Source organism: Dermatophagoides pteronyssinus, unplaced genomic scaffold, assembly GCF_027571235.1.
Source record: "Dermatophagoides pteronyssinus isolate colony J.1.1.1.1 unplaced genomic scaffold, Derpt_VIB-CSIC_2022.12 sq0001, whole genome shotgun sequence".
NCBI lineage: Eukaryota > Metazoa > Arthropoda > Arachnida > Sarcoptiformes > Pyroglyphidae > Dermatophagoides > Dermatophagoides pteronyssinus.
The window spans coordinates 4,069,993-4,317,126 of record NW_027461525.1 but is presented as its reverse complement, the minus strand read 5'-3'; the positions used below and the strand labels follow the sequence as shown (position 1 = coordinate 4,317,126).

The 247,134-nt window shown below is 28.6% G+C and overlaps 25 protein-coding genes and 5 long non-coding RNA genes across 44 annotated transcripts in view; 18 read left to right on the top strand and 12 right to left on the bottom strand.

Annotated features, from left to right (window-relative positions):
• The first annotated feature begins 11,385 nt into the window (after positions 1–11,385).
• On the top strand, positions 11,386–15,896 carry Maf1 (repressor of RNA polymerase III transcription Maf1). The gene is made up of 6 exons (XM_027338723.2): positions 11,386–12,329; positions 12,413–12,544; positions 14,014–14,173; positions 14,866–14,993; positions 15,069–15,185; positions 15,262–15,896. The coding sequence occupies exons 1-6, from the start codon at positions 12,247–12,249 to the stop codon at positions 15,338–15,340; spliced, it is 699 nt and encodes a 232-aa protein (XP_027194524.1). The 5' UTR covers positions 11,386–12,246; the 3' UTR covers positions 15,341–15,896.
• A 55-nt stretch (positions 15,897–15,951) lies between these two features.
• On the bottom strand, positions 15,952–19,155 carry CYLD (ubiquitin carboxyl-terminal hydrolase CYLD). The gene is made up of 5 exons (XM_027338729.2): positions 18,210–19,155; positions 16,686–18,144; positions 16,542–16,621; positions 16,430–16,481; positions 15,952–16,323 (listed from the first exon to the last, which is right to left on the bottom strand). The coding sequence occupies exons 1-5, from the start codon at positions 18,898–18,900 to the stop codon at positions 16,188–16,190; spliced, it is 2,418 nt and encodes an 805-aa protein (XP_027194530.1). The 5' UTR covers positions 18,901–19,155; the 3' UTR covers positions 15,952–16,187.
• A 508-nt stretch (positions 19,156–19,663) lies between these two features.
• Positions 19,664–20,734, bottom strand: LOC113789223 (superoxide dismutase [Cu-Zn] A-like). The gene has a single exon (XM_027338730.2). It carries the CDS (start codon positions 20,453–20,455, stop codon positions 19,754–19,756), a length of 702 nt encoding a protein of 233 aa, XP_027194531.2. The 5' UTR covers positions 20,456–20,734; the 3' UTR covers positions 19,664–19,753.
• A 146-nt stretch (positions 20,735–20,880) lies between these two features.
• On the top strand, positions 20,881–24,734 carry S1P (membrane-bound transcription factor site-1 protease). Its single transcript, XM_027338728.2, has 3 exons — positions 20,881–21,184; positions 21,237–23,013; positions 23,068–24,734. The coding sequence occupies exons 1-3, from the start codon at positions 21,031–21,033 to the stop codon at positions 24,332–24,334; spliced, it is 3,198 nt and encodes a 1,065-aa protein (XP_027194529.1). The 5' UTR covers positions 20,881–21,030; the 3' UTR covers positions 24,335–24,734.
• A 364-nt stretch (positions 24,735–25,098) lies between these two features.
• Positions 25,099–26,393, top strand: LOC142645094 (uncharacterized). The gene is made up of 3 exons (XR_012846273.1): positions 25,099–25,235; positions 25,333–25,816; positions 25,895–26,393. It is a non-coding gene; the product is annotated as an uncharacterized LOC142645094 (long non-coding RNA).
• A 1,203-nt stretch (positions 26,394–27,596) lies between these two features.
• Positions 27,597–61,598, top strand: Fhos (Formin homology 2 domain containing). Its single transcript, XM_027338725.2, has 12 exons — positions 27,597–30,227; positions 30,381–30,641; positions 47,735–47,862; positions 52,715–52,773; positions 56,691–56,758; positions 56,831–56,936; positions 57,005–57,099; positions 57,174–57,285; positions 57,363–59,212; positions 59,514–60,524; positions 60,593–60,935; positions 61,019–61,598. The coding sequence occupies exons 1-12, from the start codon at positions 27,612–27,614 to the stop codon at positions 61,090–61,092; spliced, it is 6,723 nt and encodes a 2,240-aa protein (XP_027194526.2). The 5' UTR covers positions 27,597–27,611; the 3' UTR covers positions 61,093–61,598.
• Positions 61,599–61,703: 105 nt separating this feature from the next.
• Positions 61,704–64,755, top strand: LOC113789246 (uncharacterized). Its single transcript, XM_027338760.2, has 5 exons — positions 61,704–61,918; positions 61,983–62,013; positions 62,068–63,633; positions 63,690–63,961; positions 64,018–64,755. The coding sequence occupies exons 1-5, from the start codon at positions 61,787–61,789 to the stop codon at positions 64,150–64,152; spliced, it is 2,136 nt and encodes a 711-aa protein (XP_027194561.2). The 5' UTR covers positions 61,704–61,786; the 3' UTR covers positions 64,153–64,755.
• A 132-nt stretch (positions 64,756–64,887) lies between these two features.
• Cyt-b5 (Cytochrome b5) lies at positions 64,888–66,794 on the bottom strand. 2 transcript variants are annotated; one of them, XM_027338763.2, is made up of 5 exons: positions 66,655–66,794; positions 66,456–66,585; positions 66,266–66,394; positions 66,141–66,170; positions 64,888–65,304 (listed from the first exon to the last, which is right to left on the bottom strand). In XM_027338763.2, exons 2-5 carry the CDS (start codon positions 66,570–66,572, stop codon positions 65,170–65,172), a joined length of 411 nt encoding a protein of 136 aa, XP_027194564.1. In that variant the 5' UTR covers positions 66,573–66,585; positions 66,655–66,794; the 3' UTR covers positions 64,888–65,169. The 2 variants fall into 2 exon arrangements, with proteins under 2 accessions (XP_027194564.1, XP_075676501.1); XM_075820386.1 differs by lacking the exon at positions 66,655–66,794 and having other exon boundaries at positions 66,456–66,637.
• LOC113789247 (uncharacterized) lies at positions 66,655–69,490 on the bottom strand. The gene is made up of 5 exons (XM_027338762.2): positions 69,066–69,490; positions 68,663–68,994; positions 68,402–68,601; positions 68,253–68,336; positions 66,655–68,191 (listed from the first exon to the last, which is right to left on the bottom strand). The coding sequence occupies exons 1-5, from the start codon at positions 69,096–69,098 to the stop codon at positions 67,482–67,484; spliced, it is 1,359 nt and encodes a 452-aa protein (XP_027194563.2). The 5' UTR covers positions 69,099–69,490; the 3' UTR covers positions 66,655–67,481.
• Positions 69,491–69,751: 261 nt separating this feature from the next.
• Positions 69,752–73,012, top strand: LOC113789245 (major facilitator superfamily domain-containing protein 6-like). The gene is made up of 6 exons (XM_027338759.2): positions 69,752–70,112; positions 70,179–70,561; positions 70,630–70,986; positions 71,051–72,040; positions 72,103–72,264; positions 72,326–73,012. Exons 2-6 carry the CDS (start codon positions 70,186–70,188, stop codon positions 72,670–72,672), a joined length of 2,232 nt encoding a protein of 743 aa, XP_027194560.2. The 5' UTR covers positions 69,752–70,112; positions 70,179–70,185; the 3' UTR covers positions 72,673–73,012.
• Positions 73,013–74,629: 1,617 nt separating this feature from the next.
• On the top strand, positions 74,630–77,292 carry LOC113789212 (zinc metalloproteinase nas-1-like). The gene is made up of 4 exons (XM_075820366.1): positions 74,630–75,438; positions 75,847–76,052; positions 76,129–76,492; positions 76,560–77,292. The coding sequence occupies exons 1-4, from the start codon at positions 75,369–75,371 to the stop codon at positions 77,117–77,119; spliced, it is 1,200 nt and encodes a 399-aa protein (XP_075676481.1). The 5' UTR covers positions 74,630–75,368; the 3' UTR covers positions 77,120–77,292.
• Positions 77,293–81,113: 3,821 nt separating this feature from the next.
• On the top strand, positions 81,114–84,585 carry LOC142644837 (hydroxylysine kinase). Of its 4 annotated transcripts, none has more exons than XM_075819391.1 (2): positions 81,114–81,236; positions 81,674–84,585. In XM_075819391.1, exon 2 carries the CDS (start codon positions 81,715–81,717, stop codon positions 82,819–82,821), a length of 1,107 nt encoding a protein of 368 aa, XP_075675506.1. In that variant the 5' UTR covers positions 81,114–81,236; positions 81,674–81,714; the 3' UTR covers positions 82,822–84,585. The 4 variants fall into 4 exon arrangements, with proteins under 4 accessions (XP_075675506.1, XP_075675499.1, XP_075675501.1 ...); XM_075819384.1 differs by having other exon boundaries at positions 81,118–81,560; XM_075819386.1 differs by having other exon boundaries at positions 81,118–81,570.
• Positions 84,586–89,882: 5,297 nt separating this feature from the next.
• Positions 89,883–112,481, top strand: LOC113789238 (uncharacterized). 6 transcript variants are annotated; one of them, XM_075820617.1, is made up of 24 exons: positions 89,883–89,994; positions 95,182–95,623; positions 95,715–96,257; positions 96,327–97,273; positions 97,368–97,566; positions 97,634–97,845; positions 97,899–98,491; positions 98,612–98,992; positions 99,079–99,473; positions 99,551–99,711; positions 99,811–100,270; positions 100,337–101,005; positions 101,087–101,418; positions 101,474–101,536; positions 103,525–103,776; positions 103,850–104,260; positions 104,814–105,267; positions 105,566–105,769; positions 105,866–106,046; positions 106,117–106,209; positions 106,318–108,311; positions 108,377–110,331; positions 110,402–110,560; positions 110,626–112,481. In XM_075820617.1, the coding sequence occupies exons 2-24, from the start codon at positions 95,182–95,184 to the stop codon at positions 112,063–112,065; spliced, it is 12,540 nt and encodes a 4,179-aa protein (XP_075676732.1). In that variant the 5' UTR covers positions 89,883–89,994; the 3' UTR covers positions 112,066–112,481. The 6 variants fall into 6 exon arrangements, with proteins under 6 accessions (XP_075676732.1, XP_075676729.1, XP_027194550.2 ...); XM_075820614.1 differs by having other exon boundaries at positions 95,715–97,273; positions 97,899–98,170; positions 98,234–98,491; XM_027338749.2 differs by having other exon boundaries at positions 95,715–97,273; positions 100,337–100,767; positions 100,885–101,005.
• Positions 112,482–113,480: 999 nt separating this feature from the next.
• Positions 113,481–115,112, top strand: Tpst (tyrosylprotein sulfotransferase). Its single transcript, XM_027338751.2, has 4 exons — positions 113,481–113,621; positions 113,676–114,185; positions 114,252–114,427; positions 114,486–115,112. Exons 1-4 carry the CDS (start codon positions 113,481–113,483, stop codon positions 114,844–114,846), a joined length of 1,188 nt encoding a protein of 395 aa, XP_027194552.1. The 3' UTR covers positions 114,847–115,112.
• On the bottom strand, positions 115,000–115,463 carry LOC142645151 (uncharacterized). The gene is made up of 2 exons (XR_012846326.1): positions 115,345–115,463; positions 115,000–115,285 (listed from the first exon to the last, which is right to left on the bottom strand). It is a non-coding gene; the product is annotated as an uncharacterized LOC142645151 (long non-coding RNA).
• Positions 115,464–115,585: 122 nt separating this feature from the next.
• Positions 115,586–117,981, top strand: LOC113789239 (mothers against decapentaplegic homolog 4-like). Its single transcript, XM_027338750.2, has 5 exons — positions 115,586–116,228; positions 116,287–116,442; positions 116,509–117,240; positions 117,292–117,555; positions 117,614–117,981. The coding sequence occupies exons 1-5, from the start codon at positions 115,586–115,588 to the stop codon at positions 117,826–117,828; spliced, it is 2,010 nt and encodes a 669-aa protein (XP_027194551.2). The 3' UTR covers positions 117,829–117,981.
• A 105-nt stretch (positions 117,982–118,086) lies between these two features.
• Positions 118,087–119,034, top strand: LOC113789243 (cytidine deaminase-like). The gene is made up of 3 exons (XM_027338756.2): positions 118,087–118,337; positions 118,394–118,563; positions 118,654–119,034. Exons 1-3 carry the CDS (start codon positions 118,202–118,204, stop codon positions 118,798–118,800), a joined length of 453 nt encoding a protein of 150 aa, XP_027194557.1. The 5' UTR covers positions 118,087–118,201; the 3' UTR covers positions 118,801–119,034.
• Positions 119,035–119,591: 557 nt separating this feature from the next.
• eEF5 (eukaryotic translation elongation factor 5) lies at positions 119,592–120,606 on the top strand. The gene is made up of 3 exons (XM_027338754.2): positions 119,592–119,982; positions 120,046–120,183; positions 120,279–120,606. The coding sequence occupies exons 1-3, from the start codon at positions 119,713–119,715 to the stop codon at positions 120,339–120,341; spliced, it is 471 nt and encodes a 156-aa protein (XP_027194555.1). The 5' UTR covers positions 119,592–119,712; the 3' UTR covers positions 120,342–120,606.
• A 321-nt stretch (positions 120,607–120,927) lies between these two features.
• On the top strand, positions 120,928–124,584 carry LOC113789205 (arf-GAP with coiled-coil, ANK repeat and PH domain-containing protein 2-like). Of its 4 annotated transcripts, none has more exons than XM_075820636.1 (9): positions 120,928–121,188; positions 121,647–121,724; positions 121,779–121,836; positions 121,888–121,946; positions 122,002–122,404; positions 122,460–122,555; positions 122,608–124,103; positions 124,162–124,272; positions 124,338–124,584. In XM_075820636.1, exons 2-9 carry the CDS (start codon positions 121,672–121,674, stop codon positions 124,486–124,488), a joined length of 2,427 nt encoding a protein of 808 aa, XP_075676751.1. In that variant the 5' UTR covers positions 120,928–121,188; positions 121,647–121,671; the 3' UTR covers positions 124,489–124,584. The 4 variants fall into 4 exon arrangements, with proteins under 4 accessions (XP_075676751.1, XP_075676752.1, XP_075676747.1 ...); XM_075820637.1 differs by having other exon boundaries at positions 121,642–121,724; XM_075820632.1 differs by having other exon boundaries at positions 121,516–121,724.
• Positions 124,585–127,578: 2,994 nt separating this feature from the next.
• On the bottom strand, positions 127,579–128,140 carry LOC113789207 (uncharacterized). Its single transcript, XM_027338709.2, has 2 exons — positions 128,016–128,140; positions 127,579–127,956 (listed from the first exon to the last, which is right to left on the bottom strand). Exon 2 carries the CDS (start codon positions 127,951–127,953, stop codon positions 127,711–127,713), a length of 243 nt encoding a protein of 80 aa, XP_027194510.1. The 5' UTR covers positions 127,954–127,956; positions 128,016–128,140; the 3' UTR covers positions 127,579–127,710.
• Positions 128,141–128,225: 85 nt separating this feature from the next.
• Positions 128,226–129,459, bottom strand: LOC113789211 (uncharacterized). Its single transcript, XM_027338713.2, has 2 exons — positions 129,278–129,459; positions 128,226–129,217 (listed from the first exon to the last, which is right to left on the bottom strand). The coding sequence occupies exons 1-2, from the start codon at positions 129,306–129,308 to the stop codon at positions 128,310–128,312; spliced, it is 939 nt and encodes a 312-aa protein (XP_027194514.2). The 5' UTR covers positions 129,309–129,459; the 3' UTR covers positions 128,226–128,309.
• A 43-nt stretch (positions 129,460–129,502) lies between these two features.
• On the bottom strand, positions 129,503–133,018 carry mio (GATOR complex protein mio). The gene is made up of 9 exons (XM_027338712.2): positions 132,693–133,018; positions 132,414–132,632; positions 132,031–132,357; positions 131,746–131,974; positions 131,426–131,688; positions 131,116–131,375; positions 130,528–131,068; positions 130,404–130,469; positions 129,503–130,342 (listed from the first exon to the last, which is right to left on the bottom strand). Exons 1-9 carry the CDS (start codon positions 132,909–132,911, stop codon positions 129,590–129,592), a joined length of 2,877 nt encoding a protein of 958 aa, XP_027194513.2. The 5' UTR covers positions 132,912–133,018; the 3' UTR covers positions 129,503–129,589.
• A 52-nt stretch (positions 133,019–133,070) lies between these two features.
• Positions 133,071–135,575, bottom strand: LOC113789192 (uncharacterized). 2 transcript variants are annotated; one of them, XM_075820651.1, is made up of 4 exons: positions 135,453–135,575; positions 134,920–135,081; positions 134,805–134,867; positions 133,071–134,742 (listed from the first exon to the last, which is right to left on the bottom strand). In XM_075820651.1, the coding sequence occupies exons 2-4, from the start codon at positions 135,008–135,010 to the stop codon at positions 133,178–133,180; spliced, it is 1,719 nt and encodes a 572-aa protein (XP_075676766.1). In that variant the 5' UTR covers positions 135,011–135,081; positions 135,453–135,575; the 3' UTR covers positions 133,071–133,177. The 2 variants fall into 2 exon arrangements, with proteins under 2 accessions (XP_075676766.1, XP_027194496.2); XM_027338695.2 differs by lacking the exon at positions 135,453–135,575 and having other exon boundaries at positions 134,920–135,230.
• A 969-nt stretch (positions 135,576–136,544) lies between these two features.
• LOC113789191 (uncharacterized) lies at positions 136,545–151,606 on the bottom strand. Its single transcript, XM_075820641.1, has 3 exons — positions 150,512–151,606; positions 146,861–148,050; positions 136,545–138,271 (listed from the first exon to the last, which is right to left on the bottom strand). Exons 2-3 carry the CDS (start codon positions 147,687–147,689, stop codon positions 136,791–136,793), a joined length of 2,310 nt encoding a protein of 769 aa, XP_075676756.1. The 5' UTR covers positions 147,690–148,050; positions 150,512–151,606; the 3' UTR covers positions 136,545–136,790.
• A 381-nt stretch (positions 151,607–151,987) lies between these two features.
• On the bottom strand, positions 151,988–229,877 carry Eph (Eph receptor tyrosine kinase). Its single transcript, XM_075824451.1, has 19 exons — positions 228,638–229,877; positions 166,847–166,926; positions 166,561–166,741; positions 166,326–166,474; positions 165,739–166,069; positions 165,037–165,192; positions 164,653–164,955; positions 163,323–163,373; positions 160,697–160,947; positions 159,899–159,980; positions 158,474–158,588; positions 157,624–157,704; positions 156,253–156,302; positions 155,312–155,721; positions 153,530–153,628; positions 153,337–153,447; positions 153,071–153,265; positions 152,857–153,005; positions 151,988–152,785 (listed from the first exon to the last, which is right to left on the bottom strand). Exons 1-19 carry the CDS (start codon positions 229,209–229,211, stop codon positions 152,515–152,517), a joined length of 3,639 nt encoding a protein of 1,212 aa, XP_075680566.1. The 5' UTR covers positions 229,212–229,877; the 3' UTR covers positions 151,988–152,514.
• On the top strand, positions 173,232–174,005 carry LOC142644992 (uncharacterized). Its single transcript, XR_012846196.1, has 3 exons — positions 173,232–173,434; positions 173,531–173,787; positions 173,931–174,005. It is a non-coding gene; the product is annotated as an uncharacterized LOC142644992 (long non-coding RNA).
• On the top strand, positions 204,394–206,232 carry LOC142644886 (uncharacterized). The gene is made up of 3 exons (XR_012846066.1): positions 204,394–205,483; positions 205,543–205,902; positions 205,973–206,232. It is a non-coding gene; the product is annotated as an uncharacterized LOC142644886 (long non-coding RNA).
• LOC142644889 (uncharacterized) lies at positions 206,474–210,103 on the top strand. 2 transcript variants are annotated; one of them, XR_012846069.1, is made up of 4 exons: positions 206,474–207,942; positions 209,060–209,339; positions 209,444–209,660; positions 209,731–210,103. It is a non-coding gene; the product is annotated as an uncharacterized LOC142644889 (long non-coding RNA). The 2 variants fall into 2 exon arrangements; XR_012846068.1 differs by having other exon boundaries at positions 209,060–209,660.
• Positions 229,878–245,328: 15,451 nt separating the features above from the next.
• Positions 245,329–246,135, top strand: LOC113789208 (uncharacterized). The gene has a single exon (XM_027338711.2). It carries the CDS (start codon positions 245,411–245,413, stop codon positions 246,005–246,007), a length of 597 nt encoding a protein of 198 aa, XP_027194512.1. The 5' UTR covers positions 245,329–245,410; the 3' UTR covers positions 246,008–246,135.
• An 845-nt stretch (positions 246,136–246,980) lies between these two features.
• LOC113789195 (uncharacterized) overlaps positions 246,981–247,134 on the bottom strand; it is a 5,468-nt gene continuing 5,314 nt past the window's right edge. The window contains exon 5 of the mRNA XM_027338697.2: positions 246,981–247,134. This exon is cut by the window's right edge and continues 395 nt beyond it. Coding sequence (XP_027194498.2) covers positions 247,054–247,134 — 81 coding nt within the window. The 3' untranslated portion in view covers positions 246,981–247,053.

The window sequence follows — 247,134 nt, the reverse complement described above, 5'->3', positions numbered from 1 at the left end:
TTTCATGAATAATCGTGAAAATCGACTATATTCTTGTACATACACACACACACACACACACACCCACACAAATACAAACATACACACACATGAACTTTCATTAAAAACATTCAAACTATGTTTTATAATAATAATAAATGAGAGAAACAAAAAAAATGTGTAAACACAAATATTCGGTATTTTTTTAACACACACAGTGGTTAGTGGATCATGGATCTTTTTTAACCGTTTTGATTATTGTTGTTGTTGTTGGTAGTAGAGTGTATTATTGGAGTCGGCGCCATTTATTTTTGATATAAATTCTGGACCACTATCATTATTAAAGCTACTACCACCGCTACTATCACAATGTGAAATTGAACCAATAACAAACAAGAATCGTAATGACGCCAACGAAAAGAATGTAACCTAAACACATAACTACTATCGTATATCATTGATACCCTGGACAAAAAGAAATTACTATATTTTATTCTTGTTGGATACCCTTCTCATTGAAATATAATGTTGAAAATGCTTTCTATCACTTTTTTGTTTCTATCACTAATATCTATACGAATCTCATATTTTCGTATAGATCTATTCCATTTTGATATTTTCATAAAAAATGATATTCTAGTAGTATGACTATTCGAAAGACAAAAGTCTTCAACTAACTGTTCATCCTTGTTTTTTTTTGGTTGTTTTTCGGTCATGATTCATTTCAAAAAATCTAACTGAAAGTGTAACGTATACATCCTATGTAAAGTTTAATGGATATAGAGCGAAAAAGCATCCGAAAAATATTTGACTCTTTCGTTTTCTTTTTGTGTCCGAAAAAAAACCTTTGGTTCGTTTCCCTTTAACAAGATACAATAGTTTCTTTTCCTAACTTTCTTTCTCGTTTCGAAAACCAAAACAAAAAAGAAAGAAAGCAATTCTATCAACCAGAAACAAGAATCAAAAAAAGAAGAATATTGCGTAAACTTACTAGGAAAAGATTTGTTCACACTTAGGCATTCGAAAGTGTCACATTTATAAGTGAACGTTAGTTCAAAAAGGTTATGTAATTGTGTGAATGAGAATATACAATTCGGCCCGAGTATGAATCCTAAACATATAGTAGTAGTAAATGTTTCATTTATAAGAATGGTTAAAACAGATTGGATTGATTTCACATGCGTATATTCTATTTGGCTAGCAGATTTTTTTTTACTGAACATTCATATGTCTATAGAATTGAATTTTTTTTTTTTGACAATGCACTTGCATAAGCACATGTGTGTTATTTTGAATGTAAAGAAAAAAAAACAAACGGGATGATTACTTTGACTGGCCAAAGAATTTTCGGAATGGACATTGGACATTTTTTTTGAAAGCATCATGCTAAAACATGTTATGAATGTTATAACAATGACCGAACCATTGTATACAACAAAAAAAAAAAAAAAAAAAAAGAATTCGATCGGTCAATACTTTAAACTTGCATAAATGCAATCATTTTTCTTTTGAAACTCTGATTTTTTTCGACGAAAAAAAAAGAATTTGTTAAATTTTATATAAATCTGAATATCAAAATAACAAAATTTCGATGAACAAATCATATTCCAACTAAAAAAAAAAGAAGCAAAAAAAAAATCCCACTGAATCAACATCGCAGAAGTACAAATTTACATTTTTTGAATATTTTTATAAGCGAAAGAAAAGAATAGAAAAAAATCTCCTTAGATTCATAACAATTTTTTTTTTCATTCAGGAAATTTCCCTTGAAATCTTTGTGGCAGAATTATTGTTATTATTATTATTATTGTTGATGATGTGGTTAAGTTTAGGAAAACGAAAAGCACAGGAAAAGCTTTTCGTTTCCCGTAAAAGACAACAACAAAAAAAACTTGTTAATAAAACAGAATATATTTTCATAATCAGAAAATTTTCATTTCATACACGCACTGAAAATATTGAAAAGTTTTAAATTTTTTTTCTTTTTTTGTTGAAAAAAATGGTTGTCAGTAAAATTAGATGAGTTTTAGCCTTGGATTTTTTTTCCATATTAAAAAAATGAATGAATTTTCAACAATAACCATATGATTATAGTGAGTAATTTTTTTTAATGAGTTTAATCGATTGAAACCAGATAATATTATTATTATTCAGTTATTTGAACCTTTCTGTTGTAAATCTACAGAATTTTTGTTTTACAAAAAAAAATCCATGGATTTTTATTTTGATTCTTTTTTTTTTGTTTCTGGCTCGATCTTTGTGCGAATAATATAATTAGGCAATCAACCGAGAAAACAAAACGAAAAAAATAGAAGCATAGCAAAGAATGATGATGATTGAAAGAAGAATTTTGATCAATTCATGCATAATCGTGTGAAGTAATTTTTTTTTATATTTCTCAATTTCACACTTTTACTCAAATTCTCTTTTTATAATAATAATTATTATCATTGTGATTATCATCATTTCATGACAAAGACATGAAATCATCCATATGGTAAAGACAACGAAGGGGTAAGCAAGAATAATAATAATAATAAACATAATAATTTCATTCATTACACAGTTGTTAAATACACTAACACACACAGACATACAGAACACATTATCATCACCATCATGATCATCATCATTGAATAAAATAATTGAATAAGAATGGAAAACATTCACATGGAAATCATTCATTCAATTTTCGTTTTGTTATTCTATGGGTCGAATGAATAACACACTCAAAGTATATTCAATGAAGAAAAAAAATAAATACAAACGATGTAACAACAACAAGAAATAATGAATCTCATCATGTTTTTTCTCTTCTACTTGATATCCGTTTTTTGTCTTTACCGTTTTTTTTTGTTGTTGTTTTGTTTCGGTTAATCTAACCCATCTAAATGTTTTTTTTGTTGAAACAAAACATGAACAAAAATCCTGTCTGATATTGAACCACTTTTTTTTGGTTCACATTTTTTGGATGTATAAAAAAAGTGATGTATATATTTTAGATAGGAAAAAACAAAAACTTTCATTGAAAACAAAAAACATTGAAACGATTGACGTCTATGTGTTATAATAGCGTTTTTTTTGCTTTTTAGCTGACAATCATAATCATCATCATCATGATGATCATGATCACCATTTTCCATCAACATTAACACATTCTGTCCAACAACTATATCGTTATATTGAACCCATTTGAAATAGCAAAAACGAAAAAAAAACAATTGGTAAAAAAAGTATGAATGTTTGCTTGCTTGTATATATAGTGGATGGCATGGATTCTCCTCAATAAATAGTGATAGGTCATTTTTTATTGCCAAAAAACAATGAAATAATTATCATCATTAATTTTTTGTTTCCAACAAAAAATTTAAAATGAAATCAAAAATCAATTGAAAATCTGTTTTGAACCGAAAAAAATCAAATAAAAAGACTTTTTATTGGGGCTTTGGTGTAGGGAAATGAAGCGAACCAAAAAAAGAATTATCATCATTATAATATCGATGAAGAGAGGAAAAAATAAATGGCTAAAAGCAATCATCATATTCTTTTTCATACTTTGTAATAGAAATTAAAAAAAAACCCAGATACAAATTTTTAAAACCATATTATAATTATTATTATCGGAAAAAAGTCATAGTCATTTTGTAATTTGATTTTTTTTGTTGTTGCTCCGTTTGAAACTTTTAGCATGTGTATGATTCAATAATGTTAAAAACAGATATGTTATTTTTATTATTGGTTAGAAAAAAAATCATTAAAATAAATAGAAGAACATAAGGAAAAAGAATTTGAATGTAAAATTCTCAATATAATCAGTTAAGTTATATATTTTTTGTCAATAATAATAATAAAAAAATATTCAATAAAAAAATTGATGATGATGATGATGATGAAATAAAATTATTTGTACAATAATATCCGAGTAACGAGTGTGTGTGTGTCTGCAATGAACAAAATTCTTTTGTAACAACCGAAAGTAACAGTGAAAGTAAAAGAAAGTAAGAAAAATATATTCAACAAATAAGTTAATACATTGTGGAAAAAAAAAGAATTGGAAAATAGATGAAAAAAAAGATTTCCGTACAGCAGATAGATGCTAAAAGGCTATGTTGTCAATACAAAGAAATTCAACAACAACAAAAAAGTAAAAAAATTCTGGCAAAAAGAATAACGATTCTTTTCTTGAATTCAAATCCATCTTTTTAGCTCTTCTTTTTTTTATTTTTTCACTTTCTTTCTTTCTTTCAATTCTCTATTGAACAACTTGAATCGTTTTGGTTTTTATTATTATTATTATTATCATCATTCTTATTGTCGTTGTTTGAGTGAAAAAAAACCCTATAGGCGTATCTATTCATTTTTTTTGTTCTTTTCTTTTTTTTTTTGTTGGTTGGAACAAAATTGGATCAACAACAATAAAAAAAAAGAATTGTGATGCGCGGCTGACATGTTGTTATATTGTGTTATATGTGTAGAATTGAATTGAATTTTTTATTTTTATTTTTATTTTTTTTGTTTAAAATATACATCTGGATTCTATTGTTGATCCGATTCTTCTTCTTCTAACCAGAAAATTATAACTTTTAGTAATCACTTGAATTTTGTAACAATTTGGATTCAAATATGTTCCAAAAAAAAGATCAATATATATTGATATATTATTCGCTATTACATATGCTGACTTGATAAAAATTCTAATGTTATAAAGTGAATGAAGATTCATGATTATGATTAGGTCAGCTAAACCCATTCGGATTCTATTATAGAGTATTCAGAATATTTTTATTTGTTTTATTTGATTGACTGTTTTTTCGGCTTGACAGTAACAGTAAATACCATAATTAAATGCATATTTCTATTAAAAAATTTTAAAATGAAATTCTGCTAAAATAAATTTTACTTGAAAAAGCAACGAAAAAAAATGTTGATTTAATTTAAGAGGAAAAATCTCAAGAGAATCCCAAAAAGAAAACGAAAAGTGAAAAGAAATTTGACAAATATCACACCCAGGAGTTAGCGACAGCCAAATTGTACGATTGATGATGGGTATGATTCGATGAATGAATGGATGAATGGCGTGATACGGTTACATTCTAATAAATTTAGATTATTATCAAATGGTCGAAAATTGAAACAAAAAAAAAGGCTAACAATCAAATAAAAGTAATAATAATAATCATCATTATTCAGTTTAGAAAATGTGTGTGATGAGCATGTGTCCAATTGAGAATTGGGTCGGGTTGGATGCTATTGGAAGATTGAAACTAATGAAACAACGACAGAATCATTCCATGGAACAACAACAAAACAAAAAACTTGACAAAGAAATTAATTCACTTTGAGAAAATTTAATTATTCAATTTTTTTTTTTGCTTGTCTGAAGCAAAGCAAAGCCAAAATAAAACAAGAAAATGATAGAAAATGCTGATGCCAAAGACATTTATATATGTGATGTGTGTGTGTGTGAATAAGATCTGAAGCCTTTATTTTTTTCGCGGAAACAAGAATTTCATTTCACAAATAGTTATTATATATCAACACACACAAACACACACAGTATCTGTAAGAAAAACAGAGGAAAATTTTTGTTTTTCAATGCTCATCTCATGTCATTTCATTTCGATTTTGTTTCCTTCGTTTTCGTTTTTTTCGCTACACATTTGAAACAAATTCCGAATCCGTTTCACATTTTTTTTCGTTTGTTATTATTTCTTCAACACTGTCTTGTTTTCTGTTTGGCAGTTGGTTGATTATCGTTTTTCATTTGAAAATAATGAGTCTAGCTAACCGATAGATAGATAGTTTTTCATTCAACCAAAAATATAATAAAGAAAATGAAGATGAAAAAAAACGAAATCGAAAACAAAAAATTAAAACAAAAGAATACAAAGTCAAAAATTGTTTCAACTGCTGTTGTTGTTGTTTTTTTGTATTTATTTTATATTTTTTTTTTATTTCATTTCATTTTGTTTTGTTTTACGTGTCCAATTTTTATTTCTGTTGAGAATCCAAGAGATAGAAAAAAAGAAAATTATTTGAAATTCAATTTATAGAATGTGTGTGTATAAATTATAAGGCAACGTTTCATTTCTACACTGTTAAAAATGGTATGACTTTATAAGTTCATAAAGTGGAAGTGTGGACTTATAAGTTCACATTTTTTCTCGTATGAAGTTATAAACTCACATTATTTCTCGTATGAAGTTATAAGCTCACAACATTTTTCGCATGAGTTTAAAAATTCGAATTTTGGATTTTATTTGTAATTAAAAACTCATAATGTTTTTTCGGATGGACTTATAAACTCACATGGTTTTTCATATGAGTTTATAAGCTCACAATATTTTTCGTATGGAGTTATAAAATCACAACGTTTTTCGTATGAGTTTAAAAATTCGAATTTTGGATTTAATTTTATTTTTTTTAAATTAAAAACTCATAATGTTTTTCGAATGGAGTTATAAACTCACATGGTTTTTCGTATGAGTTTATAAGTTCATAATTCCTTAAAGTGAAGTTATAAAATCACAACGTTTTTCGTATGACTTTAAAAATTCGAATTTTGGATTTTATTTTATTTTTTATAAATTAAAAACTCATAATGTTTTTCGTATGAGTTTATAAGTTCACAATTTCTTAAAGTGAAGTTATAAAATCACAATTTTGATTTTATTTTATTTTTTAAAATTACAAACTCAAAAAAATTTGGATTTTTGGACTTGGAAAATTTTTTTGAAAAATTGTGAATTCATGTGGAGGCGACGAGCGCCCTCGTAATTGAAATTAGCTGTTAGGGTTCTGTTTTGATTATTTAAACTACTGTTCGATTAGTTGTTATTCATTATTTTTGTTAAGTGTGGTTCGCTTACAAAGTTTGGTTATCAGGTTTGCTCATTGAATATGATTGTTGTTTATGTCTAACTTGTTCCATATTTTTTCCTAATCTCATTGGTTTTGTTTTAAGTATTTTTTATCACTACCTACAATAACACGGAATCAAGCTAAGATTGAGAAAGAATGACATTTATGTTGGGGATGGTCGATTGCTATCTGTCCCAACTTCAATGCCGACAAGTGTCGAATGAATGCAAAGATTCTAATTTACTTTATTTGTCCGTTTGATCACGAGGTCATAATCTATAAAGATGGATAGAACAATGAAAACCAAGTCGGGTTCTCTTTTCATGTTCCTGAGCCGATTTCTATTGATAAATTTCTATTATAGGGGTTTCACACTAGCAGCAATGTGAATGAAATATTTCAAATGCAATATTTCACTACAATTCAGCATTATGGACTGAAATATTGCATTTGAAATATTTCATTCACATTGCTGCTAGTGTGAAACCCCTATTAGCCTTGTTTAATAATTATAATAATTAATAATATATCTTTAAATGAAAAATAATTAAAAACTTCGATAATTCAATTTAATTTCACTTGCGCATCAAGATTTTTTAAATCAAAAAAAAACGCTTGCGTATAGGGGTTTTTATTTTTATTTTAAAAACCTCACATTTTTTCTCGTATGAAGTTATAAACTCACAACATTCTCGTATGAGTTTATAAGCTCACAATTCCTTAAAGTGAAGTTATAAGTTCATAAAGTGGAAGTGTGGACTTATAAGCTCACAATTCCTTAAAGTGAAGTTATAAGCTCACAATTCCTTAAAGTGAGTTTATATGTTCACTTGGTCTAATGTGAACTTATAAGTCCACACTTCCACTTTATGAACTTATAAAGTCATACCATTTTTAACAGTGTATGGTCCGTTATTATTTACCAATTTTTTTTGATTATCATCATGATCAGTATCATCATCATCATCAAATTTGAAAAATAATTAAATCAAATTCTTTTCAACATTGTGAATGTGTGCTGGTTCCTTTATGAGTTTCATGTTCCTTTTTGTATTAGGCAATCTCAAAATTATTTCAATTTTGTTTCAATTCTCTTTATTATCTTATGATGATCTTTGTTCAAAATAGCAATTGTTTGTATGAACAAAACAGCCATACTTATGATTAACTACTAAATTAGTTGAATGAACTTTTATTTCTATTCAAATAACATTCATTGAATTTATTCTAATACAGGAATACACTTTGATGAATATAGATGATGATGAAATCAAACTACTATCATATGGATGTTGTCGTTTATTTTATACAATCAATAAATGAATTCATTGAACCAATAGAATTTCAATTAAAACAACAACAACAACATCACATTCGTTGATTGACGATTAATGATAAAATGAATAAATAAATTGGAATGAAATTCAAAATGGCCGAAATAACAACAACAACAAAAAATGTCAATCACACCATCACATACAAATTCACATACACTTACATATGATTCGATGAGAAATGAAATGATTAGAAAATTTATTTATATTCATCATCATTTCAAAGTAGCTCTGAACAAAATCCGTAACTGACATTATGATACGATTCCAATAGAATTGTTTTTAACAATCAAAAAAGATTGTTTATCCTAAAACTTGAATCTTTACTTGTTTTTTCTGGAGGGAAAATAAAATTGTTATGATTGAAATGTATGATACGAATATAAATATAAAATCTTATCCAAAAAAATCAATCAGTAATACACCGAGAACATGAATCAAATGAAAACATTTTCATTTCTTCATTTTTTTTGCCACATTCGACAACAATATTGTGACGGTAATGTTCACAGTTATTTTATTTTTGTTGTTTTTGATTGCTAGATGGATAGCTCGATTCGATTATCAATTACTATAACCATCAAGATATTTTTTTTGACTATATCTATATGTTAGGGTGTGTTTGTCTGTGTGTGTAGCATTGTGTGTTAACATGTCACTTATCAGCATCATTTCTTTAGCTTATTTTTTTTTTTACTTGAAAAGATTCTATTTATTCTGATATAGTTTTCTTTTGCAGTGTGATTGACAAAAAAAAAAACCTCCAAAGGATTTGGTTGATGATGGTAACATTGAAAATGAAAAAATATTAGAAAAAATAAGATTTTTTCTTTCTTTCTTTGCTGTTGTTGTGAAATCGAAGAATGAAATGAATTGTATGAACATTGATGATGAAACATAGAAAAATGGCAACAACAACAACGACATGAAAAAAATCTATAAATGATGATTTGGATCAAAATCATCAACTTTTTCTTTCTTTTCTTTTTTTTTGTTTGTTGAAAAAACATTTTGTCAGCCTATCTATCTATCTATCTTTCGATCTATCCATCCATCCATTATATATCTGTCGTTCTAGTTGTAAAGAATAATAAGAAAAAAAATATAAAGAAATCAGAATCGACAACAAGATATGGAATGTCAAAAACGAAAAAATCAATTACTTTGTTTCATAGAAAAGTGATTCTCCACCCCCCCACCAACAAGAATATGCGATCCATATTATGTATTTTTGTTTGTTTGGTTAGGGAAAAAATATTGAGAAAACAATTTCAACAAAAAAAAAAATTTAAATGTAGAGATTTTCTTTTGTTGAAAACCATCGATTGCCTATCATTATAATCTATGATTGAACTTTTATCCAAAAAAATAAAAATAAAATTCAAAAATACAAAAACGATGATGATGATAGATCAAGAGGATTGTCATCATCATTATAATTTAATGTTTTTTTTTGCCTATTGAAAATCCATTATTTATTCCAATTCATTTTTCTGAAAGTTTGTTTTGAAATTCTGAAATTCTTCATTTAAAATTCAAACATCAACATAAACATCAATCCTTTACATTAAAGAGAAAGAAGAAAAAAATTCGTAATAATCTAATGGATTTTTGCATGATAGTGGCAATTATATGATAGTATAGTGATGGAGAAAGTTGTTTTTTTTACAATTTCCCTTTGGAAAATACCTTATAGAATTTTTTTTCATTTTGATGAAAAGGATTTCTCGGATTGGTCAAAATGATTTAGTAGAATGAATTTTTTTCAATTTGATTTGATTGAATTAAATTATAAAGTTTTTTTTCAAATATAGGTAGTTTTCGACAAACATCCATAAACCTTAATGATTCAAAGTAGAAAAAAATTATACGCAAAGTTACAGTTATTCCTGAAGAATGAATGTGAAGAAAAAAAAATAAAACATCTTTAGTTTTTTTCTTACTATTTTGGCTCAGTGTTTCGTGCTTAATGATACTAAATGATGATGACCATCATCATCATCATCATCATGCTTCGACAGAAAAAAAAATTAATTCAATTTGCGGGAAATGCTATCAATTTATTCCAATGAAGGCTATACTGGATTTTATGCCATGTTTGTGTTTCCATCAGAAAATTATCCAAACACACACACACACACATTATTATTATGATGATATAATGATTTTGAATGAATGAATGAACAATATTATGACATGTTCACGATGTCATGATTTACAAGCAAAACGAAACGAAAATAATAATAATGACAATCAAAAAAAAACAAGAACAAGACCAACACAAAAAATATATTACGAAATAAACAAATACAATCCTTGATTCTACATTATTATTTACAAAAAAAAAAAAAAAAAAAAAAAAAAAATACAAAAACCAACCAAATATGCCCACCATCATCGTCACAACTACAACCATTCTGAATGATCAAAAAAAACTATAGACGAGTAATTCTGTGTTCAAATTGTGTTTTTCCAATTTCCAATGATTAGATGTTTGAATTTAGAATTGATTAGTGAAAGTAAAAGGGTTTTCAAATCAACATTTTACAAATGTTAATAAATATTCTTTTCTTTAACAAAAACGAAGGAAATTGTTTTTTTGTCGTTGTTTGTTTTCTATTATGTTATTGTTAAAATGAATTAATCGATGCTGAAAATGTTTATTGAAAACGATTTATCAATTGAATACTGATCATGTTTGATCGGTAGTTTGTTTTTTTGTGTGTGTGTGTGTGTGTGTGTGATCAAAGAATAAACAACAACACAACAAAAACTCGAAAACTTATCTATTATTAAGCTGTCAGTTGATTTTTTGAATTCAAAAAAAGAATAAAGAATTTTCATGAATAGAATCTGAATAATCAGTGGTGATTTCATTTTAAAAATCTACAACAATAAATGAAAATAATAAAGAATGAAATTGATTTGATTGATCGATGATTTTTGGCGAACAAATTTAGCGAAAAAAAAAATAGAAGCGCGAACATGTTTCCCCCTAAAATATCATCAACGAAATAAGGAAGAAAAAAAAACGAATGAATTTGGCCTGTAACCAATTTTATACGTTGCATCCTATTTTCAACTTATATTCATTGCAAATGTCGGTTCATATGTTGCAAGTAAACAGGATTGTTTACAATTTTTTTGTGTTCTCACATACACGAGCCTTAGCAACAGCAATATATTCACTATTTTTTCTATTGTTAAAACATTCTCAACGATGCTTATTTTTATCATTATGTTTAATTTATATTGTGTTGTTGTTATTCGATAATTTTTTCTTTTTGAAAATCTGATAATAATCTTATTTGTACTAATAAATTCTTCATCAATCATTTTTCAATCATCGATGGTCAGATGAAAAAATCTCAATTTTCTTCATAAAAATAAAAAATAAAAAGTTCTTTTTTTTGAAAATTCGAACAAAATAGAACAAATGTGTATGTAAGTGTATGAAAGAGAGAGAAAGAGAGCGAGTGAATATAAATATCACAAGCTACTCAAGGTCGAACAAAATGCTATCATATCCTTGATTTTTTTTTTCATTTGAGTATCCAAGTTTTTTTGTTCGCAAGATTTTTCGTGTCATCAATTAAATCATCTTCATCCGATACATCAATCGATTTCATAATCAAAATTGTCATTTCATTTTTCTTTTGAGACTCATATAAGTTTAATCAGTTTTGTGTAAAATATTTGAGTTTCTGTTTCGTATTGAAAAATTTTTCAAATGCTTCATTCGAATTATTATTGTTCATCATCATCATCTGTATCAATCATAAAATATCCAGCTGAATTAAATAATTTTCGAAAAAAACCAAAATGGCATTGCCATCTCGATATAACTGTTCATCCTAAAAGTGTACTAAAAAACTCTACCATTTTGTGTTGTTGTTGTTGTATTGTGTGATTCGTTTTCCAATTATCTATCAACTAATTTCTTCAAGTCATATGTTTTTTGGGGTGTATTATTCTTGTTTGTTCATTTTTTTTTTTGACATTCTGATTTCATTCGTATAATTCATTAAAAAATATATACTTAATTCAACTAATCTCATTCAATATTAATAAGATGAAATTTCTGGAACATTCTCATTTCGAAGCTCTTAATTCGGCATTGAATTTTGATGCTGGTGTATATCAGATTGTTGGAAGGTTTGAAATTTTTAGCTTGTTTTTTTTGTTTGTTGTTGTTGATCATTATCATTGTTTTATTATTTATTGAATTAATAATATAGACTGGAAAGTTATTCATGTAAATTAGTAGCCAGCGAAAAACGACTATTCAAATCGATGAATGCTGCTGATGGTCTTAGTCCAAATGATTTAGAAGTACTTTCACCACCGGAATCTGGATCTTTTAACAGCAGGTGAGTTTTATCAAAATGAAATTAATGATAACATAAACGGATGTTTGCATGGTTAATTTTTTTTACAAATCATTACACACTAAAAAAATGAAGAAATTTAATCCTGTCTTTGTTTATAAATTGCTTAAATCATATTTTTTTTTGGTTCTTACTTTCTTGAGTTTTTCTTTTGCATCCCATACCAAAGATATTTACTATAGTTTTCAGTTAATCTATGTCTATCTCTTTCTCTCTATAGATAAAATAGTTTCACAATGTTTATCATTTCAATCATGTTTAGCGACTGTTTGAACATGATGAAAGAAAGTAAAAAAAACATCAAAGTAAACCTTGTCATCATTTAGTTTGGAACCAATAATAATAATAATACAAAATTCAAACAAAACAAAACGTCGAAAAGAAAAAAAAACAAAATTATTGTTGACAAACAAAATTAAACGAAAAATTTGACAACCTTATCTCTAACTATTCAATTCAGTTGAATTCGATTCGATTGTTTTGAAAAAAATAGGGACAGAATTTCGAAATGAAAACTTGGTCCATGTGGACATCTGAACAAAACAAAAAAATATATTTAATTGATTTTGTTATGGACTTGAATCATCGAGACAAAAACAAAAATCTATTAATCAAATCCTATTTATCTATCTAAAGATCTTATTCCTGAATGATTTTGTTTTGTTATTGTTTTGTTCGTGCCAAAAGCTTAATTACGATTGTTACCAGGAATTTGAAATATAGAATGTTTAGTATAAAAAAAGTGTGAGATTAGTAATGAAAACCATTTTCAATTTTCTATCTGAATTCAGTAATATATAGAAAAACGACAGAAAAAAAAACAAACAAACAAACACATCCATATAATAACATTGTTTTTCATCATCATCACATAAATTATCCAAGTTATATATTGTTTTGGATTCTTCGAAAGGAAAACAATGAAATTATATTTAAAAACTATAGCCATCCTTTCTATTTATCAATTGAGAAATTGACGGAATTTTTTTGTTGTTGCTTAGCACTTTTTCATTTAATCGTAATGATTGTATTGTATTTTTATTATTATCATTTTCTTTCAAACATTTAATTCCGGAACAAGAAATTTGGATTCAAAATTTAGTTTTTATTTTATTTTTCTCTCGTCGTTTAAACGGAAAAAAACGTGTCCAGAATTTATCCAATTTTTTTCTCACACACACATATTATTCTACCATAACAGATACTGATGTTAATTTGGTTTGATATTTACATTTCATTTTTATTCTTGATTTTTTTTTGAAATTTGATCTTGTTAATGATAAAAATAAAAATGGTTTATTTTTTTCATATTTTTTTTTTTGGTTGGCGGCGATTTGTGAACATCAAATCCAATATAAATTCTGTCATATTCAATTTAATATTTATTTATTTATCTAATATTTTATTGTATTCATTTTTCTTCTTTTTTTTTCATTTTTCTTTCTTGACAGATTTGATTCATTCACCGATGAATTTCAATATGCTCCGACATCAATGATCAGTCGTAAAACATTATTCTATCTGATTGCTACATTGAACGCTTCATTCAATCCTGATTATGATTTTAGTAATTGCCGTGCTGAAGAATTTAGCCGTGAACCAAGTGTAAAGGTATAAATTATCAATCATTTATTATTCTACAATCACAAGAATTTATAATGAGAACGAAAGATATAGAATTAAAAGGAAATCTTTCCTGTATCATACAATTTTTTTTTCTTCATCATTATAATTGAAATTCTTTTGTTCTATTCATAAGAAAATTATTATGGTCACATAATATTGAAACTTAGACAAGAATTTTCATTTTCATTCACTAAGAATTTTTCGTTTCAAACAATTGCCAGATGTACATGTTTAGAATAATACAGAGATTGTCAATTAGATCATACGCTTTTTATGCCTAAATATATCGTATAATATAAAATTAATAATACATACATATGGTCGTTAATCTTCATGTACATTGTTTTTTTTTCATATGAATTTCCGTTGATTTGGCACTGACAAAAAAAAATTTCATCTGATTGTTTTGACAACGTAAAACCGGAATAATAGAAAAATCAATCGAATTTTTATTCCTAAAGAAAATCTTATCATTTTTAAGTGTTAGTTTTTTTAAAATTGAAAATTTCCAATTAATTGGCCAAGTTTGAAGCTTTTAAACATTTTTTTAACAAGCAAAATATAATAGTATTATTTTTTCATGATGAGATCCAATGATCATCATTAATTATTCATTCGCTCATTTCAAACACATTTGTTTTGTATAACATATCTTTTTTTTTGTCATTGATATTTAGCATGTGATGGATGCTGTGGATTCGACATTTTTTAGTTCATCAGCCAGACAAGAATACAATGAAATGAAATCACAGCTATGGTCTGCAATCGATAGTCATATTAATCTATCAGATTGTGAAATTTATCGGTAAGTCTATTTTTCTTAAACAAGAGCATTTATTTATCTAATGTTTAACATTTGTTTTCTGTCTTTTTTTTAAAGTTTCAATTCGGATTCCAATTTCGATCCTTGGGATGATTGTTCCATATGGGCATATTATTATTTTTTCTATTCGAAAAAACTTAAACGAATCGTATTCTTTACTTATCGTGCTGTTCGGTATGTACTTGTAGCATATATCACGTACTTAACATTGATTTCTGTTTTTATTTTATTTTCATTGTTGCCCAAACAGAAAAGACGATTATGCCAATCAGCAAGATGACATGATCAACGATACTGGATACACATCGTTCGATATTGAATTAATATGAAACCACGAATATTGCCCATAAATTTTCATCATTGTCAATTACATATTCACCAGACTCCTGAATACATTAAATTTCAAACATAGTCAACAATGAAAAAAAGAAGGGAGAAAAAAGCATCGAAGTTCTTTTACAAACTATAGAAATTTGATCTCATCCAGCACACAAAAAAACAATAAAAGAATAGTTTGATTCGGGCAACACATCACCTTTTTGGTTTCGTTTTCCATCATTTGATTTTGGACACCTAAATAATAGTTTGCTCCACTTTCAACTTTACTCACAATGAGTATAATCAATCACTTGATCATTGAAAATATACCTCTCATCTATTTTCTTTTCCCTTTTGTTTAAACTTACGATAAATAAATTTGATATGAAAACATTAAAATTAATATTCTTATGAATAATAATAATAATATTGATAGGAAACAATCCTTTTCCCTGTTTCCATTGTATCGTATATGTTCTTAAACGTGTATACATTTCTTGTAAATATATGATCCAAATTATACATACTATTAACAAAACAAAACAAATACATTTTTGATCTTTGTCACTTTCATGTGAATTTATTCATTATAATAATAATAATAATAATAATAAACCAATGATACAATAATAAAGAATATTTTAATCAAATAAAAAATATTCATTTTTTTCAATCAAAGTAAAAGTAATAGTCAGATGAAATTAATTGATAATTACATATATTTTTTCGCGTTTGGAACATTCATGGTTAAGTAATTTTTCGGTCGATTGGAAGTTAGATTTTTATAATTGCACATTTTGATTATAATAGTGGACAAAAAGACGAACACACACACACACGTTTCAATCAATGTTTTCATCATCTATAAAGTGATGCTTCAGATGAATAAAAACAGATATAAGCATCCGAAAAAAACCGCCTCGCCAATTCAGGAATCAATTTATCATCACGATTTTTTTGCAGAAAATTTTGTCCATCTTCATTCATCCACCATCTGTTCATTTTAATCAGCAAATATGATGGCAACACAAAAAAAAAGGAAAAAAAAAACATATTGAAGGATTTTATTGACACAAACGGAAATAGAAAACTTGACTTACTTTAAATCCGGAAATTCGACAACCTCAGGTATGTTATAGCCATTTTGTTCACCTGTTTAATTTGGTCGAATAATAAGAAAAATGAAATACAAGAATTTATTCAAGTTTATACCTTTTCTATCAGCCATACTGTCGAAAAAACACCAAGGACTGTTGGGTTCAGTTCCACATTTGACAAACGAAACATAGTGACTGTAAAAGTAAATTTGTCATGATAAAAAATGATTCCGAAATGTAAATGGAGCAGCTAAAATACCTTGTTTCAATGCAGAGAACAGCAAACAATTCCATTGTCACCCGTGGTATGTTTGTATGATTTTGAAGCATAGTGAATTCTGGAGGAACATTCAATCTTGTCGTTTTGTGTTTGATGCGTTTTTTATGTGTACTATGAGTTTTATCCATACATATCATACAGAATGCTATAGAATCAAGACCATCACCAAATTTTCCAAAACAATCTTTGCATTCAAATTGAGCAAGTTCACCACATATTATACATTGGCGAGGTGAATTGTCCAGAACATTAGTAATGTCTAAATTCAAACTAGGAACTATTCGGGGATACATTTTGAAATCACGGCCAAAACGTGGCATTTGTATCATTAAACATGATGGAACTTCGCGTAGTTTTATATCCGATGCTAAAAATGATTGATCGAATAGCTGCTGAACGTTTGGCAATTGAAGATTTTCGTCTTTTTCAACAAACAGTTGATAAAATAATGATTCTAGACCGGAACTTAGTTTCAGGAAAGGATCCGTTTTCAATATCTCATTGAGGAGAAGATTTATGAATTCTTCGGGATCTTTTTCTTCGCTAGTCAACCCTCGTACTGAGCTAATCTTTTCCAATAGTTGTCGAAGATGCATTACCCTATCAGCTCGTACATACAAATTCGACCGCAGTGGATTGATAATCTCTTCTTTGAGAATGCGTTGAACTTCATTATATTCCTGAATGTCGTTTGAACGTTTGGGACGATAAAGTAGGCTGTCAAAAATTGAACTAAAAGAAAACATAGCAAACAAAGTTGCATCTAAATAACAGGAATTATGATGGCCTTGAATTCCACGATTCTTGCCACAAAGTCGCTCTAAATCTGCAGTAGTCAATGGTGGTATATTACCCAAAACAGTCGGACAATCGATTGATCCAAAATGACTAGAATCACATTGTTTTTCATTCAAAAGTAAACTGCCGTTTTGAATACCAGTAGCAGAACTATGATAGAAACGGCTATCTTTCGAACATTCATTCAAAGGAACAAAGTAAGCTTTATTGATTGAACAATTGAAATATCTTCGACCGTTCAATGTTCCATCCGTTAAACCAGCAATCTCTTCTTCAAGTTCTATTCCCGCAACAACATCCTTGAAACGTTTGTTTGATTTTCTAATCGAATCAATTGTATAGTCTAAATCATTTTTAAGAAAACCAAGCCATCGAATAACTCCATGATATGATGTAGAATTTATGCCCACTTCAACCACAGAACCGATTTCAAATAATTCATCGTCGTCAGGTGATTCTTGATTTTCTTCACTTATTATATTATTATGGATGTTTTTAGGGATTTGAAGATTTAATTTACGTTGATCACATTCCATTTTATCGGCATTATTTTTGCTATTAACAAACTCTTCTGTTTTATTGCATGAATTCATGCTTGACCGTAATGAACAATGCAATCCTGATGTTGGACATTCAGTGGCTATAATAATGTCAAAAATTGAATTAGGAAAAAAAATGTAATGTAAAAGTTCTTTAATAGCTTACATTTTAATGGGCTAGATTTGTCGAAATTGGCATCGATTGCGCAAGTTTTTGCCTGAATGACATTAGTAAAATTTAATTCAGCTAAATCATTGGAAATTGAATTAATGTTTGATGATGATGAATGAAGGCCAATATTGTCAGAAAATTTAATACGTTTTTCCAAATCATCGTTTGTATGGATCATATCTTTATTAAGATTGGTATGATAATATTCATTTGTATAGAATTTGGAAGTTTCGGTTTTTTTAGTTCGTTTTGGCTTTAACGGAGCCACGAGAATGGTATCGGCATTTTTACTGTTTATGTTGCTATAGTTTCCAATATAATCATTAGCTCTTATCAAACCAGCGATAGGTACTAATGATGCATGATTCATTTTTGTCTCAAACAGCTTATAATCATGATATAATCCTGTGCCGGAACCAATTGGATTAACAAAATCTACACCAGCCATCCATTCATTACCAACATCGGTTAATTTTCCCAACCATTTAACAACACCATATTCTGGACCATCATCACTGAGCCAGACAACTTTGTCGCCTAATTTTAAAGAAGGTGGAGCAGTACCATCCGCACATATTTCATCTAAAAACCTAGGCCTATATGGTCGATGAGATGAGGATGATGTATGTGATGATGATGATGATGATGAATTGATCAACGGTTGATAACCATTATTTGAAGGCATTTTTAGCGGATTAATAAGAATTTGTTTAATTTTAAAACCATAAATACTAGATTCATTATTTGAGTATTAAGATTTGTGTGTTTCGTAAGAATTATGTCGAGAATATAATTTTTATCGTCAATATATAAGAATTTAGATTCGTTGATTCGATGTTGGCAAGAATATTTCGACAAATAAAAATAAAAATAACAACAATGTAACGCTATTTACGAATCACCTGTGTATCAAAAGACGGACAAAAAAAAACAATTAACAAATCAATTGTGATTTGTTTGCAATCCAAATAGTAAATAATTGAGAAAATGGAAAAATTTTGTAATTGAAAAAAACAGATATATTACATTATGAAAAAGTACATATTTGGAAATGAGCTCATGATGATGATGATGATGTCTACGTATTCCTACGCACAAACATATAATTGTTTTGAAGGTCGCATTTATCAAATCAATTGTTATAGTGTGAACATGGCTCTATTTCAAAAAAACCGATGTTTTCATCAAATGTCTCTCATTAAATTGATTAATCCGTATCAATTTAATGATCTGAAAAAAGCTAAATGATGAATCATCACCCCGGTGAAATAGAGTGAATCCTTTATCAAAAAAAAAAAAAAAAAAAAAATCATTTTTCTTTTATCAAGGATCACAAGAAATTGTTGTCATGATACATATCTCTGGGAGATATAATCAAAATCTATATTTAAAACCACAATTGCATAGTTTTTGTTTTTAAACATTGCCGATTTTATGACGCATATTGCTAAGCATTTGAAAAAAATTTTATTGATACAATAGTGTGACATTAATTTTTCATGTAATATAACATTGTCGTCGTGTATCAGGACGTACATTCAACCGATGCTTACGAATTTAATTGTACCACAGCCAAGTCTTCCTCCAGAATTTCCCGTTTTACGACTTTCATGATTGAAACCCATTCCTAGATCATCAGGCCTTTGATGAATAACTAATGAACGTTCAATAACACTATATTTTCCACGTAAAGATAATTTTGGATTAGTCACATGAAATCGAGAAAATCCAAGCCCATCAGCAATAAGATTACCAAAATCACCAACATGTGACTGTACAGAAAATGGTGATCCGTGATTCTCTTTAGTCGGATTGTAATGTTCACCGGCACTTTCACAATCACCTGTCACTCGATATTCATGAACATGAAAACCATGTTTAGAGAATGGATATAGGCCTTTGACAATACCGGCTACCAGAGTTGGACCAGAACCAACTTGAACCAAACGTACAACACCATTAACTTGGCCACGAATTAGAGCGACTGCTTTAATCATCATTGATCCATGATCTTGTCCAGTACCAAGACCAGTAAGTGCAGCTACTGGTTGAGAAATTCCTGTACCACCACCATCTGGATCATAATCAAGACTGGTATCAATATCTAAATCTTTTATATCAAGATCTTCAAATGTTGGCAAATGAATTTGATTGGCGATTCTTGTAAGGATGAAACAACAAAAAATTAAATAAATGATCAAATTTATAAAAAACTTGTTGAAAATCCGAATTAGAGCCATCACGAAAGGGTTCGCTTTCAAAAACAAACTGGACAAAACATGATTTGTCTGACAACAAACTGGTCTAAATTTTCTCTATCCATATATTAAGCCATTTCATTCATGAAATCAATGTCAACTTTAATCTGTTTTGTTTTGAACGGATATGAGAAAGAAAAAATTACGACAAAATATATTTCAAGCGTAACCAAAAGCTCAAAAAAAAACACTAAAACAATCTTGAGTACATAATATAATTGTTCAGTATGATTGCACGTGTATAGCGCGTACCAACGGAAAAATGAAATAAAGTTTATTTTAGCTATTTATGTCGTTTGAATGTGAGAACAAACGTCGGAAATAAAAAAAAATTTATAAACGAGAAAAAAAGATATTTTCGTTAATTTAAATTATGGAATTTGAATCCATACATTGTTTATGAATAAAGAGTTCGGATCACATGTTTCATTATCAAAGGATTTGTTTTGAAAAATAAAGGAATATTCTTTGATATCAATTGGAACGGACAAAAAATTCATTTATGAAAAATATAGTTATAATGAATTTTATTACGATTTTGTTGTTTTATTTTTAGAATGTTTTTCGCAAAATATCTATTCCATCATACATTGATCCTTTTAGGGCTATCAATTCTGGACACTTGTCGATCATTTCCATTCTGTGATACATTTGATCTTCCAATTGACATTTATGTTGAAAATAGTTTCCATAGTGATATTATTGAAAATGGTAAACAAAATCTAAATAATTAAACAGTATTTTAATCTGGTTTTAATCGTAGAGTTTATCATAACATTTAATCATCTTTATAAACCTTCGACTCGATTTAATTTTATCAAAGCTTCATTTGATCAAGCAGGAATCAATGATAATAATTGGTCAATTATTCAACGAATCAATGAAGCTAATAAATATCCAAGCGATTTCGATGTAATTCATCTGGAGAATTTATCTATACCATTGGAATTGTTTGTAAAAAGCGTACGAAATCATCGAAAAATTAAAAATATCACACCACAAAGACAAATCGTTCGAACTCTCAAATTTGTAAATATTTCCGAGTCTAAACATGATGATGAACAATTTAGTCAATCAAGCTTTGATGATATAAACTATAGTGATACAAGAAGACGATTGTTGCGTGCAATACCCCGACAGATAACAAATGTGCTCGAAGCAGACAAACTTTGGAATTTGGGAATCACTGGAACTGGTGTTAAAGTTGCAGTATTCGATACTGGCTTATCCATTAATCATAAACATTTTAAGAAGATAAAAGAACGAACAAATTGGACGAATGAAAAGACTTTGGATGATGTTCTTGGCCATGGAACTTTTGTTGCTGGTGTGATAGCCAGTAATCGAGAATGTCTTGGTTTTGCACCCGACGCTGAACTTCATATTTTTCGAGTTTTCACGAACAAACAAGTTTCATATACCTCATGGTTTTTGGATGCATTCAATTATGCCATAATGAAAAAAATTAATATCCTAAATCTTAGCATTGGCGGACCTGATTTTATGGATACTCCATTTGTTGATAAAGTATGGGAACTGACAGCCAATAATGTCATCATGGTTTCAGCCATCGGAAATGATGGTCCTCTTTATGGAACTTTGAATAATCCTGCAGATCAAATGGATGTTATCGGTGTCGGTGGAATTGACTTTGATGATCAAATTGCTAGGTTTTCTTCTCGTGGTATGACAACTTGGGAATTGCCACAAGGCTATGGAAGAGTCAAACCAGACATTGTTACATACGGAGCCTATGTTCGTGGATCAAATATCAATGGCGGATGTCGTGTTTTATCTGGAACATCAGTTGCTTCTCCGGTTGTAGCTGGTGCTATCACTTTAGTAATGAGTGGTGTTCTTCATATGGGAGACCTTATCAATCCTGCCAGCATGAAGCAAGCGCTTATTCATTCTGCTCATAGATTACCGAATGCTCCTATTTTTGAACAAGGTGCTGGTAAACTTGATCTTGTCAGGGCGTATCACATTTTACGATCGTATAAACCTCAAGCATCATTATATCCAAATTATATCGATTTCACTGAGTGCACTTATATGTGGCCATATTGTAGCCAGCCATTATATCATGGATCCGTTCCAATTATTGTAAATGTTACTATCTTAAATGGAATGGGTGTCACTGGATTCATCAACAAACGACCTCAATGGCATCCTTATAGCGGTTTCAATGGGCATTACCTAGATGTAGCGATTTCATATTCCGATATATTGTGGCCTTGGTCTGGATGGATAGCTCTTCATTTATCCGTGTCATCACTGGCTTCTGATTGGGAAGGCATTGTTCGAGGACATCTCTCCCTTACAGTAGAATCATCTTCCGAAGATGAAGGGAATACCAACAGCACTTTAATTAGTGAATTAATCTTACCAATAAAAGCCAAAATCATTCCTACTCCTCCAAGAAATAAACGAATTCTCTGGGATCAATTCCATAATTTACGTTATCCACCGGGTTATTTTCCTCGTGATGATCTTCGGATTAAGTATGATCCGCTTGATTGGAATGCTGATCATATTCAGTAAGTTTTATTTGAATTTTATTCAATCATGATAATTTTTCTTTTTCTCTTTAGCACAAATTTTCGTGAAATGTATCAACATCTTAGATCGAATGGTTATTACTTGGAAGTTTTAGGTCAACCTTACAGCTGTTTTGATGCCAAACAATACGGTGCATTATTAATTGTCGATCCAGAAGAGGAATTTTTTCCCGAAGAAATTGAAAAACTACGAAAAGATTACTTCGAATATGGTTTATCATTGATCATTTTTGCTGATTGGTATAATGTAGATGTTATGCAGAAAGTTAAATTTTTTGATGAAAACACCAGACAATGGTGGTTACCGGTCACTGGTGGCGCTAATATACCAGCTTTGAATGATTTATTAGTCCATTGGAATGTTACTTTAGGTGAACAAGTTTTTGAGGGTAATTTCAAGCTTGGATCACATGAAATGTATTATGCATCGGGCACGAGTATCATTGATTATCCCAAAGAAAATTTTATCGTTCTACATCGTGATCTCAACAATCAAGGTTGGGAAATATTAAATGAAAACAATAAAGAAAAGAAGAAAAAATCAGAAAAAGCGACTATACTGGGAATGCATAGAGATTTGTCGAATCGTAAAACTGGTCGTTTCTCAATCTATGGTGATTCAAATTGTCTTGATCAGGCACATCAACAAAAAGATTGTTTTTGGATGCTTGATGCTTTATTGCAATTTGTTACTACTGGACAAGTGCCTACATTTATTGAAACTGAAAAACAATCTGACACTGTGATGCAGTCACACATTGAAAATTTCATTGTACACCATTTTGAATTGGATCGTATTCAACTGAATAAACCAAAACGATTGATTGAAAATCAATTGTATAAATATTCAAAAGTAATTGATCAATCATCGAAATTCGTTCCCATCTTAGAATGTATAAAGATCGTGTATGAAAAACAAATGATGTTAAACATTACTTCTGAAGAGGAATTACCTGAATCACCAAAACTATTGTTGTCAGCTCATATTGATGAAAATGTGAATGATGATGATAAAATTGCCGAATCATCATTCGGTAAGAAATTTTTTTCGGAAGATGATAGATTGGACAACAGAATGAACCACGATCAATCTTTGCTCAATAATTGGCCAGATTCGAAAATGGCTGAAATATTCAACGGTAACAGTGGAAAGCAACAGAAACACGAATCATCCAATGATGTTAATTATCGATTCTATTTCGTCATGATTTTATCAATATTTGTTTTTATTATTATATTCAAAAAACTGATTCTAAGGCGAAGATTTCCATCATTCATTCATCTTAGACATTTTCGTTAACATCAACGTTCATTCATTTTATTTGTAAAGTAAAAAAAAATCTTTCAAGTTCGTTGTCATTTTAGTCATGATTCGATAAATTCTTCGTTAAAGCCAATAACATTTTGAATTATTTGTTAATTAATCATTCGAATGAGATTTTTTTACACAACAATAACAAGCCAAACAAATTACGAAATTAATTTTTTTTCTAAAAATTCGATACATCATCACCATGTAATAACCCTCAACAACAAGTGTGAATATCTTATTGAATATTTTATACGGAGAGAATATACAAGCAATCAACAAGGGCGATGACAATTCAATTTGTTGTAATATATCATGTAACTAAAATTATTTAAAAAAAAAATTAAATAAAAATAAAATTGAATAAATATTTACGTTTTTATATTACGTATCCTTTTCTGTCTGTTTTTTCTTATTTTGCTAATAAATTCAATCATAAATCGTATTGAAATATAGCCAAAAAAAAAAACATTCAAATTGTTTAGATTCCGATATTTCAAAAGACTGTTAATCTGTTTTCAACAACAAAAAAAAACAAAAATCCATTTCAAATGAATCATTACGATTATAGCTTATAGCCAAGGTTAATCAAACTTCATAAATTGAGAAATTAGAACATTTTTATGATGGAATCTAGTACATATAATTATCATATACAATAAACAGTTATTGAAAAAAAATGAATAATCAAAAGTAGAAAAAAACAAACATCATGTCATCACGTTTTATGAATCTCTAAGAGATAGAGAGAGTAATATGAGAAAATCAATACTTGAATTGTGAAATGAATATTAAAAAAAAAAAGATTTGAAATTATATTTCTATTTAATGAATAAAATATATCTGTATTGTATTTCAAATTTTGTTTTTGGCTTTCGTAGCAATTCAATTCGTATGGCTTGTTGTTGTTGTTGTTGTTTTGGCACCGATATGTTATTTGAAATTATTATTATTTTTTTTTACTTCTTTTTTTTTGACGCTAAATTTAGTTCCTGTTTTGTTACAATCAAACTCTGTTGTTCTGTATGCGAGTAAGAAAAAAAAAATTCGTGCGCACCAGGAAAAGATCATCATCATTCAAGAAAAAGAACTGATTGTTCATTCGTTTTTTTTTTTTTGGTTATGGATTCAGATCAGACTTTTGCTTGCTAATTCAACCCACACACACACACACACACACACGCCCGCTAAATATGATTTATTTGTAAATTTGATAACAAATCCGAAATCATTAACCGCCACTATAGAAAATGTTCAATATGGATAACGGAACTGGGATCAATACCCGGATATTTTGAATTGTTTTTATTCGGATAGTTCGATCAGTGTGAATTTACTTATATTCGAGAATTTGATTGCCAAAATTTGCCAAAATTAATTTTTTCTTTAAATATTCAAAAACATGAATTAGCCCATAACCATCGATGAATGAAATTAAAATCAACGATTTGGTGTCATAAACAACACGGTGTGGTAATTATTTTCAAGACCGTTAAAAGTAATGCTGATTTTTTTTTTTTTTTTTTTTTTTTTTTTTTTTTTTTTTGGCAGTAACAACCCCTTTTTAAGATGATCCTTATTTCTTCAAGAAACAAACAAATGAATAACTAACTCAAATTGACTATCATGATAATTCTATAGGAGGTTCATGGTAATGCTAGCTTTTTTCTTTTTTGGCAAGTTTTACATTCTATTCTGTTGGATGATGTTGAATTCTGTCTGGTATGAAATGAACAAACGCAACCATTACTTGAAGAAACATAAGAATGTTCTGATAACGATGATGTTGCCGAAGACGATAAATTCATCAAATTGTCGAATGTCGAGGACGATGATTGTCACACTCTGTTTGTCATTGGTTTTAATCTATCTTTTGTTTTTTCAACAATATTTCCCAGTATATAAATATAAATTGTGATATTGATTGTTTTAATTTTTTTTAATCAATGAATTAAAATTTGTGAAAATTCTCGATACAAAATTGTGAATTTATTCATTATTGTCCAAATATTTCAATATTCATAGTTGTTTTTTTTGGATCGAACCTTGATTATTTTTTTGTTTTGTTTTTTCTTTTGTTTCATTTATTTACAGGTAAATCTTTTTTAAATCATTTTTTCTGCTTGCATTTTTTTTTTGTTGTTATTGAAAATCTATCTCATTCTATACCCATTCCAAAAATCGAATAAATCATATGTAAATTAGCTGATGATTTAGTGTTTTTAATCAAGGTTTGTTTGAAAAACATTTCGATAGAAATCATTGATCATCAGAATCAATAAAACAAATAATAAAAATTTCCTTATAGTCCATTCAAAATCGATCGTTTAGTTATTGTTTCTATTATTCAATACATTCTAAATGATATATGTTGTCATTGCTGCTGTTTGAAATTGGTGTTTTTTTCTCTCTGAAATTTCTGAAAATCGTGTCTTTCCATTTTTGTTTGTTTGTTTGTCCATTTATTCACAATCGTGTCACACACACAATTCACGAACAACCGAATGCAAAAAAAACTATAATCATCTAGCCGTGATCAGTATAGTGAATAATTTTCAATATAATCATACGAATATAAATTGTAACATTGTCGAAATAAAAATCAACATTTTTACATTCAACAATGATAAAAGAATGGCTATGGCATTGTTATCTATGAGTCTATTTGGTCGAAAAAAAAGAAAAAGAAAATAAAGATGTCCGTTTGTTAATTTTCCATTTCCACCTATCCAATAACAACAACAACAACAAAAAACTGTTGCATAGTTATAATTAATTTTTTTTTCAAATATTGATAACAATCATTGAGATTTTCAATTTCTCACCCGAAAAAAATAAAAAGAATTCAAAGAATTACGCGGATTGCACTTATATTCACATCAAATATAAAAAATGATAATAACAAAAAAAAAATATAAAGATGGATGAGAAAAAAAAATATAAACGTGTACACAACTACAATTTTCTATTATTATCATCATCATTTCATGCAAAATTATAATAACAATAGTTTCATTTGATTTATTCACATAATGTTATTCGTTTTTTTTTTTGAAATGATAGTAATCATGAGTGCTTATTATTATTATTATTATTAATTTTAGAATATTTTTTTTTCCGAAATTCATGAATTTTGAAATTATTTTACTTATAACTACTGTCGATAGATGGCCCAACATTATAATTAATTACTTATTGCATTTTGTTTTGAATTAGGCCGGTATTCATTTTCTGTTTATTTCCTGAAATATAAAAAAAACAATCGAAAATGTCATTGAATAAAGCACGTTTGGATCTTTATACTAATAAACATAAAATAAAATCAAAAACAAACCAATCATCTAATGTAACAAATCAATGTAATGATTCGAAAAATTCATTGTTATCATCTGTAAAACATATAACCGGAAATAAACCAAATATGAACACAACTTGTTCTGGAACAAAAATTCAGATTCATAATCCAATTCATTATCCATCAACTTCAGCATCATCGTTGACAAATACTTTTGGCAATAGTTATCGTCCACATCTATCAACATCTGGTTCAAATAACTCGAGTTCAACTTATAATGGCGTCACAAATAAACCAAGTCGTTTTGTACGACATTCTGGACCTGGCCGTTCAATTCGAACTCAATCATTGTTATCTGCAGCAAAAGCTTCCAAACCTTTGTTAGTTCCATCAACAACAAAATCAATTGTAGGGAAAATATCAAAAACTAGTAGCTATGAAATAAATGAATCACCAGATGATAGTGAACAGTATCATATGGAAATGATTTCTCGTAACACATCGCCAACGCGGCCATCATCATCAGAAATTAATAACACCGACGCAAAGAATAATGGTGACAATATCATCATGGAAAAAGACGACAACAGCAATCCTGATGATGGAAGAGGCTCCGATCATAACGATGAACAAAAAGTTCATCAGAGTCGATGTTCTATTTGTAGTATCGAACGAATCTTTGTGAATCGACCTAAAAAATGTATTTTTGGCATTCAAAAATGTCATCAAGCAACACAGGCAACACTGATGAATAGTAATGATGAAGATTCAGATACAAATTCTTTGAATGAACTGTCGTCTTCATCATGTTCATCAACATCAACAACATCATCTTATTCAAAAGCAAAATATGACAATACAGACGGAATTTGTTCCAGGCCAACTGGCATTAGTCAACAGAAAGAATATTCTTGTTTCTCATCACCATCTTCATCATCATCATCGTCTTTGTTAATTAATACGATCAACAAAAACAACAACAACAACAACAACAACCGTTATTCTCATGTGATGTGCAATACGATCAGAACGACAAATCGTTTTGCATCAGCACCTGTAATAGCACGATCATCGTTGAACAGGAATAATACAAGCCAATATAGGACATCATCATCTTTGTTGATGAATGAGAGAAAAAAACCCAATTCAAATGATTTTAAAAATGGACAATTAATGCCAAATGGTAATGTACAAGATTTCGATAAATCATTATCGACATCGATTCTCATCAATCATCGATCTGTTTCTCCACATTTAATTGTTGCCAAGAAAAGTTGTCAAAACATTAATCAGGAATCATCATCGTCAACTTTCAATAATGATATTCAGCCGATTAGTTCGTCGATCAATGAATCGTATGATGATGATGATGATAGTTCAGAACTAAATAGTTTTAGTTCGAATGATAGTGTTGTGAATTCAACAAAAAACTGTGTAATTTCAACCAGTGATTATAATGATGATGATGATAATAGTGAGATTATACAACAACCACAACAACAACAACAAATTCCTTTATCATCGTCAACTATTTCAACTATCCAATCACAACATTCAGGAAGCTATGAAAATATAAATTTGTTGACCATTATTAAATTAGATAATAATGCATTGGAACGAAGTGCATCGGCTGAACCATTGTCCTCCTGTTTAAGAAATTTAATCAACAATTCAAAGGATAAAACTCGTTCATCATCATCAACATCATCAACATCGGCATCGTCTTCATCATCAGCAACAACATTCGTGTCCTCAATGTCAACAACAGACAAAGATTATGATGTAGCCGACCGAATGAATATGAATAAAACTAACTTAACTACAATAACAACAACAAATGATAATAGTGAAAACGAAGAAGACACGTATGAAGATGCAGAGGAAAATTATGAGCATGATGATGATGATGATGAATGTAACAATACGTTCACAATACGTTTGTCAAGTGCCCAATCCAATCGTACAGTGATTAGTTGTGATTCTTTCATTGATGATAATGATGATGATGATGATGATGATCAAGTTGTATACAATTTGAATGAAAAAAAACAAAACATAAACAATGTTGACCACGAAGATGATGATGAACAAAAAAATGATGAAATTGAAATTGAAAATGCTATTACTTGTATTCAAAATGAAGTGACCAGTTTAAAAGAGAGTACAAGCCATTCATTGATACATCAATCAAGTAATAGTTATACAAGTAGTAATACAAGTAGTTCAAGTCAAGATTCAATCAATTCTTTAGGTAATTCAACAATGGTCAATGATGGTGAAACAATGATGAATAACAGTAGTAGCGATGAGAATGATTTGAATGTACTAGAAAAACAATGTCAGCAAGAATTGAGTGATTTTATCAGCAAATGTAAAGACATTGATGAAATGATCGGGCCAATTACACCGACAAGCCCAAACTATTTTCAAGCATTACGTAAATTTAAATTTGAAAATGTTCGTGAAAAATTTGAAAATCAACAACAACAACAAGAGAATAACAGTAGTAACAATATTGGTAACAAAACGGTTTCGATTGATGCATCACATGTCCGTGTACATTGTCCAAACAAGCCTATGCATTCGACTGTAAGTAATAAAATTGATGATAAAGAACATTCCAATCTATTTTAATTTTGATTATGATGAATTTATTCATTCATTTTTTTTCTTTCTTACCCTTAATTGATTTTCTATTCTTAAATCATCTTCATCATCATCATGATTGTTTCATTTTAATAGGTTGAATTTCTTACTGAAGAAATCGATTCGTCGGCTGTACGAATTCGTGAAAACAAAGCATTATCAGGTCATTTGTTCAAAGTGTCTGATGATGTTGAAAAGAATTATATGAAAAAACAGGAAACAACAGCAACAATGTCGGTCAATCATCAACATAGTCATAATAATGTTGATAATATCAATGATTCTATCGAAAGATTCTATTCATCTTCAATCAATGGAAATCATCATCATCAACAGCAATCATCTTCATTATCAACGGTAAGTAGATGATAAACATAATCATTTTTTCCCTTTTATTCATTTGTCTAAAATTGGGTAAATTCATTCATTTTTTTTGTTTGTCAATTGATGCATTAATTATTTTGATTTTTTTCCCATATCATTTTTTTTCATTTGATCAATCAATGATAATGATGATTATTATATTGCCTGATAACATACAAATAAAAATGGCAAATAAATTCAAATATTTTGATGCAGAAAAAAAGTGGAATAAATGAATGAATGAATGAATGAAAGTATTGATTGACCTATCATCATCGAATGATGACAATAATTAACTCCGTTTGTTTGGGCCGATCATCATTATCATCATCAATTGTATTTGTATCATGAGGAGAGCAAAAAAAAATTTGACCATCCATTGACCTATGAATGAAAATTTAAATGGTCATTTAGTTTTTTTAGTTTTTTTCTTTTTATTCATTCCATTATCTTTTTAGACTCTATTAATACTGATCATAATCAAAAGAAATTTTGATGATCAATAAAATTTTGAAATTTTTTGTTTTGTTTTGTTCCAAATTTTCGAAGAATTGAAATATTTTTAGGCATTTTTCGTTTTTTTCCACAAAGTTTCCTATTTTCATCCATGTGCGTTTTTATACCTTATTATACAGACATTATAATCTATTTATTCTTTCAAACTTGTTTGCACATCTTTCCAAAATCATCTATTTATCTATAATCTGATAAATTTTTTCCAAATAATAAAAAAAAGAATCATTGCTTTATCGGCTAGACAACATAACGCTTCGGAATCGTGAAAATCTACGATATTTTTTTCCAACCTCCCCATCTCTCTCTCTCTCTCGATACTAATCAGAGAAATCGATTTTTTTTCTTTTTGATCCGAAAAGTCATAACTTACACATAACCCAAATAAAATAAATAAAGAGAAAGTTACTATTTTCACTCTCACTATTAAACTAAGTCTTGTCTATCAATCAATTGCTTTTGTAAATGATGATGATGATGTGGTGAACAATTTGGCTCCATCATCCGTCATTTAGGCGACCCTTGATCTTGATGTTCTAGATTTTCTTCTTCTTAAACATTGTTATCAACAAAATATAGACAGAAGCAACAATACAGGTATGATGAAAAATTTGGGACACGATGATGATGATGAAGCATTTAAGACCTTGATTTCAACCTGGATTTATTTGTTAACACACACACAAAAATACACGCACCTGTTTGGGATATTCTCTTTTAGATTCCCTGCTGTAAAAAAATGAATAAAAAAAGAAAAAGAAAATCTAATAAATAAATCCTAAATGGTGATGATTTAGATTTTAAACCAAAGAAAGATTTGCATTCATTTCTTTTTATCTTATTTTAGTTTTTTTTACTACCCCCTACATTCAGGTAATTATATTGCATAATAAGGTTGGACTTAAAAAATAAATAATTTCTGTTTATATAGATAGATAGAGAGAGATATCTTTGTCTGTTTCTATGTGTGCGTATTTACATTATTCATATGTGATGATAACAAAAAAAAAATCATTTTTAAATTCATTACGTAATCTTTCTTTTTCATTACATTTTTCAAAACAATTTATTAGGGATAAATTTTTCATTTTATTTTGTCCGTACAAAACAAAACAAAACAACAACAAAAATTCTTACTTTTTTATGGATGTTAAGTTTTTTTTTCTTCAACAAACAACAAAAACAAAAAATCTACTACATTCTTGTTTCATCATTATGAAAAAAGCCACCACCATCACCACTATCATCATCATATTGCGGATCTAATTAATTTTTTTTTAGTATCCGAACAAACCAAATCGGACAAGCGAGAAAAAAAAATCAATTCTTTGACTGACCGATATGAACTTGATTAAACTCCTGTTGTACCTACCAACAACTACTTATTTACTTGTCATTTTTTTTCATTGACTTTTTTTTCTTCATGGTCAGTATACAGACCATTCTTTTATTAAACACACAAACAAAACAAAAAACATACTGAATCACCTTTGACCGATGCTACCATTATTCAAACGAACATTCCACCATTCAAAAGCACCACCATCAACCACCACCACCACATTATACAAGTGTTAAAGATAAGAGATACAACAACAAAACAAGAATTAGAATCAAGTTCTTAAAGTATAAAACATTAAATTTATAGCAATGGTAGTAATATTTTATCATCACATAAGAATGATGATGGCATGCTATACATTTTGTTCATTTACTTTAGTTTTTTATTTCATTTCTTTTGTTCAATTCTACCGCCTACCGAGTGAGTGAATGAATGAATGAAATAAGTTTGAGACAATCGCTAGTGTTCGAATTTGCTATTTTCAAAAAAAAAAAAAAAATTTATTATCATTTTGATGTCGGTTTGATATTTGGCGTTGTTGTTCTTGTTGGGTGAATGTTAGTTTGACTGAATGGTTGTTCATTTCATTCATTATCATCCAAAGAACAAAAAGAAAAATCCATTGTTATTATTGTCGGTGATGATGGAGTACATTTGATTTTCTTTTTTTTTCTTGATTACAAAATTCTTGTAACGTGTGTGTGTATGTGTGATACATGTAAGAAATCAAAGTTTCATCTTTCATTATTCATTATGATGATGATTATGATGATAGTGTTGGTGGTGGTAGTACACAAAAAAGATGTACTTAGTTGTTGGCATTTTTCTTGGTCTTTGTGTTCACGTGTAGATTATATATCCGGTCTTTATTACGATCATGATATGTGAAATAAAATTGAACAAATAAAACGAGGGGAAAAAAAAGTAAAATTGGTACACCCTATATGTGTTATTCGGTGTGTATTTAAAATATTTAAAATAACTTAAATTAATGAATGAAATGTACATGTGTGGCTGGTAGATTGAAATCAAAAAGAAGAAATTTTTTTTACCATTCTTAGTTGATTTATTATTATGATTTTTATGGCAATTTCATAGTCATCATAAATGGTTTTGTCATTTTAAATTTTTTCTTTTCATCATAAATTTCTTCAATTTTTAAAAGAGAACAGGAAAATAACCTTTAAGGTGATTAGGATGTTAATTATCTTTATTCATTCATTCATTCATCGTAGTTTTTTTTTTGTTTGTTCACTACATTCTCAAGAAAATGAATTATAAAACGAATTTAAATTTTTCAATTCTCATTGTCGGTCATTCTGTAAGGAATTCTCCCTTGTTTAAATCTGTTGATGACAAAATTTTCTCCTGATTATTATTTTTATTGTTTTTTTCTTTTTCCTGAAGGGAATATTTTTATCTGAATGAATACCTGAATGAATAAACATCATTCATCAAAAATTTTAAAATAAAGTAGTCGATACACATGTTGAACACTGTTTTGATTCAATCAAAATTTTATTCAAATGAAAACAAAAATACTTTTCTGAAAATCATTTTAATAACATTAACTGACATCACTATTCATCGATTTTGTTTCGATCATTTTATCATTCTAATTATCGAAAAAGGCTAACAAAACAAAAACAAAAAAATTGTATCGGTCATGGCTATTATGATGATGATTATATGATAACGATAATGATGATGATGATAGTTGATCGTTAATAATAATAATAATAATAATATATTATCGGGTTACGTAGTAAGAACTTCTTGCCATTGTATTCTTTGTTATTGTTGTTTTTGTTGTTGTTGAAAAAAATTTCATCCGATTTATTTCAATTCTACTTTCCTTAAAGCGAACAACAACAACAAAAACTTTTTATTCGTATAAACTTTATTTACAAAATATTATCAAGGATGTTTTCATTTGAAATCAGACGAAATTTTGTTTGTATTCGAAAAAAATTGGGGGGAAAAAAATACTTACTTATCGAATCTTTATAATGAAGATCAGAGAAATTGTTTTCTCAATGTTTTTTGAGAGATAGAGAGTAAGTAATGGAATTGAATACGAAAAAAAGTGCAATTTTTCCTCATTTTTTCAAAGATTATACACAATACGAAGATTATCAACGATTTATATTTCTCTTTATATTTTGGTGAAAACGAATCCGTTCGATTTTCAATGAAATGATTCTATTGTCTCTTTCACTATCTCATTCTCTTTCTCTCATTAATGTATGATTTTTAAACAAGCTTGATGATAATAAAAAAAATTGATGATGATTATCACCTCATACAATGATTTTCGCGGTAATTGATGTCGATTAGTGTCGATCATCTTTCAGTGTGTTGTTGTTGTTCTCATATCATTTATATATGCTGAAATTAGTTTATTTTTCTCTTTTTGTAATTGTTGATTTGTAATGAAAGCGAATAGAATGATGAAACAACAACAAACAACAAGCCCATAACCGAAAAAAAATCTCCCATTGTTTTTCAACACATAAAATTTCCAATTTAAAATGTATCGATTAATTTGTCGATTCGAAGGAAAACAAAAAAAAACAACAACAACAACATTATTGACCTGATCAACAGGTTGTACATCAATTTAATCATTCAATCAATGATTAATAATAATGGCATTGATAATCATTATTATTATTATTATTGGTTATATTTAAATTTGATAGGTGTTTTGTTCTAGATTTTTCATTTTTGGAAAATTTGTTGTTTTTTTTTAAGTTGTCCAACAAAAATCTAATCATCATCATTTTGGATTATATAACATACGATTAATGAAAATTTCAAAAAATAAAACACATTATGATAATATATGGGAAAATGCTATTTTGAAATTTTCAGTTTTTTTTTCATTCATTCATTCACTTTTTTTATATTGTCATTTTTTTCAGTCAAACAATGATTAAATTTTTTTTTCTGAAATAAAAATAATGATGAGGATACGAAAAACAAAACTGAAAGACATTACATTTCATTTCATTTTTTCCTTTTTGGTCAAAGATTGTTGTTATTATCGTCGTCGTCGTCCACAACCAGAAGTGAAAATAAACATGTCAATTAACAGCGACAACAACAACAACAATTGACCAGAGTTAATTTTTTAATTTTCATTTTTGTTTCAACAACAAATTTGGATATATTTTTTTCCTTGTTTTTTCATTTTAATTGTTGAAAGTTGTTGATTAACTGTGTGTTTGACAAATATTTTTAATTGTAAATATAAATTATAATCATCATTATTATGATGATTATGATAATGGTAATAATCAAAAGAAAAATTATGAGAATAGGAAGGTAGCCAAACAAGAAAAAAATCGTTAAACACCTATTATTGAGATTTTGAAAAAAACCAAATTTTATATGAACAAGGAAATTATACGTTATTAACACGTGTTGTGTCGATACGTATTGTTTTTATTTTCTGGACAATAAATTTTTCCATAGCCACTAATGATGATGATAATAATAATAATAATTTCCGTTGTCCACTTTTGTTATTTCGGTTCTATTTTTAGAGAGAAAAAAATGACAACAAAAAAAATTTCCTTGTTAATTAATAGTTCATTGTAATGTTTTTTTTTCTTCTTAAAATGATAATTTTGATGACCATAATAATGATACTGATGTTTTCAATGAATTCTGATAACAAAAAAAAATTAACATCCAAAATGAATGTGAAATTTAGAAAAATGAAAACATTATCATAAGTATATATGTCCGGCTTAGATGTCATCATCATCATCATAATAATAATCGACCTGAACCAAATTTGAAAATTTTCCCATTGAAATCAAATGATGATTGCAAAGTACCCGGTTTATTTTTCTATATCATTATTGTTTTTGGTGAAACATACATATACACATATAATAATGATAATGATAATGATGACAATTTCCTAGATCAGTATGATGATATTTTATCATCATCATCATCATCAGATAATAACCCGAAATAAAATCGTGGATAGACATACAAAGACAGCGCCCTGAAATTTAGATTATTCAACTTTGTTTGAATTTTTTTGTTTTGTTTTTGCTTTTCTTCTGCTGTTTCATCAAATCTTGTCTTGCCTATTTTTTTGTTGTTGTTGTTGTTGGTCCCCCTTTCAAATTTAATGTTTTATTTCATTTCATTTGTTTGTTTGTTTTATCCATTATTGTCCACGAATATGTTATTCACGATGTTTACAGAAAAACAACAAAAATAATATACAGATATAAAGCCTGTGAGAAAATGGTAGAGAAACATACCTGTGTAGTAGATAAGTTTCATTTCCCATTTTTGTTTTCAGTTATCTCAATTAACAATGTTTAGTTTAGTTTTTTTTCATAAATATTGTAAGTAATTTTTCATTTTCTCGGGTTGTTTATGATTTTAGATTTGAATGAATTAAAACAAATGTTAATGATGATAATGATAATGATGGAAAATGTGATTTAAAATCTATAACCGGTCATAACATTTATTAAATTAAATCAAACAAGTTTGATTTTTTTTTCTTGGTTCCTATCATATCAAAAACAACAACAACAACAACAACAACATTAACTGATTGATGGATATTGTTGATGGTTAATATGGACAAATAGCACCTAAGTATATTTGTTTTGTTTCAAACACACACACTCTATTTTGGCTATAATTAATTCATCACTTTTTTAATCGATCGATAACAACAAAGTAGACAGCCAAAACAACAAAATTTCCATCTCTCCATTCTTGATCTCTCACTGTTCGTGTTTTCGAATATTTTTGCTTGATGAAACATTGAATGTTATTTTGTTCAATAAAAATATTTTTGATGATAAAGGAATAATAATCATCATCAACGCTTATCCAACTAATCAATTGAAATAATTTCTGACAATCAACAGCTATCAATATTTTATGTGTGAAAACAAAAAACGAAAAATTTACAAGTCAATCAATCAGTCTGTATTTTTTGTTGAAAAATATAAATATTAGAAAAAAGGCAAACAGATAGTTTGATGTTTTGGATGTTTCTATGGTTTATATTATTATTATTATTATTATGGATATGGATTGAATTTTTCGCCGTCAAACATGATTGATTGATCGATTGATTGTTTTTTTTTCAACACTAAACACCGATTAACTTATCAACACACACACTAAACGCAATTGAAAACAGAAAAAAACAAAATATTTATCAATTTAAATTTGAACATTTTGTTTCATTTCGATTTGTATTTTCAAAAAAAGTATCGTTTTTTTCAAATGTATCGTTTTTGAGCAACTGGCAATGTATGAAAAAAAATGGAATTTCAATTCATTCGATAATTATAGATAGAATCAATAATGATTTTTAAAAATTCTAATTATTATCAACATCAAACAGAAAAAAACTAAAGAAATAAAATACACAATTGTATGGAATGTGTTTTTTCCATAGAAAAACATAAAATTCTCTTCTGTTTCACATTTTCGATCATTTTATGAATAAAAAAAAATTTTACATTATTTTTCATCATCATCGTTGTCGTTATATAAAAGAAAAGAGAATTTTCTCTTTTTGCTCTCAAAAAAAAATTCTCTCTATCACATCTACATACACACGCCAGTATAGAAGAACAAGAGCAACAAGAAAGCAGCAGCAAGCAAATGTAATAAATGAAAAGAAGAAGAAGAAAAAAAATCCCGAAAAATATATTTTTGTTTTCGAAAGATATCGTCTGTTGATGTTGTTGTACATTTACACATACATTCAGCAATCAGTTTCATGGCATAATCCTAGCCGTATGCATATACCGATATGATCAACTCTGGAATAACGTCACAAAGTTGTCCGTCATTTTTGTTTGTTTGTCGACATTTTTCTATTTTTCTATGTGTTGATTTGATACTATTTTGTTTGAAGATAGTGTAATTGATTGTTGTCGTTTTGAATCGAAATCAGATCTTTTAAACGTTTGATATCAACAAAACCAATGATTTCATTCATTCAGTTTTTATCGAAATAAGTTTGTATCAACGATCATCATAATTTTTACTTAATTATCATTCACACATGGTTTTGGTTGTATTCTGTTTTTGATTGTGCTTTTCTGATAATCAGAAGCAGGTAAATAAAAGAATTCTCTTTCTCTCTCCTTGGTGATTCTCCATGACAACTGACTGATTTATTTTTTTCTAAATACAAGAATTTCATTCATTCATTTTAATTGTTTGTTTGTTTTCATATTGTTCTGTTATTTTCATATATGTAAAATTTTAATTTGTAAATGATTCATTGATTGTGTTGATTCAGTGCAATATTCATTCATTCTTTAAAAAAGGATGTCATCATTCTCATTCGTTATAGAATCGTATTTTTTCAATTAAATTTGTTAATGTTTCACTTCAAACTCTATCTCTCTCTTCTTCTTCGTCTAATAGTTATGGTTGAATGGATGGAATGTTAATCATTTAATAAATTTCAATTTACTCTTTTTTTCACTCATCTCATTATATAATTGGAATAAAAATCCATAATTCAAACCATTGAATTTCGTAAAAACGTTGATAAAACGTCATCATCATCAATCGAATTTTAATCGACGTTTTTCAAACGAAAATTCAATCAAATCAAAAGTGTGTTTGTGTTTAACAACAACAAAAAAAAATTCTAATTATATGAATGTGAATGTACATGAATATTTTGATATTTTTGGATTGCTTTGTCGTCCATTGTGGTTGACTATTTGCAATCGGTTTTTTTTAATATTACAAATGTAAATGTTTGGTTAATGATAATGACGATAATGGAATCCAGTCAGGATCCCAACAATGCTATCGGTATTGCTACCGAAATGTCATTGATGGCCATGTCAACATCAACGACAAAAATGACAACAACATCAACAACCGCAACATCAACACCAACAACATTAACATGTAAAGTGCAATACATGAATGACATTGACCCGTTTAGTGCTTGTACCAAATTTCCTGAGCCAACTAGGCCGCCATTATTTACATTCAATGTTAATCAACCATTGATTAAACAGATTGCTGCTGTACATCGTTTATTAAATGCTCCACATAGGGTATGTGTCATTATCATCATCATTATTATTATCCAATATTTATGTTTAATAAATAATCATCATTATCCTATTGATGATATTTATTACAAACTTATTTTATGAATGAAATGTTGAACTATAGTGAAGCAAAAAAAAATCATCCTATCTTCTTCTTCATCATATCCATTTATCATTTTTTTCAATTAAAAAAAAAGAAGAAGAAAATATCTCTTGTAATTAATGATCATAATGTTTTTATTATACCATAACACCAATCACAAGGTGTTGTTTGTGTATCCGAAAAAAAATTCTTTATACAAAATTTTTTCATATTCATTATAATCAATAATTTTAACCTATAGGTAAACTAACTGACTGACCGACTAACATTGACCTTGTTTTTTTTTCTTTTTCATTTAAACACATACACTCCGTACACACTCTGAACACAATCGCACCTCTGGGTCATCATTATCATCATCATCATAATTGTTGGTGTATTTTTTTTTCATTAGAAACATGTAACAGAATAACTCATCATCATCATTGGTTTAATGTTTTTGTTTGGTTTTGGTTTGTAGCCTTTATTTTTCTGTTCGAAAGAAAAAAGAAAAAAAGATTCTCCATTTCATAGAAAAACAATATAATAATGATAATAGATAATGTGTGTATATAGATAAAATAATGATGGTTATCATGATGATGATGATGATCATAATCAACAACAACATGAACAACCAGCGAAAAAAAAACAAAAACGAAAAAAATAATAATAATTCACTCTTAACTTCATTGTTTATATGATGATGATGGTGGTGGTAAAATAAATATATCGCTATGAAAAGTGTATCCAAAAAAAAATTATTATATTTTTTAGGTGCGTTTATACAATAATAATTGTAAACTTTTGTTGCCAATCTTGATCTTATTTCATTGATGATGATGATGATCATCATCATACTGACCGAGTTGGGTCGAATCAATTCATTTTTTTTCCTGAATTCAGTTCTTCATTATCGTCTTTGTGTTGTAATGAAGGGAATGAATGAAAATGTAAGTCAAGTACATCACACACACACACACACACAAAATCAAATAATAAGTAGAGAAGAAAAAAAATTAATAGCGATCATCATAATAATCAGATAATAGATGGTCAAAGTTTCTATCGGTTTAAAACAACAACAACGAAAAGAGAATGTTCAATTATTATTACTATCATTATCATTATCATAACTTGCCAAAAAAAAAAAAACGAAAAGAGAAATATTCCGCTTGATCAGGTTCTTTGATTGTCTATGTGTTTGTGTGTTTGAATATGTGTGTATATCACTCTATCTTTTTTATAGTTTTTTTTCCTTACAAGTCTTACCTGGTTACATCCATTAACCTCCTGATTGGTATAACGGTTTACCATCACCATCATCATCAGGCTTCATCACATTGGCGTCATTAAGCTCATCTTTGATATTTTCTTTCATCATCATCATCATCTTCGATGATGTTTATTTGTATATTACATGTTCTTTAGACTAAGTCTAAGCTTATTGAATAGTTTGAATCAAGGAGAATCAAATCTCACCTCATCCATATTTATAAGGATGTATGTACTTCCTGACTAACTCTCTTTCTCTCTCTCTCTTTCCCTGTACATATGTACACCTTCAAAATTTAAAGATTTTAGGTTGATGTGTTTTTCTTTTTACCTATGATTTAGGCATATATACTTTTGAAAAAAAAATTTGTCTTACTTTTTAACCTGGCCTTTCATCATCATCAATTTTATTATTATTTATTTATTTATTTCAAAGCCACCAGGTTAAAAGGCCAACAAAAGAAAAATGAAATGGAGATATAAATTCAGGTGAAATGAATTTATGATTGTTTTTCCTTTTTGTTTCTTGTTTTCATGATAACTAATAAAATAAGAGTTATAGAAAGATTCATAGGAAAGATGTTTAGTAATTCGAATAAAAGTGGAATAATTGATAATTGATAATTTGAACTATTTGTTGATCCATTCAATCAATCAATTCAATCTTGATAAATGAAATTTTGATTAGACTTTGTTGACATTGACTTGATAGTAATTTCGTCAATAATGATCCTATTAAATTTACGGTAATGATGATGATTATGAAGTTTTTCATCATGATATTTTTTTCCAGTTAAATTTTGGCTTTATATCATTTTTCCACAAAAAATAAAATAAATAAATTCACTTGATTACATTTTTATTATTGTCGTCAGATGTTATGACTTGATGTTTTCTTTAACTTTATGCTGCTGTTCGTAGAAAGAAAAAAAATGAAAATTTTCCAGTCATAACAACATTTGATACAATCACAACAAAAACATCATTCATTAATCTTGTGTGTGTACGTTTCATTTCCGAATTGGTGATCATATTTTTATTTACCGAATTTTTTTTTACGTCAATTCAATTTACTGAATTATTGACTGATTGGATGTTACGGTATCAGAATGTACGTATGTTTTTTTTGTTCATTCTGTGTATGTTTAAATGTTGCTTATTTTTTTGAGTTGATTCAACAGCCCAGCAACAACAACAACAACTACAAAATGAAATGATTTATTCATATGTTTACCGGGAGAGAAAGAGAGAATTCGGGAGAAAAAAAATGGATGATGAAAAAAAACTTGCTCAATTCTCGAAAACTGGTTTTAACATTTATTTTATTTTATTTTATTTGTTTGTTTGTTGATGAAAAAAAAACAAAAATCTAAATAAAATAAAAATACATTGCCAATAGGTTAATTTATCAATTTAGCATTTTGCTTCTAATATTTATTATAATCCTTCCTTATAATAAAAATACAAACAATATGCTAAAAAAGAAATTGTGTGAAATACGAAAATGTTGGTAATAAGAAGAAGAGGAAGAAAGAAAGAAAAAAACAAAATCAAGATCAAGTATAAACACATCAATTTATAGTTGTTTTTGGTTTTAATTTTCCGATTTCATCGAAATGAAAATAGCTCGGCTAAATGATGATAGTGTAGTTTATCATTTAAGAGAAAATGTCAAACAAATTTTAAATTTTTTCTTCATATTTTAAATTTTCAATTTTGATTGATCAAATCAAAATTGAAATTATTACTACTAACCTATTTTTCGTTAAATGTTTGTGTGTGGCCTGAATTCTCGAATAATTCTTTTAAGAATTCAAGTTTAATTTCTATTATTCCAATTACATCATCTTTTATTGATACAGATTTTTAACATTTAAAAATATTTTAGGATAATGATGATGACTAACTACTGTTTAACTTGTGATGAATGTCAACAAAATATAATAATAACCAAAATTGACAATCTTTTTTGGATTTCGAAATATTACAAACACACTATTTTTTTGCTTGTTATAACAAGTCCTACATACGCAAATCATTCTTGTTTAATTTTTTTTCGCTTGTTGTTGTTGTTGTCGTCGTTAATGATGATTTCTATTATATCATGTTTGTTTTTCTTTCTTTTTTTTATGATCAACATTATCATTAAACATTATAATATGGATATGGGCTCCACAAAAAAAAGTATATTTCCTTTTTAAATAGCAACCAAATTTGAAAATATCTACATAAACATCATATATATTGTTATTATTATTATTTATTGACATTAATTTATGACGTCTATTTGGAATAAAATAGGTAAATTGTATCGATTGATTGACAATTGACTATTTTTGATTTGTTTTGTTCTTAATGATTAGCGGAGGGAAAAAAAAGAGTATTGCATCTGAAAAAAAATTCAAGAATTTTTTTCCCTTTTTTCTATTGTCATTTGTTTGATAAATTGAAAAGAAAAATCGGAATGGAATGGAAAATTTATGCTATGCTATTTTGACAGTGTCAATTAACGAACGAATTTGAAACGAATTGTGAACGCTTCGATGCATAATAAATGATTCATTATCACATTTTTTTTGTTTTGTTTTGTTTTACCAATAACAATAATTGAATCAAATTTCACCAAATATAATGTCATTGTTAGTTAATTGTTTAATTGCTAATGAATTTCATATTTTTACCTCATCAATTGATCACATGTATCCGTACATATATATGCGATCTGTATATAGACATCATTCAATACCAAAACGGTGAATCGTCAAACTTTTTTTCTTTTCCCCTCTATGTTTGATTTCATTGATTAAAACAAAACAAAAACAGGAAAAAAATGATTCGTGACTCATTCATTTTTGTTTTTTGTTTGAATGACTTTGACTTACAGCAACAGGTGAATTATATGTGTGTGTGTATGTTTCGCATATGGATGAATGAATGAATGAATGAATTTTTTTCTTTGCCATGAATAACGCATCGGTAACAATATGTAATGTGATGTGTGATTCGATAGGTAGACAAACAAGCAAATTGGAAAAAAATACTATTTGAACATCTGTATATTTTTTTTATATATGTCGATGTTCGATTAAAAAAGATAAATCTTTTTTTTTATTTTGTTTAATAAATACATTTTGATAAGTGCAAATCACACACTGGCATTGTATCGATAACTTTTGTTGATTGTTTTTTGTTTCTGTTGTTGTTGTTGTTGTTGTTGGAAACTAATAATCATATCAATTAACACATTGAACATCTGTTCTATTTACACAAATTTTTTTTTTTGTGTTGTGTGTCTAGGATTCCGTGTGTAGATGATCATTGATTTGATTTGAATTCAATTAATTATTTATAATCAAATAATCTTTTCTTTTTTTTATGATTTTGGTTGTGTGTTTTTGTTCAATGAAATTTTTCGTTTTGTTTTGTTTAATTTTAAATTAAACATTTATATAATAATTATGTTCCTGTGTCTTGTTTATTCAAATTGTTTAAATATTTTCTTTGATTCTAATCAGATAATGGATGGATTTTTATTTTTTATTTCATTTGAATAAAATATCATCTTTGTTTGGATTAGTCTTTTTTTTACAAATAAAATAATGGAGAAGATATTCATCGACACGATTAATATCTAGCTTGGTTAGATGTTTTTATTTTATTTTGTTTTTTTTTCGCATTACGAATCTTTTACTACAATCATAATATTATTATTATTATCATCATCATTAAATAATACAATTTACATACATTTAAATAGTAGTAAAGAATTGATGTTTAAGCTGATAATGGACAATATTTTGTTTGTTTATTTACACCATATGCAAACCATAGATCTTTTTCCTGATTTTCCGAAAGAATGATGATGATGATGATAATAGTGATACGCCAACGATGTTATATGAGATGGACAAAAAGGATTTGTTCATCCAATGATTTTTATTTATAAACTGGAGAAAAAAACAACAAACAAACAAATCTATGCATACAAAATGACATTAAATCATTTTCCCAAAAATGATAAGGATAAAAATTCCGTTATTTTTTTGTGTGTTTGATGCATATAATTTGATCTTAAATGTTTTTATAATGAAAATCGATTTTGATTTTGCTAAAAATTTCGTAGATATGTAGGTGAATAGGAAGAAGCCATTCCTGAATAATGTCACCTTAATTTATTGTGTGTGTCGGTTGTTGATTTTCTAATATCGTTTAATTAATAGTACTTCTTGTAATGTGTTTACCTGTGTGTATGTGTGTGTTGGCGTTTTCCCTTATGAAATTTCCAGATACAAATTAAATGTCATATCAATGAATGAATGTCAATGTCAATGAATGTTTCATGAATGTTACTACCCATCATTGCTTCTTCTCTCTTATAGTATTCTGTCTATTTTGGATTATGTTCCTATGTTGATATTGATAACTCGTTTCATTAGCCATCATCTTCAATCTTCAATTTCATACCCCTCAATGTTTTTTTTTCTCTCCAAAAAAATATCATCAATGTTACCATCAATTTTTTGGTGCTATTTTCTCATCATAGACTTTTGAGTGTAGGAAGTAGAAATTCTTCAACAACAACAGCAACAACATTGGTCAATGCAAGAGAGAGAAAGACCATTAGATGTCCTTAATAAAAAAATAAAAAAATAAATTTTACCAAAATATACAAATGACTTGTTGGTGATCTAGACTAGAACCGACAGACCGTTTTTTTTTCTGTTTGTTGAATTGATCGTCGTCGTTGTATATCCTCTGGCTATCTTGGTATTTTTTTTCTTTTTTACCGTTGTATTAAGTCAATCGTTGGTTAGTTGGTTGGTCAGCCGATTTGACTGTCTCATTATTATGCCATATTTCTTCATAGATCATCATCTTGTATATTTATCATAATCATTCAACAAAAAAAAACATTACTTAACTGAATTTTTAATATTCGGCCTGGATTTTTCATTTTATAAAAAGGATATTTAGTGTATTGTTTTTCAACTATCCACCACTAATTTGATTGTCATGATTAGCTTGATTTGTTTGTACCATTTTATCTATCGGTACCAAAAAAAAAGAATAACTATGATTATTATGATGAAAACTTAAAAAAAAGTGAACGAAATTTGAAATTTTTCAAAAAAAAATGAATAAATATAAATGACATATAAAAAAGACCCTTCAGTTGTCTATATGGTTAGGATAGATGATAGTTAGTTATCCACTAAATCTAACTCTAAATTCCAAATCAGTTATGTAAAATGGATAAGTGGGTAAACGAAAAACAAAAAACAAAATTCAAACTTTGAATAATGACATTGATTTTCAACTCTAATTAACATCACGCTTTTTTCAAAACATTCGACGAAAAAAAAATGCGGGAAAATAAAAAAAAAACAGTTTTTCATTCAACAATCTTGCTTCGGTCAGATTCGTATAATAAACAATATTTTGGTTGGCCATCATCATCATGATTTCGGAATTCACATTTTTTTATTTTATTTATTTGTTTTTTCTTTTGAATAAATTTGTTTTATCGGTCATGTTTGTTGATTTGTTGGTTGGTTGTGCTTGTTTTTTTTTCTGTGCTGTCCAAATGGAAAAAAAAGAAGATCATGGTCAATAACAAAAATATTTTTGAATGTGATTTTATTCACCAGATTTGACCAGATTTGTTTGTTTATCCTTAGTTAAAAATTTTTTTAAAAAAATTATGTGTTCCATGTGTATAAAGTGATTTTGGTGGAATCAAACAAACAAACAAACAAAAAAAATGTGGTCTTTTGTATTGCTGGACACACAAAATGAAGAATTTGATTATAAATGATTGGTGGTGGTTGATCGAATGGCGACAATAAAATACGGATCTATTTTTTTTCAATAATTTGTGCGTATGCATTTATCCTTCCTCATCGTAATTGTTAAAGATGTTCAAATCAAATCCAATCACAATCATTAAGAGGGAAAGAAAAACATAGAAATTTATTGCAAAACTAGATGATTATATCGGATTTTTTTTTCCTTCCTCTCTGCGATCAGATCAGATCGGATGAGGTCAAAGGCAAACGATTCGATTCGTTTCGAATGTTGTTAATATATAATCCAATCTTTGAGAATAGATAATCAGCTTGAGTAGTGGTGTGTATGTGATGAATATTATTTATTTTTCTTTATCTAATATATAAAACACAGGCAGCCGAAACCGTATTTTTGTTTGTGACAAACATCCTTTACGCAAAAAAAAACGATAAGATGTGTTGATTTGATTTAGCCTTTGATCTTTTCTTTCTTTCTTTTTTTTTTGGTACAGCCTGATACAAAAGATTGCCTAATAAATTCATGTTAGTTTTAACTTATAATATTAAAAAAAAATCCTTTTGAAGTTGGAAAAAAATTACTTGTTGTCGCTTTCACCTAATTTATACGATTTTTTTCACATGTCAGGTTAGGGTAGTTTGTTTAAAATGATGGGAAAAATAGAACTTTTAAAGATGAAGAACAAAAAAAAAAAAAAAAAAATGATGATAATAATAATTTTGATGATGATCACAGAAAGCGAAACGAAAATATCCAAGTAAACCGGTTCATTGGGTTTTTTTTTGTTGTTTTGTTTTTGATTCTCAAGATACTCAAAATTTTCAATTAACTTGGTTTCATTGAATTTTTTAACCGAACTTTTTTTTCTCGTACAAATTAGATTTTTTTCGAATATTTTTTTTTCAATTTAATTCAATTGTTGTTTTTTCAAAATTTAATTTTAAATTTTTTTTGTTTCTTTTATTTCTCCTCAAAAAAAATCTATATCTAGCTCGAAGATTGTACATTTCAATTATATAAATACAATATCGAAACAAATGAATGTGAATATGGAAATTATATCGATCTGGAGATGAATATTGATGAACAAAATGAAGAATTTGATGGCTTTTTATCAAGGTAAGAAATTTTGATTCAATTTGATTTGATTTTTTTTTTTGCATTGATTTGATCTTTCTACTCATTGTTGTAAAAAAATTTGATCTTTTAGATGATCGAAGACATAATTTTTTTTAAAAAAAAAGATTGATCGAGCTTGAATGATTTTCTCTCTGCATGAATTGTACAAAAAAAAAAAAAAAAATACATCATTATATGTGTCATATTCCTGGACTTTATCGTCATATCATCTTATAATATGACGTGTGCGTCCAGTTATATATTCAATTTTGACAATTCGTTTGCGCTTATCAGGTTTCGATCCGTTTTTTGATTATAGAAAATTTTCTTCCCTTTTTTTATACGTTTGAATCTCTACCTGGTTTGTGTGTGTGTTTGCTTCTTCACGCTTCACTGTCAGTTTTCGTTCTGAATTGAATTTTTTTTTTTTTTTGAAATTCCAAAAATATTTTTTTTTCATTCATTATTATACAAAATGTAATAACTGGGGAAAAAATCAAGAAAGATTTTTTTTCATTTTATTTCAATCACATTGTCTTGTTGTTATTGTATTTTTGAATTCATTTTTAGAAGAAAAAAAAACATTTCCCTTTTTCCCCTTTCTGCTTCTTTTCTTCTTTTTTTTTCATACCATGAAAATATGTTCATTGAACATAAATATAATTGAAAATCATTCCAAGTTTTTTCATGATAGTAATCTGATCGAAATGATGATGATGATGATAATCTTATAAGGTGATTTTTTTCTGATCATTCGAAAAAAAATGATTGAATCATATCATTTTCGAATCGATTATTCACTATTTAATATCTAATGAGGTTAGATTATTATTTTTTCTTTCTTGATGATATCTTTGAAATTTAAATTTCAAACAAACAAAATTCAACCTTAAAACTACTTGTATAATAATAATAATAATATATTTAGAAATAGAGTAACCTTGATCAAAAATTCATAAAGTTTTTTCTTTCTTCAAAAAAAACATTATGATAGATGAAAAAAAATGTAAAATGATCATCTTTCTTGATGATTATGAAGATGATGATGATTATAGTTATAACCAATTGATGGGTGAATGATCAGTATAAATAGAAAGTCTATATACTAACCATATATATGTGAAAATATATTTTTTTCACAATCAAAGTTATTGTTATCACTCCTAGATAAAATTCCAAACATACATACACACAAACACTAAGTTGATTATTCGAATAGTTCACCCTTTTTTTTTCTTTTGCTTACAAACATAACTCTCTGGGGAGCGAAAAAAAATAACATTGCGCCCATGACCACAATGATGATTATCATCATCAATAATCAAATAGATTATGATGGCCAGGAAAAAACTCTATATATATTTAAAAAAGTCATTTATTTTCTATTCGAATAAATGGTATCATCATCATCATAAACATTACATTGTATTGTATAATCTAGGATAAATATTAAAATTACGACACACAAATATATTGAAAATGTTTTAATGTTTGTTTGGTACAGTTTTGTTATTTTTTTCAGAAAAAAAATAGTGATATATGATTTTCATGAACACAAATATGATGATCATTTGTGAATCACCACATTTTTTTTCCTAATCATCATTTTATGATCATTAATTTCCTAACGAATTATCATTGTAACGGTTTTTTCTCTATCATTTTATTTCATTTGAAATCCTGATGCTAATATTATGATTATCGATAAGTTTGCTAACAAACAAACAAACAAACGAACAAGAAAAAAAAACGTGACAGAATGACCATTATATTAATATATAAATTGTAAATAATAATGTTTATTCGGAAGAAAACAAATCTGTATAACATTCTCTCACACATTATACCTGACTGACTGGAGAAACGATTTAATCATATTATTGGGTCAATTTTTCATCGCCAATAACAACAACAACAACAACATTTGAACACCATTCTAAATAAAAAAAATCCATGCTCTGTCCAAATGTATTTGCATATACTTTTTCAAAACGATGTTTTAATTCATAAGAGTTTTTTTTATTTGTTGCTCATTTTGTTGTATTCAACTTTTTACATTTTTGTTTGTTGTTGTTATTTTTCAATATTTTAATAGATTTTAATTATTCACATTAAAAATTCTTTTATTTCGACTGTATTGATCTTGTTTTGGCTTGTTTGTCATTTGACAAAACAAAACGAATGAAAGGGATAAATTGTCGAAAAAAAAACACAGCATGGATGCCAAACAAACAAAAAAAATGCTAATCCATTTTATTGGGATTTTTTCCCCTCTAATAATTTCATCCATTGGAATATTGAAAAAAAAACAACAACAGCAAATGTCAAGTGATCAATATAAATTTTACCTTGATCGTATAGATGATGATATTTATCATGCCCTTTTAAACGATGATGATAATTATGAATGATGATGAAGGTGTTCAAGGTGCCAATAATATATTTGAAAAAAAACCTTTTGGCGGACAGCTGAATGAATGAATGAAACGAACATACGTACATATTTAAGATGTGAGAAAAAAGGAAAAAAAATATCAGATACACTCGAAATACTTCATTGTATCAATCAATATATTGTTATGGATTGTTTTATTTTATCATGAATGGATGATTATCATCATCATCATCATCATTTTTTCCACACTTTTTCTTTTTATTTGGCCATACTTGAAAATTAACAATTCCCTATAACGATGGCCATCAAATAATTGATCCATATTTTTTTTTTTGATTGTTCCATATATTTTTTTTGACCACAAACGATCATTGTTTTTTTTATATCGTCCATTTACTTGATCATCATCAACACCGTGATGATGCAAACAAATCATTATCTCGATCATCACTTATATCTACATAAATTCATAGATCATTGGAAGAAAAATAAACTCATCACATTCATCTGTGTTCGGTGACGTTTGCTTGGCTAACGTTCATGAACTTGAACATTTTCCCTTACGTTTTTTTTCATTTCATTTCCTATCTGTAACAATGTTTAATGGTATTGCTATTGTTTTCGGTTGCTATTGGGTCATGTGAAATTATATCGGTAGATGATAATGATGATAGGATAGGATTTTATTGAAATTTGTTTTCTTTTGATTTGGCATCATTTATATGTGTGATCATAGTTTTTGATATGGATCAAAAATTTTTATGATGTTTCTTTTTTTTCATTGAAACCGGAACACACTAATCATAATCATTGGAATTATATGACGGCCCAGAAATGTAGAAATCCCGTTAAATGTTTATTGATTTCGATAATCATTTGGCACATTCTCAAATATTATTATTATTCACACCAGCAATAAGCCAAATTTTTTTTTTGAAAATTCTCACGCAACAAATATATGGATTCGAATGGTGATCATTGTGGAGAACAAAAAATACATTCTAAACGTTGGTTTTAATTTCGTTTTTGTTGTTGTTGTTGTTGAATCGCTTCAACGGACACCAAATTTTTTTTTTGTTCACAACTATAGGTTTGTTACATGAAATCAAGCCAATAATAAATGATAGTTTGGTGTTTAATGTGGTAAATACGTACACAACAATATAATAAGATAGATAGATAGATAGTCGTCACCAGTTGAACACTTTAATTTTTTTTTGTTGAAAAAGAAGATTGCTATTCTCTATTCGAATGTGATTCAAATCCGGCCAATGACCTGATATATAATACACATACACAAACATTCATCACAACCAGAAAATTTTGGCTTTATGACGATTTTATTATTTTTGCTATTTCCTTTTGACTTTTGAACTTAAATCGTTACTCTTTGTTGTCAAAAAAAAATATTATATTTTGTATCTTGGACAAAAGAAAGAAAACTTCAGTAGAAAAAAAAACAAAACCGGTTGACCAATGGGTTAAATCACAGGGAGACACCATCTTCCTCTTCATCATCAAGATGATGAACAAAAACACAACCGATTCCTTTGTTTTTCATTACCTTTATTTTTTTTTGTCTATCATTATTATCATCATCATCTTCATATGACAATAAATGTTATTTTCTAACATGGAATTTTTTTTGTCGTGTTTTGTTGTTGTTGTTGATAGTCGATAGTTACAATTAAATGCTTATTACTCTTTTTCTTATATTCGATCGATTCATTCAACCAATCTGTATTTGTAATCATTTATCACATTCGATGATGATGAACATGATTCGATATATACCAATCAATTTTTCTTTTATAAAATAATTTCATCATTATCATTCATTCAAGGTAATTTAATGTCGATTATCGATACAATCAATACTTCATAATAGTAATAATAATAATGATAATATTAAACCATAAATCATTATTAAAGTTAGATAACATCTAGAAAGAGAGAGAGAGAGAGAGAGAGAGAGAGAAGAAAAATCAAATATTACGATGATGATGATGATGAATTGCTTTATTCCAACCGAATGATTGGATTCGGATGATATGTCCACCTTGTAGTTTTTTTTCCTAATGTCAAAGACAATTTTTTTTCTGGCAAGATTGAACGGTAAAAAAAAGAAAAAGAAAACATGTTTCCTTTTTTCATCACACACACACACACACACTCATTGCCATATACCTGAAGGCCATTTCATACTTGTCGTGTGTGATGCGACCTTTAATGATGCGGAAGGTAATGGCTAAATTTTCGAATGGGTGATGTTATTAGAATCCCAATATAGACTTTTTTCTATTGACGATATTTTTTTTTCTCGGTTATCATGTTAGCAGAAATCAAAATAATAATATTAGAAATTTAAATCATCTTGTTGTCAAAAAAAAAAAAATATTTTAAAATTACTAAATTTAAATTTTTCCTTTTTTGTTTATTTTTCTTTCTTCTAAACAGTCGCAAAAATGCCGTCATTTTACGAACACAATTATCGGTACGCGTTCATGCTATCATTGGTAAGTGGATTTCAAATTTTTTTTTCTTTTTATTCCTGCAATTCCTGTTATTTCAATCAATGATTCATCATTTTCTTTATTTCAATTCGAAAAACATAACAAAACAAAAAAAAAGTTTTTTTTTCCAAACAAAATAAATAAATTCATTCTATTTGATCAGATATTCTCTCTTTAAAAAAAAAAAATTTCCCACTATTAAAATCCATATTATTTAAGTTTCTTTTCTTCATTATTTAAAAGCCAATCAATTAAATATTTGATCTAAATCACAAACATGTTAATATGATCAAATACCCCTGCTGACCGGGTCACTATTATACTTATGAAAAGTTTTTTTTAAGTTTTCAAGAAGAAAAAAAAACATACGATATACTCATTCTCTTCTTTTTTTTTGATTAGTATTATTAATTATATTCTCATCAATGTATCTTCTCATTATCATCATCATCAATCTGATGATTGAATGAAATGTGACTCTTATCAGTAAAAAGATAGAATCAAATCGTTCTTACATCATCAACAGCCGGGTATTATTTATCATCATCATACCGTTTTATTCTGTTAAAATTGATAAGGAAAAAAGAAAAATTACAACTAGGGTCGTGCTGTCGAAAATGTCATTTTTATCATCATCATCATCATCATCGTTGTCGTCGTCTTTTTTTCCAGTTTAATAAGCTTTCTTTTGATGATCGAAGACCATGATAATCATCATCATCATAATCATTACTATTATCATCATATGATCATGATGGTTAAATATATGATCGATTACCTATTTAATGTTTGTCAGTTCGGGTAGTGTACATTATTTAGTAAAAAAAATCACATTTATACAAACATTTTATGTTTCTTGATCATTATTATTATTGATTGATTGATTGATTGATACAATTTCTAAAATGATCAGTATTTTTTTCCTGAATAATATCGACAAACATAATAATAATATCCGATATGATCACCGATATAATACTTATGATCATTATGAATGAAGATTAATGTCTTTTTAGTTGTTTTATAGGACTACATTTATTTATGTTAATGTGAATGATGGACAAGAAAGATTTTTTTTTATAATTCATGAATTAAAAATGTGTATGTTTACAATATTTTTCATACTTTTTTCTCATTAGTTTATTATGTGAAATATATAATGTATGATACGCATTTTTAATTAACAAGTTGTGCTTCCTCTATTTTATTTTTCTCGCTTGATTCATTCAATTTTTCATTCATAATCACAATCATTTTTCAAAAAAAAAGAAAACATTTTGTCGTTCAATTGTTCAGGGTGTTGTTATGATATGATTTAGTAGTCAAGATAATTACCATTGGCACTTAAAATTTGATTTAATGAATGTTAGACACACACACAATGATTTGTTATGAGAAATGTTCACTATTTTTTTTTTTGTTTCATTATCGGATATGTTTGTTTGTTTGTTTTTCTTGTTTAAGCTTCCTGTTCCTCGACACATTTCATTCGTAAATATATTACGAACTATGATGCTTGAACAATATCAAATTTCATTTCATTTTTTTTTTATTTTACACAAAAGACTTTTGGGAAAAAAAATCAAATCAATTCTTTCAACCAGATGGAAAAAAATAGCCACATTGTTCGTTATGCTTTCCATCATGAAATTGGATGGTTACAATCAAAGAACAATGTTGAAAAAAAAACTGATAAAATCAATCATTTTATAATTTTTTTCTTTGAAATTTTCCCTTGTCTACTATTCTGATTCTCATCATCATCATCATTTGTATTCAATATGATTCAATCTAGATTGCTAGAACTATAGTGTCTAATCAATTTTTCAAATCTATTACCTTGCACCAATATCAACCATTATCATTTTTATCATTAAATAATCATCTTCGATAGGTTAGTCGGACATTTGGAATCCGTATTATATTCACGATATTGTGTATAGCATGCCGACAACAAACGAAAAAAAATGTTTCTTTTCTGGAAGCGTCGTTATTTAGGTGATGCACAATCTTTATGTGTACGCATCGCGTACACACAACACCAATACAAAATACTCAAGCTATAAAATTAACCTGTTGTTAATGTTGTTGTTGTTGATGATGATGATCATTTCATTTCAATTCAAAAATACCTTGGTATCCATGATTTTTTTTTCATCATCTTCGTTGTTGTTGTTGTTTGAATGGAATGTCCAATTTGTTTTTTTTCAAAATGATAACAAAATATCAAATATTGATGGTGAATGAATGAAGGTGTTTTATGTATGAACACACCAAAAAAAAACTATGGTGCACATTCATTTTATGCTTTTTTCCCACATCCATCCTGATTTTCATTCAAATTGAATCAGATTTTTTCCCATTTTTTTTTGATTTATTTGCCCATTTGTTCATCATTCATTTTCGATGGTTGCTACTTGAACTAAACACAAAAAAAAACAGAAATATAAACAATCGAAAAATGGATATCGTATTACAAATAATGAACAAATCACCTTACGAGTTAAGATTTATCCACAACAACAACACACATCAAACATTTAGCCAAGATTAAACGTGCGATTAAAATTAATGGACAATATTTTTCTTTTATCTAACATAGCTTTAATTGAATTTTATGATCAATTTTATTGAACAAAAAGAAAACAACAACAATAAACTGATAATGATACTGATCAATCAATCTGATGAATAATTGATCAAAAAAAACAACACTGTATTGTTGATGAATAAATATATGATCGTTCAGATTGTTTTTTTTCCAATTCATAAACGATAAATTAAACTAGATCAACTGATATGTATGATAATTTATTGATCATATAACCATTTTTGAATATTAGATTCGTTTAGTTTTTCTTTTTCGTCGTCGTCGTCGTTGTTAATCAAATTTCCTCATTCTATATGATTATATGATTTATTTTTTCCTTGTAATAATTCCATTTGATCTCCCAAAACAATTAATTTTGTCATAAAAAAACGGTTGTTTGATATAATCTAAGCTAAGCAAAATTGTTCATCATTAAGGTAAACAAAAACTATTGTCTTCTGTTTTCGATCATTATTATCAATAAGTTTATAAGATATAATTGAAATTATTTTAGCTAAGAAAAAAAATGGTAACTTGTTGTACTTGTGTATTATTTTTGGGTTTTTCGATTCATTGGTTACAAATATCATTGATTAATTTTTATTATTCTTTCTAATAATAAATTTCTATTGTGTGATTCTATTGTGTCTAGGATTTTCAATGATTCTTATATCCTAGATTTAGAGTGTTTAATTTGATTTGATTCAACACAAAAAAAAACAATGTTTGCCAAAACATAGATATTGAAACGAATTGAGAACAACAAAAAAAAACCAAAACAACAATTTATTGCACGAAAAGTTATCTGATCATCTGAATTTATTGCACACAGTGTTTATGATGATTGACGTTGTTGACCCAAACATTTTCGGATTAAAAAAAATTTGCGAATCTGATTCATTTCATTATGATGATAATGATTTAAAACATTAATAATTACCTTGTCATCATATTGCACGAGTTTGTTGTTCACAGGTCGTCCAACAAATCGTGTGTTAATAGTCTGTTTTAGATTAATATTAAAATGTTTGATGATAAAGAAATCATGATCTACGGAAATTTTTTTCTTTCTTTTTACTTTCATTTTGTTTTCTGTACTAAAACACATTATGGCTGATGATTTGGCTAATTAACACCATTTGCTTATTAGCATCTTTTGTAGCTAGGCCAATCGTTTTTTCAAAATGTAATGAATGATGATGATGATGTTGATAAAACAATGTCACGGAATTTATCCGGAACAGGATAGATGGATATTCTATAATGATTTTTTGTTGCTAAAATTTCTCATTTTGCTAATAATTCATTATTTTTCTCTTATTTATTGCAGAAAAACTTTTAAATTCTTCAGGAAGGGAATTACGTCGTGCATTGTTCTCATTAAAACAGATATTTCAGGTAAGCAATAATGATGATCATCGATAAGTTCAATCTGTTTAATGGTTCATATATTTTTTTCTTAATATTTAGGATGACAAAGATCTAGTACACGAATTTGTCCGTAATGATGGTTTAGCTTGTTTAATCAAAGTTGGATCCGAAGCTGATCAAAACTATCAGAACTATATACTCAGAGGTAAATTATTCCTTTTATTATTATCTATGATGATGATAATATCGACAATTTATTTTTTATTACAATAGCACTTGGCCAACTCATGCTTTATGTTGATGGTATGAATGGTGTGATCGAACATCCGGAAACCATACAATGGCTTTATTCGTTGATCTCTTCAGAAGTAAGCTAATCTTTTCATCTATTTTTATGTTATTACTTTACTACAACAAAAAAAAAAATATTTATCATTTTCAGTATCGATTGGTGGTTAAAACTGCTCTTAAATTATTATTAGTTTTTGTCGAGTATGTTGATAGTAATTGTCTGATATTGATCAATAGCATCCATCAAATTGACAATGAACGAGGTATGAATAGAGTATGATAAAATTATAAAATTTCCCGAATAAAAATGTTTGATCAAAAATTATTTATCATTCAACAGGTGTTAAACCATGGAACAATATAATGAGCATTTTAAATGAAAAAGATTCAGCCGATATCGAACTATTAATCTTTTCAATGACATTAATCAACAAAACATTGAATGGCATACCGGATCAAGATACTTATTACGATGTTTGTGATGCATTGGAAGAACAAGGCATCGAACGAATTATTCAACATTATATGTCGAAACATGGTACAGATCGTGATCTTTTGCAGCAGTTCCGAATCTATGAAGCTGTTTTAAGACTTGAAGATGGTGATGATGACGGTAATGATGGCTTACCACTCGATTCTAGACATACTCCTCGAAATAGAAAAGCAAGCGCTAACAATGAAGACCGTCGTAAAAGTAAACGTCATTCGATTGATATTGTTAAACAATCTTTTCCCATCAAAAATAGCCAAAGTAATGGAACAGCACAATTTTGTCGATTTAATAACAAGTCAATTTCATCATCAACATCCTTGAATCCAACCTTCAATAATAAGAAAAGTTTTTACAATTTACCACCAAATGTCAATCCTTCAATGGTATCAAATGGATTTGATGAAATTAATATCAATCTCAAGAAACGAGATTTTCGTTCAAAAAGTTTAGCTCGAGAACATGAAATCCACAATCAGCGTTCGAGTATTTCTTCATGTAGCAGTGCCGATTCGTACGGTTCTTATGCTAGTTATGGCAGTTATGTCAGTAATGAAGACACCAAAGCAGCAACTTTGATCGATCCGCTTAAAAATTTCGATTCTCCTTCGATAGATAGTAATGAAGATGACACTGATCGTAGTTTGGATTTAAACAGTCGTAGTTCGAATCACACTGAATCATCGGATGAAATGTTGAAACCTCATGATTTTGATGGTTCACAAGAATCGTTCAATTTATGGGAGACTACCAAAAAATCTGTCTTGAATAATGGATATCATCCTCAAAATGGCGATACATCTTCTGGATTATCTCGACAACCAAGTTTAAAAGAAAGAAAAACCTGGATGTTATCATTAATGTATGGAAAAACAAATGGAGATGATGCACCTAAATCGCCCAACTATATAAAGCCTCCAGCTCCAATTCCAACAGCAACTACTGGACTTTGGAATGGTAATGGAAAAATTGATATAGTTTCTCCTTCATCTACTGTTATCAATGATCTCCTTAATCTGAATAAACCAGCCGAATCAGTCAAATGTTTGAAAGAAAAATTTATTCAACAGACCACACAGTCAGACACGAATCTTGTTCCCAAAATAATCCACCAAAAAGAACAAATAACTGATAAATTTACCAATAATTTTGAATATCTTCAATGGGAACAGTTGGTCAATCAAATGTCTCGCCCTCTAGTCATTAATGATATGGATTTCACAGATCTTGTTGACGATGATGACACTGATATCTGTAATCCAACCGCTAATGGTATCGGTCCCAATTGTTCACCTTTGTTATCATTAAATGGTTCAACTCCTCCTCCACCACCACCACCAATGTCATCTGGGGGTTTTCTACCTCCACCACCACCACCACCAATGTCATCTGGTGGTTTTCTGCCACCACCACCACCGCTACCACGGTTTAATGGACCCGGTTTAGGTAATTGGTCTTCGATTAATAATGGTCGAAATACGAATACACCATCACCACCGATTCCATTGGATCCTAAATCATCACAAAACAAAAACAAAAAAACGATTAAATTATTTTGGAAAGAAGTTAAAGAAGATAAATCACTTTTAAGTCGAATAATCAAGAAAAAAACTATTTGGGATGAAATCAAACATGTACCAGTTGATACCGAGAAATTAGAAACTCTTTTTGAAAGTCGTACCAAAGAACTAATGAACAAGGTAAGTTTTTTTTCATCAAAATTAAGTTAAATAATAATATCCTTTTCAAATGCTTTTCGATCAATTTTTTCATTCTAACTAATTATAAATTCGATCACAAATTCGTGAATCTGATGGCTTTTAACGTGGCTCATTCATAATAACTATAAAAAATACGCTTCTGCTAAAAAACTATTAATTTACTTATTGTCAATCTCTCTAATTGATAGGGATTCGATGTAAGATTAATGTTGAGCGTATTTTTGTTTTCTAAATTTTTAATATTTTGATTTTTTGTATTTTATTTTGTTTGTGTGAACAGAAAACCCAAGATGCAAATAAAAAGAATGAAATTCTTGTGCTCGACACCAAACGTTCCAATGCGATCAATATAGGCATGACTAAACTACCTCCTCCTAGGACAATCAAAACGGCTATACTCAAAATGGATCAATCGATCATGAATCGTGAAGGTATTGAAAAAATTTTAACAACTATGATGCCTACGGAAGAGGAAAAAAATAAAATTATGGAAGCTGAAATGAATAATCCGGATATACCATTAGGACAAGCTGAATCTTTTTTGATGACACTATCATCAATCACTGCTCTCGAGGCTAGACTTCGTTTATGGGCATTTAGATTAGATTACGAACAAATGGAACGAGAAGTAGCCGAACCATTAATGGATTTAAAACAGGCTATTCATGAACTTGAAAAAAGTGAAACGTTTAAAATTATACTCGGAACATTACGATCAATTGGAAGTTTTTTGAATGGATCCGAAGTGAAAGGATTTCAAATTGATTACCTAGCCAAAGTACCAGAGATTAAAGATACTATTCATAAGCATTCTTTGTTACATCATTTGGCTCAAATGATTATGGAAAAATATCCAAATACCTCAAATCTTTACTCTGAATTAGGAGCAGTATCACGTGCTTCTAAAGTGGATTTTGATGATTTAGGAAAAAATCTTCACAAAATGGAACAAGATTGTAAACAATCTTGGGAACATCTTAAGGTAATTTCGAAATTTGATGGATCAAGCCCGATGAAGAATAAAATGTCAGAATTTTTGGCTGATTGTGCTCAACGTATTATTGTATTAGAAATTATACATCGTCGTGTGATGAATAGATTCAAAAAATTTCTTGTTTTCTTGGGAATGCCTTCAAGCGCAATCAAAGAGAACAAACCGAATCATTTGTTGAAAATTATAAGCGAATTCGCTTTAGAATATCGAACTACTCGTGAACGAGTTAGAGAACAGATTGAGAAAAAAGCAAATCATCGTGAAAGAAATAAAACCAGAGGCAAAATGATTACTGAGGTATTTATCAATGCTATTAGCAATGTTAATAATGATTTAAATGATGAATATTTTTTTCGAATAAGCAGATGGACAAATTTAAGGCCAAAGAACAGGCCGAATCTGATTTGGAACGAATTCTCACTACTGGTGGCGAGACACAAGTTGATAATGGCAACGTTACAAAATGGGGTACTTTGCCTGGAACAAAACTTAGGCGTCCATCGACTGGTTCGATGAATAATCTTGTAATGAATGGAAATGGTTCAGGTGTGAGAGGAATACATACATACCGACATAGTGTTCATGTTGAATCTTATGGTGAAGCTGATGATGAAATACTTGAAAGCTTGGTGCGATCAACAACTCAACAACCTGTTCGAGCTCAGGAAAAAAATCGACGAAAAGCTCGTTATGGAGAACGCAAATCTTGTATGTTTTTTTTCTGTTATTATAATCAAAAATGAAATAATTTGACAAATGTTTGTTTTTTATTTATTTTTTTCTTCACATAGTGCGACGAACTCTTAGAGGAAATCTGGATCTATCGGAAGAGGAACGAATGATGTTGTCAGCTATTACCACTTAATAATTACTTATTTGCTACATTAATTCATACATTTAAATTTATTTTTTAAAAAAATTATCTATTTTCATGGAATACTGTGATCTCAACACGATAACAGCTAAAAAAATGTTTACCCGTCCTTTGGTCTTAAAAATTGAAATAGACACCGAATTTATTGTATACTAAACAATAAACAAAAAATTTTTCGGACTAAATTATGGACATTTTTTTTCTAGTCACACCAATCAAATGAAATCCGAATCAAAACTGATTCGAAAGAAAATCTATTTAATCAAAAACATCACCAATATTTTCCTCAATCATTTTACACAACAACAACAAAAAAAACACATCGGCACAAATTTTCAATTCATATTTATTCAAACAAATATATTGTTTAGCTCTACATTTTGCTTCGACACTAATTTTTTTATATATATTGGATTTATATAATACAAAACAAAATTAATTAATATTTTCATTCAGATTCTTATCCGATTTCGAAATAAAAATTTTTCTCAATATCATTTATCTGTAGACTTTTTCAATTGGAAATTATATTTGAATATTAAGGCGTTAATTATGTCCTATCATTTACTAATGGTACATGAGGCATGTTGTTTATTGTTTGCTCTTTTGCGCTATTGAATTTTTATGCGGCTCAAATTTTTAATTTTAAAATATTCGAATGTTATGAAAATTATTATTTTTAATCATGTCGGATAATATTTTCATTGACGGTAAACCTTTAAATTCTTTAAGGGTAGTCGATTTAAAAGAAGAACTCAGAAAACGGGGTGTTCGTAGTTCTGGTACAAAATCTCAGCTGCAACAATTATTATTAACGGTTTGTTATATCTTATTCGCATTTTTGATATAATTTTAATGTTTTTTTTTCGGTAAAATTTAAGGCTCTATATTCAAAGAATCAGGTAGTTGAAGGTATGTAAATTTTATTTTTTATGATGACAATATATGACTAGATTTTGTTGATAGAACCTCCGATCACTGATGAAGCAGAACCAATAAAAAATGACAATGAACAACCAGAAAAAATAGATGACTCTATGATCGATGACTGTACTAATTCTCAGAGTATTGATAGTAACGCCAAATTCGCTTCAATATCCATTAATGAAGAAAAAGAAACCATCAAATTAACTATCCGTTCGAGTCCCAGAAAACAAGAGCCAGTACAGCAACAAGATTCTGAAAGTGAAGATTCACAAAGCGATGCCACTGATCCAGACAGTGATCGGAAGAATGACAGTTATGATGTTAACGCTAATCAGAAAGAAATTCCATCGCCTTCAATTGAGCCAGAAAGCAAAATGGAATCTGAAGCAGATAATGCTGAAGAAAAGTCGACTGATCTAGTTAATCAAGAAATTGAAAAACCCGAAAATAGTACTGATGATCAAAAAACAAAAGTAGAGCATCCGATAATCGATGAATGCAAAAGTGAAAGTGAATCACCACCGAAAACTGAACAAACTTTAGAAGAATTCCCGAAAAATAAAATCGAAATAAAATCAGATGATTCTAAAAGTCGAACTTCAATTATAAAAAATAGAATGATTACACAAAAATCAACTGAGAAAACTACTAATCCTGTTCAGAAAAAACGACGTTGGGGAAGTTCACAAACAAACGAATCATCTGTATTGAAAAAAGGAATCTCAAGCGATGAACTTAAACAACTTATAAATGATTCGATAATGGACAATGATCAGCCTGCCATCAAGGTGAGTAAACCGAACGAAGACAAAACATTCTTTAACAATAAAACTGATGAGCCACCACAACAACCAAAATCAATGGAAATAACTGAAATGGAAATAAAAAAGGTAGACATTTCATTTAAAAATGAAGTTGTTGAAATGTCTCAAGTAGCGACTCCGCAAAAAGAGAATGGTAATATTGAAGATACGAACGGCCAACGGTCAGTTAGTCCGGCCAAGAATCCCGAATCAACTGTGTTGTTTATAACAGGCTTGGTTCGACCATATACTTTGATGCAGTTAAAGAAATTGTTGAACAGTATCGGTGAAATTGATGAGGAAAAATTTTGGATAGATAAAATCAAGTCAAAATGTTATGTAACTTATTCGAGTGTCGAAGAAGCTGTCGAAACTCGTAAAAATCTACATAATCTAAAATGGCCACAATCAAGCCCGAAAAATCTTTGTGTTGAATTCGCTACACTCGAAGACATTGATCGATGTCTTCATCCAGAAAATTATGAAGATCTTCCCATGAAAAACGTCGAAAAAAAATCGTCATTGATCGCTGAAAATAAAGGAAAATATGACATTATTATGAAAGAACCTAAAGTTGAACCATTTGGCAAAAACAACGATAAATCTGAAGCTACTGCTGCTCGTGGGAACATTCGTGAATGGGACAGAGATAAGGTTGCTGTTAAAGTCAGTCGACACGAAGAAAAAGAAAAGAGTGATGACAATCAGCGGCAACTGAAAAAACCTAAAGTTGAATCTCCATCTGATCATCAACATCATCATCACCATCATCATCATCGTGATAAGCCTACGAAAACAACAGGTAATAGATTTTTGAAGATTTTTTCCTTTTTATAATGTTTATTGTATATTATATAGAAAAAGTGGAGAAAAAAGAAGAAAAATCAAATCAACGTCATCAAGAACCAAGAAGTGAATCACCTGTTAATTCACTAGAAGATTTATTTAGAAAGACAAAAACAATTCCATATATCTATTGGTTGCCATTAAACGATGAACAAGCATTAGAAAGGGAAAAATATCGTAATCAATTGGAAAAGGAACGTGAAGCAAGAATAGCACAGCGTATGGAAATGTCTGCACGTAAATCTTCACCTCCTCTTCATCCTGCCCCTATGTCTCGTGATATGGTAAATATTTTTTCATTGCTAATACAATTGTATCAAGTTGTTTTTTTTGTTTCCAGAATCGTATTCGAAGAACTTCTCCCATAAATTTTCGCCGTAAGCCTTCACATAGTCCTGTATATCGACGTAATCAATCACGATATTCACGGTCGCGTTCTCCTGATCGTAGACGATTTTCACCTCGTAGAAGATAAGTTGATTCATCAATTTTGATTTCATCGATCCATTTTCTTTTATCGGGTCACCCAAAGGTCATTGAAAGATGGAGAGAAAAATATCTTTGTAATTTGAAGCCTAATCATTAATCGACCATTCTTATTCATACTTCCATTCGTTGTTTCTTCACCATTTTATTTTGATATATATCCAGTTTTTGCTCTAACAAATAGGGTTTATTAATCATAAATCAGAAAAGGAAAATTCTAGGTATCGAATGAATATATAATAGGTTGTATTTTCTGAAAAATCAGGATTTTTCAAAATATTATACCTTAGTTTTAGGTTTACCAGTTTTCTTTTGCAGATCTGTCTTCTCCCTTTCTCTCTCTTTCTCAAAATTTATCAGATAATCAACATATTGGAAGCTGTTTGGAAAGTCATATCAATGTTGGATATTTCGGTTCATCTCATCCTCATCATCATTATCATTATTATTTGCAAACAATTTTTATCGAACATCAACAGCTAATCACTATCATTTGAACAAAAATATTGGCAACAAATGTATTTTTGTACTTTTTTCCGTTCAGTGCATCAAAGTACAATTCGAGTCGAATGTGGAATAGCAACAAAACGAATTAGAAAAAACTGATTTGGATCAGTTTATCATTTTGTTTTTCTCAAAAAAATCTAAACACTAAATTATTATTTCTCTATTGGATTAATCATTTATATTTTGAACAATAATAATAAAAATTTCGATATTCACATTAATTATTTATCAGAATTTTATTTCATTATTTCAATAATTTTTAACAATTTTTTTATTCTCTGGTTTTAACACATCACATCATTGACAGCCGGATGATGATGTGTAATTATAATTTAATTAAAATAAAACAATTGTAATCAGAATATTGGCGAACAAAATTGATGTTTTTGTTTCATTATTTCACTATAGTTGATGATAATTTTATTAATTGAGAATAGTAGGTATTTTTTTTTTTAAATAGATAAAAATAAAGTTGGTTGTTTCTGTTTGAACACTATTTTCAATCGGTAGAACCAAAATAGCCCATTCGATATAGAACTATTGGAACCAATGCAATCAAAATGGAAATCGTCCAAGTCATCCAATCGTTTGATGAACCATTCGTTTTTGGATCGGACCATGAAATTGTTTTTTCCTAAAAAAAACATTCAGATTCAATCATTGATTGATTGATTGAATATGAATTATATACATAGACATATTGGGTATATATGGATAATTATTAATATTTAACATCATCATCATTTGGATACACAATAACAGCAACAAAAAAAATTGATTTTAATGATCTATCTTACTATATTAATATAAACTCCCATTCTTATTCTTTTTTTTTGTTTCCTCTTTAGTTTATTTAATATTTGTGAATGTTTAAAAAATAAAATAAAATTTATTTTTTTTTTTAAGAAAAGCCATAAAATCTTTTAATAATTTTAATTTTTTTAAAAAAATATAGATAGTGAAGTTTTGCAAATCGATAATAGTAGATAGAATGAATTATTAACTCTGTCATGCTAAATGACAATACAGTTCTTTTTTTCTGGTCCATCTTTGTTCGGTTTCTAATTTTTTGTTTTGTTTCAAAAATAATCCGGTCATCAGATTATAGATAAATTTTTATAATGTTGAAAAAAATGAAAAGAGTTTTGAAGCAAAAAAAAACAGGGCAGGATAGAGAATAACAAAAAACAAAGTTAGTCATATGCAAAATGTTTTTTTTGTTTGTTTGTTTGGGAAATAATTTAAAGGCCAATTAGAAAAATCGAAACATGCATGATTAAATGAAAATATGAATCCTGTGATAAAAATATCTCATACATCTCCCCTCCACCACCATAACTAACTATTGTTCTCACCGAAAAAATTATGAATTCAATTGTTAATCAAATAATGTTGTTAATCGATAATTAAGATGTTAAGATGCTCCATGAGGAAAAAAAATGACATGCAAAACAAATATTGGTTACTCACCTCAACTTTTTTTGTTTTCTTTTTATCAGCCTATATATTATGTATTGTTACAAAAACAATTTGAGAACAAGGAAAAAAATAAAGATTATTGTCCTTGATATAATGAAAATTTTTTTCACACATACCTCACATAATTCACCAATTTTATATTTTTTCATTATATCTCTAGCATCAGTAGAATGGCCAACATCTTCGAATGATTCGGTTGCATCTTTACCGGCCTGTTCGATTAGAACTTCTTCGCCACCAGGATGCTGAAAAAAAATTATTGTAAAAAATTAAGGATCAATTTTCACCAAAAAAAATATAACTAACCTCATCAAGAAATGGAGTCACATCATAAACACAATCATGGATGACGATCCAAACGGATTTTTTTTCATTATGTTCGGCAACTTCAGCCAATGTATAGGTTTTTGTTTCCTGTGCCATTTTTTGTTTAGTGCTAGTTTAACCGATCATGAGATGAAAATGAATGAATATGTTTTTTTCGATTTACAGAAAAATAACATACCTTCTTATTTATGATCGATATATAATGGAATGATCAGAAAAATAATAATTGATATATTGATATGAATTGATTCGATCTTTGATATTTCACTGGGTACTTCTTAATCACTTGATATTAATCAGTCAATCAAATGAAATGTTTAGTAATGATTATAAGCCTGTCTAATTTTTTATCAAAATAATGATAATTTCTTTGATCACAAGTATTTTAAATTTATTCAAACAAACTGAATCGAAATAATAATAAAAAAATAATCAAACAATAAATCAGACGCAAGTTTTCTACGCAAATATCGTCACATATGTACGTGTCATGTTGCCATTTGGTTACCAGTTTAAAAAAGAAAAAACATCAGAAAATCATTTCTCTATTTTTCTTTCTCTTTGAAACGTTACAGCTCTCTCTACATTTTATGTAATTTCCCACACCATCAGTGCAAGCATGTATATGCGTTCGAAATTAAATATAATCAGAAAAAAAACTGGTTATCCTCTGTTTTGGGTATAAATACCACTGAGAAAACAAGAACATCACTCTTATTTGAGGAGGAGGAGGATGAATGTAAAGAGAAAGTTATTTAATGGGAGGAGCTGATTTAATGATGAAATGATGATCGATTTATACATCGAAAGTAAAAAAAAAATTTAATTGAAATTGTTGAAGGAACAAAATATATTTAATGGGAAAATTAATGAAATGTAAGAGTATTTTTTATGTGTTTTCGTTAGAATTTATATACATAAAATGAAAATTCTGTGATGAACTACCTTTGGTGTATCACACATCTCTTATATCAATGAATGGATTTTTAATCAAATTTTAATTGTTTATGGTGATTGTCGATCGCTTGTCAAGGATGTAGGCTGATCTACCTGAGGTTGTTGTTGCTGTTGTTGTTGCTGCTGCTGTTGTCGGTAACGTGGATGAGTCAATTCTGGTTGTTCTCGAACAATTTCCAACAATTCTTTAACTTCTTTTTCTACCGTCAAGTTGAAAACAATGTCACAAAATTCGAAATAAATACCATACGAATCTGTATCGGTATATCGCATATCATGTAAAACAACTTGATCAACTTTCGATGGTTTACAACAGAAATATAATGATAGGAATAAGGTTGCCATAGTTGTAGTTATAATTACAGCCATTAACCAATAGATATCCGTTTTTGCTTGAGTTGAATGAAGACCATACCATAATGAAACAAGAATAAGATTCTCGATAAAGGCAACGGATAAAAATCGCAATGGACGTTGTTTTTCTTTAAGATGAAACATGTAAGGCCACATAACCAATGATGGAAGACCGAAGAAAAAGAAAATTAAAACAATAGTACCGAATCCACGTTTCTTTGATCGATCAGCATGTGGATCTGCATCCAATGCTTCCATTGCAATCTTATAAACCCAAATGGTGAAACCAATAACATGAATTAAACATAAGAGAATGATCCACTGTTTGATGATGATAGCAGCTAAAGCAAACACTAAGATACGACTTGTGAACATTGATGTCCATCCTATCAAGGATAAGAAACCTAGATATTACTCAGATTAGTTACATCAGAATTGATCAGATTATGAAAAGAGTAAAAGTACCAGTAAGAATTCCATCATCTCTTCGGCGGATGGCAATTAGCATTGAAAAAATCGACAAAGCCGAACCGATTACTTCTCCAATAACTGAAATGAAAAACAAAAATATAAGAATAATGCAATTTTTTTTTTTTTTTTGAATAAAATATTACTAAATGAATATTTGTTGTTTGTTTCGACTGAAAGAATATAAATCTGCATGACTACTTGAATGAATCCAGCATAAAAATCTTCAAAAAATTCCAATGTTTCTGCATTACGATTCACGAAGAGAAGATTTTCCTTTTCATCACTTTTAGCTGGCCGGAATGAACATAGATTTTGGGATGAAAAATAAAGACCATCCAAATGTCTTATGAAAAAATTGATTTGTTAATTTTCGAACCTAATTTAGAAAATAATTTCATAAATACCTTTTTATTTGCCATGGCATCAATAATAATCCATTTACAAATTTAGTGATGATAGCCTTGGCGGTGAAATTTTCATTCTTGATAAATTCGGCAAAACTTTGATAAATGGCGAATACCATTGATGGAAGTATTAAACAAAGTAATGAAATTATTTCAAAATATGGCGCATGTTCAGAATGATAAGTATTAACAGCTCCAAAATCTTGGTAAATCTTATTCAAATAGATTATCAATCGACAAAGCGATTGTAAAAATATTCGCTGAAACATTGTTTTCGACCAGAATCCCATGTTTTTTCGTCGTCTTGTTGTTCTATCAGGCTGTAACGGTTTCTATTGTGAACAAAACGGAAAAAGGAAAATGAAAATAATCAAGATCGTATTATTTTTATATTTACACTTACCTCACTATCATGAACATCTTGAATTTCCATCATGATAAACGATCGTATGACTAATTTTTCTTATCAAATTTTAAAAGGTAGAGGAATTTATTTCTAAATATTATATGTGTTATAAAATAGAAATAATATCCGTTTTCGAAATCCCGTAAGAATATATATACAAAGCTGCATGTAATTCAATAATATCGATGTTTCATGTGTATATTATTTCCATATACAGATTTTTCTATCAATATGTCTGACCAATATCACAATTCCCAAACACAGCACTTGGCGTAGGCATCAATTGTGTGTGTGTGTGTGTGTGTTTAAAGTTTTGAATCAGTTGTCACTATAGTTTAGATAATTGTTGCTCAATAAAGAGACTATGTTCTATACACATACACAGATGTATACATCAATGTGAAGACGCCCAAAAGATCCTGTTTTGAATGCTATCAACGTTAGTTCATCAAGTTAGACTGAAATTGCATCATTGAAATAACATGCTTTTAACTTTTTCTGTCATGATAATGATGATATTCAATATTTTTTATCGAAAAAAGTATACAATACAATATCTGATTACAATTTTATCATTATAAACAAAATAAAATTTCCCGGTAGTATCAATTCTATTTATCCGTTTCATTTGTTAAAAAAATTTATACCATGCAAGTTATCGAATAAATTCTTTGAAACTGTAATGTATATATATCGCAGAATCGCTCAATTCTGTTACATTCCATTATATTATTGATTGAAATTTCAGCACTGAATTATATTCAAAAAAATAACGCGCCGGTGCAAATTCTTGACTTGAATTAAATATATAGAAACAACTATAGTTTGATAGCAAAATGAAAGAAACTCAAAGGTTGAAGCGAGTGTTCCATCAATCCAATCGATTTTTCAAAGGAGTCGGTGTTGATGCGATTATGGTATTCGGAAATAAAAAGACATCATCGTTGGGTCACTTTCATCAGGTGTATTCGAAACATTTATTACAAATTCGATAATTCTATCGTGATAGTTCAATAACATTATTACTTGAAACTTATCAATTCAGTAAGCAGAAATTATCGCAATGATTAAGTTGAACCAAGATATTAACCTTTGCTTTGATTATTTTAGTTGGAAAATGAGCAGCCAATTTCCTCGTGGACAGTATGAGGATCCATCGATGACCATGGATTCATCATTATCTGGTCAATGGAATGTCGCACAAGAGCCGCAAGCGTCAACAAGCTATCCAGAACAAACTCAAACAATCATTAGTGATAATGCGGATGGTGGTGGTGCAACTGTCTCTGTTGCTGCAAGTCGAAGACAAGGCGAAAGGCTGCCACCGTTTTCATTCATCACTAATCCAACAATAAATCAGATTTTGATTCAAATTAATCCTGATCTATTCATATCCAAATTGTTTTACTTTTTCTTCTATTCTGCATTTGGATCATTATTCCCATTGATGGCAGTTTATTTCAAACAACTTGGCATGAATCCGATACAAGCAGGTAAAATATTTCAAACGTTCGTTTTTGTCCACACTTATCAAATTTGAATTATTCAATTCTCAATGTAGGAACATTGGTTGGCATAAGACCATTTGTGGAATTCATTGCAGCACCATTTTGGTCTTCCATAGCTGATCGTTTTCATAAATCCAAAGTTATACTGCTGTTCTCATTAGGATGTTGGATAGTATTCACTTTCGCAATGGCTTTTATTCGTCCACCAGCATCGGCTTGCGTTATATTCAATGAAACTCATCACATATTATATACACCATACAGTAACACACCAGGAGAAGAGGTATATGATGATACCTCAACATTGTTGCCTACAACCGAAGAATACATTCCAAATAGTTCGGTCATATCAAATTCTGTTAGTGAATCCGATACGTTGGTTACCAATCAAAATTTTCGCTTTAAAAGAGGTTTGGCTTTGACTATTCGACAATATTTGATTGTATAACTTTTTTTTATTGACAAACGTTATAGATGCTTCTCAAAATATCAAACATAAATTACCACCGAACCATGTAGTTGGAAAATCTCCATTAACTGTAGAATATGCTCTTAATTATAACCAAGAGAAACATGTAACATATTTATCACCTCCATTCTCTACAATTGTTTACAAGCTTGAAGATGTCAAAGAAGTGTTTTTCCTTCTTTTGTTGTTGATAGTTTTGGGTGAATTCTTGAGTGCTCCAGCCATAACATTGGCTGATAGCGCTACGTTGGATTATTTGGGCGAAGATATTGACAAATACGGTCAGCAGCGAATGTATGGATCATTCGGTTGGGGCATCACCATGTTATTGGTGGGAATGGCTTTGGATAATTCAACAAAATTTAAAGATCACCCGTGTGATCCACATAGTGGCGAAAGAAATTATGTGACTTGTTTCTCGATTTTTGCTTTTCTAATGTCATGCACTTTATTGATAGCTACCAAATTTAAATTCGAAGAGTCACCTGAATATTCTAACGAAATACAATTAAATTCATATGAAAATGAGCCTGGCCCGAAACCATGGCAGAATACGGCTCCAGCTATAAACATACCGAAAGAATTTCAAGAAAAAAATCGAAAAGGAGAAATTATTGATCGTTGGAAGAGCGCTGTGTTCGCTCAACGAACTCGTACATTGCCCAGTTGGGTTGCTGTATTGCGATCGATGAATGATTCGCGTAAATTAGCTTTCTTATTGGTCACTTGGTTGATGGGATTCGGTGTCGGATTAGTTTTCACATTTTTGTTCTGGCACCTACAAGATCTTGGTGGAACGCCAACGCTTTATGGCTATGCTTCGGTGATCAACCACATATCAGAAATTGGGGCTTATTTCTTTAGTATTAATTTAATACAACGTTTTGGTCATACTAAAGTGTTGTGCTTTGGCCTACTTTGTAATGCTTTCCGCTTCATATATATTTCTTGGCTTGATAATCCTTGGTGGGTTTTGCCTCTTGAACTTATCCAAGGTTAGTTGACCTAATCATAATCTCTAATAAAGTAATAAATTATTTTCAAACATTAATATCAGGTGTGACACATGCAACAGTTTGGGCAGCTGCTTGCAGTTATATGACACAAAATACTGAACTTGAGCTTCGTGCTTCTGCTCAAGGTGTAATGCAAGGCATTTATCAAGGACTAGGAAGAGGAAGTGGTTCACTTCTTGGTGGTGTTATCATAAATCGTTTTGGTATTTATTTTTCACTCTCTTTCATTCATAGATTCATTAAATTTAACTTTTTGAATTTCAGGTTCTAGAATTACTTTTTTTCTCTACGGTCTAATTTGCGCCGCAGTTTTAGGATTATTCGTTCATTTGAATTATTATCGCAAAAATGAAGGTTACAAATTTGAAGAAAAAATTATCGAAGATCCGGTGATCACGATCAATGATTCAAGTGCTTTAGCACCGCATGGTGTACCGACCAACCCAATCGCTCGTTCGGTTTCAAGACAAAATGTTGATCAATCAGAAAATCATCTTCAACAATCTAAACCGATTAACAATCGAATGGAAGGCAATTGGAATACCAACGATAACGAAAATTTTGCCTCCAATTCAAATAACACTTGGGATCCAAATGTAGTTTGGAATTGATAGTTCAATTCATTATTTAATATGAACATCCAAAATGGATCAATTGATTAGTGTTTTTTTTTCTTGACAGGAATCACAAAAGTCAAACTAATTATTAAGGTTGTGAATCGAGTGACTTTTAGAAAATTTTATTTTCATCCCACATTTATTCTTATTCTCGTTGTCCACCTAAACTATTTTATTGAGTGAACAAAATGTTTTCCACCTTTTAATTCCAATGTTTTTTTAATCTTCTAATTTTCGATTTCGTTGTTCCAAACAAAACACATTGAATTCATGTTACTTTGAAAAATAGTTATGTTTGTTTTCAGTGTTTTAGATTATTTTTGACCAAAGATTTTTTTAAAAAAATAGTAAAAATATGCAACTCAAACATATTGTTTTCTTTCCGATCATGAATCGAAACAAAACTACATAAAACTATTACAAGAATATTGGTTGTGTGTTTGTGTATGTTTGCCACATCTTCACATTGAAACCTAATATCAAATTATCAAAACCAAAACAAAAAAAGAAAGCGCGAAAACAAAACAAATTTTACGCCTGATTGAATTTTAATTTTAACTCGTTTTTCATTCAATTATTAATATATATTATGAAAAACAACAATTTTTTGTGATTATATGATTTTGGTTGCTTACAACATGCTAAACATTCATTGTTCAATAATGGAACAGCGGAAAAAAATCGATACATCAATGAGGAGCTGATCAAAGTAAAAAAATTTTATTTGAAAAAATACAATACACGTGTTATGTAATACATTATTCACCTAGTTTTTATTCACACCCAAAATATTGCATTGTGTTGTTTTTCTTTTAAATTCTACAATTCAATAGGTTTTGCCATGACTAATTTTTCTGTTTGTTTGCTTGTTCTCAACGAATCGATTTCGTATTGAATTTTGAAGTTTCATTTAAAAACAAAACGACAAAAAAAAACATCGAATACAAACACACGGAAATGAACATTTATTTATCATTGAATATTGTCCACAAATATTTTCATTCAACAAATATTTTAATTCAATTATATATTGTGTAATAACTCTTTCGAAACTATTATTTGCATGATATTATTTCTTATTTTTTGTTATTGTTTCCATTGTTGCTTATAATTTTTCTCTCTTTTTTTTTCTCCCCTTTTTTTTGACCTAAACAACAATATCTGAACCATAATTATCAAATAATAATAATTAAAAATCAATAAAAAAAGTGTTATATCATCCATTTAAATGATCCATACTATTTTGAAATTTATTATTTATTGAATTCAATAAAAGTTGTATACCGTTTTTTCCCATTTAAATTGATTGACAAATAAACATAAATTGAATATTTGATATGTAACAAAAAAAAACAAACAAACATTTTTCCTTAATGTTCTGCATTCTTTGAAATAATGATGATGATGACGATGATGAAATTATTATTATCATTATTATAAATCTTTAATTAATTAAAAACAGTATGAAATGAACGTTTTGGGTAATCATTATATATTAATCGAATATATATTTTAAAATCAATCAAACTAAAAATGACTATGCAAACTAAAAAGTAATTGCCATATAGAATTTCGGTTATACACAATATTATTGATAATGATTTTTTTGTTGTTTTCGGGAAAAAAAACAACTCTTTTTCAATGTGCGTGCGTGTGTGTTAGGGGAGGAAACATTAATAATGTGGATAATGATTATCATCAAACGCGTGAAATTGTGATTTGACACCTTGACACCGACTTGAATGAATTAATTTGGAAAAAAATACATGAAAAACAAAAAAAATCAAAATTGAGCCCTCAATGATTTGGCATTGGTACTTATATGATTATATGATTATTAAAGATTTTCGATACGAAAAAAAAGTCATAGAGTTCATGTTATCTCTTAACGTGTTTGAAACAACAAAGGTGTTTATATGAATAAAGGAAAGAACAGTAAAAAAATCATCAAACAAAAAAGACAATTCGGTTGCGACCGATTATGTCGAGTGAAAAAAAAAGAACATGTCAGCACAAGTTTCTCTTTTCATTTTTCTTTTTCTAATTTTCATCTTTGTTATCATTCGGGAACAAACAAACGGACCCAAATTGTTACTCTATTTTTTTCTCTTGTTTTTGTTTCAAAAGCCTATTATTGACCCGAAATGTCACCAATGATATTTTGTCTTGGAAACACAACAAAAAAATTGATGTCATAGTCTGATATATCACTGTCTCTGTTTAGCTTCTGGTCGACAAATGAATATATTTTGAACAAATAAATTGTCTCAACCAAATTACGACAAACTTTACTAAACATCAAACATATATCATTTGTTTATCCAAATGGGAACACAATCGAATTGATCGTCGATTGGGATTGGTGACGATTGATTTTTGTTTTGTTTTGATATGTTTCAATCATCTACTGTCTCTTTCTTTATTTGTTGTACAAATGTGATACATATTGTTTCATGAAACGAATCTGGATGTCATGATATTCGATAATTATTTTGTTTGACCATTTTTTCTGTCTTCATCATCATCATCATCGTCATCATCATCATCGTCATCATTGTTTGTTGATTTATTTTATCGAAAAGTTTTCGATATTGATTCCTTAAACGACAATTCGAAATTGATCATCGTGCCTCAAATCATTTTGATTTTTGTTTTTTCCAATTTGATGAAAAAATAATAATCGTAACACTATGCAAATGCTAGTCTTTCATACAATCGCCATCCTTTTAGTGATTGTTCCAACTTATTCCTATCGAAAAGGTAAAACAAAAAACAAGTTTAACTTTTAACAATAAACAAATAAAATTAAACGTTTTTATTTGTTAAAATGAATATAACAAATGCTTTTAATTAGGGTTTTCATTTTTTTTCTTCGTTACTAGAATAGTAATTATATCCAATATGAATAACTTTCAAATTTAGCTATTTGAAAACAATTAGGCAATTACTTTTTTGTTTGTTTGTATATTATCAAACAGTTCCCTTCAACAAAAAAAAAAAATCTATAGCTATTTATCCAATGATCTAATTCACCATACAAATGTGTTAGCTTTATTTGAATTGTAGTGTATATTATCTTTAGTAAAATAATAGCAACAATCCATATTTATAATATCTATTGTAACAAAAAAAAACTTATTGAAAGTTTCATCTATCCAATGTCAACAGTGAGACGTTTTCATCAACAAAACAACATTTTTAACGGTGCTGTTGATACAACCTTTTTATCGTCCGATGATTTTTATCGAGCACAAAACATGTCATTCAGTGAAACGGAACCAAAAGCTTCAGTTATAATGCCGTTAAATGATCCAGAGATGCATTATACTTATTATGAAGGTGATATGATGATACAAGAAAGTGATGAGAAAAAGGTTAGTATTATTTTCCGTTAAATATAATGATTTTATCAAATAAAAATAAAAATTAATCAATTTCCGCTAATGAAAGGTTGCAATGTATACTGCTAAAAGATGGCCATACGGTCGCATTCCTTATGTAATGGAAAATAAATTTACCGATCAAGAACGAGCTGCTATTGCCCGTGGTATGATGATATTGCAGGAAAGAACATGTATACGTTTTGTACCAAAAAAACAAAACGATCATGATTATGTTCTAATAAAACGTGGTCCAGGCTGTGCAGCACACGTAGGTAAAATTGGTGGACAACAATGGGTTATACTTGGACAAGGTTGCTATGGCATCGAAACAGTCACGCATGAATTAATGCATTCGGTCGGTTTTATTCATGAACAATCACGACCAGATAGAGATGAACATGTGGAAATTGTTTGGAACAATATCAAATCGAGTGAGCATCTATTTTATTAGTATTTGTTGTTTAGATCTAAACCAAGAAAAAAATCTTTATTTCTTAGCTGCTAAACGAAATTTTCGTAAACATGAAACTGATTATCTGGCTGATCATGGATTTCCATACGATCTAATGTCTGTTATGCATTATCGACAATATGCATTCTCAAAAAATCGTAAACCAACCATCCTACCAAAACGTCCGGTACCTTATTTACGTTGTCGTGGACTTGATTGTCCATCCGAATTAGATATTGAAAAAATTAATTTCCTTTATAAATGTCATAAAAAAGATGATTTTGAAGATAATTACATCGATGATGCTATTGATAACAATGAGATTGATATAGATGATACATTTGAATCAAACAATCATATTCATCGACAAATTAATCCACATTTTTATCAAAATGGTCATCATAGAAATCATTTTAGAAATTATAATAATGATCATCAATTACCTCAAGAAATGCAACCAATCAATGATAAATCAGAATATGAACAACGTAACAAACTTCGCCATTTATTGATTGATTCTCCTCGATCATCGATCGGTCATTTTAATGGTCCAAACATTCCTTATGTTTCAATGTTTCATTCATTTATACCAACTTCTCTGATTTAAATATCTTTATGTGACAAGGTGTTTTATTTTTATATTGATTGAGTAGTTCGTTTGTAAATAATATATGCATGCAACTACACACACACTTCCTATTAGGTTCATTTATCATATTTTCTATTACAAAATTTTGTATTTATTTTGCTTTTTATTATCATCAAATAGGATAAAAATCAAAAAAAAAAAATATATATTTCTTTTTATTTTCGCCAGATGGCTATGCATGCATAGTGTATGCAGGTTTAATTACATTTTTTCCCGCAAATATATCATATATTCGACACACAGAAAAATGAAACGTAAAATAGTTCGATTTTTTGCCAAAAAACCATAACATTTTTGGGTTTTAACGTCATCCACAAAATGTTATGGTTTTTTTCCTCAATATTTTATGGAAAACTGAAATCGTGAAATATTAGGATTTTTTTCCAGAATATTTCATGATTTTTGGCCAATCTTATACTCAGCCCAAACATTTCATGGATTTTTTGTTTTGCCCAAACATTTCATGGATTTTTCTGCTAGCCTCAATATTTCATGGATTTTTTGTTTTGCCTCAATATTTCATGGATTTTTTTGCTAGCCTCAATATTTCATGAAAAATTTCTGGACTTAGAAAATTTTTTTCATTTTTTGGATTAATCAAAATTTCATAATAAAATATGTACAATTTGACACTCGGCCAAACATATCGCGTTTGCAATGAATTTGCGAAGTTGGATCTACAAAAAAATGATTGATTTGAAACCACGTTTCAATGAGAATGGAATTCTATCCTATCCTATCTTCCGGTCAGAATAATCATACAGACAAAATGGATGTTTCCTAAGCAAATTTTTTTCAATAGGGCTAAAGAAGAAGGTATTGGATTGGATCTTCCTCCATTTGTCTACGATGAGTTCCAATCGAATTGACTAATATCTAATCTGGTTAAAAAATGTGAAGGGGTCAAATGCTGCAATTTGATCATGAAGCCAAAACTAGTGGCTGTTGTTAACTGGCTTTGTAAACAACTGTTAACCTTAAATTGCTTTTGAATATCTGATTGGATTCATGATCGATTCATGAAAAGATTTGGTAAATCGATGTTTGTTCGATTGAGCCATAACAATTGAACTTGAAATTTGAAACAATTCGCTAACATTCGAAACATTGTTGATAATTCAATTAAACAATTGAAATAATTCGAATCCAGCATTTTTGTTTTTAAACGAAGTTTTTGTTTTTCGTTTGCCATTTGACTATTTTTCGAATCAGAAAATATTATTTTGTGTAACGGCTCAAAGCATGGAAAAAACAATAGAAAGCGTTGTGGCTGGATAAGGAAATCTCCAACGGTCGAACGAGAAATCGGAAGCGACATGGAACTCAAGCAAGCATCAGTGGTGAACTGAGGGCAACCAAGGAAGATTCATCCATTCATGATAAATTATTGGAAATCACATAGCCATGATTTGAGCGATAATCTGGAAAAGAAAGCAAACAAATCGGAGAATTTCAATCTATCCTTGGCCAATAATCTTAATTTTTTATAATTTTATTCACTGATTAACTTGTTTACTTTTTGTTTATGAATTTAAAAAATGATCTTTATGCCACCTTAGTCGGCTAAATTTATCTTTCTTTTCTCTTTTATTTCGCATTTTTTTTGTAAATAAAAATATTTTTAACCAGAATATTTCATGATTTTTTGCCCAAAAATATTCAGTCTTTTTCCAGAATATTTCATGGATTTTTCCAAGAAATATTAGGTCTTTTCCAGAATATTTCATGGATTTTTCCAAGAAATATTAGGTCTTTTCCAGAATATTTCATGGATTTTTCCAAGAAATATTAGGTCTTTTCCAGAATATTTCATGATTTTTTGGCCACAAATATTTGAGTTTTTTGCCTCAATATTTCATGGATTTTGCCCAGAAATACAAAAAAAGAAAAAAAACATAACATTTTGTGGATGACGTTAAAACCCAAAAATGTTATGAATTTTGCCGTATATTTTACGACTTTATTTTTCTGTGTGGATTGAATGAATGGTATGAGGAATTTTTTTTCAATAATGATTTCACTGTTATTTGATCATCATGAATTTTTCATCGAATAAGTCGTGTGCGTGATTAGAGTAGTTGATCAAATTAGCTTTGCTGTTCTGTTTTTTTTAACGGAAATCGACTTGTTTGATTCAATGGGTATAGAATTTTTTCATGTGGAAAAAAACTAGAAAAAAATTTTTGTTTCATAACATCTCAACCACAACTACTGAATCTAAATTGCAATACAAATTTTGTATTGAATGTTTTTTGTTTGTTTGAACTAACAACTTTATTCCACTGGAATTTTTTTTCGTTTCGTTTATTCTTTAATTACATTACAATGACACAAACAAAAGAGAATTTGTTACATGAAGTTCTAATAGATTCAGGTATATTAAAACTAAACGAAAAAAATGAATTAACAGGAAATGGTCGATTCAGTTTTCAAATTCTTTTCAACTCTTAACAAAAACAAAATGATAAAAATAAATAAACAGGGAATAATTTAGCTCTCCATCCATACTATGTATCAAAAAAAATAAACATCAATTCAGGTTTGTAATTGATGTGTGTATATTCTCTCTGTTTAGCTAAATACAGAAAGAAAAAACAAAGAAATTTTTTTTTGTTTCGCTTTGTTTTAGATTCAACCAAATTTTGTTCACCATTATTATATAATGGAAAACAAAATTAAAAAGAATGAATATTTGAAACTTAAAAATTTATTCAAACAACAACAACAACAAAAAAAATCCGATTCATTCGGTTATAAAATAAACAATATGTTGTAATTTCTTATTATTAAGCTGTTGTTTTTGATTTTCTTTCACTAATTTCATTCATTTCATAGTTTCATCTTTCAAACATCATCAAAAAAGATAATAAACAGAAACTTTTGAAATTTTTTGAAAACAAAGTAAAGCAACAAAAAATTTTCATTTAAATTGTGAATTTATGAATTTTTATTCAAATATTCTGTTTGTTTGTTTGGTTGAATGTTATGGTACGTGTAATAATGTATTTAGGTTGCTTGGTGGGGCTGTGTGTGTGTGTGTTTGGTAATCATTTTAATCAGAATTTTATTAAAATTTTCAGAGATTTTTTTTTGAATTTGCCTATACATTGTTTATTTGGATATACAAAAGCCAGCAAGAGATGGAAACAAAAACAAAAAAATAGTGAAAGAATGAATCACTATGAAATCATTTTTTTTTTTTGTTCTTGCCTATCCATTATATATGATCATCGGTTTTCATATATCGTTGTTGAAAAATGTTTTTATGTGAAGAAGAAGAAAAAAAAGTTATTTTTTTCCAAAATGTTACATTTATTTTGGAAACATCTTATGTCTAATAATAAAAATAATAAAGAATTTTTTTTTCTTTTTAGTTATAAATGAATTATACATAATCTTGTCGACAATACTAAATTCTATGTTCATTTTTTTATTATCATTGATTAGTTATGATAATGTTTGATGTGCATTTTTTTGTTCTTTGTTTGAAAATGGAAAAAAAAAATTCAAACAAGATCAGAAACCATCTTTATATAATAAATTACACATTATAAATATTTGTAACAAACAAACATATATAATATATCAATGATGATCATAATTTAATATTGTCAATATAGTAGTTTTTTTAATAAGGATATTAATCAAAAATTCATATTATTTCTCATTATATTATCAATAAAAAACACACACACACACATACATTTGTCAATTGAAATTGATGTGCAAATATATATAAATTATCTACAGTTAACAATTGTCAATTTATCAACAAAAACCAAAAAAAAATTTGAATAATATAAACAGGGAAAAAAATGAAAAGAAAATTTTTTTGATAAATACGAAACATGGGTAATATATACTCTTTTCATTCATTCATTCGTTCATTTTTCAATAGTTCCTAATCATTTGAACAATATAGAACAAAATTGTCTCCTTCTTTTTTAAGGATTTCAAACAAACAAAAAAAAACAAATAGACAGAACAAAGTCGAAACGATAGGGAACCAAACAAAAAAACAAGCTCCCTTGGTTCACAAAAGTATACTGCATTGATGATAGATTTCAATGAAAATGTTAAGATGCTTTCGTATTGTTTTCTTTTCTTTACGTTTTTTAATTTTATTTTATTGCATGCATCATCTTGATTTTTTTGTTCTCAAATCGTTTTTTTTTGTTGTTGTTGTTTGATCTTTTCTATTTCTTTTTAATAGTATATATTATTGTCGTTGTAATTGTATCGTCTATTTTAGAACCCTTATTTTTTTATTCAATTATTTGTCCAAAACAATGTATATCATATGTGAAGTGATAGTGTGTATACCCAAAATGAATTTTTGATCATCATTTGAACATTCTTGCGACAAGTACCAATAAACAGCTTGTATTTGTTGTTTTAGGTATATTCATGTACATAAAATAATTTTTTTTATTCTATTATAATGATGATCATCTCATGTTTATTCTCCGGTAGTTATCATACAATTTTTTTTCTTTTTATTATGCAATATAGATGAATAATTTACATCATTTTTTCGAATAATAATAATAAACATGGAACAACAACAATATGGTGAACAAAATGATCAAACAAAACCACCATTACTTTGTGATCAAGATATAATCACATTGTGTAAAACATTCTACGATATTCATGTTGAACGTGTTAAACAATTGAATAGTTATGATGATCGTAATTTTATTGTTCACATTAGTAATGGTGATAAATTCGTGCTAAAAATAACCAATTCGCATGATAGTGAACAGCCAGGTCTATTGGATGGCCAAAATGATATGATTTTATTTCTTTCAAGCCAAAATTTCAATGTTCCTTGTCCAATCAAGAATATCAATGGAGATTATTTGGCTCGTATTCAATTACCCTTGAATAATAATCCAACAATCAATTCGGCAAAAACTTTTGCGATTCGTTTATTTGTTTATGTGGAAGGAATTATTCTATATAATGTATCGATTGATCGACAGCTACTCATTGATTGTGGCAAATATCTGGCACAAATCAATTTGGCGTTGGAAAAATTTGACAATAAAGTTATTCGTACAAGAAAATTCTTCTGGAGTTTAGCAAATGTTCCAAAATTGTATGATTATCTTAGCTATATAAAAAATCCTTCTCATAATGAATTAGTTTCAAATTGTGTTAAAGATTTTGAACAAATAATTTTATCATCATTCGATTCGATGAAACAATCATATTTGCACGGAGATTTTAATGAACAAAACATTATTGTTCGCAAAATCAATAATGCATATCGAATATACGGACTTATTGATTTCGGCGATATATTCTATGGTCCTCTTATATTTGATATTGCAATTTTCATTGCTTATGTTATGCTATTAGACACTGATTTTGATAGCATTCTTGATGCTCCAAAGTTTGTATTAAATGGATATTGTAGCTTGATACCATTGGACAATCATGATATTTACAAAATATTGATCTGTGCTCGAGCACGATTAAGTCAATCTCTTACCTTGGGGGCCTATACACATTCATTTCAACCCGACAACGAATATTTATTGACAACAGCCAAAAAAGGTTGGACCATATTGGAACGATTATGTAGTTTTGACGATGTTCAAAAACAATTGATCGAACATTGGATGGATGGGGCTAACACATCAACAAAACAATAGCTAATCATTATAATTGATGGGTTTATCTCGAAAAAGAAAAACACAGAAATAAATGATTTTTTTCGGGCCAAAAATGTTTGATAATCTCATAGTTTTTTGTTTCATTTTGTTCATCTTTATTCTTCATACGTGTTAGTCATGTTGATGGAACATAATTTTTTTTTGTTTTTTTTTGTGTTTGTGTGAAAGATGAGGCGCAGTTACCAAGTTATCCCATTTGATCATAATTGTATTTCGATTCTGTTAATGTTAATCACATATATGATGTAGATTTTATGGCCATAATTGCGAATGATCTTACATCGAACAACCAAGTCTTATACACACAGAAAAATGAAACGTAAAATAGTTCGATTTTTTGCCAAAAAACCATAACATTTTTGGGTTTTAACGTCATCCACAAAATGTTATGGTTTTTTTCCTCAATATTTTATGGAAAACTGAAATCGTGAAATATTAGGATTTTTTTCCAGAATATTTCATGATTTTTTGCCAATCTTATACTCAGCCCAAACATTTCATGGATTTTTTGTTTTGCCCAAACATTTCATGGATTTTTCTGCTAGCCTCAATATTTCATGGATTTTTCTGCTAGCCTCAATATTTCATGGATTTTTCTGCTAGCCTCAATATTTCATGGATTTTTTCACCAGCCTCAATATTTCATGAAAAATTTCTGGACTTAGAAAAAATTTTAAAATCTTAATTTTCATTTTTTGGATTTATCAAAATTTCATAATAAAATATGTACGATTTGAAAAAATATGTTAACTGAATGACACTCGGCCAAATATATCGCGTTTGCAATGAATTTGCGAAGTTGGATCTACAAAAAAATGATAGATTTGAAACCACGTTTCAATGAGAATGGAATCCTATCTCCCGGACAGAATAATCATACAGACAAAATGGATGTTTCCTAACCAAATTTTTTTCAATGGGGCTAAAGAAGAAGGTATTGGATTGGATCTTCCTTCATTTGTCTACGATGAGTTCCACTCGAATTGACTAATATCTAATTTGGTTTAAAAATATGAAGGGGACAGATGTGGCAATTTGTTCATGAAGCCAAAACTAGTGGCTGTTGTCATTCGGTGGCTTCGTAAACAACTTATAACCTAAAATTGCTTTTGAATATCTGATTGGATTCATGATCGATTCATGAAAAGATTTGGTAAATCGATGTTTGTTCGATTTAGCCATAACAATTGAACTTGAAATTTGAAACAATTCGTTAACATTCGAAACATTGTTAATAATTCAATTAAACAAATGAAATAATTCGAATCCAGCATTTTTGTTTTTAAACGAAGTTTTTGTTTTTCGTTTGCCATTTGACTATTTTTCGAATCAGAAATATTATTTTGTGTAACAGCTTAAAGCATCGAAAAAACAATAGAAAGCGTTGTGGCTGGATAAGGAAATCTCCAACGGTCGAGCGAGAAATCGGAAGCGATACGGAACTCAAGCAAGCATCAGTAGTGAACTGAGGGCAACCAAGGAAGATTCATCCATTCATGATAAATTATTAGAAATCACATAGCCATGATTTGAGCGATAATCTGGAAAATAAAGCAAACAAATCGGAGAATTTTAATCTATCCTTGGCCAATAATCTTAATTATTTTATTCACTGATTAACTTGTTTACTTTTTGTTTATGAATTTAAAAAATGATCTTTATGCCACCTTAGTCGGCTAAATTTATCTTTCTTTTCTCTTTTATTTCGCATTTTTTTGTAAATAAAAATATTTTTAACCAGAATATTTCATGATTTTTTGCCCAAAAATATTCAGTCTTTTTCCAGAATATTTCATGGATTTTTCCAAGAAATATTAGGTCTTTTTCCAGAACATTTCATGGATTTTTCCAAGAAATATTAGGTCTTTTTCCAGAATATTTCATGATTTTTTGGCCACAAATATTTGAGTTTTTTGCCTCAATATTTCATGGATTTTGCCCAGAAATACAAAAAAAGAAAAAAAAACGTAACATTTTGTGGATGACGTTAAAACCCAAAAATGTTATGGATTTTGCCGTATATTTTACGACTTTATTTTTCTGTGTGTATGGCTAACAACAACAACAACAACAAAAAAAAACAAAGAAAATTTGTGGCCATTTGATCCAATTCTATAATCAAAAATATGTAATCAAACCAATCAAAATCCATATCCAAATAAAAAATTTTAATTATTAAAAATTAGAGCGAATCAAAATGATAATTAATTAATAATTTTTCTGGAATCAGCAAAAAAAATTAATTATTCTTTTTCCTATAAAATGAAATAAAATGAAAATTGCACAAAATTCAAGAAGAAAAAAATTTATTTACTTTTCTAATCGACTTTTTCCATTTGTTTTTATATTCGTTTTGTTTCTAGCATTTCTAGAAATTTAAAAATGTTTTATTTATTCTTCTATGAGGAAAAAAATTGGCCAAACCATCAAAAGAAAACCGTGTGACCGAACATCATTCTTCATTGGATACCTGAAAAATAGAATTGAGATAGCTATGGTTTTTGTTTTCCTTCTTTTCTCATTTTCTCTCTCCCGTTCAGTTTATATCGTCGATCACACAGGAAGAAAAATAAAATTTTAAAGAAATTCATCCTTTTTCTTCAGCGATAAATTATTCTCTTACAATAATGAAACTTTTTGTTTTGTTTTGTTTCGATTTATATTGAGAAAAAAAATATATACCTAAATCTATCATTTTGTCAACTTGATCTATTCTTTGTTTTTCTTCTTGCTTCTTTTTTTTCAGAAACAATTTTTAGACTTTTACACAATGTCATTTTTGGCTAGCAGAATTTCATTACTTTTTTGTTTTACTTTAATTTGATTGCCAAATTAAAAATGAAAAGAAAAATAGAAAGTAACAAAAAAAAAAAAAAAAAAAAATTTACTCATTAATTGAAGGAGACTTTATAACTTCACATTCTTTTAAAAACTATCTTTTATTTTATATTTAGTCCTTATATTCATCTATGTGAACTTTATTATCTCATATTCCTTCAAATCTTTCTCAATATTGTATTTTTATTTTTTTTTTTTTTTTAATATTACTTTCATATGAATATTGTATTATATTAATTGATTTTTCTTAATTGATATTGTATTGTATTATTTTTAATTCACGCAATTATCCTAGCGGATATGCGTTTTCCAATAAAATTATTATTATTATTATTAATTGAAGGAGAGAGAGAGATAGAAAAAAAACGGACAGAATTCGTTTTCTATTAAGTCAAATGACAAAGGTTTCTTTTTCTTTCTCAAACGATGTTCGGTGATGATGATGAATGAATAGAATAATCTTTAATTATTTAAATTATATATCCACAATTTTGTTTTTTTTTTTGTTTTCAATTTCAATTTTAACTATATATACGAGACCGTTAGATTGATGTTGCTGTTTGCAACTTTATACGTGATGCATGAATAACATTAAATTTATTTGTTTTTTTTTCATTTTCAAATAATAATGAAAAATTCCAGTTTGACCAATAAAGTTCAGTTTGGTTTCAGTAATTTTTTTTAATATTATTATTAATGTTGTTGTTTTAACGAGCAAATTGTTTGCAATACAAATAATAATATATATTTGAAAATCAAATAATGAAAAAAAAACTTTTTTTGTTTCTCATTTCTATTGATCATAGAATATTTTCCAACCATGATGATGATGATGATTTTCTGAACATGTGTTTGGCGAACAGAATATTTTTTTGTTTTTTTTAGTTACCATCATAATTTTTAATTTGATTTGTTTTGTTTTTCCAAATAATCTGAATATGAATATTTTAGTTAGTATTCACTGTAATCGGACAATAAATTATTTTGGGTTTGAAAATGTAAAAAAAATGTGAAAACAAAAATTGTTCGATAGTGTACCATTGATTTATGATGTGAGAATAATTTGTTTTTTGTTGCAATTCTCTCTTTTTTTCGCATCTTGAATTGTATGTGAACTTATTATTCAACACCGAGTGTATAGAATTATCATCATTTCAAGAAGTTTGTCAAATATCGAACGGACAATCTATTTGATAGCATTTATAATCATGTTTATTTATATAAATAGACATTAATAGATTATGATAACAACAAATAAACTTTGAAAGGAAATATAGATTTACAACAAACATAAAAAAAATAATAAAGCAAACTCATAACATTTATAATCTGATCAATAGTAAATTCTATGATTAATTGATGCTTGTATTTTGTAACCAATCTGAAATGATGATGATCACGATAATGTTATTGAACGACAGTGCTTTTTTTCAGTGATATAGTTCAGGAAAAACACAACAGCATTTCCGTTATCAATGTTGCAAAAAAAAAACTATTTCATAAGTATCATTCAAGTCCATATCGCTTGAATCAATATTTGATTCTTGATTCTATAAACATATATAAACACATACACACACACATATACGCCCATATGCCAATCGTTTCTCATTGACTTTTTTGATATGAATACACATTGATGTTTTTGTTGATTTGATTCAATCATTAGCTTACATGGATACAGAATCAAAATCAAAATTAAAAAAAAAAATACTGAAAATGGCAACAACAAAAAATCGATCTGCATGTATATACTCTTTTGTAATGTGTATATTTGTTTATGTAAAAGATGAATTTGTATTCTGTATTTGTTGTTGTTGTTTTCTTTTTGTCTCTGTTTTTGTTTAAGAATAGGAAAGAAGAAAAAAATTTCCTGAATTCTTGAATTGTAAGTTTTATTTGGCCATGGTAAACCATAATACAATAATTAGAATGAATTGGATGAACATCCGAACAAAATGTTTATAATACATGTATTGAATCGGTTACCGATTTTCATATTAGACAAATGCACACCCACACACACAATTATTGAATCCATTGTGAGAGTGGTGTGTAAATTAATCGAATGTAGCCAAAAAAAAACTAAAATGATGAAGAAAAAGTGAATGAAATAAAATCAAATGCGACAGTGTGGAATTTTGTTTTGTTTAGTTTTTCTTCTGATTATTAGATTTTCACATACAGAACATAACAGAATATAATAGTTTCAAGTTTCGAAGTAGTTTCGATAGTTTTTTCCTCTCCAATGGTAATTTCATTGTTTAAAGAAAAATTTTTTTTTTCATGTTTTGTTTTTTTCTGGTTATTTATTTAAAAAACTGTTGACTGTAGATTTTTTTATATCTAACCGAATCGAAAAATAATTATCATAAGCTAATTTGCAATTCATTTATCGGTCATTTTGAAAATCGTTTACGTTTGTCGAATATTTATGGATAAAAATTGTATTGGCAAGAAAAAGAACAAAAATATTCAAAATTCCTGTAAAAAAAATTTTTCTTTGTTTTTATTATTATTATTATCATTATTTTTATTCTTTGCATTCATTTTGTTCATGCGTTGCCTTGAATTGTTGCGCAGAAGCGTCAATAGAATATATCAAATAATGATAATAATAATAATAAAAGTTTTTTTTTCATGTTTAAGGCTTCATGTGTTGGAAAACAAGAATCCTAGAACCGGAGAAAAATAAAACCAATATCAAAGGCAGAAGTCTACCGATTTAAGTTGTTGTTGTTGTTGTTATTGTTAATGTTACTGTTGCTTTTGATATTTGGGGCATTCGAAAGATTGGCGCCTCTATGGCCATACGAATTCGCACACACACAGACACATATACAAATTCAGCCCAGATAGAGATCCTGGTTGATCAGTTATTTGGTTTGGGCAAAAAACCCTAGAGAGAGAGAGATAGAGTGATAGTGAAAGTTTTTTCTTTGAGATAGGTGGCACAGACGCTACGAAAAACTTTGTTACAATTATCACATAAACACTAAACATACCAAGCGGCAAAATGTTGACTTGCCGCCTTTTAATTTCATCAATACTTACCAACAAATTATTCCGAAGTTTGTTTTTTCTCGCATATATCATACATTTTTTTCTGCTATTCCGGATATCTAAGATATAGTGTTTTGTTAATCAGTGTGGTTCATTCAAATCTGTCCATTCAAGTTGTTTCAATATTTTTTTTTTTTTTTTGTTACTTTCGAAACTTATTACCCTGATATGTGAATAAATAAATATTGTGAATACATATTTATTCGTGTGTGTGATGTGTGTATGTACACTTGGGTATTTATTTATTTATATGTAGATTTTTTTATCAAAAAAAAAAAAAAAGAATTCCATCCATTTGTTTGAAATGTATAAGTGTAAGTGATCTTGCAACATCATTTCATATCAAAAAATTATTCATCATGTCATATGTCAATTTAAATATCGACAACATTCAATAAATAGAAAAATTATTGAAAATAATAAAAAATTCACTCAAGGTATAATCATATAGGTTTTTTTCCGTCTGATATTCTGTCATTTTGAATTATTATTAATCTACATAAAAAATATATAAATTCTTGATGTTTCAGAATGATCTATCAATGTGAAAATCATTTTAACAACGAAAAAAATGCAAAATAAAAAAATTGATTGGTAATGTTCCAAAAAAAAATCAGAATAAATTCATTCATCATTTTGATGTTTGGGATGGATGGAATGAAAAATTTTCAATCAAATTTTCTTCGTTTTTTTTCGTTGTTGTTTGTGATGATCATGAATAAGATCATATTACACACAAACTTTATCCGTAAATAATGATCGTCAATGTTTGTTCATTGTTATGGTGTTCAATATTTCAATTATCTATCGGTAAACTCGTTACAGATTCTTGCCTATCTATTTAGAAATGGCTATGAATAAAATATAGCCATTTTTTTGGCATTTTGTTACAAATTTTTTCATTTGCAAAATCATTCAATCATCAAGGTGACTAATCAATATATTGTTGTTTAAGGAAATGATTCTTCTCTGAACATTTCATCATCATCATAATTCTTTTGTAATGAATGTTATTTTTGTTTATTTTATATATATTTTTTTGATTATACTTGTCAAACATCAGCAATTTGAATTGGATGAATAATAACATTTCTGTTTTATTTCATCAAAATTCATCTATAATTTTTTGTTGTTGTTGTTGCTGTTATTTCGTATTGTAATCAATCTATAATTAAGCCATCAACATCATGATCATAATCATCAACTGTCAATGAATCATCAAAATTCTACTAAATAAATACAATAGTAGATGTATGTTGTATGTATTAATTATTTTATATTTTATATTATTATTAGATATTGCTGTAAATTATGTATAGTTACATTTACATAATTTTTTTCACTCTCTCTCTCCCATTGTTTGTTATTTGTTGAATTCGATTTAAACTTTATTAAGTTATTTCCTCATATTTTTCCATTAGCTCATCATAGATAGAATGGATGATCTTACATCATCATTATCGTTATGATAATGGCTTGTGGTTTTTCATCAGAATCAATTGAACTGATAATAAAAATTTGAAATAAGTTTACTCAATATTCTCGATAGAAATTCTTGACCTAAACGTGATCGAAATTCAATTTTTTTTCCACTCAAACTCATAACAATTGATTATGAAAATTTGAAATTTTTTATTTAAAAACAATTGAAATCTGTAGAAGGGCCATCAATGTGAAATTCTCTCTATTTTTATTTTGGCAGAATACTTTTTTTTAATGAAATAAATAATAAATAAATTCTTTCATTTTTTGAAGTAAATTTTTTTTGAAAATTTTAATTTAATCAACATTATTTCATTTTTTTTCTTCGTTTCTATTCTATGAATAGTATGATGGTTGCCAAGTGACATCGATGGCTTATTCGAAGCAACCAGTCAAAAAAAAATCACAAAACTTTTTGTTTGCCACATTCAATGGAAACATAGAATTAGCTTAAGTATATGGTGTGTGTGTTTTTTTTAATTATCCAATTATGTGAACAATGTTTGCTTGTCACTCAAAATCGACATGAAACCAAACAAGAAAAAAAAATTCAATTTTCATCAGACCAATGAAATGGAATAAGAGAAAAAAAAACAGTGTTTATTTTCAATATATATCAATGAATATTAACTGATAACCGAAAAGGATGCAAAAAAAACTAATTTTCAGTAAAATATGATAATCAATAACTGTTTTTTTTCTATTCTTGATGGGAAATTCGGTTTGACAGTCTGATAAACAAACTTATTATTATTAAGAAAAATATGAATCAATTAAATTATATTTTGTACATGGACACCTTATATAAATATAATTAATTGTCAATGTTGTCGTCATAATATTATGATGATGATGATGATGATGACAATAATAAAATGAATAAAAACAAAACATTTTTTTTGCAAACAGTAAAAAAAAATTCTCATGTAAATTATTATTATTCATTTTTTGTTATATCAATGAGAATATGAATGAGAAAAACTTTTAACCATTTTAGAAATTGATTGATTGGTTTTGTTTTCGAAATGGATTGATATATTAGTTATGGCAGGAAAAAAAAGAACGAATTTGTTCATTACGAAATGTTGTTGTTGTTCATTCACCATTTGCATAGAAACAAAAATTGTTTTTTTTTATCGTTTCGTTATGCTAAAATTATTGTTTTTCATTGTTTTCTGTTTAATTGTAATCGATAACTTATTGAATATCTTTTTTTGTTGTTGTTGAAAGTGTTCAAGTATTTTGTATGAAGTAAACTTTTTTTCTGTGTGAAACACTGATGAAAAAAATCGTCTTATAAATTTATAACTTTATTCTTGAATTTTTTTTCTGTCAATATATTGCTTCAATTATAATATGATGTTTTGCAAAGTTACAATCAGAGTTTGATGATAAACCTCAACATCATTTTCTTTTTTCTCAAGAGAATCCATTAACCTAAATGATACCATTTGTTGGTCATTAATTAATTGAATTTTTTTTCATGTCAAACTAGAATTTATCAATTTTTTTTATCCTTTGAATTTCAGTTCATATGGATGAATAGTGTTATTTTTTGTCAAAGAAATCCTCTTTTTTTAAAAAATTGTCATTCATTGACGAATATAAAATCACGTTTTCAATTTCTTATAAATCAGAAACAAAAATTCTTTAGATTTTCAGTCATTTTTTCTGACTCAAGGGAAATTGAATTTTTCTCTTTTTTTTCATCTTTGAATTTTGTAAAAACTTATCATTTTTTAAAAATATATATAGATTAATACATAAACTTAATGTAACAAGAAAAACGAAAGGATTCTCTCAAAGGACTTTGAGAAAGAGAGGAAAGAAAATCTGTAAACTTTTCAATTTAATAATAATAACTAAACATACATCAAAATAAAAAGAAATCATTATGATTGAATAGTCAAAAACATAAACCTATTGATCAACAATATGATGAATATATAAAAAAAATATATGAAATCAGAAATCAAAATTTCCATAAATATTTGTCCCACAAAATCAATCAAAAAAAAAAAAGAAAAAGACACAATCAAGTTGTTGTTGTTGTTGTGAATAAAATTTATCTCTTTATGGTAAGGAAAAAAAAACAAACTATCATTCTATTGTCACTTGGGAAGACAATATATTTTATTTTTGTCCATTTGTTTTTTGTGCATCATTTGATGATTTTATAAACAAAACAAAAAAAACACCCTGTACCTTCGGGTATAAACGATAGAAAATATTGAGAAGTACATTAATGATTATTATATGTTCATCATTCATTGTTTTATTTTCTAACTAAGAATCCAATCATCATTCAAATATCATTCATAATAAATTCACCTTCTGTGTGAATCAATTCATATTAAACATCCGACATACCGCTTAACCAAAGCAAATCCATAATAGTAATAATAAATCAAAAAATAACAAGAATCGTGATCCAAAAAAGAAAAGAAAAAATGTACTGGAATACATAAGCACTAAAAGTGAATATTTGTGGACAGGAAACAAAAAAAAAGGAGATCTGTCAAATGCAGTTAAAAATAACAAAGATTTTCGTCTTTTTTTTCCAACTGTATATTTCTTCTGCTTGACGGCTTTTAATAGGGCAAATCAAAATTCTTACGGAATTAAATTTTTTTTCTTGGAATTCACCGTTTATGTGGATATAGGGAAAAAAATTCTGTACAATATAAAAAAAAATCATATATCATAGACTAATACATTCGTGATATGATTATCATGGAAAATCATGGATATATTTTTTTTCATTAAACATAGAACAAACAAAACAAAAAAAAACAGAACAAAATTATGTTCGGCTGATTCATTCTTTCGCTCTCTTTCTTTTTTTCACACCTATCATGTAAATCACTGAATAATTATACAATGATCAATTTCGAAAGAACAATATTGGATTTTGAAATGTGAGAATTATTATTATTATTATTATTTTGTTTTTTTTTCGCTTCGCTTCGTTTATTCTTTCATCAATGAAGATCGGTAAAACATTGCATATTAATGTTTTATCATTGTATTCTACCTGTAAATTATTATAAGAATCGGATAGAAAATGTATGATACGAAAATTAAATGAAAAAAATACCTTAATTACCATAAGCTAGGGCTTAACTATTTGATGAATAGAATTAAGAATTTATGCCCTTTGTTTGTAAGAGTGTGTGTATATGTGTGTTTGTGAAAATTTGATTGAAAATCATTTTGGATATTCGATAAAGTATGAACAGAAAAAATAAATCAATTTTGATCATGTTGTGTATACAATTTTTATGCGTGCACATGGATTCAATGTAAAAAAATATCAAGAAAGAAAAACAGAATCAATTGATCAAGTGATGAAGATTTATTTTCATTGATGTTTTATTCCGATTTTGTCCCTCCTCCATTATTTTTCTTCAATGATTAAGTGCATTTGTCAACCGTTACCCGCAAAATAACATCATCAGTAACAATAAATGATGTCTGAAACCTGTATCACACAGAAAAACATTTCTATTAATATGAAAATAGTAGTAAATTTTAAACTTAATAATTTTTCTTGAAATTCTTAATGAATGAGAGTGAGAAAAAATAAAATAAAAGATGATAAAATCATTGTTCCTGTATGAAATAATAATATCGAACAATTTATATATACTTTATTTTTCTCTACTCCATTTAGGAGGTAAAATAAATAAGAAAATAACGAAAACTACGTATAGCAAAAAAAAGTGAAGAATTTTTTAATAAATGAAATTTCGTTTTATATTTGACACTAACTGCCACTAATCACGCTATTGTTTATTTGGAATATAATATTGGAAATGGTTGAATAGAACCAAGAAATAGAAGGGGCGGTAATGTTTTGAGGTTATTTTTTGGTTAGATTTATTATCTATGGTCTGATGAAAATAACCAAGAAACAAGAAAGAAAAAAATTGTCGTCATCATTATTATCATTGTTTGATATTATTTTATATGCCCATTTAGATCATCATTTTCTTCTTCCCACTATTATATTGTTTTGTTTACTATATTTTTTTTTTTAACCAATAATTTTTTACTTTTCATATGTATTTTCGATTTGCATTACAGTATTTTTATCATCAAACATTGCATATACACACATACAAATATAGAAAAAAAAGTACACGTAACAAAATTGAAGATGGTCGATTTTTTTTATTCTCATTACCTTTATCGGTTAGACCAGGCATTTCATTTAATCATATTCTATCTTAGAATAAAATTTAACAAACAAAAACGAAAAACTAGGACATTTAAAATCGATTCTGGTCGATATTGATTAAATAAGAAACATAAGAATGGAGAAAGAAAAAAGGAAAGATAAATAAAGACCCCGACAATGACTAAATATTGAACACAATAAAAGAATAGATATAAAAGAATATTCGTATACATAAAAGGTCATAAATATTGAAACAAATAATTTAATGAATTAATATCTTCCTTTTTTGAAAAAAATAGTCATTCAAATAATAAACTTTTATTCAATTATAAAATTATAAATAAAAATAAAGTAAAGTAAAAAAAAATGTTACGCCAACATAATAATATGATTTTTAGTAGTCATTAATTTCATTCGTGTGTAGGGTGAGGTCAAATGTGATAAGAGAATTGTGATTTGTCAGAAATTGTTTGAAACTTGCTTTTTTGCAAATAAAACGTATTATCAAAAATACAAAAATAAATCCAATAAACCAACAAGAATTTTAATGTTTATTTTTGTTTTTGAAAACTTTTATGTTCTTATCGTTTTTTTTTCTTTGCTTAAATGCCAAAAATTGATGGTCTATAAATGGTTTATTGAGGAAATATTTTGCCGAAGAATTTTTCTTTTGCATCATCTTTTCAACAAATTGCTTTATGAAATTTGAACTGAATGTTTTCCTTATTCATTTTTTTTTTTTTTTTTGGTTGTTGTTCGAAATAAATTCCTGACAGATGACTATCATTGTTCTAATGCATCGATCATATAAAAAAAATCAATTTTTTATTGTTGATAAAAATGATTTCAACAAATGTCATCTTTACCGACAAATATTGTTACCGTTGACGTTTTCATCACCATCACAATCACGGACATTATCATCATCATCGTTGGTCATTATATTAAGAATCTGTATAATTATTTACGATTCTGATCAAATTTTTTTTATCGTAAACAAAATGGACAAACAAAAATATAGTGAAAAGAATGAATCTAAAATAAAAATTAGTACACAATCAGTAGATGAATGTAAAGCACCACCAGAATTGTCGATCTCATTGGTCGGTTCAACAAACACACGTATAGCAATAGAAACAGATGAACAACATTTTTCTGATCAGCCAAAAATCGAGAACGGAAAGCCACAATCATTGTCCGCGTTGAGCGTCAATACAGGTAAACCATTATTATTGTTGCAATCAAACAAATGCGTCATTGTTCTGTTGAAATTATTTTTATTTATTTCTCTTCACGAACTACAATATAGGGGTAAACTATTCACATATGGCTTCTATATTATCAATATCAAGACATAATAGTCAAGCATCTTCTATAAATGATATAAATTATGAAACGGAACAATTATTGGAAAAAGCAATTCGCCATAATGATGTGAAATTTGTTTCGAAAATTTTTGAACACTACTATAGTGATGATGATGGCAAAAATGAATCACTAGATAAAACAAATTTGACAGCAAAAAAATCCTTATCATTGTCGAAAGATGAAAAAATTGAAAGACCTGTATTGAAAACACAGTTCGCTATTGATGAACAAAATTATTTTCATGGCCTTTCCAGTTCCATAGAAGATGGCGATAATAGTTATTTGTTTTCTACTGCACTTCATCTAGCAATCGAAAATAATGCTTATGATGTCTTTTTATTTTTATTAAAACATCGAATCGATCCGAATAATCCTGGTAAAACTTGCTATCAGACAGAATGTTTTCGACGATCAAGAAACACCAGTGTAGATAGTCAGGACCATTTGCCATATTCAAATTTTGAAAATATTCCATCAACAAGCTGTGAGCCATTAATACGTTCACCATCCATTAGATCGGCTAATTTACCATTGCTATTAAATCCAAATATAGTTAACACACCGAAAATACCATCGATTCAATCAATGCAATCTAATCAATATTCTATAAGTAGTGAGCCATACAATTTAAATAGTCGCCGGTCGTCAACCAAAAGTGCCAAAATAATACAAATCCGTTCAGAAATATCGACTGATAAAAAAACTGTTCATGTTTGTTCAGATGGAACTAGAATAACTTATGATGAAGAATATACTAGAGAGAAATTGTTCACATTGCCTCCAATATTTTTAGCTGTTGCATTGAATAATTCGGTAATTCTTCGTGAACTAATCGCCTATGGAGCAAATGTAAACTTAATGGATGGCCATGGCGTGACACCGTTACATTTATGTCTTTGTCAACAACATATTTCTAGATCTTGTTTACAATTGCTTATTCATTCTGGAGCTAAATTGAAAACAAAAAATAATAAAAATGTTGCCCCGATTGATTTGGTTGATGAAACATTTGCTCATGAAATTATACAAATGCAAACGGCCATCATAGATGAATCTTTCGAACAGTTATTGTTACGATCAACTACTGATAGTAGGCGAGATTCTGTTCCGTTTATTAAACATAGAAAACAATCAAAAACGATTCCAATCAAAGCAGTCAACAATTTAGCATTTTTCAAGGAAAATAGCACCGATTCTTATACGAATGGAACAAATCTTGCAAAATTTTTCGAGACAAAAATTATGAACAATGAAATTAAACGGAAAAATTTTCCATTCACAATCAAACAATCCAGTAAAGATACAACTACTTTAAGCCAAGAGGATAAATCACCTACGGAAGCACCGCCAAAAAATGTACAAAGAAAGAGCATAACAAATAGTGCCACTTCTAATTCCACGTTATTCTTGCCAACATCACCCGGTTCTATTGGTCATAAACGAAGTTTTGCAATCGATTCACAAAGCGATAAAACTTCTGCATTGAAATCCTTACAGAATGTAAGTTTATCTAATTGACATTAATAATAATTGAAAATTGTTAAAAATGATTTGTTTCTATTTACTTTTTCCAATTACACAATTTTGTAAACAGTTGTCACAATCAACATTACAATTGTCTGGCAATAATAACAATGATAATAATCAACCACAGACTTCAACTAATCATCATCCTCATTCACATACAAGTTTTGGGGCACGTTATCTGTTTGGACGACGACGTAGCGGTGAGGATAATGCCAAAAATCAATTGAAAATTGCTCGAACTTTGTTAAGTCGTACAACTACACAAGGTATGAAAATATTTACATTGTTATTACATTAGTATTATCAAATAGTATTATGATCGTTGAAAATTAGATGAAAATAAGAATAACGAAAAAATAAATACCAAACGATTACAGGATGCAATCGAAACATTATATAAAATGGCATCAAATATTGAATGTATACCGAAGATTATCTGTTGTCTTCAAAAATATTTACCCGAAATAGTTTCAATGAATGAACAACAAAATATTTTATCCATACTGCATGATAGTTTTTCTAAACTTTTACAAAAAGCATTACAGGTAAGCATACATTCAAGGGAGATTCAGTAATTAATTCACTGTTGTACGATTAGACAATCATAGAAAATTTTTCCATGGAAAAAAAGAAGATTTTTTACAATAAACAGAATCATCCTAATCGAAATTTCGATCCATGTGGAACTCATTACGAACAAATAAATTATACGAATGAAATTGAGATCATTAGGATTGTTCGATTAAAACAGCAATTGGCAAGTCAATTGTGTGACCTTATCGATTGTGCATTTCATTGCCTGAAAAGTGGGCAAACATTTCAATACACTTCATTATTGATAATCAATAAAATTATTGATGCTTTTGTCCGGTACGAAACTTTTGATTCGCAACTTGATTTTGAACAGATTTATGAACACAATGTACAAAGTAGGGAAAAAGAATCGAAAAAATCGACTTCAATATTTAGCCATGAAGAACCTATGGAAAATGATAACAAACACACATCGTCAGCGTTACAATTTAGCAAACATATCAAACATTTACGTCTTCATGAATCATTTCGAATCGGACAGAAAAATCCTAGCAATAACGATAAAAAACATGACAAAAGCCATCCGATAGAATTAGAAATAGAAAAAGATTCCATTGAACAATCATCATCATCATCATCTTCGAACGTCATACAAAAGTGAGCAGTTCATTTAATGCTTGTGAAATAAATTTTGAAATCGAATTATCGTATTATATTTTTTTTTAATTCTTTGTTGATTTTGATTTTTTTTTGCTGTTGTTTCCTCGTGAATTTCAGCTTCGAGACAAAAAAATTGATGTTCTGGGTCAAAAATGTTTATCGATCGCCAAAAGTCGAACAAAAACAAAAAAGATTTCGAATCATTTCCGAAAAATTCAAAACTGTACCAACAAAAACAACAACAACAGCTAATGCTAGTGATGATACAAATTTTCAACAATATTTGAATCGAAAAAATAACAACAAAATCCATAGCACAAACAATAATGAAAAAGAAAGATACTTGGATGATAATACCGTTAAAAGCTTTAATGTTCAAACATTTATCACTATTTTGTCTCATAAAGGATTAGATCTTTTGCTCAATGTGTTAAATAATGCTATTACATTACATAAACGTTTTTCCGAATCAAAACAATTATGCATCCCAAGTAAAAGGTAAAAAGAATTGGTTGTGAAAAGAAAATATTTTAAAATAATAATAAGAAAAAAAACTGAAAAAATATTTCAATATTTCATCACAGATGTCGCAATTGTTTATATCATTGTCTTCAAATACTTTCGGCGCGTGCTATATTATATACAAGTCAAAATGATGATGCCCAAAAACGATTGATTGAAGAAGGTCCATTCAAAGTTCTTATCTCATCGATCGATTCTACCAATGATCCACAATTGATTTGTTTGACATTACAAACAATAGCAAATATTTCTATCAATCCGAATAATCATCAACGTTTGATTGATGCTAATATTGCTGATACATTAATGCAGTTAATATTGCCATCAGATGAATGGTTTTATACAAATCACAGTACAAAATATGCAAAATTTGTCAAACATCAAGCCGCACGAATAATGGTTTACCTTGGTCTTGAGAAACGATTACGAAACAAAGTTTATTTATTTGATTTGATGGGTAATTCAATTCAATTTCAGTACGCTTGAGGCTATTTAATAATCGATTATCAAACATACATTTTGTTTTAAATTCAGATGATCTTAGTTGGCATTCACCTTCAAACAATTCAGCCGAAGATAGTTACATAATACAAACGTCAATAGCTCCGAGCGTCGTTTTTTCCGGAACAACTCCACCAATTTTGATAGGGTGTTCGGTGGAAAATATCGTGGTTGATCTTATAAAAAAAATTGAAGTAATATAAGTTGTTCCAAAAAAAAGCAGAAAAATATTTAATTTTCACTAATAATATATTTGTTATGTGTGGTTGTATTTTATTATCATTTTATTTTAGGATAAATTAATCAATGGAGAAGATAGTCTTTGTTTAGATCCATTGAATGATGAAACAATGAATTGTTTCATTGATGGAATGACAAACAATAGCATGAAAGATACATGCCCACCAGCTATTCAAGTTGATATGCCTTCCGGTCTAATCACTAATCATCATTTTACGAATTATCCTAATTGTTTCTTTTATTTATCCACATTACCAATGACATTACAACCGATAATTTTATTAAGAGTACTTCAACATCGAATGTTTGGTGCAATTTCTTATTGGACATTACAATCTCGTGCTAGTGTTGCTTCATCGGCAGCAAGTTCATATGAATGTTATCGTTCACGAACCAATTCCAATGCTAGCAATTGTAATTTTCCTAACCTTAAACAAAATATTGATTGGCATTGTTCCAATTCTAGTCTATCGCCTGGTAGAATCGATTTTGAAAGAAGAATGTCAGCAAAAGGCTAGTATTGATAAGATTTAATATAATTGATTTCATGTTGATTTTTAATGACGTCTCTATATCCAGGTCTTACAGATAATTATCGATTAACACCACAAAACTCATTTCCACTGGGAACAAAATGTTCAATGTCGGATTGCTTATCAACGACAAGCCGTAACAATAGTATAACAACCGCACATAGGCTATCAATACAACGATCGTCAATACAACCCGTATCATTGATCGAACAGCAATCGCATGTCAATGAGTTGGATACATTGTTTCTTCAGCAACATAAACAAGTGAATAAAAATCATCATACATTTTCCATTGATGGAGCTAATTCCAATCCAAATAATTCAATCGATAATTCTGATGCTGAAGAAGCATATATAATATCTTTTCAACGCGAATTACAAAATTTACCAAAATCTCCTGTACTTTGTGAAAATTTGAATCAAAATTCTACCGTTAATGATCCGGTAGCAAATATCGCCAGAGAAACATTTGAAAATGTAGGTAATCAATTCATACGACCACGATCACGAAGTGTTCCAAGAATAACATTAGAAAATTTTCCTACCGTTCTTCTTCATTTGCCTAAAAATCCGATTATCCAAACGCAACAACAGCAAGAGAAGAATAACCAGCTGCCATCTTCAACATCATCATCATCGAGAATGAGCGCATATTGTAAAAGTTCACAAAATGCTGCCATCGATAATCGTTCCAATAATCAGATATTCAATTTCAGTAATTGTTTCTGATTCTTGTATGAACAATGAATAAAGCAATTTTCTTTTTTTTATTCTATTATTTTTTGCAAACATTTAGATCAAACAAGCCCAAACTTATCGCCATTAAAACATTCGTTTAAAAATCTTAGCGAAAGTCCTAATTCTTGTGGATGTAGTTCACATCGTACGGTTTCAACAAAAACAGGTTCACGATCCGGTTCCACTGGTCAGGTTATCAACGAATGGATTATGCCCAACATACACAAAGCAATAATGAAATTGATTATCGATTGGATCAATATTTGTCCAGATGATTTTCAACAATCTGCTTTTCGACGTGAATTCATAGAATTTCTAAATCGAGTATCGGCTATGGGTGAACAATATCGTTGGTTTTGTGAAGAGATTCGTTATCAAGCAATTATTAATGTAACTAATTTAACATATTATACACATCATAATGACTTTATTTTTATTTTAAAAGGAATCGGAAACACTTACAGAGACGCCATCTATGGATGAACAAATTAACAAAGATTATGAAAGGGTAAGTTGTTTTTTAGTTCAATTTAATAATTTAGTTGAATCGAAATGAAGACAAGGAAAAAGAATTCTTCATTATTTTTTGATATTTACTGATGGTTATTTCTTTGTCAACACAATATCTACAACAACAACAAAAAAATCAATAGGCACGAAAATAAATTCAAAATAAGTGTAAATGTCAATAAAATTTTTTTTTCTATTTATTATTATTTTTTTAAAAAAATGATGGGTTCCAAATCATCCGAAAGAATTCGCTATTCTATTTTCTTGAATTTTTTTTTTCTCTTTCTCTTCAAACATTCACAAAAGTGAATGTACTAAACAAAAAAAAAACTATATGAATTCATTTTTTTTTGACTAAAATAAAATTCTTTTCTTTCAACTTTATACATTTTATTATTATTATTATTATTCCTACCAAAATCCAAAGAAATAACCAATAACCTATATGTGTAATATGAATGAATTTTCTTCTATTTTTCTTCACGCAATATTAATGTATATAAGAAAATTTTTTTTCATTCCAAATATACATTTGGAAGAAGAAAAAAAATACTTGTCGTCATGACAAGAAAAATTTATTCATTTTTTTTTATCATCACCATATAAATACACACAACAAGAGACACATTCATTATGGTAAGAATAGACAGAATAAATGTTCAGCAAAAATACCCATTTCTTTTTTCACCTTGTAAACCATAATAATAAATATTATAATGAAAATGATAATATCATCATATCCATCACATTTCCCTGAAGAATATCGAGAAAAAAATGATGATGATGATGATCAAAAACATTTTTCATTCCTTATTTTAATTTTACACACACACACAGTTGTTACATAGTTGTTATTTTGTTTTGGGGTTTTTTCCATCATTTCAAATCACTAATTGATTAGCTTTCACAAGTCATCCTCATTTATTATCCATCGAATGTTTTTCTGTGTGTGTGTGTGTGTTCTGTTTAATGTTTTCCGATGATAGAATATATATTTGTAACAAGGGAAAAAAATTCCAATTTCTCTATTATGAATAATGAAAGATTGAGTGGATGAGAATTGGAATATTTTTTTTGATATTGATGATGATGATGATGATGATGATGATGATGGTTGATTGGTTATTTATAATAAAAATATTACGACTAACGGCCCTTAATCTCGAAAATAAAATGATCAATTGTTGTGAATTACATAAAACGTTTAAGCTAGATTATTGATGGATATATGATGAACAACAGTCAACACACACACACACAGTCACATATTACATTCTATTTCTTTCTTTCTTTCTTTTTCCGTATCGACTACAACGAAAACGACAATAATAATATTAACAAAATGAAAACAAGAATACATAAACAATCATATATTATATACGATCGATGTTATAATATAAAAATGTATGCTTCATAAAAATATGAAGATGATGATGGTTGAAACAAAATGACGCCTGTCGTTTTGAAGAATGAAAAAAAAATCAACGCCGCCGCCTTTTGGACCAACCATATTTTTATATTATTTGGCCACATCAATGTTTCATTTTCATCAACGCTTCGATTCATACAGTGCAGATATTTGTTGAATTTATCTTTAATATATCGAAATAGATGATGGTGCCGATAATATCTTAATCAAGGGTTTGACCAATGGAAAAAAAACAAAAAACGCTTGCATTCAATCATTAAACCGACATTGTGTATTGGACAATTCATTCGGTAAAAACGAAAATCGCCTATTGTCCTTTACTGCAAATTATCTATTTGATTTTTTTTAAAATTGTTTTCAAAACATTCACACCGAGATTTTTTTTCTAGTTTCAAAGTTTTATTACATTATTGTTGTTCGTGTTAGTTAATTATAAAATAAAATGAAACTTTTCGTTCATTACTAAAAACAGTGAATATTACAGTCTTCGTTATTTTAAAATGTTTGTTTCTATTATGCAATTTTTTGTTTGTTTGTTACAAATCTTGACTTCATAGCTTCAAAAACTTATTCTTAGTGGACAATTGCCATGTTCGAAAGAAGAAGCGGTCACTTTGGCTGTTATTCAATTACGTATTGATGAAACATCACCACCGACAAACAAAGCAACAGTGATCGATAATGAATCAGATCATCATCATCATCATCATCCACATGAAGATATTATTGCACAATCTTCATCATCAATGTTGAACAAATCGACATCTGTATTGGGTGAAAAATTACGACCTATCAGTGAAAATGTAAAGGTAAGTTTTGTTTTGAACAAAATAAAATGAAAAAAAATTAGAAACTTGAAACAAATCATTATATTGATTGCAGGAAAATCTTTCGGGTAAATTGTTTCGTGGTACACCGACAACAACAATAACAAAAACTGGAACAACGGCAGTTCAATCATCATCATCAGCAATGTCTTCATCGTTTGATGAAAATGATGAAGAAGAAGATAATCATAAAATTCTTAGTAACACCACAGCCAATAAAACCAATGATTCGATTTTTAAATTTAACCAGATAAATCGTATTCAATATAATAATGCTAATAATAACAGCAGCAGTAGCAACAGCAGCAATATTTTACAAACATTTTCAACTAAAACGGCAAATCGCATACTTCAATGGATGTCAGCCAATTGGAATGATACTGATTATAATTTTAGTTCAATCGATGCTCGACGATATTTACCACCAATCTATCAAAGTAGTAAAAATATTGCCAAAACAATAAGAGTAAGTTAGTCATATTATAATTTTGTGGGGAGGTGAAAAAAATTATCTAAATATATATATGAATCCTGAATGAATAAATCACTGAATGTTTTTCAAATGAATAATGATAGTTTCTTTTCTGGATGATAGTAAAATAGTCGATGAAAATCAAAACTATTTCCCATTTCAAATCAAATGGAGAATGGCATCCATTCATTTTTCCGGTCTATGGTGTTGAATTGATGTGAAGATAGAAAAAAAACATTAAACATTATTAATATTTATCTTGCCAAAAAAAAACAGTGCTTTGCACATTCTCTTTGTCATCAACTTTCAGTGCCGAAAAGAAAAGAAAAGATTATATTCACTATGGTTGAAAATAAATTAATCATTTGTCTCGATTTTCATCATTTGGATTGTCCTTCCGTTTTTACTTTTTTTTATATATTCATTATTCTTGCACTAGTTTTTTTCGGGAAAATTTTTTTCTCATTAATTTTTGCATCATTTCGGTATTCTCTGTTTTCATGTCTCATTTCTTTCCGTTTTTTTTTCTGGTTGAATAAAAAAATAGGAACAGAAGCGTAAATTATTTCATACATCAGTTTATGAAAGTGAACAACAGTTGAAAAAACTTTATATACAAACTTGTAAACGTTTACCCGCATATGGTTGTCAATTATTTCAAGTTAAAGAATTACTTCATGGCCGTACAAATAGACGTGCAACACGATTATTAGGCATCTGTTTGGAACGTATCGTACTACTTGATTGTAATACATTACAATTGGCTAAAGCACAACCGACAAATAATTTACAACAATGGCGTACTGGTGGTGGACGATCACATGATCGTTTAGTGTTAGAATTTCGTGGTACACAATGGTCATTCATTACATCATCACATAATAGTTTACGTGCTATTGGAACTGTTCTATGGGAAATATTACAAAGCGTTGATTCATCCTTTTTAGATGCATTGATAGCAAATGAATCACGGTACTGTTCCAAGAATAATATCAACAAAGGTATGAAAATAGTTTTTTTTGTCGTTGTTGAATGTTAGAGTAAAAAAAGAAACAAGAATGAGCCCTGATTAAATGTGATTAACTGTGAATGTATGTCGAATTTTCCAATTAATCATGATTTGTTTTTGTTTCGTTATCTCGTTATTTATTTATTTTTCTTTTTTGTTGTTGTCATCGTCATATAGTCGATCCCAATAATTCTAAACTCTAATCTAATTTATAATTATGTTTTTGTTTTACTAATCTATTTTTTTTCAATAAACAACTTTTCAACAATGGAAACAAAACGAAAAAAAAGATAATTCCAAATTAAACAACAATAACAATTCAATGGCAATAGACAATGGCAATGTTTCAGATAGCAAACAAAAAAGGCGTTTTCGTGATGAACTATTAGGTTTGGAATCAATTTTACATTTTCCTGAAGAAGTGGCCCTTTGTCTTGCTCAAGTTGAATATGATTTATTCTATAATATTCAACCAGTTCATTATATTCGGCAAGGTTTGTTTTTCCTTTTTTCTTTTGTTATACTTATATTTGGCACCATTTTTTTCAATCATTTACTTTTTTTTTGTTTGCAATGTTTGGCAACATTAGTGACATTAGATCTTAGCACTCGAATTTCTAGTACCGGTGAAGATGATGAATCACAACAAAACAAACAATCAGATGACAATGTACGAACAGCTTTTACCGTTGAAGATCTGATTGAACGTTTTCATGAGGTGTCTTCCTGGATCACACAACTTATAATTTCACAACCAACACATGAAATGAGGTGAACAAAGAAAAAAAATTTAAGTAAAAAAATGAAATGAAATTTAATTTTCTTTTTAAAAAAAATTTAGGAAAGCATTTTTGTCAAGTATAATGAGAGTGGTACAAACATGTTGGAATTTGGGAAATTTCAATTCAGCCGTTGAAATACTAGCAGGATTAAAGTAATAATATATTTATATTTTTTTCAAAGAAAAACTAGGCCTAATAAAATTGTTTTGAAAAACATTTTTGAAATATAATAATTAAATTTTTCATTTTCATTTTTTTAGATCAGAAAAATTGAAACCTTTTTGGTTGTCAATTGAACAAAAAGATGATCTTCATTTATTCAATGAATTATCAAAAATTTTACTCACGTTGAATGAACCATCAGATGAGTATAAAATAGCCGTTATAAAAGCATTGGACATTCCACATTCACAAGTGATTCCATTTTTTGGAGCTTTTCTACATGATCTAAAAAATATCTTAAAACGTGTACCAAGCCTGATCGTTTTGTCCAATGAAAATGCTAACATTTATCGTGATTCAATTGAATCTAGTCAAAATCATCAACCAAGAATTGAAACAATTTCCGATTTCAATGGTGATAATAATTATATGTCACGCATCGGTGTTGGAGGCATTATAAACATGGAAAAAATGTATAAAGCTCATCAAGTTATGGACAATTTACGGACATTTCATGTGCATTCAATTCGACGAAATCAATTATTGTCAACAATAAATCAAACATCCGATGAACGAGCTATGTTGGGAATCATCACAAGCGAAACACAATGTGATAATATAAACAACAGCCAAGAAGACGACACTTCTTGTCACATCAAATTGAATGCAACAATCGAAAAAAATTCTGCTGATTCGAAATCGTTAATTAGAAAAGAAAATGAAGATCTTTATCAAATTGATGTAGACTATTACAAACCTATACAATCGATGCGTCGAACACATGGAATTAGTTTTATACCATTCGATCCTCAAATGATTGATTATCATGTTTTGCAGGTAATGCATCATGGTACAACAATAATTCATTATGAAGAAGATAGTGGTCGTTCATCTGTGGTCTATCTTAAACTCGAACAAAGCAATTCTATGATTGTATGGTGTAAACCTTTTTGGAGCACTACTTTTAGATCAAGTAATAATACACCACAGGATTATCAGCTATCATATGACATTGAGGATTTTATTCTGCCTGGTATTTCATTAAAATATGAAACTAAAGAACCGGCATTAATTGGTCTTGAAGAAGGATTCTTAGATTTAATGTATCTAAAAGATGTATTCATAAGATCAGCTAGTGCCGATCTGCCAATGATTGGAAGACGTCATGGTTTTATTGATTCAATATTTGCTGATCCGAATAACAATTATAGTATTAAATTGTTATTTGGTCAAAATCTTAGTGATAATCGAACAACCGAATTCATAGCACCGAAAATGACATTATCAATATGGACAGAAGGTTTAAGAAGTATTTTGAAATTATTACAAAATCAAAAACGATTAACAGATCAAAGAATATCATGGTTGAAAGAGAAATATCTTCAAGCATATTATGAAGAATCAGTTTGTAAAGGACCAACACCTGCTGAAGCTATACGAATGTTTGGTGGACGTAAATGGACAATTGATACAATGGGCTCTAGCTATCAATCATTGCAAACAGATTCATCAATGAATAGATTTAATAATATGAATAAAAATCGAAAGAAAAAAACAGGAACAAGTTTTTCCGTAAATCGTGAATTGAGCAATCGATCACAATTATCAATAAATTCATCACCGGATACTTTTTTAAATCATTGTCGCAGTGATCATTCGACACCAACACATCATTTTAAATCTTCCAATTTATCGACACAAATTCATGCCGAATCTGATCAAAATATGAACAATTCGCAAAGCAGTTTTGATGATAATTTTGTTACATCCGATACTATTCCTATAAGGTGTAATACATTGGCCAGCAATTATCATCCTTCACAAATTCATACAACACAACTAACATCAGAATATCGAGAAAAATATTGTAAACGTAACTTTTCAACCTTTTTAGATTCATTTAGTGCATCACTGAAAGTTACACAAAAAATGCGTACAACATCGGCGACGACTAATGGAAATGTAGAAAATCGTTCGGTTATTACACATTCGGCTAATTTGTCTTTTTCTGAATATTCTCAATTATTTCGATCATTTTATATCTGCATTCGTCGTGACATCAAAGATATATTCGAACAAATTGCAACAAAAAGTATGTCAATTTTTTTGAGTTTATTTTTTCAAACGATTAATTTTTTTCTCTTGCTTGAATGATAGGCGATATTTATGCAATCAAAGAAATCGAAAGTAATTCATCACGAAAAGAATCTCTAGCCGAAAATAGCCAAGAGATTTCTAGGGATGATAAAAAAGGAAAATTTATCGGCCTTTTGACACGAAATAATTCAGACATACATTCAACAAGCGACTATAAGAATCGTATTTTCGATGCAATTTCGGCAGCCAGTATTGTAACTAACAGTGCTGGAATAGATTCATTGAATACATCGATTTTAACTGCCAATGATTTTCATTCATTTCTAACTACTTATCAATCTGAATCAAGCACAATAGATGATGCTAAAAATTTAATAGAAATGCATGAGCCTAATGTATTATTACGTAAACGACATTGTTTTTCATTCGAAGGATTTGCTTGTTATCTTATGGATAAAGATAATTTTGCCTATACTCCCGAATTGATTCAAACTAATGAAGAAGATATGAACTATCCGCTGTCACATTATTATTGTGCAACAAGTCATAATACCTATCTGACTGGTCATCAATTAAAAGGAGAATCTTCTGTCGAATTATACAGTCAAGTTCTTTTAACAGGTTGCCGTTGTGTAGAATTAGATTGTTGGGATGGTGATGATGGAATGCCAGTGATCTATCATGGCCATACATTAACATCGAAAATACCATTCAAAAAAGTTGTCGAAACAATCAATGAAAAAGCTTTTGTAGCATCACCATATCCAGTAATACTTTCGGTTGAAAATCATTGCTCATTACAGCAACAAGCCAGAATGGCACAAATATTTATGCTTGTTTTTGGTGAAAAACTAGTCACAAAATTTCTTTTTGAAAGCGATTACGTTGATGATCCACGTTTGCCATCACCAAATCATTTAAAATATAGAATTTTGATTAAAAATAAAAAATTACGAGCACCTATAATACACTTAGCTAATCAAAGAATGCGAGTAAGCTTAGCGCATAGTAAATCAATCAATGATCGAGCCAATAGTTTAGTGAGCAATACAAGCACAGGTTCATTTAATGATGATGAAGATGATGATTATGATGATGAAGATGATGATGAAGATGATGATGAAGATGTTGAAGAATTATTACCAATATCATTTTTGACAAGTATTGAAACATCACCGGAAAAACGAAACGTATCAAATGAGAAAGATACACCAAAAAGTCAGCGACAAGTTAGATCAAATCGATCTGATTCTTCACATAACGAATGTGATAACAATATATTCAATTCTCCATTACATAATAAATCGGCTCGTAAATCGAGTAGTCAAATAGCGCCTGAACTATCCGATTTAGTCATTTATTGTCAAGCAATAAAATTTCATGGTCTTCGCTCCGAACAAAATGCTTCTTTAAGTGTTAGTCCAACAAATTCAACAATGGCAACGCCTGTGTCTAAAAAAATTACGTCACGTAAACTTATGTCTACAAATACAATGAACGTTAACATTCAATCAAATCAAAATCTTTTGTCAGTATCTGATTCGATCAAATTAAAAGATGATTTCTCAAGAGAACTGAATAATTTGTCACCAACCTATCAAAGTGCCAATACAAATTGGGGACTAAATAAACGGCCAAATTCAACAGCACCTTGTTATCAAGTAGCTTCAATCAATGAAAATACTGCGAAAAAATTGTGTCGAAAAAATCCTTTGACTGTTATATCTCATACGGAAAGCCAGATTATGAGAACATATCCAACTGGAATGCGAATTGATTCTTCCAATTTTAATCCGGTTATATTTTGGGCATTTGGTATACAAAATGTAGCGCTCAATTATCAAACAGTTGATACAGCACTTCAAATAAATTCGGCAATGTTTGAACAAAATGGTGGATGTGGATATGTATTAAAATCAAGAGTAATGCGCGATAAATCTCATATGATGTATGGTCGATTCAATCCATGGGACAAAGAATTTGATGGTTTACATACAATCAATTTAACTATAACAGTATGTGTTCATATATTTAATTATATACCAGACAAAACTTTAACAGGATTTTATTTTTAATGTTTACCAGATAATATCTGGCCAATATGTTTGTCCAAATACAAATACAGGAAGTCCACAGGTTGAAGTAGAAACAATTGGAATACCGATTGATTGCAATAGACAACGAACTAAAATTGTACAACGTAATTCGCTGAATCCTATTTGGAATGACACTTTTCGATTTCGGGTATATATTCATTGTATTAATATTAATATTCAATTATCATTTTTTTTTCATTAATTGAAATGCAGGTAAAATTTGTCGATCTAGTTTTTCTACGAATAACCGTCACTGATGTAACAATGAATCAAATGGTTGCTCAAATTACATTACCAATGAAATGTTTACGTCAAGGTTATCGACATTTGCGTTTAAGAAACGTTTTGAATCAAAATTTACCATTGTCTACATTGTTCATATATTCAAGCTATGAAGAAGAAGGTCTTGATATTCAATCAGATACATCGTTAGATCAATTGTCTAAGAATAATAAATTGTCGAAAATCGATTTGAATAAATTAGATTCGACCAAAATCGAACCAATTAGTACATCATCGGTGAAGCGACGTATGTTTTTTCTAGTTGTCCATGGTGTTATACCTGAAGAATCATCGACCATTCTAAAAATAACACAAGATAGTACTGTTAATGACGTTATCTCGCAAGCTTTGTCCAAAGCAAATAAACCAAACGAAAGTGTTAATGATTATGTTCTGCTCGAAGAAGTGGACAAAGGTTGGGAAAAAACACGTCCAAGTGATCGAAGTGGATTAACGCAACGAATTCTTGATCCAAATGAAAGGCCATTAGAAGCACAGAATAATTGGAAAGGTGATGGAAAATTTATCCTAAAAAGATTAGCCGATGATCCAAGCACAAGAGCGTGGATGACAACAATTAGATCTGCTTCTGCACATAAAGAAAATTCTCATTCATCTGAAAAGGAAATTTCCGGTGATTGGGAAGACAACAAACGAGATGAGAATGAAACATTTTTAGTTTGTATCTATAATGTTAGCAAAGATCAACCATATACAATATTGAAATCATTAGTGAACAGTACAGCACAGGATATTATTCAACAGGCATTACATAAAGCACATCGAAATGAAGATTCGAAAAAATTTGTACTTGTTGAAGAGATTGAAAATTTTATTGATACTCAGACAAGTGAACAAAAATCGAATAAAAATTGTTTAAGTTATCGTCGTGTATTAGATGATGATGAAAATATTTATAATGTACAAACACAATGGAAAAATAAGGGAAAATTTGAATTAAAATATCATTCAGATATAACGGCTAATGATAATACTGTGATGAAAATGTCATCATCATTATTACGTCAAAATCCTCGTTATTCAATACAAATGAATACTCGTGATTCATTGAAAAAATTATCACGAATTCATCGTACTTATTCAAAACGTTTTCAACGAAAAGAATCTGATGATTCATTACAAAGATCAACAATAATAAATCAAGAAAGATCATCGATGAATCCAAATATAATAGCAAATATGAATGATCAATCAAGACAAGTACATAGTGATGGTGAATTATCATCAGATATTGATGAACGTATTACAGGAATAAGTGGTAATTTAAATGAAACAAATATAAGTTCATTTAGTCGATTGAAAAGACTTTCAATGAAACGATTAAAACAACTTGGCAATATCAGTAAATAATAATAATAATAATTTTTTTTATTTATTTTTATAAATAAATGGATAGTTATTAGTGAAATAAACAAAAACATTGATTTATTGATTTATTTGATTATTAATGCAAACATATTTGACATTTTTTTTTTGTTTTTGTAATTGATTCATTTACATATCAAACACGCTTAGTGATTGTTGTTGTTGTTGTTGTTGATTTTTTGTGGATCTACAAATGTATTTTTTTTCTTATATTTTTTATTTTTATGTAAACACTAGCATTGCAAGCCATTGGCCATTGGCTTCGTCTACTAAGTAGACGAAGTCTAGCTTAGTCATAAGGCCAATTCCAATGCAAGCCAGCCATTTGTTTATGTAAAAATCAAAAGACCCTTATAAATAAAAAATGCAAGCCATCCATTTTTCGAGCATGCGCATTGAAATTGAAAAAAGTGTTTCGTCTCAGCCAGTCAGTGTTTTACTTTTTTATGTTATTGTGGATAATTTATTTCATCAATTTTTTTTTTCGTTTTGCTGTCGATTTTATCCAAAAAAAAGCAAAAAACATTCTGTGCAATATATAATTAAAAAATTTTTTTTTTTCATAAAGTTCTAGCTTTTTTTCAACTAATTTATTTGCATAATTTTTTGTTTTGTTTCAGTACTGATGTACGTGTTTAGCATTCAAACCAACAACAAAAAAAATTGAATGATAATCACAGTGGATAATCACATCTTCATCATTATTATTTAGTATTATCAACTAAATTAACGATAATAAGTTGATTGACACATCAAAAAAAAAAATTGATCGAACACATCATCAATTTATTTTAAATTTATAACTTATGATTTAATTTTCATTCTCATAATTATAAGTTTTTTTTTCGTTTGGCGCAAAGAATTTTCAAATTCATTTTTCATAACAAGAAAGTTTCCATGGAAACGAATTGTTTGTAAATGAAAAATGTTTCGGTTTTTTTTCTTCTTCTTCTTCTGTCAACAAGATGTATGGTGTTATTAGCATGGCTATATAAATCGTATGTTTTGTTTTTTTTTTGATAAAGAAAAAAATTTCATTGAATACTGTTGTTCCAAGTAAAAACTACAGTATAAAATGAATCTCAAAATTCATCAATAAATCGACGTAGAAATAATTATTCATAGATTATTCATTATTAATTCTTTTATGACTGTAGTGTTTAGATCATTTTTTCATCGAATCAAATCGAATCAATTATGTAGTTTCGAAAATAATAATTTTTTTTTGTTTCATTTGTAAAATTAATCAAATTAAATTTTGTTCTAAAGAAGAAAAAAAATATCGGCAACTTGATCGAATAAAAATTAATTTTTGTTTTGTTACTGATCGACAGATATTTTTGATTAATGTATGATTTGACCAATGCTTTAACATTGGATTTTTACGTAACGAAAAAAAAATGTTCGTACCGAATTTTCGACGACAACCATTGTATATATTCATATTGTTTCAAATCATCTTTTTCATATTGTATTATACATTTCAAAATCCTAATTGCATTTTTAGTCCAAAGCCTGATTATGAATGGATCTCATCCGAGGTAATTTTCATAAATTATAAATCAAAAATCAATTTTATCCATTAATTCAATTAGAAATATATTTCCATCGATGGAAAACAAAAACATCTTTATGATCACAATATGCCATTGATATTTATTGGTGGTATGCCAAGAAGCGGTACAACACTTTTAAGAGTCTTATTGGATGCACATCCAGATATTCGATGTGGTGAAGAAACTAGAGTCATCCCACGTATACTCAGCAATCGTCAATCGTGGTTAAAGGCACCATTCGAATCGAAACGATTACAAGAAGCTGGTATTACAACCGAAGTTCTTGATTCAGCCATAAGAGCATTTATTCTGGAAATAATTGTTCGTCATGGAAAACCAGCTCCACGTCTTTGCAACAAAGATCCGTTTACACTTCGTTCGGCCCACTATTTGCAATATCTTTTTCCAAATTCCAAATTTATTTTCATGATTCGTGATGGTCGAGCAGTTGTGCATTCTATTATATCGCGTAAAGTTACCATCTCAGGTTTCGATTTAAATGATTATCGAGATTGTTTAAAAAAATGGAACACAGCCATGACTCATATGGTAAGAGACTAAAATTTATGGGCTATTTCCTAACTCATTACATTAATTGTTTGACCTGGTGATTAGTATGAACAATGCAACAAATTAGGACCAGAAAAATGTTTTCCTGTCTATTATGAACAGCTTGTGCTAAATCCAACAAAATGGATGCATAAAATATTGGACTTTCTCGATGTTCCATGGAACAGTACCGTATTGCATCATGAAAAATTAGTTGAAATGGGTGATATTTCTCTTTCCAAGTATGTTTGTTGTTTTTTTAATAGAGAAAACTATCAATTAATCATTGTTTTTGTATAGATTGGAAAGATCTACTGATCAAGTGATTAAACCGATCAATTTAGAAGCTCTATCAAAATGGGTTGGCCACATACCGGATGATGTTGTGAACGATATGTACAAGATTGCCCCAATGCTAAAAAAATTGGGCTACGATCCATTCGCTAATCCACCGAATTATGGGGAACCAGACCCATTAGTAAAGGAAAAAATGGATGAATTAGATAAGAACAAACAGCATTGGGATAATGTACAGAAACAGGTCGTCCAATTACGAAATGAAATCCGACAGCATATCATAAACAAAAGCACAGTGCTCCACAAATCAATTGATGAACAACCACATTCAAACGAAGGTAGCCAATCATTGAACTCTAGATGATGAAAAAAAATCGACAGCTAAATTAATTTACCTCAGCCAAAATAAATCGATTACATCTATAGCTTAAAATTTTTTTCTATCTTATAATAGTGATCCCTTGGTCCATAAATCTTTGGACATCAACAAACATTTTTTTACTCATAATCGGTGCCGTCGTTTTATGAAATGATTGTTTTTTCTATTTATTTTATATTTACATTGTTGATTTAATGAATATTGATAATTTTTCATAATAAATAAAAATTATATGTAAATTTTTTTTTTAATATTGGATTCTTAATTATATTTTAAGAAAAGGGTTATATCTTGACACGTCATTTATGTTGATCACGCATTATCCATGGATGGCAGAGTGAGTTTTTGTTTGTGTACAAATCTTTGCTTCTGAACTTTTCTCATACATTTTCCACTGCAGTGATTATTATCCTCCTGAAATCATCTTCGCTTCACAATTCTTGCGTTATATTTTCTTTTAGATTAATATATAGATTAGCTTACCAAAATAGGCATTGTAAAGTTGTTCGCCATCATTTGTCTTCATTTTTTTTGGCGCTGCACCATCAATTGATACATCTTCGACGCAATCGTAGTTGAAAATTCAAATTAACATCGAAATTTTGCAAATGCTTCTTCTTCAAAAATAGCGCTACTTATGCTGTACAAATTTTTTCTCAGGTATTTGTTTTGCCGTTAATCTCTTGGAATTTTGGAGAGTGCAAAGATCACCCCTTTGTAAACAATGATGAATGATCCATGTAATGATATGTCCTCGTCTATTGTTGCTGGCACTGCTGGCCCATTGCCACCTGTCCCACCATCATTGAAAATGCCACATTCAATGAATTCTGCTAATGTCATGTATCCAGGAACAACGGCAGCTAGTCATCAGATGAATAATAGCCAGATGTCAATTCAGATGAATATTATGAATAAAGGTTTAATCCCTGTCAATCCTGTAATTCCACCCCCTCAAGCTCCAACAAATGCATCATACTCATCCACATCAGGATCGACAAGTGGCCCATCAAATCCAGGACCATCATCATCATTGTCGTCGTCGTCGAGGCCTACCTCGGCGGATGCATGTCACTCAATAGTACATTCGTTAATGTGCCATAGACAAGGTGGTGAATCAGAAAGTTTTGCGAAACGAGCGATTGAATCGCTTGTTAAAAAATTAAAAGAAAAACGTGATGAACTTGATTCTCTCATTACGGCAATCACCACTAATGGTTCGATTCATACGAAATGTGTGACCATTCAAAGAACATTAGATGGACGTTTACAGGTTGCTGGACGGAAAGGTTTCCCACATGTGATTTATGCTCGTATTTGGCGTTGGCCTGATCTACATAAAAATGAATTGAAACATGTCAAAACATGTAGGTTTTCTGCTTTATAATTGTAGCAAGCAAATAATTTTGATGAATTTTATAATAGGTCAATATGCGTTTGAATTAAAATGCGACTTCGTTTGCGTAAATCCCTACCATTATGAACGTGTTGTATCACCTGGACTTGATCTATCCAGTCTTACACTTACCAGTAATGAAGAAGAAAATCAGCCAAATATAAGCAATGATTACCTTGTTAGTGGTACGTTATATTAACCTTTTTATCCTCAAACAATGGCTTAAATGGTTTTTTTAATTATATTTTCAGGAGCCTCAGTATCGAATGTGGTGCAACATTATCCTCAACAGAATCAAATCGGAAAATCTGCTGATAAGAATTCATATCTATCTTCAACGTCTCATTTTACACAATCTACACATTATAGTGATAGACCTGCGACAAACAATAATATTGCTGATTACAGCCAACAGTCTAACATAAAGATCAAAACAGAGATTGAGCCTCTATCATCTCAACGGATGAATGGTGGGCAGAATGCTACCGCTTCTCCAATTCAAACAAACTCAGCTGCTCATCTTCATCAAAAGATTCCACCTTCTATTGGCAGTCATCATGCCAATCAAATCGCTGCCCAAATGCCTCCTCCATCAACTAATATGTCATATTCTGGCACTTCAGATGTTCCAAATGGTCCAGAAAATTCTTCACACAATGGAGATGTGGCTGGAATGGCCTCTCATATGGAATATTGGCCCCAAGAAATGAATAGCTCACAAATTATTACCCGTGGTGCAACAAGCAACATCTCTCAAAATATGCCGTTATCAAATCAACCATTGCCAGAATATTGGTGTTCGGTCGCTTATTTTGAACTTGATCAACACGTTGGAGAAACTTTTAAAGTTCCTTCAAGTTTTAATTCTGTTACTATTGATGGATATGTTGATCCAAGTGGAGGCAATCGTTTCTGTTTGGGAGCACTTTCCAATGTTCATCGCGCCGAACCTAGCGAAAAAGCTCGTCTTCATATAGGCAAAGGTATTCGATTAATTTTCATTTTATTCAAGATCTAATTCAAGACTTTACTAGGTGTTAAACTTGATCTTCAAGGAGAAGGTGATGTTTATCTAAGTTGTCTGTCCGATCATTCTGTTTTTCTGCAAAGCTACTATCTAGATCGTGAGGCTGGTCGTCAACCTGGCGATGCTGTTCATAAAATTTATCCAGAAACATTGATAAAAGTTTTCGATCTTAAACAATGTTACCGTCAAATGGAACAACAAGCTAGTGATGCACATAACATTGCCAAAGCTAGGGCAGCTGCAGTTGTGGGTGTACAGGGAACTAATCTAGGTATTTATTATCAATCAAAAGAAAATGGTATTATTTATTCAATCATTTTTTTTATTAGCTTTTCCAGCCTCAGCATCTGGAATTGGTGTTGATGATTTAAGAAGATTGTGTATTTTGCGTCTATCATTTGTCAAAGGATGGGGTCCCGATTATCCAAGAAAAACTATCAAAGAGACACCTTGTTGGATAGAAATACATCTCCATCGTGCTCTACAACTTTTAGATGAAGTATTACACCGAATTCCATTTCAAGATTCTCATTCAACTGAATGAACGGAAAACATGAAACAACCTATGAAAAAAACATTTTTTATTTTAAACATTGATTGAAAATATTTCACCGATTTGATTTTGAAAAAATTCATTATTTTTTTTCTCTTTTCACATTATAATTTCTTAATAACGAATAATAACCTTGAACATATACTTTCTCATTATCTAATAAATTTTATTTGATATAAAATAAATGATGAACAAACACTATATAAAATGAATGTGAAAAAATGTCTAGGCCACTAGTTGCTCTTGTTTCTCATCTATCTATCTGTATGCAGATATCAAATTTACGAGCAAATAAATGTATGAACTTTATTTTTCTGCAACGGTTTTCAGTATTTGATCGATAGATTTTATTTTGTTAGAAATTATGGCAATGATCGATCAAAAAGAGATACTGAATTTAATTCAAAATGCTAGAAATTCTTTGGTATATAGCTATTGTCCTTACAGCAATTTTCCTGTAGGCTGTGCATTACTTTGTGATGATGGTACCGTCTTTACAGGTAAAATTAATCGCAATTATGTTTTGAAAATTGATTATTCTTTTGGTCAAACATAGGATGCAATGTTGAGAATGCTACTTATTCCGGTTCAATTTGTGCTGAACGTACGGCCTTTGTTAAAGCTGTTTCAAGTGGACATAGAAAATTTAAAGCTATAGCTATTACATCGAATCTAACCAATGATCTCTGTGCACCTTGTGGTAATTGCCGCCAATTCATGGTGGAGGTAATGTTATTATTGTAGAAATATCATACAATGACAAAGCATCTATTGACGAAAACAAAACATCACAATAATCTTGATTTCTATCTATAGTTCGGTGAGGATCTGATTGTAATACTGGCCAATCGCAATAATGATGATTACAAGCAATATACTCTCAATGAATTGATACCTATCTCATTTGGACCTAAAAATATTTCCGATTATAATGAATTAAAAGATCAAAAATCATCGCAATGATACGCAATATATTATAAATTTTCAAATCATGTCATATGTGATTGGTACAAATATTTTTTGTTTTGTTTTTTAAAAAGGTTCAAAGGTTCAACGTGCTTTTGAATTTTGCTACTTTGGCCACGACAAATTCGTGTAAATTCCAAAGAAAAAAACAATTTTTTTAAAATTTAAATTAAAAACTTCAAAATTGAATCAAATGATAAAATAAATTATTAAGAATCATATTTTTTACAAGATGTGTGTGTGAAAAAATTTGTTCAATAACAATCGATAGTGATTCGATTAATCGATTTTATAATGTAACATTAATCAACGGTGGCGCAAGACGTATGTCTTCCTTTTTTTTCCAAAAAAATTTTTTTTAGCGGCTAAGGCGGCGACTAACTTTTACACACATGACTGTCTTTGAGTGTATTTATGCGTGTTTGTATGAAACGTGTACTGATTTAAGTTATTTTTTTTCAAGTCTATCATCTATGAACGGCATCAATCTAGACGGGTACCACGCACGCAGCAAGTCTAATCGTGTGTTTTTTCTGTGTATGCGTTGTCCAAAAAAAAAGAAGAAAAAAGAAGCCAGCTATCAAAATTTATCCACACACACACCACAAGAAGAACCACGCCGTCGCGCATTTCTCATTTCATTTGTTCATTGTTCTTGTTGGCTCTATTTCTTGTTATTTTTTTACCCCTTATCGGCATTATATTAGTTCCAGAATTCATATCATCCAAATTTACCGATATGTAGATTATTTATTTGAAAAAAATGAATAATAAAATTTCCAATTTGAAAATAATTAGATTAGAATTTTTTTTCTGTTTTCCTTTCAAATTTGTTAGAAATTTTTTTCTTCAAACCCGAACCTTGATCAATTTTTTTTTTGCAATTTGTAATAGAACAATATTATCATAATGGATGAAGGTGATGATTACTCGTCCGCTAATGCAGGTGCATCAAAAACTTATCCAGTACAATGTTCATCACTTCGTAAAAACGGTTTTGTCATGATCAAAGGTCGTCCATGTAAAGTCATGGAAATGAGCACTTCAAAAACTGGTAAACATGGCCATGCTAAAGTACATCTTGTTGGTTTAGATATTTTTACCAATAAAAAATATGAAGATATTTGTCCGTCAACTCATAACATTGATGTACCAAATGTTTCTCGTAATGATTTCCAAGTATGGGTTTTTTATTTTCCATTATTTAGTTTCATTACTAACGTTATTTTGCTTATTTTACAGCTTATCGATGTCAGTGATGATGGATTTGTCACACTTATGAATGATAAAGGCGATACTCGTGATGATCTTCGTCTTCCAGAAGGAGAACTTGGTCAAAAAATTCGAGAAGAATTCGGTAAAGATGACACCACTATTATCGTAAGTAAAATTGATGCAATTTATGCTCAATAACGGTGACTAATGTACTGATTTTTTCACATCACAAAATTCACATACACACTTACACCACTTAGGTTACTGTCATGTCTGCTGTTGATGAAGAAGCTATTATCGCTTGCAAGAACACTACCAACTAAAATCAAATGCGGATGAAAATTAACAAGAAAAAGCCAATGAAGTGGAAGATATATAATTTTTATTATTTAATAAAATAATTCTTTTTTTATTTACAAATTATTTCATTACAAATTTCAAACATTGCTTACAATTGTTTGATGTCAATTTGCAGTGAAATGATTGTAATTTGGATGAGATATGAAAAAAAACTTTATAAATGAAAAATTAAGAAATAATATGATTTATAAAATAAAATGCAAAATCTATAATGGATGTTTTTTATAATTTTTTTTTGTTGACTACATTTTTGAAGTCTTTTTTTTTGTATCCCTCTATGATCGGTAATTAATTATCGATATTGAAAATTATTTTATACCATTACTAACAAAAAATTAAGGCATTTGAGATATGTTTGCATACTTTTTATACTTGTTGATTCGCTCCAATACCAGATGGAACTAAAATCGATTTAATGATTATTTTAGAGTTAAATGTTGCTGCAATTAATCGCTACGGAGACAATAACAGCAAAAAATGTCCATTGTCGCAATATCGTTTGCTTTTAATGTATACAGTGAAGCTACGATTTTAACTTTTGATTATTACCATTAAACTATATTCATCATCAATCCATCAACATAAATTTCATCGTCGTCGAACAACAAAAAGATTTCATCAACAATCAAGTATTAGGCTATGACCGATTAAACGAATAACATTCTTCTCTATCGAGTATGCTTCAAAATAGTTTTTAAACTAATCTTTCTCTTTAGTCATTCGCGTAATAACTTTGGTTACATTCGTATATCTTTGCGAACAATACGGAAGACAATTTATCTGCTTAGAAACATTAACAGCGTAGCAAAGGTATATATGATGAATATATGTTGTTGTTGATGATGATGATTGCCTTATACATTAGCCATTGCCAATGTCCTGTCAATCGATCGATATGTTTTTTTTTTTGTATATTGATTTGGATAAATAATTTCCTTTGTGCATGATTTGCAATAAATAAAATATTTTTTCAATGAATGTATCCACCATTTAAATCACGAAACAACCCATTCGATTAACCAAGAATCTATTTATTCAAAAGTTTTGAAAAAATGTATCCATTGCTATCATTTCGAAATAAAATTATCTGACAAATATATTATTGACTTTAAATGTTTCTGTTCATCATAAGCATAGACCGAGAGATCTAAACAAACAGTACATCGAAACCGCTCATTATCGTTGAAAAATTTAAATTGTTTTTTCCGTTTGTTTTTTTTCTGTTAATTGACATTTCATTTGGTCATACTGTTTAATTTCGAGTCAAGTGTTTGTGTGTGTTTATATAAAGCTATGGAAACAATTGTCGATCCTGCGGAATCGTTACGTGATTCACCAAAATTCAGGTATTTTATTTTTAAAAAATTATCAACTTTCTTAATATTTATTTCTCATTAAAGGATCACATTAGATAAACATGAATCACAGATCGATCTCTTCGAAAAAACAATCTCAGAGGTAAACTTATTTTTTAAAATTCATCAACTAATTGGTTTGATATAAATTAAGGTTTTGAAACAATGTTCATCGATGATTGAAATTGGTAAACAATATAATCGAATTAAACAGTTAGTATTTCTTGAGATGTTCGGCAAAATTTAAGATAATAATTTCTTTTTGCAGACATTTTCTTCAATCATTGGTTAATCTTTGTCATTGTTTCAACGATGAACCCGATATATCCAAATTGATTAGTCGATTTATCGAGCCATTATATGAAATCAATAAATACGAAAACATCCTAAATGAACAACATAACCAAAAATTTCAGGAAAACCTTTCGACTTTTCTACATAGTGATATTGGCACAGTAAAAGAGTTAAAACGACGATTTCAGAAACGTAGCGATGATTTAGATCTGGTATTCACGCGCCATTCACAAATACCAAAGAATAAACAAGCCGAATGGAAAGATGCATGTAACATGTTGACCGCCACGAAATCTTGTTTTCAACATTTAACATTAGATTATGTTGCTCAATTGACATTATTTGTTAGCAGAAGAAGGCATATTGTTCTTGATTCAGTAAGTTCAAATTCTTAAGATTTTTAATTCATTAATTTCATGGTTGATTTCACAGTTGTTAGCATTAACTACCGCCCATGGAACACATTTTCATCAAGCATATGAAACGTTTGAAGATATGAAAGATTTCAATGCTGAAGTCGCCAACCATGTGAGTAATTTAATATCGATAAAATAATCGAACTAAGGATTTTGTTTCAAAGCTGATAAAAATGCACTCAGAGAGTACCAAATTAGAAAAATCTTTGAGCAATCGACATCATTTGGTTCAACAACACGAAACAGTGCCGCCTTTAATTCGCAATGGCGAGACAATTTGTATTGAAGGTTATCTGTTTAAACGAACTACGAATGCATTCAAATCATGGAATCGGCGCTGGTTTATCGTTCAAAATCACCAACTGTCTTATCAGAAAAGATCAAATGAAGAACCCCATGTTATGGAACAAGATCTTCGACTTTGTAATGCTCGTCCAGTTTTTGAAATTGATAGAAGATTTTGTTTTGAAGTAGTGTCACCGACAAAAAGCCATTTACTGCAAGCTGAATCTGAAGAATCTTGTAAACAGTGGTTAGCGGCTCTACAAGCCGGTATCGATGCTGCATATAGCAGTAATCGTGAATCTGATTCAACTTTAACTAATAATAAAAGAAATAGTTCCACTTACCTCGAATCATCTTCGTTAGATTCTGTCTGTACTAATACATCGACAAATAGTAATGGATCTATTCCGACTCAAACCACCAATAATACCACTATCTATACGAATCCTCACATATCATCATCTTCCGCAAACCATGTTTCATCTAGATCTGATGCGGCAAAGATTTTCTTCATAGCTGGCAATGATAGATGTGCCGATTGTGGTTGTAATGACCCCGTATGGGCCAGTATAAATCTTGGCATCACTTTATGTATTGAATGTTCTGGTGTTCATCGATCATTGGGCGTTCATGTTAGTAAGGTTCGCTCACTCACATTGGATCATCTTGATTCTGAACAAATACAAGTGATGCTTGGTTTGGGTAACACTGTCATCAATAAAATATACCTTCAGAAATGGCCTTTGTTAGAATGTCAGAATGCTGACCATAATGAAAGTAATTCAAGCGAAGATTCCACCGAGTTCAATTCCGAATCTCTGTCAAGTGAGCATCGGGAAAATGAAAATCTTTTATCCGTATCACCTAATCAATCAAATACTCAACTTGTTTTGGAAGAAATCAATCCAAAAAGTGATCGTAATAAACGTGAAAAATGGATCAAAGCCAAATATTTAGACAAACTTTTTGTCAACAAAAAAATCAACATTGACACGACCAAAGACCCAAACAATATGTTTAATATGGAATTTAATTATACTAGCAATTTTCAGTCTCAGATTCTTCAATTCATTGAACAACAAAATTGTAATGAAAATTCAAATCAAATTGATTTAAGTGGTCAATATTTCAACTTGTTACTTTATGAAGCATCCGCTCTAAATGATTTGAAAACAATGGCATACGCATTAGCAGCCGGTGCTTCAATCAATTGGCAGAATTACTATGATCATAATCGTACTCCATTGTTTCAGGCTGTATCAAAAGGAACGATGACCACATCTGAATATTTGCTTTTGAATGGAGCAAAATGTAATATTCAAGATGATAACGGATGTACTCCTTTACATCATGCTACTCGAAATTCAAATACTGGGTAAATTTTATCTTTTTCAACTCATATATTATTTATATTTATTCATTGAATATTTCAGACAAGTGTGTCTACTATTGAAACGTGGAGCCGACCCATCGATCACAAATCAATCAGATGAGGATGCTTTGTCAATAGCATTGGATAAAGCTTGTGCAGATATTGTAACAGTGTATGTAAATTTGATGAAAACAAAAAATCCTATACAACTGATAATTAATATATATTTTTTAATAGCTTGCGTTTAAAAAAACTAAAAGATGAAATGAGAAATGATGAACTTGGTTCGCAAAGCGATGATACATTCAACGAAGTTGTCAGAGATTTCTCACGTTACCAAATAATGTCCGAGTCATCGTTAAAGCAGAATGAAGATCTTCATCAATGATGAAAAATTGTGATATAAATTGTAAAAATTGAATACAATTTTGATATTTAATGGATTTTATTTGATATTATAATAAAAATAAAACATTTTAAGGTATATCCACTTTGCTTCGATTAAACTGTATGGGTGGTAATTGATATTTACCACAATGACAGAATTCTGTATTTATGAAATTGAAACAACCAACGCGAGCTTTACAATTATCGGTTGGACAAGTTAATCGACCTTTTATCCATTCACCATTATCGATTTGTTGTTGAATCCATTGTTCGTTGATTTTTCGATCATCTACAAATATTACATTCGATGATCGATCATAGCATTCGTTTTGTTGTTTTTGATGATCAACATCAATTAGTTTTTCATTGTGACATGTGATTGATGATTCTTTACAAAATAAACGACATCGGCATTTGCGACATCGATAATCGCCATCGGACATTTTAATAATTGAAAACCAATAACATTTTTCTGGCCCAAAAATGCGTCAATTTGAGCTTCGCTACATTCAAACATAACGTATTGAGAAATTGGTGACGATTAAAGTTGGACACAAAAAATAAATGGTACTTACGTATTAGACGCAAGGCGAAAGTTCTAAAAGAACTTAAATGCATTATACAGTGGTACCTCGGTTAACGAACACCTCGGTTAACGAAATTTTCGGTTAACGACGATGGGTCAGGAGAAAAAATTACCTCAGTTAACGATGATTTTTTCGGTTAACGACGATTTAAAAAAATCAATTTTTTGATTTTTTTGCGTATAATTTATTATAAATATTTGATTTTTTCAACAAAGACAACATCCTACTTATGAGAATTGATATCTAATCAAGAAATTTCATGAAAATTACAAGTTCCAAATATAATAATCGCTAGCCGAAAATGATTCTTTTTGGTTGAACAAATCTGAATTCCCTTATTCAGCTATGATTACTAACGATTCAAAATTCGCTTGCTTAACGATGATCACTGACAAATCCAAATTTACTAACCAAGCAATGATCACTGAAAAATCCAAATTTCCTAACCAAGCAATGATCACTGAAAAATCCAAATTCACTTGCTTAACGATGGTCACTAACAAATCAAAATTTGCTAACCAAGCAATGATCACTGAAAAATCAAAATTTGCTAACCAAGCAATGATCACTGAAAAATCCAAATTTCCTAACCAAGCAATGATCACTGAAAAATCCAAATTCACTTGCTTAACGATGGTCACTAACAAATCAAAATTTGCTAACCAAGCAATGATCACTGAAAAATCCAAATTTCCTAACCAAGCAATGATCACTGAAAAATCCAAATTTCCTAACCAAGCAATGATCACTGAAAAATCCAAATTTCCTAACCAAGCAATGATCACTGAAAAATCCAAATTCACTTGCTTAACGATGGTCACTAACAAATCAAAATTTGCTAACCAAGCAATGATCACTGAAAAATCCAAATTTCCTAACCAAGCAATGATCACTGAAAAATCCAAATTTCCTAACCAAGCAATGATCACTGAAAAATCCAAATTTCCTAACCAAGCAATGATCACTGAAAAATCCAAATTCACTTGCTTAACGATGGTCACTAACAAATCAAAATTTGCTAACCAAGCAATGATCACTGAAAAATCCAAATTTCCTAACCAAGCAATGATCACTGAAAAATCCAAATTCACTTGCTTAACGATGGTCACTAACAAATCAAAATTTGCTAACCAAGCAATGATCACTGAAAAATCCAAATTTCCTAACCAAGCAATGATCACTGAAAAATCCAAATTCACTTGCTTAACGATGGTCACTAACAAATCAAAATTTGCTAACCAAGCAATGATCACTGAAAAATCCAAATTTCCTAACCAAGCAATGATCACTGAAAAATCCAAATTTCCTAACCAAGCAATGATCACTGAAAAATCCAAATTCATTTTCTAAACAATTTCAACTAAGTAACGAATTCAAATTCATAAACGAAACAAGTCCAACAAAGAATGAAAAGTTTAACAAATCTTATCGATCAAGGAATAAAATTCGATTGGTTATCAAAAAGTGCTATGGGAGAATATGGTTCATTTTTGAAAGATTTCGGATTTGAATAAGAAAACAATTTCCTGGGTTTGAATGGATTTAAAATTTGCAAAATTTCATTTTGAATTCAATCGTTTTGAACGAATTGAATCGTTATAAACACGTGAATTTGAATTCTTTACTGGCCATTGTTGGAATGGTTAAACAAGTGAATTTTGGATTTTTCAGTGATCATTGCTTGGTTAGTGAATTTTGATTTGTTAGTGACCATCGTTAAGCAAGTGAATTTGGATTTGTCAGAGAACATTGCTTCGTTAGTGAATTTGGATTTTTTAGTGATGATCTTTAAGCAAGTGAATTCGGATTCGTTAGTGATGATCTTCGAACAAGTGAATTTGGATTTTTTTAGTGATGATCTTCAAACAAATGAATTTGGATTTTTTAGTGACCATCGTTAGACAATCTAAAACATATTGCAACTCTTTTTTGAGAAAAAAAGGTAAAGAATTATGACAGTGAAGCAAACTTTTAAGGGAAGTGGGACATTTTTCATTTTTATCACCGAAAAGTGATGATTTCCGTTATCAGATCCAGTCTATGGATTAGCCTAGATAAGAACGAATTCAAAAATAATCAGTTTATTATGATTACATGGCTTTTTTCGAGAATTTAAGGTGATAATAGGAAATCAAGGTCTGAGGTCGGATCAATTTTATCCGCTCTCCATTGAAACCTATGGAAAATCGTACCTCGGTTAACGAACATTTCGGTTAACGACGGTTTTTCAGGACCCGATCATCGTCGTTAACCGAGGTACCACTGTATATTTTTTTTAAATCAAATATTTTTATCAGCAGTTAGGTTTTCCTACCCGGAAAACCTAACTGTCCTAACCTAAACTAACCTGCCTAGATTAAGTTTGATTAATTAAAAACCAAAGAATGTTCATCTGCCCTATTCTTTCTTTATATAAGTAGCAAGTTAGCAAAGAAGTGTTGTGCGAGCAACACTTCTATGCTAACTTGAATGGCCTTGCTTCTAATACGTAAGTACCAAATAAATTATTGAAAAAAACTAATTTTATTCATTTATCAATCAACCAATCACATTGCCAAATTTAGTTATACAAATTGGGGACAAATGAAAAGCTTACGATCTGTTCTTAATAATTAATAGAAGGAATTGTTAACAATTTAAAATTTCGGGCGAGGATGTTCATAATTCTGATGATCGATCGATGATAGATATTTAAATTGCTTTTTCTCGTAGGCTTGTTGTGTTTCGAAATTTTTCAACACACGAACATCCGGACCGCTAATCTGATGGTAAGATTGATAAACGGCTAAACCCGGACCAACCAAAAAAGCAAGAAATGCTACCGGCCATACATGATAAGCCTTGACACCATCGCGAATAAATTGTCTGAAACCAGCCATATTCTACAGTAGATAAAAAGCAATTAAAACAATTGGTGTTTTTTTTTGGAAAATAGATTTACTTGATGAAAAATAGAGTTTCAATTAGAATTATCTTTTAAGCGTGAAAAATTAAAGTAAATTTATTGTCTGCTCGAATAAATCAAATGAGACAACAAACAAGATAGGTCATACAAAAAAGACTGATTTATATACTGAAAGTTGTTTTCAATAAAAGATATAAAATTTCGAATTCATGCGCAAAAACTTTTAATTCAATTTTAAAGTAAATGTAATTTCTTATAAAATTTAATTAATCAATTGATTTGGATAAAATATTATCGAATAAAATTTTTAAAAAAATTAGCAATTCAGAATCATATTTCTATCTTAGTGATGGATGAAAGTGGACGAATGAATTTTTTTAAAGAATGACACCGGGATGATGAATTCATAAAATTATTTTCATAACATGGATCTGGATTATCAATTTTCTCATTATTCACATGATCACATTTAAATTTGGTTTGGCATTCCAATCTCCTTTGTAGGCCTAAATTTTTGAAGAATTCTCTTTCACATTTATAGTCAATTTCAAAATCAGGCATTGATGATCTCACTTTAATTTCCAAATCATTTTTATCATCGGCAAATGCTTTTCGTTGAATATATTTACATCGATGTTGAATAAAATGATCAAAATCGATAAATTTTTTCCGACACGATAAACAGCAAAAATGAAAATATTTTTTGTTTACTTTTAAACGAGTGAGAATAATATCAGAATCACTAGTCTTCATGAAAAGAAAATTATGAACAATACGATAATGAGCTCGTATTTTTTCCTCTTTGGAATGAATTCTTTTTTTACAAATTTTACAACGAATCCAAGAAGAATTGGTAAATTGTTTTATCTGTTTTTTATTCGAGGAATTAAAAATGATTGTATTACAATCAAATTCAGAGGTTGATTGTGATTGTTCAACAGAACATGATTTATTGAAAGTTCTCAATAATCGTTTTGTCGAACGACTGGATCTTGATTTGGATATATGCAAATCATTTCTATCTGTTTTTAATGACTGAAATTTCTTTCTATCAGTAGTTAGTTCAATCATGATTTTCTCTGCCACATCTTCATGTTTTATAATTCTAGTATCACTAATGTTTTCTTTGGGTGTCAAAATGAAATCACTCATAATATCTTCGGATTCATCCAAAATGGGCCTAAATTTACGAATCTTGAGTTTATCTGCAAATGATGATTGATGAAAATATGATGATTCTATTAAAGACAAAAAAAATTCATAAAAAAATTTGAAAAAAATGTGATTTAAAATCTGACCGATATCGATAGAAATTCGATTTATAAACATGGTTTTTTTAAACAAAGACCTCAATTTGCACTCGATGATCAACAGGCTGCTGAATATAAATGGAACTAACGATCAAATCGGGTGCCGAATTGTGAGCATTTTATTGCATACGATTTGTATTGCTCGTAATTGCAAATTGACCAATGATACAGTTTGCGCACACTCGTTTTTTTATACGAATGATAATCGAAAAATTGCAAAAAATAAATGAATTTAATTGAATTAAAAAAAGGGTTAAATAATAAAAAATAATTCATAAATCACAGAAAAAAATTTAAAATTTAAAATATAGGTCTAGCATTAGCATCCAACCCCATACATTTACATTTACAACCAGCTACTGGACATATTGTATTCTCTGTGAACCAATCAAGAAGATGAACAGAATGACCACCGTGTCTGCATGTTTGACACCAAGTAAACCAGGATGAAAATGGTGATAATTTGCGATTACTTTTTTCTAGAATGATACCAGGACGCCAATGAAAACCTGCTGGTGTGCCCAATTGTGTAAGACATAATGAACATCGTGGTAATGTTTTACCACAATTCGAACAGCTACATATTCGTAATTTATTCGATGATGAATTGGCACTTGAAGCTCGGTTATATTGATGATGAGAGATTGGTTGCGGGTGAGATATTGGAGATTTTGTATTTGAATCAGTGTGAGTATAGGTAGATATCGGTGATCGACAATAATTACAAACGATGTAGATTTGTTGTCGCGGTTCTTCCAAATAATTCATACTTTCATACCATTTTAGATCAAATTGAGCCCTGACATTCCATAATCGCCAACAATCGAGTAATTGTTTATAGTTATCAATCCAAATTTTGACAATCGGAATTTTACAAAGTGAATGTGGCAATGTCCATAATAGAATCAAACTAATTGTTTGTACATCACTAGTACTTTCGATATATCTCCTAAATAATTCTAATCCATCTTCAGTTAGTCCTGTAAACAAAATTGCTCGCAAGTCATTTTTCTCAATCAAATTGTTTTGTACTCGAAATAGGAAATCAGTCAGCTGAAAAAATAGAATGCAAATAATCAGATTAAACGTGAAAATTTTGTCAAAACCTTTATACCTCTGTGTCTGGAAGATAAAGACATGCAAATGCAACACGATCAGCAATATCTAACTTTTCATCGTACTGACAAATTAAAAATTAGTTTCGATAAAAAATGGCTCAAATTTATTGAAAAACTTACGATTATTTCGCTATATTTTCCAACATCCGAATTACAATCAACAGAGACAAAATTGAATATAGCTTTAATGTATGGATCATCAAGTTTGGGTTTCAATTTGGAACATATTTCTTCCCAAATGTATAGATTGCCATTCGATTTATCTATTCGATCAACAGTGGTAATAAATGTTGATAAAGCCAAAGCTATAGCGTTCAATGAAACTGCTTTATCAGTTTGTTTGCCATTCTGATGGAGATCATTAGATTTATGATTATTACAAGAGTTCTTGCTTGCAAAATCAGATGCACGATTCAAATATTCAATAGCTTCACTGACTCGTCCATTAAAAACCATAATAGCTGCAAGCCGAGTGTAATTATGTTCATTTTCATTAATTGAAATAAAATAATCACATGGAATATTAGAATCCAGTTTAGATGTAATAGCTAGCTCATCAAAGCCAAAAGATGAAGCGGAATTTGATGAGAAATGTCTATCACTCCAACCACAATATTGAAGAGCTTTAGATCTCTCAAAACTGACGTAAATTTCCTTTTTACTTTAAATTTAAAATTAGAATTTGAAAATAATAATTTTCATAATCACCTTAAAGCTGCTGGAAAATTGTTAGACAAAATGAGTTCACTTGGACGCAAATTTTTCGGGGATTCTTTTTCGAAAAGAATGCCCATAACCCCGAAAAATCGCTCTGTATTGTGTAAAGCAAAAATATCGTATGAAATTTCTTCATTGCTTGATTTCAAAGCTTGGTTTTTCGGATCGTTTCTGTTAATATGCATATAAATCCATTTCCAAACAAAGTGAAGCGGATTATCTTTGCAAAACATGTCCCATAATTTCTCAGCCTATGGAAAAGAGAATGAAATCATGACAACAAATAATTGAAAATACATACCGAAAGACCATAACCGTCAATAGCTAATTTGCGCATACGAACAGCAATATCATCAATTTCCTTATAAATTGAATCTCTTGAATCGATGCATTGTAATATTTTTTTGCCATGAGTCCAAATTATTTCGGAGATTGGTGACCAATTAAGCGTAATTCGATCAACTACTTTGAAATCACGGATCACACCATTAGAAGTGATTACGGTCATTTGAAACTCATTAGTTGGATGCCAAGAAAATGATGATAAAATTTGTGAATTATTTACTGAAAAAATTATTAAAATCTGAAATGATCCTTTTTTCAACTGTTAAAAGAAGTTACCTTCGAACGGAGTAATATCGCGTTTTAGAATAGATGGTTCAGGAAATTCATTAAAATTAGTATATTGTTTGTGATCATACAATCGTATACTGTTAGTGTCTTTTAATAATGCTGCCAATATGTTGGAACGGGTTGGACACCATTCTAATTTGACAAAGCTAGAAGGTTCCGGTCCTATCGTCACCAGAGGACTTTCAAAGAATCTCAAATCCCAGACATAAATAAAATTCTGTAAAGAATAACAAAAAATCGTTTGTGAAGATTCAGTCAAATGATTTAGCTTACTTCAAAAAACGAAGCGAAACGATAGTCAGTATGAGTATCTGGAGTTATACCGTAAACTCCTTTGGTGAAAACACAAGGACCTTGATTGGGCGATTCTTTGGCATCTATTAATTTAATATGTTTGTTGTTCATGCCACAAATTAGAGAACGGTTACGAAACCATCTAAGAGAATGAACTTGATCATTCGGAGCAGATTGGTGCAATGGCTTAGTTGTTCCAGTTATAGTTGCACTTTGAGCAGCTTGATTGTAATTGATTCCAGTGTGAGCAATGTCCCAGATCATGACAGAATAATCGTCTTTATTACGTTCAAAACCAGAAGCCAACTGAAAAAATTAATGAATGAGTTAACAATTAATCATAACATCAAATTGTTATTCACCAGGTTATTGTCGATTTGACAAAAATCCAAAGCATTGCATGAACGAGGATATTCTTGTATGAATTCTTTTCCAACTACATTTGAATAATGGTATCCTGCATCAGACTCTTTTCCAGAACTCGAATCAAATGAATTTAGAACAATTTTTCCGTTTTGATATCCAAGAGCATATAAAACATCCGCTCCATGTTTAAGTAATCGATTATTACATGCCATCGACTATACAAATTCATCGAAAAATATCATTTTAGATAACCTGATAATGGTCTTAAAACTAACCTTAACAAAACGAAATTCGGATTTAGAAGTGAGAATTTGTGAAAAACACAATTCAGATAATTTAATTCCGCCAAACATTTGAGGTAGTTCCGTAATTGTATCAACAACATATAATTTTAATTCATTACCAAATGTAACAAATCTGTCCGGATATAGCGACCATATTAGATCGGTATTGGCCATGGACATGATTTTTGAATCTTCTGCTAACATTGCCATTTCGTATTTTTATGGCTAGTATTTATCAAATTGTTGCTTCAAAAATAATTGGATACATTTTAATTTTTGTTTATAAACACATGTCTTGTGCACAAAAGAGAATAAAATTGATCAAACACATCACATCATTCACAATGTACGTGTAGGAAGGGATACGAATTTCTTTTAAAATACGATTCTTTATTTCAAAATCAATCTGAAAAAAAGTATTCGAAAAATTATAACAAACAAAAAACAATTTATTAATATAAATCAATAAGTAATAATCACTGCGTCCTACAGCCATCTGGTTTGTTTATCTTTTTCTGGGGCTTATCTAACGATGGCATTCGCCATTGCCCTTGTACAATAGCATTATTTGTTGACGATTGGTCATTATCCGATGATGAATGAATGCCCAAAAAATCATTGAACTGACGATTAGGATGTTGTGGATGATGTGGTGGTAATAAATTATTTGACACTCTACTTTTGATTGATTCTTTCCATGAATGATGATCTTGATCAATACTTGTAGTTGTTGGTTTGTAATTATGCATCAGCGACATATCACGGGGAGGCAGTGGTGGAGCAAAGTCGTCAGATTTTTGTGGTTCGTGATTATGTAAATTTCTATTCTCGGAACTTGTATTTGATGATCGAGATGATGATGTACAAGTAGATGGAGGATTTCGACTATATTCACTAGTCATTTTAGAAGTTGAATGTAGTTTTTCCAAAGAATCTCGATATGAACGATGTGTAGGTAGAAAAGTTGGTGATCCCGTTTTATTTACCTGTTCCACCCTGTAATCATTATCATCATCGTCCACACAAGACTCCGTAAGGTTTCCTTGCGAAGATGAACATTGTGTTTGTTTGAGGCGCCGTCTATAAGTAGGATCCAAATCAATGGCGATATTATGAAAACTTTGAGCTAATGTTGTTTCTGAACATTCATTCAATACATTATATGGTTCTTCGTATGTTTGATCATGTAGTGATGTTAGGTGATTTTCTGGAATATCATAATCATTTTCAACTTTATTTGCTTCAACCGATGAACTACCCATTGAAGTAAGTGGTGTTGAAGTGCGTTGATAATTGCGTTCTTCAGGGAAATTCGAATCCTGATCAGATGATCGATTCAAACGTTGACTATTCCTGAGTTTTTCCTTGATTTTTTTATAACGATCTTTCTCCATTTTTTGTAACATTTTGGCTATTTCAAAATCTTGCTGCTCAATTGACGCTAATTTTTCTTTTTCTGGATTTCGACTTCGTTTCAATTCCTGGTGTTGAAGTAATTGAGCAATTTCAGCATCTTGTTCTTCAAGAAAAAGTTTGAGCTCTTCTGGATTGAGTCCAGGTGGTGGAGGCATACAGAATTCGGAAAGATCTAATTCTTGTTCATCTTCTGTCATGATTCGATGATTTTTTGATCGAGCATATCGGTCTAATGTTTTTTGATTAATATTCACTGTTGGTTCATGAAAATTTTCCATATTAAATGACCGAAAATCTGTACCGATTTGAGCAGATAATCGTTCCACTTGTTGCTTCTCTTTTTCTATCCTTTTTCTTATTTGTTTAGCTTTTTCTTTTTCCATTAATTTTTTAGCCAATTTAGCATCAGCTTCTTCGGCTGCCTTTTTCGCTTCTTCTTCCTCTAACAATAAACGATGTTCGATTTTTCTCGCTATTTTTTCATCGTGAATAATTTGTTCCTGAAGAAAACGTTCATATTTTTGTTGAGCTTCAAGAATTTCATTCTTTTGCAAATGTTTAGCCAATGGAATGTCTTTACGGACCAATTGATTTTTGGATCGATTTTCATTGTAATGTTGTTCAACTTGAGAAGATAAATTTAACGATTTAATAAAATGATAATCAACTCAACTAGAAGCTACTTACTTTCTTCATTTTGCAATCGATAAGCAAGATTTCCATCTTCTCGTATTAGCCATTCTTTACAAACTAAAAATTTCAATTTAAATATGAAATCTATCGATAAATTTGGAATTCTTACCTTCACCAACACGGCCTTCTGGAATTATGGTGGTTACATCTTTACTGTTTGACGGTTGATCAGAAATCGAATTGATTTGACAATCGGCCATGGTTGTTGATTTTCACGAAGCTCATTTACATTTGTTGTTTGTACGGAGAAATGTGCAGACAAAATAATCTACTAAAATGCAGATAAGAGAAAAAACAGAAATGATTGTTGAAAAAAATTACAAACAAGAGATCACGCTAATGGATCAGATTTCAGTCAAACAATTCAAGTGACATCGATGTCCATCGTTTTGACAATCAAACAGGAAAATCTGAATAGTTGTTTGCACACTATCAACTAAATAACAATGATTACAACTTCTTTATATGTTCGTATAATGTGCGTATTCAAAGATCTGAATAAACAAAGGCTATGACCACTTTGGTATGTTTGTTTCTTTGACGACGTTCGACGAACGAATTTTCTGTTCGTATCTCTTATTAGCTGAATAGCTAGTGTCAACTTGTTTGCAATAAAACGCGCGTTGCCGTTTCAAGACTCACCATTTGATTGCTTCGCCAACGAATACAACAGACCATGGCAACAATTTTCTTTGAAACAACTTTGATGATTCACAACCAATGAATTTTGATCAACAACAACAACAACAACAAAAACAAGATTCGGCTATGAACGCGCCATAAAACCTGCTTCATCAGGTTATCTCCGTTTACCTTGTCTAACTTTTCGCTTTGTATCATATATCTATCTATCTCATTCAAGATATAAATGAACAACAGTCATTCAGACTACATTAAATTCTCAATTTGATTTTGTAGGTGCATACAAAATTGTCGATTAAATATTACATTAAATTTTCGTATAAAATAGTAATTTTAGCAAAATTTTAATACAGCCACCAATTGAAATTATTTGCCTTATTTCCAACATAATCATTCAATCGCAAAATCCAAAGATAATAGCAAAAGTATAAGTATCCCAAATTTTGGGAAGTACGCTTTAAATAAATTCGATGGAAGAAAATCGATGATTTCGCCTGTCGCCAGCTATATTGAGTTTATATTAAAAAAAATAACAATACAGTGGTACCTCGGTTAACGAACACCTCGGTTAACGAAATTTTCGGTTAACGATTTCGGTCAGGAGACCGTTAACGACGATTTTTTTCGGTTAACGATGATTAAAAAACAAGTATTGCATTGTATTTCGGTTAACGAACATTTCGGTTAACGACGGTTTTTCAGGAACCGATCATCGTCGTTAACCGAGGTACCACTGTATCCAAATTCGCTCAACCATTTTCAATTCTGATTTTCAAATTTTAATAAAAATTCATCAAAAATGGTCTGCATATCTTGTTTTATTGCACCAATCGTTTTGTTTATTTGGTATAAATTCATCTATCCGATTCTACAACCATTAATTGATCGATGGATTGGGGATTATCAATTACCACAACCTTTTGCAAATCTTTCTTGTCCATTGCCCGAGAAAAAAAAATCAGACAATAAGTTAGAATGTCCACAGCAAACGACATCTGATTCGATTTCTGGAGATGATGATATACAATCCACCAAAAAGAATTCTTGAAAACATTCAACAATAAAAGAAAATGAATGGGAACAAATTTAAAATAATAAAAAAAAACTTTATTTGTTTTCAAATCAAAAATTTATCGATAAAAAATTTGTAAAATCATTTTTTTTCAAAGAGAAAATATTTCCGACTAGTCTAAATATATAATAATAATGAAATAAACCAAAATTATTGGCTGAATAAAAAATATTGACTACTAAAAATATCATCCCATATAGAGCAATAATTTTTCCATTATTATATTCAACAATCGTTATTTGATCAGTGTGAACATGATTTGATGATCAAATGATTGTCGATTGATGATCCATTGCTTTTCGACAATTGAACAACCACTTTATTATTCGAGCATTACGTTCGACGACAGATGGTCCATTGTGAAAGTTGGCCAATAGATTTGTACATGAACGAGATGATGCTAGATTTTGTTGATGAAGCATCAAATTTTCGAATGTCAATTTCGAAGTACTGCCTCCATGATGATGAAAAATTCTTCGCCGTTTACTATTATGGGTATGATTGAATGATGGTTCATCAACCGATAGTTGACTTGATGAATTAAAACTTGAAAATTCATTCGAAATTGTCGTCGATTTATTCGAGTTCGAATCTTCATAGCCAGGATAAATCATTGAATTATTGTGATGATTTTTCACATTATAATTATCCTTATTAGTATGATGATGCATTTTTCGTTTCAATGAATCATCATTGGATGAAAAGATGATATTCCGTTCATTTTGTTCAGTCTTCATTCGATTATCATTGTTATTTTCATTCGGTTTATGATTAGAATTTAAACACAGACTTTTAAATATATGATCAATGTCTTGTTCCTGTGGATTAGAATGATTGTTGGAAAATCGTTGATTATTCGATAATGGAGATATGTCTGATTTAGATCTCATTACAGAAGTTGATAGATTTAAATTTTCATCATGTTTACAATCAGTGCAGATAGATGGCAGCTGTGATGAAATATTTGAAAACTTTTTTTCCATTTTCAATGATGATGATGATGATAAAAATAATAATTTATCGTTAATTCTTTTCATTTTTTCGGGTGAAGATGAAATGTTATACGGTTCGGAAAATATAGAGCATGAAGAAGAAGATGATGATGAGCTGGTGGTGTTGGTCGTAATGGATTGTGTTGGCGATGATGACGATTGAGATGATGATGATGATGAGCCTATGTATTTAAGTTCAGCACGATAGATATCTTTTTGTTGTTTGATTAGATCATCCGATTCACAAATTCTTTGTAAATCATCATTTTTTGAAATAAAATCATTTGAAATCCGGTTAGGCAAAACAACAACATCGTTAACAACATTATCCAAACTAATCAATTCTCTTAATTGCATTTCCAGATTGCTTACAGCACCTGTTGAATTTTCCGATAATTTAGGACTGATTCGTTTTTTGACCAGATTATTTTGATTTGATTGTTTTTTAATTTTATTTAAATGACTGTTGATTTTTGAGATTAAACTTCCATTATCTAAATTGTTTGAACCATCAATGAAATGGATTTCAGCTATCGAAGAATTTGATTGTGAATTAGTTGTTTGATTTGATCGAATAAAATTCGTAGAAGTCGTACAAGTATCCATTGATCTGATCGAATCAATAGATTGCTGTTCTCGATAATCATGATCTGATCGATTATTGAAACAATTAATGTTTGCATCTGATTGCATTCGGCCAATGTATTTGCCTTTCGATTCGGCTAGACGTTCGGAAGCACTTTTTCGTCTAATCACTATCAAATGAGGGAAGAAAAAATGAAAAACAAAATTAGAAATTTTGAATTTATTTCATTCATTTTTTTTTGTGAAAATTTAAATGTTTATCTGATAAAGTGAAATAAAAAGTGGTAGAAAATAGTGAAAAAATACATCATCATTATCAATCATAAAAATGATCAAAATATAAACATCATAAAAATTTGAGGAAAAAAATGAACCTTATTTTTGGATTATGATAATGATGATGGTGGTGGTCGTTTTTTCCGGTAAAAAAAATACAAAACAAAACAAAAATTTGGATTTTCGTTTGCAAAAAAACAAAACCATTATCTATTTGATAGATAAAACAATCGGCTATCTACAGTTATAAAAAGGATTTGATTCCTAATTGATGTATAATAATGTACATCAATATGAACAACTTGGTAGTCGACAACAATCATCATCATAATTTTAAAACTATCACTTTAAATTGAGCTATTACATATATGTTTGTAAAAAAAAGAAAAAGAAAAATATCCACCATTATATTCAAGAGGGAAAAAAACGAAACTGAAAAAGATGTTCCAAGAAAACAGACATCATCATCACTCAAAAGTAAAGCAAGTGGCCACACACATACAGACAAACTAACAACTTATTGTCTCAAAGTATCATTAAGAAAGAACAGAAAAAGAATAAGAAAAAACGATTTTATCATCATCAATAATGACAACAGCAATATACTATATGAGTTTGAATATTACGATTTGAAAAAAAATTGTCAGAATTTTATAAAGATTCAAAACGACAGGTAAAAAAACTTAAAATCGATATCATCCCTCATCATCATCATCATCATTATAAACTACCACTGTTACTATCAAAAATCAGTTAATGTTCATCGAACATCATTAATATATTCGACAATATTGACCTATTGTGTTTCTGTATATAGTTTTATGGATGATAAAGAGAATAGGTAACAAATATATTGATTCAAAGAATTGATTTGTTCATCATCATCGTCGTTTTTTTTCTTGTTTCGATTGTTTGTATGCTACATTCTCTTATCGATGATTTTGATCATCAAGTACCATCGACGAAAGTTTTTCTTTCTTTTGTTGGTTAGACCAATGATGATGATGATGATGATGATAATGTATGATTAGATGATGAAGAAAATGAAAGATTCAGCAACAACAGCAACAAAAAATAAAAGATTTTTGGTTTTGGGGTAAATACATAATGGACAAATATGGCGGAAAAATATGAAGCCATGTCATTTTTTCCCTGAGAAGGGAGGTGTGAGAAGAAAAAAATGATGATGATAAGATGATGATGATGAGAGAGAACAAGAATTGATTCAGGTGATGCTCGGTGAAATGTGGTCGAACAACACCACCAATACGCCAACAAGACAATACCATATGATGATGATGAAAAAAGACAAGGTCAGTTCGACTAATAAATCAAACAATCAGGCTGGAAAAAAAGGCGAATGAATGAATATTACGTGAAAAATAAATAAAGGTAAGCCTCTCTCTCTCTCACAAACAAAAACACACAATCAAAAACTAACTCCAAAATCTATGGAAAAGAACGAAAGGTAAATCTCCAATTCAAGCCTTGTCCATTTTTTTGTTCTTAATGTCCGATGTGCTTAAAATAGCATTTTCCGCAACAACAACAACAAAAAATCCTACATGGATCATTATACACTAGTTTCGATAATCAGAAAATTTTGTACGGATATACATTAGGGAACGGAAAAAAAACCACCGACTCATTCAAACCTAATTCAACAACATCATTGAATCACTATTGATCAAACGGATAGTTATTATCGTTATTCAACTTTAAGCTTGTTTGAAATGAAATGAAAAAATTGCATAATCATGTTAATCACTATCATATAAGGCCTATTTATATAATCGCATATTTCAATGCTAAGGTTCATTTCAGTAAATTTTTTTTACAGTTTTTATTAATGGATTATCTAAACCATGGATATAATCAAGTCGATCATGTTTGTTTCGTTCTTATTTTTTTTCATATGTCGATTATCACCATTTCATTTATTGTAAACGATTGTTTCATCAAGTTATATATATGGAATGATAATATTGATCATCACCATCATCATCAAACGAAGAAAAAAAAATGAATCTTTAAAACTAAACATTAACAAAAATCCACCTGTTTCATCTAACAATCATTAATTGTTTACGAATCATACACACACACACACACACACACACACACATGTTAAAGCAGGTTATAACAACTTTTTTTCCCCATTCAAGTCGGTCAATCTAATTTTATTCGACACTCGAATCGAATGGATGTTACGATGTGATGATTATGAATTACGATGCAAAGATCTATTCTATCTTGTTTTATTTTTTCCTTGTTCTTGTTCATGTTCATCATTATCATCACTCCTTTTTTTTCACCCCCCATTTTCGATTAACGTTATTAATATAAAATACACAAACTTGAATGATGAATTAAAAGCAAAGCCAAAAAAAACAACCATCATTCGGAAATTATTTAGGTAACAATATTATCAACAGGAAAAGAAAAAATACAATGTCCAAATGAATGAATACAATTGATTGTTATGATGAACCGATTTCTATCATCATCGATTATAAGTAAATTTCAAACATTATTAGTCAAAATGAATATTTTTCTTAATCATTAAACAATTTTTTTTGTCCATATAACAATAAATATTTAGCAACATTAAATCTATGGAACAACAAAAAAAAATGAGTTTCTTTTTTTACCCGAAAAAAAGTAAATGCATTTTTCTTTCTTAAAATAGGAAGATATCCATATCCTCATCATCATCATCAAAATCGATAACAGCATCATCAACAAAAAAAAACGGAAATATTTTCATACAAGTGGCAATCATTTTTTTGGTATGATCCAGTAGTTGATAGTAAGATTGATGTCTGTTGTGTATGTATTGAATAGAACGACATTGTGGTGAATGATGAATGATGATGAATAAAAAAGAAAATCCGATCAGGATCTTCCTTGTAAAGATCTCATCTGCGTGTGTAAATTTTAGCAATCAACAATTTTTTTTTTTGTTGAAGAAAAATTCAATGAACAGTAGCAATAGCATGATGAAATTAATTTCGTTTGATTAAAAAAAAATTATATATATGTGTGTGTGCGAAAAAAAAACTAATCAACAACTGATGGTTTGATTTGACGATGGCAGGATGAATAGGATTCACATGTTATATACTTTTCTTTCTTTCCTTTTTGTTAAAATTGAAATATATAACGGTTAGAAAAAAAACAGAAATCAGAAAATGTTTATCAGAAAATTTGCTTCAGGTTAAAAATGACAACAACAATTTTGTTGCCATTAAAAAAAACAAAATTGAAAATTAAACGTTGATCATGTAATTGGAAATGAAAATTATTTGAAAATATATAGAAACATATACACACACAGAGAGAGATTGAAATGACAACAACTATAAATGTGCATTGAATGAAAAGAAAGAATTGTAATTTTATCTTTTGAGCTTCGAAATCAACCAAAAAATACAGCTATTTGATATGAATTAAAATCTGAATTGTAATAACAGAGTGAATATAAAAAAAAATAACAGGACGATATAGAAAATGTTATAAGCCAGTTCCGGCTTATTAGGAAAACAAAAAAAATTGTCCTTTATTTAGATTAACGAATTGTACATACCATACACACACACAAACAAACATTGTTTGTAATCGACCGACCGAGCAAACGAATAGCAATTCTGATGATAATAATAATAATAATGATGGTGGAGGTGGTGATGGTCATATGACATACATTACAAGTGTCATTCAACAGGTGTATACGATTTTTTTTTTGGAAATGAAAAGAATATTTATAATAAAATAGTCAATAGGAAAACAAAAAAAAATTCAACCAAAAAGTTGTTCAACCGATTCATTGGTATTGACTATAATTTGCGATTTAAATTTCAATTTTTTTTTCACTCCGTTTAAAGAAATAAAAAAAAAATAAATTCGCCCTTTATTCGGTCATCATGTCAAAACTGTTTCTTTTTCTTCTTGAATAATGCAAACAAATAAACTATGAAAAAAATGTTTACTTTTGATGATTGTTACAGTTATTGATTGATATTTGAATATATAATCAGAACAGTTTTTACGAGATAATTTCAGTTGTCAAAAAAAACAAAATCAATTTTTTCCCCCTCATTCAAAAGATTGTTTGATTCGGAATCATAACTATGATTGACTATATCATCATCATGAACATAATTATCATTATCATACCGAATAAGGTGGATTGATATTCTTCTCAATGATCATGATGATAGCGGCCCTGATGATGTCAAACAAACGAACAAAAAAAATAAGGTAAATGAAACCTATACTTTTTTCTTTTCCCCCTATATCCACACAATATGACGGATATCCCAAAAATCAATTGAGGAGAAACAAAAAAAATTATGGGTCAAAACAATCGTCATCAAATCATGTATTATCGAAAAGGAAATATTTTTTTATCATAGTAGTATGAACATAACAGAAAAAAAAATATGTAGAACAACCAAATTTTTTTTTAAAAATCATTGTGAATCAACAACAACAACAACAACGAAAAAACTTTGAAGGTGGAGAACCATCGCATCACCGATCATCACCATCATCATCATCATCAGGGACCATTGTCATATTTGTGTGTGTGTGTTGAATAAATGAATGCAGAAAAAAAATGAAAGAAGAAAAAATGAAACTGGGCCAATGAACATGTCAAATGTGGAATGTAACCCGTGTGCACATTGAAATTGTGTATATATTTTAATATATTCAATGATGATGATGATGATGATGAACATCAACATTAAATTACCATAAGACTTTTTTAGGTTTACCTGGTTCATCATCATCATCATCATTATATTGTTGTTGCTGGAATGATGATTTGAATTGAATAAAAGAAAAAAAAATTGTTTCATATTTTTTTCACCCAATCATCAGCTATTTGATCGTTTGAAATTATCAACTGCATAAAAGAATGTTTTTTTTTCTGTTGAAGAAATCATTGTCAACATCTTATTATGGTGATTCCATCCGAAATGCAATTTGAACAATTACGTTCCATTTGGAACGTGAAAAAAAAACTTTGAATTGTTGTAATTTTCTTTCTTTTTAACATGATCATGTTGGATAACAAGTGTAAAGTGTCTTCATTTGAAAACCATAGTTGAAATAAATTCAAAATTAATTGTAGCTTATCTTTATGACATGATAAACATTGTGATGTTTATTGTAATATTTTTTATGTTAAATTTGAAATTAGTTCCTCTCATATACATAAATCTAACTACCGTTTGATGATGATGATTAGGATGATGCTGTTGATGATAATAAAGGCAATTAAACATACAAAAAAAAGTAATTAAATTAAGAATAAATAAGAAAAAGTTTTTTGAAATTGAAATGAAATGGTGGGAAAATGAAAAAAAAATTGTAATTGTAAAAATCATGTAATCATTGTGCTATGTAATGAAAAATTTTTATATTAAATGAAAAATATGAATAGGAAAAAATGATTGTTATTTTTAGAAACAGGATCGAATCGAATCTTGATATATTATTTTCCAACAACAACAAGAAAACAAAAACATATTTCAAAAATAAGATATCAAAATGTTGCACCCAATATAAATGTGATTTATGTGTGTGTTTGTATGTAGGTGTCATAATTTATAGATGGCTAATAAAATTTAAAATTAAAAGAAAACAAATCGATTCGTTACAAGAGAATTTATTTAGATGTATTTTGAAAAGAAAAATAATTTATTATCATTTTTTTTTATTTGGCATCTTTTCACATTCTTTGTTGGCCAATGTCGATTGATGGTGATTGCCAATGGCCTAAGTTTGATTTGATTTCGAACAAACAAAAAATATGCACAGAGAGGTCAATCAATCGAATTCAATATGAAAAAAAACACAGTGTGCCGAAACAAAATATTGGACAGATGCATCAAATAGAAAAAATTCATCTTTCATTCACATGGAAACAAGAGTGAGCGAAAGAAATGGAAAAAAAATATTGTTTTTCATTTGACCATAATAATTGAATCGAATCGATGTTGTTTTTGATGTTGATGATGAGCGATAGGGAAAAAATTTAATATTATACTGTTTAATAACAACAACAACAACACCTTAAACTTTGGAACAATATCTTCGTTAATGTTGTTAACAAAAAGAAAGTTTTTATGTTTTCCATTATCTTTGGCAATTTATGATGCACCACCATCATCATCATAGTCAATTTAACAACGATAATAATGAAATTTGAACAAAACACATTAAAATTAGAAATAGCAAAGGATTTATTTATTATGGAAAGAAGATCATAGAAGAAGAAAAAAAACTTTATCATTAATCGGTATTTCCAAAGATAATAATAACAAAAATCACTCAAACAAAACACATAAAAGAAATCAATCGAATGTTTTAATTATGGATTCAATTATTCAAAATGAACCAAAAAAAAAAAATGAATAAATAAATAATGTAAAATCACGGTCAAATCAATGTGAAGATATTAAAATCAACCACAGAAAAAAAATGGAACCGATAAAAAAAAGCTGATCGGATCCATGATCATAAAATTTGATTTTTTGAAAAAGAGATTTTAGAAAAGAAGGAGGACAAAAAATTATCCCGAAAAGTTTATGAAATTCGGTCATTAAGGATATTTTTTTTCAAATAATATTAAAATGTCTGATTTTTTGTTTTGTTTGAAAAATGGAAATTCCTTGCAAAACGATGATGAAATTGTTTCCGTATGTTAAACAAAAACAAAACAAAACAAAAAATGAAAAAGGGGAAAAAAGGATCCGGCATAAATATAATATATTGAATTGGAAAATTGGAACACACATTGAAAATTGTATTTTAACATCATCCAAAAAAACATTCATTTTAATGATGAATGAAAAAACCATTCATCACTGGATTCGCTGACACGAGACATGTCGGTTGCATATCCTTAGCCATATTATATCATAAAGACATACAGAGACAGCCTATTATCATCAAATGAGGGGAAAAATATTAATTTTTTTTTCATCGACAACATGATGATGATGATGATGATCATTATCATAATAATGATCATCAGGATTCAATCAATTATTAAAGTTATAGAAATTTAATAGACAGGATAAAAACGAAACAATTTGACGGAGAGAAAGAGTATAGAAAGGGCAAAAAGGAAAGAAAATTTATTAGACTAATATTAACCCTTGCCATACACACGATGAATATTATAATCAAGTAGTGTCAAACCACCAACATTCACTATTTTGTTTGTGTGTATGTGATTAAATCATGTTAATTGTTTATAATAATAATGATTATAGTCATCATTATCATTATCATCAACATAATTATCATGATGTACTCTTTATCTCTATCTATTCTATCTATATATCTATGTAGCCTTTGATTAATTTACTAAACATAATATACATTGATGTCTTTTAATTCAAAAAATTTCATTTTTTCACAGCAAAATAGACAAAATAATGAAGAAAAAAAAATTAACCCGAACAAGTTTGTTACAACAAGTTGTTGTTGAATGATTCAACCAACCAACCAACCAACCAACCGTACTCAAAAAAAAACTAAGCCTAGGTTAAATAGCATCTATAGTATATTTTATTTATTATACATTTAGTTAGTTATGAAGATTGTTATTTTTAGATTGATACATTCATTAGGCTGTTATGATGTTTAGTGTTATATAATATATTATACTTGTTTTTATTTTAGTTGAATGAAATAATAAAATTAATGAATGAATGAATGAATGAATAGAGCCACACTTTTTTGGAATAATATGTTCATGTGAATGATGATGATGATGATGATTTTGATCATTGAAAAAAATGGAAATGAAAATTTCTTTTTTGTTTTTAAAATTTTTTTCTATAGGAAAAAATAATTATGTGAAATCCTCTCTCATTATTCAATTATTTAATAAAATGTTCATCAAGCAAACAAAAAACAACAACAAAACCATGACAAGTAACAATTATAAGATTTTGTTGTTGTTTTTGTTGCTTTTAAATATACATAATAATGACCAACTTTCACCAAGTTGTTGTTGATGATGATGGTCATCATGAGATAGATATGACCTGTAAAAAAAACGATTTATTGATACAAAAAAAATTATGGCTTAAGAATGCCCAAAGAAAAAAAATGTGTTGAAAATTATCCCTATCAAAACTATTTCCACTAGATAAATAGAACTTGTTTAAACTAAATTTAATTTGACAGAGTGATTTTTTTTTGGTGGCCAAAAAAATTTCAAAAGATTCCTTTCCTACAGGATGATGATAACGATCATAAGAATATGAAGAAAATGAAAAATAAATTATTGCTATGATAAAGAATTTAATCGAATTGAGAAAAAAAGTTATCATTACCGTACATAATATACCGGATCAATATTTTTTTTACATGGTAAGAAATTCATTTATCAAAAAGATGCACCAGAAAATAATAATGCTAACATATTGAAGGATATGAAAAATAATGAGAAGAAGACTTACATGTCACGTTTGGCCGTGAGCAATAGCTGGCCGTAAAACTTCGTGAAGATCGTAATGGTGATCCTGATGTTGTTGATGATGATATTGATGATGGCGTTTGTTGTTGAATAGTAATCTGCTTCTTGATATTCGTGTTGATTTGTTGTTGCGGTTGACGATGTTGATATTGTGAAACCGAATAAATTCGGTTTTCTCTGTTTTTATCTACATATGATGTATTGATCGCTGTTGATAAAGATGATTGAGAATAATTTCCATTATCAGATGAGTTAACAACGATCGTTGATTTTGGTTTAGTATTCATCATAGTTAACGTACGATTATTATTACTTATAACTGATTGCGATGATTTTTGTCTTGATGAAATGATTTCCATCGATAATGTTGATGACTTAGGAAATGATTTAAGTGTCGATACTGATGAATCGATTTGTTGTTGTTGATCAAACGAAACTGGTTGTGGGTTTGTTTTCGAATCATTATCATTAAATTTTGTTTGATTCAATCGATTGAAAACTAACGTGTTGTTCGATGATTGGCTATTTGAATTCGTATAGACTAAATTGGTCAATCGATTGATGGCTGATGATGATGTCACTACAGCACAATTATTGGATTGATGATGATGATGATGATTATACGGATGTTTTTTAGTTGATAATGATGTGGATAAATATGGTTCACAATAACTAGTTGATGGTGAATAATCATCTGCCAATAATTCGATAGCTGAATCATAGAATTCATTCGGACTTATGTTCATTGATGACCTAATAATGGCCATTATTGATGATTGTTGTTGTTGATGCTGATGTTCAATATAAGTCATTATTTAAGTTTACGTAACATTATTAAAATAATAATAATCCGTACATACAAAAAAACTATACACTTTATACGAATGAAATTCTATTTGTTTGTTGTTTATTATTAACAATGTAGTGAATAATGAAGATGATTTGTCGAAAAGAAGTATGAAAATTTGAAAAAAATATTCACAAATACAAGGAAATCGTGACAAAGGTATAGTTGAATGACATTATATTTATATTATTTTTGGTCGTATACGAAAAACGAACGAAACAAAAAAAAATGAATTGCAAATATGGATTATATAAGGAAATTTTTGTTTGTTTTCTTCATTTCAAGTTCCAAAATTATGATGATGATGAATATTATTAGCTGAAGTCCTAAAGTATGAAGAGAATAATGAAAAAAAAACACACAAACAACAAATGTAATAACAGATTAAATGTAAATAAATAAATTTGAACAAATGTGATTCGGAAAATGTTGTTCGGTCGAATGATTTTTTTTTGAAAAAATGATTATTATTCAAATAAGAAAAATTATGGTTGATATGAACAACAACAACAACAAGAAAAAAAATGAAATACGATTTTGAAATTCTATTCTTGGAAAGTGAAAATCCACAAATCTATTGTAATTGAAAAAAAAATTTCATTTTCTGATTCTAATCTATCAACAACAACAACAACATTGTGATCATCTCTCTGTGTATATGGTCTGGAGCAATAATAATAATACGAATGATGTTTCTTCCATTTTTTCTTCTCATGTATTGAGTAAATTAATATTTGCTACCTGTGTTAATTCATCAAAAGTTCAGAAGAAGAAGAAGAAATTTTTTATCATTGAAATGATAAAAATCAACAGTGGAAACAAGGATAAAATCAAACGAACAACAACAAAATTTAAACATATTTTAAATACCAACAAGTCAAAAATAAAAATGAGGCCATTCACAGGTTGATGTTAGTGATGATGATGATGATGTGTTCAGACACCATATAACAGGATGTGAAAAAAAAACTGAATGAATGACAAATTTTTTTATATCCATTTTGAATGAAAAATAACGAAACAAAATTCCAATTTTTTTCTTTATAAAATGATAATAAACTTATTCAAATATTATCATAATAATCATATAATTTGAATAAATATCGATTTTCGGCAATTTTGATTTAAATCAATTCAAGTTCGTCAAATGATTGGAAAAATCGTGAATATCCAAAAAAAAAAAATGTATGAATAAGAAACAAAAGAGAATAGAAAAGAATGCCAACAGAAAAAAAAATTTGATTATTTCTTTCGATCAGTTCGATCAGCGATAAATGAAATAGATGTGGATAATGCCAAATGGTAATCATCGTCAAATAATGGAAAAAATGATGATGATGAATAGATCATGAAATGAATCGATTGTTGTGTAGAGATGAAGTACACATACACACACACATCGATTCGCTATTTCCATCAATCAAATAATTGACATAATTCGTATTGATGTGAAAATCGTTGGCTAGCCGTTATATAATAGTAAACAATAACAACAACAACAACAGTTAAACATTGACGACAATAACTATATGTATTTTGTATCCGTTGTTTGTTGTTATTGTTATTTGTGTGATTAGATATAGCTAACTAAAATGGACAATGTCTTTTCAAATAAACAAACAAAATGATGATTAAGTACATTGAACTGTCATTGAAGGTAGATCAATGAAGAGTGATCAACATACGGGTGATTAAGAGATAACTGTGTCTGTGTTATAGAAAATAATATGAATGACAGTATAACAAAGATATTTATATTTACAGTGTAATAATAATAATCATCAATATAATCTATAAAAGATACAATGGATAATAAAGAGATAGAAATCGATGCAAAGATGATTGAATACCTTTTGATCGATCTATTTTATATGAAAAAAAATAACATGAAAAACATTAAAACTAAACATCATTTGAACTTGATATTAAAACACACACACACATAAACAATGAAAAACTGTTTTTTAATTCAATTTGTTCATGGAAGAATTCACGATTTACAGTTTTAGATAATTAGAAAAATAATAACGAAAAAAAAGTGCTAGAAAATAAATTACAAATCTGTTATGAAGTGAACGATAGGATCAATGATCAGAAGTTTGTGTGTGTGTGTGTGTGTGTGATTAGATTAACAAATCGATCGTGGATACAAAAATGAACACAAACTTCATTTCGAATTGGAAAAAACAAAAACACACACACATATTTTTCAGAATTTTTAATTTGCCTTGGAATTTTTTTTTGTAATTTTGAACGATGCGACCAAACAAGCACAGTAAATACATATGTTTAGAATAACATACAGCATTCAACATTGTCCAAAACACACATATCAATTAGTTTTGGCCAACGATTTGGAACGTGACTTTATTTTTTTTGGACTAAAACAACACGTGCCATTTCAGATCAGAAAGAAAAAAAAAGATAACATGTGTGGGTCACTAAACGAAAAATCAACTAATCTAATGACAATATATGAATGAAGAATCAGTAATAAAAGTAATAAAAATGAAGAGCATCTGGCATTGATTAGTGTGAGATAGAACTGGAAACAAATAAGATAACAACTAACAAAAACTAATACCGAATGTCATCTAACCATGACATTTGTTTGTTAGTGTGTGTGTGTGTGTGCAACATGCGAAACATATCATTGCAATGAAATGGTTGAATGGTGACCCACCAAACCGATATCATTATGATTTTCAATCAAATTGTTATTCCATTTGGTAAACAAAAATTTCATTCATCTGGTACAATGAATCAATGAAACAAATTGTTACTTACCAGAGATAGAGAAGTGAAGTAAAAAAAATTAGTTTGTATATAATTCTCAAATGGAAATTGAATACGATTGAATCCAAATGAATGATGATCATCATCGATGACTATTATAATGGCAAAAAAATTTTATGTAATTTTTTTGTTGTTGTTGTTGTCGTCGTTTTGGCAATGATGATCGATGATTGATTTGATCATGCATTTCGTTTACGGGAAAAAAATGACAACAAACGAGCATTGTACAAACATGCATTTGGAGAGAAACGAATTTTTTTTATCATTATCATTTTTTTTTGTTCGTTGACTAAAATTGGGCAAAAATGTTCCGGTTAAATATTGACATTTTTGCCCAAAAAAAAAAATTTCGAAACGAATACATTCGAGGAAAAAAAGGAGTTTATTTTTTTTTGTTGTTTATTTATTCCAATTTTAGCATATAAATTGAAAATGGTGTTGGCATATGAATTTTCAGTGTTGTTGGTTATTATAAACGACGTCCCGGTTGATCAAACATTTATATTATATTCATCATCATCAAGGCAAAAAAATTTTAATTATTCGTTTGAATTCATCACCATAATGGAAAAAAACACAAATAAAACAATGAACAAGAATCACATTTCAATGTTAAGATATTTTAAGGCTACTGACAATCGAAAATAAAAATGGAATTTAATAATCAAATATAATGACCATAATCATTGAAGAATGATCAAACCATATGATACAAGTGTTATTGAATTTGAGCGGTGGCCATCATCATTTGGTTTGTTGTGATGATGATGATGATCAGTTTCGTCGTGGTCGTTATTATTCTTACTATTGTTGTTGTTGTTGTTAAACAGCGAAAGTGTCGAAATTTGAAGCCAAAAAAAATGTTTTCGAAGTAGCATACATTCAACAGATGATTTTCACAAGATCTGATGATCAAAAATGTTCGGATGTGTGTGTATGTTTGTATAATGGTTTGGGGTTGTCTGTATGGTCGATCGGTCGGTTGGTTATGTGGGCAAATTAAAACTGCCTTCTTTCTCTTTCTCTCATCTTTCATTCTTCATGTTTCTATCCCTTGTAACTTGTTCGATAGCTTTTTTTTCTCTTTTTCATCGTAATGATATCCTCTCTCTCACTCTACTGTTAATATCGATGAATCCTTGAAGAGGATAGCAAAACATTTTTTTAAAACAAGAAACCTTTGAATTTGCCGCCATCCAGTGATTCAAGAGAATATATTTATCTGTATAGTGGAATACAAAAAAAAACAATCAAGTTTGAAAATGGCCTCCATGATAATAATTTAGGCAATAACTTGTTGAGCCACTTATTTCTGAATATAATTAATTTCTTTTTAAAAAATTTAAATTATTCTTGAACTAAATGTGACGCCATCTTTTGCCATCGAATTAAGTTAAAACCATATTTATGCATTTTCATTTTTTAATGTTTAACTTGGTTTTTTTTATTTCTTTTCCAAAATTACAATTATCATTAAATGATTGATTTATTTTACAGCCAAAAATTATTATAATCGTAAACAGAAATCAAATTATTATTATTATTATGTACAAAATTACAATACTACAAACAAAATCTTCTTCCTTTGTATATTACAAAAGTATTTGATACAATAAGAGAAAAAAAACGAGAAAAAAAATAAATATGAGAACATTCAAAATTAAATGGATAACAAACAATAATAATAAGCAAAAGATTGATGAATTCTACAGACTTGACATTATCAAGAATTTACTGAGATATTAGTAATTCTATGGAAAAATATTCTATATTCCAGATATGACAAATGATTGTTGTTTCAAGAAAAAAAAACGAAATGATGATGAGTTTATGTTTCATATCAATTCAATGTATATTATAACAGAAATAAAAGAAAAATGAATGAGAGAAAAAAAAATCACAATTGTAATTGGCGTTTGAATTGTTTGGGTTTCGTATTTGAAGTTCTGAATTATTGTTGTTTGTTACAATATTTTAAACTAAATATTCGTTTGTCAAACAAGAAAACCTTCCGGTGAACCAATACTATTTTGAGCACGTAATGAATAGATACTATTCATTATTTTTTTCTGATGACTTGGAATATCAATACCGATGGCCAATAAATCCTGTGGGCTTAATCTAGCTACAGCAGGTAGACTATTGATGCCAGCATGTTCAAAATTGATCTGATATCGAGACATTTTAATGCTTGCCAACCATTCATAAAATGATTTAAATTGTATCACATCGGGTATGGAAGTTTGCTCCATGAATGGATCCACTCTGTTTTATATGTAAAAAAATGAATCATTAAAATTTTTCTCATAATTATGATTATAAATAAATGAAAATACCTTGTCATTTGCTGCGCTAACTTCATCAGATTCTCCGGACATTTGGCCAGTTTGTCCAATGTTTTAACAATTTGTGTAAATGTTGGACGATTAGAACGATCTTTTTGCCAAGATTCTAACATTAATTGATAGACAGCATCCGGACAATCCTAAATGAATAAAATAAGTAGTTGTTAGATAACTTGTCATCGGTAAAACAAATTTTTCAACATACAATTGGCGGAGGAAGCCGATAGCCTTTTTCAATACTTTTGATAACATCTTGATTAGACCAATTCCAATATGGTCGCTCACCATAAGACATTACTTCCCAACAAACGATACCAAAACTCCATACATCTGATGCTGATGTAAATTTACGAAAAGCGATCGCTTCGGGAGCTGTCCATCTGACTGGTATTTTACCACCCTGTCAATAAAAAAAAATTCAATTTATTATTCTCCGAAATCAAAAAATGAAATAAGAATAAAAAAACATACTCTTGTGGTATAAGCTCCTTCGGTAGCACTTTCAATCTCTCGTGAAAGACCGAAATCGGCAATTTTACAAACAAATGATGAATTTACAAGAACATTTCGTGCGGCCAAATCCTATTTTGTACGTAAAGTTTTTTTTTAAATGTAAAAAAATTAATCATCATTCCATAAAACTTTGATCGCTCAAAACACATACCCTATGAACATAATTCATTGTGGATAAATATTCCATACCAGATGCGATTCCCCGTAACATGCCAATCAATTGTAATATGGTGAATTTTCCTTCGTTTGCCTGTACAAATGATGAAAATGAAAAAAATTGAACATCAAACAATTATTAGAATAAATTTCTTTAGCTGTAAATTGATTTTTTTTTCTCAAAAATTTCGTTCCCTTATGTTTTTCAAGCAGCAATAAATCATAATGAAATGAAGAAGAAAAGATTATATCTAGTTCGATTTTTATTTCATTACAAAACGAAAAATTCATAACCAGTTTTTGGCGATGATTTTTTTTCATTTCGTTTGTTTGATTTTCATTCAAATCAAACAAATTATATACTGTTTCAGCAAACTATATATGTTTGAATATGATAAAGGTGTGCATGAATGGCCAAAATGGATAATTGTCGATTCATATACACACATATATTCATTGTTTGCATAATATTAAACAAGTGATTAACTCTCTTTTTTTTCTATTTTTAGTCTCAATACAAATAATGAATGAAATTCATATGAATAGAAATATTCGATTATAGTAGCTCTAAAAAAAATAGATAATGTTGATAGAAAAAAAACCAGCACATACTGAATGTGAAAAAATTTTTGATATATATCACATTAAGAATAATGGCTTATTATAATAATTCTCAAAATGGATAGAAAAAAAAATTCTGTATGTCATCAAGTTGTGGGTATAAGTGTATAACACAATTGAGCTAATGATCCAATAAGGAATTAACCAGGTGAACTATTTTTTTTATTAATAATTAATGAAAATTAATGTTGAATAACAAATGAAGGTAAATATTATTCTTTAATTTTATAATAGCAATTTATGGGATGAAAGCATTTTTTCGGAAATCCCGTACATTGGGTTAAAAAAATCGAAAATGATACGATCACGGCGATATAATATTCGATATTCGATGCGCAGATTCATCAAGCCAAAAAATGACAAAAAAAAAAACCATTAATGGCATTTGATCGGAATTCGTCATGTTATTGTCCTTTGGTTTGTGCATGTATGTGTCTCTCTCTCCCACTTTTTGTTCAACATAATATATAAAGTCTAGAGAGAGAGAGAAAGAATCGAAACATTAAGAATGCCGATCTTGAATCTTGGGTTCAGGGATTCGTGCGATTCAAACCTATGGGAGCGATCCGTGAATTTGAAAGAATTTCTTTTTTTTTGTCGAATACTTATGTGTATTATTGTTGACGATCATCATAATCATCATCGCTATCACGAAGTCAGGTTCTAGAATCGAAATTCTATTGTAATGTAATGTATTTGTAGTGTTGTATGTGGTGTTTATGTTTCGTCAAATCTATAGTATTGCCTGCAATGATAGTTTTTTTTCACGATCAAGTTCTATAAAAGCAATAAAATTTGTTTAAAAAAAAGAAAATATTTTCTTTTAGTCCAAAAACTCGATGTGATGTAAATGTATTATTGTATCTCGAGAATAGAAAAAAAACATTGATTGTGATCGAGGGCATAAATATATTAAATTGAGTTCATAAATTATAGAACGATCGTTTAGTTTATATATTATTTTCTTTTGAAAAAAAGTCAAAAAATATTATAATTTTATAGAATAGGGAAACAAAGCAAAAACTATGATAAATTAGAATCACAATATGATATTGATCTGAATGAGCAATAATTTGAATGAATATTAGGTTTTTTTCATGTTATTGTATAAAACACAAACAATTTGATACGAAACTGAAAACAAAATAAAACTTACTCTTAGAAATGCATCCAATGATCCATGTTCCATATATTCGGTAATAATCATTATTGGATTTGTTTTCGTTACAACGCCTTGTAAATAGATGACATTCGAATGATCAAATTGGCCCATAATTGAAGCTTCAGTAAGAAAATCTAATCGAGGTTTTTCGGCAGTGGTCGGTTTCAATGTTTTAATCGCAACAGTAACTTCAGATTTTCCGGGTATTTTTAGCTTTCCACGGCAAACATCACCAAATTCACCTCCACCAATAATAGCTTCAATAGTTATTTGTGAAGCATCGATTTCTTTTGTAAATTCTTTGACCGCTTGATTTGGATCTTCATATGTATGTGGATCAACATACGATCGTGATGTAGCACAATTGGTAAATAAAGGAGTGGCTACCGAGAATGTTGAATTGACTATTATTATTCACAAAACAGAAAAATAAAAAACGAATCGAATAGAAAAAAAATCAATAAAATATTTTCAAAAACGAATGATGCGAAATGGAATCTGAAAATCATTTCCACAACACCACAATTCAATAAGAGTATTAAAATCAATTCTATGCAAAAAAAAAAAGTAGAATTGAATCAAATAAAATCCTGAATTTCAATATGGACACTATTTTTTTTTTTTTTTTTTTGCTTACAAATAAAATATTTAAAGATAACAAACAAACGAAAAAATTGCGCAAAACTAAACTTTGAGGTTAACATAATAGGATTAAATAATGGCATCATCAAATGCAAAAAAAATGAAATTCAATGAATAATACACTCAATTACAAAATTATTATTGCAAAAAAAATCATAATCGGATTTAATGCTGGATGTTCAATTTTTTTTTTTTTTTTTTTTGTTTCAGGAACCTGTTTATTTGAGCTAACACTTAATCTAATCATAATTTGCAATAACTTTTTTATTTCAATCATTTATTTATATACTTACATCTTGGAGTTGGTACAATCGGTGCATGATGATCAAATGTTGAAACGAGTATTTGAAGTGGGATAGAAAGAGAAAATAAAAAGAAATTAATTGAAAATTAATACTGATGTGACAAATTAAAAAAAAATGGACATGAATGAATACAGAATCATAACAGAATAATATGCTTATTTCGTGATTATAACATCCAGCCATACACACTTAAAAAGACAAGAAAAAAAACTAGCATCAAAGAAAAAAAAATGATGAGCAAGTGTTTTTATGTAAATTAAATTATAACACAAATGTTATACATTCGATACGGTTGTATTATTGTCTTAAAGAATAAAAAAAATTGACCAATTTTTATTTCTTTTCTATTTTTGGAATTTATTTATTTTGGAACAAAAATGTCTATATATAAAAATTCGAATGATTACTAATGTGAATCTGTACGTGTGTGTGTGTGTAAAAGTGAAAATAACCATTTTGACGACAAACTCGATGAACATCATCATCATCATAACAAAAGTATATGGAATTCCATCACTATTCTATGTCTTATATGGGTAATATAATGGAAAATTAGATATGCTCAGGCAAGCAAAAGAAGCCAAGATGGTCATACACATACACACAAAGTTAGACGACAGAATTTCTTGAATTCTTTTACTCGTTTATTTCATTTTCAAACATAAATAGCAATAGTCATCTATTTTTTTGTTTGTTTGTTTGTTTGTTCATACCAAAGTTTCAAACATGGTTTTTTCTTTTTTTTTTTCACTAAGTTTGTTTGTTTGAAAAAGCTGTGGCTCAGAAAAATTCTTTCTCGATTTCGGTAGAATCAAAGAATGATGATGATGATGATGGCTCAGCTGGCAACGGTGTGCAATCAAGTCTAATGGACCATATTCTATTGATGTGTGTGTAATGTATTATGATTCTCATTCCCATCCGCGATCATCATCATCATCATCATCATCAACAAACATAGCTTAATATATTTTTGTCGTCCCCTATTTTCCAATACATTCGATGTCTGATTATATTATAGAGATGAAAACAGAATAAATTGTGTGAAGACACAAACAGGGAGAGAGAGAGATACAAATTCATTTTTATTATTACCAGCTATATTTCTAGTGACTGACAAATGAAAATAAATTAAAGATAAGAAAAAAAACTTGAAATCCGATATTGATGATTATTATAAGTGTCTATCAAATTGATCTTAATGATTTTTCTAAATAATAATAATAATCATCATCATCATCCAAAAAAAATATCATATGCAAAAGTATTATTTTACCTAATGATGGACATTAGTGGATAATATTATCATCAATTGAAATTATCATATAAATTATTATTGATAGAATTTTATACTTACGTTTTTTGCCCTCCATACCACAGCTACGATATTCTAAAGTATCACAGTCAGATGGTTGTTTTTTATTGCAATCTTCATTGTTCCTATTGAAATAAAGAATGAGTAAAATTAAAAAGTTATAAAAAAAATATTACATTATAATAGAACAAAATATTTGAAAAATAACATTCATGATGATGATCGTCGATTAGAAAAACAATGATTTATAGATTGATGATGACATAATGGAATATTCAATCGAAAACATATATAAAATGAAGAAAACAGTTTTCAATGATGATGATATTAACACTTGAAAAACATTAAAGGGTTCAAAGAGTGTTTTCTTCTGATGCAATTTATGTTTGAGCAATGTATTCTAATCTATGATTCTTATTCCCAAAAGAATGGGATGTGTTGAAAAAACAAATCAGCAAAGGCTATCCATCGAAGGAGTAAATTGTATCATATAATGTTTTAACGAGTAGGATAACTTAATTTCTAATCAAATTAAATGAAATTTAGCTTTACTTGATTTTTATCGTTTTTTTCTGCTATTCATTTTTGGATGCTTAAACGAAATTCAGTTTCAACTGAAAATCAATAGAAAGTGTGAATAAAAGAGAAAAAGCTTAGCTTTGTGATTCAATCAAAATCGAAATATTTCATAATGAATCATTCGAATGATTCGAAAGAATCACATCTCTAGAGAGTTATTTTATAGCTACCTATTCTAGTTTTCTAGTTGAATCAAATATCAATGATTTTTTTGCATGAATGTTTTTTTTTTGGGATTTAAAAATGTCATTTCAGCAATTTAAATAATTTCTGTATGCATTCTATAGATGGCGTTACCAGTTTTTTTCCACTTACTTTTTCAAATAAAACAAAACCAAACTGATAATGAATGTAGCGATGACGATCAATAGAATAATACCAACGATAATTATACGTGTTTGGACGGATTCATTGTCACCGGAAATATATGCTAAAAGAAATAAGAATGAAAATAATTAAAAATTAATTTATTAAAAATAAAATTTAAAATTCATATGCTATAAACAAAAAATTTTATTTTTCCAGAAAACAAATTTTCCTTCTCATTTTACAGCCATTCACATTAATTGATTCTTGCAAAATGATGATTTTTTTTCAGTGAAAAAAACAATGCAAGTGAAGCAAGTCAAGAATCATTAGCTTAATGACCTTATTTTTCAACTAAATTAACTTTAAAAGTTTGAATATTTTTTTTTGGATAGTTTTTGATAGATGAAAGGATAAAGTCTCATATTTCTTTTCGATTGTTTGTTCATTTTAAAATAATTTTTCATAAAAACACACGCACACAGATATGCTCTGTTCTGGAATTTCGCTGTTATTGTTATTCAAAGATTTTTATCGAAAGATTCAATTTACAAAGATTGAATTATTATGATTTTCGTAGAATTCCATTAACTTCAATTCAGTGGGATAATACCAAATGCTTTCCACGCATTACAAATGAAATAATAAAATAAACTTTGTTTAGTTATTGAATAGAATAATAATTTAAAAACAGGAAAAGAAAAAGGCTTGACCATGGAAGTGTGGATTCATTAGTGAGAACAGCGAAAAAAACCATAACGAAAGGGTTAAAATGGAACAAAGATAGAAATTGGTGTGAAGTTTGCTGAAAACATTTTATATTCAAAGTCACGTGCTGATCGATTGATGCATAAGAAAATAAAGGAAAAAATGGCGAGAGAAGTATACACAATGAAACAATGATGAATGAAAAAAAAAGATAGAAATTTGATTCAATCCAATTTGATTCGAATAAACACACACACAAATGTAGCGAGCACAAAATTGTATTCATGAGATCCAAGAAAATGTTCAATAAAGAAGATTAGCAAATAAATAAATAATTAATCGAATTAAACATCGTCGTCGTCGTCGTCGTCGTCGTCGTGTCGAAATCGATTCGTCGAAAGTATAGCAAGACGACGACCACTAAAATTGATAAATTATTGAACTGAATCAATCAGACAATAGAATAATTTCTTTTGTTGTTATTCGAATAACTCGTTGACATGCGGTCGAACATACACACATGCTAACACCAGAAATTCTGATTAGAAACAAAATAATGGCTGTATGCTGAATCCTTTCTATAGAATGAAATAAAACTAGAATGCGAATGGCTTATAAATGATAAGTAGACAACAACAACAACAACAAAATAGCCAACATTCATTGGCTTAATTGTAAACATGAAAATGATGTTAATACATAGAAAGATGATCAAATTATACGTACCAGGATTAGCAAGACGTTGTCCAGTCATTTTCATTAATGGTTTACTGAATTCGCTCCAACCAGTTTTTGTTCGGCTACGAATCTGTATTTTTTTTGGAAAAAGTGATAAAAATAAATTAATCAGATAAATTCAGAATATTGTATTAATTCGAATAGGCAAAATTTTAAATGGATTTTTTTAAAAGAAGGATTTAAAATGTAAAAATAATTGCATTCATCAAAACAATTTATAATAATGATGATGAAGCAACTAACCATAGGTGATATATGATTATTGTATTTATTTTTTGTCAAGAAAAAAAAACACGCCACATTACAATCCAAAATCATTGAAAGAAAAAAAAATGAATTATGAAGATGATGAAATTAAAAATTAAACAATCAATTTAGGTGGAAAAAAACAGAATCTCAACATCTTCCATATTCTTTTGACAAACACACACACACACACACACATAAACAATTTATTGGATTTAAAGTTAGTGAAGCATTTCAATTTCATTTATTCTACGATGTTCAGTGGTGAAGTGAAATGAAAAATTTTAACTAAAATAGATTTGTCTAATGGTCAGTATCGGATGGCTCTAATGTACCGATGGAATACTTGTACATTTTGCACAAACAAAGTAAAAATAAAGCAGAAAATAAAATTCTTTCCATATATTCTTATGCTAAACAATTTCATTTTTTGAAGTTTTTCTTTTGAAATATCTTTCCGTTTCCGATTTAGACGAAATTAAATTTGGAATGCCTTTTTTTCCTTGGAAAACTTGTTTCATTAATCAATAAAATTCTTACCTGAAAAACATATTCTGTTTGTGGTTTTAAACCAGTAATAGTTGTTTCAAATTGATCTTTCGAAACTAAAATTGATGAACTATTTCTTTCAATATCATTGGAATGATAACGTAATTCATATGCAGTTATTTCATTTGCTGGATCATTATTGCTATTATCATTTGGATTACGTTTCCATGCAAGCGATATTTGTGTTCCATCTGCAGATGTGATACGTAATATTGGTGGATAGATAGTTGTCGCTGGTATAGCTAAATATAATCACAAAAAAAAGACAAAAAGAAAATTTGATTAATACAAAATTTAATAATTAGAATTCGAAATGGTGTAACAAGAAAAAAAATACAAGTAACATTTGGCCACTGATGATTTGATTTTGTTTTGTTTTTGTTTTTTGCTATCGCTTCAAATTATTCAAATGAGAGCAAATAAAAGAGAAAAAGGAATCGACATAACGGATTCAGTTGAAACAAGTTAGATTACTTTTAATATGAATGCTAATTAAACATTGCGAAAAGGGATTTAACCAATGTAGTCCGAATTGGAAAAAAAAACAACAACGCCAAAAACAACAGCAGATAGTAGTTTTTTCTGGCAAAAGTGTTGTAATGAAAAAAAACAAACGTTGGGACACAATGTGAATGTGATTTGCATAACTCATTTGAGTTAGAAACAAAAAAAAATATTTTCATAAGTCTGTAATGGAATATTTTGGATTTAATTTGGTACGATGGTATATGGTTATATGGTTTTTTCTTAGATACCATTGATGTGGAAAAAAAGAGTTTATTCCTCATGAATCGTGATGTGTATAATTTTAATTAGATCCAATACATTTTGCATGTATGTTTGTGTTCGATTTGTTATCTTGATCAACATTTCATTTCATTCATTTATTCAGATTTTCGACGGCCAATTAATCTCTACATTAAAATTCTAACATGAAAATTGTTTTTCTATCTTTAATAATTTGGAAAATAACCTGTTACAACTATTTCATCAATGTTATTATATTGTTATACGATATTGATGATTAGATGTTAAGCTTATATGAAACAAAAACAACAACAACAACAAAATTAGTCTAGAGACTTTATGTTTCAATCTTATTTCTATATTTTGCTTATTATCATTATTATTGGCAATGCAAAATACAAAATTTGATCAACATGCAAATTTGGATTATGTTTTTTTTTGCCTTTTTCATTGATCATTATTAATATTCTATAGATGTTATGCCAATATTCAAAATCATCATTCCAAACACATAGTGAATGAGAGAAAAGTTAGTTTTTTTGTTGTTGTTGTAATAATAAAGAAGTGGATCAAAATCATAATTAATCTATTTTGATTATGAAATGAAACGTAGATCAAAGAATCTATATGATAAAAATCTGGATTATCAAAAAACGTATAGCGGATTGTAGAAAGAGATTCTAAAGTAGAAAAGAAATGAATTTGCATTTTTTTCACATTTCTATCAAAAAAAAAAAAAAAAAAATAAAACATATAATGATGACAACGGATGACGAATGGAAAACAGAATTTTCTTCTTTTTTACTTGTACCAGAAAAGAAAAAATGAAAATAAATTCCAAGTAAAACTAGAATTTGTTATAACAAACAGCAGCAGCAGCAGCAGCAGCTAACGAACGTCAGTACAAAATACTCTAAAACACATACAACACAATCATCATCATCATCATCATTATCATTTTAGTCAATAAATTTCTGAAGAGAGTGAAAAAAATTGAAGAATAGGAAACAAAACAAAAAACGAAGTCATTTTCAAACGGGAGAATTTTTTTCCAGAAAAAAGTTGAATTTTAAATTCTATATTGCCTCAGTTGATAGTAACGGTAATGAACACAACACAACACAACGATAATGTTGATGCCGAAACAAAACAAAAGAAACCTAAAACACAGTGAAAGAAAAAAAATCGAACAAAATGAAGATGATGATGCCATGGTATTTGTGAGGAAATGATTAAAGACTGTATAAAGACCTCGAAATACTAACAAACCGTTTTTCAACAAAAAAAAATCATCGAAGAGGACACTGAACTAAAATAAACAGAAAACAAGAATTGAACTCGTGATCGAAATCATCATCATCTGGAAACAAGAAAAATTTATTAGCATTTAGCTCAAGGCACATTTTTTTAAAATTCTGGGAGTCTTTTTATTTCTGGTTCATTTCTTCGATATATTGAACAAGAAAAATAAAGAATAAATATACGAATTTTTTTCTGTTTTCAAAAAACATTATTAACATTTTGTTTGTATCTAATTTACGAAGAATTCATTTGTGTGTGTGTGTGTGTGTTTGTGTTAATAAGAATCGAGGATAAACATTATCAATGTTGTCTAATAAATAAAGCCTGAATATAAACACACAATCGAATCGATCATGATTACAGAAGTTTGATGACAAAACAAAAAGAGACTATGAAAAAAAAATTAAATTAGAATCTATTTTTGAAAGTAAATTTTTCAAAAAAATAAAATATGAAATTAATTTTGTTAATGTTTGATTTTTTTTCATCTTTGAAAAAAAAGTTTTACTATATATGGAATGTGCCCAAAAATTGTGGAATGTGAATGAAAATTAATGATGGTACTTACCGTTATATTTTTGTCCCGAACTGTCTTCAGTAATAACCAATGAAATGTATCCTAATAATAATAGGAAACAAAAAATAGATTAGTTATTTCGGAATTAACAACAATATTGACAAATAAAAAAAGGCAAAATGATAAAGATAATAAAGAATTGATGGCCGACAGAATAATACCCAATCGATCTGATATAGGAATATTCATTGCAATGTGATACACACACACCAATGAAATGTCTGTCTGTTACTAACGGATCTATTAATTTTTCCTGACTATTTTTCCAAAATCAAAATAAAACAAACAAAACATTTCGTTTTTGTTTGTATGTTTATCAGAATGAATCGTTATTGTAAATCAAGTATAAATTAACAATTTGTCTATTAAAAGAGTATATTTATTTGTTGTTGTTTGTTCTTTTTTTTCCGGCAAAATGATATGAGATTGGACGAAAATCACCAACAACAACAAAATGATACTTGATTATTGTATTTTTAGCGCTTGACTGTCACCAACTTCATCAACCATCATTGGTTTATTAGGATAAAAAACTATACTGATTGTGAAACAGCAAAAAAAACAACAGGCTTGATCCATTAATTATTCTTTCTTGTTGTCTCTTCAATTTTTTTTTTTCACTTTTCCCCGAAAACAACAAAGAGATTCATTCACTATATTACGGTGAATACCGAAAGAAAGAAAGAAAAAATAAATGTAATTCGAAATCAAAGCACATTCGCATTAACAACATTGAAAAAGTAGAAAAATACAAAGACATGTCATTTTGATTCCGCGATTCTTTTCCAGTTTTCATTCAATATATATGTGACTAAACTTGAAAAGTGATAATATAATATTGATACTCCATATTATATTTAAAAAAAAACGTTAGAAGCATTATTCTATAGAGATTGTGGTAGCATTCAATGTCAAATTATAATTAAAATTTATTGCAATTATACTTCTAAAAACAACAGTAGAATCAAAGTGCAACTTTGATGAACAATAAATTAATGCCTATAGTCTTTTCTAGCTTTTTCTGTTTTTGGGCTTGATGTCTCAAACACCTCACCATCACACATTAAATGAAAATTCTCATTTTTTCCAATTTTCTTTCATTTCATCTACACTGTTTAGACTGGAATTTGATGGCGACTAATTGCCTATAAAAATCCTAAATAAAAACAAGAAACGAGCACATCATTGATAATGATGATACCACTGGATCATAATGGACTATTCTCCTTACTTAATGGTTCAATTTAGTTGAAAAAAAATATAAAACTAAAATTTGCCACATTCACATTAATTCGATGTTTAAAATAAAATTTTTGCCTACCTGAAGCCTCAGTAGTGGCTGTTATTTCCACAAATTGGCTACTATCATAACCGGAAACACCATTTTCAGCAAAAACTTGAAATCTATATGAAGTCATTGGATTTAGACCAGAGATTACAACTCTAGTATCATTGATATTCTCTTGTGAAGGAACATAATTGGTTGATGATGGACAATAATCGCAATCAATACGATAAACAGTATCATTTCGACCGCCCAAAAATTTCGGTTCATTCCAATGCAAAATGACTGTTGATTGATCCAAAAAATTTATTGTCAGATTTTGTGGTGCTGATGGCGGTTCTGTTGTATGAACAAAGAGAAAAACAAAAAAGTTATAATATTCAATAATTCATTATAAATGATAGTTATTTTTATACTTACGTGTACATGGCATCCATTTGGGATCTTTGGGTGCTCGATAATAACCAGCATCACAACGACATTCAGTCGAACCATGATATGATGATTTGCTATGTGCTGGACATGACTGACATAGTTCATCACCAACAATTGGCTTGAATTTTCCGGGCGAACAAACTTCAGTAAACAAAAAAAACAAATGTGATTAGAATCTAGAGCAATTAGTTGGAAAAGAAGTTGGCCCAATCGTGGTCATTATTTAGAAATTTGAATTTGCATTTCGATTGCTCAATAACAGATAAACAAGCAACAACAAAAAAAGATGCAGATCACGAAAAAGAATGATTCAAAGTAGTATGTATACGATTTATATGGAAAATTGATAGTGTAAACCCTGCCAATATGGAAAACGATTACAACAACAAAAAAAAACAATTTGATTGAAAATTTTCAACTATGATTTCTATTTGACCGATGTAAGCAAACGATGGTAATTACGGACAAACTGACAGATGTCTATGATTGATTGCTTAATCGATTTTTATGAAAAAAAATTAAGCGCAATTCAAATTGTAGAAATTATTATGACATTAGCTTGCACACAGAATGATGAGAATTAATCACCAAGAAGAACAATTAAATGCAAATTTAAATTTAGTTGACCAATTTTAATTGAGTTATCCAACCTGATGACAATTTATAATTTTGTTGAATTCAACTCACCTTGACATGACTGTCCCATTGGTTCATATCCAGGCATACATTTACATCCACCCGAAGGCAATGTCCAATTTCCATCTCCTTTACATAATAATCTGGGAATTTCTACTTGCTGTGAATTAGCAACACAAACACCATCCGTTTCAACTATGGTAGTTAATTCTCGGCCAGTAGGTGTCTCCGGATAGAATGCAAAATTGGTTGTAATATTTGGACAAGTTATGTAAAAGATTTTGATAGCAATGATAGATAGACAAGCGCCTTGATCTCGGAATGCAAAATAGACACCTTTTTTAGTGACTGGAACGCTTCGTATTTCGGTGTTTATTATCACCTGCATCAAATTTGATGAAAGAAAAAAGAAGGTTAGATAAAGTGAACAAGATTCATTAATAACAATTTTCTAATCAAGATTATGTAATTTTTCTCTCTGTTAAATGATGAATGGAGTGTTAATTTTTTTTGTGCTATTTATTGTATTTGGTCAAACAACAACAGTAAAACATAAATTGAATTCATTTCCGAAAAGTTCTGTGTTTTGTGTGATGATGACAACTCAAATCATGAACATCCGTCGAATTTGTACATACCTCACTATTCGAAGTGAAACGTCCTTCATCAGCTGCAATACGATCAATAAGTTTGTAAGATTCTGGTTCCCATGGTGGTGGTTCTTTGTTAAGACCATCATGTTCGTAATAAAGTAACGAAAATGTTTCTTTACATGAAAGTGCCATTCCTATTGATGTGTTATGGTAACAAAAAGAAATTTATTGTATTGTTTGAAAAAAATCATTCTTTTTAATTAAACAAAAATTTGTATACCTGGAAATAGATTGCAATCACGCATACTGAATTTGATTTCAATATAGATTCTATTTGCATTATGTCTTTCAATAAATGGCGTCCATAGCCAATTATTAACATTATTATAAGCAACATCGCATACAACATATGAACGCCAATTGATGCCTTGTTCGAAATTTGTAAAGCTCTCTTCAACCCACTGAATCAATAAATAAATAAAATAATAAAAAAAATTACACATCCAAATATTGATTTCAACAAAAAAAAAAAAAAATAAAAAAAAAAATAAGAAGATTAAACTTACCCCAGGTGTCCGTGCTTGTGGTCCATATGGAAGACGAGTCCAGTCTAATGAACTTTCTTGTGTGGTATCCAATAGAACCACTGAAAAAATTATTGATACGTGCCATGGATAGTTTAGGGAATGAAAAATGAAAAAAAAGAAATGAAAAGAAATGAAAGTTAGCAATTTTTAGTAATAAAAATTGAGAAAAACAAATATTATGACAGGACAATCATTATTATCATTATTATTATTAAACATCATTAATTATTCAATAAGATAAAAAATGTAGTACAATGTATACGAAAAAATATAAATATTAAGTCAATTTGGAAAAAAGAAGAAGAATTTTAAAGTTTATAATATTTTTTTGAAATGGAATCTGGAAAAAAAATGGAAAAACCAAATCGAATGGCAATGAACATGGATCAATCCAAAAATTTTTCATTTAAAATCAATTATTTATACATATTTTGGTTTATATTATGGAATAAAAAACGAAATCCATGTGACAAGCGAACAATTTGTTCACTATTATCATTTTGGTTCAACATCTGTGAGATAATTTTAGTGGATTCAATAACGATTATTATTTTTTTTAAAAAAGAAAAAAAATTCCTATTATGAATAAATTATTATTTGATTTAACCTTATATTTATTGAATGGATGATGATAATAGTCAAACTACATTCTAAATCCACATAAATGTGTGTCCATTACAAACACACACACAGAAAAAACTTTTGAATCATCATCATCATTTAAACAGCCATTAAAAAGTAAAAGCCCAATCCAAATCAAAATTTTCCATATATGTAGATTTTTGGAACATTATTGATTAAATAAATAAAATTATAAAGGAATGTATGTGAATGTATGGAACAAACCTCAAGCATATAAACGGTATATTCAATATTCAAACACATTATTTAAAAACGTTTTAGACATTCCATTCATACCATATATACAAATGGTAATTAAAATCGAAGAAAAAAAATACAGGGCAAACAATAATAATGATCATGATCGCATATATTGGGCGGAAAATGAGGATCGTAAAGAAGAAACAAAAAAAAATTACTCTTCGGAAGCCTAAATGGCAAAGTTTTTGTCTTCTCATTCTTTTCATCACAATCATGATATCCCTTTTTTTTGTTTAGTTTTTTTTGCAAACCCTTTATTGTATAGCGGTTATTATGTCGGGGGTTAATTAAAATTTTATTATTTGCACGCTAGAATAAACAAACAAAAAAAATCATTCCATCCATCCATTAATTCAAAAGAAAAAGAATAAAAAAGTTCAATACATTACGAGACAATATTAAACACTAATCTATTGAGTAATTAAAGTAAATACTGAAAAAACACTTTGAATATAATTTACCAATGGCTATATGGTTATTTATCATAATCATCGTAAATGATTGTATACAATTTTATTTCTAGTGTTAGAATACAAATCAAAATTAAATTGATAATAATGTAAATTATATCAGCCACCTTTTTTTTCAAATAACAATCATGATGATGATGATGATAATGATGAAACTAAGGCAAATAGATAAAATGCCAAAAGAAAAAGAAATGTAGTGAAAGAGAGCCTAGGAAAAATGCAATAAATCACGTTAACGTTTGAAAATCGTATTTGATGAAAGAAATGAATGTGAATAAACGATAGTTGTTGATAATAGCATTCATTCAGAAAGAAAAACATAACGAAAACATCAACAACAATAACAACAGCAAGAATTCTAATCAGTGTGTGTGTGTTTGTGTATGAAGGAATTTTATTGTGCATAAAAATACATAATATACATTGGTACAATTCATTCTATTGTCAGCGTTTGATGGTTGTACGAACGAATGAAAGATGAATCTTGATCCTGAAACGACTAATGATTTTTTCTACTTGTTTTTCACTACTTTACGTTACTTCGGTATTGGAATAGAAAATGCTTTTCATCATCAAACTTCTGGCACTGGTGGTGTTAAGCTACTGATTTTAGGCTATGTTGTTGTTCATTAATTTGGTTTTCGTCAACATCGATGAAAAACAGAAAAAAACCAATGAAAAAAATAAATAAATAAAAAGTTTTTTGATTGCAACCCAAATGATCCAATGGACTCTCAACATGGCTTTTTTTAGTTTTCAACAACAACAACAACAGGAACAACAAATTCAAATCGATCCTTATGCCCATCATTCCAACAACAACAACAAAAAAAACAAACAACAATCGAAAATGATTCGACTCCTTGTTATGATGCTATGAATTTTCTTGAACTTTTATGATGAAATTCAATGGGTACTTTTAAGCTATTTTATTAAGTTTATGTGTGGCAAAGTTTTCTGTTGTTGTTTGTTATTCTTCATAAAGAATAAAACCACAATCAAATTAGTAAACAGAAAGAGAGAGAAAGAAAAAAACAGGGAAACTGGAATCTGGTTCAACTATCTCCTATATATGTATGGCTCTAGCATTTTTTCATTTTGATTATGAAAAAACTTATTTTGAAACTCTATGATCATCCAAAAAAAAAAAGGGCAGCTACAGTATTCGAAATTTATTTATATAAACAACAACAACAAGGCCACATAGTTTTACATTGAAATTTGTTTCGTTCCAATATTCAAGATTAAAAGTAGATTTTTCTTTCTTTTTTTTTTGCTTCTTCATCAACAAACAAATAAAAGGATCGAATGACGAACAAACGGGAGAAACAGGAAAAAATTGAAAACAGAGCAACATAAATTTTGAACAAAATAAAATGAATCACATTCACAATTCATATAGCAAAACAATCGATTCGATGATATTTTTTTTTTCTTTTGGTACATAATAACGATAGAGTTGATGTGTGTATGTTTATGTGGGTGCCGAACGAGCTATCGAATATTGAATTTTTATTTAAATCTTTGAATTTCGTTTCCCATATCGAAGAATGGGAAAATGTTTGTGTGTGTATGTATCTGGTCTGGTCTAGTGTCTGATGTCTCTGTCGGTGGTAAACAGGCTCGTTTGATTGAACGAGAGAAAATAAAAAAAAAAGTTTAAATGCCAAAATCAATTTATTTTATTGAATTTTTTTGTTGTTGTTGCATTCTTTTTTTTTTGTATACAAAAAGAAAGTCCAAGCGTTTATCAACAAACATCCTTTAAAACATTTATTTTTCTTTCTTTTTCAGATATAAAAAAATACACAATCATTCAGGAATTAAGAATATGAGTGAATAAGAGAGAATTTACGGAACACAAAAATATTTGGTAATTATTTCAAGCAAAAGAAAAAAAATAGAACAAAGTTCAAAGTACCAATTTTTTTTTTGCTTAACGCCTACTTGGTTGACAAATATTTTGTCAAACAGCAGCAGAATAATAATAATATTTTTTTTCGTTTAAACATCAATAAATAATCTAATAACATAAAAAAGTAAAACACTGACTGGCTGGCTGGCTGGCTGGCTGGCTGGCTGGCTGAGACGAAACACTTTTTTCTATTTCAATGCGCATGCTCGAAAAATGGATGGCTTGCATTTTTTATTTATAAGGATCTTTTGATTTTTTACATAAACAAATGGCTGGCTTGCATTGGACTTGGCCTTATGACTAAGCTAGACTTCGTCCACTTAGTGGACGAAGCCAATGGCCAATGGCTTGCAATGCTAGTAATGTAATAATGTATTTACAAAAACAAGAAAAAACTAATTCATTCACAAGAATTTTTTTCTTTCTCTCTTAAATCCATAAAGCAACACTGGAAAGAAAAAAAACTTGGCAACAATGACAATCACATACCCATGATAAACTGATGATGGATAACAAACAAAATTCGTAAATCATGTTCATCATCATCATCATGTACATAATCATAATCATGATGAAGATGTCATGATTATCTACTTTTTTTTTGTTGTTGCTTTGATTTGAAAAAAATTCTATTTATAATCACATACACTTTAGGAATGAAGAATTAGTAATTTGGTTTAGTTCGAAACAAATTCATCTATTACATTTTTACATTTGAAAAGAAAAAATTTGTAACAGATACAAATTAGTTTCGAAGAATCTTTTTTTTCGAGCAAAATAAGTGTTTGCGTTAAAGAATCGAACATTATTGAAGCCTAATTATTTGAATTTTTGTACAACACACACACATATGGAAATAAAGTGTCTTAAACACTTCATAAATGGATACATTTATTTTATTTTATTTGCCAATTTGTATATATGTAACATAAATCATCAAAAATGACATTTTGACACAAAAGAGAAAAAAAAAGAATCATTGATTATTGGTACTGGAATTTATTTCGCATATAGCTGAAGAGTTTGGTTATGAAATGAAAAGAACGATCATCATCATCCTTAAAATCTACGATTAAATTGGTCTTTCTTTTCTTTTTTAAAAATAATAATGGACAGGATAAACAAATGTGAAATCAAATTGAAGTCGATTTATAATGATGATGATGATGATGGTATCATTAATTTAAATTAGAAAGATATTTATATAACGGTATGCATTAGCTGATCTTATGTTGTATATATGTTTTCAAGACAATGATGAATTCAATGAAGCTAGAACTTGTTTTTTTTCTGTGACAATTTTTCTTCTGCCAACTTGTAAACCAAACACACAGTAGGCCGAGAATATGAAGATAAATTGTAATTTTTATTTTCATTCTTTCTTCCCAAAATCATATGGCAATTTTGGTGTTTGATAAAAATCGGAAATCACATTGAACAGTGTGTATCAGACACGTATTTTGATTTTCCTGTTTTTCATTTGCTACCAGGCACTAGGTTTGGATCGGGAAAATAATCCATCAAAGATACAATCAAATTTAAATGAAAGTCTCTTTTGCTATTTTGTTCCTGAAGTATGATGAACCATATATATTGTATTGACTTGATCAAACACCAATTTTTTTCCCTATGACCAAAATGATTGAATCAAATGGGATGGTCATCCATTCTATGAAATCCCGTTTTTTTTGTCGGAAACAAAAAATTGATGATTATGAATGGAAAGGCCAAAAATAATTCAATTCTTCTAGACCAAAAACAAAATAAAAAGAAGAATAGAACAGCAGCAGAATGTTTGTTTGTGATTACTTTTTTTCTGTGTGATTGCCATTGGTTTGGTTTTTTTTTCAAAAATACACAATAAGATTTGTATGGAAGGACAAATTCTATATCAATGTAAGCGAATGAATAGACTCGTCCAGAATGTACCAGAATGTTTTATAGCGATCGAATTATTTTTTTATTATATCAATAATACTAATATAAAGATTCAATATGACTGCAATTTATCCTCATCTTCATCTCATCATCGTCGTTTTTTGGGTAATAACTTTGTAAGGAAAACAAAACATTAGAAAAAAAAGAAGAGAATTTCAATGGAATATGATTTTGTTGTTGATTATCACGTCGACAATGATGATGATTATGATGAGAATGTATTGAAGAATTAACTTCATTCAATCATTTTTATTATTATTCAATGTTTATATCAACCTGGAATTCTACACATTGAATGAATGACGATACAATCCGTTTGAATTATTTTCTTTAATAAAAGATTGAATGTTCAAAAGAATATTTCATTTATTTCAACTATTTTTCTTTTCGAACGTAAAAAAAAGTCAATGAAATCAAATTATTGAGATTGACTGTCGATTTGTTCCATTTTGATTCAACGGAAAAAAATTAGATAAAGAAAGATAAAAAATTCTTGAAAAATATATGGAAAAAGATTTATGAAAAGAAATAAACATCATGATGTGCCTGCTTTTCGTTGTTGTTGTTGTTTTTTTTTGTGTGTGTGTGTTCCAGATATCGATTTTGAATTGATATGTAAATTTCGTATTTTTTACCCTGTATTTTGTTTTGTATTATCAAGAATTTTTTCACTACTTTTCTTTCATCATCATTCTATTCATAGAAAAAAATTCCGTTTTTCTCTCTCAAGGTCCAGAATACCAAAAAAATAAAAAAAATCTTTTTTAGTTTACATACTGACATAAGTGACTAATGACAAAAGTATCGTTCAAAATTCATTCATTCATTGAAAAAATCAGTGAGAGAAAGAAAAAAAACATCACCAGATTCCAGTATATATTTGCCTATGTATCAATGTATCATGTGTATATTAAAGTTAGCATCAAAGATAAAAGAGAGTGAATAAAAAAAAATAAAAGAAAAATCAAGATATACGAGAATGAAAAGAATGTGTCGCTCAATTTGATTCATATTGGTTATTATATTATATATACCAGATACAGATATACAACATTCATATATAATCGACTGAGACATTGATTAACGAGCTTAAATAAAAAACAACATTCACATTTCATATTACTCTTTTCTTAGCTAAATTCGACACAAGAACGAAAAAAATTGCCATGAACACCAACACAAATACAGACACCATTCGATGTGTATTACCATCATCATTCTCATCATCATCATCATCATCATCATAGTCGGGCCGCATCAACCTAACAAGATCATACACCAATGATGAAAAAAAATGGGCTTTCAGTGATCAATCAGTATATAACAAACATCATCATCATCATCATAGTCAGGCATATCAAAGTAAATTATTTTCATAGAAAAAACATTTACATAAAATAACTAAAACCAAGATTTTTTGGCTTGGAAATTCTAATACTTCCCTATATCATAAAGTAGTGAACATCATCATCATCATCAGCAATGAAGTCAATCCACAATATAAATCGAGAATTATTGCTTACAAGAATCATATTTGAATAGATGAAGTCAACCTACAAACCAAAGCAATCAAAACGGATGATGATGATGATAACAACTTTATGTTGTGAACAATATTTATAAGTAAATATGATAATTGGAACGATTTTTTTCTGAATATCATTACAAGGTAGATTACATTCGAACAACAACAACAAGAAAGAAACAAAAATCAGGTATCTATCCATTCGCCTCCACTATTTCTTTTTATTATTATTATTTATTCGTTTCATTTTGAAAACGATACAATAACAACTTGGTGAATGTATGGAAACAAACAAACAACAACAACAACAAAAATCTGTCACTCATTATGTAGGTGGTGAAAACAAGTCAACATCATTATCATCATCATCAGTATTAAAATCATCAATTTAATTGGAGTAAAAAAAAAAATATAATCATAAAGATTCCAATATTGAATATTTATATCAACAAATAAGATTATGATGAAAATAAAATAACAATACGCAATATGTAATTTCAAAAAAAGTGATGAGTTTATTAAGGAATAATGGATGTTATCATCAAAGTTATTTTAATTCATCAAATTTTTTTTACATTTGATCTAAGTCCTTTTTTCTTTGAAATGTTTTTCATATTCTAAATATAAAGCGAAAAATCTGATTGAATCAGATAAAAGAAAATAGATCCAGATATATTTGATATGGCTGAATATTATTTTGCTATATCGACAATAACGCCAACGCAATTGTTTTTATTCAGCCATTTATTCGATACGAATATTTAAATGAAAACAACAACAAAAAAAAATTGAATCGGTGAAAATATTTTCATTTCTTTTTCAACCAGTTTATTTATACCGATTTGCAATCATTTTTAAACCACTTTAAAACGTGCGTTTTTTTTTGGTTGTTGTTGAAGTGAATAAAAGAAAATCTTCAATTTGAACACAAAAATAAACAAATTGGAACCAATTGACAACAACGACAAACGAAAACGGATGAAGATTTTTCCTTTTTCATCATTTCGATCTCGATATGAAATATTTTCCGCATTAACTATGGATGATGGTGGTTGAAAAAAACATGGTTCGAAAAAAATTGAACAATTTTCAACTCCTCTCCTTCACTCTCTCTGTTTTGAAGTTGTAGTTTAATATTGATGTTAATGCCATTGATGATAAGTATACTCGACAATCAAACAAAATGATCAATATATATCCTTTACAAACATGTTTATTGAACTTAGATATTCACAACACAATCATCAACAACAACATCGGTTGATGATGATTGGATTAGATTAGATTGTATCGTTTAATTCATGTTTGCCATTCGTTTTTTAATGAGATTTTCTTTCTTATTTCATTTTTTTCAATCTTTGTCGAGTGTTTTTGAAAAAAAATGAATGAATGAACGAATCAAATCCAAAACAACACATTGCAACACACACACAATTGGCCAACCATCATCATATTATCATTTAGACATTGGTGGGGATAAAAAAAAAATATTGAACATTCAACAAAAAAAATGTTAAGGCCTTGAAAAAATTACATCGAATTCTATTGTCATGCAAATTAACCCGATGCAATTTCTGCTCTCTCTCTCACACAAACACAAACATTCACATCTTTGAAAAAAATCAAACATACAAACTGGCACCATCATATTTGTCAAAAAAATATTAATTAGATTAAGAACAGGATTGTTAAATTTTGATTTTTTTTTTTCGTCTTATTTTCGCCCGCAATCTGGATTTTATTTTTTATTTTTTTGTTCGTTTCTAACGAACAAATTAATCAATAGTAAGAGAATATAAAAAAAGAGAGAAAATCATTATTTGAATAGCTAAATGTATCGAATGAGGAAAGAAAAAATATTTCTAACAAATGATCAATGATGATGATGTGGTTCGGGATAATGTTGAATCATTCATATATACACACACAAGCATTATTTTATTTCACCATTCACACTTTGTGTGTGTGTTTGTCATCAATCAAAGTATGTTTGTGTATGGCCAGCAGCTAAAAAAGGATAATGATTATTGATAAAAACATATTTTTTTTCATTGATTAAATAAATTATATATGTGGCTATATGTAGCATCCATTCTGTTGTATTATATTAAATTACCGCGTGTGAGAAATATAATATCGATAGCCTTCAACAGAGGTCTCAATATGATTTATGGATTCTAGTGTTTCATAAAATGACCAAAAGCGATAAAACACGTGCAAAGACAATCATCATTTGTACAAATGTCAAAATTAAGAATCTTTTTAGATTAAAAGTAAGTATATGTGTATTTAATTGAAATAATAAACGGTTTATGTTCACTAAACAGACGCTGTGTGTGTGATTTACAAACACACAATCTGTTTGCGTTTGTGCGTAAGTTTTTTTTTCTTTTTTTGGTCAAGATTTTCGATCCGGATGATTAGATGATCACAGTATTAGGTTTTGGTTATCAATTTCTATATGATTAAACATTGAGTGGTCAATAGATTTTCGAAACATATCGTAAAACAGAAAGTATAATTTGATTAGATTTTCAAATTTTGTTTCGATGAAGCAAATAAAATGAAGAAGAAAAAATTCCAGACATCAATTCGCAATGACTTTTTACCCATGTTCTAAACATTACAACCAAACATTTGTACATCTGTATCATTACGAAGTAAAATCCGACGACTTTTAATGCACTTTTAATGTTTGGAATAAGAAAAAAAATTCTGACCATAAACAGATGGAAACAGATCAAACTTTAATATCAAAACAACATGAGGTCTGTGAAAAAAAAGGAATGGTATGTAATGAATGAAGTTGATCATGATGATGATGATGATGAAAGAATCAACATACATTAATAAAAGGAAATATTATTTAGTCATTCTCCATATAATTGTTCACATTGAATAGTGTTTAATTGCTGCAAAATGAAATCAAGAGCAACAACAACAACAACAAAAAAAGGATAGAAACAAATAATGAATGAATGTAATGCTGAGAGATGAATCGAACAAATAATTTTGATAATGTACGAAACATGTATGTGTTCGTTAGTGATATTTTGATTGAAATCTATTCCAATGATTCTGTACGAAAGTTAGTAACATAATGAAAATTAGCACGAAAAATAACTCCAGTTCTATCAAAACAAAACCAACAAAAAAAACATCCAAAATCGACAAAACAAAAAATGATTAATGTTCTGTCATGGAGAAAATGATTCTGTGCCATATTGTGACATAATCGAAATTCTGTTCTGATTGAGATATTTTTTTGGACAAAGGAAACGGATATGTCTGTATAGCAATAGACAGTCTGGAGGCAATCAATAATGGATAATTCAAATGAGTTGATGTTTCAGCAGGGGATGTCATGTGGCCAAATAAAAAAAATTGTGTATGAGGCTGTCATGTTAATCATCATCATTTTGGTTTTGTTGAATCGATGATGATGAAATGATATGATATAAATAAACGGTCATTTTTTTTTGTCTTTTTGATTTTTAATACTTGATGATTCATGCATGAATTTAAGTTGATTAGACAAAGGCCGATTATCATCACCTATTATTATTATTATTAGTGTGCCAAAAAAAGCCGCATATAGTCTCGACAAGCGGTAATGTTGTTGTTGATATCGTTTCATTAGTTTCAATAAATCGAGACTTTATGTGTTGGCCAAATGAATGGATAGATGCAGAAAAAAATCGAGATCGAGATAATTCGGTTTATTCAATATATGTACAATGTGTGTGTGTGTTGAATTCAAAGGATCAACAACGAAACGAAACGAAAAAAAAACTTTGTTGTTAATCGAATCTGATACAAGTGCACCGGATGGATATTGCAATTTTTATTTATTTTTTTTATCCCTTATTCATTTTGTATTGAACCAAAAAAAAAAACAGAATGAAATCGGTCATTAGTGGGCAAACACACAAGTATACTCGTAGTATTTGAACCATATGAATTGAATAACGAGAGAAATTCACTTTTAAAACATCAATATCATATACAGTTCTTTATGTGTGTGTGTGAGTGACACTGGCAATGATTGGTTCGATTTCTAACAAAAGAATCATCGGGTTTCACACACACAAACACATGGCATTAATAGTAGCCTTATTATTACTTAAATGAAAAATATAGTTTTTTTTTGTTGTTGTTGTTGATCAAAGTTATAACTAATTCCCGATTGAATTAGCTTAAGAGAAAACGCAATAGATCAGTTTTAATAATAACACATTGAACCAGAAAGAAAGAGAAAAAAAACGAGAACGAGAATCGAACCAGAATATTGAATCGTATGAGAGAGAAAAATAAAATAGTCGACAATGTATAAGTGGACTATCATAAACGTTTTCATTTTTTTCTTTCTTTTTGAAATGAGTTTTGATCCGACCAACAACGAAAAAAAAAATTAATCAAACTTTTTTTTTGGTAATAGCCTGAATAATGTTGAATAATAAAGTAAAGCTAAAAAAATGATTGTCCGTTTGTTCCAACAAAAAAGTAATGTATTTTTCATTTTCCAAACAATTTTTTTTCGTAAAAATTATGACGAATCTAATGAAAAAAAAATGTTCCAATCAATTGAAAAAAATGAATAATTGAACATAAAACAAACAAACAAACAAAAATGATTCAAAAAGTAATCGTATTGTGGTATTAATCATTTATACGAGGTGCTCATCCTTTTGAATAGGAAAAAAAATTATATAATAAATGGCTTTGGCTAAATAAAAAGAAAATGAACAACAACATCAACATCAAATAGAAAAACAAACAAATAATGATTAAGCCAAGTTTTTTTTTGTTGTTTAAATCTTGAGATGCAACAATTTAGTATGTTCGTGTGTTAAGCCCTGTATTGCTATAGCCAGAAGCAGTCATGCAATTAAGGCAAACAACCCCATAAGAAGATAGAAAACAAGAAAAGAATAAGAAGAAGAAAAGTCAAAATCATAGTAAACGAGCTGATGATTGGTGTGGGAATTCGTGTGTTTGCCTGCCTATCATCATCAAGCTGAATAAAATGACTGATAGGGGATGCACGACTGATCATTATTATGCCAAAATTGCAAAAAAAAATTACTGAAAAAAATACTAAAAAAACATTCAATGAATGAACAATGGAAAAAAACTAACAAACAGCCTACAAGAATTCTTCGTTTTTCTTCAAATTATTCGAGGCTTATATAAATTATATTATTAAAAAAACGATATGCATACAATGCAATAATTCAATAATTTTCATGGTTTGTTTCATTATAGTCATCTTCAAAAGCCTTAATCATCATTATCATAATAATAATAATAATAATCATCATCCGCATCTGCATAACAATCACCATTCACTATGTATTTATATGGATCGTTTCAATATTTATCTATTATAAATAGTAAACAATGGCCCATGATATAACAACCAGTGGGACCATGTTAACAAATTAACACACACACACAAGACAAACCGAATACAAATACACAAACAACACGGTAAAAATCATGATCGAGACAAAGAAAAATGGCTAACAAAAAAAAAAAGACAAACAAACAGACAAAGTAATAATTAATCGTCAGCTGCTGAAATAGGAGCAGAAAAAAAATGAAAAATCAGTTGTTATTTCAATAAAATGTAGGACGAAATGTTTTTTTTTCATTCTTTAGCTAGAATTTATTATTGCATTTTGTTTTTTTTTTTCGTATGTTTCTGCTGTACAAGCATATATTTTTATAATAAATAATTTTGGGTGGATTAATTGAAAAATATCCATGTTTGGTGGACAATTTCTGTTGTTTCCTTTGTATTTCCTGACTATTGTACACACACACATATGTGTGTGTTGTGAATATTCGAACAAAATAATGTCCCGAAAAAAATGGGATAGGAAATTAATGGATAAAACATCAGTGGCTAGCCGCGCATCGATTTTATCGATACAAATGTCCATTCATTCAAAAAAATTACCAGTAATTCGGTAATAATAAAGAAAATAAACCAAAAAATAGAACAAAACATAAAAAAAAATCGATTCATATCGAGCGATACTATCGATTGTCCAGAAAATTGTTCCAATGATAATGATGATAACTATGAAATTTATCTATCCACAAATTGTTGTCTTTGTCTACAACGTTCGATTACATTCGATTTATCGATATTCGATAAATCGAATAAAACAAAACAAAGACGACTTTCGACTATCAATGGCCAACGTAATTGTTGATCAAAAATAATTTCGATTTCTACTAAAATGTGCACGGGATATCGTTTTATTGTTGAATAGATTTGTTAATATTAAAATATTTTTTTTTTTGACTGTGATATAACATTTTCGATCGGTTTATTCCGTCATAAAAAACAAAATTAGAGTATATAATAGATATAACCATTATATTCTGGCTAAAAGAATATTCAATTAGTTGAAAATAATTGAAGCATTTTGAATAAAAGAAGCCATTTAGTCGATTCCATCCATCTATCCATCCATATTCATATATAATAAATAAATACCATAATATATGTTCGGGCAAAAACGTCAAAGAAACATACCTGTAGACAAAAGAAAAAGAAAAGAAAGAAATAAATTAAAAATATGTCATGAATTTTTTTCTTCTTTAAAAAAATACATAAAAGAAACAGGTAACAAGAAAAAAGCCCTAAAAGTTTTATGCGATCTTGGTACAAAAATTCAAGTATTTTCAATTAATATTCTGTATACTTTGTTCCATTTTTTTTCATTATCATCATATGCCGAGTTTGCATAATGTTGATAATTAAAATTAAATATGGTTAATTAAATAAAAAGAATCGTTACTTTTCATTGTAGAAATTTTTTCAAATGAGAAAAACAAAACAAAAAAAAAATCAGTCGGTGGCCGAACAAAAATGGCTTCGACAATGATGGTTATGTAATAAATCTATTTTCATGACAATCTTTTTTTTCATACACGAACACCAACAACGAAGTAGCAAAACAAAACAAAAAATTAATAATTAAGATAAGCAATAAGACATTGTTCATTATTATTGTCACACACACACACACACACACACACACACAAGGTGAATTATTCAGTCGTTTAGTTTCTTCTTTTTTTTGGGTAAATACCGAGCAGGAAAAACTTTTTGCTCATATTTTTTTTAGTCATTAAAAATTCTTGTTTTTTTTTGGTTTGTGAAAAAATTCAAGTTAACGAATAAATTCTTAAAAAATTATAATCATGCATGCGTCGTATAGAAAACACACACACACACACACATTCCCTTGAAGTCAAAACATGACGATGATTGATTTAATTTTATTCGATGATTTATGTAGACGCCAGGTAAAAAAAAAAATTATATTTGAATGCAAAATATTTAGAAAATGATGATGACAAGTAAAAAAAAATTATTGATTAAGATTACCTTTAATTGGTCGAGATGACCACCAGCAACGAGAAAAAAAGTAAAATAAGATTATTCAACCTATTCAATCATTATCATTATCTACATCAAAATGTGCAGCAACCACCATCTATGCAATATGCCAATTTATCTTTAGACATTTTGGGTTTGATTCAAAACAAACAAACAAAAAAACAAACATGCTAACAAGCTGGCAATAGAGAGGAAAAAGTAAAAATTGACAACAAAGAACCTCCTTCTTCATTTTTCTTTCAAACAAACATTTTCATTTCAGGCAAACATAATAAACGATTAGGATAATTATTGGCTTGGTGGCCAATCATCAAATGTAGAATTTTATAGAGAATGAGAGTGTATGTGGATACTGACTCAGTCAAACAACATCAACAATTCAGTACATTAGGATGGTAATTAATAATCGGACAAATGAAGAATTTCAACTTGAAGATGAAAAGAAAAGAAAAAAAATCAAAACACGAATTGTTTCAAATATAAGAGCCGCCGACAAATCGAATAATTTTTGTTTTGTTTTCATGTTCATTATTCAACTTGTTGTTGTTGTTGTTGACAATGAAAAATCCAGAAAAAAATTATAAAACGATGAGAATTATTATAAAAAAAATTCGTTATCATTGAGAACATCAGTTGAGTTGGTTATTAAGTTCAAAAAAAGAGAAAATCCGTTGAAAATATTGAGATAGTGAATTGAGATGATGATCATATATTTCAAAAGAAAAAAAAACAAATCCCCTTTAAAGGTAGAAAAATTCGTGATCATCTTTTTTTTGGTATAAATATAATGAGGAATTGGTAGATTTTTTGTTGTTTGTTACTCTCTATCTCTATGAATGAATGATATTAGTAACAATTGTTGATGTGATCATCATCATCATCATCATCATTCCATACCATTTCATTTTCAATTCCTTTTGTTTGATTCAAATGACATGACTATATACAAACACATTAATGACAGTGGTATTATTTCAAATGTGGTTTTTTTTTGACCAATGTGGATTTTCATTTTCGTAAACCACTAACAAGCATATCATCATCATCATTGTTATTATCAAGTTCACAATTTCGAATTGAAAATTATATATAAATATTATATTTGAAATAAAATAAAAAAAGGAAGAGACAAGGCAACAATCAATTGTCCGTAATAATAGTTCACTAACTACTTTACAGGATTCATTCAATGATATGTATGGGGATATTTCTTTCTATCCACTATCTTTTTATTTTTGACAGATAGCCATCAATTCTTTAACGATCTTGAAAAATTTTCTCTAGTTGGTACACACAAAGAGGGAGAGAGAGATGAAGATATTCGGTTGGAATAAAATGATCATTTATAAAATCGAATGAAGAACGAAAAAACACGACCAAACATTTTTTTGAGTGAAAGTCATAATGATACCAGCATGCATGAGGATATATGTTTTGTTTTTTGTTTTTCAAATTCGTTTGATCGGATAAGAAACAAAACAAAACAAAAAAAAATGATCATCAAAAATTCAGTCATTCTTTCAATTTAACAAGTCGATAAAGGCAAAAGGAAAAAAATTAAAATCTTCAATTCTTTTGATATCATGAATCATTCTTTGCCATACAATACAACTATTATACAATTACTAATTGAATCTTTTACATATTTAAATATAGAATTTACAAGGAGACTTTATAAGAACAACAACAACAACAAAAAAGATCAAACAAATAAATATCTTTTGATTTTTTTATATTTCTTGGTAATCAAATAAAAATATTGTTCATAATACAATTTTTTTTCGCTTAAACTTGAAGTGATTCATGAATAAATAGACCGAACAACAAAAGCACCTTATACAAATAATGATGCATCCTGATAATAATAATAAAATTAGAAGAAAAAAATACCATAGAAAAAAACATGATGATGATGATAATGGAAAAATTGATTTGTTCAAAAGACCATGAGATATGAATCGGTATGTTTATAGTGTATATATTCAAGTATATAATCATATTGTATGTATGTATTTTGGAACAAAATAAACACTCCAAAATGATTTTAAATCATTCATCATCAAAAACAAAAAAAAAAAAGTTGCGACACACACACACAAAAACATTTGTAGATGGCTCATTTTGTTTGCATTAAATATCAAGCAACGATAGGAAAACAAGAGAAAGAAAAAAAAATCTCCCAAGAATCTATATCCAATCTTTTCTCATCATCTTTGTATGTTTGTTCAACAACTATTACATGAAAAGGTGATGATGAATTGAAGAAGAAGAAAAAAAAACAACAATGGCGGCTTCTTCAACAAACACACACAAACAAAAGCCATCATCATCATTGTATTCGGATTAGCCTAGTTATTAGAATAATAATAAAAAAATAATTATTATTGTTTATTTATTAAACTTGGATATTTTTAGTCAATAAAATGCGCGAAACACTACACATTCATAGGTATACAACATAAGGTATAATGATTGATTTTGCCAAATCGAATAACGATAAAACATAATGAAATGGAATTAGTATAGAGAAAAATGTCGAAAGAAATATTTTGCCTAATAATAATGATAATATTGTAATCACTTGATATGTAAATAATCAAAAACGAACAAATCGATATCAATATCATTTATCAATGGCTTCAAATTTTCTTTTGTTTTTTTCATTCATTCATTCATTTCAATAACTATCTCCTATTAATTCGTTTTTATTTTTTCATTACTTTTTGCTTTCTACATATATCCTCACATCACTGTTATTTCCTATCAAAAAAGAAACTATGATTAGTGCAAAGAAAATGATTATAAAGTTGCCATGAAACAGTATTAACACCGAAAAAACAACAACGTATTTAATGAATAAAATGAAAATTTACATTCATATATTATCATCGCTGATAAAGTGTCAATTTATTTTGATGACATTATTATCCTCCTAAATAATAATAAAAAAATATCGATATATCTTTTTGAAATAACAATAGCCATATTGAAGTTGACAATATTGAAAAGAGAAGAAAGAAAAAAAAATGTCGCCATGACAAATGTGAAACAGTTATGGAAACAAAAACAATGGATACATTCGTTTACATTGAAGATAAATATTGAAATCATTATTATCATATAATAGAAACAGAACAAAAAAAACCGAATATGATGATTTTTATCGATGATACAATGGTTTTAAATGAATGAATGAATGGATGGAAAAAAACAAAATAGACCTCAAGATGAATGAAAAGATATGAAATGAACCAGTTAAAAATCATTATCGAACAAAAAAAGTACAAAATTTTTATGCATAAAGATTGTCGAAACGATATGCTGATTATGAGATAAACTTTTTTTATTTGAGGTTAATGAAAATCAGTTTTTTTTGAATAAATAGGAAAATGTTCAGACTATGATGATGATCATCGTCAATGTTCAATACTTGATCATGTTCGACCTCATCCCATAATATTATGACATCAAAGATGAGGCATGATTTTTATTTTATTTTGGATCGATTCACAAAGAAAAATGGATCGATCCAGTCATTTATATGATGGAAACCAAACAAAAGCAAAAACGGAAGCAAAAGAAAACTATGAGGTTAAGAGATAAAAATCAAATATTGATCAGAAAATCATATGCCGTGCTACCGTTTTAATCGAAATTTGAAAGAATTGTTTGAAAGTGTGAAAGAATGAAAAGAGAAAATTTCATCAAATTTCAATTTTAACACATTGGCCATTGTATCCAAATCGTTTATTGAAGCATTTTGTTTGTTTGTTATCTACAGCTTGAACAACTGTTAGATATCTAATCTTTTGAATTTTTGAATGAATTTTTTTTCCGTAGACACATTAAACAGTTAGAACATCAAAGAAAATAGTCAAAAATTTTATGAATCGTGAACAATCGAAAAAAAGATTTGGTTGAGATGATAAATAAAGATTATTATAGAAGATAAGGTATTTGCTACATTGAATTTGATTGTCAAAAAAAGTATTGGGAAAAAAATTGTCAAAACAAAAAATCCTTTAACATTAATGAAATAAACACGATTATCAGTGTTCTAATTCATGGTGGTGGTTCCAATTAATAGATAAATTGATGATGACCATCATCCAAAAAAAAAAATCAAACAAAAATAATTGTGGATCTCAATTTAATGGGGAAAAAAAATTCAGAGTTGAGTTCATATAAATAGTTAGTTTGATTGTGCAATGTTATAACAAAAAAAAACAATGGTAAAAATAATGGTGCAATTATTATTATTTCATGAAAACAAATTATTGTTCAATTGAAAAATAACAACAACAGGAAAACAAAACGAAAAATTTTCTTTTTCAACTAATTCATTTTTTATTTTTATTGGAACAAAAAGAGAAAAAACAATACCAAAAAAAATTACAGTGATAAAATGGAAAAATAATAATGATGATGATTTGTTTTCATTTTGGATTGAAAATTTCATTCATATTAACCGAAATAATACTGTACATACTGTAGATAGACATATGTTTCATATGGAACAAGATAACAACGGTTATTTGGTTTTTTTACTTTCGTTCTATTCATGTATTTAGTTGGTTGGTTGAATCTTTCATTGTCTGTGACATGAGACAATTAATAGTAAAACAAGAAAGAAGAAACAAAAAATCTATTGTCACCAATTTGTCGTTTAGAAGAGGAAAAAAGAAAGAAAGAATCGAGCAAAAATAAAAAGAGAACGGAACAAAACGAACTTCAAATGCGATAGCAAAATTTTTATTCCATGAATGATGATGACGAAAAGAAAAATAATAAGGGCAACGCGGAAAATGCGGAAACATATGAACACATTGGTGGTTATGTGATAAAGAATTGCGTTTATTCTTGGCTTTTTCATTGTTTTCCTATCTAACTATGCCGAATAATGAATTTAATTCTGTGAAATCATCAGTCATTCTTTTATCATCATAGGAATTAATGATTCGTTTATGTCATGTGATTAAAAAAATATGTACCTATTCGATTTTCTTTGATTGAGAAAGCAACAAGCACCAAACAACAACACCGACAACAAATGGTTATCAAGATTGTAAAAAATAAATTTTATGTTTTCATTTATTTACATTTTGGTCAAATTTAGATGATTATTATCATATTATTATCGTTAAATATTATTACAATCAATGAATTTTATACATAAACATTAAGGGAGTTTAAAATTTTATTTTATTAAAACCAATAAACAAGAAACATTTTGATAATCATCACTTATCAATATTATCATCAGGAAAAAAAACGTTTGAAAATATCGAATCAACATTCAAAATATATTCTATGCATATCATTTTCATTACTAACATTATTTCGTAATAAAAAATAAGAATAAGAAGGAGATTTGACAAGTCATTATCAAAGTTAATAAATCTATCGTTTAAAAGAAAGTGATCGTTATAAGAAAAAAAAATTAAATGATAGATAGATGTGGTAAGTGGTCCGATTTAGACAAAAAATTCAAAAAAAAAGAAATGCAAATAAGCAATAGAAATACTATCAACCATCTCAGTCATCCATCTCCGGTCTGATTTTTGTTGTTGTTGTTTTTGCAGGAGTAAAATAATCAAAAAAAAAGATTGTGATCAGATCAGATCAGCTAAGATATATTTTTTCCTGTTAACGAAGATGACAACAGCTGTAGAATGATGAGTGTTTGGCCAATTTGAAATTCGTTTAGTTGTCAAAAACAAAAAAAACGAGGGAGAAAGAAAAAAACAAACATGTTCAATGATATTACTAACGAATAATGACAACCAATACGTAAACAGAATAAGATGGATTAGCATTTTGTTCGTATGTATTTCCATAGATGATTTTGTTCAATTTTATACCAGCAATGGAGAATTGATTGAATTTCAAAGTTTTCCGAATCATTCTTGTTTGCATATGTTAATTGAAAAAGACAAACAAACAAAAAAAACTGTGACTAGACGACAAAGACGAAGAAATTAATCTTCAAGACATGCTGCGCATATATTGCGTGGTTCTTTTTTGGTGGGGGGTGAATCACTTTATCATCAATTGGCTACTAGATTCTAGAATTTTGATCGTTCATTGATGATGATGATGATGGTTGTAGATGTAGTTGGTCATTGTGTAGCTGGACAAAACATGGTTTTCACCAAAAATAGACAAAATTCAAATGACGACCATGATAAAAACAAAAAAATAAATGTATATCCTGCTGAGTTATTGGAGAAGGTCATATATTTGGTGTGTATTGGAATAAAATTTAGGTATTTTGACTACGTCGTCGTCGCCGTCATCATCATCATCGTTCGATCCAAATATCTATCCAAAGTTCGTGTACAAACTTTGAAATATACAGCAAAAAAATGATTTATATATTGAAAATTTATTGCCCATTGTCTGTGAATGTTTAAAGCCATAATCATCATCATCATCATCATAGCCACAACAATTGTGAATGAACGATTCGATTATTGGAATACAACAAAAAAAAATGATTTTTTTCATAGATTTTATCAACAATGATATTCAAGTCACATATTCAATTTGAAATCGTTATGTGATGAATCACACACAAAAAAAACATAAACTAATTGTATTGAATTGTACCCGGAATTGAGTACAATTGTTCAATGCATCCTGTATGAATTGTTCATCCAAATCGTTAAGTTAGTGGTTTATTTGCCCAAAAATAAATTGATGTTGATCATACCAATAAAGAATAGTTTTAAAAAAATTGTCGCATACAAACAAGACAATAAAGAGATGATGATAAAAATGATTTTTCATTAAATCTTGACCATTATCATCATCATAATGTTATGCGGTCATCATCGATCCGTGTGGTAATGAAGTTTCAAGTGTGGAAAAAAGCTGATCATTACAATTTTTTTCTCTGTTAAAAATAATCATTGACAAAAACTGCATGTCTATCTTCAATGATTTTATTTAGTGAAAAAAACATTCAAAAATCAAATGACTTTTTGATTTCTCCACATTGTCCGCGACAAATAAATTCGTTTGAAGAAATGAAGAGTATAATCAAAAAAAATTCTGAAGCTACCATGACAATGATGATAAGTCACCATTGTATGGGATCAACGATTTTAATGAAGAAAAAAGACAATAAAATTTATAATTAAAATTAATGTCACTTCCTATGAAAAAGCAAAACAAAACATAAGAGCTTTAAACGTTCAAAGATATATAAAAGAATAAAAGCTATTCAAACAAACAAACGAAAAAATGATCCGTGGAACTCAATGTGTCGCCATCATTATCATCAGTGTTATGGCTATTTTATTTGGTTTTTTTTCTCGTTGATGATGATGATCATCATCATCATAATCATCGTAAGAGTTCAAAAGAAGGAATAAGTAACTGAAAAAGACATATGAACAAATTAATAAAAAAAATCTTTCATGGATTTTTCTTCTTTTTTGTTTGTTTGCTGGATGGCGGATAATGATATAAATCAACATGGCAAACAAAATGGCAATCATAGCCAAGATATCCGATTTGGTAATATTGATGCAAGTAAATCTTTTGACAAACCAGCTATTCGAATGTGAAGCTTGAAAAAAAATGTTTAAGCTAAGAAACAAAATCTATATGAACGTTGTCATAAACTTCAAGTCGGCTTTCAACTTTGAATTTATGATGTGTTCGTATGTGTACTGATCGGATTCGAAGGGAAAATACCAACAATTGATCGACCGATACGGAAAGCGAAAAATCGAATAAAAACAAAACGAAAGATAAATTGCATTATTGATCAGAAATGAAATGAAATAACCCAAAAAGATTACAATAAATTGAAGTAGATGAATCGAATATGAATTTTTTGGTTTGATCATGGATCGATCCATCGATCGACAGCAATACTTTCTGTGTTTGATCAAATAAAAAAAATTAATTTTGCCATTTTCAATATTGTGGAAAAAATCGATTGAAAATTATTAAAAACAATAAGCATTATTATTTATCAATGAATCATGAGTGATTAAAATTTAAAAAAGAATGACAGAAAGATTGCTTTCGGAAATTCGATTGATTGCGAAAAAAAAGAATAATAACAATTTATCATCTGATCTGGAAAAACAAATTAATAGATTTGAATGGCAAAAAAAAAAATTAAGAAAATCTTTCAACAGATCGTGCTATGAATATTTTCTTGAACGAAAAATTGTTTTCTAATCATGGCCATATCAACAACATGAAGATCGTGATTATCATTCAATGGTAACATTCATATGAATTATAACAAACTTTTTTTCCATACCAATTGACTATCGATGATAATTAGAAAAAAAAGGTGTATCTTGAATATTTTCAATTAACAATTTTTTTTGGCCAATTGGGTGCATGATAAAGCGTGATTTTGTGGGCAACGAAATGATATTCGTGCCAAATTAAACAGCATGTAACAATTTGTCAAGAAAAAAAAATTATTCAATTATCGAGTTTATTGAAACATCTTTTTTTTTTTTCTTACTGGCCAAGATAACAAATGTTCAGTTTAATCATTCAGTGTCTCGTTACCGGCAATATATATAGAAAATAGATAGAAACGGATATAAAATGAATTTGTTAGGGTCATACAAGAAAAAGCGATGATTTTCATGATTTTTTTCTGAATGATCAACACAATGGTATGATGATGATGATAATTCCAATCGTGAAAGAATCAAATGTAAAGTTAAAAATTGAATATGACATATTACATGAAATGAAATGTGTTGTGTTGAAAGATTGGTCAATTTTATTTTTCATACAATTCCAAAATAAAACCACAGATACATAGAAGAGATAAAGCCGAATGAATGAAATTAACATGAAAGATTGTTATTGTTGTTGTTGTTGTTCTTATTGTAAATTGAAAAATTTTGTACTAACCGGTTCGCAATAGTACTTATGTAAGAAAATAATAATAATAATAATAATAATGATGACAACAAGATTGAAATGAATAAAAGATTGTGTGTTGTTGTTTTTCTGTTGACCAGTGATGATGATGATGAGCCAAGCCGAATCAAAAAGACTATGATTGCATGTTTGGATTTAAATGAAGTAATCAATCAAAAAAAAGATGTAGACTATTCATTTGGTCGAGAATTTAGCTTTTTCCTTTTAATATTATCCCATTTTTCAAATGATGATCAAGCGATGAATGGTAAAGTCGTTGACAGTCATCAATTTCTAGAAAGTTTTATATGTTGGTGTGTATCTAAATGTGATTCATCCTGTGAAAAAGTCAAAATTCATTAGCATGAACATGCATGGGCATTCATCCATCAATTTTCATTTGATTCATGCATCCATGAATCCTATCCATGAATTTATTAAAAACACCGATGAATAATGTGTGTAATAGTGGAAAGAAAAAACAAATCAAGAGGAAATTTCTCCGAACATACACAAAAAAAATATCATGAAATGATCAAAAAAAAAAAATTCTCATTTTATCAGTATTTTATAATCATTACATAACGGTATGTTGGAGAAGAATTTTGTGACATTGACAGAATGAATTGAAAAATGTTCATTTTGAAAAAAAACTCAAAATCATCGAAAGAATGCGATAAAATATGGTTTGAATTGTCAAAGAGAGATCCCACTAAAAAAACTTTTTATCAACAACTTTTTTTTGCTTGGTTTTCTCACGATTCACTTAAACTAAGAGAACAGGAGAAAAAAATGAATCAATTTTTTTTTGTTGTTGAATAGATTGCCTTGTCCATCTTGTAAATTAAACAAAAACAAACAAACACAAATTGAATTTTGGCTTAAATTCAATTCTTTTACTTGTAGACACTTGTGAATCAACAAATCAGAAAAAAAATGAGAAACGAACACACACAATGACAGCTGAGATCAAATCCAGACTGTCATTCTTTTCTTTTTTGATTCATTCACATCAGAACATTCAACAGTAATCATCATCAAGGAATCATCATCAGCATGTCCATCAGATTGGGAATTGGATTTTTCTTTTCTTTTAAGAAAAAAAAGTTTCAATGTTGTTGATTTTTTGGTAAAACGAATTGAATTCATCAGAATGAAATGAATGTGTGAGGTCCACACAAACACACAATCAAATGGCATAATATATACATGATCATTCATTCAAAGACAGTAGGAATCGGATATGTCATAATCTTTAATACAAAAACTTATTATAAAAGCTAAAAGTTACATTATAAACCAATGATGTTACAACAACAACAAATTATACAACAAAGACTTGACATTCATTACGTGTGTCTTTGTGTCTGTGTTAGAGTGAGAAAAAAAATATGGAGCCAATAATCATTAAAAGTTAACTTTCATGATTCTAATTAATGTATTTATATTCATGATAGTTTATATAGCTAAATAATACTTTTGTGAACGAAATGTTTTCTTTAGAAAGAAAACAAAACTAAACAAGCAACAACAACAACAAAAATCAGATACAATAGCCACATACCGATAGACGATGTCTGGGCTATACAATTAAAAACTTAAATGATGTCATTTTTTTGTTGATATTTGGAAATGGGAATTCATCTATTGTATATCGTGAGACACAATGATGATTATGGCAATGATAAAATTAAATGATGTAAAATGTTTTGCCTAGTAATAGAATCTTGCGTGGTGATAAACATGAACAAATGAATTCAATGGACACATCCCATACGCGCGATAAATAAAAGCTTTGCGTATAAGTGAATCTCACATTCTATCATCACAATACAATTTGTCCAAGATGGCTGAGAACAGCAAAAAAACAAAACAAAAAATGAAAATCAGTTCAAAATTCTATTGTCAATGAATAAAACTAGCGAAAATAAACGAATCGACATGAGAGATAAAGCCAGAGCAAAAAAAAAAATCATTTTTGAAATTGCCAAAAAATAATAATAACAATGAGAATGAAATCAAAATGAATTTTCATTTATGCAAATTTTTTCAAATCCATTTAGAATTGCAAAGAAAAAAAACAAACGCATAAGAATTGTCATTTAGAATTATGATGATGAAGATGATAATTATTAGAATTTACAAACACCCAAACATGACATAAAAATAATGTAAACGGAAATTACTGCAGCAACAAAAATGAGCAAAAATAAAGTTATATTTAAAAATCAAATGCCCTGAAGTGATAGACTCATAATATAGCCCACATAATAAAAAGAAAAGAATAAAATAAACAAGGTCATTATTAGTAAAAAAATCATAAAATCTATATAGTGATTAAACTAAATAATCAATTTCTAGTAATTTATTGATAAATTTTGTCATTTTGAAATTGGAATTTTTTTTTGAGAAAATTAAAATTTTTATTGAAATTCGACAAATACTAGATCATCATTTTTTTTGTGACAAACTTTATATGGATCATCATTGTGCATATTATTTCCATTATAGAAAAAAAGAGAAAACATTGGCAAACAAAAAAAAGTTTGTTGATGATCATTATTAATTGGTAAATGAGTGGATAATCATTACATATATACAGAGCTCGATATTGATAATAATAATGATGATGATGATGATGATAAAGTATATCCATCCAAATAATGTTCACTCAACAGAATTTCTATTCAAATATATACATAGTGGTCGTTTATTTCTGGTTTTATTATAATAATGGCTAAAGAGGATAATAATTTTGTAATGATGAGTACGATTAGTATTCAAATTTTTGGCTCGAAATAAGACACAATGCACACACACACGCATCATTTGCCCGAGAAACCAAAAATAAAAAACATTGTGAGCACTCATATATAAATATACAAACAGAAAAACAAATATTGCTTAAATTAAAAGACCAGATTTTCGTATTTTTCTTAATGGACTGCTTTATGGGACGAGTAACAGCAAAAAAAAAGAAGACTGGTTGAGTCAATAAACAATTGACTATCCTCTATCATTTGAAGGCAATCATTTAGATTTCAAACAAACTTTGAACAAAAATTTAAAATTAATCCATTCATTCATTGAATGAAATAAAGAGAAAAAAAGTAATGACATCTTTATTGTTTGACCAGTAAAAAAAGGATATTTTTATTTAGTTGTTGTTGTGAACAATTTTCGTTGAATGAAATCGAAATAATCATGATGATGATGATAATAGAAGAAACTAATCTTGATCAGATAACCTGATCGGTTATTTGGGTCTAGATATATATGAAATATATACATGTTGTATGTTTTTTATGCATTCATGACGATTTTGATTAGTTAAATGAGCGATCAACATTATTTTCGTTGTTGTTGTTGTTGATGATTTTAAGTTGGTAAATGAATGGTTAGCTCGAATATTGATGATGCTGATGATACTATGCCATTATGACTTGGCTATAAAATCATCTCTTTACTGGAAAAAATAATTGTTGTTGTTGCTGTTGTTGTTATCGGAATTATTAATATAACTGGTTTTCTTTTAGTTGCTGTTTAATCGAGAAAAAGAGAGGAAAGAATCTTAATCATCATCGAATTTGGTTGCGAGAAAATTTTTCTTTCTCTCAGTTATATAACCCACCAAAGTGAATAGTCGACATGGTTGATGGTTCAGGTTTCTCATCAAAACTTTATGCAATCGATTTTAAGCATTGATAATGATTGAACAGAAATCTTGTATAAAAGTGAATAATGAATGGAGCGAAAGATAGAGAAAAGGTGAATTAAAGGAAACATGAATAGTTAGAGAAAAAAACGAAGACGACAAGAATCGTAAAGCCTAAAGTGAAATTATAAAAAAAACGTGAAGTAATGAAGATGATGAAAACTTTTAGACGTCAACTCATCATCATCGTTATTATGTGCACAACATAGATATGTTATGGATAGAATATTATACATGAACATTTGAATTTGAAGAAAACATACATATAGACAAACAAGCAAGTAACATCAATCTAATAAACTGATAAAGAGCTGTTGAAAGTTTGAACATACATTGATGATGATGATTACATTGGCTTCACAGCCAACGTATATCTAATGGATCTAAATAGCATCATCATTTAGTATTTACAATACACCTTTTTTTTCTTTAATATTTACTTTTTTTTAAATCATGGTGATCATAATGATAAAATGATATCACCATATGAGACGAATGCAAAAAAAACAACAACATTTTTTATTATTAAAGTGGTTTTTATTTTATTAAGATTATGATAATTAAAAATAGCAAAGAAGAATATCTACAAGAAATAATTAAATTCATTATTTGAAAAAAAAACAGTCAATACATTCATTAGTAAATTAATCTATTAATACAGTCATTAGATGGATTAAAACTAGAATGAAACAAAAAATGAATGAATGAATGAATGTCTATGAGCATCATCAAATATTTTTATTATTATAGAAAAATGGTAAACGATAATATTAACAAAAAAAAATATATTTAGAACACATTGCACGCAATGCAACAACAACAAAAAAAAATCTTGTGTTTTGATGATAGTCAACGATCATCATTATCATTATTTGGATTCTAACCCATTTGGTGGTCATTAATCATCAAGAACAACAACAACAACAAATTCTTTCATTGGCCTATTATATAATTTTCTTCTTTCTTTTGGTTTTTATTTCCAATAGAATATAATCTAATTTGCAGCCCATCATCATAATCATCATCATCATCATTGAAAATCCGGTACATTCTACAGTAATGATTGATGCGAAATCATCATTAACATCATCATCATCATCATCATCATCAGAATTAGTGATCAATAATTTGGAACCAAATCATAAAACAAATCATATATTATCACAATATGTTTGTTAACAGAATGATAGGAGCAATCATTGCGTGTGAGAAATTCTTTTCAAAAAAAGAAAATTTTCTTTTTCATTCTCTGAACGGTCAAGTTCATTGAATCCAAAAAAAAAAAAAAAATGGAAAAAAATGGGGAACAAAAATGCACAAATGTTTGGTTGACATCTGCCATAGAAAAACATTTCATAGACCTTCCGAACCAAGAGGAAAAAATAACGAATCAAACGGAGAATAATAAAACAAATGAAAATCTAACGAACAAAATGAGTTAGTAATGGCGTAATGAGCAAGAGAGAGAGAGAGAGAGAGAGCTATTGTCGTCGGTGATAGTGAAAAACAAAAAACGGCTGCAAAAAAAATTAAGCTGACAAATTGGCTATAGTTACATCAATGTGCGTGTGTGTATTCGTTTGAATCAGAATCGAGAGTGAGAAAACAAAAACAACAAAAAAATCATTGTAAATATAAGAAAGAATGAGAAAATGATGTTGGTGAAAAACAAAAAACGAAAGAATTTTCCAATTTAGAAACATTATAACATTGTTCACACCACTCTTTATGTTCATTGTTCGTTAATATGTTATATAAGGATGGATGCTATTAATTTCAAAGCTCAACACACAAACACACTTATGTACTGTGAAAAAAATTCTTTGTATAAACTAACAAAGAATCAAAGGAATCTAATTCTTCGTTTATCAATTTTTTTTTCTCGGTCGTAGCCGTTGTTGTCATTGTATAGTGAATATAGTTTTTTTTTCGCATTGCTTTGGATGATGATTAGCAATGCTATTGTTTTTTTGTTTTGTTTTCTACTAATCTATACAACTTTACGAGAAAAATGATGATGATGATGATGATATTATGTTGTCGTAAAAAAATCAACATGGTAGCATTAATGAATGTTGGATACTTGATTCATGTTTTTTTGAGAAAGAGAAAAAAACTAAAAATAACGTTCTTTTTTTCCGAAAAGAAAACAAAACAAAAACAAAGCCTCTTTTAATCTCTGGAGAGGCTGAAATAGATAGAAAAATGGTAATGAAAGCTATAGTAGCAAAAAGAAAGATTTGGCTATTCATTATTTGTGTGTGCAAAAGAATTTTTAATATTTCATTGGCTTTCCGATATTGATTCATAGATGATCAACAAAAAACAAAATCAAACAATTTTTTTCCATTAAATGATTCATTAATGGAATAATCCAAAGATTCCTGAGTTGGATGACAAAACAAAACACCTAATAATATCTGCATAATACTAATACGGTTGTTTACTATTGAAAAACCATGGATCAGTCGATTTTTTTTCTAACATTTGGTCTGACATAGGTCAGTTAGAATATATAAATTATAATTGATTGAAAAAAAACAACGCACCAAGAATAAATCACGGATTCTTTTTTTTTGTTTCTATGCTATGGTCATTATTAGGAAACTAATGTCATTGATATTTTCGGTGAATAGAATAACTATTATTTTGTTTTTTTAAAAAGGAGGCTAGTAAATGCCAATTAGGAAAAAACAACAACAATGGTTATATAACGAACATGAACGATCCGTAACGGATACCGACGACAACGAACGCTCGGGATCATATCAACAACTATTGTGTGTATATGTGTATACGGAATGGTCACTCCACAAATATCACAAAAAAAAGAATTCAAATACATTCATTCATTTCATATTTGTTTCATCTTTTTTTTTTGTTTTACCACCAATGATAAATAGACCTTGACTAAAATGATGAAGAAAAAAAAACATAACCGTGATAATAGTTGCTTTATGTAATTTTCCTCTTTTCTCTTTTTTTTTTTGACCGAAAAAAAATGAACAGGAGCCATTGGATTCTCATGACAACTTATTGTCGATATGATTATTATCCATGGCTATTTATATGCTTATTTCATATATATGTTGGAAGCATTCAAACGTGTCGATTTTTTTCAACAATTCATTAATCGTCATTCATAATAGAATGGCTAATTTATATGTTATACATTTTTTTCATGTTTTCATTTTTTTGTATTTTGGTTCAAAAAAATTATTCTTTGACGTTTTCTTTTTTTTCTTTGCAATTAGCCTAAATTTAACCGTTTTTTTTTGAGAAAAGTAAAATTCTAAGCCTGCTGATGTTATGAATGATTCTTGAATTGAAAACAATTAGAATGTTGTAAATGTAATAAATATTATGTGTGTGTTTGCACTATAATTTTGTTCAAAAAAAAAGATTTCATATGAAAAGAATGACTAAGAGTTTTCTTTTGAAGAAAAAAAACAGAATAACTATTCTTTTTTCTTTTTAATTTTGAAAAGAATGAAATAGATAGAAAGATGCATTATTACATCAATAATAATAAGTGCTTTCTTTTACCAAACAGCAATCATAGAAAATGGAAAATAGAAATTTACAAGCATCAAAAGTACAATTCTTTTTCTTTCTTTCTTTTTGTTAAAAAGAATAGCCATATAGTGTGCGTATTACATCATCCGTTATGGATCTATGCAAATGTATTAATTAAAAACAGAATGAATATATTGTCGTTTTTTTGTTGTTGTTGTTATTGTTGCCATATCGGGTTACGACCAGAAAACAAATTAAAAGATTCATATAAGCATCATTTTATGATTTGAGATCCAGCAACAAAAAAAAGGGTCCAAAAGTGATGAACATCTTGAAAACATTATCAGACAGATTCTTCTTGAATAGACATCAACCACAAAAGGAAAATGAAAATTAGGAATCGAATTACCGAACACATATATAAAAGATTATAATAAAATAAAGGATTTGTTTTATCTATGTGTGTTATTCTGTAGTGAATGGGGAAACATAAATTAAGTTCTGAGTGAAGGAAAAAAACGAAAAAAAAAAATTTATACGATGACAAAACTGTTATTGTTGTTGATTATATTGAAATGCATAGCACAAAACACATGGTACGGATGGAAAAACAAAAAAAAATTCTGAACCATTTGTCTGAAAGACATTTTTTTTGGAATAAAATTAAGATGATCTGGTCATATAAGAAATAATTTGTAAACTCTATTTTTAGTGAAAAACATCAGAAAGACATTTGGTATACCGATGAATATTTGTTTGTATGTGTGTGAAAGAGAGAATCCAAAAACTATTTTTGAAGGGAATTTTATTTTTCCTTGGTATTATCTTTATTTTCTTTCATCAGTGTCCCCGATTTTTGTTTTCCTCTTTAATCTATGTGTGTGTGTGTGTTGAGAATTGTCCACCACAAATCATTTACTATCATTCGAGTTAAAGATATCTGTATCTGTATTTATATTTATAATTCCAGACATACACGCGATGAACAAATCGTGTATGTCAATGTGCGTGTATAAGAAAAATTCATCATTTGACAAACTAAACTCACAACAACAACAAAATAGATCAAATGAATGAATGTGATGATTTGAAATTGTGATACTAACGATAACAAAAACAACATGGATAAAAAAAAGTGGAAAAGATCGAGAAAAGATTCAATTTTTAATATTGATGACAGAATCATACAAATAACATACATACATTCAACATTCATAAATCTTGAGCTAATTTTCTTTCTTTTTTACTGACTGTTCAATGACAATTCCAGAATAGAGAATCCTAACACGATGACACACATATACAAAAAAAGATGTAACGGAATTACTCAATTTATTATAGATATCATTATTGTAATAGACAATACAACGTATGATTTAGTTATTGTTGTTATAACAATCATTATTCTAAAAAATGGTCATATATATAATTGAGGACAACAGCAGCGGTATACATCAATGATATCACACCATTTCCAAATTGTTTAGAATCAAATTGGTTTGACAATTGTTTAGCTGCAAGCGAAAATCATTTATTAAAAGGTGATAAAGAGAAGAAAATTTGTATTTGGCTAATTTGGCAAATTTGTTTTGAAATGAAGTGAAAAAAACGCGATCAATGAGCTTGAAAATTGTCAAATACAGAACAATACCCTTAATATTTAATGTATTTGTGTGTGTGTGATCGATTTCATGGCAAATATTAGTATACGATCAAGATTGAAATGAAAGGAAATGGTCACCGGGTAATAGATGAAAAAAATGAAAAAACGGTACACATTTCCAATTGAAAACATTCAGATTTTTTGGATTCAAAGAAATGAAAAAAAAATGGAAAAGGCAATGCAATGAAAAGAGAGAAAAAAAAGATTGGTCAATTTTTCGACACCATGCAAATGGTTCGTCGACAATTGAATGGTGTGAAATTCAATGAATGAAAAGATTTTTTGAATAAATACATGCACAAACACAGCTGCATATGAATTGAATTAATGTAAATTTGTGTGTTATCCATTGTGGTATTGATGATGACGGTGTGCAAAAGAAAAAAGAGAGAGATCTGAATGAAACCGAAATAAAAACAAGAATGAAATAACGAAAAAAAAATTACGCGCATACCATATATTAACACCTTTGATCAATTGTATTTCAAATTGAAAATTTTTCGCTGAAATTTTTCACGAATCGAACACAAGCATAGTCTTTAGCATATAAATATAACATGTCATCCAGTGTCAACACAGTTATCATTGGACAACGGTCAAAAACTCTTTTGAACACACACATAAATGAAATAGAAATGAAAGAATTCTAATTGAGTTAAATTGATTGGAATTTTTATTTTTTTGCCTGGTGGATCCGATATATGAATTTGGTCAAGTTTTCGAATGAAAGAAAAAAACATGATGATTAATAGAGCGAATTTAAAATTCAGGTGTAGAAAAACGAATGAATAAACCAAGCGAAATAATAAACCGCAGCAAGTGATTCGAATGCTTTTCATCATCATCATCATATATAATAATGAAGGTCAATAATAATAAAGAAAAAAATATTAAATCATAAACATTCCATTATAACGGGATAAAATTGATTGAAATATTTTTTACGATTGCTTGTTTGTTTTATTGTTTGTTTATTGGCAAAAATAAGAAAATAATGAATTGAAAACAACAACTCTATGATTGATCAAAACAATTGATCAAGGTAAAATGTGTGGATATGTATATTTGGAATGCAATACAAACAATTTAGAATGAACTACAATAATTTGAAGTAAAATTTGAAAAAAAATTTATTTTCATTTATCTCTCCATCAACATCGTGATATGATATATCATAGCAAAAAAAAAGGTTAAAGCTATTGGATATTATTATTAGAATCAGATCATAAATGAGTGTGTATGTGCATGATGCACGACAATTAAAGATAATTTATCGATTATGAGCATTTTAAAAGATTATAATATTCTTAAATGCTTAGATTTAGAATGATTTAAGTTCTTTTTTTGACATATTTGATCTTAGTATTTTTTTAATACTTGTGGCTATCATTCTAGCTAGAAGCGTTGATTTTGATGATGGCAATGATGATCAAATTGATTTGGATGTTTTTTTTCGACTTTATTCCTGTATCCAGACACTAATAACAGCTTTAACCTCATAATGCCATGTTTAAGAAGAGTGAAAAAAAACCGAAAATCTTTGCAATTCAAATCTTCGTGGCCAAAGATGATTAGTACCAATTCGAATGTGTAAAGTTTTTTCGTTTTTCATTTTCGTAACCAAAGAAATCCGAGAAAAAGAAATGATCATGTTTTGGCGTTAAGCTTTAGGGGTGAAAAATGGTTGAATTTAAATTCAAAAAAAAATTGAATAATAAAAATTGTAAGCATCACTCCTGATCTATATTAAGTGTTAGCAATAAAAATGGAATAAATTTTTTTTACTAAATCTAGTCATTGTAATGATAATGATAATCTTGTCCTTTTCATTTCGAATATGATGTGAAATTACCGAACATTCAGCAATCAAACAAATTGATCAATCGATTTACCAATCACAATTTTTGGAATCAAGTGAGCTAAAAAGAAAAAAATCTTTATACAAGTAAGACCCAAGTTTCCATTGACTTTTCTTTTTGGCCATTTACATGTGAACCAACAATTTTGGTATTTGAAAAGTAAGGAAAAACAAAAATGATAGAAAAAAACCAGGCTATATGTGTAATTGAAATGAGAAAATATAAATCGAACTTTGAGCCAGTATTTATTTTTTGTTGTAATACAGCAACAAAAATAAAAGAGAAGGATATGTTTGATTCCAATGTTTATTCATCAAAATCATTTTTAGGTTCTCAATTGAAAGTTTGATTTTTTTTTAACTTATATGTCTATCTGTCTAAAGTGTCTTTGTGTATTTATTGTGGAACACATTTGTTTAAACAATTTCTTTTTTTGATTCATTCATTTTTTCTATTTAGCTACAAACATTGTTTGCCCAATTGTTTGTACGACGATGATGATGATGATGATGGCTATCAACAACAACATCAACAACATCGACATCATTTTGAACGCTTCATAAACATAATGGAAAATTCTGATAACTCTGTTTTTCTTTTCTGAATCTGATTTGTTAGTGTTTTTTTTCTATCGTATAATTAAAACAGTGGAAATGGGAAAAAATCAACAATGAAACAAAAAAAAACCAGATTCTGAATCTTATTTATAAGAATTTTCGTGTTATAATTTTTTTCTTGAAACAAACAAACAAACAGAAAAAAATAAAGGCAAATAGAAATGATGAATGTCGATTTTCGATTGTGTACACATGAATGAATGAATGAACAGAAGCAAGAAAAAAAACAACAAATTAAACGCGAAACCAAATATGAACATTTGAACACCTGATTTCATATATGGGAACCTGAATTATTTTTTGGAATTCAATAGTGAACCAACAAAGGAAAAAAATAAGCAATAGTGGTGGCGTTTCAAGCAGATTTTTCACTTTTCTCGTTGTATGACAATGGAAATCATCAGAAATAAAGGGCAATACACAATGTCCACCGCAGGCGTCAAAATGATTGTTTTTTTCTTCAATTCAATTCGATAAAAATGAATGTAATTTGCACATTTACATTTATCGACGCGAACAACAAAATCGATTCCAAAGATTTGAATCTATTTTTTTTTGTCAAACCAGATTTCAGAAAAAAACAAGACAAGACAAGCAATTTAAAAAATAAAAACTAAAATCTTGTTCAATCTTTTTTTCTTTGGTGGAAACATTAATTTCATTAGGAATTTTGTTTTTCTTCTCTTCTGGCTACAAAATTATTTTTATCTATTTGAATAAAATCAACAACCGTTGAACACAAACACCACAAGCTTGCCATACACCAACATAGCTTTCATCAACATTTTTTTTCTACTTCAAAAATTCCTAATCAACATTATCAATTTTTGGAGTGAAATGGGTAACCACATGATTTGTATCTATTCTCTATTTGTATAAATGTAAATGCAAATGGTCAATATAGAACATTAGTATAGAATTCTATATTTGTACAAAGCATAATTATTTTGTCATTTTGACATTGGTTTATGTTTTTTGTAAATAAATAAACAAAGATAAGAAAAATGAGAAACAAACATTTATCATTATCAGAATGGCGGTGGCAAAAATGCAATTACTAAATGAGTATTTCAACAACAAAAAAAATGATGACGAGATAAAGATACATAGATTATTCCTCATTATATTCTGTTTATGATTGTATGTAGAATCTATATATACTACTATTATTCGAATGAAGGCAACAGTGGTCATATGGTTCGGCAATAGTTGTGGACATCCATAAAAAAAACCGAAAAAATGATTTTGATGAATATATGACTCTTATCATCAATTTATTATTATTATTCATTGATTGTAGTCATGTTCATCATGGTCAAAGATGACGACGCAATCACAAAACACCAATTATAATCGATAATAAGAACGGTTCCGAAAAAAAAACACTTTCGAATCCATTAAATATCGAGTGTGTGTGAAGACCTTTGTCACTGTTTTGAATGTATTTGTTTATTTAAATGTGTATGGGCATTCTTCAATAAAAAAAAGCCTATCAATGGTTTAGATCTTGAATTGAAATACGAACAAGTGGAAAATGGAGAAAAAAAGATGGTCGAAAATGTAGATATTGATATTATCATCATTGAACATCGAAATCATCCGACAAAATGTTCAAGTAATTTTACGTAATACACACACACAGAAACATATAAATTGTATGATTTGGTTTTATCATCCACATCCACATACATTGAGGCAGACAAAATGACGGACACGTTATCACCATTTTATCCTTATGGTCATTTTATCGTTCTTCTTCCCCATCTTTGGCAAAAAAAAAGATTTACAGTACCCTAGACATTTTCTCTTTTCATTTATTTTCAATATTATTTTTTCTACTCTTTGAATTATAATTATAAGGGGAAAGAAAATATTTTTCAAAAAAACTAGACAAGTAATTAGCCAAATCATCATCATCATTCGTAGTCAACAACGAAAAAAGCCGAACATCTTGAAAGATAATTTTGCAATTAGATATTTGTCAAGTAGGAGCCAAAAAACACAAAAACAATCTATGAACAAGATATTGACCATTATCGTTTGCTTTAAATGTTCAATCAATTTATATTTATTTTTTTTCCCAAAAAAATAAATATAATGATGACCATAAAACATGTGTTATGTGCCGCAATCCACTAATTTTAAATAAACAAATAGCTATTTTGGTTTTTTTTGGTGGTTGTTAATTGCTATATTTGATGATTTATCAATCATCATTCATTTGTGATGACCCAAGTGTATGCCGGATGTCAAACTGTAGCTAATCGATGTTCAAGATATTATTATGATTATTAAAAGTGATGTTGATGATCATAATTGAAATAAATAATTTCATTCAATTTCTATAGAATGAAAAATTAATTTCGCACTGGTTGTTACACAAGAGAATAAAAAATGAAAGAATGTGATGACTGATGATGATGAATAATTTGAAATAGAAAAAAAAGTAAACATTTTTGAAATCATATAATGATGATAATGACATATCACGATCCTATGTCAAAGTTCACCAAGCAAAGCATCTATTGACCTTGTCTTTTTTGTGCTAAGCAAAACGAAACAAACAAACAAAAAGTTCATTCACTGAACTTTGACTCTTTGGATGTTTGAAATCTTTCAACTTAAGCTTAAACTTTTCTTTTACCTGATTATCATTAAATCGAATGAATATAACAGTTTATTGATGTGATTGAGTTTAAGTCAAATATTGGCGAAATTCAAAATCTTGCATCAAGCAATGTATCATGCTGTGCAAATCGTGCGAATAAAAGAAATTTCTTTCGTTCATCATTCAACAAATCGACAAGTCGTTGAGATGAACATCGAATTATTCGGTCTATCATCTCAAAAAGATTTTTATTTTCATTGTCGAAAAAGAAGATATTTGAATGCCGAATTAACTGATTGGATCCAATAGAGCTACAGGATAGAGTATGAGAGAATTCACAACCATAAATCAAAACTGATTTCCAAGAATGAATTAAATAATAATAATAATAAAATGCAATCAAATTCAACAAACAAACAAAAAACCAATCAAATCAGATTCATTTCAGCCAAACATAACGAATCATTCTTGACAAAAAAGCTTATTATTTTGGAAAAAACGAAAGATTTGTTAACTAACAAAATCTGTTTATAATACCTGTATGAAAATCTTACAAGTGATACGTGTGTGTGTGTGTACACAAGAAAAATAATAACAATTAAAGATTTCTTCGCGAACCGAAATTGCTTCTGTTTATTATTATTGTTGTTGTTGTTGTCGTCGTCCATCATTATCATTAAAGAAAAACAGCAATGAACATCACCATTATGGATCGATGAAATAAAGATGCACAACAACGATCCAAACATCAATAAAAATAACCAAGGGTGGCCAAGAATTTCATCGTCATGAACAAATATAAAAATGAGATAGAGATAAATAAAAGAACTACCAAAAAATAAAATAAAATAAAATCCTGAATCATCCTATTTGATTCTTTTATTTTGATTCGTTCATTAATGGCAATCCTCCAAAAACATTATTATCAATGTCTTATTTTTTTTATCGGCATCTATATAATATGAGGTATAATTTTTCTTTTTTTTTCTCATTTCTCACAGATTGGCTAAAGACCAAACCGATATGATGATAATCAAACACACATACATACGCAAACATGGATTGATTTTTGTTTTCCTATTCTCTTGTTCACATCTTGACATTGATAGCAAAAGATGATCGACTGGAAAAAAATCTCCAATGGACAACAAAAAAAAATTGGCTCAATAGTGTTAATATGAGAAGAGTAAACAATAAAAATAAGAGAAGTGATATTCCAAAAAAAATCAAGATATTTAGATCTAGAATAGCTAAAGTAGTGTGTGTGTGTGTGTGTGCTTCAGAGAATGGTAAACATAAGCATACAAACAAAATTTAACTATCCAAAAATTGTTCGTTTCCTTGTCTTTTTTCCTTTTTTTTTGTTGTTGTTTTTAATGCTGCTGTTGTTGCATCAAACTATGTCGGCTATTTCACAAACATTTAACATCGGTTGGTTATTTTATCATATATATCGTCGTATCATGCTGTTTTTTTCATGACGATCGACAACAAATAACGAATGATGATGATGATGAACGAATATTTGAAATGAAAAAATATAAATAAAAAATAAAACAAACTTTAACCATCTTCGAAAAAAAAATGGTAATTAACCAATCTTGATTCGTCGTATATATATTATTATTATTATTTTTTCGCTATAGATATATTTCATTTACAATTTTCGGTTATTTCCTATTACAGAATACAATTGTAAACGATATGAAAATGTGAAATGAGAGAACCTTTACAATCTATACAAGCTAATAGGAAAAAAAACGAAAACAGTCAACCTCAGTATTGCCTTTTTTATAAATGCCATAGAGAAAATTCATCATCAAAGGATTTCGAGAGTAAAAATGATCATCGATGAAGATGATGATAATGATCATGGTTAACGACTTGGCATGTTTTGTTGTCGTTGCGACAGGTTGATCCTTCCCCCGTTAGCAATGGCATCGATGTTGTTGACCCTTCTTTTCGTGTTCATTTATTGTTTTGCCTGTATTTGACAAACTTCTCAGGTATTTGCTTTTTTCAACTAATTTTTTTTTCTTTGACAGAAATCCTGTAATTTTTTCTGTTTGTTTTTAGTATGTCGCCAGTTAAAGACAATAAAACATTGCATAGAAAAAACATTTTTGTTATTGTTGCGATCATATTTTTTGGCATCCATCTTTAATGAGATATGAAAAAGGACAATTTTTTCTCCCGAATTTCAAGGTGACAAGTCAACAGTAATATGACCCAAAAAAAAGTTTGAATTTTAAACAAGTTACAATGATAAGTATGATTATCGTTATCATCATCGTCATAATAATAATGGCATTTTTTCACGTTTTCATTATCACAAATAAAACATAACTTAATTTCATTTGATTTGTGTCATTCCATTTTTGTGTTTGTGCAAAAAAAAACATTGATTAATCCACCCTGAATCTAAAATCAGGTTTGAATTCAAAAAAAGCAAATCAAAATAAACAAAACGTATATCAATTTCACATTCAAAAGCGCAAACACACAAACACACGCAAACATTTGAAGTTAAATTGTCACGATCCAATTAAAATCGGCTTATAAATACCGCACATTTTCGTCAAAAAAATAAATAAACGGAAATTTCAAAAGAAAAAAAAAATTCAAAATTATAAGAATCACGCATAGAATTATGATGATGATGACGGCTGTTCAACAATAATAATAATCAAAAAAAAAGTGTCAACATTATCAAAGTTTGAAGTTGCAATCATCATAATCATGATCATATCTTGAATGTTACATATCATATTTATTCTATATGACAAATCACATAGTAATTTTGCGTCATTCATGCGAACCAAGTGGCCGACGTTGCCAATATATCAACAACAAAAAAAATAAAAAATTACGAACAATTTACATAAACCAATATGACAGACATTTTTGGATGACAACAACAACAACAACTGCGAATGCAAGAAACTGAAAAAAAGTCATTGCATATAGACCCGGGTTTTTTAATTTTTGATACTCGGCTTGGTTTGGTTTGGTTCGGTTGACAACCCGACCAAGCGCAAGAATATTATTACACACACTCATCACACATATAAAGCCTGTCGTTCCAAACAAATAAACGATGACGGCAGCAATGATGATGATAAAAGTTTTTTTTTTGATAAAAAAAAGAAATTTCTTTATTTTTTCATCATAACTTTCATGATTCTCTATAGATTTCTCTAAACAACCAAAAAATTACGCCCATTTTGATGGAAAAAATTAAATTTTTCACCCTCATAAACTACTCAATTTGATGCAAAACAAAATAAAACAACAACAACAACGAAAAAAAAAGTTTAAGAATATAGACCTGAAAAATTGAAAGCTAAAAATAAAATAGGCTACAAAAAGAACAACCAAATAAGAGACCAAAGTAAACTTTGGGCTATAGTCAAAAATGCCACATATATAAATGTGTATGATTTGTCGCATTGATCACTTTGAAAGTAAAGAATGCAACATTTGGCAATGAAAGCTTGTCAACTCGACAATTTTCTGCTTCTGTTCATAATAACAACAACAATAACAACTAAACGATGAAACAAGAATGAAAATCAAAATCAAAAAAGAAAAAAAAATTCGCATAGTATTCAATATTTAGTTTTCCAAACACAAAAAAATGAATGAAGAAAAAAAGGCCTGTCAATATCAATGAATCACAGGCACACACACACCAATACGTATTGCACCGATCCAAATGAATGGCAGTCAAACGTCTCAATAGTCTTTTATACCTTATAAATTTTTTGGATAAAAAAAATACTGTTCATTTGAACTGATTTGAAACCTGTCTTTTTTGCTGCCCGAAATTTTCCTTTTCTTCTTAAACAAATATGAAAAAATATTGTTTCGATTAAAAACCAAAATGAAATAGGTAAAACATCCGTTTGGATAAATGAGGAAAAAAATTATAAAAAAAACCTTGCACAATTTGGGCAAATCATTTGAAACATTAGATTTCAATCATTCAATAGGATAGATTTGAGAGAGAGAAAAAAATCATTTCCCACTTTTGTCCGGCCAAATTGGTAAGTTTCCCGCATTTATTTTTATTTTTTTTTTTTTCATTACCATTTGTTCATTGTGAAATTGAAATAATAAAAAATGAGCATAAAGAAAAATGAATAAGAAAATCTCATTCACACACACACAAAACACAATCGATGATGAACAACAATGGGTTAGGGGAATTGCAAAAAAAAACTTAATCTTTTCATAATTGGACCGCGAAATTATTTCATTTATATGATGAAGAAATAAGCCGAAAATTTTCTTCATTTTTTTTCTTGCCATTATTAATAGAAGTAAAAAAATTAGCTGTGAATAAGATGAATTGAATTCAGAATGAACAAGAGAAAGAGAAAAATACCATTGAATGAGAGAATGTGATGATGATGGTCAACCTCATCGACCTTGTCATCCTATTGTAGATTATTATTATTATTATTATTATTATTTTTAGAATAAAGATACAAAATGGCACATAAACAATGACAGTTAAAATCCGGTGAATGATAAATGTCAATTAACATTTAACACAACAGGAATGAGAATTGGACAGATTAAATTTTGTTTATAATTTTTTTTTATTTATCCATAACATTTCAATTATATTCCAATAATCATCAAATGTAAATAAGTATCAATGATTAGAAATGAGAAAAAAATTCAAAATTCACTCAACACTTGAAGATTGTCAAAATTGAAAATGAAAAATAAATAAATTGGATACATTGGAATGTTTATCCATCAGTTTTCAGTTGTTTTTCGTTTCCTATTTTTGTTTTTTTTATATTTTGTTTTTGGTTGAACAGAGAAAAGAAAATTAATTTTTTTTATTCGTATAAAATGAACCATGTCATTTTTTCGACTAGATTCATGTCGTAAGTTCATGATCAAAAACAAAATCGAAAGAATTTTTCATCACTTCATTGTTGTTGTTGTTGTTGTTATTGTCTCTCTTCCTTCGTATTTCTTTCGTTCTGTATATGTTGAAACGATCGAATAAAGTTGAATTTTTCATTATTATTACAAACTCCAAGTGTTTCTTGTTTGTCATTCGTTGATGTTTGTCTGATAAAAATATTCTGATGATCTATACGAAATGTGATATAATGAAACAAACAATTTTTTTTCTTCTTTTAGAAAACAAAAAATGAGAACGAATATTTTCTGATTCGATTATTTGTTACGAATCCACGAGTACACGAGCAGCCAACCAACCAAACAACCAAACAACTGAAATGAATGAAGTAGAAAATTGTCTGGGAGGCAAACATCGACCAGGCATGACCATCAATTTTTTGAAAAAGGAATTTTTGAAGCTGCCGTCGGTTGTTCAGGGTATCCAACGAAACAACAAAAAAACTAAACACTATTGTTTATATCATTGATTCGTTCATTATATTCAATCGAAATACGGATGGTCAGTAATTATTTGTCGCCAAGTAAAGCACCAAGAAAAAACTTTACTTAAGCTATAGAAAGCATCACATAATTTTTATTTTAATTTTGTTTTTGTTTTGTCAGCAAGAAAATTGTGCTCACGGTCTTTTGGATACGATAGCTGGTACCCAACCGAAAGCATCATCATCATCATCAACAACAACAAGATTTGATCATATATTCAGTTTGGCTAATGGAAAGAATGAAAAACTGGAGAGAGAAAGAGAAAATATAAAACTTAATAATATCTATGTACGTATACAAACCGTACATTTATATTACATTTCATTTGAAAAAACAAGTAAGTTTGTCTAAATTGTTTTACTATACTAGGTTCATATGTGTATGTAATATATGTTTTTGTACCGTAGCAGGATTTTGAAATGGTTGAATGAGTATTGTTGTCCAAATGAATTGGTAGCAAGCTATAGATATGACATCTAATCATTGTTGTTGTTGTCGGTTAATTCTATATCCACCACTATCATCATCATCATCATCATCGATAATAAAAGCGGTCAAATATTTAGCCCATAAATTAAATGTGGACAAACACAAATATATAAAAATTGAGCCAACAGGATATATTATGAAATGTAGTGAAAATAAACATAATATTGATGAAATTCTAAATGCAACTCACATATACACATTACATTTACAATAATGATAGAATGTACAAGTTTCATTTTGGTTAGATTTTTTCATTATTACAAATTTTTATCATGAAAGGAGAGAGAGAATTATGACCAAATTAGCTAATAATAATAATAATATTGTAGCTAGTTTGGTTTATTTTTCTTTTTTTTTGCGAAAAAATTTGTACAAACATAATGAACAAACATTAATACAACATGATGAAACATATACAACATTTATTCGACAACAGAATTTGTTGTATTTATTTTTATGAAAATATTCCACACATCATTTATCCAGCATCCAATACACGCCAACTGTATGTTGAAAAAGACAAATATGTGCCCAAAAAATTTTCATTTCTTCTTTCTTGATCAATCATGTAATTGAATAAATTATCATCGTTTATTATTGATCATTCAATCGATACATGGAACTAATTGATAAACGGAACAAAATTTATGTTAATTATAAAATTCAATATAACAAAATAATCATTTTTTAAAATATAAAAACTCGATTTCATTTGCACATCAAATCAAATCAACATCAAGATGGGCTTAAATCTTGATTAATTTTTAGTTTTTTAAAAAAATAAAAAATAACGGATCGTTTGGGGGTGGGGAAAGAAAACGATCGTCATCAAACAATACTACAGCTTAATATTTTTTTCATTCTAGGGACAACGACAACAATAAGTCATTGATTAATGAACCTTTTTTTTCTATCGACTTCTGAAGATACAGATCTTGGAAATTATTTCAGATATTTTTTGCTGTTGTTGTTGTCGTTCTTACTGAAACGACCGATCATACATTTCTAAAATGTTCGAGAGAGTTGTCACCAACAAGAAGTAAACTTGAAGAAATTTTCTTTTCATTTTTTTTCGTTGAACTCTAAATCGCTTTTTTTCCGTGTACGACGATGGATGGATCTTTTTTCTGTTTTTTTTAATCTGCCATTGCTATGTGATGCAACATTAATCATGGAATGATGTTTGGAAATATGTGTGTGGCGTTTTTTTTTATTTCTAATCACAAGTGTTTGCAGGTTTTCAACTTTGATAATCAATAATGAAATTTTAGCTAAAATTTAGTAATAAGAATTCCTTACGACAACAAACAAACAAAAGATAAACTGACAAAAAATATGAGCTATATGGCTTAAACAAAGACCTTGAAGCAATTCAACATACAATCTTTATGGATCGTTACGAATTTGAAATTGACAAAATTTCATGATTTGACATTCAAATCATTTTCATATTTTCAGAGTACAAATGAATGAAAATACACTTATTGAATATTCCTATTGTCATCAATTTGATCAAAAATTTTGAACAAAAAAAAATTTGAAATAATGATGATGATGCAATTGAGAATTAGATGTCAATTTTATCTGAATATTTTATGTTTGCTGTATTGTTTGCGTATGGATGGATGTATGATACTTATGTATTGATGATACCACCTACCAGTAGCCCTTGGGCAAAAACAAATAAAGGCCGTTTGTCTTTTAAAGTTTTGTAGTAGAGATGTTTTGACTTGCGAATTCAGCATGGTATTCATCACATAAAAAAAGATGCGATTCAAAACAACAACAACAAAAAGATTTCTCAACATGAATTTTTTTTTATTATTCAAATAATTTTATTTGATTCATCATTTTTTTCATGAAAATAAAAACAAAAAACAAACATAAAAATTTGTCTATATTAAATTAAATAATATCTGAATAGGGTTCTGACAATCAAAATGAAATGAAATTCTGTGATTCTTGCGATTTTTTGTTGTTGCTCAGCTTTTTTTTACGAAGTTTATTTCGTAAAAATAAACAGTGCATTGAACTAGATTTTGTTTTAGTTTTTGAATTGATTTACCATTGATATGGGAATGATTTTATATGTATCATATAGCTTGTTATTACGAATTAAATCCGGATAAAGTGGACACACGAATATTTTTGAAAGTAAACACGCTCACCATATATATACAGATAAATAATAGTATGTTTGTCGTTTGGTACAGATCAATGATGATGATGATCAGGTGTGATCATTCATTGGTCACTATTACTATCAAACAAACATGGGATCCATCAATCTTACTTGATGATGATAATGATTATAAGAAGAGTAAAGTAATCTGACTCAAATAAGATCATGTTTCTCATCATCATCATTTCTCATCTTTCTTCACCATCAATCCATCTTCGATGGATAATAGATTAGATGGAATACTAACCATGATCAAAAAAGAAAACTAACCACTACTACCTAAACAACAAAATTCATTGCCAATTCAGTTTATTATATGCTAGTCATGAGTTGACCTTTTTCTCATCCTTATCATCATCATTGATTCTTCATGGATGCTAGTGGCGATTATGACCTTTGGCTTTTCTGATAATATATTGATAAGAAGCCATGGCCAATGGCTAGCACGTACATAACATAAAGTGAAAAATAGATTGGCACAAATTTTCTATGCATCAATGAAGACAAACAACTGGATAGGATACAAATGATGATGATGGAACCAAATATTCTGCCATAAATCATAGGCCATCATTCAGGCGATGATCATCAAATACACTCACTCACGCAAATATACAGTCTACGTTAAACCGAATATTGGATCGGCAAAATTTTCCTTCGTTTTTGTTGTTGTTGTTATTGTCGAATGAATGAACTAACAAAAAAAGCTAAGAAATAGGAAAAAAAGATGAACAACTATGGCCGTGTCTTATCAGTAATCAAGAATCTTTTCGAAAAATGGAAAGATCAACAACAGCAACAGAAATAAAAGACAAAGGATATTTACACGATCTTGTTGTTGTTGTTGACCAGAGAGAGATCAAGTGCCATATTGGCTTTTGATGCTGTTGTTGTTGTTGGCAGCTCATCATCATAATCATCAACAAAATTCGTGTCTAGGTGATGTTTGTTTTATTATTCGTATTATTATAATTCGTATAGCCAAGACAAGCAAAACAAAATCAAGATAATTCTTTTGTTTTTCAGTTGTTGCTGTCTTCTTTCCTAAAACCTAATCACTAAGGTGAATCTTGATCCGGATTCATCATCATCAACTTCATCTTCATCTTGATCAGTAATATAATTAAAGAGCCACAATTAAAATAAAAAATAAAAACTGTAGCCGAAATAGCAAGTAACACAGAATTAACATCATTTGACCATCATCCGACCTACCAACCGACCTATCTATGCTCTACCTTATCTATCTGAATAGATATATTCAACGTTTATTTAATTAAATTTTTTTTTCTCTCTCCATTTTTTATCTGTAAGATTTTCTCCACTTCATCATCATCATCATCATAACAACTCATCACCACTATCATCATCTTGTTTTTTTTTCTTTCTTGCCATCTTGCTCTTCATTTATTATTATTATTATTATATCTGGTTATCTCATACATATCAATACATGGTCAAATACCATTGCCATTGATAATATACCTTGATTTTTGAGATTTGAAGGTGAAAAATTAGAGCGTAACATTGAATTGACCACTCTTATTTTGCTTATTATTTCTTTTTTTTTCATTTCACAGTCTAAATAATCAATTCATACTGAATTTTTGTTTTTTTTCCAATTTTCATCAGCTGCCATTGACATGGTATGTTGTTCATGCAGCTTAGTGTTATCCCTTCAATCCATTTCATTCATTATTCGGTCTTCATTCGTTAATTAGTGCACGCTTTGTTGATTGATATTTTTTTTTTTTGGTGAGGTAATTTTTCAAAAAAAGTAAATACATAGATATGGAATAAGACAACAATCATTGGTCAATGTCTAGTTTTAATAGAAAAACTGATAAACAAGAAAGATAGATTTAAAAATGGATAAATCTATCCAATCGTCCGCATCCTCATCATAATCATTCATTCTTAAATCAAAAAAAACATTTCTTTAATATTTTTGTCACCATAATCATTCTTCAGATTCAAGTTGTCAAAATGAATGTAGCTGGATAAAAATCAAATAAATGAAAAATCTTAAGTATATCCCCCGCCACACACACACACACACATTATTATGATTGTTCATTTTGTTGTTGTTTTTAAATGAAAAATACAATCCCCAATATGTTGATAATTATTATTTTCAACAAATGTGATGAGTAGGATTATCATCAATCCACATTCATCCATCCGACAAATGAGAATAACAACAACAACAAAATCGATGAATAATAAGATTTTTGTTTTGTTTGTATGATGGCTCTTGAATGGACGATTGAACACTTGAACAAGGAGGAAAAAAAAGAGCAAGTTCGTTCAATTAATTGGAAAAAAATTGTAATATGGTCCCTGCTCAAATATATATGAAATCCCTGATAGTTAAAAAAAGTGTATAAGACCAAATGATGGGCCGGTCCCACATTATACACACACAGTTAACTGATGATGAGTGTCAAAAGTTGCCATCAATAAATACATACAGGCGTGATGATGATAACGACAAATAACATGGACAATTTGATGATGGCAATGGACAAATGAACGAACAAACAAACAAACAAATAAACAATAGGTTGACCATCATCATCTTTAGACTCATCATCATTAATGATAATAACAATGATGTTTGATGAGGTGATGGTCACAGATTTATTATTATTATTATTGTATTTCATTCTATTGTGTGATCGTATTCTTTATGGAGACACGCACACGGGCTCAAGAAAAAAATATAATCATGTAGATGAACTTTATTGAGAGTAGAGAAAACATAGAGAAATTATTCGAGATTACATAATAACAAGTCTTTTTGTTTACAAGTTACATTTGAGATTCTAGTCTCATCATATCATCGTAAATAATTGACAGTGTTCGTGCTATAGGCTCTCGGATTTTTTTCGGACAAATTTAACCCGAATCATCATCAACATAATCATCATGATGATTGTATTGTTTTGTATGGTTAAAAAATTTTTTCCATCTTATGAGAGAATAATTAGTTTTTTGGTTTGCGTTGATGATGATGTTAAATTACAAAGATAATATCTGAGACAATTCATTGGACTTCATTTGGCTTATACAAACGAACAAAAAAAAAGACAATGTCATTGTATATGGTGAATGATTCGCCTGGAAACAAATTTAAAATTTAACTTGGCGGAAAAACAAGTGAAAAATTTCATTCATTACAATCCAATCACACACACACACACACAATGTAATCGAGTACCGTGTGTGTGTGATTTTTTTATTTCATTTCCACAGGTAGAAATGGCAAGTGATGCGAATCAATGAAATTCAATCAGAAACAAAATGGAATATTTGAGAGAGAACAAAGAATCGAGTGGTATGCAATTCAAATCAATTGATTCGTAACCGAATGATGACACTCAGATACACACGCAACAATGACAACAACAATCATCAAAATGATGATGAAATAGAGGTCGAGAACATATAAAACAATGAACTGATTCAATGTTGAAATACAATACAGCCCTTGATTTTTTTGCTGTTTAATTTTTCAATTGAATTTATAGTTTACAATAGGCATTCTTGAATTGTAGTTTCCCCTTTTATTCTTTCTGTTATCTATTCTCAATTTAATGAATTAAATTAGCGAGCCAAAACATTTGAAAATAAATAAAAAAAACATAGAACAGGAAAACAAGAATATATCATCAATGAAAGTAAAAATTGATGTTCAACTTTTTTTTTGTTGTTCAACTAATAAAATGAAAAACAAAATTTGTATGGAACGGAAAAAAAGTTTTCTGTTTGTTGACCGAATTTGCCTAACAAATGATTATGATGATGATGATGATGATAACAGCAAAACACACGAATTCAAATAAAGATTGTTTGTTGAATAAAATTATTCATTCATTTAGTTAACAAAGTAGAAAACAACAACATTGTTGGACAAAGATTAAAGTGGTAAAAAAAGGCAATTTTTCATCTTGGGGCAACAAAATAAAATAAAAAATCTGACGAAGAATTTTTTTCCAACCATTCAACAAATATTGAAAAAACATGAAAAATAAACAAAAAACTTGTATACATGAAACAGATGCTTTGAAGAGTGAAATAGAGAAAAAGATTGCATTGATTTGCGAATTTTGTAATGGTTGCTGATTTGGCAGAAAAAAAATTTCAGGAAATCTAAAGTGATCCATCTTGATCACCGATCTGTGATTCCTATTTTGTTTCAAGCATTCTCTAATACTAAATATCGGAACCAAATTTTTGTTTTCTTGTTTTTGATTTTCATTGTTTCGGATATGCATAGCCAATCATCAAGTATATAATATTCAGTATTTAAACATATGAATTTCATCAGTATTTATCATTTGAGATTGCAAAATATACAATGTCAATACTCAACTAGTATTAGTAATGCTGTTGTTGTTGCATTATATCTATAAACATTCATTTTTGGTGAACATTCATTTGGTGGAAAACGTATTGCAAACGTATGATCATCAAATCTTTATTTCAAATGTTCCAGACAAAATGAAATCAAGTATCTGACCAAAAAATAAACAAACAGAAGTTTAGCAATATTAACATTTACAGTGAATGATGACAGTTACAAATTATTCGCTTCTCTCGTTCTGTGGACCATTAAATCTCAAATTTATAAGTTGGTTATTATTATTATTATGACTTTTTTTTGGTGCTAGCTATGTCAAGGAATTATATATTGGTGTAATGTTATTTTCGTTGTTGTTGCTGTTTTTCTGGTTTGGGTTTTTATAACATTTTTTTTCCTATTTGGTCAGTCACTTTATTTTGGTTGGTTTAACATTACCGAAAACATAGTTTTTTGGATTTGAAAATATGTAGGCCAACAAATATATGTGTGTGTGTGATATGGATAAACATTGTCGAAAAGCTTTTGGGAACATTAAATCATAAGTATCATGTTTTTGGTGAATGTTTGTATATAATGTAGTGAAAGTGTATGACACCCAAAGGAAAGCTAATATATATTACGAAATGATACTAACATTTTTTCCATATAAAACATTGGTGAATCCTTTCGAACAATTTATTATTATTTTTTGCTCAAAAACGAAGACAAAGTATATGTTGTTGATTCGAGGATTTATAAAATGATAATTCCACTTTGGTTTAAGTATATGACGGAAATTATTGTTATTGTTATAGAGATTTATATGAATGACAGATATAAAATGAAATTGAAATTGAAAAAATATTGAAAATAAAACAGAAATGGATGGACATTCAACAAATTTAAATGATTATTCATGATGATGATGATGATGATGATGAAAGATGTGTAATTATGTGATGACAGGAGTAAACAATCATAGAAAAGTCATCATATCTTGAATTTGACTTGAAAAGTAATAAGAATATCAACATGATTACAATGACAATAAGTATACATGGACAAAGACAATCGAATGGGCGAATCAATCAAACAATCCATCAAAAAACTATTTAAAATCATCATCATCATCATCATTGACCAGGTCTCTATGATGATGGTAAATTGTAATGATAAAAAGGAAATTACCTTTTCGAGCATCATTCTCCCCTTTTCGTCTGATTTTCATCTGTCATTTCATTTTAATATATCATTTTTTCCGTAAAGTAATCGAATGGAAAGTGCAAACATCTGGAGAAATAAAGAGAGAAAAAAACTTTTTTTCTTCACGATGATTATGATGATCTCATCGAGAATCAATCATCACTTTATTATACGAAGCAGGTGCTTGAATTTTTTTTTCTTCACATTTTATCCTTATCCAATAGGTAATTTGCACCTCGAATTTTTCATTTGTTAGACCCCTTCAAAAAAATATAATCAGGATGAAAAACAGCTAAAAGACTTTACACACTAAATATCGATGTTTAATGATATTAAAATAATGACAGGAATCCCTTTTTTTTAAAACTAATCATTTTACAGAAGTCGTAATAATCAATTTTTAAAGAGAAAAAAGAATGAATGAAAAAAGCAAGGAAAAAAGGACAAAATTATTTACAAAACATTGAATTTTACGAACAAAACAATTCTATTCATCCGAAACGAAGTTTTTTTTTGTTGTTGATGATTTTTCATTCGAAACCATTATATTATTACATAATATACGACAATCAAATATATTGATTAACAATAGTTTTTCATATGTATGATCAAACTTCAACTGGAAATCAAAAAAAAAGTCAAAGATTCAAAATATAAGGTGAAGGGGATGAAAACAAATCATCAGAAATTATAAAACAGGATCTGAATCTCTTTTCATTTTTTTTTGTTGTTGCTGTCTTCGTCTTTTTCATCATTTTCTTTCAATCATTAGTCTACGGCGTAATGTTGTGTAAAGACAAATATTCTATCAAGTTTAAATCGTGATAGTTAATGATGAGTAACATTTCACTCATCTTAGTTTACTATACCAAGAAAAAACAACAACCAGATCAGAAAAACGATACGACCTAACTCAGGTAATAGAGGTTATATTATACAAGAGATGATCGAAAAAACAACAAAATGTTGTTGATAGAAAATAATGACCATTCAAGTTGAACAAAACAAAAAAAAGACGATGATGATGATGATGATGATCGGAAAACTAATGATAATTCCAGTTTATTGGTAAGTGAATGAATGATTTAGATGATTCGAGGTGATGTGAATACGATCCTATGTAAACATAGGATTTTTACCATTACCATCATCATCATCATCATCAAAAAAAAAAACAAGATTTTGTTTTGTCTTGTATGTTGTCCATTAGGTATTATGTATTCGAAATCTAAGGTAAGGAGCAAACCAAAAAATTGATGATAAAAACTTCCCTTAAAAAAACAACAACAAATAATGCAAACAAACAAATAATGAAAAAAAATCATGATGATCATTCGGGGTAATATTAATAGGATAGTTTATTTGGGAAGAAAAAATACCGCCTGAATATGAATATTCGATATTCAATATGTAAAAATTTCATATTTTCAGTAGTTTTTTTTTGTTGTTGTTGTTGTTTTTACTTCCAAGCATCATCATAATCATAACAAGAATTGAAAAAAATAGAATGGTAATATTATGGTTAGGTCAACTTGTGTTAGTAATTTGATGTCTGCTTTCGTCGTCGTCGCCAGACTTGTAGCCGAATTCTAGTTGAAAACTTATCCTACTTTGTTTTTTTTTGGTGTTTGCTTGTTGTTGTTCAACGTTGTCAGGTCACGCAATCATATGTGATCAACAAGAAAAACAAAATATGGATGCGCTCGTTGAACCTTGTCTCCCCTGACTAATAAAAAAATCAAGAAAAAAACCTTATAAAGGTGAAGGTGTATATACAAAACACAATAGATGATTATTTTCTATACTTGATTTCATTTGGCGGCAATCATAATCAAGTCAATTTGTTTTTTTTCTCGTTTTGAGATATGTTCACAGCATGTCATATTTTGTGGCATATTGATATTATAAATGAAAAAAAATTGAAAATTGAAATAATATCGGGCAGCAATAAGAAATCATATTCAAATTGAAGGTAAATCGATATATATGGCATTAAAAACATAACAAATACGTGATGTATAGTTTTTGAATTCAAACTATGAATTTCTATCCTGTGAATAGCTTTTTTTTATATCTTTGCATATCCATCTTTTTTTTTGTATTTGGTCCAAATGATGAACTTTCTTTAGTTTTTTTTTCTCTGGCTTTGGTGCTGCTAATCTATTTAAGTAAGTCTCTTTTAGCAAATTATTATTCTTTCAATCATCATTTCAATTGAAACCGTGTGGCACCTCGACTTTTATAATGAATATACACATAGGAAAAAATGAATGAACAAATGAAAAGGAAGAGAAGAGATTTTTTTTTTTGGCACTCGGGTGAATGGATAAGTATGGCTAGGCATATTAATAAGCTAACAACAGAAGAAAATACCAAACAAAATGAGATGCATGATGATGATGATGGCAATATTAACCGAAGAAAACTTTTTCTTTACTAGAATGTTAGCTGAACATTTGATTCGATTAGGAACCATCATCATCATCATCATAACAACTATCACCACTGCTATCATCATCATTATTATCATCATACTACCACCAAACGGTCTACTATTTATTTTTTTTTACTATTTTCTGGTTATGTTGATTGTGTATGAGCTACCTCGAAAATTATTTCGAAGGTATCATTATACGATGAAAAGAATATGAAAAACAAAACAGAAGAAAAAAACGCGAGCCAGTAAAAAAAACATTTAAATTATGATGCGAAACCATGAGATTGAGAGAAGGAAAAGAAAATCCTGCACCACACCCGTACATAATAAAAAAAATGGTGATAAGGTGATGATGAAGAATGAAGATACTTTACATACGGAATCGATACGAGAGTTTGAAGAAAAAATTCTATCACTATCGTTTATTTAGGTTTCTTTATTTCTTTTTTTTGGTTACCAATTTGCTTCTAGCAATCATCATCATCATCGTGGTGATAATCATAGTAATAATAATAACATTGATGCAATTGCTTCTCTATACACGATAATGTGGTAAATGATCATCATCATCATCATCATTCGATCATGATTGAGAATAATTTTTTTTATGATAAAATTTTCAAAATGAAATGAATAAACGCCGGTAATCATCATATATAAAGCATTCAACCAAAAAATAGAAGATTATTTAATGATTTATTCATATATACAACAATTATAAAATGGTAAACTAAATCAGCGGATTTGGTCAGTAAGCAACGACAACACAAACAACAACAACAACGCCTACGAATGTCAATAAATTTTCCAGATACTATGGATCTTTGATTAGAAACAAAAAATTCAAAAAATTAAATAAATTTTTTTTTTTGTTTCTTCAAGCAAGAGTGTAAGAAAATAAAATCAGATATGTAAATGAGAAAACGAATTTCGTTTTCGTTTTTTTTTCTCAAAAAAAAAAAATTTCCATGGAAATAAAAAATGTTTTCCAACACATTTTCAAACAGTGGCTAACAGAATGATGATGATGATGATGATAACTACTGCATTTTTTGTTTTACCATGATCAAAACTAAATTATAAATATCAAAGATATGAAAAAAGAAAATATATTCAGCGATGACATTTGAAAATCACTTAATTAAATTGCCATAAATGTGTGTGTATGTGGGCTATATGTAGGAATTTATGTTTAAATTTTTTTGTTCACATTTTAGGCTGACCAAATCGAATCTTTTGAGATCCTTTTTTTTTGATCATGATTGAATTTTTTTTCTTCCAAATTTAAAAAAAAATAGTGCGCATTTTATTTCACAAGCACATTTGTGCATGACGAATTGAAAAGAGAGTAAAAGATAGATAAGGAGAAAAAAAAGATCAAATCATATAATTCATCAATGAAATAATGTAGGCATCAACATTTTGATTCGATCGGAATTGTTTCGATCAAATATATCAAATTGCTTTAGTAAGTTTCCTGCATTTGAACCAAAACAACAACAAGAAAATTGATCAATACAATACCGACAGCGAATAACAACAACAACAACAAAAATACCGCTATTTGCGTGTTTGATTCGGTATTGTATATATTATTCACCTTTCACCTGAAAATGATCAATCATAATCAATATCTAATGATGACCAGAAGAAATTTTTTTTTTGTGATGAAAATAAAGAAAGTTAATTAACTCGTTTCATCGATTGTTCTCATATTAAATAGTCGAACAAATCTTATTATTTGGTCATCATCATCATCATCATTTGGGTCCTGTGATAGGTATTATCAATGACCAATTTTATTCTATTATTTTAATTTTTTTTTGTTGTTGTTCCACTATGTCACGATCTTTTTTTTACCGGAAAAATGGAAAATAAAAACCGGTTGATTTTATAAACTGAATCAGTTGTTGTTGTTGTGACTGAATTGAACTGTTTCTTTTCAAACTCATCATCATCATCGTAATAATAATCAATCTATTCAGCCATCCATAACGTTAAAACATATCGATCAAATGGCTTGTCGAGAAATTGGTAAAAAAAACATAATGGAAAAAACATATCGTGTCCAATATATACAGTTTGCGAACAAATCGAATGGACTGACTTTTTTTCTGTTGTAGAATCATAACTGATTGATCAGCAATATAAACTTGAAATAAAATACTTTAGAAAAAAGGCTTGCAAAATTCTACGATTCATCGATTGTTCAGCATGGATGAATTGTATATCATTTTTTTTCGGCCGAATGAATTCTCGATAGATAATATTCGGACATTTTTGTAATAATGTTATATTCCATCAAAACGTGTAACGGAACTTGAAACATAGAATTGATATTGATATTTCAAATGATATCAAGCAATTTTTTTCTTCTTGTTGATACTAATGTTATACAACACACATATAGTAGATTTAATTAAAGTGGATCAATCTGTTTGTTGCAAACGGAAATGGAAATTCGAGTATGTATGTATGTATCTCTCAATTTGATCTCATAGAAAAAAAAACATTATTGCTTCACTTGAATATATTTTATTATTGAAATGATGTGTTTGTGTGGGTAGAATACAAGAAAAAAAAATCAAATAGTTTAAAAAACCACAGCAAACACGTGTTTGAAGGACAAAAAAAATGTGAAAAATATTCACAATCATCACCATTAAACTGATCATTATATGTAAATTTGATCTCATTTGGTAGGCATCATCATCATCATCATCATCTTAATGGAGAATGAAATTTGAATTTTGAACCATATGGGGTTGAAAATGAAATGGATCGCAATTAACGAAATGGAGAAAGAAAAAACCAACATATTTGGATCAGTGAATAATAAAAAAATTCTTTTTTTTGGTTTTTTTTTGCTGGGAAATCATTATCATTCACAATCATAATCATCATTCAAACAAGTTCATGACAGGCTAGGCAGATATGATTAGATAATCATCATCATCATCATATGACCAACCACAAACATTTTTTTTCATCGTCGTTATTCAAATGATCGAAAAAAAAATTGGTTTTGAATGAATCTAATATGCATATATCAATTTATTAATATATAAGCAACGAAGGATTGTCTCTCCCTGTTTCCATAATGATCACTATCATCATCATCATAATGGTTATGTATCAGAAATTATACCCGGTTCAATGTATAAACTAACTGCCACTCCAATTTATATCATCATAAACCAAGAAGAAAAAAATCCTGGTAAGAAAAAAAAAGAGTAAGACACGTTCTCAATCAAATCAAATTTACTTTCACATCAACAACAGAGATTTATGATATAATTATCGAAAAAAATTATTCAAATTAAGTAATTAAAGTATATGAAATAAAAAAAGCAAAAGCATCTACAATGTATCTGACCATTTTTTTTGTTATTAGAAAAGGAAGAAGAAAATCCAAGATAAAATAATAACCATATGCATCATGTCATTAGAATTTTTTTCTTAGTTTATTAAATGAACTCATAAATCGATTAACAAAAAAGTGTTGAATTCAAAGAATATTTTTTGTACTTATTTTCAAAAGAAGGAACAAGAAAACGATTCGTGATCAAAGAAAATAAACACTTTATACAAACATTTATAGCATTTGAAGTTATTCGGAACAAAAATGGTCTTAACGAGAAGAAAAAGAAATTCTAATTCTTGGAAATAAATCTTATCAGATTTTATACACTAACCAACGAAAACACCAATCTAAAAAAAATGTTTCGAAAATTTCATTTGGACATCACAAACAAACATTTCAAACTATGTGATACAATTACAACAATACGATGACGATGAGTCGATTATCGTAATTGTCCAAAATATATAGATCGAATTAAAGCTTTGATGGTTTTTTTCTCTTTCAATTTCTATTTTCACTATTCGGAACACAAAAAACTTTAGTTTTGGTTCGTTATATATTTCTGGTCACCATCAGAAAAAAATATCACTCAATTGGAACGTTAATACGCAGGAGAAAACAACGGAACCAAAATGAATTGGTAAAAGCAATAAATACAATTTTTTTCGGGTTTTAGGAACGAAAAACATACACAAAAAAAAACAACAACAACAATGATCATCAAAATGAATTCAGCTATTGTCGACACATGAAAAATTGCCACTGACAATTGTTCCGATAAAAAAAACAACAACAGAAAGAAAAGAAAATCCATCTAAAGCCATTTTAGATACAGGATTCATTCAGCCAAATAGTTTATTCTTGAGGTTATATTCCTTCATGAACTCATGAAAAAACATTCACATTGGATCGATGATTCGACAAACATCTAATATATAAACAAACACAAATACAAGAACATGTCTCAGATGTTATTTTCAAAATTAAAGTTAACAAAAAAAATTGACAATAACATCGTCAATTGTATTTATGAGTTACAAACAAATGTGATTGACGTGAATTGATATTAGCCATCATTTAAAAATGCCAAACATTTTAACGAACACACACACACACACAATTGATATATGTGTCTATGTATTCAAAGTCTTTATTTTTCATCAAATAATGATGATTATCATTGATGAAAATGAAAATGACGTCTTTAGGAACAAAAAAATAAGTTAGTCAATATAATAATCATTGTCACGTTAAATTCTTTCATTTAATCAATTATTCAAGGCTCGTCAAAACGAACAATCTATTCATTCATTCATTTGGTTAGTCATAAAAAGTGGTAGCAATGAATAAACGAATGTTTCACGAAATTGAAATTAACAGGGAATGAAAAAATCATAAGAAGAGAAAAAAGAATTTAAGCTAAAACAAATATTTTCATTTTTGAACGTCATTTTTTTGAACAAAACCTAGACATTAAAATAAACGATTATGATGACAACCAGCCAGAAAAACGTCGACCGGACGTCGTCTGCTTTTCTTTTTCTTTTTTCTGGTCATTTTTTTCCAAAAAAAAACAAGAAAAAATTTCCTCGTTAACCAATATAATGGTGGTGGTGAAGGCAAATGGTTTCGAATTTTAAACGAGGTGTAATTAAAGTTATGATATATATTTACCCTCAATGGTAAACGTAAATAATAAAATTGGTACCAATTTTGGACAATTGTAAGATGAAACAACAACAACCAGAAAAATAAATAGTTTACAAAAACTGCTAACAGAAATAGATAGAAAGAAAAGGATCGTCGAATGATGTGTGTATACAGAAAACTATGTAGAATACACCTTGTTATTGAAAAACAAACTAAAGGTTATTTGGTGTATGTAATTCAATTCTCGGTGTTTCGGTGGTTTTTTCTTTCTTTCTTTCGTTTTTTTTTCAACCGGTCAAATCAACATGTTGTAGCCATCATAATTCATTCGATCGACCAAATTATTTTAGTTTTGCAAAAAAAAATTGTATTGAAACGTGTTCATTGGTCTTTCGATTTTGCTTTCACAGTCTTCATTGAATGAATGAATGCAAAACTTGTTGTTGTTTTGGATTTCAGTTTTTCTCCAAAAAAATTAGTTACAAAAAAAAACTAGATCTAGACTAGATATAGCAGCAGCATTATAAAAAATGACAGGCTCTAATGATTCAATGAGAATGATAGAAAGAGAGTAAGAGCAATGAACAAGTTTTGAATGGTTCAACCAGAAACCCCTATGATATGTTTTGGAAAAGAAATTGTTATAATGAAAGACCCAGCCGAACCTACGAGACCAAAATGTAATGTAAAAAAATTTCGACATGTCTTGTTAGTGGCCATGTGAATGAATGAATGAATGAATGAATGGAAGGAAAGAGGACACCTTGTCGGTCAATCTGACTGAAAAAAAACAATCTGGTGATTGCAATTTGAAACTACTACCACCACTGTCCAATTATTTACCATTATGATCATGATCGACAATGATGATGATGATCTATACATTCTATCGTTATACAGTTGATTTCAATTCAAAAAAAAATTCAATTCATTGTGATCAACAACAATGAGTGGTTCATTTTTTTTCTTGATTCTACATTACATTATACATCACCATATGAAATGGAATATGAAATTGAGAAAAAAAAATGAACAAGACAAGGGGCAAATTACTAGTCTACTAATAATTGACTACAAACAAGATAGAATAGATATTCACAATAGGAACAACAACCATAACAAAAAGAACACATACATGACAGGTTTGTTTGTTTGTTTTTTCATTCTTTCTGAAAATTTATACTATTCATTTTAAAGTAAAAATTCCATTTTCGTCAAACAAAAAAATCTAATGGTAATGCATCCTACAATGGGCGAACAAAAAATTCATATGCATATAACCGTCAAATATTATAGCCGATTGATTTTTTTTTCTTGTATAAATGGTCTATATTCAAATGCAAACCATTTACATCATCATCAAAATCAAATAATCAAATACTTTTTGGATAATGTCAAATTGAAATTGGTGACAAGAGAATCTTTTGGAAAAAACCCATTTACATGACGCCAACATTTGACAAACAACAACAAGAATATGAAAATAAAACATGGCCAACTAGTTCATCAACCAATGAACCGATCATTCATCTTATTACAGTCGAATGGATAGATAGAAAAAAAGTGACTAGAAAAAAATACAAGAACAGCTTGAGAAATAATCAACTAAAAAAATGAATGAAAGAAAAGAAAATCATTTCATTCCATACATTCGTTGTATTTGTATGTTTTTAGTTGTTGTTTTATGTTGAAGATGGATCACGGCTCAACGGTTCAATGAGTCGAAAAATGGCCATCATCATCATTGTCGTTAGCAGATTTTGGACAACACACACATATCTAAAAGACAATAACATCCCATTCTTCTGATATCATTCATTCATTACTAAACATCATCATAGTATTTATTTTGTCAGTAAAGAATACACAAACACACACACATACCAATGATGAACTTGATCGTTCATGAAAAATGATTTTTAAAAAAGAAAACCAAGCAATCCTTATCGAATGACCTTAGGTCTCTCCGAACAACAAAGTTTTTATTCAATGAAATAATCAGTGGAAAAAAGCAAGTATATTTGATGATGAATGCCAATGTTACAATTTTAATTATGACTCCAAATGGAAAAAAAGAGCGAATTCTCCCATCATATTCTACGTTATGTATGACTAATAAAATGAAATATCATTTTCATTCTGTCCTCTCTTACGATTGATGATGAGAAATGATAAGAGAATTTTCAGTTTTGTTTTTACAACAACAACAATAACGAAGAGAAAAACAATCCGACAATCAGTCGATGACAATCCTTCTCAAGCCATATCATAGTATCATCAAGCAATGTGTAGTTGTCATCATTGTCGTCGTCAAGATTGTCAAAACAAACATTACAACAAAAAAATTATCATCAAAAAATACAACAACCAAACAAATAAAAAAAAATTCCAAAAGTCCTCATCATAATCATCAAAAGAAAAAAAATTTTGATTTCATCATTTTCATTTCTTTCATATCTTTCATTAATAAAATATTATGATCTAAAAATGGCGGTACATAAACAAAACATTAATTATATATATTTTTTAATGATAAAAACTTAGATTCTCATCAAAAAAAAACATCGCAATCTTTATAAAAGTGACAATTGTCATCTATTTAAAAGAGTTTTGCATTTCAAGAGGAAAAAAATAACAGTGATTGTATCATTGCAATCATCATTATTATTGTATCTCAATATATCAAACTTGTAATAATAATGGAAATAAGAAGAATATGTATCACTAACGAATCATTTCATTTCGTTTTCATAACAGACTTTTTCATATTGTTGTTGTTGTCGTTCATATGGATTTAATTAATTCACTTCTTCATAAGTTTTTTTTCGTTCTTCAATTCTATTCTTTACACAGAAGTGTGTGACACATATCAAATACAACAATCTTTACATTTCAAGACAAAATATACAATATGAAGATGAAAAAAAATTATTAAGGAAATCTAGAGAAAAAAATAGAAAATGAATTTGTGAAAATGAAAATGTGATTTGAATGATTTATTTATAACAAATGATGATTATTATTATAACGGTTATAGCAAACATCATATACATTCTGACAACACTGATGATGATGATGATGATCATGATGACTATACGATCAATGATGACAACATGATCTGAAAAAAACCACCGAAAAAAAATATAACGAAACCATAATGGTATTAACAATTATACAATGAATATAATACGAATGTATGTGAAATGGTCATGTCTATGTCCAACAAAAAAAAATGTTTGGCAATGTTTGGCATGTTTCAGATGTCTGTTTCGGGTGTTGGATGATGATCTACAATATACATACAACAACAAAAAAAAAAACAAACCACTTATTGGTTTTGTCGTTATGTTATCTTGTCATTGACCGAATCCAGAAACACACAAAACAAAAACATAGGAAACAAACTGATGTCCATATGTGTGTTTAATATAAACTGACAATCTTCAGAATGTGTATGTGAGAAAAGAAAATTGAACAAAAATAATATAAATAAAAATGGACAATTGACAGAAGGATGTATGACCACAATCATTTAAGCTTATTTTTTTTCAATGAAACGATTTCAACTAAAACGGAAATTTTATATTTTTTTCACTTAACACCAAGATCAAATAAAACTTGAAGAATTTTGAAAAAATACATACCTTGTCTGGCTGATGATGACTGTATGATGTTTGTGAGCAATGTTAACAATACCAATAAAATCGATAATGTTATCGTTGATTTGGGCATTTTGGCATTTTTTTGAGCTAGAATAGATTTACGAATAATGACATTTTTATGGAACACTATTAAATGATGAGGTGTGGCTAATGTTGTTGATGATGATGATGTGATTGAGGAAGACGATGAAGATGATGATGATGAACTAGTTGTGGTTGATGATAATTTCATCATGATGATACTTTTGATTGTAGTGATTGGATCAAATGATGAACGCCCAGTTGTCAACATGGGATTGAATGATGGCGAAAATGACAATAATAGATTTTGTTGAGATGGTGAATATTTAGTTGCCGTTGTCTTATTGTATGAATCAAATGATGAATCACATGTCACCTCGCCATGGATGGCCAATTTATTTGATGATAGCTGATTTGGATGGATATTTGATGTTGTCGTTGATGATTTGGCTCTATGAAGCAATGAGCACGTTTCATCAGATTCAATAGGCTTATGTACATTGTCGATATTATTCGAAACAATCTCAACAGTCATTATGATGATTTTTGGTATTTGGATGAAATCGAAAAAGAAAAATTCAAAAACGGAAATATTCAAGAAAAAATTGTCAATCTAAACATTTACATTCAGAAAAAATACAATGAAATAATTCGATTTGAATCATGACAACCATGTAATTGATACGAATTAAAAAAAACAGAATGGAAGATTGTGGTGAAGAATCAAAAAAGATTATTTATGTAAATCATCGAATCAACCGATACACACAAACACACAACACATTTATTTACACAAAAAAAAACATAAACACCTCACTCAATTAACCGAATCGAATACCATCATAATCATTATTTGATGGATGAATACCATCCCATCATTTGAATTGAATATGGATGCAAACAATGACAACAAATTATGAAATAAACATCAACATCAAACACGAAAACTTTTCTAATTTAGCACGCATCAAATATGTGTGATAAAGACCTAAGAAAGATGGACACAATGATGATTGAGAATACACCAGAAACAATAATTATAGAATTTGGATGAATTTTCAATTCAATTTCATTTTATTGACTTGAACAGAAGGAATGAATGGTGATTTTGAAAAAAAAAAGAAATCGAAATTCGAAATTAGCGGCAAGCTGGATCATTGGAGTACTAAACACAATCAGTGTTGCTCTTCGACTAACTTCCAAATCGTTCCATGCAGACATGCACTTGCAAAGAAGTAGATCTTATTTGGATACAGACGATAATTTCCTCGTAGTGGTATCGAAAGTAGAATGAATCGGACCAAAAACAAAATGAGAAAATGAGAATTGTTCGCCATTTTCTCTTCGCTTTGAGATTTTATACGAAATGAACTGTTGTAGCAGTATACCGGATTCAATTATATAATTTTTTTTGTTGTTGAATTGCGACATCTCTTGATAGATTTGGTTAACAATTTTCATTTTATTATCAAAAATTTGCTTATCCATCCAATGGTCCCTTAGGTATCGTTTTTTTTTGTTTTTTTTTCAAATTTGATAAAATGAAAATCAACATTCTGATCACTGCTACCATCATTATTGTATGGCCTCTGGTATTTAGGATACTCATTTTTTTTGCTTCATCTTGATCATTAGTTTCCATTCTTCAAATAAATTCCAACGATGACAACACCCTATCACCATTATTTATGGATAGAGACATCCAAATTCGATATAAGATTCTGATCAAACTTTTTTTTTCTCTATCTCTCTGTTCCTGATTTTAATTCCAAACATAAATTGATCGATCAAATAGGTAGCTAACAACAAAACTAATATAACGATGACGTGACTTGCATTTGCTGTATTTGTTCATTACTTTTTCACTTCCGATTGGCTTCTTATTATAATTTTCAACCATTTCGGTTCACTATTCGATTGTAATTATCTTTTCTTTTATTTTTTGTTTTCAAATCGATATTCGTAGTCGATTGTAGTTATTATTAGACTAGTAATTTCAATAGATGCTTTCAATTTTTCCAATCACAATTTTTTTTCCGATTCCAAAATTCTATCCAATTGTATAATTGTATTGTATTTTTTTCGATGACAACTACACAATATGATAAAAAACGGAAAGAATATTTTTTTCTAATTCACATCTGATTTGGGTTTAAGAATTTTTTTCAAGTATTTGTAAATTAGTTGATCTTATCTTTTTTTTATTTCCTTGTAACATGAGAGCCAAACAATGATAATAAATTGGCTAAAACAAAACTCAAGATCAATATCTTGGTCAATTGTTTTCCATTTATTCTTCGTATATTCATCATTGATTTATTATCGTTTGATCCTTTTTGGCCAAGTTTTTTGTTTTTAGCCTCATCATGGCCATCATCATCAGTTTGTTTTTATTTCAAACAAAATCCGGTCCATTTGTCCTGGTTTTTTGTTGTTGTTATTGTGAAACTAGCTTCCATTCTGAACATAATCACCGCACCTAACATTATTCAATTCGACAGGTAAGTTAAGATTTTTCTTTTTTGTTTTCTTTTTAACAGCACCAAACAACAACTATCATCATCATCATCATCAACTGCCTACCCATCTTATTATATTAATAATTAATCTTGATTTACTTCATCTGTTGTTGCAGGCTAGATCATCTATCTCTCTCTCTCTCTCTCTCTCTCTCTCTCTCTCTCTCTTTTGAAATCTGCATATTCATAACTAATACCCAAATACCAACAACAGTGGTAATTGTGGTGGTGATGGTTGTTGTTTTGTTAGATTACATGCTGTCCATCATTTCGATGATTGGAAACATTTGCCCGGATTTCAACTTTATCCAATCCATACAATCTACTATTTTCTTTAGTTTTGTTTGTTTATTTGTTTATGCCAGTACAGCTAGTATGTAACAAAAGTAAGCATAAAAAACTTTGCAAACATAAAGTAACTAACGAAAAAAAATAATAATTAAACTGAATCATGTTTTAACGATTGGTACCGATGATTGATTTGACCGAAATTATTGACCAATTTTTTTTTTTGGTTTTCATTTGTTCATAACTATTTCAAATAATGATTATTGAATGTAAACAACATGTAGTTTGAGAAGATATTTTATGAAAATACATTAACATAAAACAAACTGAATCAATTATTGTTTGTTTTTGTTTTTTGTTTTTGTCCAATTCAGATGAAAAACATGTCTAATAATAAATGAATGAATTCGGTTCATGATTCCATATATAACATCGATTTATTGAATTGTCAGAATCAATCAGTTTGATTTGTGATGTATCTATATGTGTGTGTGTATGTAAACATCCGTTATCATTTGGTTACATTTTTCTTTGAATTTTTTGTTTCCTAGCAAATGGATGCAGCAAAACAAAGATAACACAAATTTACATTAAGCATTTCTTCTGTTTTTTTGCAAAGCAAACCAAAGTAGAAAAAAATATAATGCAGATTCATCATCACTATCATTATTTAGGTTTGGCTAGTTCTTACCACAATTATATAAATGTTGTCTATGCAAATCTCATCTTTTGCAATCAAATTTGGGCACGGTTGGTGCCCAACTTACTAAACTTAATCCAACCATAGGCCAATGATGATGATGATGAGCAAAAGGATGTCGATATATTCTCGCGGTACATTTGCAAACAACATTTTTATGATTTTCATCATATCCCATTTTAGTCGATGATGATGATGAGGATGTTTAGTTTACTTGCATAACATGACATGGTATTAGTATATATTGTATATCCATTGATGTTTGTACGGTTTTTTTGTTTGCACATCTCTTTCACTCACCACTAAATAAAAATTTTCATTTATCCCATTTCACCGATTAGATCGATTGTTACATAGATTTTCTCGAAAAACATGCAAAATACAAAGATAGAATTTTCATTGAATTTATTCGCATTTTAAACCAAAATTACTTTTCAACACGTATTCTTGCGCTTTTCATTGAGTAAATATTCCCAAGATTATAAAATGATAGAAAAAATAACGAATTTTTATGAAAGAAGAAAAAAAAATTTTATTTTCAACAAACTCATACTTTTATATTAGCGGTTGAAATCTTTCCATCTTTTCATTCAAAATAAGAAAAACGTTTATATTGTACGACAATATTATGAATATAACTAAACTTTTTTTTTGTTGCCACTTTTACTAAATCATAGACAGTTTCGGAAATTCTCGTTGACTTGATAATATTATATGAAATTGGTTGATATATTTGAAAATATGAATGCATAAAAAACTCGTTGTACACTCACAGATAGACAAACATACATACAAAAAAATATGAAAATGAAAATTGGAAAAAAATGTGGAACTGATAATTCAATCTTGATTTCTACTGATAAGACCTACGCACACACACAAATACGATAAAGAGTTTCCCATTTTTCTTTTCATTCCTGGATTCTAGTTTCTCTTCATTTTTTTCTCTTTTTCTCTATCTTCTTTCGATCGGGTTTATTCAATTAAAATGTGCAAACATTTACATATGCGTGTATTTCATGTGTAAATGAGTTTCTAACGGGTTTTGTTGGCCACATAATTTATTTGAAAGTTGAAAATATTTTTTCTTTTTTTTGTAAAATTCTTGCTGTTGAAAAAAAATAAATCCAAATACCAGAGTTTTGAATTTTTTTCCTTTTTTTTGAAATTTTAATTTTGATAAATTGATTTTTTTCTCATATGTTGTATCTATTTTTTTTTAGTTTAAAATGTATGTTTTCAAATTATTATCATCATTTTTTTCTTGAATTTAGAATTTCGCACATTAATCAATGTCAATTTTTCAATCATTTGAATTTTATTGTATTCAAATCGAATCGATATTTTTTACATTTCATTTTTTTTTCATCAAGTCTGTAATAGTATTGTGAATAGCATTAAAATAAATAGTAATTTTTTTTCGATGATAATTATTATCATTATTTGAACAAGTGGACAAATAAGAATAATAATAATTTTCATTTTCGATGATGTTTGTTCTTCGTTCATTATAATAATAATAATATGCGATATATTTTTTTTTGATTGTAACTCCCATTTCTATAAAACATTTTATGATATGTATAATGGTTAATTATTAAAATCATCATTTAACCAAATGGTATTTACAAACAAATAATAATAATCATGATGATATACGTGTGTATACATCAAGTTATAATTATACGAATTGTATACTTGTTGTTAACAATAATCTATTTGATGACGTTTACTGTTATACATTTATGGTGATACATGCTAATCGTATTTTAAATAGTTTCAAATTATTCTTCAAAATAGAGTAGAATACACACACACACACACACATTGGTCAACGATAACAAGATAACGGATATGATATGACAAACATTGTTATTAATTACAATTTGATGATGATGATGATGATGATTTGAAAAACACCCACACACAATGTAAAAAAAAGTGTTTGTTATGTCACATACACAAATGTTAATTCTGTATTCTACACCACCATTTTTATTCACATTCATTATTCTAATCAATTGCCCAAAAATATTTTATATCTACTGATTGATAGCTATGTAAATTACATATGATGATGATGAAAAAATTTGCTTAAAACAAACAAACAAACGGGAGGAAATTTATTTCCGTTTTAGATTAGAGAATTCTGTTGTTTGCAAAAATTCAATTTTTTCAACAGCTAAAATATTCTTCTTTGTTTTTTTCCATTTTGTTTAACTTGGCTAAAGAATGTCCAAGGGGAAAAAATCATTTATTTGTAATTGTTAATTCTAGGGGAAAAAATCTCATCAATCTTTTTTTTGGAGTGAGTGGGAGCAAGTGAGTTTGTGGAGAGAAAGAGAGACCAATAATCCAAATGAATAATTAGAATTCATCACCAATCGTCAAACATACAAATAGAAAAAATCATCATTTTAGTGGGGAAAGAAAATGATGGAGAAAACAAACAGGCCACCATCATCATATAATAATGATTCATGTATAAAGCATAATGACCCCGTAATGAACTGAATAAAAATTGCAATTGGAATGAAATGCCTACTTATATGGCTGCTTCTGTAATGGTAATAGTGGTTGATAGGGTCAAATGATTAATTTGGATGATCAAATGGATTTCCATTAAATATGCCTACGAAATTGGTATTATCATTTTAATGATTCAGCAATGAATCGAGTTGCGCGTGCTGCATATGCAACGACGACGACGACAAGTTTCGATATATAATCATTGTTGGAACATTGAATAGTCCGGATCTATTTGAAAATGACAATGGAACACATGCCAGGCGTGACACACATGCATTATGACCATTTCAAATTGAATACCAAATCAAATTCAAAAATTCACAATCACCAGAGCAAAAAATTGACTTATTTTTCTGATATTTTATTTCATGAATAAATTAATTCATTTATTTTAGATCTGAAAAAAAATTGAAAAAACCAAACGACAACGCAATGGACGCCTCGAGGTATTGTATATGTGTAGACTTTTTCTTTATTAGGTGAGATACACACACTACCATTCACTTCATTATGGCCACAATTCGAAAAAGTTAAGCCGATGATTAATGATGATGATGTTGATGTTGATGTTCGATAACCAAATGGAAAAAACCAAAAGAAGAAAAAAAACCATTCATTTTACGGATCCATTATTAATAATGAAATATTTTAATTAATTATTCGTGATTACTTTGCAAAATACTTTTGATGCAAGAAATGATCGAGTCATTTGAATTTGAATCGAACAAGTCAATAACCGAACCATATGTGTTTGTGTGTATATATGTTTTGGACTGTTTGATAATCTTTATAACGACGATATATGACCACACACACACACATAAATCTTAATCCTTAGCCATTTTATTGTATCCGTCATCACTAATCAATTTAGCTAAAAAAATACCAATAGCTTTCGCATTAAAAAAATCAACGGAAATTTTTTTTCTCCATTTGCAATGATAAATATGATGTTCATTTCAAAGAGAAAATTTTTCACTTTCCATTATCAAATGATCAATCTATGAACAACAATGGTTGAACAAATCGAATTTGTGTGGTAGAATCTAAACTTTTTTCATACATTTAAAAACTCAATAAGTTCATTATGAAACGTTATGAATGAATGAATGAATTAGTGAAATGCCTTAAAGCAATAAGAATTGTAACCATGATCATCATAGTAAATAAATAACGTATGCCACTAAAAGTTTACCATGATGATAATAATGATGATTATTACTATGTGGTTTAGTTTGTTCCATTCTAATTAACTTTAATTAATGCTAATTAAACAAACAAACGAAAAAAAGAATGAAAAACTTTACTTTATTCTTGTGTTTATTCTATTGTTGATTTGTCTCGTTTGTTGTCGTTTTTAAGCAAACAACAACAATTGGCTTGGGAAATTCTGTATGAACAAAACATAACAAGCCTATTGGATCAAACTCCATAGTGAATCAAACTAAATTGAACTAAAAATGAATGAATAAATGAATGAAACATACAAATATCAAACATGAAACGATCGAACCTAGAGTAAACATTAATCGGGTTTATGCCATTTTTTCCATTCATTCATTCATTCGAATTGATTCGTTTGAATTCAATTTATATGTTCATGTGTGGGTGTGGGTTTGGTGAGCAAATATAGAGCAAATTTTTTCTTTAGATGTTCAAATTCTTTTGTTTGTCTTTTGAGTTTTACGAAAAAAAAGAATTTTGCCCACAAGACAGTTTGCCCATTGTATTCCATATATACATGTGTTTGTATTTTTACTAATTTTTCATTATTTGATATTTTCTCAAACTTTTTTTCCATTTTATCTATAGACATAGTTCGAGAATTATTAGTGTAAACAACAATAATAAATAGAACTAATTTGCTGGCCATATGAATCGAAGTCATCGAATGTGTATTGATTTCATTGAATTCACTTAAAAAAAGAGAGAGTTTATTTCCTGTCAGAAAATCATTATCATAGATCATTCAGTATTATAAAAATGGATAATTGATTCATATAGGATGATCGGCAAGAGGAACAAAAACCTTGACTTTTTCAATAAATGAATACTAGGATTAAGAAAAAAAGGATCGACAGTTTTATGTCAATCAAAAAAAAGCGGAGAAAAAAATTCGGATACTTTTGCTAAACTGACTGTTGATGCAATTGGTTATATCATACTTTCTATCATGAAGTTTTGATCCTGAGCCTGAAACTTATCAGAAATGAATGACTGAATGAAAAAACGGACGTCCATTCACTTGGGATCATCATCACCATCATCATCATCATCATCGAAGCTTTATTGTGAATTTTGGAATGGATGATGTTCACGTTTTATTTTTCACTTTCGAAAAAAATGCAACGATGCACGAAAGGCGAAAAAGATGTCGCTCTGAATGATCGAATAGATTTGTTATATGTTGTATTTATGTGTGGACAAGTGTGTGTTGCCGGCCTTCGGCCAGCAGCACGCACACTTGCTTCAGCCCGTAGATTCTGGCAGATGAGCGGCTACGCCGCCCATCGCCCAAATCTTTGGCTGAAGTTTTGTTCTTTTAGGATTCGATCCAATTATTTATTGGTTTTCTATCCATTTGTTTCGGGTCTCACCGAAAATCGGTCCAAGAAAAATAGTGGAGAAAATCGCCAAAAACAGCCAAAAATATTGGCGCTTTAGTTAGTTCCTCCCGGAAAACCTAATTGCACAAACCTAACCTAACCTGCTTAAACCAAATTTAAATTATATTTGAATATTTCCATTTTTTTGGCTATTTTTTCCTATTGAGATTTTTTGCAAGCCACAATTTTCTCTAAGGCCGCGGTCCCATAACAATGAGACCGGGGCCTAAGCGTTAACAATTGTTTCTATCCCGAGGCAATTCATGTTGCGCAAGCTGCTGCGCACATTGACTTTTTCTGCAGACCCTTTCTATCACATTTGTGTATTAAAAATTTCCTAACACATTTCTCTTGCCCTTCATTTTTTTGTGCACGACACTCTCGAGAAGCTTCGCTTCTCGTGTTTATTATATAGATAGATGAATTGTAAATGAATGATGTGTGTGTGTGTATTGCACTGTTGTTGTATCTCTGTTTGGGTTGAAAAACACACACATACAATGGTATCCACATTTTTTAGTTAACGGGACAACAATCGTATCCGAAAATACACCGAAAATGAACCAACGTCATTCAAGCAGCAAAATAAATTACGAATTAAACTTTGCTTTCACTTTTCGATATTTTTTTTCTCGATTTTCCTCTTATTTGCCACCGTTATTATTATTATTGTTGTTGTTGTTGATGTGAATGTGTGTGTGTGTTTGGAACCGACAATGATGAAGAATCCTACGTGTTCAGTCAATTTAAGCAGCCATCTCTCATTCTTATTCGCATCCTAAGCATTGTGATTCCGTTTTGTTTTTGTTTTTCCACAATAAAACACACACACAAAATGTCTTGACGAAATTTAACGAATTAGATTAGGTTAGATCAACATTTTTTGTTTGGGTTGCCTGGTTTTTTTCAATTTCTTCATTTTCACGCCTCCCCAGAGAATGAGAAATGAAGTGGCATTAGAAAAAAAAATAAAACGTCAAACGTTGAAAATTTTTCTATGATCGTTTTTTTTGCTCTCATTGATGATGATGATTCCATAGGAAAATCTCATAGATCAAACATACGTGAATAAATGAATGCTTAAATCCGGACCAGCCAAAAAAAATTGATTTTTAATAATAGCATTTTTTAATGGTCAAAATAAATGATTTATAAATCTTTTTTGTTTTGCTTCCGATGAAGAAAAAAATTCAAATGTTATTCCACGTTTAGTATGGCAAACACGTTGCGATGGACCAAAGATGGATCGACGTTTACTTTTGCAGAAAACAAATGATGTGTCCAAAAAATAATTCAGTATTCGTGATTCACACTGTTCACTTTATCTCACTTTCTTTTATTTTCGATTCAATTTCAATTTCAAGTGACCATTATATATCAACAAAACAAAAAATGCCTAAATCATTTCTTTCACAAACATTCACATGTATGTAAGCAATACAGAAATCGAACGAATTTGATCACATAGTAAATTAGTACATAATCAATTTTTTTCTTCTTCTTCTATAGAATTAATTTGAACATCAATATATCAACATTATAAAAGATTTGGATTTTTTTCTTGGATCTATTCTTGATTGGATTCGAATCAATTCTATATGTGAAAAAGAAAATTGAATAAACGTCTTGAGTAATCAATATCATCACACATTTCATGAAAATGATAAAAATGGAACATGAGACATGCCAATTATTTATTTGTTGTCTGAATTGTCAGTTAATGTTAGTGTGGTCAATGTGTCAGTAAGATTTTTTTTTGTTCATCTTCATCTTCTTGCTTTGCACATCAATGAAGTTGTAAGAAGAAGAAAAGGAATTTTCGATTATCAAACAGAATCGTGTGTGTCAACGTAAATTAAATCATTGTCACCAATTATCACATAAGAAAATGGTAGCAATATGAGCATTCAAGAATTTCGCATGATAAAAATGTATCATTATTTTATTATAATTTCGATATATCAATGATCATCGGTGTATTATTTACGTGCTATAATGTATTACACAATACATGGCCATAAGCATTGTAGCCTGTAGCTGTTTTGCTTGCAATGTCATATCAATGATATTTGTTTCATAAGAAATTCTTTCGAAAAAAAATTAAGAAAGACATTAATTTGTCAAAATGTTGCCAAAACCAGAAAACAAAATCGAATTGATTACATTGAAAAAAATAAAGAGAAAATTTTCTGGAAAAATGATGATCAAAAAATAAAAAAAGAATTTTGAACTCAACCATCATTCGTATTGAAGCTTGAGTTTGATAAATCCAATAACTTAATTAAATTCAACCAATTCATTATGATCAGAAATTTTTTTTGTGACCATAACAAAATACAATTGTTGAATAAAAATATTCATTCAAGCAAACTTTCAAGCTTAATTGAACTTTAATCCTCAATGATTTTTTTCTTCTTTGTTCATTTACTGTTAAAGGTCTCATGTGAATTTGGATACCACCTTTTTTTGGTGATCCATTCAATGTCATCGTCAATCAAAATATAATAGAAATGGTTGATTGAAAATTTTAGAAACGAGGCTAATCCAAGCCAAGAATGTTAGATATTATCTCTTTCGTTATATTATGTGTGTGTGTACTGTACCATCACAATATCAAAATCTTATTATAAAACAAACACACACACACGAATACGAATGCACGACACAATGACCTTAGTTTTTCTAATCAAAATTGACTCTTGGTCAATTGGAAAAGACACGTGTATAGGAATATATTGGTTCGATGACCACCCGAATAGAGTCTGGTCGCGTGACCTTACCGCTGATCAATGGAGAAATATAACGGGACGATAAAGCAATCCAATTTCGATTCGTATATACACAAGCTTATGATGTCTAAAATTGAATATTTCGTAATTTTTTTACAATATGAGCTCATAGACATACACAGAGAGAGAGAAAGAGATAACAATTTACAATCACTGCGGTTGTTTAGATTTGAAAAAAACAACAATATACTGAAATTCATCTCTTGAATTGAATTGTATAAAATTCTCCGCATGAAATGCTTGAAATCGTACACTCTCAATTTTTATGATTTTGATTTTGAGCCAAAAATAAACCTGAACATGTTTGGGATATCACTCCATTGGGGCTTTTTTTCTGAACTGCATAATTATCACTCTCACAGTTTGTTCTTCTTACGATCGATCTTTTTTTGGATATCATCAAATAGTGTGGTCTGTGATGTCTCTTGTCCAGCGATGATAATTCAGGTGTGGTCCAGGTATTATTTGTTATTGTTCAAAACTAATGAAAATACGATTAACGACGCCAATCATCAATGTTATATGTTCAATCAATCAGTTTATCAATAGATCAATAATGATTAAACAAGCAAGTTTCGATTATTATGATGATGATGATTTGGTTAATTTATTTCCATTGGTTATAATTTACCAAGTTATTAGATCAATTTTAAAGTTTAATTTTTTTTTGTTAAAAAAATTGAAATTTTTCAATAGATCGATCAACTCTCATTCACTCTATTTCTCTTATTTTCAACATTTATGATCATTGAATGAAGAATTAAAAAAAACTTTCAATTGAAAAGAATAGGCCAAAGACATATTTTTTTCTCTTTAAAAAAGCTCATCGTTTCAAAATGATGAAAAGATCATGAACTGTTCAAATTCATTTCGATATACACGAATTTCAGCAACAAAAAAAAATCAAAGAATCGATTTTGTTTCCAGGAATAAAAACGAACTATATTTGACAAAAGAGAAAATTAAAGTCATAAACATAGATTTTAGATCTTTAAAAATAATATAAAAAAGTCCAAACCAATATTACATACTTATTGGAAGTTTAATTGGAAAACATAACACTATATTATTCTGTTTATTGTCATCTAAACATTATTATTATTATTGCTAGACAATTGTGTATGTTCACCAACCAACCATCAATGTAATGGCCATTTTTTCCAAATTCATCCTGTAAACACTATTGATTTCATTGTAGTTGTAGTTTTAGCAATTTAATTGGATTCTTTTTTTTCAAATGGATTCGTTGGTCAATCTTTTGAACAAACAAATATTTTTTTTTCTTATTTGATCGAATTGCCAGGAACGAACAACAGCAACAAAAACAAGTACAATGTGCTAATAAAATTTTTTTTTTTAAAGAAAGATTTTTCTTTATCACGAAAGACAAACGACAACCATTTTTTTTTGAAGATGAGCCATTCACAATCATCATCATCCATTTGGGATTTTTATTTTTCAGGCAAACAAAGAGGTTTTTTTGTTCTTATATAACCAAAACAATGACATTACATATATAATGAACGACAGGAAAATGTTTTTGAAAAAAAACAGAATCTGGTCTCATCTGGTTTAGTAAAGTTTAAATTAAACTTTAATAGAAAATGATGTGTATGTTTGTATCATTATGAACAATAACATTGAAATAAACATCTAACAGTGAAAAACATCACAATATAACTTAATTGATCATTCATTCATTGTGTGTATCTGTGTGCGTGGATTAGTCGGTCCATTTCCGATCATCATTGTATACAATAAAAAAAATTCTTGTTATTCTTCGATAAGCCATTCTGAATTCTTTCTTAGTTGTAATAATATTTGAGAGATAGAGTGGATTTATATGTTTATTTAATTAATGATGATGATGATGATCACTAATCCTATGTATTTATTAACTATTATCATGTTCAAAATCCAATGGTCATCATCGATGAACATAAATTGTTCAAGGAAAAAAAGAATCGAAATTACTTCTACAAATGAAATAAATCTATAGAATATGTTTATGGAATATAGCATTATTTGTTCTTTTAATATTTTGTTTTTGTTTTGGTACATTCAAACAATTGATGATGATGATGATGATGATGATGAAAAATTTCGTAATAACATTATATGCATTTGTAAATAGTTTGCACAAACTGTTACCGAATAATGTGAATTTTAAATGTGCATCTGTACCAGTCAAAATAATAAAAAAAATCATATCATGTTGGAATAGTCGAATATTGTTAGAAAAAAATTGGCATTCAAGACGATAATATATATGACCCATTAACTTTTTTACCGGATTACCATTTACATCATCAGCATCTATATTTATTCATACAACAATCTCAGCTCGAACCCGATCGCACACAAACACAAAAACCGAAACAGGCATGAAAATACGATTCGTTCGATCCAAATGCATTATAAAATTTTTTCCTAGTTTTTTTTATTCTATAATAATAATTTAAATAAAATTGAGATCGAAAATGGTTTAATGAGCTATAAAACAAATTGCGATTGAACCATGACGGTGGAAGCCAAGGAAAAAAACAAAAATTAATGGTGAAAAAAAACGAGTGAAAGGAAAAAGAATCCAATGAACCCTCTCATTGAATCTATAATTAAACTACAAAACGATCCAAACAAAAAAAAATTCTATTGTAAAATGGATAATGATGATGATGATGATGAAAAAATTCAAAGTTCAGGAATAGAATTAATTAATTTCTAGATCATTAAGTTTTTCTTCAAGTGAACTAAAAAAAATAAAATAAAATAATCATTCAGGAATTTGGAAATTCCTAACGAATAAAAAAAAACACAAAAATCAATGAAAATTCCTGAAATTTAATCCTTTTTTTAGCTTCTTTAATTTTTTAAAAAAAAAATTTCTCATGAACATCATCAGTTTCGGTTTAAAGCTAAAACTTTGATGACGATGATGGTGATAAATTTCATATATTTCTTACAAAGAAAAAAATTAACATAACACAATGATGTTTCTATTTTTTGAATGTGATAATATGAATGAAAAAAATGATGGAAAGGAGGAGCTTGAAGAAACGTCACCACCAATAACATCATCATCATCAAGCGAATTGTTTCTTTGAAACCACCAAACACACACATCTGCCCATATGGACATTGATGATATCATCAAAAAAACATTTTAAAGATAAACTTTTTTTTCTAACAAAAAATTTTTTTTATATAAAATTGATAAAATCTAAACCGCCTATCTTGGAACCATCATCATTTGAAATTTTTTTTATATATTTGAAATAAATTGAAGTATCATTGTAATACATATAAAGATTGCATTATAAGCTCAAAGCATTCAACCATATTTGATTTGATGTGTTTACGACCATCATCCTCATCATCATACGATTTCATTTTATTTAATTTCCACTTTACAATATCACAATTTTTTTATAAACATAATATAATGGCAGTATATCCAATTTAATGATGATGATGATTAGCATAAAAGATGATGCTCATTGAAACCTATAAGAGAAATTTACTCACACACACACAAACACACCTGTTCATAAAGTAATTCAAAAAATGATTATCATCACAATAGGGCTGATGATTTTATTTCCCCAACAAAAATGGTTTTTTTATTATTTGATCTATGTGAATGGTATTCTGTGATTGTTCAATTTAATAATCATAATCATAAATGGAGGGCGAAACTACTTTGTAACAACAACAACAAAATTTGTGCAATTTTGTTCTTTGCTAATCAAATACATACATAGTTATCCGGTGGGTTTGTAAAAGATTGTCGTTAAAAATTATTACTTTGAACATAGTATACTACAAACACAGATGTCATTTAAACAATTATCATAACTATTATAATATAATTATATCTGCTGTTAAGTTGATAGAATGATAATTTGTTTTCATTGTTTCATGTTGATTGATCAGATGCAATTTTTTTGCAAATAAAAAAATCATTTTTGATTTTGATTAGCTTCCTTTTTATTATTCACCTTGAAATCATCATTCACCATTATTTTTGTCAACAAGTAATGTCCTGTTTTATTTTGTTTTTTATTTTCATTTTCAATAAATTAGAATCATAAAATTCGAATGACATTCATGATCATCATGTTATCAAAAGATTGTGATCATTTGATTTTTGTTTAAACGCCAAGATAAAGATGTATCATCATGAATTCGAAACGATTCCCATATGATGTGACGGTCCCATACACTAAAAAAAAATTTTTATTGAGAATTTTGTCCTGACAGACAAATGTGAAATAGAATCGTAAATGTCGACGAATGGCTGCCAACAAATGAACATAAATTAGTTTGAATTTACAATCACGAAAAATAAAAACAAAGATGATGATGTGAAAATATCTATTTTGTTCAAAAGTTTGTTCAGTTTTTTTTCTTTTAAATTCTCGTAGCTGTCATTTCTTGCCATAGACAAGAAACCAATAAAATGATTAGTCGAAAGCAATCGCTAAAATTAAATCCAGAAATACAATCATTATATGTAATCATCATTATCAATGAATGAATGGTTTCTTTTATTGTTTGCAATCGTTATTTTTTTTGTTCCGATGATTAGATGTGAAAATTTATCCAAAAAACAAACATTGCATGAGCAATTATGGGTAAAAGGTTTTTTTTGGATTTTTATTATGGGGGGTGGTGCAATAATTATTGAAAAATTATGTATAATTTTTCAATAAATCTAATGACTGGAATAAAAATTATATCATTTTAACTCATGTAGAATATATCATTTAACTTCAATCATAGATAATGATGATGATGAAAGAATAATTATTTTAAATTAGCCTAACCAAAATAAACAGTTTTTTGAAAACAAGATTCTGAAAAAAAACCAAAATTTCCAAATTTGATGGTAATATTAGCTGGTTATATATATAATTGCCTCGCGATATGATCATTTTCAAATTGGTTGCTAAATGATAGTTTGTTGTTGTGGGTTGAAATCATGATCATGAAAAGTCATGATTATATCAATCATTGATTCATATGAATCAATTGGTGGAAAAAAAAATAGTAACGATTAGCTTCATTTTGTGGTTTATTTTTCTACATTACGCCCAAACTTTTTTTTTGTTTCGTATTTTTGTTGAAACATGAAATTAAATAAAATTATAACAGAGAAATTATGCTACAAAATACAACAAAATAAACAAAACAACAACAATGATCCTGAAACGATCACAAAATAAACATTTCATAACCAAATTGAACAGACTAGAAAATTATATATAAAATCACAGAATAGTGAAAAACAACAACAACAACACATGGCAAACGTTGGAGGTAAAATGATATCAAATAATTATAGTGTAGGCGTTGGTGGTGGTAACCATAAGAAAGAAAAACCAATTTGTAATATTTGTCGACAAGAGGAATCGTTCAAAAATTTAATATCACCATGTGATTGTAAAGGTACCGGTGGTTTTGTACATTTTGATTGTATAAAACGTTGGATTGAAACAAGCGGAAATGATCATTGCAAAGCATGTAATGTAATCTATAGGAAATTAAAAATGAGAAAAAAATCCGGATCATTTGGAAAATTTTATCATAAATCCGAAATTGGTATATTATATTCACATTTCGCATTATTCTATTTTACCATGTTTTTTATTTCACATTGGGCACAATTCCATAGTCAGATGGCATTTATTTATGGTTATCGTACAAGTGCACGGGTCATTACAGCAATCAATAGTTTTTATCTTTCATTTCATGTGATCACATATACAATATATTTGGCAACATTATACCTATCGTTTATAGTGTGGCAAAAAACCAATTTCGAAATTTTTGTTCAACGTGAATCGCCATCTCCATCATCATCATCATCACCAACATTATCGTCCAGGAATACCACTTGACACCGATGTGTATTCGTGTAAATGTATCTGTTTGTGAATTCGCAGAGTTCGAACAATTGCAATCATTTTCTTCATTGTTTTTTTTTGAGTAAAAAATAAAATAAAATAAATTCTAGAACTTTATCAAAGCAAGTAGAATTAAGTAAAAAAAAAAATATAAATTGCAAATCTGGCCTACCGTGTATTCTAAGGCGGCGGTCCCACTTGTATAAACTAACAAACAGACTAAACCGAAAAATGCACTGTGGAAGTAGAAAACGGGAAAAGTTTGCGATTTGACAAACTTTCGAGTTTAACATATCAAGCAAGCATGATCCGGCAAACTAGTTTTTTTAGTTTATACAAGTGGGACCGCCGCCTAATACAATTCTCTATGCTTCTTTTTTTTTTTTTGGTTAAAGTAGCTTTTAAAAAATTTATTCGTGAATTCTCTTTTGTTCTACAGCATCACAAAAAACCGTCCATTGATTTCCCTGAAGATTTGATGATGTCTGCGAGAATTCACACACACACAGACACAAACAGAAGCGCGTTCTCGATTCATTCATTTATTCGATTTTTTCTCTTCTTATTTTTCATTTTCATTCTTTTCTGACATCGGTCGCCAAATTGAAACTTTAAGAAGATTCTAATTTACAAAACCAAAGTTCTAGCAAAAAAGAAAGAGGTTCAAATCACAGAATCCCAACCAAAAGAATTGTTTTCTTCAATTATTTTCAAACATGACGACTACATTGATGATGATGATCCTTTTGGTGATTCTTTGGAGAAATTCGATTGATTTTCTACGTCAATTTCTTGTTAACAGCAAATAAAAATAAATTATTCTTCGGAATTGTTGAGCTAGTTTTCCAAGATATTTCCAAAATTCAGTTTCGCATTACTCTCTCTTGTAATCAAAATAAATAATATCGGTTTTTCCTTCAACAAAACAAAAATGACGAATCAATTTAAATAATAACGATAATCAACGTTTTTTTCCAAAATAGAAATAAAATTTATTTTCACAAAAAAAAATTCAGACAAAATATAATAGAATTTGAATTTCAAATTGGTTTCATTTTTTTCCTAAAGTTATTAATTTTTTTCATCGATTTTTTCACTTTAAATCCTTTTCGTTTGATTAC

Coding starts and splice junctions, on each gene's coding strand:
- Maf1 (XM_027338723.2), top strand. CDS start 12,247: ATGAAATTTCTGGAACATTCTCATTTCGAAGCTCTTAATTCGGCATTG. Junction 12,330..12,412: donor GTATATCAGATTGTTGGAAG/GTTTGAAATTTT, acceptor TTAATAATATAG/ACTGGAAAGTTATTCATGTA. Junction 12,545..14,013: donor TCTGGATCTTTTAACAGCAG/GTGAGTTTTATC, acceptor CTTTCTTGACAG/ATTTGATTCATTCACCGATG.
- CYLD (XM_027338729.2), bottom strand. CDS start 18,900: ATGCCTTCAAATAATGGTTATCAACCGTTGATCAATTCATCATCATCA. Junction 18,145..18,209: donor CAAATCTAGCCCATTAAAAT/GTAAGCTATTAA, acceptor ACATTATTATAG/CCACTGAATGTCCAACATCA. Junction 16,482..16,541: donor CAGTATGGCTGATAGAAAAG/GTATAAACTTGA, acceptor CAAATTAAACAG/GTGAACAAAATGGCTATAAC.
- LOC113789223 (XM_027338730.2), bottom strand. CDS start 20,455: ATGGCTCTAATTCGGATTTTCAACAAGTTTTTTATAAATTTGATCATT.
- S1P (XM_027338728.2), top strand. CDS start 21,031: ATGTTTTTCGCAAAATATCTATTCCATCATACATTGATCCTTTTAGGG. Junction 21,185..21,236: donor TAGTGATATTATTGAAAATG/GTAAACAAAATC, acceptor TTTTAATCGTAG/AGTTTATCATAACATTTAAT. Junction 23,014..23,067: donor TGGAATGCTGATCATATTCA/GTAAGTTTTATT, acceptor TTTTCTCTTTAG/CACAAATTTTCGTGAAATGT.
- Fhos (XM_027338725.2), top strand. CDS start 27,612: ATGTCATTGAATAAAGCACGTTTGGATCTTTATACTAATAAACATAAA. Junction 30,228..30,380: donor ACAAGCCTATGCATTCGACT/GTAAGTAATAAA, acceptor TCATTTTAATAG/GTTGAATTTCTTACTGAAGA. Junction 59,213..59,513: donor CCAAAGAACTAATGAACAAG/GTAAGTTTTTTT, acceptor TTGTGTGAACAG/AAAACCCAAGATGCAAATAA.
- LOC113789246 (XM_027338760.2), top strand. CDS start 61,787: ATGTCGGATAATATTTTCATTGACGGTAAACCTTTAAATTCTTTAAGG. Junction 62,014..62,067: donor AAAGAATCAGGTAGTTGAAG/GTATGTAAATTT, acceptor TTTTGTTGATAG/AACCTCCGATCACTGATGAA. Junction 63,962..64,017: donor CCCCTATGTCTCGTGATATG/GTAAATATTTTT, acceptor TTTTGTTTCCAG/AATCGTATTCGAAGAACTTC.
- Cyt-b5 (XM_027338763.2), bottom strand. CDS start 66,572: ATGGCACAGGAAACAAAAACCTATACATTGGCTGAAGTTGCCGAACAT. Junction 66,395..66,455: donor TGACTCCATTTCTTGATGAG/GTTAGTTATATT, acceptor ATTTTTTTTCAG/CATCCTGGTGGCGAAGAAGT. Junction 65,305..66,140: donor AGAAAACAAAAAAAGTTGAG/GTGAGTAACCAA, acceptor TGTTTTTTTTAG/GAAAAAACAATTTCATGGTC.
- LOC113789247 (XM_027338762.2), bottom strand. CDS start 69,098: ATGATGGAAATTCAAGATGTTCATGATAGTGAG. Junction 68,995..69,065: donor AAGATGTTCATGATAGTGAG/GTAAGTGTAAAT, acceptor TGTTCACAATAG/AAACCGTTACAGCCTGATAG. Junction 68,337..68,401: donor AAACAACAAATATTCATTTA/GTAATATTTTAT, acceptor TTTTCATTTCAG/TTATTGGAGAAGTAATCGGT.
- LOC113789245 (XM_027338759.2), top strand. CDS start 70,186: ATGAGCAGCCAATTTCCTCGTGGACAGTATGAGGATCCATCGATGACC. Junction 70,562..70,629: donor CATGAATCCGATACAAGCAG/GTAAAATATTTC, acceptor TTCTCAATGTAG/GAACATTGGTTGGCATAAGA. Junction 70,987..71,050: donor AAATTTTCGCTTTAAAAGAG/GTTTGGCTTTGA, acceptor CAAACGTTATAG/ATGCTTCTCAAAATATCAAA.
- LOC113789212 (XM_075820366.1), top strand. CDS start 75,369: ATGCAAATGCTAGTCTTTCATACAATCGCCATCCTTTTAGTGATTGTT. Junction 75,439..75,846: donor AACTTATTCCTATCGAAAAG/GTAAAACAAAAA, acceptor CAATGTCAACAG/TGAGACGTTTTCATCAACAA. Junction 76,053..76,128: donor AAGAAAGTGATGAGAAAAAG/GTTAGTATTATT, acceptor CGCTAATGAAAG/GTTGCAATGTATACTGCTAA.
- LOC142644837 (XM_075819391.1), top strand. CDS start 81,715: ATGGAACAACAACAATATGGTGAACAAAATGATCAAACAAAACCACCA.
- LOC113789238 (XM_075820612.1), top strand. CDS start 95,182: ATGACTATCATTGTTCTAATGCATCGATCATATAAAAAAAATCAATTT. Junction 97,567..97,633: donor AAGTCGTACAACTACACAAG/GTATGAAAATAT, acceptor GTTGAAAATTAG/ATGAAAATAAGAATAACGAA. Junction 98,492..98,611: donor TCTTCGAACGTCATACAAAA/GTGAGCAGTTCA, acceptor CGTGAATTTCAG/CTTCGAGACAAAAAAATTGA.
- Tpst (XM_027338751.2), top strand. CDS start 113,481: ATGTTCGTACCGAATTTTCGACGACAACCATTGTATATATTCATATTG. Junction 114,186..114,251: donor ACACAGCCATGACTCATATG/GTAAGAGACTAA, acceptor CCTGGTGATTAG/TATGAACAATGCAACAAATT. Junction 114,428..114,485: donor GGTGATATTTCTCTTTCCAA/GTATGTTTGTTG, acceptor GTTTTTGTATAG/ATTGGAAAGATCTACTGATC.
- LOC113789239 (XM_027338750.2), top strand. CDS start 115,586: ATGATGAATGATCCATGTAATGATATGTCCTCGTCTATTGTTGCTGGC. Junction 116,229..116,286: donor ATTGAAACATGTCAAAACAT/GTAGGTTTTCTG, acceptor ATTTTATAATAG/GTCAATATGCGTTTGAATTA. Junction 116,443..116,508: donor CAATGATTACCTTGTTAGTG/GTACGTTATATT, acceptor TTATATTTTCAG/GAGCCTCAGTATCGAATGTG.
- LOC113789243 (XM_027338756.2), top strand. CDS start 118,202: ATGGCAATGATCGATCAAAAAGAGATACTGAATTTAATTCAAAATGCT. Junction 118,338..118,393: donor TGATGGTACCGTCTTTACAG/GTAAAATTAATC, acceptor GGTCAAACATAG/GATGCAATGTTGAGAATGCT. Junction 118,564..118,653: donor GCCGCCAATTCATGGTGGAG/GTAATGTTATTA, acceptor TTCTATCTATAG/TTCGGTGAGGATCTGATTGT.
- eEF5 (XM_027338754.2), top strand. CDS start 119,713: ATGGATGAAGGTGATGATTACTCGTCCGCTAATGCAGGTGCATCAAAA. Junction 119,983..120,045: donor TTTCTCGTAATGATTTCCAA/GTATGGGTTTTT, acceptor CTTATTTTACAG/CTTATCGATGTCAGTGATGA. Junction 120,184..120,278: donor AAGATGACACCACTATTATC/GTAAGTAAAATT, acceptor TACACCACTTAG/GTTACTGTCATGTCTGCTGT.
- LOC113789205 (XM_075820636.1), top strand. CDS start 121,672: ATGGAAACAATTGTCGATCCTGCGGAATCGTTACGTGATTCACCAAAA. Junction 121,837..121,887: donor TCGAAAAAACAATCTCAGAG/GTAAACTTATTT, acceptor ATATAAATTAAG/GTTTTGAAACAATGTTCATC. Junction 122,556..122,607: donor ATGCTGAAGTCGCCAACCAT/GTGAGTAATTTA, acceptor TTTGTTTCAAAG/CTGATAAAAATGCACTCAGA.
- LOC113789207 (XM_027338709.2), bottom strand. CDS start 127,953: ATGGCTGGTTTCAGACAATTTATTCGCGATGGTGTCAAGGCTTATCAT.
- LOC113789211 (XM_027338713.2), bottom strand. CDS start 129,308: ATGTTTATAAATCGAATTTCTATCGATATCG. Junction 129,218..129,277: donor TCGAATTTCTATCGATATCG/GTCAGATTTTAA, acceptor TGTCTTTAATAG/AATCATCATATTTTCATCAA.
- mio (XM_027338712.2), bottom strand. CDS start 132,911: ATGGCAATGTTAGCAGAAGATTCAAAAATCATGTCCATGGCCAATACC. Junction 131,975..132,030: donor GTTTCGCTTCGTTTTTTGAA/GTAAGCTAAATC, acceptor TATTCTTTACAG/AATTTTATTTATGTCTGGGA. Junction 131,069..131,115: donor AATTTTCCAGCAGCTTTAAG/GTGATTATGAAA, acceptor TTAAATTTAAAG/TAAAAAGGAAATTTACGTCA.
- LOC113789192 (XM_075820651.1), bottom strand. CDS start 135,010: ATGGCCGATTGTCAAATCAATTCGATTTCTGATCAACCGTCAAACAGT. Junction 134,868..134,919: donor AGAAGGCCGTGTTGGTGAAG/GTAAGAATTCCA, acceptor TGAAATTTTTAG/TTTGTAAAGAATGGCTAATA. Junction 134,743..134,804: donor TCGATTGCAAAATGAAGAAA/GTAAGTAGCTTC, acceptor TATCTTCTCAAG/TTGAACAACATTACAATGAA.
- LOC113789191 (XM_075820641.1), bottom strand. CDS start 147,689: ATGACTTATATTGAACATCAGCATCAACAACAACAATCATCAATAATG. Junction 138,272..146,860: donor CTCACGGCCAAACGTGACAT/GTAAGTCTTCTT, acceptor CTCATTTGATAG/TGATTAGACGAAAAAGTGCT.
- Eph (XM_075824451.1), bottom strand. CDS start 229,211: ATGACTGTTGAGATTGTTTCGAATAATATCGACAATGTACATAAGCCT. Junction 164,956..165,036: donor CAAATGGATGCCATGTACAC/GTAAGTATAAAA, acceptor TTCATACAACAG/AACCGCCATCAGCACCACAA. Junction 157,705..158,473: donor GTTTTGTTTTATTTGAAAAA/GTAAGTGGAAAA, acceptor TTATTTCAATAG/GAACAATGAAGATTGCAATA.
- LOC113789208 (XM_027338711.2), top strand. CDS start 245,411: ATGGCAAACGTTGGAGGTAAAATGATATCAAATAATTATAGTGTAGGC.